Below are 288,358 nucleotides of genomic sequence, written 5' to 3'. Positions count from 1 at the left end.
GTGTTCTTACTATCATCTAAACTTCCAGCCAAATCACTACTTGTATAACCCACCAACTTGAAATCATTATTTGCAGTATACAAAATCCCAAATCCCTTGGTACCATTCACATACCTTAAAATTCTCTTCCCCGCTTGCTAATGGGAATCCTTTGGTGTTTCCATAAATTTGGAAATCAAACTTATTGCATGCATCATGTCTGGTCAAGTTGCAATCAAATACATCAAACTTCCAACCATGCTCTTGTATAGTGTTGGATTCACACTTTTGCTGCAATCTTCCTTGCTCAACTTCAGACCTACTGTTGTTGGTGTTGGGGTTGCTTTACTGTTCTACATTTTGAATCTCTCCAAGATCTGCCTTGCATATTTTTCTTGAGAGATGAAGATGCCATCATGCATTTGTTTTACTTCTACGCCTAGAAAGTACTTCAAGAGGCCTATGTCTGTCATTTCAAATTCATTCTTCATGGCCTCTTGAACTCACCAATTAGGAAATTATCATTTCCAAAGAAGATTAAGTCATCTACGTACAAGACAACAATCAACACATTGTCATTTGTTGCCTTGACGTAAAGTGTGGGCTCACCATTGTTTTTGCTAAAGCCATTGCTCATCAAATATGAGTCAATCCTACTGTACCATGCCCTTTTCTTCACCCAAAACTTCATAACCAGGTGGCTGCTCCACATAAACTTCTTCCTTCAATACTCCATTCAAGAAGGCAAACTTCACATCCATTTGATATACCTTCCATTTGTGTTGGGCTGCAATTGCTATGACAGCACGCACAGTGTCCATTCTTGCAACCGGGGCATATGTCTCATCATAATCTCCGCCATACTGCTGCTTGTACCCCTTGACCACTAACTTATGCCTATCTATTTTTCCTTCAGCATTGCACTTGGTCTTGTAAGCCCATTTTACTCCAAATACTTGTTTCTTGGGAGGCAAAGTAGTTAACTCCCATGTCTCATTTCTTTCAATGGCATCTATTTCCTCATCCATGGCATTACACCATTTCTCTTCATTCACAGCTCCCTCAAAATAGATTGAATCACTATAAGAAAATAATGCAAAATTTACACTCTCATCATAATCTTCCTCATACCTTTCATCTTGATATATCTCCCTTAGACTTTAAGTCTTTCTTGGTAGTAGGGAGGCGAGAGTGGGATCTGAATTCTCAGTATTGTTGCTACCACCGTTTTGTATACTAGCTCAGGGTTGTCTTGATGTGCTTGGAGCTGTTGCTCGGCATGTTAAGGGTTGCTTGTCTTTTTGCCTTTGTCTGTAATCCATGTTTGTTGCTCCCTCTTCTTATTGATCACCAATGTCATCTTCTTCCTCTCTAATAGTAGGCACTCTACTTGAAGTGCTTGAGGATTCATCCACTGAGCTATCCCATGACTGATTTTCAAGAAACTCCACATCTCTTGAAATGATGATCTTCTTGTCAATTGGATCATATAGCCTATAAGCCTTTGATTCTGAGCTATACTCTGTGAAGATGCACTTTACACCTTTGTCATCTAGCTTTTGCCCTTTTTTTTGGGCACACGTGTATATGGTACACATCCGAACACTCTCAAGTGTTCGACTGTCCATCTGTTCTTTGACCAAGCCTCAAGAGAAATCTTGTCACGAACTGATTTTGTAGGACCCCTGTTAATCAAATATATTGTTGTTGCTACAGCCTCTCCCCAATATTTAGTTGGGAGTCCTTTTGCTTTCATCATGCTTCTAGCCATTTCAACAATGGTCCTGTTCTTCCTCTCAGCCACTCCATTTTGCTGTGGAGTATAGCTGGTTGTTAGCTGTTTCTTTATGCCATTCTAACTGCAAAAATTTACAAACATATTAGAGGTATACTCCCCTCCTCTATCTAATCTAAGGACCTTTACATAATGTCCACATTCTTTTTCAGCCAGGGCTTTAAATTCAACAAGTTTGTCAAATGCTTCAGATTTGTTCTTCAAAAAATACAACCATGTCCTATGAATAAAATCATCTATGAATGTCATAAAATAAGAACTCCCCTCAATAGAAATAGTTTGTATAGGGCCTACCAAATCATAATGCACCAATTCTCATGGTGCTCTAGCCCTTCTAGAATTTCCAAAATTAAAGGGAAGCTTGTGTTGCTTACCCAAAATACAAGTGTCACACTTGTCATAGGAATCTACTATGCTTGGAAAACCATCTACCATCCTTTTCTTGGACAACAAATTTTAAACCAACAAAGCCAAGATGTCCACACTTGAGATGCCAAAGCTTGGAGGGGTCTTCAATCACGCTCCTAAGAGCCGATTGTTGATGTACTACTATACATGCATGCTTGGGAGGTGCAACACTGACTTGAGAAGAGAAACATGTCTTTATCCTCAATGGGAACATCCTGTTCTTTGTCATTTGGACTGCTGCAAGTAATCTATTACTCTCATCCTTCTCATGAATGATACACTTGTCATTTTCCATTAACACTTTGTATCCATTTTGAATGAGTTGTCCAACACTCATCAAGTTGTGCTTCATACCGGGGGCAAAATACACATTTTGTATCTCCTTCTCACCTTACTTGGTGCAGACCATAATAGATCCTTTGCCCAGTATGGGAATGGTTCTATTATTTCCCATCTTAATTTCAGACTTAAAAATCTTATCAATGAAAGAAAATAAACTTTCATTACCACTCATGTGGTTGCTACAATTGTTGTCTAGGTACTATACCTCAAGGCTTCCTTCTTCACCAATGTTACACATGATGAAGGCTGTGGGATTGTTTGCATTTCCCATGTTCACATTAGCCACATTAGCATTCTGCTTTGATTGATCACCCTGCTTCTTCCAGCATTCACTTGCACAATGCCCATACTTATGATAGTAGTAGCATTCAACATTGCTCTTGTTGGAGTTGTAATTCTTCTTACCTCCTCTAGAGCTCTTTTAAGAGGTGTTTGCTCCCTCTTGGTTGCTTGCTCGTCCTGAGCTTTCTGCACCAGTAGTCCTTTGACCATTCCTTCCATGACCTCTACTTTTTGAGCCTCTACTGGAGCCATTTCTACCTCTCCCCCTACCTCTTGAATTCTCTTGAACCTTGAAAGACTGCTCTTGGGAAGTTGTTGTTGATCTATTTATCTGGTGCTCATGGGTTTGAAGAGTTCCCATCAACTCATCCGTGGTCAATGTGGTGAGGTATTTTGCTTCCTCTATGGTCATCACAAGGTTGTCATATTTCTGAGGTAAACTCCTCAGTATCTTTTCTACAATCCTCTGCTTTTCATAATCTTCTCTATTTGATTTAAACCGGTTTATCAAAGTTTGTAATAGGTTTATTGTCCTTCATATGAAGGTTCTCAAACTCTCTTCTGATCATCTGTAGCTTCACTACTCTGACCTTATCAATCCCCTTGAAGTTCATCTCAAGGATGTCCTATGCTTCCTTTGCATAATTTGTTGCTGCAATCTTCGGAAAAATAGTCTCTATCATTGCTGCCTCAATCAAATTTAATGCCTTTGCATCCTTTCTCCTTGACTCTTTCAACTGAGTCTTTTGTGGGTTTGTGAGGGCAGCATACAGTGTTGGGACTGTAACATCATTGAATCTATTCATCACAAATTCCCACAAATCATTAGCTACCATTATGGTTTTCATCTTCTTTGCCTATGTATCATAATTCTGTCCATTAAAAGATGGTGGTTGCTAGATATCTTTCCCGCATCTCCTGACATGTCAAATATCCCAGAAAAAACAAATGCCCTAACTCACTATGGATGTGGGGCCTCAAAGCTCCGATACCATGTGAAAAATAAATCACAAACTTTAATAATTTCACTCAGCAACAACCAATGCTGAGTAACAGACTTCCTCGGCACAAGAGGGTGCCGAGTGAAGCTCAGCACGTGAAGGAGCCGAGTGACTCAGCACTTAGAGCAACTTGGCACAGTGTATGCCGAGTGAACTCGGCAGTAAAGATGCTGAGTGAGCTCGGTCACCATTGGAAGGTGATGCTCAGCAAAAGAGTATGCCGAGTGAGCTCAGCAGTAATAGCAGATAGAACCCAATCAAACACTAGACCGAGTGGGCAGTATAACAAACTGCTATTAAAATGTAGAGAGCCGAAGGATGAAGATTTCAACTATGAACTTCTCAAATGCAAAATACCATGCAATGATGAATAGAAGAAAGGAACAACACAATTTAGTATGCTTGCTTGCTTGCTTGCTTTCTATTCAAATAAGATAAAACTATTACAAAATCTGGGAGCATTCGGCTTCAACTAGAAAACCCTAAATTCTTCAAACTGATAAAGGTTAAAACTTCAAACTTACAACTCTAATGGATGCATACAACAATGTTTGGAGCAATCACTGCTTCACAGATTGAATCAATATGCACTTACAGAATGACAAAAGGGTTCAACACGTGCTGAAGCTTCCTTTTGCCTTCTAAACTTTGACTTGATCTACTGATCAACTTCCTTCTCTGCTTTGTGCTCTTGCACTTCTCTACTCTGCTCTGCAACTGAACGATATCCTTCTACATGCTCTCTTCAACTAGTCCAAATCCTTCTACATACACGAATAAATCAGATTCATTCCTTTTGTCTCTTGGCAAAAACATTTTCCCTCTCATTTCGAATTTGAACTCACCTACCCGCATTCAATGTTTCTAGCTGTTGTGCAAGTCGTCAAGATGGTAGGTGGGCGTTTGGCTCCAAGGGCAACCGACCTACTGTAATAAATATTTCAACAGTTTTGATCAACTTAAACAAATCTGAATTGTCAAGAATATCTGCATCAACATCTTTTATAACTAAGCCATCTCTCTAATAAGGTAATTCATGGTGCATCCATTCTTTTGAAAATCAAGCCAGCTGATCACAACACAACTCATAGACTGCTTCTTTCCTCACAGTGACTTACCAATCACCCTCTTCTCATCGAATGCTTCCATAACTTTCATCCGTGTTAACTAAAGAAATAGAAACTACATGTGAGTAAAATTTTGCATTCTTTAAACTTTTACGAGGGACCATACATTCTAACAAAACTTCCATTATGGTGAAAACATGTAGAGGCTAGCATATGTTGTGGAATTTGGCTTTACTTCTGATAATTACATCTGCTTAAGGCCTTCTGAAGCATTTCCAACAAACTTGTTTTGTGCATTGACTGCTTTCCAATGGCTTTGACTAAGACCACAAATCTTTTTGCTTTGAAATGACAGAAGAGTTAGCATATGAGGGTTCTCATGGACTTTTTCAACTATGAATAACTCAATGCAATGATTTTGATGTGAAAAATGGAAAATTGTGAAATTTAAAATTGGGGCTAACGCAACTGCAGATCGAGATCCTCCTTTGGTATTTCTCCGGTGTGCAATCAGATTTTGAATATTTATTTAGTTTGCCCTCCAAGCAATTCCATGAGCTTTTATCACTTTAATATGGATCCAGACTTCCCTATTTTAAAAAAAGAATGACACGATGACAGAGAGAGCAGACACATAAACTACATCAAGTAGCAGCAAGCTCTAATTTAAATGAATCACAGAACCTAGTAGCTAAGATACCTTCACTGTACATTCTCAAAACGTGATAGGGTAATCCTAAGGACCACCATAACCTCAATGAACCACAAGAAGCATGTGTACCCAATAAAAAAACTCAAAAGCCAAAAAAGATGTATAAAACTTAAATGCTAGACTTACAATAGTTGGCCCAGAGGTAAGTCCAATCTCTTCTGACAATGGTTTTTGCATGGTGGATGCAGCAGCAAGAGTGTGCATCTTGGTGTCATCAATCACTTGGCAATACAGGTGTTTATTTGACCGGAAAACTGCTAGCCGAGGCCTCTCTGTTGTGCCTGAAAGCTTCACCACACCATCCGAGGAAAAACAAAATAATTATTAAATCAATCAGATTATAGGTGTTTAATAAACTTCATTTTCTCAAGAAAACCTCCACAATTTCAAGAAAGGTAATTTCAATTGCACATTTGAGTTCCAATTATTTCTTAACAATCAATATTCTAATGGACAATGGTGTAATGGTAATGGGGTACACGTCTAAGAATTTAGCAATAAAGTTGTCCATATATACAGTCGATGTGTGGCCAGGTAGTTTTTTAACGATAATAATTAAAAGTTGCATTCCACTATGACTCGTGTAGCTCTCAAATTTATAGGGCACATTCTACCCTAGCCCATGTTTACAGTAATCTTAAAATTATGGGATACATTCCAGTCCGACCTATGTTTACAGCATTCTTAAGAATGTGAGCTTACTCTACAGAAAACTAGATAGGCCACTAACATCACCCAGGAACAATCAAGCATGGATTAATAATAACGAAAAAAAACCCAAACTGCATTTCGGCTTGAGAGGTACCTTCTTCCTGATCCGGATGTGGCGAGCAACTCTGTTTTCTCTTCTCGTTTTTTCTTTTTGTGAAGCTTCAATCTTCAATTTCTGCATTTGCGTTGATAGTTTTTCTATACAAAGTGAAAAGAAATTTCAGCCGACGGAATGAGATAAAAACAAGAACAGATATGCAAAGATGCGCTATGGTGTATGAAGTAACCCACTTTCTTGTTAACTTACTCGTAGGAATGAGATAGGATGAGAACCCGATATTGACTTTCCTTGGAAGTGTAGTGCCAGTGAAAAAGGAAGTAGCAGCGGCAGCCATAGCCATGGCCATTTCTTGCTTCACAATCCTGTCGTGGTTTTTGCTTTTCTAAACTTGACAATTGCTGTCTAGCCCACCTTATCCGTAACTGAGCAATGTGAAACTTAAGCTCATCTCTGCTGAAGCTCCTAAACTCAATCTTCCTTTAAACCACTTGGGTTGAAAGCCTTAATCATGGGAATAACTCTTTCAAGATATAAATAGCAGAGGAGATGAAGACAATAATCTACAAATGTTTTGAAAAATTTAATAGGGAGTATTTATATTTTAAAATTTTGAATTAGTATATTTATATATTAAAAAATGATATAGAGCACGTTGAAAGATATCAATTTAAAAATGATTGTTGAAGGTTTATTAAAATTGAATTGAATTTATCTTAATTTGTATGAGCCATTATTTTATGTTTTTTTCCTAATAATTTATGTTAGAAAATTCTTGCTAATGATCGCTTACTTTAAAGGAAGATATAATTGAAAATATGTTTTGATTAAATTGTTCTTCAAGTTTATACAAGATATATTTTTTCAATGGAAATTAGTATACCAATGTACACCTTTTGACATTAAAATCAAATTCCTCTAAATCTCAATTGTTATGTATTTAATCTAACATATTGAGAAAATAGCCAATGTGTAATAAATGAATTTGTTGAAAATGTTTTAGAAAATTTCAAGCATTTACAACTAACAGCTATAAAGTGAAATGTGTAGCCTAATGCTTAAGGACTTAGGGGAAGATATCCATAGTAAATCAAGGTCCAATAATCGTTCACATTTCACTATATTGGCCCCCAAAAAATAAATAATCTTGTATAGCAACACAAGCATAATTAACCCAAAAAATAATCATTTGACATCAATACATGTTCAAAATTATACATAAATAGTTGATAATATTTATAATAATAAAAAAACCACAATCAGTGCTCATTTGATTACCATAAATCCAAGGTTGCAAATGGTTCCAAAGTACAAATCAAATCAAATTACAAAAACAAGTGAACACTTATTGATCCTTCAATCGAAAATTTTAAAATCATTAATGAACTTGATGGGATGTCTTATGCACTTTCTCCCAATTTTTTTTGCACTTATAAATGCATTAGCTCCAATTGCTAATAGTGCATGCACTGTCAACGGACAGTGTAAGGCTCCTTAATAGACCAAATATATATAACATGACAAGAAATCTGCACATTTAAAAATTAAATTGGATATGCAAGTATGAAAGGATCAAATGAATGCAAGCAACAAGAATGCAATTTGTCTTGGACATCTCCTAATTAAGTAGGGAAAAAGTTCCAATTACTAGACAGAGAGTTTGAAAAACACATGTATTAATAATCAATTGCACATGTACTAATAGTTGATCTTTTTTAGCTCTTTTGGTTGGTGACTGGCCCATTTGTGCACCACTGTTAGGACATTTCATAAAGAATATTAGGACATTTAGCCACAAGTACTGACATTTTTGAGTGAGCAACTATTCGTGCATGAACATAGTGGATATTAGATGAACATTTTGAAATGGCACTTTTGGACCACTTTGCGCTCCATGATCCCTAAAAAGAGATTCATGAATAGCTAAAAGCCAAAACCTTAGCTTTAAGAGCTTTATTCACCTTCAAAGGTACAGTGAAAATTTGATAAGATCCAACTTACAATTTAGGAGTTCTAGGTGGACAAAGTTAGTCTGGGCAACTAGCGGGTGTTTCCTCCTATGATATGACTAAAATGAGGTGCAAGCAATCTCAATTTAGCTTGTGATGCCCTTTTCCTAATTAAGTCTAAAGTGAGTAATTATTTCCCACCAAGATTCAAATTTCAAATTCAACATGTCAAGGACTTGTCCAATTTATAGATTCCTTGACTTGTCAAATTTAATTTACATTGCTCTACTTTGTCTAAATATTATTTGCACAATTCAGAGGAGGAAGAAGAATTTTATATAGGTTTTTCTTCACTGAGATCTAGTCCAAGTTAGTACAATTAATTAAAATATTTCTTATTATCATAGTTATTGCATTTAACTAAAATGGATTTTCCTTCCATTTTCATGCATTTTGGTATTTTATTCCATCATTTATTCAAATGCATTCTATTTCCTAAAAATGTTTATTATTTTTGTAAATGTACTCAAGGGTTTCGATTTTCTACTAAATGATTGTTGCTACGCACAAAGGGTTACAATAAAATGATGAATTGTGGCCTATTTCATTTTATCACCATATAATCAGAGTTACAACATCAATATACATTTCATAATCCTATCATATACATATTAATAAACATTTTATCTCAAAATTACCTCCTCCATCATTTGCTTTTATTTTATCTCATGCATCTTTTTGTTGTTAAATAATTATTTGGGTATGCATAAAGAGTTACAATAAAATGAAGAATGTTGCTTCTAAGATTACAAACATGTAGTATAAAAATTATGGAATAACATTATGTTGTGTTTGTTTGTAGCTTTTTAGTTAGAATTAATTAAGCTATGTATCTCATTGATTAATTACCACTTAAAAGAATTAAGTGTCACATTAGGGAATGTGAAAAGACCCTTAAGAATAACCCTTCAAAGGGGCTCAAACTATATTGGCACAACCATAAGAGGATGCAAGGGGTGTATGTGTCAAATCCAAGAGCCTTTTCAAGATGTATACTCAAATAATTATTTTCTATAGTATGTTATTTCTCTTAATTGTAATGTTATAGATTGATTTAATTTGGTAACTATTAAATGCAAACTTAGATTGACTAACTGAGATAAAAATAATGAACGAGCATGTATGATAGTTAAAAGTGTGATAGGATCAATCTGAGATAGAGACAAATGAAATGAAATGAAAAATGAAGTACACAACTCACTTTGGAAGCCAATAAGGGAGATCAACTCAGATCTAAAAATTTATTTTAATAAACTATCAGAATCTGATTTTATTCTAGATCTCGGACCTTAAAGATAGTATCTATAAATTTTGTGAATTTTAAGGTCTTTATATAGGAGTGATGTATAGGTCAAGGACAACCTAGTTAAGGATGAGGTCATCCTTGACTCGATCTACATGAAAAAGTGAGATACAAAGCTCCACCTATAGCCAAAAACCCTAGTTCTAATATATGAGTGTGTTGCTCTAAAAAATGTAAAGATGCACCTACAAATAAGGAAAAAGGTATTTTTTGTGGGGGGGAGGGCTTACCTCATTCAATCCCTACTTGAGGAATCAACCTTAAAATAATAATGTGTGTAATATCAAGAGAAATGTAAATATTTACCTTGCTTGTCAAATCTCTATGAATGGATTTGGATATGTTATCCACAAAGTTGTATTAATGCTTGTATGTAGATGATGATTTAGGATATCTCCACAAATGCTAATAGATCCACTAATACCAAATCATAAATCCATGAATCTAGATATGTTCTGGAATACTTAAAGGCTTGAACTCTTGAATACTCCTTGAAAGCTTGCTTGAATGGACGATGCCTTGGATGAATCTTTCTCTTAAATGGATGCTCAATGGTTGTACACAATAAATCACATGAATCATGGATGATAATGGTGTGTAGGGGGGAATGTGAAGCAAGAAAATAAACCTTATAGCCTAGCACCTCAAGAGGATGCAACCAAGGAAAAGGATTCTTTCCAACCTATCCTCGATGATATTAAATCTTAGAAGGTTAATGTGATCCAAATGATAGCAGAGAACTAACATAAACCAAGATCTAATGGTTATGAAGATAGCTAAAAGAATGTCTTAAGTCCTTGAGATCCAAGTAAATTACTTCTAAACCTATGAGCAAGAATGTAAGTTAATTTAAATTATTGAATTGACAAAAGAAAATAAAGTACTTACCTTGTAAAGAGGATCAATGATTAAATCTGAATTTCTATCCATTGTGTTGCTCCAATCGACAAACATATCTAAATCTAGGTCTGAAACTATCATATCTTTAAAACCCAAAAATCTTGTCCTTCTAGCAGAGTTAACTTTTGTTAGTAGGGTCAACTTTTGGGAGCAGGATTGACTTGGCAGGGATGCAGTGCATCCTTGCTAAAGAATGTTCAAACCTAAAACTTATTTCACACCTTAGAAGCTTTTCAAAAAGTGTATATGGATATGTAATTTATTATATCTTTCAAGGTCTAGTGATATCATAAATTGGGGTGTTTTGGGTGGCTATGTAGGGGTTTTCTTAGTCAACCCCTCGTTTTGGTGATTACCACCTCCACGGATAACCATTGAATCAATTGTAAAGTGTGTGATGCTCATTTATGAGCTTTGAATGTGCAATCTTAAGATGCAAACCCTATAATGAAGATTGAACTTGAATGATGATGAAGAAATAATGCATAGTTTTGATCAGGATAACCAAGAAAATATACCAAGCCTCTAATGCTAAAGTAATCTAATCCATATTCATAATCCATATTTGCTACTTCATGATTGAATACTTGAATGAAAGTATGGAATGGAAAGATGAAGAACTCTTTTACCTCAAAGGATGTTCTCAAGCCTCCTTGCTTCCACCTTGCAAATTACTATGATAAAATTAGGATTTCCACATGAAGTATGTTTTTCTTTCTTTCTCTTGCTTGATGAATGCTCTCTTATGCCAAATAAAGAAATTGAGGATGATTATAAAGTATTCAAAATTAACTTTCTCCCACAAACCGATTGGGCAAGAAAACTAAGCCTCAGATCAATCCCCAACTCAGGGCCGGAGAAGAGAACCCAAAATGGGACACACTCCATCCCTACCAACCAAGTGGAGAAATCCTCAGAACAACCTTGGGGTCCCAAAACAAGTTCAAAATCTCATAAATTAGGTGCAAATTCTAGGAAAATCCAATTTCAATGTGGAGAAAGAATCAGAGTGATTGGAGGAAGAGGAAGGGAGGACCTAAGTAAATAGATCTTACCTTGAATTTAGTGTTATATGATTAAAATGACAAGGAGGGCCTATTAGGTCCTACCTAGATTATGTCTAAGAGAAGTAAAGAGGGAGATATGCAAATGCATCTTAAATGCAGATTTAATATAATGCATTAAATAGGTTGCAGATTGTCATAAAATTAAGTTCTTCAAATTTAAGATGGTACATTTAGCCCCCACTTTAGCTAAATATGGCACTATGTCAATATGCAAGCTGAAGTAAAAAAATTACTAAAGAAAAACGATATAGAAAAGTCCACAATGTTGAGAACCTGCAAGAAAGCATTAGCACCTACAACCTACAGAAAAAACATTAGTGAAAAATTCAAAATCACCTAGGACTTACTCAGAATGATTTTGTGAAGTTCATAGTTGTCCATATGTTGCCCCTATTTTATCTTTCTCTTTTAGAAAAGGTGAAATAGGATATAGTTATCTATGTAAACCTGATATGCAGAATGATGAAAAACACATTCAAAACTAATGAGGAAGTTACCAAAACTTCACTAAACTAACTTTAAAGAGAGGATAAATAAATCATGATTCCAACACCTATAATTGTAAGAAAATTGTAGTTACCTAACTCAAGTTATAATGAAAAGAGTGTATGCCTACTCTAAATGCATAGAATGGAAAGACTCTAATTCTAACCCTAATTTGACTTCAAAACTTTATAAATAGGGATGCTTACCATTCATTTGTTATCATTGTAGATTTGAGAAAGAGAAGAGAAGTAGTGAAGATGTCGAAGAGGATGTCAGACATGAAATGAATGGAGGTTATGAGAGAAGTTGTGCTAGTCAATGATCCTCTTCCTAATGTAAGTGATATAATTGATTGTATTTTGCCTCGATTTGCATTTTTTGACCTTTTGTGTGTTTTTGAGATTATCTATGGATTCTTATTTTAGGCAAATTTACCAATTTTGACTTCTAGATGTTTTTAATCCTCCTTGCTTCCACCTTGCATGTACTAGAATGCATCTAATTTCTCATTCTAGGCAAAAGTCAACCCTAATCAGGAAAGTTGACCTTGCTCAAGAAACTTGACCCTGACCAAAAAGGTTGATCTTATCTAGTTTGATCAAACTCTCCTAAAGGTTTCCAATCAATGCACTAATATATGGTTTGAAGGATTTGAGAAATACAAATCCATAGATCCTGTAGAACACCTACATGCAAGAACGTGTCATAGAGAAGCAAAGACAAGAGAAGGCAAGGGTTTGGCTTTGAACAATGTAAGAATATATTTATTAAACTAGAAAAAGTAAAATAGGCATTGGATCAAACCTTGTGAAAGCAAACAATAAAACCCAAAAGGGAAACCCTAAGAGGTAAATGACATTTAAATTTTTTATATTTAATTATTAAATGGAAATGCAAGTGTGTAAAGGGAAATCTTAAGAAGGAAGTAAAGGTAATTTAATCAATGTAATTAAATTAATCATTTACTCTAACACCCCCCTTAAGATGAGCAATAATGCAACTACAAACAAAGCATGAAAGTGCAAGGAAACTATAATGCTAAAAGCATAAATGGGTCCTGACAACATGGCCTGATGAGGTACCCAACACAACCAAATCTCTGAAAAAAGGAGAAATAGGGAAAATCATGTGGTAAAAACCCTATTCCAAAAAGAGATAGAAGAATGCTAAAACACAAAGAAGGAAGGACTCATCACTTAGACCCCCTAAGGACAACTTTCTTCACCCCAAACATAGAACATAATTGAAGATACCATGGGGATGCAAAAGGTTTAGTGAAGATGTCAGCAACCTTATTAGAAGTGGAAATATACTCTAAACTAAGAGATCCCCCCTGAATCAAATGTTAGATGAAGTGCATATGAAGTTCAATGTGTTTGGTCCTCTTATGCTTAACTGGGTTTCTAGAAAAGTGTATAACACTCTGATTGCCACACCAAAGAAAGGTGGAACTATCAAGGGGAAAACCAAACTTTTTCATCAGTTGTCGAAGCCATAAAACCTCTTGACTAGCTAGCGCAACTACCCTGTCCTCTGCCTCTATAAATGATAATGCATGAGCATGTTGCTTCTTGCAAGACCATGTGATAGGACCAGAACCAAGATAGAAAAAAAATCAAGAAGTAGACCTTTGGTCATCAATATCACCAACCTAATCTGAATATGTATAAGCAATAATGTGAGAATACCCTAATGTGTAATCAATGTCATAACTTGTAGTACCCTAATTGTACCTAAAAATATGTTTAACAACTTGTCAGTGGCTTTCATGAGGATCATGTGAGAATTGAGAGACAAGTCCAACCATAAAGGAAATATTAGGATGTGTTTGTGTCAAGTACAAAAAATTATCCACAAGTTGTTTATATATAGTTTAATCCATTGTAGGAGTAGAGAAAGTGGTACATAAAACAACACTCGACTGAAAAGGTGTGGGATTAGGCTTGCAATCAAGCATGTTGAATCTTTGAAGGATATCAATAGAATACTTTTGTTGGTATGTCTATCCCATCTGAAGACTGAATAACCTATAGGCCCAAAAAATAGTGCAGAAGTCTAAGGTCTACTGTCTCAAATTGCTCTCTCAAAGCTTTGAACACTATGAATCATAGAGGGTGAGCTACTTGTAATAATGAGATCATCAACATATAGTACAAGTAAAAATAGATTAGCCTGGTGACATTGAATGTACAATGTAGGATTGGATTAACAACATGTTAACTATGAAGCAAGAAAGAAGGAATCCATCTTCTCATACCAAGCCCTTGGGACTTATTTGAGACCATACAAAGACCTCCAAAGTCTATACACCATAGAAGAGTCTAGCACAAACCCTAAGGCTACTCCATATAGATCTCCACATGTAGGTATCCATGCAAAAAGGTACTCATCACATCCATCTGAAATATTGTCCATCCTTGAGAAGTTGCAAGAGAGAGTACAAGGTGAATAGAATTCATCTTGGTGATAGGAGCAAAGGTCTCATAGTAATCAATACCCTCAACCTATGAAAAGCCCTTCAAAAATAGATGTGCCTTGTACCTATGAATAAACCATCTATAGAAAACTTGGTACAGGACACCCACTTGCACCAAACTAACTTTCTTCCTTTCAAAAGAGGAGAAAGATCCCAAGGGTGGTTCTTCATCAAAGAAGATTACTCCTCTCTATAGCTCTATCCCACTCAGAGTAGCTTGTCGCCTATGAAAAAATTTATAGATCATCTGAAATGGCATGAATTAATAGACCAGTACCATAGGTCTGAGCATGAGTGCGATAAGAATCTAAAAGATCTCCTACCATAGGTCTAGTTGCATCAACAATATCATGAGCCCACTTGGGCACTCACTAAACATTTAGGGAGGTGGGGAAGGTGAACCATCATCAAGATCTCCCTCAAAGGATGCATAATCCTTTAGAGGAGAGGAGGAAGTACTAGGTAGTAAGGGAGAAGATGGTGATGGAGGTTCCATCTGAGGATAATGCTCATCAAACTAGACATCTCCCCTAAATAATACCTCTCTAGAATTAAGATCAAACAACCTATACACCTTTACATCCTTACAGTAGCCAACAAATATGAACAATCAACTCTTTCTCTCCATGTACTTTGTCTAAGCATCTGGAATAAATTCCCAAGTCTCACTACCAAAAACACAAAATGTACGTCAAGCCTCCTCAGGAGTCTTATGTCACAATGCCTTGTGAGGAATCCAATTCTAAATATAGTTGTCACAATTGATAACATCAACCAAAAATGCAAAACTCATCGCTTGAGACTGTATCATATAATTGGCTATCTCTTGTAATGTTATGTTCTTTCTCTTAGTAACCCCATTTTGCTGAGGGGTATGAGGAATTATGAATTGATTATGTAAACCATGCTCAGTGCAAAAATCTCAGAAAGATTGATTCACATATTCCCTACCATTGTCAGTGTGTATACACTTGATAGAAAGACCAAATTGCTTCTCCATAAATGTCTTAAAGATTCAAAATGAATCAAAGACATCATACTTGTACTTTAGAAAGTACACCCATGTGTATCTAGAGAAGTCATTTATGAAGGTAGGAACATATCATGCACCTAAAAAAGATGGAGTAGGGAATGACATAAGATCATTGTGTATCAAATCCAATGGGGCCTTAGTACATGTAGATCTACCTATTAGAAAAGGATCTATGCAATGTTTTCCAAGTGCACAACCTCGACAAACACTGTCAATACAACAGATCTAAGATAGCCCAGTCCCTAGTTCCTATGTACTCTTATGTTATAGATATCTATAGTTGACATGGCCAAAATGCTCATACCAAAGTTTTCTCATTATGTCTGCATGAGAAACAAGAGAAACATCTAGATAATTGGATACCCTAAATCAACACTCTCAGTAGCAACAACCATTTTAGGACCATAGAGGTCTCAAATAACCACATCATGTGATGAAAACTCAATTGTCTTACCAAAGCTAGAATGAAAAATCTAATAGATAGACAAGAGGAGAGAATCTAGAAATTGCTCAAGAAAATATTTTTGACACTTCTTTTGAATTGAAGCTCGAAGCTACTTTGAGAAAATTAGGCCCCTCAAAATGCAAGAAGGATCAACTAGCTTTCACTAAAGAACTATGTACCATACTAGAAAAAAGTCATAAAAACCTACACCATCACTCCATCATGGAATCAACTTTTTGATGATATTGTCTTTGCCAAAAAATGATACTCTATGCTCCAGATATCGCCAAAACACCGATAGACTCTTCGAAGGAAAAAAGGACTAAAAAACCCCTAGGAGCTAAAAAATAGTCCCCCTTGTCGCTTACGTGATCATAGGCAAGCGGATGTGGGGTTGGCGGCCTGGTGGTGTTGTGCAGGCAATAGTCTCTTGGTGAGTGGCTCTGTAAGTGGGGTTTGGGGGAGGCAGAGCTTGTGGTGGTGTGGTCAACTATGGGTGGTCCCCTGCGGTGACGACAACTACACCTGCAAGTGCACATTTTTTATAATGCATCATGTTATTTAAAAACACATTTTTAAATTTTCTTTTTTATGAAAATTGCCTTGGGGTGCATGTAGAGGGTTGTAGGACCCTGATGGCAAACTTTTTTGCCTCTCTTGGAAATGACATCCAAACTAGATGTGTTTTATATCAAAATAAAGGTTTTTAGGCACTATGAGGTTAACGATGAGGTCCATTTTTTCTTAAAGTGCACCAAAAATAGTGACCCCCCTATTGAAATAAAAAACACCTAAAAAATACCACATCTAATCCAACAAACTATTATTCCTAATTTCTTCATTAAACTCGAACAAGCTGCAACAAACTTGACTACGATACCATGAAGGATTTGAGTAATACAAATCCATACATCTCATAGAACACCTACATGCAATAACTTGTCATATATAAGTAAATACAAGAGAAGGAAAGGGTTTGACTATGAAAATATGCAAGAATATATTTATTAGACTAAAATAAAGTTAAATATGCAATGGATCAATCCTTAAACAAGGAGATCGTAAAACCTAAAAGGGAAACCCTAAGAGATAAATGGAATTTAATAATTAATATTTAATTATTGAATTGCAATGCAAGTGCATAAAGGGAAATCTTAAGAAGGGAGTAAAGGTAATTTAATAAATTAAATTAAATTAATCCTTTACTCTAACATGGTTTAATTCAATTTGCACTAGCTACCAACTCTATGGGAGCATGTCATGTTAGAGGCAACATATTTCATCCGCAAAAGCTTTTTGAGAATGAGTGAAGAGGATATCTAGTTACTAAGAGATGTGAGCCTCTATTGGGTAGGCCATATACCACACATGAGATTCTACTAATGCATGATACTATCCTTGATAGAGAGGTAGAATGAGGACACTTGTGTATTATATATTCAGAGTAGAGAGATCACGGTGACCTTAGAGGATGTGTAGATGATTCTTCGTCTTCACATTAGAGGGATCTTGGTGAAGCCACATACTAGTAGAGATGTAGAGGAGATATGTGTAGATGAGGAGTATTATATGTGAACTAATTACATATGACATCTAGAGAAGACCACAATGATCTTTTCCATGTCATAGTGGGTCCTACTCTATTGATTAGATGATGGATATGTTGTGTGTTGACATGCATCATGACTCCAAATAGTAAGGGGAACAATATTTGTTACCCCCGTTACTCATTTGGTATGATCAATAGAGACTAAGAAAGCAATTTTTGCATGGGGAAGGAGTGTGCTAGCAATTTTATATTTAGAGTTGAACAAAATTACCAGATATCAGAGAGAGAACCTCATAGTTTGTACACTCTTATAGGTGTGTCTATTTGAGCATTTCACATACACTAGGCTAGTAGGAGTTCTAGTAGCCTTATAATAGAGCCTTTTGTGAGCATATGCTTATTCCCTAACAGATATGCAATAGGTCAAAGATACACTTATAGGGTAAGAAATGTGAATCAAGGACACAAGACCTAAACTCATCACATAATCTACTCACATATATACATGTATAGAATGTAGAAGGAGAGAAGATAAGGAAAAGAACCCTTTACATCTCAATTCTAAAGAACTGGGTCTAGAGAGATTAGTGCTAACTGAATGAACAAGGAGTACTAATGCAAACTAGGTCTAGGAAGAATGGAAAATAAAAATCCAATTCCTTAAAAACCCTTAGTGCATGTGTCTGTAATGGAGACTAGATATATGTGTTAATCTCAGATTGGTTTTGAAAAATGAGTGTTTATACACTTAAGTCATTTATTTAGTTCATGTCGAATAAGTAGCATATGTCGAGCACAACATGTATAAGTTAAAGCATGTCAAGTTAACAACGAGTGTTGAGTCACTCATGTGCTGACTCACTCAAGTGTTTAGTAGACAATATATGTTGAGTGAGTCAGGAGCCAAGTAAATAGTACATGTTGAGTCATTCAGATGCTAAGTATCAGTATTGAAATCAGTATATGTCGAGCATCAGGGACTTCAATTGCCGAGTAACACAATTTTTTCATAGTTGTTTGTATTGGCACAAACTACTATGTAAACCATTTTTGAGCCAACTTACAAATTGAATTATGATATTTTGGTGATAAGGACGAATCTTAAGATGGAATCTCTAATCATTACATGCATCCAATTAGGTAAAAAGAAGGTTTAAGCGACAAAATGGGTGAATCACAACTGTTGATTCATACCTAACCCTAAGTCACTGAGGTCTTCTTAAGGAGGAAAAACCCTAAACTTCTTATTAGCGTGAAAGGGAATGAATGAATGATCAAGGAGAGTTTTGCATGCACAAAATAGGATGTTCATGGTGACTAAGGTATTATGAGCTGAAATTGCATTGCATAATCAGTTAAAGGAGAATAGAGGAAGGGAATAGTGAACGATAGAAGAACATCTGATTAAGAAGGATCAAGTACAGAATAAGATAGAAGTGATATGTCATCAAGCATAAGAGTGCTAATTGCAAGATCAATCCTGAGACATTCTAATAGGTGAATAAGTTAAACCTCTTAATAGAGTAGTCCTAATAGGTTGTATTGAAATCCTCTAACATGGTGCTTACTTAATTGTGAGTTGAAGTCCTTTAACAAGGCACACTTTTAACAGGGTGTTGAAATCCTATAACAGGGTAAGACCTAATAGTCTTTGTAAGCCTTCAACAGGGCAAACCTTTTACAGGGTAGATCATGGTTCATGATCAAACATTGTAACCTTCATTAGATACACTTCATTAATATAGTAGTGAAGATTTGTGGGTGTTATCCCCACCCTAGTTTTACCTTCTCATTGGAGGGTTTTTGGGTAATCATGTCTTGTGTCATATGTGTGAATGCTTATTTGTTTACACATTTTAGATGTACATTCTTTACATGGTATTTTAGTTTACTTGTTGAATATGTGAGATGGATGTATGGTAAATATTTTATGGGTTAAATTTTGAAACACTGATTCACCCCCCAACCCTCTCTTTCAGAAGTTTACCTTTCCTATTGTAATTCCAACAATATGTAGATATACTAAAAACACAAAGGAGGAAAAACAACACACCATTGAGATCTATTTGTGCTTTATATTCTAACTGCAATTAGTGGAAATTGTCATATATGAACCTAAAACTGCATAAAAAATGAAACCTTGAAATCTTTCAAAAATTTGTTAGGGGCAAACTAGACCATCAAGGGTGCAGTGAGACCCTAATTGACTATGTGTGATGTTGATTTTAATTTCGTAGATTCAAAGAAATCTGAAGAGGGTACTCTGATATGCAAATTGTTCATCAATTTGATATCTGTAACCTACAATAAAAAGGATTTGTGTTGTTGATGGGGGTTTTGACTTCGTCAAACCCCATTTTAGTAATTGACCTTGAATTGAAATAATTGAAATAGCATGAATGTAAAGTAAATATATGAATTCACCTACTAAAAGCTAGATCTCTTGAATCGAATGCAATGTTCTTACTTCACTAATGGAATTGGACTAAGAAGATGAAGATGGATGCATGTAGAAGATGCAACAAAGCATCTTGAATGAATTGAAGAAGATATTTAAGATAACCTCCTTCAATTTCATGAACTCTTGAATCCTTGATCTTTAATAGATGAATGCTTGAAGGCTTGAAGACTCGAAACCTAAATGCTTGAAAGCTAGAGCTTGTAGATGCTTAAGCACTTGAGGATGAGATGTTGTGATATGAAAAATGGAGCAAATAGAAGAGTTTGAACAGATATCAAAATTAACTAACACTCATAGGGTGACAGACCAAGAAATTAACATCCAAACATCTTGGAATATGGGACCCAAAGAAAGGGGCCAAAATAGGGCCTCATCAGTGTGCACAAACCACCAAGATTGTCTTGGGGCTCCAAAATAGGTCTTGAGATTCGAAAATCAGGTCCAAAATTTGAGGAAATATTGTTTCCATGTAAGGAGTAGATTCCAAGTGGATAGATGGATGAAAAGGAGGGACCTAGGGGAGATAGACCCTACCTTGATCTTAACACCATGAAAATAGGAGCTTTAAAGAGGATCTTGTAGGTTTTACCCCAATTACACCTAGGAGAAAGGATGAAAAAGGGAAGAAGAGATGGAAGAGAGAAGGATATTGATGATATCACATTTAATAGGTGTTCAACCTTCATTATATTGGAGAGCTTCCACTTTAAGACGATACATTTAGCCCCCACTTTAGTGAGAGGATGGACTCAATCCAAACTCTTGGTAAAGTAGAGCACAAGGCATAAGATACTCTTATTAAAATCTAGGAGAGAAAGAATCAATCCCCAAGAGAGAGAGAACTTTGCTAACTCCCAAATCATAATGAGAGAGAGATTGTTGACAAGAAAAAGAAACAGTGATTATCTCACCTAGTAGAGTTCCCACCCTACTGTGGATCACCGAAAGGGCCTATACAAAAGATGGCATTGAAATAGTGTAATGGGGTGGTAACTTGCTAGTCAACCCATCAAAAGGCCTACACATAGATCAATGTTCTATGTATCACCATGGTAAGTTCTAGTAATGATGTGTTACTCATGTATAGGACTTATCAAATTGTTATACATTACCCATAGATGATATTCAACATATAAGCATGTAAAGGAAAGAGAGACCCAATGTCAAGGATTCTCACTTCTTGGATTGAATTTGTGCATAGGGAATCCATTCTTTAAGATTGTGCATAATCCATAGAGGGATTTGTAAGATATGTTCATTGAAAGAGAAGGATGAAGAAATAATACATAGATTTGATGCTAACTTAGGAAGCATACTAAGCAACCAAAGCTAAATTACCCCCAGTAAGACTCAAAAACTGTATTCACTACCCCATTATTGGAATAAAATATTTAGTAGAGCATATACCCTCACATTAAATTTGTCGCTAACACTTTAACTAGAGAAATGGCTTTAACAAAGTATACATGCAATCATCAAAAGACCTTTCCACTTTTAGATGTTCCCAGGAGAAGACAAATCAAGGGAAATAAAAACATAACATGCAAGAGCACAAAATAGATCTACTAACTTTGGGGTTAGTATGATCATATGATAATATGCAAGTATTGTATCAAGTATGACATGTCATCATCCCCCAAAGGAAGTAGAACTACAACACAATGGAAGAAAGATACAAAATAGTTACAAACAAGAGTCATAAATCCAAGTAGACAACACCAGGATACAAGTACAAATAATAGCACATGTACAACATAACATAGAATGACAAATAGAAGAAGTAAGCTACAAATAGAAGAATGTTACAATGCAGTGATTTCTTTATCACCTTGTGCTAACATAGCAACAAGGTTTGTTCAAAGAAATCTAGACATACATTTAGAAAAAAAGATATGGGAGATCACATAACAATAAGAAAACACACAAAAAGATACTATGCTAGAGCACTCACTTCAAGCATGTTTCCCTCCTCCCCTATCTTGGTCAGTAATAGTAAGAGAAGGTGGATAAATTGCAAGAGGAAATATGTCTAGCACAATAGGAATAATAGATAACTCCAAAGATGGACTCTCAGGAGAGTCACTATGCTCAGGTATAGATGTAAGTGTAAGCTGCATAGAAAGCATGTTCGGTAAATCAATGTCAATATCAATATTATCATGCTCATCATCATCTAAATTATCATCTTCATCTAAATTAATAGCAATAGAATCCAAAAGAGGAATATGCATACCATTAACTTCTTCAACAAACATGGGCTAGTGAGAAGTATTCATACAAGATTTAGCATGAGCTTGATGATTCTTTTGACATTCATGAGCATGTCAGTTACACTTAGTTGTATTAGAAATCTATTGAGAAGATGAAAGAGGATCAACAACCATAGGTTCCTTAACTTTTGATGAGACAAGAGGAGGAACAATAAAAGGCTAAGATGTAGAAGGAGGAACCATGCTAGGAGGAACCATACTAGGAGAATGAACCATGATAGCATAGGGGACCGCATTAGGAGGAGTAGGAGATGCAAGAGGTGGTTGACCTATATAAGTAGAAGAATCAAATAAATAGGTGTTAAAGTTATAGGAAAAAGACCACGATGCATACTTAACTCAAAAATATTTCGACATTTATATTCTTGATATAAACAAAACATATAATCCATATGAGTTGAAGGAGTAGTAGGAAGAGAAGGCCAAAAGAAATTAAGAGTACCACAATGTTAGGGTATAGAAGGATGATAAAGACTATGATTGATCTTCTTAATCTCACCATCATAAGGAGAAATTAATGCACTGATGAATAGGAGAAACAATAGCTTGAATGGAAGTAAACCAAGCTTCACTTGGAACTGATCAGAAGTAGGATTGACAACAAAGGTACTATTCACTACTTGAAAATAGATAGAACCTTGAGGAGGATACGAGAAGCCATTACAAGTTTGAATCCAAGTATCAATTGAGTCATAGAACTCATGTTGTTTCCCTTTATTATAAATATGTTCCTCGGTGATGATATTAACCGTAAAAGTAGGATCAATAAGATACCCATAAGAAGGATATTTAGAAATCCAAGTAGTAATATAGAGAGGACTATCTAGAGCCTTAAACTTATCCACATTAGTGAATGAGATAGTAAGGGATATAGTATACTTATGATTTAGTTTAAGTTTTGGTTGTCATTAGATGCAGAGAGAATGTCTTCCTTAGGTGGAGGTGGAGGTTGAACTACATGTTCCAAAACATTCACTTAAGAAGGAGCAGAAGCCAAAGGATGCAAAATAATAATATTAGTAGTGTGTTGTGGCAAAGGATTAGTGTAGTTTTGAAGATTTTGATTAGGAAGGGCCACATATTTATTCCCATTATCTTGATCCTCAATAGACAAGGCATTAGCATCAATCAAATCCTAAATCTTATGCTTCGAAGAATAACAAGCCTAAGTATCATGTCGTTGGTGATGAAATTGACAAAAATCTTGAGGATTAAAGTGCAAACTTGATGTAGTAGAAGGAAAAAATAGTGTAACACGAGGAAGCTTAATCATATTAGCACTAACCAACCTATTCATAAGAGAATGTAAAGACTCAGAGGTAGGAGTAAACTTAAAGTTCATCCAAAAAATAGAGGAAGAAGTATGGCACTCTAAGACACAATAGCTACTTGATCATCTATTGTACTCATGGCTTTGTTGATCTTGACATAATTTTAGGTTTATGAAATTTTAGGATTAGGTGTGGTATCACTCTTATCAACGGGTATAGGAGCCATTGGAGTAGTGCTCTCAAATTGATTCACTTGTAAGTGATAATGATTAAGCACTGCAAAAAATTATGAAAAAGAAGTAAACTCAATAAGCATAATCTTATCTCTAATGTCTTTTTTCTAAATTCTCAATAAACATGTTGAATATCAATATCAGACACATGGTAAGAAATTTGAGCATGTAAATGTTTAGATCTACCAATAAAATCAATAACTTTCTCTTTAGGACCTTGTTTTAAATTAATCAAATCAGTCAAAGAAATAGAAGGACCAATGTTATTATGAAATTGTTGTATAAAGGCATTAGTAAGTTTATGGAAAGAATCAATAGAATAAGGTGAAAGAGATAAATACCATTGCATGTCTTTGTCACATAAGGTGCAAGAAAACAACTTAGCTAGAATCCTACGGTCATAAGCATAGTCACTACATATAACTTAGAAAGTCTTGAGATGTGTCACAAGATTACCTTTACCATTTTAAGTGCCAACGAAAGGTATATTAGCTTGTAAAGAAGTAAATGTATGGATAATATCAAAAGATAAAGGACTATCTATATCAAGTGAAGGAAGCAAGTTGTTTTTCCAAAGAAGATGTAATGGACACCCTGGACGTGCCCAAAACCTAAACCAACTACTGATAGAGATTTTAATGTCTTTGCAAAGATTTGAAACCACATAACATGAACAAGAAGGAGTTTATGCAAACTAAATATTGAACTACTATTGAAATAATATTAGTTTTCAAACTAAGAAAATCAAATACATCGCAATCTCTTCAACTCACTAATTACTCTAGCATTATAACATGATATTCCAGTAATGACTTCCCATCTTTCTACAATAGTAATATGAATAGTGTCGTGCTACAGTGCTACTATAGTAAAAACTACCTTCAATCAGTCCAAGACCCTCATAAAATTATCCCTTCACAATGGCATACGTATTGGACAAGGAGTGAGAATGATATGAGAAAACACCCAATCTGTATGTAGCTGAAAATGCACCTAAGCTACCTATTAATGAAGTTGATAGCAATGAATTCCAAAGTCCAAACCCCAAGGAAATGATGTCTAGAATGTCACAAGAGAGGATAGACATCCTCAAATGCCAAGAAAAGATTTGTAACTCACACATCCATTTTCTTCTTAGATCCAACCCGCCTAACACTAGCCACAAGCTCTCCTTTTATTCCCACTTCATAGGGTTGACCACTTTTCACAAGCAATGTGGGATAAATAAAATAAAATAAAAGGCTAACGGTCACACAATTGGACAACTGCTAAAGTGGGGACATTATAGTCTACACCCCTTGAAATTGCTTGTCCTCAAGCAATCTCAGTCCTGTTTGCTGTAACACCTCCTCACTCTCCCAAGTAGCATCTTCCTCGAGTAGGTTTCTCCATTTGATAAAATATTCTTTAATCATCATGTTCTGTAGAGTCCTTTCCCTGGTATCTAGAATAGCCTCAAGAATCAATACGAGCTTCCCCTCCTCATCTAATGGTGGAAAATTTGCATAAGGCACAACTCCCTGATTGATGGCTTTCTTTAGTCTTGACACATGAAACATATTATGCACCCAACTGCCCTCTAGAAGTTCAATCTCATAGGCAACCTCACCCACCTTGTGAATCACTCTATAGGGACCATAAAACCTAGGCTTCAGCTTATCTTCTCCTCTCTTCTTGGGTGATGATTGTCCGTATGGTTTTAGCCTCAAGTAAACCATATGCCCAACCTCAAAGTTGTGCTCTAACTGGTGTTGGTCAACGTACAATTTGTGCTGATTTTGGGCTTGTTGTATATTCTCCTTGAGCACCCTCAAAATATCTTGACTATCCTACAAGAAGTCTTTAGCTTTGGGCACTCTACTATCCCCCAAAACTAGGTCCACGAAAATAGGTGCTTCATAACTGTATAGTGCCATGAATGGAGTCATCTTGATGGACATATGTTTAGTGGTGTTATAACAATACTATCCCATATGTAGCCATTTGACCCAAGCTCTCTGTTGTGTAGTCACATAGTTCCTCAGATATCCTTCCATCCATTTATTTACAATCTTTGTTTGCCCATCTGTTTGTGAATGATAACTAGTGCGAGGTGTAAGATCTATGCCACACAATCCAAATAATTCTTGCCAAAAAACACTCATAAATTTACTATCTTGATCACTGACAATGAAATTAGGTAGCCCATGTAACCTAAATATCTCTCTGAAGAAAAGATCAACCACCTATGTTGTTGTATAGGTGGATGAAATAGCAAAGAAGTGAGAAAACTTTGTCAATCGGTCAACTATCACATAGATGCAATCTCTACATGTACTTGTGGTAACCTGGTGATGAAGTCCATAGAAATACCTTCCTATTTCCTATCTGAAATGGGTAAAGGTTGTAACAACCCTACAAGATATGTGTGCTCTCCCTTATTCTACTAACAAACTGCACGCTTCTTGACATGCTTCTGAACATCATCCTTGAGCCCTTTCCATGTGAACTGCTCACAAATCTACCTGTAGGGCTTAAAGACCTTTGGATGTCTAGTTATAGGTGCATCATGAAATGATTTCAGTATTACCTCCCTAAACTGTGATGAAGGAATCAAATATATCCTACCCTGGAATTTGATCAATCCATCCACCACCACATAATGATCATCTTGTATGGTGCATGTAATCACTTCAGAAGCCCAAGTGTCCCACACATACTTTGCCATAATCTTATTTCTCCAATCTTCGGTAATCTTAGCTAGAGCACAAATATGAGGTCTCCAGGATAAACCATCTGCCACTACATTCTTCTTACCTTTGACAAAATCAATGTCAAAGTCATACACCTACAACTTCTTATTCAACTTTTGTTGTCTATCATTCAAACCATGCTGGCTCATGAAGTATTTGATGTTGTTGTAATTAGTCTTGATGAAAAACTTCCCCCCAACGAGGTTGGATTGAAACTTGGCCAGTGCATGCATAATAGCCAATATCTCCCAATCATATATGGAATAGCTCCTCTACACTCCATGGAGCTTCCTACTCTCAAAAGAAATGGAATGCTTCTCCTACATCAAGACTGCCCCAATCCCATCACTTGAAGCATCATAATGAAGCTCAAATGGCTTTGTGAAGTTTAGTAGCACTAATAATAGACATGATGACATCACCTTCTTGAAATGATTGAAGCTTCTCTAAGTTGCCCTTGTCCATGTGAAGGCCCCTTTCCTGGTTAGGTTTGTCAAGGGTGCAAAAATCTATGAAAATCCCTTAAAAAATCTTCTATAAAACTTGTAGAGACCAAAGAACCCCTTAATCTATGTAAGGTTCATAGGAGTAGGCCAATCAACAATAGCTCTATTCTTTTTGAGATCTACCTAAACTCCATTTGTGCTGATGATATGTCCAAGGTATAGTAGCTCAGTCAACCCAAACTCACACGTAGATTCCTTGGCATATAGTGACTCTTTCTCCAAAATGGACAACAACATCTCAAGATGTTGTAAATGCTCCTCCCAAGTCTTACTAAAGACCAAAGTATCATCAAAGACAATCAAGACAAATCTCCTAAGCACCCCCCTAAATACCTGATTCATGCAACTTTGGAACGTAGCATGGGCATTGGTTAGCCCAAATGGCATAACTAAAAAATTGAAGTGGCTATAGTGACACCAAAAAGATGTCTTCTCAATGTCCTCCTCCCTCATCCTGATTTGATGATACCTTGACCATAAATCAATCTTTGTAAAAAAGCATGTGCAATGCAACTCATCAATCAACTCATCTATCCATGCGATGAGATATTTGTTCTTAATGGTCTTCATATTTAATGCCATATAATTGATGCACATGCGTATCGTCCCATCCTTCTTCTTTACCAACATGACTACTGAAGTAAAGGGTCTCTTACTAGGCATGATATGCCCCATCTCTAATAAATCCTTAATCACCTTTTCTATCTCAGCCTTATGTTTCTTAGGGTGATGATAAGGAGTAATCATAATTGGTTTGGCTCCCTCCTTGAGTTCAATAACATGCTCCATCCCTCTGTTAAGAGAAACCCCATGGGGAATCTCACCAAAAACTTTAGCATGCCTATTAAGTATCTCATGGATATTGTTAACCATATTTGCCTCCCCGCCAAATATTCGAATTCAAATGTCTAGGCCCACCCAATGGTCACTTCCAACTTTTAAATATTTAAATTATAATGGAAATACAAAAATAATTGAAATAAAACTTTAATGTATTTCCTTATTCCTAAGTGACTACGCAGTTTCATGTTTCCATGGGCCTGCAACTTACCCATCGTCAGATCTTTCATGATCTATGGTGGGCGCTTTCCTGCTCCTTCAAATTGCATGATCTTTACATAATACGGGAAAGTGCCTTGCTGCCATGTGTCATTGTGGGTCTATTTTCTTTTATGAGCCAAAAAAAGGGAGCTATTGATCAAGTTAGCAATTTCATTGGCTAGTGCTTTCCCACATTCTGGATCTTTTCAGACCCTTTGACGATGTGGGCAAGTATCATCATGCCATGTGGATTGGTGGGGTCAAATTTTATTCTATGGACTACGATGTGATTATGCTGATGTACTTGACAAGCTGGCCTATAGTAGGAATCTCATTAGCTGACCTTTTGATGTGTCTAGGTCATGGGCCACATGTTCTCAATTTATACCTTCCACCATCTGATGTAAATAGATCAATGATCAATGTTTTCCTGCATTCCAAAGTTGCAAGGAAAGCAAATAGTGTGGGAATGCACCTGATTGCCACGTGTCTGAGGAGATGACACCACAATTAGAATTGGTAGTTGGGTTGACATTTTTGTTAACCATCACGGTTAAGTTTGGGGGTTGGTGTAGTTATGATGGTTATGTGGTCAAACCTGGGAAGACCTTGCAAGGTCGCAAAAAGAAATAGAATGATGGGCCCACATGGCCCATCTTGGTTGCAAGATTCAGTTGACCTACTGACTTTGCTGATTCATGAGCCAAAAATAAAGGAAATCAAGTTTTATTGCATGATCTGATTCTCATGACTAATTCCAACCACATTCAAATGAATTCCATGCTTGGTAAACAAGGGAAACACTCCACCACCTCTAGTTTTATCCATCTACTTGGTCAAAATGGTTTAATGGCATCATTTCTGTCTTCTCAGGGACCTGTTTTGGAAAGATGTTGGATTTTTTTGTATCTAAATTTGTGCCAAGATCAAATTTTCTCCATATCTATATGATTATTCTCTATAAGACTTAATGGAAGTGGTTGTAAAGTAACTCCAGGATAGCAAATATCTCACTTATGCCTAAGCTATAAAGGTAGTTTTTGTACATTTTGTTAAGGTTAAACCTTCTTTGTTTCTCTGGCATTGCTCTGGATTACCACTACCCTTTGGCTCTTAACTGTATGACATTTTGCCTTATTTCCTTCAGCCATTGATGTGTAGTGCAAGACCTATTTGCCTCTCATTGGTGTATTGTGGATATCTGCAATCTTGCATGACTACATCTTTTTTCGGCCTATGAATGATATATAAGTGATTCCTTTATTTGAATTTTTTGATCTGCATGGTGATTGTTAGATTAAAACAAGTCTGGATTTAGGTGTTATGATGGTTCAATAGTGCATATATGGGCAGAGATTGGTTTGAACACTCTATTTTGGTGCATCACCTCCTTAGAATAGATTGGGTAGATTTTGTTTCTTGCATCTCCTTCTCCCTTTTACTCTCCAAGAGTAGTTAGGTGCATCTTGATAGTAAAGGAAGCCAACCTTCTCTAGAGACTCAACCTCACAGTTCAAGTCCTATAGCTTGGAGGTTGTTTCCATGTTTCACAAGGTTTTTCTTAGGTAAAAACTTTAGACAAGGGTGCAATCTTTTGTCACAATAGTTTTTGGCACAACTGATGGGACAATATTCAAAAAATTTCAAGTGTATTGGTGTCAAAAGGAAGGTTTTAAGATTAATGCTAAGAAGATAGTGTTGCTCTCAGTGTTGCAAGCCTTCAAGGGGCTCATCCCACAAAGCACTTGGTGATCCTACACCCTTCACATCTGGCTCAGATCGAGTTGCAGTGATTCATGCGCAAAGCTAAAACAAGGGCATTTTCTAGAGGTAAATTTCAGTATCAAGAGCTTTCATTTCCAAATCCTAGAAGGAAGAAGAATAGATTGTCTTTATCACCAGTTAGGAGTGTAAAGGAAACACATACCCCTGCAAGATCCATTTTGACTCCTCCTATTGTTAGGTCTCAATCTAGAATACCATTGGCTCATATCAATAGATCACTTGCTTATATGGCCATAGCTCATGCTTTTGCCACCTTTAATGGTGGAAGTCCTCTTTTATTGGCCCAAAGACATGACATACCAATAGCTACCCTAAAAACTATACCTGAATTTACTAGCAAAACTTCTCTCTCTCCCTTAGAACACATTCAATAAGTTGCAAATGTCTGCAATATCCATGGTATTACAGAAGATGATGTTGCAGTTAGGCTTCTAGCCTCATCCTTGAAAGGAAAAGCACTACAATGGTATAGAGGTTTGGCTCATGGTTCTATTATAGATTATGATGGATTAGGAGCAAGACTATGTAAACACTTTGAGGAGAAAAGTGACTATTTTCACTTTTAGAACAATTGACTACTATAAAAAGAGCATCCCATGAATGTATGACCAACTTCAACTATAGATTTCAAAAGACATGGGATAGAATACCTACTTCAGTGAAGCCTACCCCTAGTAATGCCTTCTTGCATTACCTTAGAGCTTTTAACGGTGACATTGCCACCACAATCCAAACCATGGGAGGGGAAACTTTACCTAATGCTTAGGATATAGCAATAAAAGCAAAAAATATCCTAATACAAGGAGGTAAGTTAGCTCCAAGGCCTCATATGCCTTTCTTCCTTGATGTCCCAAATCACCAACTAGCAATGGCCCCTATTCCTATAACTTCCACACCACAACCCATTTTGCTAGCTCCTCAAGCTTCCACATATTTGAGTGAGTTTAGAGAATTGAGGGACATGATGTAGGCCCTTATGTTGAGTAACCAAAGATTGCAAGATCAGGGCTCTAACATAGATAAAATATTGTAGGGTCAAGAGAGGAAGCTAGAGGATAGCTTCTCTATGATGCAAAAGGTGAGCAACAAAGTAGTGACTTTGGAAAGGTAACAAGCTTGAGGTAGTAAGGCTCATCAATTGTAATATCAAACTTTGAACAATGGTAGGCCTCCAAATTATAATTATGGAAATAATTCTTTTGATCAGAGTAGGAAGAGTAGTCATTCCTCTACTTCAAATACAAATCAAAGTAGGGCTTTAGTTCCTAAAAAAAAATGGCTCAAGATCAAGATTTTTGTCCCTCCTATGACTACTCCTATTCCTATTGCATGTGTCAAAAGGCTAAATATTATTTGGCTTTGACCACTCAAGAGCCTACAACAAAACAATCATACAAGGAGAACCAATCCAAAGATGCCTTATATATGCAAAGACAGGGTGATTTCTCCTTTATGAATTATAGGATTCCATTGCTCACAACACTAGGAGCAAAAGAAGAATTGTTGAAGATGCTACTCCTCCTCCTCCTAATAAAACTTCAACATCAAATGCAGTGCCTTATATACAAGCAGCTAGTGCCCAACCTAGTATTCGTCAACAAAAAAGACAAAATAATAGCAGAGGGGATGTGAATGACCCACAAGTTATTCCAACTCAACCTCCTACACATGCAGCTCCCAAGGATTCTATCGGAGCACCTAATGTCTCATTTAGTGTGGTAGAGCATATGAAGAAGAAAAATGTGAATATTTCCATGTGGGATGTTGTTGTTGCTATACCCACACAAAAGAGGTTGCTGCAGTAGGAATTGGAGAGCATTGAACCAAAGGACCAACCATCAAGAGAAGAAAGTGCCACAAGTCTAATACAACCATCATAGGAGGTGGAAACAAGTAAAAAGGTTAGACCCCATCCATTTTATTTTTCCCTAATTATAGGGGATAAACTAGTCCACAATTGCATGATGTATTTAGGGGCTAGTAGTTCAGTGATGCCCAAGCGCGGTGTTGATGCTTTGGAGATGAAATATGAACCCATTGTTAGGGATGTATTATAGTTGGATGGTAGTACTATCAAGATTAGGGATCCTTAAGAATGTGGAAATGACCCTACATGCATGTGCTGGTTATACTGTAACTCAAGATATATTAGTTGTTGAAGTCAAGCCACACTTTTCCATTTGTCTTTCAAGAGACTTCACTACACAAATAGCTGGTTACATATCTTCTGATTGGTCATACATTTTTTTTAGAACAAGATATGGGACCAAAGCTTCAATCAGAACAGAACCTCTAACCCTCCATCATACTGAACCCTACACCCCTAATCTCATCTATATGAATTGCACTATCCTAGAAGTGGATGAGAATGACATAATGAATGAGCTTGCCACTTGTCTAGCAAAGATACTTGATTTTCTCTTAGATGAATGGGCTAATGCATACCAGTTTGATCCTATGTTAGAAACCTTTGAGACATGCCTCGGTACATATTGTATATCAGAGAAGGATGCTCTAGTTCCCAATCTAATGAAAATCAAAGATGATATGAGTGAGATATGGAGTATATACTTTGATGGATCAAGAAATAAGAATGGATCAAGGGTTGTTGTGATGTTGATTTCTCCTACACAAGTAAGGTACTACTTTTCATTTAGGCTCCAATTTAGTTGTACCAATAATGTGGCATAATATGAAGCTCTAATCCAAGGTCTTCAAGAGGGACATAGGAGAGGCATCAAACTCTTAAATGTATATGGGGACAGTGAGTTGGTTGTTAATCAAGTTATAAATCAGAATATCATGAAGAACAACCTTCTCAAATCATACAAACATAGAGTTTGGGATCTACTTGAAGGCTTTCAAGCTTTCAATATTCAGAGTGTCCCAAGAAACAAAAACAAACATGCTGATAGGCTTGCAACCTTTGGTGCTCATTATGATACACTAGAACATGTTACTGATGAAAAGAAGCAACAAATAAGATTTTTTGTAAGGCTTGTCTTCCCAGATAATTGCACAAATTGGCAAGTATTTGATTTTGATTTACAAATTGTTAATTTTTTGCAAAATGAAGCAGAGTTCTCTACTAGAAATCAGTCCAAACTATAAAGTCAGTATGAAGACCGGATTATGAACCTAAACTCCAAAAAACTACCTAAAGGTCTAGTCACCTTAGAGGACATTTTCAACTCTGATAATCAAGAAAAAGGAAAAGGTTCAAACCTAACCACATAGAAAAATGACTACACACTTGTCACTATTGCTGATGGAAAGACTCTTAACTTGGGAAAGGTATGCACTAATGTTGAACAAGAAGTTTTTATTAATTTATGTCAAGAATTAAAGGATGTTATTGCTTGGACATATCAAGACTTAAAGGGTTTTGACCCTAATTTATTTCAACATACCATAGATTTAAACCATGATGCTAAGCCTATTAGACAAAAGAAAAGGCCGGTCAATACAAAGACTAAACCTTTAGTGAGAAAGGAACTATCCAAACTTATAGAGGCCAATATCATTTTCCCTATTAAGCACTCTTCATGGGTATCGAATCTTGTTCATGTTAGAAAGAAGAATGGAGAAATCAGAGTGTGTGTAGATTTTAGGGATCTTAATAAGGCTTTTCTTAAAGATCACCATCACCTTCCTTCTATGGAACAAATTCTATCTGAGGTTAGTGGCTCATAGAGGTTTTCTTTCTTAGATGGTTTTTCAAGCTATAATCAGGTGCTAGTCCAAGAGTTAGATAGATGTAAGACTACATTCATCACCAAATGGGGTAACTATGCTTATTGTAAGGTGCCATTTGGACTAACCAATGTAGGTGCCACATTTCAGAAAGTAATGGAAATGGCCTTCAAGGGTGTGTTGGAAAATTTTGTATTAGTCTATCTTGATGATATAACTATTTTCTCAAAACATGTAGCAGATCATTTTGATCATTTGAGACTAATATTTGAAAGATGTAGAGAGTATGGTGTGTCCTTGAATACCAAGAAGTGTGTGTTTGCCACTAACCAAGGAAAGATCCTAGGACATATTGTGTCAAGAGATGGGCTAATGATAAATCCAAAGAGAGTAGAAGCAATTCTCTCTCTCTCACACTTCCCATTCATAAGAAAGGATTATAGAGCTTTCTTGGTAGGATCAACTTCGTAAGAAGGTTCATCCTTGACCTTGCCTCAATGGAGAAGCCTCTCATAGCTATGTTGAAGAAGAATATGGTGTTTAGTTGGACCAAGGAGGGGAAAGCTAGTTTTGAAGAGATCAAGAGATCGATTGCATTAGCTCCCACTCTTGTCAATCCCAACTTTGGTAGAGACATCATCCTTTACTCCCTTGGAGGAGAATCAAGTATATTGGTTGTTCTAATACAGCTAAATGATGAGAATTTGGAGTAGCCCATTTCCTTCTTTAGTGAAGGGCTTAAGAAATATGAGAAAAAAATATAGTTATGTAGAGAAGTAAGGCCTTGCAGTCATCAGAGCCTTGAAGAAATTTAGGCACCTTCTGTCTCATAACAAGATTCATTAGTACCCCATTCTGGTGTGAAGGAGTTCCTGCTAAACAAGGATATCAATGAAAAAAGAGCTAGATGGATCACACAAGTCATGGAATGTGACATTGATATCAGGATCACCAAACTTGTGAGAGGCAAGGGATAGTGTGAGAAAATGGTCTCTTCTTTTGGGACACTAGAGGAAGCTGCCATCTTAATGCAAAATGAGCAACCAGCATGGAATGAAGATCAGAATGATTGGTTGCATAATATAACTACTTTCTTGGTAGAGGGAAGATATCCACATGGCTTGAATAGAGCTAAGAGAAGACAATTTATATTATAGTCTATCCCTTATGTCTTGGTGGATGGAATACTATTCAAGAAGGATTCTAATGGAGTCCTATTGAGATGGTCAAAACAAATCAGATCAACAGGCTATTAAAAGAGTTCCATGATGGGACTACTGGTGGCCACTTCTCAGCAAGGGTTACAACAACGAAGATAATGAGGGCTAGTTATTATTGGCCAACTCTTTTCAATGATTTCCACAAACATGTGAGGAAATATGAGAAATGTTCCTTCTTCTCTCGTAAGCAAAAGCTTGCAGCCCTTCCTCTTCATCCCATTCAGGCGGACTAGACTTTTTCTCAACGGGGATTGGATTTTATAGGCCCTATCAATCCTCCTTCCAACTCTAGTCACAAATGGATCTTGGCAGCCATAGATTATTTCAAAAGATGGATAGAGGCAATAGCTTTGAGAGATGCAACAAAAGCTTCAATGGTTGAGTTCCTTGATGGAATAGTGACCAGATTTGGCATTACATTAACCATTATATCAAATAACACCAAATCTTTTACTAGAAATCATATATGCTCATGGGCTTTAGAATATGGGATATATTTGAGCACTTCCTCAAATTATTATCCCCAAGGGAATGGCTTAGCAGAATCCTTTAATAAGAACATCATCAGAATAATGAAGAGGATAGTTGAAGACAATAAGAGGTGTTGGCATGCTAAGTTGAAAACTTCCCTTTGGGCTGACAGAATCACACCCAAGAGAGCAATTAATAATTCACCCTTCATGCTAGTATATGGAAGGGAAGCAAGGCTTCCTATTTCACTTGAGTTTCCTTTTTTTGAACTAGCTCATCAATTGGAGCTAGCTGAAGGTGATGCTATGGTAGTCAGGATGGTTGAAATAATGGAATTGGAGGAAAAAATACAACAAGCTATACATACACTTTAGGTACATCAGCAATAGATCAAAAAAAGTTTTGACAAGAAGGCTACAGCTAGAATCTTCAAAGAAGGAGACCTTGTCCTCAAATGGGATGTTGATAGAGCTAAGCCAAGTAGGCACTCCAAATTTGATGCAATGTGGAGTGGCCCATATATTATCACCATTTGCAAAGGGGCCAACACTTTTCAGCTATCTAGGTTAGATGGTGAAGTTCTCCCAATATCAATCAATGTAATTCACCTTAAACCTTGCTTTTAGAGGAGATTAAAGGTTCTTTGTACATATTAGAATAGTTTTATTTCTTTCCAATAAGTGCATGAGCACAGGTTGTCCCTCTGGAGGATAGCAGGTCTTAAAGTTTTGAAGGTTGCAGAGAAATAGGGGTAAGGTTATGGTATTTTACTGTGTCCAGATCTTCATGTTTATGACTCTATAGCCCAATGGATACATAAAGTCACTGGTCATACGCATAGCAAGCTTCTGTCACCTCTAAGTCACCAAAAACGTTAACCATATTTGCCTCCCCACCAAATATTCAAATTCAAATGTCTAGGCCCACCCAATGGTCACTTCCCACTTTTAAATATTTAAATTCCAATGGAAATATGAAAATAAGCAAAATAAAACTTTAATGTATTTCCTTATTCCTAAGTGACTACACACTTTAATGTTTCCATGGGCTTGCAACTTCCTGACTGTCAAATCTTTCATGATCTACAGTTGGCGCTTTCTCACTTCTTCAAAGTGCACGATCTTTACATAATACGTGCAAGTGCTTCACTGTCATGTGTCTTTGTGGGTCCATTTTCTTTTGTGAGCCGCAAACAAAGAGCTATCAGTCGAGTTGGAAATTTCATTGGATGGCACATTCCCACATTCTGTGTTCTATCAGACCCTCTGACGATGCAGACAAGCATTGTCATGCCATCTGGATTGGTGAGGTTAGATTTTATTCTGTGGACCACGATGTGATTGTGCTGATGTACCTGATAAGCTGGTGTATAGTAGGAATTTCATTGGCTAAGCTTTTGACGTGTTTAGGTTGTGGACCACATGTTCTTAGTTTATACCTTCCACCGTCTGATGCAAACAAATCAATGATTAGCATTTTCTTGCATTCTAAAGTTGCGAGGAAATTAAACAGTATGAGAATGCACCTGATTGCCATGTGTCCGAGGAGATGACACTACAGTTAGCATTGGTAGTTGGGTTAACATTTTTGTTAATCGTCATGATTAAGTTGGAGGGTTGACACAACTATGATGTTATGTGATCAAACTTAGGAAGACCTTGTGAGGTGGTAGAAAGAAATAGAATGATTGGCCCACTTGGCCCATCTTGGTTGCAAGATTCAGTTGACCTGCCGATTTTGCTGATTCATGAGCCAAAAATGAAGGAAATCAAGTTTTATTGCATGATTTGATTCTCATGACTGATTCCAACCACTCTCGAATGAATGCGATGCCTAGTAGATGAGGAAAACACTCCACCACCTCTAGTTTTATCCATCTCCTTGGTCAGAATGGCTTAATGGTACCATTTTTGTCTTCTTAGGGCCCTATTTTGGCAAGATGTTGGATTTTATTGTATCTGAATCTATGCCAAGATCAGATTTTCACCAGATTTGTATGATTGTTCTCTGTAAGACTTAATGGCAATGGTTGTAGAGTAACTCCAGGACAAAAAAATCTCAGTTATGCCTGAGCTATAGAGGCAATTTTTGTACATTTTGTTAAGGTCAGACACTCTTCATTTCTCTGAAATTGCTCTAGCCTGCCACTGTAAATCCCCTTTGCCTCTGAACTATATGACATTCTGTCTTATCTCCTTCAACCATTGATGTGCAGTGCAAGACCTATTTTCCTCTCATTGGTGTATTGTGGATATCTGCAATCTTGCATGCCTTTATCTTTTTTAAGCCTATGAGTGATATATAAGTGAATTCTCTTCTTCCTTGTGTCATTTATTTGGGTTTTTGGATCTACATGTGATTGTTAGATTAAAACAAGTCTAGATGTGTATATCTTTAGGTGTTATGATGGTTCAATAGTGCATATATGGGTAGAGATTGGTTTGAACACTCTATTTTGGTGCATCACCTCCTTAGAATAGATTGTGCAGATTTTGTTTCTTGCATCTCCTTCTCCCTTTTCCTATCCAAGAGTGGTTAGGTGCATCCTGATAGTAAAGGAAGCCAACCTTCTTCGAAGACTCAACCTCACAGTTCAAGTCCTACAACTTGGAGGTTGTTTCCATGTTTCACAAGGTTGTCCTTAGGTAAAAACTTTGGACAAGGGTGCAAAATTTTGTGAAAACAGATTCTAGTGGATGACTCTTCACCTATGGTTCTTGTGAGGTTGGCATAGCAAAACATTATGTCACCCATTTACATCATTATGCCAAAATAGTCTTGGCATTCTCCTCAAGGAGATTACTCTATAGCTCCCATCTAAAATTCCTCTAAGTACAATAGTTATGCCCTCATGTTGGAACCTCATCTCCAATTTTGCTAGGTTGAGTGTGAACTCGACTAGCGAGGTCATCCATGTCATGTCAAGGATGACATCATAGTCTCTCATGTCTACTACATAGAACTCATCCTCCAAATCATAGCCATCTCCAAGCCTGACGTGAAGATTAGATATCTTCAGAGTGCATAATAATTTGTCACCATTAGCTACCACGACTCTAGATCTGACATGCTCCTTGATCTGTAAACCTCTCTTGGCTACCAATCGTGCATCTATGAAATTATGTGTAGCCCCAGTGTCAATGAGTGAGATCACTTTCTACCCTTGGATAGTACCCCTAACTTTAAATGTGATTGCATTCTGGGCCCCTATTAATCATGCTAATGACTTATCATCCTCAAGAGTATTGCTCTCCTATGTAGTACTATCCTTGTCTGAATCTAAGTGCTGGTCCTCCCTCTCTGACTATGATTCCTCTACTAAGAAATACTCCATTTGAGTTTCCATAGCCTTGAAAGGACACTTATGAGATAAGTCTTAAGGCTCTCTACAATGGAAACATAGCTTCTTCCTCCTCAACTCATTCAGGGTGTCCTTATCCAACTTATTATCCCTTTTTGGCTGAGCATCCTTGTGAAAATATTTTTTGTCCTTCTCCTTGTCCTTCTTCATATATGAATCCCTATACTGAAATCTACTCTTAAAAGAAGAAGGTGCTAAGTCACGAGCCTTTTTAATGGCCTCTTGTGACATAGCTAGATCATGCCCCTTGACCCAACCCCTCAAGGGATCTGAGAGTTCATCCATAAATAACACAACTAACCTCCTATCTAAAATATCTGTGACCAACACAACTAACCTCTAAAAGTCACTATTATACATCTCAACTGATCCCCACTGCTTGAGTTGTGCCAACTCTTTAAATTTTAACTCGGGGTCTTTGGTATAAAATCTCTCTATGAATCTCTTAGTGAACTCCTCGTAAGATGTGATTTGATTATGTCCCAAGGTTACCATGCTCTGTTGCCACCACTTATGTGTTGGACCATCCAAATGAATAGTCGCACACTTGATAGCTCCTCCTTAGGCATAATATTTAGTTGGAAGTATGTATCTATCTTCTGCAACCAAGCTCATGCAATCATCTTCCCTAAAACATCATAATAAGGTAAAGAAAGTTTCTTGACTTTCTTTCTTAGCTTAAATTTTTGATTTCTCCCTCCTGATCTAGGCATGTGTCTCATCCTCAAGTCCATATAATCTCTGAGGGAAATATCCACCTGAAACTCCAATCCACTAGCCTTCCAGTCCCTCCTTAATTGATCCTGGTAATATGTGGTTCATCAACTAGTTAAACCAGATCTCTGGGTGGGAAGGTGGGTATAAGAGGTCTCAAGCTCATTGTTTGAGTTGGGTGTGCAACATGTCTAAAGTTATTAACCTCATTCCCATTGTTTCCATGTTCTTTATTACCATTAATGTTATTTTTAGGATTTTTGTTGTTGCCTCAACCTCCATTATTATCATTGCCTCTATTGTTATCATTTCCCCCATTGGTATTGTTTCCATCATTGGCCTTGCCTAGATTAATATTGACACCCATCTATCTAGCTATAAGTTGCAACATCATATCCATTTGCCTATTATGCTCCTATTGCATATGCTGCCTCTCCTCTAACGTACCCGATAATTGTCTAAACATTACCTCCTCCTAATTTGGACCAATATTCCTACCTCCACCCAATCCTATATTCATGTCATCTCAGTCACCCATACTATTATATTATTCAAAGAATATCTCCTATGTGTCTATATGACTGGATTGTATGTCACTTTGCATGGATGAACTTGATTGTTTTCTCTACAAGTCTAAACTCCTACTTTGTCTTGCTCTGGTATTGTAGAAATTATAAAGCCCTTGTCACATGCTCAAACATAAATGCTTAGCCCTTTTAATTTCTAATTTTAGTGTTTTGACATTTTTTCAAACACTTTTACCTCTATCTGGTTGTTCCAAATTTCCTATAAGACCTCCACAAGATGGCAGGACTTATAGCTCTGATAACACTATAATGGACACCTTGGAAATGCCCAAAAACTGAACCAACTACTGATAGATGTTTTAATGTCTTTGCATAGATTTGAAAACACATAACATGAACAAGAAGAAGTTTATGAAAACTAAAGATTGAACTACTATTGAAATAATATTAGTTTTCAAATTAATAAAATCAAATACATCGTAAATTCTTTAACTCACTAATTACTCCAACATTATAACATGATATTCCAGTAATGACTTCCCATCTTGCTACTTTAGTATAATGAATAATTTTGTGCTACAGTGCTACTACAATAAAAATTGCCTTCAATTAGTCCAAGACCCTCATAAAATCATCTCTCCACAATGGCATAAGTATCAGACAAGGAGTGAGAATGATATGAGCAAACACCCAATCTGCCTGTAGCTGAAAATGCGCCCAAGCTGCTTGTTAACAAAGCTAATAGAAATGAATTCCAAAGGCCAAACCCCAATGTAATAACATCTAGAATATCACAAGAGAGGATAGACATCCTCTAATGCTAAGAACAGATTTGTAACTCACACATCCATTTTCTTCTCATATCCAACTTGCCTAACAATAGCCACAAGCTCTCCTTTTATTCCTACTTCATAGAGTCAACCACTTTTCACAAAAAATGTGCGATAAATAAAATAAAGTAAAATAAAAGGCTAACGGTTACACAACTGGAGAACTACTAAGTGGGGACATTACAAAAGACATCGCTTGAGAAATACTAAAGATAATAGAATCATTAGAAGGAACAAATGAAGCATGCATATTTGACACACTAGGAAAAGCATATGAATTAGATAGAATGGAAGAAAATATGAGTGGAACATTGGGAACCAGAGTAGAAGGATTAGGATAAGTGAAAGGAACACTGCTTTATGAAGGTTTTCAATTCAAAAATGACATAGGTGGAACATTCACAGAAAATGCGGGTGGATTACCTTGGTTAGTAGCTCCTTCATGTTGTTGTTGTTGATGATTCTCTTGCACTTTTCCATCTCCACCATGTGGTTGCTTGTTATCTCCATCGAGGTTGATTGTTGAGATGGCCGAGGAGTCCTTTCTCACCAATTGATCTTTCTCCTTCTCCTTTTTCTTATGTTTCTTTGCCTCTATATCTCCAACTTTAACAATATCAGGTAGAGAACCTCCTCCACAAGTAGGAGGGACTTGAACATTCTTTTTTCGAGGCTCATCTCCTCCTCCTCCACCAACACATTGTGATGTACCTGTAGAAGTTGAAGTAGTTGTTGCCACAATAGAAGTGGTTGCTAATGTTGTTTGAGCTCCATCAAACACACATGTAGATGAGCCTGTAGCACCTATCTGCTTTCTTCTAGATCTTTTCCACTCTACCCAATTATTGGTCCACTTAATGATGTTATCCATCAAAACGTTCATCTTATCCACCTTGGGACCTTTGGTTGCAATTGACACTATGGGAGTGTCCTTGATTTCTTTCTCATAGGTAGAGGACTTTAAGTGATAATCATTGTCCTCCATATCACTAACATTGATGGTCAAATTGTACAATTTAAATTCCCCTATAGTGAGCCTAGACCAAAACTTCTCTCTCGTTTGAACCTTAGTATAGCAACTGGCCCAATAGTCCTCAATATCAAGCACATGCTTGTAGGTGGAGTCGAGTTGTAGATGATACTTGACATAATCCATTGGGTCATACTATGGTCTAATGACTTCATAATCATTCATTTGATTTTTCCTTCAAAGGCTTTAATCAAATTCCTTGCATCTGATCTTAGATGCACAGGAGTATGGAAAGGGATTCTCGCCTTCTTAATAGCTGAGCACAAGGTATTTAATGTTAGAACCTGTCTACATAACTCAATTAACAGTACCTTGTCATTAGGGTACCTGGGAAACCTCTTTCCAAATCCATCAAATGCACCAATTTGGATGTTGGAGAATGTTAGGAGTTGAATGAAGTAGCAACTGAATTGGCACACCATTGAAATTGCCTATGGTGAAAATCTTCATTCAGGACACCCCTATAGCTCTTTGCATAGCCTCATGGTGAAGGCATTATTCACCTTCACATACTCTTCATAGCTTTTCTCCAATTGCAAAGAGGGGTAGAATTCATAAACCTTTGTGTCTTCATTAAAATCTTTGATGCTTGGAAAGCCTGACCACAAATGAATGTTCACCGTAATGTACATCATAAATGATGACATGTAAAATTGTTGGAATGCCTTTGCCGAGTTCATCTAGCTACTCAACTCATCACAAATGATTTGAGCCCAATCAATATATTGTCCATCAGCACATATCACTTGTACCAGGAAGAAATGATGCTCAATAAAATTAAGGGCTTCTTCATATTCTTTGATTCTCAACAACAAGGCCAAGATATCTACTATTTCTCTCTTCATACTAGTTTTGAATAGTCTTTGGGAGCTTATTCTTCTTGCTCTTTGATGGTTGGAATCTAGTTGTCAAAATGTCACCTAACCTCCAAGCCTTTTTCTCATTGAACATGGAGGTTGATGAGCCAAAGTCAATATCATAGTATTCCACTTTGTCTGGAATACCAAATGTGATTTGCATTAGACCTCTGTCAAGCATGATCTAGATTGAGTTGTCAGGCATTTTAATTTGTTTAGATTTTGTATCATATCGAGCTATACATTCCATGACGAGTTCAAGCACCTGGAAGGCCATTGGAAAATTAAGAGCCTCCACAAGCCCACTCTCTTTGAGCTTCAAAGTGATAGGATGAATGGGCTAATTGTTTTTTCTTCTATACAACTCTTTGAAATTATAATATCTAAAAGATGTGTCTATATAGTTATTAAAGCTCACTTACTAATCTATTAGCTATTAGTTCCACCAATCTTTCTGGTCATTCACTATATAATATCACACAAAGCAAGGAAATTCACACTAATCATAAAATTATGCCAATTGCAATATGTAGAAGTGAAATTACCAAAAATTTAATTTAATTTAATTTAAATTTGAATGTTGTGCATTGAATCTCTCACGCCATATGAGTGAATAATGGTCCCTTTACTCAAATTTCTCCTTTAATTGTGCAATGATTGAATTAACATTTAATTCAATTCGCTAATGGCTTCATTTCATATCAAATCCATCAGTAACGAGAGGTCGTATGGTAGGTTTTAACCTTGAAGCTCTTGTGCAGTGCAAAATAGATCTTCCAATTCTCCCTCTTAACACTGGCTTTAGGAAGAGTAGCTCGAGAGGTGAGAATCCACCTTAGATAGAACAAATTCCTTGTTTGTTGATCCTCGAGGAGGAACCTTTTCTACTTCATTCTATAATGCTCTCTTTTACTCCTTCCGGAGTATGCCTTCGTCCACTTGTCTAAAAAAAATCATACAATGAGGAAATTTCCCTTTGTCAGAAATGCACCAATTTGAGTGTACTTTCCCAAGTGGAGAAGTTGATAGTTCACTTTTCTGCAACTTGAATATTCAATTTTCCACTTTACCTCATCTACCTTTAGGAAGCACATCAAGATTATCTCCACTAGAATATTCTATTTTATAACCCAAGACTCTTTAAATGTATCTTTTAATATGGTTTGTCAGAGAAGTGGCCCACAGGGTGCTTTTCCACATTTTGAGTAGTAGATTTACCATTTTCCCTAAATTCCTTTATACTTGAACTTCTTTCTCTTTGGAGTAGAATCTCCTAAGAATATCCATAATTCAATTCTTCAACATTATGCATCTAGAAGTTATCAACCTTTGTGTGTCAGAAACTCACTTGGTGAGCTTCTTTTCAGGCAAGGGAGTAAGAAAACATATGAAAGTTTGTGTTGGGTGGATATTTTTCAACCAACAATTTTGGGTAAAAATCCAATTGTAAAATAGGATAACAAGCCACAACGTGTGAGATAGAGTCTCTCCTACCTTAAAGGGAAGGCTCCCCCTTCTCACCATTCCTTGGATCAACTCAAGGTAAGCAAGAAGTCAAGAAATTTTATAAAATGGGTGTTACCAATATCCACTCTTCTTATCTTTCAAGAAAGAATTGACTTACTCATGGAGCAAGTAATGGGCAGGGTGAATTTCTAACTACACTTCTATCAAGAGTTGGAAATAGTGATATCATTAAACCTTCACTAACTCAAAGGCTAGCTGAAAATGTATCGGTTTGGCTCTAACTCTGGTTGTACTTCTATATGGAAAAGCTTTACAATTAGGGCATAAAGACTCCTAAAAGTAAGAATAACTTAACTATTTTGCAAATTAAGAAAAAAATATAGGCCACTGACAAAACTTCTAGCTATACACTTCCACAATTGCTTCTGGTCAAAGCTCAAGCTCCAATTGCTTCTTAACTCTTTTCTATTCAATTCAAGAGATACAATTACCAAGAACACAAGATAACATGAGTCAAAGATAACTTAGATGAATTATAGACAAATCATATAACTCATGCAAGCAACACTATTATTCAATCAAAGTTAAGTCTCAAATGCTCCTTTGTATTCACTTTCTTTCAAAATAGTGCTTACACAAATAAAGTTCTGCTGACACAATTTCTCCAAAGCTCTCTTGCATAAAGATAATGATTATTTTACAATGAGGGGGTACTCCTTTATATAGGCACATGATTTGAGAAAAAGGTGGAGGAAAAAGTGGGAGCAACTCAACCAACTTTGACCTAGTCTAACTACATGAGAAAATATAGGGTTACATGCAACTGCATATGCAACTCGCATTACATCCTTTTACATACATGTAACTCGCATTACATGTAATTACACTTTTTCATGTAATGCATCCCTTTTCAACTACTACAATGAAATAAAAACAAAAGCAACAATATTAAAAATTATTTCTCAGTGCCTTGAATTTAACAATGATGTTATGCATTGTGGGAAGATTAACAATTTCCATGGTCTTTGATATGGCCTCTACTCTTACTCCATTTGCATATGGTGATTGCACAACTTTGGAATTTGTTGTCATAGTATCTAACAAGTGTTTTGTCAAGCATTTATACAAGGAAAACTTGTTCATTCTGTGTGAACCAAAGTCTTCAGAATCTACATCAGCATTGATCCTCATTGTATATTTTGAATTTACTCTCTCTACTACAATGAGATTACTGGATTCATAAGTAACATAGCATCCCATTTATTCCAAATCACAAGTAACACTTGTTTCAACTGCTTGACAATCTCTAAAGGCCACCTACAACTTTGTGATCATCTTCCTCAATGTTTCATCTTTGTAACCAATGAGCCCTTGAAATGTAAAAAATATTTCACATGACAGAAGAATGTCACATGAGACCAAGGTACCCAGATTGAATTTTACCATTTCATCCCAATCATCAAGGATTTCCTTCAAGTTATCCGCTTCTTGAGTCAAAGAATAAATTAATTTTTGCTCCATTTCATTCATCTCTTTAACGTGCCTAAGAACTACAAATGTCTTAGTGATGGCTCAAATTTCTTTAGAAATAATTTCCTAAATCCAAGACTTGGCAGCTTCAATCAAATTTCTCTCTTGAGATGTTTAAGACATAACAACAACACTCTAAGAAGATTATTTTTGAATGACCTTGTTCAAATGAGAGAACTCCTATTTTAGTTGATTTTTTGTTTTCCATAGCTCATGATTTCTCTTTAATAAATTAACCAATGCATCTTGAGCATCTTGCAAACAACTCAAATGTGATTGCTTTTCGATTTAAACTTTAGTAAACTTGTAATCAAAATGAGTAAGTTCCTCAACAGGTTTGTCCACCAAAGGCTCAAAACTTCAACAAATTTGATTTTATTTGAATCAACCAAAATTATGGAAATAATCTTATCTTTCAAAGATTTGGATTTGGTCTTCTTCATAGGGAGATTGTTTAGAGGAACTACCACTTTTCTTCTTTTCGTTGTTATTTTGCTTATCCATGTAGGCAGGCTAAAACCTTCATCCATAGAAGCAGATATAGTGGAGACCATTGTCATTGATCTTGATTTTATTTCCATTGTAATAGAACAAGATTCAATCTACACAGTTGAAGGCATAGGAACATGCTGAGATGATTCTATCATAAAAAGCTCAGAACTTGTCAAATATGTATCAAGTTGGGAAACATGACAACTGGTAAGAGTTAGAAAATCCTCAAACACATTTTTTAAATGTTCATATTTTTCATTTGCAAGAATGCAAGGAGCAACAAAGGAAATAGGAAGAGCCATTATATTAACTTCTGAGACTAGAATGGAAGGATTGAAAACCATGGAGAATGAATCCACATTGTCATCCACTTCATGCATAAATGGATCTTCATGTATAGATGATGCACAAGCTTGTGTGGATTTGGGGGAGATATGATCATGATTTACCCTTCTTCATCTAAATCTTCTTTATCAGATTTTGTTTCCAACTCTTCTAATTCTTCCTCTTATATTTGAATTGGTTCAGACATTTGAGATAATTTGGCTCCTTTTCCACCCTTCAATTTGAATTTGAGGGAACACTTAGCATTAGAGGATGAGGCACCATCTTTCTATGTGTTTTCCAATTGTGAACAAGCACCGAAAATGCCCAAAGAAGGCATCTTGGACTCTTCTATAATGAAACTTACTATTTGCCAAAGTGATTTGGTCATAGTAATCCCAAATTTGAACTTGAAGATGATCTCCCTTGGTTGAAAGACTAGATAAAGATCCCATGGCAACAACAATGTAAACAAGGTAAGAGCTCATGTAGAAGGGTGCTAAAGTTCCCACGTTACCTATCTATTGACAAAGTGTAATGTTGATGAGCTCTTCCCAAAAGATGTGTTCTTTGTTCACCATGATTTGAAATGTGAACTTATACATCCATGGATCAAAATCAGTAGAATCTTTAAGGCCACAAATTTTGTTGAGAACGATGATGAGATCCTTATATTCTTGCTTGAAGTTAGACCAATGAACGATCTTTGACCATCTAGAGAAGTTGTTCCTTTTATTATCTAACCAGTAAAGGTTGACAAACTTTTGATAATCACCCTTTTCCCCATTCCAACATGCCAAATATGATTCTTTGGTTAAATCTGCACATTCTACTTTATGTGGAACTTTGAATATTTGTTCAATGACTTCAGGATCAAGGCTAATAATAACCTTGCCATCAACATCTTTGATAGTCTTCATCTTTGGAGTAAAACATTGTGCACATCCGAAAACAAAATCAGGTTTTATGGCTACCATAGGAAATGTAGACACTAGATGAATGTTACTTCTCTTGATAAGCTTCATTTCATGGCTAGCTAGACTTTCAACTCTTCGCAAAAAATCAACCACGTCCACATGACCAAACTTCATGTCCATCACGTTATCCAAAATAGATATGACTAATGAGGGAGCTGCATGATCCAACTCTTTATCTTATAGATATTTCATTTTGCCTTTGGATTTTGACACTGAGGACATTTCTTGTGCTTGTACTACAACACAAAAATTCTAAAACATAAATACATCATCAAATAAAATTTTCATACAAGTTGATTTGTGATCAAAAAAGATTTGGAGACAAATTGGAGACTTGGTAGATCCAACGAAATGGTCTAAAAAAGAAAGCATATGCATATGCAATGGATGAAATAAAATGAATGGAATGTGTAATGAAGTATTATGAAGGTGGAAGAATAGAAGATGAAATGAAATGATAATGTGTGAAGGTGGAATGCATGAGAATGCGTGCAAATGAAAATTGTTGATTTTCAAACATGATTTAGGGTTTTCAAAGCATTATTGTATGAAAAATGAATACATGTAAGTGCAACATGTAATGGGAGATGAAAGGTGAGATGAGATGCAAATATAGATGGAGGATGCATTTCAAATGTAAGTAAGAATGTGGGATGAGATGGAAAGCATGGAAAGAAGCAAAAATATGTATTTGCTCATGGAGGTGCAAGCACATATGGAGGAATGGAAATGGAAAAGGGAAAAGGGATAATGATCTTTATAGTCACTTTTGGTGAAAAGAGGAAGTCAAAGTACATGGGAGATGAAAATGACATCCTTTTGACTTTTCAAAAAATAATTTTTAATCAAAATTGGACCTTTGGATGCAATTACACATAAGGCATTTCATGTAATTGTGTTGTGTGAATGGATGTGAAAAGTGATATGAGTGAAAATGGAAGTAAAAAATGAGATTACATGCATGTGGAGATGGTGAATGAGATGATAAATATGTAACCACATTCGTTGAATGAGAGATGAGGTGTTGTGACATAGAATTGGAATGTAAAACATGATGATGCTTTTGCATAAAGTGAAGCAACAACAAGTTATTGGGAAAAAACTTGTGACTTCTCCAAAGTGGTGAAAACTAACAAGTAAACACAAAACACAAAAATACAAAGAAAAATGTACCTATGGAAAGTGACTCAAACATGTCAAGATGCAAAACACTTCAACACTCAAATTCGAAATTGGAACTTGGGAAAGAACCAAAAACATGAAAATGAACAAAATGTTCATTTTTAAAGGAAAAATGCACTATCCATGGAATAGATTTCAACAAGTGGCAATCATCAAGCAATTATGTGCATAAAATCAGCAAGATAAGCACAAATTAAATAGCAAGAAAGAAGAAGTCCACTTACATAAGGATCAAGTGCCAAAAATGAAGGATAAAGATGCTCCAATGTTGAAAAATTCTCCAAAAATGTTTAAATCTTTCAACCTTTTACAAATTTAAATGGGAAAGGGTAGAAAACAAGGAATAGTTGTTAAAAAGATGCCAAAACTTGCCCTAAGATTGCTCCAAAATCCAATGTTTTGAAATACATGTGCTTGGGATATTTTTAGCAAAAAACATTTTTCACTAGGGTGCATGAGCAAATTGATTTGGTGTTTAAATCTCAAATCATGCACCAACATGCAATGCAATCACCAAATAAATCCAAATCAATTTGGATTGGAGCAAAAACGTCAATAAAATTAGAGTTATTTATTGATTTCTTTAAAAGCATGCCCTAGATTTGAGCTTCCAAAAATATTTTTTTGAGTTTGTTAGATCCATTTTGAATGCAAGAAAATTCATTTCCAATCAAAAATGCCTTTTGAATGCAAGAAAATTCATTGCCAATCAAAAATGCCTCCAATGGAAAAAAATCCCATGCAAATCCATCAAGAAAATCTCCATTTATGATCAAAATCGGGATCTTAGAGGGCAAAGACATGTATTTCTTCAAAATCAAACTTTTTGGACGCCAATACACATATTAAAACATGATTTAGTTTAAAATTGGACCTTTTAGATGCAATAACATGTTTTAAATTGTGCAAACAAGGCAAATCAGACCTTCATGGGTTAATAGCATATTTTAAAATGTTCAAAGAAGCAAAATCAAACCTTTTATATGCAATTGCACATTTTAAGTTACATCTCACATTTTGGATGCAAAGACATAAAAACTTAACTTTTGATGCATTGACATCAAAATGGTCTAATTTTAATAACCTTTTGATGTAATGACATCAAAAAGGTCCACTGAGTTGAACTTTATATGCAGTGACATGTAAAATGTCCACTTTTGATGGATTTTACATGTAATTGCATATAAAATGTCCACTTTTGATAACTTAAAAGTCATTTAATCCATTTAAATTTATAAAAATGTTACTAAATGGTTCATAAATAATATTTATTTATCATATTAAAAAATATAACATATAAACATGATGAAAGAGCATCTTGCATGGGAAAATTTTAAAAATTTAAAATAAAATAAAAAGTGGAGGAGAGAGAAAATGAAAAAAAAAGAAGGAAAAATAATAATAAAATAAAATAAGGGAAAAAGGAGAAAAGAAAGAAAAAAAGGAATTTCTATTTTTGAAGTGCATAGGTGGCATAAATAGAAAAATAAAATAAAATTGGTTGTCATTCCATTTATTGAGGTGTGTAGGTGGCATCTTAGAAGCTTGTGGAAATCTCCTTAAATGATGCATTTAATATTTGTTGTGATCCATAAAGGAAATTTAATTTTCTAATTGGGTAGGTTGAATTCTAGAAGGTTGTGGATAAATCATGCATTGGGTGGTAAGTGCCTATTTAAGCGAGGCATATGAGCATTTCTAATCAAGTTTTAGAAGCTCAAGCTTCAAGGTGTGAAAGCTGGAAGGTGTGAAGGCTTCAAGGTGTGAAAGCTTGAATGTGTGATCTCTTCTTAGTAGAAGATTGGAGAGAAGGAGGAAGCTAAAGGGTGAGTTTTCTTGAGTCTATGAACAGAGCCCTGAATGTAAGGCAGTTTATAGTAGGATTGTGGTGGAGTTGTGATTGTGTGGACATAGTGCCGAATGTGAGGTAGTTACACTTGGATCTTAGATAAAGTTTGTGAGAAGAGCTAGTGGCTGCAATTTAGAAACAAGGAGGTTGCTTGGTGGCTTGTGAGCACAAGTTGAGATCTTGTAAATTCATACCAGAGTATGGATCTAGACTAGCTAGTGTATGGGTTGGATCTTGAGGGATCTTATAGAATTGTTATTGTAATCGCTATTGGATTTTCAAGTATAATAAAATTTCTTGGGAAGCATTTTGTCATCTCTTTGTCTCTTTATTGTTGCATTCTTGGTTATGAGTTGGTAAGGGCGATGTGGCCCTTCATCAAGTGGTATCAGAGCGAGAGTTCCTAAGTTTATAAGCAGATCACTGTAGTGTGAGGCAGTTTGTACTAGGACCTTGGTTGGGCGAAGTTTATTAGAGTAGGGGTTCCTGAGCATGTAAATAGATCGTTAAAGCTGAGGTAGTTTGCACCAGGACTTGGGTTGGAGAAGTAGATCTAAGTTGGTCTTGATCTGAGGGCTTGCAGATGAGTTCATGGATGTGAAGATGGAAGACTGATCTTGTTGAGGCATAATTGTAGAGAGCTTGTGGATTACAGATCCATGGTCCTAGACTTGTGATGTGGTTCCTAATTATTCATGTGAAATAGTAGGTTGTGATCTAACTTACAAACAATTCAAGGTTGTCACAAGGAGCGTGGGAATGATTTGTTGCAGAGGGTTTACGAAGATCTTGGAAGATGGCTCCGAGAGGATTGGACCCTAAGATGATTACAAAACTCCATGATATAGTGGAGAGAAATTTTTCTAAGATGTCTACTTGGCTTGAAGCTAGCTTGGCTAATCGAATTAAGGATGTTCGAGAGAGAAGATGGCATCACAAGGTTGAGGTGGAAGAAGTTGGTTTTGTTGATTAGTTCGTGGAGCCTGATACAAAACCTATAGAGCAAATAGAGGTTGTTGCTGAGGATATTCCTAACCTTATTAATGCTAGGATGGAGATTAGTTTTCATGATCAGATGGTTGAGTTTGACATGGAGATTGTGGAGCACTTAGTTGTGGATGATCCAGTTGTTGTTGGTGGTGACATGTATCTTGCAGAGCATCTTGTTGTGAGCAATGAGGTTGCTAGTGTTGAGAGTTTGGCATGTGTTGATGGAGATCTACATGTTGCGGCTAATGCATAGTTTATTATTGCTGGTAAGGATTCACTAGTTGCTGATGTGGATGAGGGGTTGCTATTGAAGCATTATGTTCAGTTTGTTCCTAGGAGTGAGTAGGATGATTGGATGGTTGAGATTCTAGCATTTGACAGAGTGATGCATATGTGGAAGATTTGCATGTTGATTTTTTTGTCCCTGTTGAGGTGGAAGCCTTTGGTGAAGATGAAGATGGTTGTAGATCTTTCTTTTTGGCGTCAAAGTGTGGGACACACTTTTCCATCTACCAAGGGAGTCTGATGCAGGAGTATCTTGCATGGGAAAATTTAAAAAAAAAATTGAAAAAAATAAAAAATAAAAAAAAGTGGAGAGAGAAAGTGACAAAAATAGAAGGAAAAATAATAAAAAAATAAAATAAGTGAAAAAGGAGAAAAGAAAGTAAAAAAGGAATTTCTATTTTTGAAGTGCATAGGTGGCATAAATAGAAAAATAAAATAAAATTGGTTGTCATTCCATTTATCAAGGTGTGTAGGTGGCATCTTAGAAGCTTGTGAAAATTTCCTTAAATGATGCATTTAATATTTGTTGTGATCCATAAAGGAAATGTAATTTTCTAATTGGGTAGGTGGAATTCTAGAAGGTTGTGGAGATTGTGTAGGTGGAATCCTAGAAGGTTGTGGATATTGTGTAGGTGGAATTCTAGAAGGTTGTGGATAAATCATGCATTGGGTGGTAAGTGCCTATTTAAGCAAGGCATATGAGCACTTCTAATCAAGCTTTAGAAGATCAAGCTTCAAAGTGTGAAAGTTGGAAGGTGTGAAAGCTTGAAGGTGTGATCTCTTCTTAGTAGAAGCTTGGAGAGAAGGAGGAAGCTAAAGGGCGAGTTTTCCTGAGTTTGTGAATAGAGTGCCGAATGTGAGGCAATTTTCACTTGGATCTTAGATATAGTTTGTGAGAAGAGCTAGTGGCTACGATTTAGAAACAAGGAGGTTGCTTGGTGGCTTGCGAGCACAAGTTGAGATCTTGTAAGTTTCTACTAGAGTATGGATCTAGATTAGCTAGTGTATGGGTTGGATCTTGAGGGATCTTATAGAACTGTTATTGTAATTGCTATTGGATTTTCAATTATAATAAAATTTCTTGGGAAGCATTTTTTCATCTCTTTGTCTCCTTATTGTTGCATTTTTGGTTGTCAGTTGGTAAGGTTGGTGTGGCCCTTCATGAAAACATCATCTAAAAAGTAACATTTAAATAAACATTTGATTTAAAAATAAAAAATTGAACTGGAACTATATAGTTACATAGTTACTTTAAGTGAAAAATTAAAAAGTAACTCAACTTAAAATTAAAACATAAAGTGCACAATAGTCAGTTTAAGTTAAAAATTTAAAGTTAAAGTAACTTAAAAATATAACAAAAAGTGAATTTAAGTTGTATTTATCAAAAAGTGAAAGTCAAATAAAAAATATAATATCATATTTTTAACTTGTGTTGTTTCACCAAAAAGGTCCACTTTTGAGGCACTAAAATAGACATATCTCTTTACTGACAACTACAATTGAGCTCTAGGTTAGATCAAATCAAAGGGAAAAGAAAAAGGCATGACATGAGAAAAACCAAAGGACTAAAAACCAACAAGCACAAATTGGCAAAACAAAGAAAGGACAATGATGGCTTCAAAAATCAAGCAAAGGCTTGACAAAAACCAAAACGAAAAAGACTTGATGAAGGTCTTCAGTAAATGATTTGATATACGAATTGAAATGGATCGATCAATCAATATTAAGCAAATGAATATAAAATTCAAGGTTAGAGAAACATGAAACTAATTTGAATTTTTTTTGTGTTGTTACCAATATTTTGTGGTGACAAAATACAGGACAACAGTTGGCTCTGTCTAGGGAATGTTACTTGTTTGTTCTTAGAAACAAAGAGTGACATAGAATCTAGTTCTCTAAGTGCCTTTATCTACTCCATTAGGCAATAGAGTTAGGAGACAAAAGAAAACAAAAACTAAACTATGACTCAAAAACCAAAACTATGTATAAGGGACACTTATCTGATAATTACTAAAAGTAATGTTTCAGATGTTGTCCATTGTAGGGTAGTGGCATTGGTGTTCCATCATGATATGCAAGCCATAAATAATTTTCACCCGCAATCTGATGAACTGTAAAAGGACCTCACCAAAGAGAATCAAATTTTCCATGTATTCCTTTTCGTTCTTGCCTCTTGTCCCAGAGTAGGACAAGATCACCAATTGAAATTTTTGGTACTTGGCCTTTTTTTCAAAAAGAAATTTTACTTGTTGTTGATGTGCAGCAAGCATGTCAACCACTTCTTTTCTTCACTCCTCCAGTTATTGAAGAAACATAATCCTCTTATCCAGTGCATCTATATAAGTTTCATCTTTGATAGTACATACCAACTTGAGAGTGGGAAGTTCTAAAGTTATTAGAATCTCAACATTGATCCCTTATAGCAACTAAAAAGGTGACATTCCAATTTCTGCTTCGAAGTGATCCAATCCACCCACAAAGCATCAAACAAAGCCTTATGCCAGGTTTGCTGATTTGAATCAATCAACTTATTCATAATGTTCACAAAATTTTCATTGCTTGATTCTGCTTGGCCATTACCTTTGGGGTAATAATTAAATGCATGTGCCAAGGTAACCCCATGATTAAAACAAAATTCAATGACTTCCTTGGAAGAGAAAGTAGCTACATTATCTGTGACAATTTTATTTGGAACACCAAAAAGTGAAATGATATTCTGCTTTAGAAAGTCATAAATAATCTCAGATGTAGATCTTTTTACCAAAATTGCTTCAACCAATTGGTGAAGTAATTTATTACTACTAAGATATGAGTATGACCTTTGCTCTAAGGTGGATTAATAGCACTGATGAAATCAATTCCCCATTGTTGAAATGACACATCAATTATAACTAGCTTCAATGGAAGGGAAGCAAGTTTTTGTTTACCAACAAATTGCTGACATAACTCACATTTCTTTACCCACTGATAAGCATCCTGAAAAAGCACGGGCCAATAATATTGTGCTCTCAAAATTTTGTGTGCAATGATAGGTGCTAAAAAATATCCTCCACATACTTGATTGTGAAAAGAATATAAAAGTCAGATTTGCTGATTTTTATCAACGCACCTTAAAAATGTTCCATCTAGTGCTCGCTTATAAAGACTATTTTCCCAAAGAATAAAACTTGAATCTTTTAACTTGAGATTCCTTCATTCTTTTTATGTCAAGTATGGAGGAGATTCATCATAACCTAAATAATAAGCCATGTCGCAAAACCAATCATCCATAGAACTTACGAACAATATAGTGAGAAGTGAGGAATAATTCTCATCTTCTACTTGCAACAGTTCATTTTCAGCCATAAGCTGGCATAATCCATTACCACAAACTAACTTGTTATGACATATCTCCATATCAGACTCCTTAATCTTGGCAATCCAATTCCCTCTTTTAGTACCAAAATCCTGCTGAGTTAGGATAGTCTTGCCTTTAGTATTTGGAACTAGAGAAATTATATAAGAATTCAAAATGTAGAACCTAAAATGCTTCACTAAATTGACAACATCATAAGCATGTTTTTCCATTTGATCACATTTCAAATCATGAGCCTTTAAAGAATAATTCATAAATGAAATAGGTGATTCAATAGCTTCATTATTTTTCTACATTAGAATGACAGAAAGAGTATGCTTTGAAGCATAACTATAAATAGTGAATCTTTTAGCATAATCAAAACATACCAACATAGGAGCATGTGCTATAGCATCCTTGATTTCTGCAAATGTTTCCCTTCCTTCTTGGTTCCAATGGAAAGCAGTCTTGCCTTTCATCATCTCAACAATATGACAAGTCTATTTGAAAAATTTTGGTATAAACCTTCTTAGAAAATTCACCTTTCCGAAGACAGAATGAACTGATGTCTTACTTGATGGTAGAGATAAGCTTTAAATTGCCAGTACCCTTTTAGGATCAATCTTAATACCTTCTTTTGACACAATGTGTCCTAGAATTTTCCCCTCCATCAGACCAAAAATAGACTTTTTGGTATTTAAAGACACACCAGTTTGTGTGCACCTTTCTAAAACTTGTTGAAGATCTGAAAACTAGTCATAGGTCGCAAAACTTGATCCATGACCATAAATGGATAATTATCCTTGAGAGATGCTTGATTGAGATTATGAAAATCCACACATATGTGAATCTCTCCATTCTTATTTCTAACAAGAATGATTCTAACTACCCAGGATGAATGATGAATAGGAAAAATGATACTTGCTTCAAGCATCTTTTGAATTTTGGCCAAAATAGTACCTGATATCGTGGGATTATATTGCCTCTACTTTTGGCAGAAAGGAGTCACACCAAACTTCAAAGGAATATCATGTTGCACTTCTTTTGGGTGGAAAGACTTAAGATCTTCATAAGAATAAGCTAGGACATCTTTGTATTCAAGAAGTAGAGTTGGAAACTTTTGCTTCTCTTCCTCCATGCACCAATTACCAATGTTAACTAGCTTTAGGTCTTCATTCATTCCAATATTGTATTTCTCATACTACTCCATAGACTTGGTCCTTATCTTTTGTTGTTCTTTAATATATCTATCATGTTTGTCAAACACCTTTTCCAAAGAAACCAAACCTTTCAAAATTTTATTCCCTTTAAGCTAAATAACTTCATGACCAGTTTTTGGATCTGTTTCAAAGAGAACTTCATTTGGATCATATTCACCTCCTTCAAAGTACATTTCATCAAAACCTTCCTTTGTTTCAAAAAATTTGATGATCTGAATATCATCGTTGAAAACTTGCCAATGTTTATAATTATCTAGAATACTTGGTTGATAGACCAATTCTATTTCATGTATGTTGTCTTCAAAATATTGATGTGGAAGTAGTAGAGTGGCTGAAACAACAAGTGCATCATCTCTGTCATTCAATTCTCTAGGGATCACTGCAATATTGAAGGCATCAAATAACTTGATGTAATCCCAAGCTAAATCATGGTAGTGTCTAAGTTGGTCATTTCTGGATTGATATTGACCCTTAACTTGACACACTACAAATTCAGAATCTCCTTTAACATGCAAGTTTTGAATTCCTCTAGCATGTGCCATGTTCAATCCCAATATCAAGGCTTCATATTCAGTTGTGTTATTGGTGTTAGGAAACTGCAACTTGTAAGAAAAATGGAAGAATTCATCATCAAGAGAAATGAAAATAACCCTAGCAACAGACCCCATAGAAGCACAACTACCATCAAATTCCATAACCCAAAAAATAGTAGAGCTATTCGTACTTGCACTAGAATCATTCAAAATGATTCTTCCTTCAAGAGAATCAGTGGAATCACCTTAAGAATGCATTTCATCTTTAAAATACTCCATAGGATCATCTTTAGGAATAGCTTTTTCCTTGGGAATGACATCTTCCTCTATGGCTTCAAAAACATCAATAAATCTCTTTGATAAATTTAGACACTTCATCAGCATGATGGTAGTAATTTCCCATCCCTGCTAATTCACAAATAATCTAAGCATGTGGATCATTGGACTTGACTACCACATACTTTGTTTCTCTTTCAAGATACAACTTTTGCATAACACCTTTAATAAGTATTCTAGCTTCAGTTGTATCATATTGAGTTCTCCTCCTACATCTTTGTAGAAATTGCAACCAAGTAACATACCATAGGAGGCTAGTACATCAGCAACTAAGACCATCATTTTGATCATTTTTTCTGGGAAAGACGTAAAGGGAAATTGAGCATCTTTGATTTTCCCTTTTAGAGGCACTTGTTTTTCCTCTATAGAATAATAGCTACCAAAAGACTTAGTTAAAGTCAAACTTAGGGCATTTGCAACTTTAGCAAGCATGACATTATCAAAGGCACTAGAATCTATAACGCAATTGCTTAACTTAAAACCATTGATCAAAAGAGAAAAATAGAAAGGCTCAACAATTCTTAGAACTAAAGATGGAATGGTTACTAAGTTATTTGGCATATTTTTTACTTCAGGAGCAACCAAATGAGTTTAGGTAGGTTGGGATTCTTTGACAAATTTAGTCAGTCTGATCTAGATAGGCTTGGAGATATTCTACCTTAGACATCTAAATTTTGGTCTTTTGAACATGATCTATGATATCAAAATCTTGGAAGGAGTTTGCTAAGGAAGAATTGAAATGTTCAACCTGAGCTTTAGGCATACTAGACTTTGAAACATTAGATGTAGGAGTAGTTTGATCAACACTTGATTTTTAGTTGTATCATTAGGTAGATTGGGCAATGGTGTTCAACTCTTCACTATGGTGATAGTCATTTGAGGAATGTCCAACTTCTTTTCACCCTCCTCTTTTTTTTGAGCCAACTTAGTTTGTGAACATGTCATCACAGCATAAGCTTGTGCAAAATCAATTTCATGATCTTCATCATTGTATTGCAAACAACCAATAGTAGAGTTGATAGCTTCTTGAGGATCATTATGATATAGAGCAGCATTATCCTCAGAAGGATATTCATCTTGATTATCATTCATTGGATTAGCTTTGAAGTAACCAGTAGCTGTGTTACTTGGTGGTGCTTTGAGTGCAAGCCTCTCCAGAGGAGGATGAAGCTTTTTTGGATTCTTAGTTGAATAATTATTTGCAGCATTAGGATAAGGTCACCTTGGAATATCCTTATATAGTGTTGCATATGAACATTGAGATATCTGCTTCTTGAGAGAAAGAAATTCATTTTCCAGCTTCTAAACCAGTGAATCAAATGTACCCAATGAAGAGGATTTTGAGAAGGAATTGTTCTTGAATCATCTAGTATCTTTGCAATTCATCCCTGCAAGTATTAGATCATCTTCAATCTTAGTTGCCAAAGATTGCATGAGAGCCAATGGTGTAGGAGCACCCTTCTAAAAAAAAAAGCTAACTTCAGGAAGTTGAGTGTCGATGAAGAAACACTTCAAATTTGTGGCAGTGGGATGAGAAGAAATAAGAATTCTATTAGCTAATTTATTGAACTTAGCAATAAACTCTCATGTTCCATCATTTGTCTTCTTCTTTATTTGTGTGAATTGTGCTAGGTGAGCATGCTTATCCTCTATAGACTTGAATCTTTCAAGGAACTTAGCATGCAGAGATTCCCAATTTGTGATAGAATTAGGTTCCATATTATAGAGCCAATCAACTGCTATACCTTGGGAAGTCTCAATAAAGAGCCTTATAGATATATCTTCATGTTCAACACCAAAGACTCCCACAACAATATAGAAGGATTTAATGTGTTCACCTAGGTGTTGCTTACCATCTCTATAGAATTTGAGAAAATTCTTACGAGAACCTTGAGGTAATGCATGCAACGGTGCTGCAAGATTTAATGGACCAAAAGTTGCTCCCCATAGACTAGTAGCCATATTCATGACTAGAGGGTTGGTAGTAGCAAGATGTAATTATGTAGTAGACACAAGGGGTTTGAAGAAAAACTAGGAATCTTCACTGGACACAGGAGTCTTCTTTTTAGGAGGATAACTTGTAGTACAAGAGAGAGAGGGAATTCTAGTAAGTAAATCAAAATAAGCCTAGTATGCCCAAAATGATCCAATAGAACCTAAAGAACTATCAACCTTCTTTCTTTGGGAATACACGTACTCAAAATTTGCCAGTGTGATAATTGATAATGCCAATCAAAATAAGAAACTAAACTTCAAATGAAACCAAGAGGCTTTCAAATGCATTCGCAATCCCCAGTAGAGTTGTCAAAAATCTGTTGGGTGGATATTTTGCAATTGATAGTTTTGTGTAAAAATCTAGTTGCAAAATAGGATGACTAGCCGTAGCATGTGAGACAATGTCTCCTTCCCTTTCAAGAAAGAATCCACTTACTCGTAGAGTGAGTAATTGGCAGGGGAATCTCTAACTACACTTCTATCAAGAGTTAGAAACATTAATACTAATAAACCTTCACTAACTCAAAGGCTAACTGAAAATGTACTGGTTTGGCTCTAAGTCCAGTTGTACTTATATATGGAAAAAAATTATAATTAAGGTAGAAAGACTCCTAAAAGTAAGAATAACTTAACTATTTTGTGAATTAAGAAGAAAATATAAGCTTTAGACAAAGCTTCTAGCTATACACTTCCACAATCAAATCTCTAGCTCTAATTGCTTCTTAACTCTTTTCTATTCAATTCATGAGATACAATTACCAAAAACACAAGATTACATGAATCAGAGATAACTTAGATGAATTATAGACAAATATTATAATGCATGCAAGAAAAAATCTCACTCAATCAAAGTTAAGTCTCATATGCTCCTTTGTATTCACTTTCTCTCAAAATAGTGCTTACACAAACAAAATTTTGTTGGCACAATTTCTCTAGAGCTCTCTTTCATAAAGATAATGATGATTTATGAGGGGGCACTTCTTTATATAGGAATGAGAGTTGAGAAAAATGTGTAGGAAAAAGTGGGAGAAACTCAACCAACTTTGACCTAGTCTAACTATAGGAGAAAATATAGGGTTACATGCAGCTTGCATTACATCCTTTTACATACATGTAACTCGCATTACATGTAATTACACTTTTTCATGTAATGCATTCTTTTTCAACTGCTAACATGAAATAAAAACAAAAACAACAATCTTAAAGGTTGTTTCTTAGTGCCTTGAATTTGACAATGATGTCATGCATTGTGGGAAGATCAACAATTTCCATGGTCTTTGATATGGCTTCTACTCTTCCTGCATTTGCATATGCTAATTGCAAAAATTTTAAATTTGTTCTCATACTATTTAACAAGTGTTTTATCAAGGATTTATACAAGACAAAATTGTTCATTATGTGTGAACCAAAGTCTTCAAAATCTACATCACCATTGATCCTGATTGTATATTCTAAATTTACTCTCTGTACTGCAGTGAGATTACCAAATTCATTAGTAACATAGCATCCCATCTATTCCAAATCACAAGTAACACTTGTTTCAACTACTTGACAATATCCAAAGGTCACCTGCAACTTCATGATCAACTTCCTCAATGTTTCCTCTTTGTAACCAATAAGCCCTTGAAATCTGAAGAACATTTCACATGATGAAAGAATGTCACATGAGACCAAGGCATCCAGATCAAATTTTACCATTTCATCCCAATAATCAAGGATTTCCTTCAAGCTATTTTCTTCTTAATTCAAAGAAGAAATTAAGTCTCCCTCAATTTCATTCATCTCTTTGATGCACCTAAGAACTGCAAATGTCTATGTGATGGCTTGAACTCCTTCATAAATGATTTCTTGAATCTAGGACTTGGCGGCTTCAATCAACTTTCTCTCCTTATATGTTTGAGAGATAACAACAAAACTCTAAGAAGATTATTTTTGAATACCCCCGTTCAGACAAGAGACCTATTTTAGATGATTTTTCTTTTCCCGTAGCTCATGATTGCTCTTTGACACATTAGCCAATGCATCTCGAGCATCTTGAAAACAACTCAAACGTGATTGTTTTCTAATTTCAAATTTAGTAAACTTGTAATTAGAATGAGTAAGTTCCTCAAGAATTTTATCCACCAAAGGCTCAACAACTTCAACAAATTTGGTTTTATCTAAATCAACCAAAATTCTAGAAAAAATCTTATCTTTCAAAGATTTGGATTCGGTCTTCTTAACAAGGAGATTTTCTGGAGGAACAATCACTTTTCTGCTTTTCGTTGTTATTTTTCTTAACCATGTAGGTAGGCTTAAACCTTCATCCATAGAAGCAGATAGAGTGGAGACTATTGGCACTGATCCTGATTGTATTTTCGTTGTAATAGAACAAGATTCAGTCTACACAAATGAAGGCATACGAACATGCCGAGAAGATTATGTCATAAAAAGTTCAAAACCTATCAAAGATGTATCAAGTTGGGAAACTTGTCCATTGGTAAGAGTCAAAAAATCCTCAAACATATTTGCTAAATATTCATATTGTTCATTTGTAGGAATGTAAGGAGTGAAAGAGGAAATAGGAAGAGCCATTGTATTAACTTTTGAGACTTGAATGGAAGGAGTGAAAACCATGGAGCATGAATCTACATCATCATCTACTTCATGTAGAAATGGCTCTTCATGTATAGACAACACAAAACTTGTACAGGCTTTAGGGGAGATATGATCATGATTTCCCCTTCTTCATTTGAATCTTCTTTATCAAATTCTATTTCCAATTCTTCTGATTCTTCCTCTTATTCTTAAATTGGTTTAGATATTTGAGATAATTTGTCTCTTTTTCCACCCTTCAATCTAAATTTGAGGGAACCCTTAGCATCAAAGGATGAGTCACCATCTTTCCCAGTGATTTTTAGTTTTGACTTCCTACTAGGAGGACCAAAACTTCCACAATCCAAGCCCATCTTAGGATTTACTCTTTTAAGGCCTTTATTTTTCAACCATTTATTGGTGTTTACTAAAATGGATTGAAATCTATCCATGATAGATGTACCTTCCTTTTGTTTCTTTTGAATAGGAAAAGGGCACTTTTATCAAAGTCAGCTTGATAAAATTTTGGATCAAGGATGTCACTATCATTTGCAATTTAGAAATCTAAAGGGATCTACAACATTTTAAGATTGATTACCTGCTTTAAGGTTAATTTTTAGTAGTCCATCTTCATGATGTCAAGCTCTGTCCTCATATCAATCTAGATGTCTTCAATGCGATGAACTTGAGTGTAAGCTCTTTTCATTTGAGAATTCATCTCTCGATAATCAAAGTCAAATCTAGCTTTGAACTTATTCAAGGTGATCAACTGCAACTCTACTTCCATGTTCTTTGATTTAGGTACAAAAATGATTGAATAGTTGCCACTAGACAAAGGTTTAGCTAAGGTAATATCAAAACTAGACCTATGCATAGCATGTTGATCACTCTACACATCCATGAGCTATCTAGCAAGCTCCATCAAGATAATTTGATCTATAGCATGCCTAGGTAAGGTATACAACTCACCTTTGAAATATCCAACTCTCAAGTATGTGAAAGTTAGAAACTGAATAAAGATATAGATGTATTGGTTTACCTTCTCCCATGCCGCATCGGATACTCTTTTGATAGATAATTGTTTATTAAAAAAGCACTAGAAATGCCCAAAGAAGGCATCTTGGAATCTTCTATAATGAAACTATTTGGTCATAATAATCCCAAAGAGGAACCAAGAGAAAATATCCCTTGGTTGAAAGATTGGAGAAAGATCCCATGGCAACAACAATGTAAACAAGGCAAGAGTTCATGTAGAAGGGTGCTAAAGTTCCCACGTTACCTATCTGTTGACAAAGTGTACTACTGATGAGCTGTCCCCAAAAGATATGTTATATGTTCTCCATGATTTGAAACATGAACTTATGCATCCATGGCTTCAAATTAGTAAAATCTTTAAGGCCACAAATTTTTCAGAGAAAGATGATGATGTAAAGTTTCTAAAATTTTTGTTATAAAATCAAACTTTTCAAATACCCTTGAGTTGTTGTAGATAATCTTCTTTAACTTCTAAATGAAGGAGGAGTTATTAGAATATTTAATGTTATTTTGAATTTAGTTGTCTTTGCAATAAAATTGTATGGGGTAGTATTGCTTGAAGTAGTTGACTTATGTTAATTGTGTGTCCTTAAACTACAATAACACCTACCACTAGTGCATTTTACCCTAAATTTTGACCAAAATTTTTGACTAAGTATTTTAAATGGGTTGGTTGGTCGATTTATAAAGCAAATTTTTATTTTTTTTATAACATTCCCGTGTTGGTCACAATTGCAATGCACACCACAGCATAAAACAAAAAAAAAGGGGCAAAAATATGTCACATTTCATTTAGTGTTGAGGGTTCCAGAGTATTCGCGAGAAGTGCAAGTTAATGGTATGTTCAAAGATTTGATATGGTTCCACATGCATCAATCCAAGGGCACTTCAACTCCTTCACTTTCAGCATTTCGATTGCATGATGGCATAGACTTTCAAGGGGGGTTCTAGAAGAGAGGACTCGACATTGTGTAGGGACCATTGTAATAGGTAAAAGTTTAGTGGCATTTATGATAATAGGTTTTCTTTACCACGGCATTGTGTAGGGACCATTGTAACAAGTAAAATTTTAGTGGCATATATGATAATAGGTTTTCTTTACCATGACATTGTGTAGGGACCATTGTAACATGTAAAATTTTCGTGGCATATATGATAATAGGTTTTCTTTACCATGACATTGTGTAGGGGACCATTGTAATAGGTAAAATTTTAGTGGATTATGTGTTTGTGTTTGATTTGAATGGAGATGGCATTATACAATAATATTTTGATTCCAATGGGGAGGCAAGGTATATGGCACAAGACCTTGGGAATTTTATCCAAGTATCCATCCTTAGGTCCTCAGGATGCAGTAGAAGAGGTTGCGATAGGGTTTAGGGTTCAAGGTACTATGATTAAAGCAATAAGTGTCACTGTATAATGACCATGAGAAAAATTGTTGGAAACTTCTTCCATCCAGAGTTCAGTTGCTCAGGATAAAATAGTTACTGATAGCCCCACTATTTGATCCTCGTCAATAATTGGTCCCAGATTCACATACACAGTCTGGGGCATATGCTTCCTTTTAATTCATCGGTTTAAAGACTCCTCATACCACAAGACTATAACCATAGGAGAAAAAGCTCTACATTGAATTCAAGATACTTATTTCTAGTATGTCCTATTTAAAGATTTTCTTTTGGACTGAACATTAGGATATGTCAATAATCTTATTCAAGTTCTGAGTTTGTTCCTTAGAGTGGGCTTTAAATTTGTAAGAGAAGAACATATATGGTGGTGATAGGCTGAAGAATATAGTGTAGCTCTATGATGTGTAAGATAGTGAAGTGTGAATAGAAGACTCATTCAAGAAAAACCAACATATGCACAAGTGTGTGTTATATTCAAATTCTCATGGATGGGATAATATCTAGGGAAATGGACAAGAAGAATATGGCTATTAGAGGAAGGTCTAGATATTATCCTGCCAACTAATAACTTAATTCTTGTGTTGTCACAAAAAATAGTTGATAGAGTCAAGGCCCTTGAACAAGGCTTTTGTCTGGCTAATTATGTATGAAATCTGTGTGTATAAGGTGTAGGGTTAACCCACTAAGGGAATTTCCCTCTCATTTTCTTATAGGCCCTCCAGAACTGGTAGAAATCAGGAAACTAATATGCTGACTGCTTTGAGATTTGGATCTGAGTTGAACTGGATTTCAACAACCCACTCCCTACCATGATGAATGGTCAACTGGATAACATATTGTGGGAACAAAACCTTGATTATGAGGATGCACAATTCAAATGTTTGGATTGTGAATATGGACACTTGGCTAGGGATTCACTCACTAAAATTCTTAAAAATGCCTATCTATCTTGAGTTCGACCAAGATGCAAACCCTTTCCCAACCTGGAATCAGGTAGAAACTACCTTCAAAGTATTGCATTCAAATGGATGTATCGGTTCTTGAATAAGGTTCTATTAGGGAAGAGTAAAATGAAAAGGGGGTTGATAAACTGGCCATAACAAAATTTGATTTGAGTTCTAATTTTCAGTCTCTTATTTGTGTGTATTGAGAATTTTTTCTATGTTTGTAGCTAGGGCACTGAGGAAAGTGGTCCCAGCCTTAGCCTCCATGATTGTGAAGGAAATTCCTTCTAAGCAAATGATAATCCAACAATTCAATTCTGCTTAGGTTAACATCCATTTTCTTTCACATTCTTTGCAATTGTTCATGCATGTGAAAGAAGACAATTAATGAACTTTTGGGGATTCAAGATGACACCCTGGCTATTAATTCTATATATAGAGAATCTAATGGATTATTCAAAATATGTTGCATAGTAGATAGTAAAGAAGATGACTTAAAAAAAAGCTATTTTATGCATAAACATGAAAGAATCATACAAAAGAGTAAATATGATCAAGTAAGAGGAAGGTTGTCAAGAGATTGTGGAAAATTTTCTCATGTTCATAGCCAAAGGAATATAACCAGACCTTTACTTGCTAGTCTATAAATATTACACTCCATGCACCTATTAATACTATCATGCCTAAATCTGTAATGGGATGAAATTTTTGGTAGAACTACATTGCGACTCAAATAAATTTCTACAAATAACTAGGATTACACTTCTCCATATTGTTTGAGAACCATGTTTAGAATGCATCCTTATATGTTGCTTTCCCATTTACTTGTAACACCATCAAATAGGGATGTGGACACAAACTTAAACACTCATCATGCAATGTTGCAAACATTCACAAAAGATCACGGGAATGGATGATCCTTCAAAGATGACAGAGTTGGACATTATTGAGCATCTGGAGATGGAGTGGTCATTTCTTGTTGAATTGAGCTTCCTAGAGAGAAGTACCACTAACTCTTCTTAGAAGTTTGACATGATAATATTTTCAATGTCAGTCTTCAGTCTTCACAGTCATAGTGCAGTGGTGCAGAAATTTGGATCTGGTGGCAGGGATAGGAAATCTTCCAAAACTTATAGAGCTATGCATTATTGAGTGTCTTCATGTTAAGAACTTTCCTATACTCTATGGTCTAAGTAGCCTAGAAACCATTACAATTGATGGATGTGGGAAGCTTAATCATCTAAAGCCAATTGATAGTGGGATTTCAGAAGGGGTGTGAAGTAGCTTTAATACGAACCATTTGGTGCACTTGTGGATATTATATTGTTTGGTGCTTGAGGAGCTTCCCTATTTTGCATGTCAAACTTGTTTGGAGGGGATTCAAATAATCAAATGTATAAAGCTGCTGAAAATAACTATTCTTTCTAGTGTAAGGAATCTTGAAAGGATTGAAATTAATGGATACAAGAAGCTTAATCACCCCAGGTGACTGATAGTGATTGTGCAATTACTAAAGGAGTCTCAAGTAGCTTTGACACAGGTCATTTATGATAGCTGTGGATATCAGATTGTCCAGAGCTATCTTGTTTTGCACATCTAAGTTTCTTGGAGTGGATTCTCATATTTATGTGTGAAGCCAAACAAATAACATTTCAAATGTCATTAAACAATCTTTAATTGGAGTCCTTTAAAGAACTTATAAGCGTATCAAAAATATTCCATCTGAAGTGTCTAGTAGAATTAATTATATCTAAGTGTCGGTAGCTTGAGCCTGACTTGTGTCTTGAGGGTATGGACTCTCTCCAAAGTATTACATTGTGATGGTTGTGTGAAGATGATTGTTATTGATTCTTGTGAGAAGTTGCAACATCATTGCCAATGACACTCATCAAACTCAGATTGTGTAGGTAAAAGAAATTGAAAATAGTCACAGGAATTAGCAATCTTACAAAGTTAATAAACATGTGCATTGGTAAGTATCTTGAGCTTGAAGAGCTGCCAATTCTCACTGGACTGGGCTACTTGAAAATTATTAATATTAAGCTACTTGGATTTGCAAGACCATAATCATCTTAATTGAAATCTTAACTTCTACACATAACTTGTCCTTGATTCTTGTTGCCACAGAGATATCTAAGATCTCTAGACATGAACAACCTCTAAATATCATCTCCTTTGCTTACAAGAAATTGATCACAAGACAGTATGAAATTTCACACATCAAAATCCTTTAATACTCATCCAAGATAGTCTCATTTAACTCTACAACCTTTTATAAGACAAATATGTCCTAAAATTCAGACCAATCTCTTCCTCCCTCCCAAGATCCTTGATTCAAATTATCTCTTTAATGATTGTATGTCAAATAAACTAGGCTTGTTGCTCACTCATCCTTTGAGATCTTCAAAATGATGTTACATTTTTATTTGCCAAATCTACCATCATGACCTGAGCAAGCTGGGTTGATACAAATCTTTATGCTCATTCCACCCAAGCAAGTAGGTAGAGTACTTTCTTTGTATGTTCAAGAGATAGATATTTAGAAATCTCCTTAGATAATAATTGTCCTAATATTATCAATGAACAAACTAAACTTAGAAAATGATTAAGAACTATAATAATCCTTGTTCTATTAAAAAATTAAGCCAACATCAAGTCCACTCTAATTAGATAAAATATTGTACTTCTCAGTATATCACAAAGTCTAGATACAACTCTCACCAATACTTCACCGTTCACAATATAAGAATAATGATTAAAACTTACTTAAGAGTAATAATAAGATTCTATTGAAGAGTACTGATCATTTAATAAAAAAATCTCTTCAAAATGTATATGTACATGGATAGCTATTTGTGTGGCAAATTACTATAGTTTCGAGATGTGTTTCAACTTTCTTCCCCAAGCTAAGAGAGTTGATCAATAGGGGAAGGGAGCTTATGATGGTATGGGGATATTAAAAAAATAAAAAAATTGAGTTCTTCTAGGTCCATCGTTTGCATTTTGTGTTTACTTCTTCTTGTTTATGTGCATTTTGTTTGTGCTAGTAATTCAATTAGTTGCATTCAATTAGAGGCTTCATGGGTACATGTTGAGAGATATTTTTAGAAGATCAAACTGAGGTCAAGTTGGAGACCAATTTTTGTTGTGCAATCCATTTTCTTCTATTTTTTGATAGCTTTTTGAGTTGTAACACCTAGATGCACTTTGTAAATGGATAAAAATATGTGCACAGTAGTTATAAACTAGTATAGGAGTAGTTATGCATATAATTTTATACATCTGCACTGTAATTTTATTTTTATGCATGGTTAGAACATAGCTATAGTTTCTTAGTTTAGGAATTGAAGCATTATATAAACAAGTATGTACAATGTAAATAATATTGACCATTTTTTTGCAATAAAGCTTTATGCAATTGGTGCTTCACTCACGGTGTGAGAATGCTTATATCTATGTGAGTTTATTAATTAATTATTGTTAATTTCTGAATTTCAAAGAGCTTATATCTAAGGAAATAATGACAGACTTTCTTGAGGCAAGACTTTGCATGTTATAAAATTTTCTTTCAATCTTTTAAATTTGAGCCTAAGGATTGATGACTTTGCTCTTCTTAGGTACATCAGGTAGGCTTAATTGAAAAGTGTATTTGAACCCTAATTGAATTTGAACACAAAAAAATTCAACAAAAATTATAAGAAGCCTAGGGCTACAACAGGGTTTGGTATCATCTCTTGAAGTTTTTACTATTGATTGCGAAGGGTTTTATATTGTTGAATATTATTTCTATATTGTATCAATCAAATATAGAACTTTAAATCAATCTAAAATTAATATGCTCATCACCGTTTCTGATGTTCATCAATTTGTGTATGTGATGATCCACTTTTTTATCCAAATGATAGCTTGATATAACGGCCAGTCTGAAGTTTTTTATCTTTGTTTCTGATATTTAATCTCATTTCTTATGTGATGTTCTTGTTAAGATCATCCTCTCTTATTGAGGCTATATACACATGCAATCTTTATTTCTTACCAATGGTGGATTACTTCCACCCTCCTTGGTTGCTATAAGGCTCTTGGAGTCCTCAATATGCTACTAAAATAAGGTTTGATAACTAAGTCCAAATATTAATGTTACTTTGGGTTTCAATTTAAATGTTTCAAAAATTTCCAAGAATTAATGAAAGTTTCTAAAGCCAATTTGTTTATGGTCATTTAAACTCGTTCTATTTTATGTTAATATTAGGATTAAATGGAATTTATAGAAGCAGAAAGTACCATTTGACTTTGTGTTTCTTTTTTTGTTTTGAATTGTAACTTGCATATCTTGGAAGTGTTCCACAACATAGATCTCCCTCAACAAAATTATCTAGGCTGGGCAATTGGTAACTTCTTTTCTTTCTATGGAAGATTGTAATTGACAAAATTTAAGAGGTTTATAAATACTGTAATGAAGCTTTTAATGATATGATTGCTCATTATATAAGTGGATTATTGAAACAAAAAGACCAAAATATTGTGTGTTTTCATTTGGGTGGCTTTGAAGATTAAATGTTATTTTAAAAGTAATAACCTTATTTCTTGACAAGAGTATGTATATAACCATTAAAAATATCTGGAACTATATTTTGGATTAGAACTAAAATTATCATTCACATCTTCTTCTATTTCAAAATTTTGAATCTATAATATATGATTTTGATATCCTTCACAATCAATGAATACCATAAATTTGTCTTCAACTCAATCTAGACTATTACTATACTTTCACTCTACTTCTTTTTACATCAACTTATTGTGGAAATTATAATCAAATATTGATGGTATTATTTTTATATAAATTGGATAAGTGGCACTAGTGGAAGTTAAATAATCAACAACTTTTTTCTTTTCAAAATAGAGTTCAAGCTTCATTGCATCAAAGTCTACTTAAATAATAGGAGCTAAGAAACTGAAGATAGTACCTATGCCTTTCGAAGTCAAGTTGCACTATAAAATTTGACATATAATACCAAATTGAGTCACTATAATTCTTTGTGTCAAAATGTGTCACAGAGCTAGTAAGCATTCTATTTCTTTTAGAAAGTGAAATTCTCTTACTATATGCAACAAGACATCACCTTTGAATTGATTTCTCTAATGAATGGTCTTTAGAAACTTCTTGTTAAATTCAACCAAATATAAGTTAAGTTTTTTGGGTATTCTACTATCTTCATTACTTTTGAAGAACAAATATTAGTTTTGTTCAAGGTTAAGTGAGCTTTATTTGTCTCCAAGTTTGTAAAATTATCATCCATGCGAAGTATATGAAAAATACTTTGTTTGTGCTAGATGCTTCCCTATAATGTTTGGATTTTTAGGTTCTCTAAGCCATATCAAAGTGGTTGTTTGATGTTACAAGTGATTTTGGATCTCATATATTACTTAAAGCTCCGACTATTCCATACACTCCTTTGGTTTTGACTGTTCCAACATAGTGACCTTCAAAATGATTTAAAAAACATGAGCTTACAAAGCAACTACACTCTATTTGTATCCTTATCACTCCAAATCATCAACAGAGTCATGATCAATCTCATCTATGAAGTTTATTAAAAGCTAAGGATTTGGAGTGACTCTGTCATTTCATTTTTTTCCACATCTTGTTCAAACCATATAATACAATCTCATCTATGAAGCATATTAAAAGCTAACAATTTGGAGTGACTCGTATACAATTCATTTTTTGTCATTCATTATATGGTTTGAACAAGTGTGGAAAAAAATCAGATTTTTATTATGAATTTTCTATTCACCAATCTATGTTAAACTAATCAGCAAAGATTTGGTCCTCTGAGTTGCAACGATTTTGAGAAAAAAACCTAACTTTTAATCACCATATCTTATATGAATTTTCACGTTGAGGTGATCCGAGTTTGATCAATTATTCTTGATAGAAGTTGGTGTTGAGTTTCCTTTTTATTTTTTTGCAGATCTGTTGCTATTTATTTAATGTGCAATTGTGGAGAACTTTTTAGATTATTGACTTTTGTGTTTCTGAGGTTTTCTTACAAGTAAGAAACATTACTTGATTAAAAAGTTCACAATGTCTTTTAGACTCCTGTGGGGCAGATGTTAGACATCCACACCCTGGAGAAGATTCTAGTCCATCAATAATGGTAGTAGGTTTTCAATATAGATCATTGTTTGTTGTTGTTCTGGTTCACACAATTCATATGAGAAATGCTTATCTTAATATTTTGGGAATTTGGTGCAAATGTTAGGTGGTTGCATCCAAAGACTAGCTTGAAGTCACAAAGAATTAACTTGGGGAAAAATTTTACAACTTCACACACCATGGATTAGGGATGTCATCTAAATTACTAAATGACGAAGAGGATAAAACCCTCTAGAGCATAATTTTTGCCTTGATTATTAGGAAATTCAAACGATTATTTCACTTTTATTGTTTGCAGGGAGCTACTGATTTCTTTTCGTAGAGCAATAGGAAAAAAGCCTCTATGAATCATATTTTATAGGTCATTTATTTCATTTCAATTAGTTTTTGTGGTGAGATTTAGTTCTACATTTCTTAAGTTTCCTCACTAATAGCTTTGGTATTTATTCAGAGATGGTGTAAGTAAAGGACAGTTTTACCAAGTTCTACTTTATGAAATTGGATGCTATTTGCAAGGTCAGTTTCCTAATACTCACTATTGTACTTGCTATTCAATTGAGATAGAAACAACTCATTAGTTTTTTTGTATTCTCTTCGGATTTTGTTAAAGAAGACAGTTGAATGCTATATGAACTAAAAGTTATGTGGTGTCAACAAGCTTGTGCATCTCTTGAGCCAAATTACCAGCCCCAGTGACATTTGTTGTTGTTCAAAAGCGATACCATACTAGACTATTTGCAAACAACCATGCAGATAGGCATTCTATAGATAGACATGGGAACATCTTGCCAAGTCTTTAGTACATAATAAAGCAACTAAATTTCATAAATTATTTTTTTGATAGTTGATTTGTTTAAATATTTCCCATCAAAAATTACTTAGTACATCTCATCTTTTTTTTGCACAGGAGCTTGCAGTTCTGAAGAATCTGATAGCGAAGAATCTGAAGAATATATTGTAGCAAAGGTATATTTGGTGTTCTTTTTAAAGTGAAAATGTGACTAGAAATTTTGTATATTGTCTTATTTCACATGCAGAAAGGTCAAATTGTAAATAGAGGTGAAGCTGTATGGATTTAAGTTTCTTCTTCATTATTTATAATGCTCTTGATTCCTCCTTTGTAGTTGTAAAAATACTTGTTTATTTTCACCTTTCCAAATACCCTTTACGAGGTTCTTCAAGATTTCAAAATATCTTGGGCTGACCCCACTCCAGCATGTCCTAACTCCTACTTAGTTCACAGACCTAACTCCTTTTTATATGTGTCTTCTCCTTACTACTCCATCTGAAAGTTGCAAAAAAATCATCCTTCTTCCACCAACGAGTCATTCCATTCAAGAAAGACGATGTCTGACGATATCAATGCACAAAAAAATAGGGAGACAATTACTAGACTGTGGTCTAACTTAAAAAGAAAAGGTGATGGAAAATGTTATTTTCCTTGCAAAATGTGTAAGGGCTTAAAGACTCAAAGATATATAATCACAACAGCTAAGCAAAATTGTAGGCAACATGGTCACATTGAAGGGGGAAATGAATATTTCCCATTGGTATGTATTTTAATAGTTTATAAATTACACAAGACATGATTTGATGATGACATCATGGTCATGGTTAATATAAGGTCATCATTTTCATATAGGTCAACGTCCTTGAGTTTCATGTTATGGACCATGACAATTTAGAGAATGCAGATTTCCAAACAAGGGAACATGGAGGTGTGAATATTGAAGTAGAAGGTAATGATACCATGGAAGAAGACTAGGATGATGAAGATCATGATGATCAAGATGATGATGATGATGATGATGATGATGATGTTGACGCAGAGCTTGATGTACCTTTACTTGAGAAGGCACACCAGTCCCTATATGAAGGCTCCAAAATAACTCTTCTTGATGTTGTATTGTTGTTGGTGAACTTGAAGGTTATGAATGGTTTATCCAATGTAGCAACATTCCTTCATGACTATATACAAAAATAGTCAAAGGATCAAATGTTTGTGATAATTCTAATAGCTTCTTGTCACTTCTCAACATACTTAGGATATGATATGCATGGTTTATAAACCTTTTCTCCTTTACATAAGACATCTTTAATGTTTTTCATTTGAACTCCTAAAAAGTGTTCTATCCTTAGTAGTAAAGGCACTAAAATGGTCAAATATTTGATCATCAAATTCATATTTTATCTTAATCATTGCAATTTTTTCTTAAAATCAAAATGTGTACTAACTAGAGAGTCATTTGGATCTCTAATATATGTAGGCATAATATTCTCCAACACATCATATGCAATGATAAAAAATTCATTGTCTTCAATGTGAGCACGTGTAGTTTCCTTGCCTTCTCTTGTGCAACTGGTGCAAGCTTCATTGTCTAAATAGGAGAGTGTATCAAGAATGATATGACCTTTGATAATTTATGAGTCATCCAATTTCATTTTATCTTCTTCTAAGAACTTGTCCTCTTCCTCTGTAATGTATTTTTCTTCAACTTTAGTCTCTATTTTCTTCTCAGTCATCTTTATAGTTTCTACCTTCATTTCAAATATATCCTTCTCACCTTTATCTAGGACTCATTTTTTTATTTTTTTTCGTCCTCATTATATCTCTCCTCTCCTTCATCATTTCCCTTCTCACATTCAACATCTCTCATAGGAGCAACAATTTTTTTATCAAAACACTGAGATGTAAATATCAGGAACACTATTTGTAATAAAAAAAAGGTTGTTATTGATAGGCTCATTGTCATGAACATGAGTGTCTTGGATATTTTGATCATTGTCTTTGTTAACAACTCCAAATTTATTATACCTAAAGATCTTACTTATGACCTTCTCTATCTCTTGCATATCCTCATTAATCTTTCCTACCACCAACTTGTTGACTCTTGTTTTGCATCTAAATTCTTTCTTAGCTTCCTCAAGAATTATGTTCATTTCATCTGCAACTATAACTAGACAAAATATTGATTGATACATGTTATCTAATTCCATTTTCTTCAGATTGAGCATTCAATGTTCACATTTTTCTAAAAATCAAGTAACTCTTTAGAAATATCTAGCATTATTTCCACAAGTTCTCTTTTTTATTTATTTAGATACTCTATAGTTACCTCTTCAAATAACCACATATCATTATCATCAAAGTTGTCAAAGAATTTGTGAAGTGATCCCAAGTTACCACACATCAAATACTCATAAGCCATTACAATTACAATTTCATTCCTTAAAAGTTCCTTCATGTTGAGTCATGTTTAAGAATGTTTTATTAAATTTAATCTTAAGTACAATATCCATAGCCATGATAAAATAGATACATAATCTCATAACTAAATACATAAGTACAGTTGGTATGAGAAAGTACATCCAAATAATAACATCCACAACACATGTTGTAGGTGTTGATCTCTAAGCCTTGTTGCCTATAAGTGTCCAACACTTAGTCATTTTCTAGGTAGAGTTAGTCAATCATCACTGCGATTGAGCCACCTAATGAAGGCTGAGTATTCATGGACTTGTTTATATTTTAGTACAAGTTGAGAAAGTCTAAGGTTGTCAAGAACCCCAATATGGACCGAATCATAGTATATGTCGAGTAAAGACAAGGAAGTCGAGAAAAGAAAAGATAGTATATCCAGTGAGTCAGTTTCTGCCGAGCATATAGAAGCTAAGGGACAACATGAATATTAGTTATGACCAAGTGTTGGGATATTCAAGTGTCGAATAAACTAGTTTTGACATATGTGTTTTTATGGCACAAACACTTATGTAAATCATTTTCTTCTATGTCAAATTTTTGAATCAAGGAGACAACTAAGGAGATAATTACATGTTTTGTTAGATTACATCAATCCCTAGGAAGGAATAATAACTAATCAAAAAATTAGAAGGACTAAGTGTGCCCAAAAGGGAGAATTCTAGATCATTGATCATGATTGAGAACCTTCTCTAGTTGTCTATTTAAGAAGGGATCAAGCCCTAAATCATAAGGATGATTGTGTATGCATGAGAAGGTCAAGGAGAAAGTTAGGAAGGCTAAGTTTGATGATCTGAAGAAGAGATCAAACATGGCAACCTAGCAGTGAAGGGAAGAATAAAGTATATCAGATTAAGAGATTAAATCAATCAAGGAAAGAGAAGATCCATAATCTAGAAACAAAGTGCTAACCAAAGGATTGGGTACTGACATTCTAACAAGTGGATCAGGGTAAATCTCTTAATAGAGTGGTTTTAACAGACCTAGTCAAATCTCCTAACAAAGTTCTTACTTAGTTGTAAGTTTAAATCCTTTAATCAAGATGGATTGAATAAGGCTTGTAAAGCTCCTAACAGGACAAAAACCCTCATAGGGTATGTCATTAGAAGTGATCAAACATTGTAGCCTTAACAGGCACACTTTATTGCTACAGTACTGGAGATTTGTGGGTGTCATCCCCACCCTAGTTTTACCTTCACCTCAAAGGTTTTGTGGGTAACCAAATTTGTGTTATGTGTTTACATTTATTTCCATATTTATCGATGTGATGCATAATTAGATCTATTTCAATTTTACAATTTATGGTTGTGTGGTCTATGATGTAAGATATGATATGGGAAAATGGTGAATGTACTTGTTTTGTTTCAAGGAGTTAAAAGTTGTGTACATCCTAATTCACCCCCCCCACCCCCCCAGTATCTTAGTTGCAAATAAGAATTCCTAAAATTGTTATCAGAGCTCTATTCTCTTAGAAGAAGTCTAACAACTTGAGAGTTAAGATCTTGTAGTTGAGGGCTTACAAATTGGGAAAAATCATTGAAAATTAGATGCTTGACATCCATATCATACTCCAACAGCTTGAAGTAGCTAGAGAGGATTTGAAGAAATCCTTAAAGGAAAGAAAAGAGATGGCTATTCAACAAAATGACACACTCTATCAAGAAGTGGACACTAAAGGATTGTTTGAAGATGGTAATTCTAGTGAAAGTGATGCAATGATAGAAGACCTATTGGAGAAGAAAAACATTCTAAATAAAGAAATCAAAGGATTGAAGAGAGAACATGAAAAATAAAGCTAAAGAAGACAAAGTCATGGCTGAAGAAGACAAGAGACAAATGGCTACCACACTTGATGAAAGGATATATGATGAGAAAAAGCTCACTAATAACCAACTAGACATGATATATCAACTGCTACTTTTAAATTAGGAACTAAACAAAAAGATCAAGGGGATGAAAATGTTGTTCATATAGAAGATGATAGCAGTGAGAATGAATCTGGCCCTCATAATTTTGTGTTTAGAAGAAAAGGGAAATATTCTCATGTTGTGCATGACTCTAATGATGATACAATTTTTTTTTGGGATAATGAACAAGGAGTCACAAATGATAATCTTGAAGACCTTGATGAGGATTATCTTGTAGTTAATGTGAATATTTTGGTCAAGTTATGGAGCTAATGGATAATGAAGGGTTATACACTTTAGTTTAATCAACCCAGAAGATGAAGTAGACAATCCTCCACAATAGCTAGCAATTGATAACCCTGAAAGAGCACAAGTTTTATGGAACAAGAATCTAGTTAGTGAACCTAAGAATAATTAGCCACAAAATATTATTGGTCCTGGGTGGATTGGTGTTGATAATCAAGGACCAATTCCTCCACAAGATCTTTCTAGACCATTGGAAGTGAGACTAAGATTATACCAGCAAAATTTAATGGAAAGGCCAAGTGGTTGGTAGAGAAAAAGAAATTGTGCCATACTATTTATAACTACTAGAGGGAGTTATTGGATAGAGAGGATGAGGTTACAGTTCTTAAGGATAAGGTCACACAAATTACTACAATGGTACCTTAAGGAACAAATGTTTGATTATAAAATGACTAGAGTTGTTTAGAGTCCTAGTCATTCTTTAAATACACCTCATTAATTTTATTATGCATTCCAACAATCTCCTATCATAATTAAGATTTTTTTGTTTGAATTATACATGCATAATTTGGTAGTCCCAGATGATAGGAATAAGAATCCATTAATGTATGTAGGAGACATTTATCTTAGAGAATTCATGTCTTGGCTCCATAATAAAATTACTAGAGAAAATCAAGTCAAGCCATACAAAGAAGAGGAAATGGTAGCACCATTGTATATTAGGCCTAAAGCAAAGGAACCAAGAATTTATTACTATGATTGGTTGAAAGCAGCAAAAAAAAGGTAGGTAGGAAACACATTACACCTCTTTGGCATGCTGCTTATGAAAAATTTGAAGTATTGCAAGCAAGAAAGATGCAGGAAGTAGAGAGATCCACTATTCAAAGGTGGAAAATACTTCCCCATGATTTACAAGTCTGAGAGCCGCATTGTCCTCAGAACTTTGTTATGGAAAAAAGATAGGCTCCATGGAATGTAATGTCGAGTCAAACTAGAGATAGTTTTTGGAATCCACTTAGGTTTCAACCCCCTATACTCATGCATCCACTCTTAGGTGTGAATGAAGATGTAAATGAGCATGATATGGCCAGGGAAGTAGAGATTTGGGAACAACTAAGAGATTCTAAGGGGTACTATTGGAGTTGGCAAAAACATGGATTAGGAGAAATAATTGCATCAAATCTCAAGATGAGAGTTTAGGTTAGAAATCATACTTGTTGGAGGACCAACAAGATCTTAAGTTGGGGAAAATGATGAGGCTATAAAATAGTATAGCTAATAGGATTTTATGGTTATTTGAAAGATCTTTTCCTTTTTAAGTTCAAATGATTTTTATCATATACTCTGTATAAACCTATAATTACTGTGCTCTGCTATGATTTTGAATACATCATATGGTTTCATAAATATAATGCTAAAGTTAGAACCTATATGTGATAATGGAATCATGTGTGTATATATTGATAGATTGAATACTTTCTTCCTTTAATAATTTTATGGGGTAGGTTCCTATAGCCATATGTCATCAGTAGGGATTAGTCTATTTGTGCATTTAATTCTTTCTATGAGTTATTGAGATGGATATATGTTTTGATATATGGCATGTGTACTAATACCTTCTTAGAATATATAGCCCATGAATATAACTGGCGGGGGGGGGGGGGGGTGGGGTAGGGGTGGTGAATCAGTTATACACCTAATATCACAATTTTTAACCTTATTAAAATTTAACCATATGAGAAATATAATCAGAAACCACAACAAGATACTCATACACAATAAATCCAAATATGTTAACAAGGGAAACCCTTCATTAGAGGGTAAACTATGGGAGGAGGGGGGGTGGGGGGCACAAGATGATGTACTAATATAAATGTTCCTTGTTAGAGGATGGACCCTGTTAGGAGTCTATGAATACATTCAATACAAATGAGTCCCTTTTAGGAGACTTTGAATCCCTGTTAGGAGATTCCAACCCTATTAGGAGTTGTGGAAGACAATTGGACCCACTTCCCAAACAACTTCAAGGACAAGACCAATGAGCCCACTATCCAAATGATCTATGCATTATTCCTTGCACAATAATTTAGAAATCAAATTTACTTCCTTCCTCTTCCTTTTTTCTATCAACCAAACCTATACTCCTTTTGATCTTGTAACCAGATCACAAATCTAGCATCCAATAATCCCTTGGATTGCTTACACACATTCCTCAAACACTCTACTCCTTTTCTCACTTTTCACTTCATACAATGACCACAACATTTTACAAACAAGGAAAACATCTTTCCATTATAGCATATTTTCAAAATGATTCCTTGAGTCGGCCTTAAGGCTTTCTCAATTAATTATAATAAGATAATTAATTAATTACAATTACAATAGCATTGTCAACTCACAGTCTATACAACTTCTCACGTGTGACACTAGGACTTGTACACATGCTGATGCCACAAATAGACTATCCTCTATCACTGCCTAAGTGCACATCTTCTTAGTGCATCTAAGATCTAAGATAGTGAATAAACATCAGGAACTACTTTCCTAATACCATGTCTTTGAATTACTCTCTGTAAATTAGGTAAAACTTCCACACATCTTCGACTTAGACTTTGTGTATTGAACCACATCATCAGGACACTATGCCAAACATGTCCATAACTGCACATCACTAGAAAATTAAACCATTGTCCGTGCAACTAATATCTTTGTCTACTACTCAACCAGTCTTTATAGAAACCATACTATGTTAACATCAATGAAAAATATAGACATGAATGCAACATGTCAATACTCTCTAACTCTTAGGATACTCCACCAAAGTAGTATCATCAACATTCATGCTAACAACCGCCCTCTTTGGCATTGATGGCAACATAGATGAAAAGCATTTAAGTTCCAAGAATACCAAAATAGTGTTCCACTACTGCTATTGACCAACATCAATTTTCCATACGCTAAATAATTATCAACACAAAAATTGCATATCTTTTCTTACATGAACTTCTATTTTCTTCTTCTTCTTCTTCTTTAGGATCAACAACAATTGTTCACTTCACACTAAATAACTCACAATACATTAGGTATGTATTCCTACTTCCTTATATGAATCTTTCTCCCCATTCATACTTAGGAGTTCTTCTTCCCCATTGCTTAGGAGATGTTACAACATACCAATTTCTAACACGTTGCTCCAAGTCTTCAACTAGCTAGAGTGTCCAATAACACTATTCAAGATCAATTACCAAGAGTCCCTAATGGCTCTAACTTATCATAGATACTCCACCATATGGGAAACATCATCATTCAATCCAGTCTAACAATAGTGCTCTGTGCCATTGGACTGATGCACTTACTACATCATCTAATCAGAAGTAGGTAGGGGTATAACCCCAAGCATGTCTCTCAAGTACTCAAATGTATCTTTAGGAAAATACCTTGTAAAGATATCTAGAATCTGATCTTTAGTACTCACAAACTCCAATGTGATCCTCTTTTCTATTGCTTTCTCTCTCTCAGTACATGATACTTAATTGATCTATGCTTAGTCTTAGAATGCAATACAAGATTCTTAAACATACTCATTATACTTGTGTTATTACAGTAAATGATAATATGTTCTTCAAACTCAATTATGATATCCTTCAACATTTGCTTCATCCACATAACTTGATTACAATTATTTTGTTGTTGCAACATACTCTGCCTCAACTGTACTCTATGAAATACAATCTTGCTTCTTACTTAGCCAATAAACTAATCTTCCTCCAAGAAATAATTCTCCACCACTGGTGCTCTTTTTTTCATCCATACTGCCACCTAATCCACATTAGTATATGCACATAGAGTGAAATCACTCGATCTATCATAACAAATTCCATAGTTAGATGTTCCTTTCAAATATCTAAATATTCTCTTTACTGCTGCAAAATGATACTACTTAGGATGAGCTTGAAATCTAGCTACAATACCAACTACATTTTCTATATATGGTCTGATGTGAGTCAGATACTGCAAACCTACAATCATGGATCTGTACTTCTTCTGATCTACTACAGGTGTCTCATCTTTGTTGGATAACTTGTGACCAGTTATCATAGGTGTGCCGATAGATTTACAATTTTCTGATCCAAATTTTTTTAACAAATCATTTAGGTACCTACCTTGTGAAATGAAAATACCTTCATTATTCTGCACAATCTACAAGCCTAGGAAAAATTTCATTTCTCTTATCATGCTCATTTCAAACTCATTCTTCATTTCTTTAGCAAACTTATCACTTGCTTCATCATTACCTCCAAATATGATGTCATCAAAAAATATTACTATTATCAAGAAACCATTTTCAATTTCTTTCAAATACAAGTTACTACCTACCATACCTTTATCAAATCCAAGCTTTGCCATATAATTTTCCAACCTTGCATACCTAGTTCTAGGTGCTTGCTTCAAAGCATATAGAGATTTCTTTATTCTGCATACCATGTATTTGTCTTCTGATAAAGGAAAACCTTCAGGCTTCTCAATATATACCTCTTCTTCAAGTTCTCCATTTGGGAAGGGTAATTTAATAGCCATATGATAAATCTTGAACTTCTTATTTGCTGCATAAGCCAACAACATCCTTACTGCTTCCATTCTAGCTACAAGTGCATATGTCTCTTTATATTCTATGCCTTCTTCTTGTGAATATCCCTTGCATACAAGTTTAGCCTTGTTCCTCACAATTCTCCGTGCTCATTCATCTTGTTTTTGAATACCCATTTGGTTCCTATCACATTCTTGTCTTTTGGTCTAGGAATTGATTCCCATGTATCATTCTTCACAATTTGATCTAATTCTTCCTTCATTGCTTGAAAATCTTCACATGCTTCATCTATGCTCTTAGAGATATCAAACATATCTCCTCATTTACTTTGTTTCTTGTCATCACACCTTTGTCTTTGCTTCTAATTATTTTCTCAGTAGGATGATTCTTTGTTAGGTTCTTGTTAGGGATAGGAGTTGACATCTCAACTCTTATCTCATCTCTAGGTTCAAATCTCTTCTCTCCTCTTTTCTCAACAATTAATACATCATTTTACAAATTATTGTTAGTCTCAAAGAAAACTTTTGTATTTTGTCTAAAAATTCCATAATTATCTTCTTCATCATCTAAATTATAATCTACCATTTTTTTTCCTTATATCCAAACTTTTCATCAATCCTTACATTTGTACGTCCAACTATTGTCTTAGTTCTATAGTTAAAACATGTGTATGCCTTTCTTTTCAATGAATATCCAAGAAACATACATTCATCACTTCTTGGATCAAACTTACCAATGTCACCATTTCTCTTCATATAACATTTGCTCCCAAATATCCCGAAATACTTAACTGGTGGTGAATGAACAAACCATAGTTCATAAGGTGTCTTGCTCATGGCTTTTCTAATTTGTACTCTTTTCAAAGTGTCTACTGTTGTATTAACTACTTCTCTCCAAAATGTCTTAGAAACATCATTCTCAAACAACATTTCTCTTGCTACCTCTGCTACTGATTTATTTCTTGTTTCAACAATTTCATTCTTCTCACGTTTTCTAGGTGAGGATAGTTACCTTTTAATTCTATTCTCTTAACAAAATATGTTAAACTCTCTAGAGGTGAATTCTCCTCCTCTATCTGATCCGAAACACTTTATCTTAGCACCAGATTCATTCTCAACTCTATTCTTAAATATCTTAAACTTCTCAAAAGCTTTAGATTTCTCTTTAAGAAATGCTACCCACATCATTCTAGTGAAATCATCAACAAAAATCATAAAGTAGTTTTCACCATAGAATCCTCTTGTTCTTGAAGGACCACTTAGATCTATGTGAACGATCTCCAATTTTTCTATGGTAGTGAAATTATTGCTAGGAAATGATACTTTCTTCTATTTAGCCAAAATACATTCTTTGCAAATAAAATTAGTAGGCTTTGTAATCTTAGGCAAGTCTGTGACTACAAATGTACTACTAACTTTTAAAATATTATCGAAATTTATGTGATAAAATCTTCTATGCTACAACCAACTGTTGTTCGCTTTAGCTACCAAACATGTTATTTCAGTAGGATTCAACTAAAATACATTACCTTTGGATCTTGTGCCCATTCTAATCATCTGACAATCTCTGTCTTTGATAATGTAGGCCTTCTCAGTGAATTACAACTGATAACCTTTGTCCACCAACCACCCAACGCTCAAAAAATTATGTTTCAAACCATGAACAAAATAAACATCATCAATGTTAGTTTTACCATCAAGAGTAATGGATTCAATTCTTGTTATATGACAAGCTGCATTGATACCAACTCGAATAATACCTCCCTCATGATTCTTGAATTTGAAAATTTTATTCATATTACTCGTCATCTGATGTGAACAACCATTGCCAATTATCCAATTAGATTTCTTTTCCAATTGGGAAACTAGAGCTCTTTCTTCTTTAATTTCTCTATCAATATCATCTTCCTTGATAGCCATGAATCCCAATTCATCATCACTTTCACTTTGACATTTCTCACCAGATTCTTCATCTTCATTTGCATATAAATAATTTCTATCTCTTCCAGGCTTAAACTTTCCCTTATAATTTTGATCTCTTTGAGGACATTTAGATGCATAATGACCAAATTCATCACAAGTACAAAATTTAAATATTTTCTTACCATTTTTTCCTCTTCTTACAAGAAGGGCCATACCTTCCTTGATCTTCTTGTCTTCCTTAGACCTGTTGCTACTAGAAAAATCTCCACGTGTGCTTGCACTCCTTGTTAAATTAGGTCAAATATTCAGGGAATTGAAAGATGTTTTGACTCTTGCTAGATCACCAAACTATCTCAGATCTACTTCTATAGATTATAATCTTCCAAGAAATGTTTCTTTTGTGAAATCATTAGTGTAGGTAATTACTAGATGAATCATCTAAGCTACTTGCTTCAATGGTGGTGTCAAACTTTTCAAAATCTTCCATACTAATTCATCTTCTCCTTCCAACTCTTATTGTTGGCCCCATTAAATCTAGGACTATCCTTTCTGAAAAGATTCACCATCAATCTCCCAAAGTTGTTAAGCTTATCCTTCAAGGACCTGAAGCTTTGATACCAATTGTTAGAATATATAGTCCACCAATATAACTGAGAGGGGGAGTGGGGGTTGTGAATCAGTTATACAACTATTATTATAATTTTTAACCTTATTAAACTTTAACCATATGAGCAATATAATTAGAAACCAAAGCAAGATACTCATAGACAATAACTCCATATATGTTAACTAGGGAAACCCTTGATCAGAGGGAAAAACCTGGTGGGGATGGTACCCATAAGATGATGTACTAATATAAATGTTCCTTGTTAGCGGATGGACCCTATTAGGAGTCTATGAATGCATTCAATACATATGAGTCCATATTAGGAGACTTTAAATCCTTGTTAGGAGATTCCAACCCTATTAGGAGTTGTAGAAGACAACTGGACCCACTATCTAAATAGTTTCAAGGACAAGACCAATGGACCCACTATCCAAATGATCTCTATATTATTCCTTGCAGAATAATAGAAATGAAATATACTTCCTTCCTCTTCCTCTGTCCTTTCAAATGAACCTCTACTCCTTCTAATCTTGTAGCCAAATCATAAATCTTGCAGCCAATAATCCCTTGGATCAATTACACACATTTTTCAAACACTCTACTCCTTTTTTCACTTCATACTTCATACAATGATCATAACATTTTACAAACAAGGAAACCATCTTTCCTTTATACCATATCTTCAAAATAATTCATTGAGTTGGCCTTGAGGCTTTCATAATTAATTATAATTAGATAATTAATTAAGTACAATTGTAATAGCACTGTCAGTTCATAGTCTATACAACTTCTCACACGTGCAACACTAGGACTTACACACTTGCTAACATCACAAATAGATTGTCCTCTATCACTGCCTAAATTCCTCACTTCTTAATGCATCTCAAATGTAAAATAGTGAACAAACATTAAGAACTGCTTTCTCAATACTCTATCTCTAAATTGCTCTCTGTAAATTTGGTACAACTTTCATACATCTTTGACTTAGACACTGTGCATTGAACCACATCATTAGGACACTGTGCCAAACATGTCCATAACTGCACATCACTAGAGAATCAAACCATTATATATATGACTAAGATCTATGTCTGCTACTCAGGTAGTCTTTATAGAAACCATACTATGTTCACATCAATGACAAAAACAATCATGAATACAACATTTCAATACTCTCTAATGCTTAGGATACTCCCTCAAAGTAGTATCATCAGCATTTATGCTAACGTACCTTGTAGGAGTAAGTCAAGGAGGACTAGAAGGAGCACGATCAAAGGAAGTAATAATAAGTTAATGCAGTCGAGACCAACAATTTAGCTAGAATGGGTCAATGTAACTATCAAATGCTCATGCACAAATCCACAAGTTATAACACACTACATTTGATGAAGACTTGTTCAATTAAGAAGAATGTACTATGTATTGATTAATGATGTTGTTAAATCCTCATTTGTTGAATAATCCTAGATTTTGGGTAGTCATTTTTCCTTAGATGTTATAAATAAACTATTAGTTTGAGCCTCTAAACTAGTTTAGTAGTGATTTTAATTCATAAAACATTCAATATATAGTTTTTTACTTTCAGTTCGTACTATTAATGGCTTTATATTAATAAATGGCATTGTTATTTATCAACACTTTATCTTGAGTTTGTAATCATTCGATCATCCAAGGAGGGCCCACTTTGTGAGTGAATCTACTTAGTAGGAGTATTCTTTTCATTTCCATTAGAATAGATAGAACTCTGTTGCTTTTGAAGCCATTGGTAACAAAGCTATTGGTTGTTCCTATAGTAAAGGAAAACAATGTATATTCCTAATTGTAATTCAATTCATGTACTTTTGATTAGTTTCTTAAATTATGCACTTAGATTCAATATTTATAGTTATGTTAAGTTTGGTACTTGAATTCTCATAAGTTAGTAATGACAATTAGAAAGGTTTAGAGTATGTACTTTGTAGATACTATTTCAAGTCTATGTCTATGGTTGATAAATTAAAAGATTTCATGAATTATTTGGATGATACTTAGGATGTCTAGTCCTTGAGTATAAAACTCTAGTTTCTAGACCAATAATTTGACCAAACATCGAGTATCAGATAAATTACTTAGCTTATATCGAATTGAAACATTAAGAAAATAGCATGAAGTTAAACTTTTCTATACATAAGTATTCACACATTTAACACAAATATTTAATATGAAAACCCTACAAAAGGAAAAAACCACCTGGGAACTGATAGCCCAAAAAAATTTCTCTTCTAAAGTGAGATCTTCTAGGAGACAACCTTGTCAAAGGTTACATACACATTTTTACAGTGACTTGGTTAGAGGATTTTGACCAAAGATCATCTAGATTATCACTTCTTGTCATTTCTAAAGAGTGGCCTACTCTAAAGGACTTTAAAAAATCACTAATCGATGTCACCATTTATTATTTCAAAGACTTGTTAGGTCCCCTCAATTAAATGATAAATTTTTTTCTACAATGGTAAAAAATTAATAGTCAAATGATCTACTAGGTTGAGCACCGCCTTTCTTGTTTAGATCTCTATGTTGCTTAGTTTCTTCCTTTTGATCTCTTACTAGATGATTTACACACTAACTTTCACTTTTCATTTCCTCTACTTGATCTTTGCACTTTTGTTCTTCTTGGTTCATCTTGTTCTTCTTTCTTCTTCTTCAACAATAATCCTCTCACAATCAACAATTCATCAGCAACATCAACAATAAAAAAATTGTCTCTTTCATCTCCTTAAATAGTAAACTTCTACCTTCTAGACTCTTCTGGATTTTGTCGCTTAATCATAATTGTAGATCTCAAATCCAATGTATTTAGTCAATTAGAAAATATCTGCACCTTTAACTATATGCTCATCTTCATCTTGTTAAATCTCCTTCATTTGATTCTTAATATGTTTCTCCATTCGTAGATCTTGTCACTAAATTTGACTTTATCCTTTGATCTTCTTGAACATTCTTAATTTTCTTCAAAATTCAACCTTAGATTAATATTTTCTTTTGTTCTTCACTCGATGCACATTAAAAATTCACTTGGACAATACATGACTCCTTTAATACTTGAATTACTCAACTAACGCTCAACTTTATATCTTCCTTGTCAGGCACTTGGCGACAACTGTAGTAGCTCAATTAGTACTTTATCTCTTCTTTCATCGAGAAACTAATTATAAACTTAATCACAACAATACATGATTTCAAAACAATCAAACCAATAGTATATTGTCACAGTCCAATTCATACAAGTACCCAATGAATACCAACACTTATCAACTCACTCATCATCATACTTTCAAATCCTCTTCATCAATCAAATCCTCCTCATCAATCAAATGATCTAGTACACTACTAAATTAGAATATTGTCTAAGTAATTAAGGCTTAACAACAATTACAACATAACAACTGATATGACTCTTTGACATAAAATGATAAAATTATTTGTTGGAGGCTAACAATGTATTGTTTGCAAATGACTTATGTGTGAAATTAGGGATCTCCTATCCAAAAAAATGAAATTAGGGATCCCCTCACTCACTTGGATACTCATAATCTATCATTCTCGGTGTGTATTCATCAATTCCCTCCCAAAGGCTTGAATTGTAACAATAAAGAGAAATGGGGATATGATATATCTTTGTCTCAATCCCTTGGATATATCAAAAAACCTTTAGGTGCACCATTGAGAAGTAAATAGATTTTTGGAGTTGAAAAACAACTAAATCTAAAGATAATACATTGTTTGAAGAAACTGAATGCCTCTAGGAATTTGTAGAGGAATCTGCAATCAACTTTTCCATATGCCTTCTAAATATCTTATTTAATCAACATACTTGGTTCTTTTTTGTGCTAGACCAAATGAAGAGTCTCGTGTGCAATGATGATTCCATCAAAGATATATGTAATGCCTTACCCTAGTTTCCTTTTCATGTTAGATTTGTAGATTCTTTTAGGTCAGTTTTATGATCATGTTCTATGATTTAGTGGTACTTGGTTATTGGATTTGATAGATGTTATTTCATATTCAACTGATATATTTGATGAGCTACTTGATACTCAGTTATTTCATGTGTTCATGATTATTTTGCTAATGATATATGTATGTTCATATAGTAATTTTAGTTGTTTCATGATGATAGTTAGATGGATGATTTATATGCAATTTCTATGGATACTTACCCCATACTTGCATGTGTATGGTGCACCTATATGTTTTACTTTATGATTGACATTTCTGATGCGGTTGAGGGAGGGAGTTGTAGTCACTTGCTAGTTTGGATCTACACGATGCACCACTTCTCGCCATTGCCTATTTAGTTTTGAATTAAAACTCATAAATTAAATCAAACTCACTTAAGTGAAAATTTTAAAAAGCAATTCAACATGAAAATATAAAATAAAGTTCACTCTAATCACTTTAGTGATAAATTTAAGTGACAAAGTAACATAAAAACATAACATAAAGTGAATTTATGTTATATTTTCAAAAAGTGAGTGTCAACTTTGAAATATAACATGATATTTTGAATCGTGTAGTTGCATCTTGAGAGACCACCTTTTGGGCACTAAATGGTCATATATTTTGATTGCCAACTTTGATTAAGCCCTAAAATAGATCAAATCTAGAAACTAAGAGCAATGATTTGAGCAAAACCAAAAGACCAAAGCTAGAAAACACAATCAAAAATGAGAAAAAGAAGATTGAAGGCTTCAAAAATCAAACATAAGCTCAACAAATAGAAAAACTAAAAAGACTTGATGAAAGCCTTCAGTAAAAGAATTCATTATATCAATTGAGGTTGATTGATTGAGCAATGTTATCCAATTAAATAATGAATTAACTCAGAAAAATGTGAAACTAAGTTGAAAAAGTTTCTTACTGTTACCTGCATTTTGTGGTGACAAAATGCAAGATAACAAAATGGAAGAATCAGTATTAGTAATACCCTCATAAAAATATCATGTAAACAAGAGATCTTGGAAAGCTTGATTCCCTACCTTGTGCAAGGGTTGGAAGGTATGAGATTTAGTTTTTTGTTTAATTTTTTCTTCTTGTTGTTTTATCTTTTTTTCTTCTCAATTTAATTAAAGAGCTCTTAGAGGAGAAGAGTTGATTGTTCATTTTACATTTGGGTTTAAATTGTATGAGGTCAATTTATAATTAAGATGATTTATTACTAAATTGGATTTAAATAGTTAAACATAATATTTTATATGCTTCAAAGCTTTGACAATGAAAACAGTCACTCGTTGTTCATCAACTTTAAAAAATAATATGTAATATTACTTATATTCTATTGAAGAATCTAAATATACAATGACTATTATACTTAAATAAGAAGTAGTGTGTTAGATTAGGCATATGAAAACTAAGAGAAATTCTATGATTGAGACACAAAAAATAATTATCTTATATAAACTTGCATAACTAGGCCTAGAAGAAATCAATTAGAAAATCTATTCTCATTCACACTATCAATGTTTAATTCTAAATGTGTAGGATAACACACTAATAAATAATGGTCAAATTCTTCCAAATAATTTTTTAAATCATAGACTAGAACATAAGCACATGTATGTCCCTTGAGTACTTGTGATCTTGTACTTCTAATTCAAGCTTTCTTTTTTAAACTCTATATTAATTTTGATTTGAGATTTACATATAGTGATAGAAAATATTTAATCGGTAATAAGAATTTTGTATTTGTCTAGGCTAAATTGAGAGTTTATAAATAGAAGTTTCATCTCCAATATGAATACAATGCATTAATATAAATATGTCATAATTGTAGTTAAGAAAGGATAATATCTACAATATCAAGATTTGTGTATTCTTTATAATTTAATATGTTATATCATGAATGAAATGTTCGCATATCATTAATAAAGAGTCACCAAATTAAATTATTTAAACTTGAATGTAGAGTTGGTGGTAATAGACTTCGACAATGTCTTATATCAGAGGAAGAAAATCAATTACACATATCACTATAATGAAGTAGATAGATGAAGTAGAGCCTTCTTTAAGACACTAGAATTACATTTATTGTGTGAAATAAGATATATTTGTGGTTAGTTTGGTAGTTCTGTATGTTGTAGAAGCTAAAGGTGGTAGGAAGTTTTAGATAAATTTATAGAAGATAAGCTCATTTTATTTTAGATAATGTTCAGAAGATATTTTATTTTTAATTAGAGAGTGTCGATCTCACATTTATTAAGAGAATAGACTATGGTGATTTTTTTGCAAAAGAAAATGGCATAGACCTTTAAAAGACTATATACTACATAATTATATAATTTCATGATGCTATGAACCCTTTTAAATCTTCTTTCATTTATTTTAAGTTTTTAATCATGCAAATCTCGACTTCAAGTTTTTAATATTTTAATTATTATATTAAAATAGAGTATCAAACTGAGATTATAGTCACAAAAAAAATAAAGGGCAAGAGACCAACCCCCCTCCAACTACTTAAGCCACATTAGCATGACTACATGGAAAATCAGCCCTAGAAAGTACATAGCTACGAACAAAAAGTTGTATACAATAAGCATCTCAAAAAAATGCTATTGAAGCTATATGGTTGCCAGTTGCTTATTAACAATGGATATATCATCCTCTCCAACTCCTTTATCATTGGTTGTTGAATGATCACCATGTCTTATAATGGTATGAGCCTCATGTGCATCATGCATCCCACTGCTCCTGATCATATTGTTATCTTGGATGAAGTTGTATAGTCTCTCCTCTTTCATGTTCAACATGTCAGAGAATGAATCAAAGTATCTAATGGAATGAACATCATCTTTGAAAATAACCATTGCCCCTTCACGAACCAAAATCATGAATCTGTCCATGAGAATCTCCAATACAGCTGAAACTTGTAACATTATGTAAAAATTTGTGAGTTAAAATATCAAACCTAGTAAACTCTCTTCTTTTATGCTAAAGAATATCTTCATTTCTCCTTTTCCAATGATACCAAAGGATTTCCATGTAAGGGAAAACTAGAACTTATTCAAACTCAAAGAGAAACTTTCCCCAAAACTAGCTAGATTCTCATGCCAAGAGATATTATTTTACAATTTCATATAAGAGGCTTCCCAGGAAAATTAGACCAAATTTCAAAAGGAAAATTGTGTTTAAAGAACAAATGCTCAAAAGATTTAGGTTTATTGCAAAATGAACAAGAACTGGCATCAATGCTTAGGGACTCTAACTTAACACCCATTGGAAGCTTCTTAAGAAGAAAAATTCATCTAAAACACACCTTTTTTGTTTCACAAGGATAATGCCAAAACCACTAAAGAATAAAGTTCCATCTAGAAAGTAACCAACTAAACTTCTAGCTCTAATTAATCTAATTAAGAACAAAAACATTACCTTTAATCATATTATAAATTTTATTAGAGGAGTCATCCCAAAAAAAGTACCTTCATTCCACTTCAAATGCTGCACGAGTTGAACATAGTCCAAAATCTTGCCAGGGAACAAAGAACCATTAGCCTTGTAAATCAAAGTATACGTTTTCTTTTGAGTAGTCAGGATATTATATTGGTGCTTAAGAGTCTCACAGTCGCATAATTGATTCCCTACCAATAAGTGCCTAGTGAGTCTTAAGCCCTTCTCATACCATAATTTGGTAGAACAACTCTTAGTAAGAGCAAGAGGTTTGTCATTAAGATATATCTCCCACCAAATAGATCTATTGACAACTGCATAGGAAGGTGACATACCTACAATATCCCTAGAATAGAGAAAGGGCCTAACCTAAGACCAAGCCTTCCATAAGGAAGCAAAATTCTTGGAGCCAAAGACTTTCACATTAAACTGCCCAAATAAGATATCCCAAAATGGGATGTCCTTCCAATATTTACCTTTGTTGACCTTGGAATTGAAAATAATGTTCCTTATAAGAAATTTCCAAGATTCATTCCCTTCAGTATACTTAAGGATCCATTTGGTTGCAAGAGAAATGTTTTAAGTCTTTAGGTCCTTGATACCAAGGCCACCCCATAATCTAGGATTGCAACACTAGTCCCATTTCACAGAGTGTCTCTTCCCATTACCCAATCCATTAGACCACAAGAAGTCCCTCCGAGTCTTTTCTAAATTATTAAACTAATAATTGGAAAACAACCAAGAAGATGACAAATAAACAGTATGAGAGGCAAAAACTTCTTGAACAACTTGAACACTCCTTGCAAGAGAAAGAAAATGAGATTTCCATTTGAGATGCCTATTCTCAATCTTGTCATATATCCATTACCACATGTCTTTCCTAGAGGGCTCAATAGAAAAGGGAATCCCTAAGTATTTGACAATATTTATGGGGCCACTTCATATCCAACCATTGCTAACAATCTAACCAGGCAGTTGATCTATCCAACCCAAAATTGTAGACTTGTGAGGAGCAATCTTGGATCCCAAAGCTAAGAAAAAAAATTTGAAGTCTCTACAGAAAATTGTCAAAGTTACTTTCTTCAAGCTCTGAAGACATGACAATATCATCAAAAAATTATGCATTAATGAGACTATCATTGTTAGGGAGAGAAATACCTCTGACAGGAGGTCCTAGTTCATGAGTTCTAAGAATATAAAGCATAACATCGACAACAATGACAAAAAGATAAGGGGCAATAGGACACCCTTGCCTTATAGATCTCTGGAGCTCAATAGGCTCAAAAAATTCACCATTGACATCAATAATGGTAGAAGCATCCATTTTTATCCTTAATATATTTTACTATTATATACATGGTCATATTTACCAAATAAACAAAAATTAATTAAAAACAAAAAGTTATTTTACTACAACCAAATAATAAGGTTAGGAGAATCTTTTGGTGTAGTGGCGTTGTGGTTCCATTGTTAATGGTGCAACCAAGGTTCAAATCCTTGCTTGATTTAAAACAATGGTAATGTTGGTTGGGCCTACCTCGGTTTTCGTGTGTGGTGGTGGATAGGTGCACATATATGGGAAGCTGATGGAGATTCTGATGTTCAGGTCGATCACCAATGGAGCTGGAGATAACAATGGTCAAATCTCAAGATTGTTATTGGTCTTGGAGTGCTTGTGGAACCTATGTTAGACCCATGTCAAGTATGTTGGTTTTACCCCTTGGGCTTGGCATCCTTGCTAGGCTTCTACACTCGTAGGTCTTGGGTGTTGGATTCAGGGATGAGGTCCCCAAGTTTTGTGGCCTCACTCTAGTCAAAAGTGAATTATTATCGATAAAAAAAATAACTAATTAGGTTAGAATAAGTCAAAAGAAGATTCTACATTAATTTTTTATTCTGATGAATTTTAACTAAAGGTATACCAACTAATGAATTTCAACTAAAGGTGTACATACTAATTATATATATGAATATTTAGATGAATTGTAAGAAAAATTTATACCTACTACTTATAAATGAAAAAAAATCACCACAGTGGAAGTCCCAATCAAAAAAGTTATGACGTGTTATTTTTTAATTTGATAATACAAGCATATTGCTCAACATCCTCTATAGTTAAAAATTCAAGTAATAGACCTAATTTTTGAAATTGGACTTATAGTAAAATTAGTCAAAGTGAGGTGAATGTGAAATCTTTTTTTTTTTTTAAATTCTAAATTAAAATCTATTATAAGAAAAGAAAAAAAAAGGACAAAAAAATAGTTAACTTGTGCATTTAAGTGTTTCTATTGGGATTTACCAGTGTTGGGCCAAATATCTTCAGTTTTGTTCATGCTGGAATGAGCAGCTACCTAAGTTTTTTTAACAAAGAGATTAAGGCAAAATTCAAGCCAATATATATTATGCGTAATGTATTGGAATGAACAAAGAGATTTGCTCAACATAATTTTTTATAATGTTGGTGATGTTGACTAAATAAGGGCTTGGGAAGTGGTGTTCTAGTTGTCACTATTTTCTATGTAAATCTAGCAAAACAATTAGGCAACCAACTCTCTAAAACTTCTGAATTCAAAGGGTTGACAAGACACCTCTATAAGCATATTTGTAGCTACTGGCGCTGATTAAATTATTTCAATTGTGCTTTTCACCAAGATTACTTATTATTTAAATATTATTATTTGTTGAGATTAATTATTATTAAGTGTCAAGTTGGAGCTGATTTGAACCCAAGACTTTCAAGATAAGAGGCTCACAATTTACTGTTGTGTTATAGGCTCTTGCTTCTAATATGTGTTTCTATTATTATGTTAAAATTTAGATATAACTTGTATAACATGTAGAAAAAATGTATCTAAAGTACATGGGACAACAAGTATAATAAGTATAATGATGCCCAAAGAATATCTATATGCTTTAAGTAGGATTTAATTGTTATACTTTTGATATTTCTCCATTCAAATAATCGTTGATGGATGTATTCAAAATAGCATCATTAATTACCATATATCATCAGAATATCAAAGGTAAAGATTCATTAATACGTAACTCATGTGTTAATTATGTCATATAATAGAATGGAAGTATAGTTTTAATGGCTAATTAATTATTTTTCTTTAAAATAATATGAGTCTTTTCTAAACATTTCGCACAATATAAATTCTAGATCTATATATCCATGTATCTCAAATACCTTTAATAATCATATTTCTTATTAAATGTTTTGAACTCCTTGTGATTACGTGTAGGGGGGATATCAATCATAATAGATGATAAGATTAAATTTGGCGTAGTAGAACATTTTCACTTCGAGCTAGATATTTACATGTATTTTCATTTTGTGTAAAAACTATATGAAGTATAAATAACGTTAAAAGTAGGTATTTATCGATGAAAGATGACATGCCATGATAGTTTAGATGATTATATGCATAGAAATTTAAAAATGTAATATCAAAAATATCTCCATTAATCTATAAAGAGACAAATACATGTAAAATATGATCAATTTAGCTCTAATGAAAAATATACACATACAAACTATAGTACAATGACATAGTGTTTATCTTGCTAAAACTCTTTTATAAAAAACTCAATTTCCAAATCATGAATAAATGTATTCCTAAAATTAATCCAGTCATAATACATCAATAGACTTAATCATTCATAGGGAACAACCAACACAAGTGTATCAAAATTTTGGTTGCACACCCCCCAATAAAATTATACCATAAATATTCACTTTACACACTAGAAGATACAAATATGGAAACCACAATTGTTAAACCATAAACAATGAGAGACTACCACTCTTAAAAATGGAACTTAGATACCCATTTGAAAATCCAATTTCTGAATCTCATGATGAGTGAATATGTTAACTTCACCTTAGCAAACTCACCATGCTGCTCCATTTTGACTACATTATTCTAATTTAAATATGCATTACGATGTTTAATTATATACATCACATAGTTGGTCAAAAGTTAAGTCTATTATAAGTAGCTATAATCATGTTTAATGTAGCCCCACTTATATTGTATAATGATGTTATAATCTCGTAAAAGTTATTACAAATATTAAAAATTGACATAAATGAAAGTGTTACATAAAAGTAGGATGGACTCTTTGTCATATGAGGACAAAAATAAAGCAAGAAATTTGTAGTTAAAGATGAAAATTTCAAAGACAATGTTGAGAAACTTTTCCCAACATTTGTTGGAAATCTGATTGAAAAGATCATTACTAAAGAAGAGAGATCATTTGCAAAGAGGGAGATTGTTGATAAAGAATGTTTTCAATCATTGTTTTGTCACTGATGTCAAACCTGCTATTTGCTAGAATGACAATTGCTTATAAGATCCAAGTACTATCACTTAGTTGATTGATGAAGATGATTTAATCAACAAGATGTAACAAAAGCACCTAAGGGAAAGGTTGAGTTATGGTTTTATAATGAAGTACAAAGATCAGTTGAGACAATGATAAAATGATGTATTGATAGTATACTTGAAGATACAAATTTTGGTCACACTTAAAAACTCTAGAAGGATAAGTTGTCTACAAAGCTTGACTAAGTTCATTAGTGAGTGTCGAGCAAGCTAGTTCATGCCGAGCAGATTTTTAGTTAGTGCCAAGCAAATGCAAAATCTAGTGTATGTCGAGTGAAATAGAAGGAGTTGAGCAATTTTAGGTGCCGAGCAAATAATAGGTGTCGAGCTTCAAAAAAACTTAGTAGATGTCGAGTGAATCCACAGTAGGTGTTGAGCATCAATAAAACATAGTTGGTGCCCAGTAACACAGTATGTGTCGAGTACCAAAATTTTAACAGTGTTGAGCTATTGTATTATTTGAAAAGTCAAAGATTTGCCTAATTTAAGTCGACAAGTTTGTTACCTTCAATTTTTTGAACCAGATGGAGGATAAGGATGATGAGCTAGTGGCACAGAATTTTAGATAAACCATTTTTGGGTAAATTCAGGAGGATTCTTCATGATGTTTCTAGAAGGAACAAGATATGGGTTAGATTCATTGAATCCTACCTAATCCATTCGATTTGAAATTTAAAAGTGGGAAGATTAAGAGCGGGAAAAGTTTTTCAAACTTCTATTTAAGGAGTAACAAGCCAAGAAGAAAGAGTTACAGGGTCGAAGTTGTTAAAGGGTGTTAAGGAGAAGGCATCGAGGAGGAAGAAATAGAGTACAGAGACTTTGCTTCGATAAGTGGCCATATAGGAGATTGGATTGGTAAATCAAGCATGGAGACTCAATGAGACAAAGCTTGAAAGGAGGACAAGCTATCAAAACTACAAAGACTGAAAGCTAGGCAATGTTATGAGTTGAACAAAGATCTGAAATCTGCAAGTTAAGTTGTGAGTTATATTAGGTCAAAAGCCCTTGTTGTTACTCTCTAACAATTGTATCTGTTAGGGTAAAATCCTATGGAGTTAGGTTAGGTTAGTTTAACAATGATTTGTAAATCTTTTAACAAGGTGGCATTCCAAGTGAATTCTCTAAAGTCCTCTAACCAGGCCCACTTCTAACAAAGTGGTTAAATCCTTTAACCAGGTCACATTTAACAGTGTGTTGTAGCTTTTAACAGGGCAGGCCTTTCATAGGGCATCACTTCATAAGAGTGAGAATTGAGTAGTATGTTACTAGTGGTTTTTTTCAAATTGGGTTTCCACGTAAATCACTGTGTTATGTGTTGATCTTTCATGTGTTGTTCATGCATGTTGATTTTTAGTAACTTACTAAGTAGAAAAGTTTAGCTTGGATGCATGATAGGTTTAATTGGGCTCACTATTCTTAGTGAAAATTTTTATTAGGACATTTAGACCTTGAATAACTGATTCACACCCCCCCCCCGCTCTCAGTTATTCTAAAGCATTTCTAACAATTGGTATCAGAGTCATTTGTTGATTTAAGTTTAAAGGTACTAGAAGTAGGAAGATCAAGATGTCCAAGAGAGAAGTTCCCAAGCTCAACAAAGATAACTTCACTACATGGCAAAGTCTAATGAAGTTGCACCTTGGATCAATAAGTGATCATGCACAAGCCTCAATTGAAATAGAACATGTTGATCCAACTATACCCACTACATAAGATATGAAGAAAAAGGAGCACAATCAAGCAATGTTGGAGATTGCCTTTGCCCTCAACTATGTCAAATTTGATGACATCAAGGGATGTGACTCTGCATTCAAAATATGGAAAGCCTTGACTAATGTCTATGGAGGAGATCAAAATTTTAAAAAGGAAAAAGAGAAAGCCTCAAAGGAAAGTTTGATGACATGAAAATGGAGGAAGGTGAGAATGTTGCTCAATGTGCCTCTAGAATAAAAGAAGTATTAAGTGCAATAAGAAGTTTGGGTGGTCATTTGGAAGATGACATTGTTAATAGAAAATTTTTAAGAACCTTGCTCCCCATCTATGCTATTAGAGTTTCAGCCATACAAGAGTTAACATGTGTACCAGGAAACACACTAACTTTTGAAGGAATAGTAGGAAGACTTACTGCATTTAAGTTGTCCAACTTTGATAACTACAGACCTAAGAATCTTGAATCTACTTTCAAGGTCAAGCTGGCATTAAAAGACATTCAAGAAATGAAACCAAAAAAGAAGAAAAAGACAAAATATGCAACCAATGACAACAATACAGATGAAGAAGACGTGGAACAATTGGAAGCACTACTGGCCATAAGATTTCACAGAGGAAAAGGTAAATTCAAAGGTAATTTTCCTATCATATGTTTTAATTGCAATGAAGTAGGACATATTGTTGTACGATGCACATAGAAAAAGAATTATAGAGAAGGCAACAAGAACAAGAACAAAAGAGAAGATGATAGCAAAGATTACAAAGACAAAGGTAGAAAGTGCTACATTGCTGAAGAAGAGGATTTTGATGAAAATGATGATGAGGTAGTCTATGTAGCTATGAAGGATGAGTCAGATGAAGATGAGGCAACAAAATTGGTAACCTGCGTAAACAAAAATGACAAGTGGATCATAGACAGTGGATGCTCACATCATATGACAGGAGACAAAAGTAAGTTTATTACCTTTACTCAATATGATGGAAATAGTGTTAGATTTGGGAATGATGCTCTATGTCAAATCAAAGACAAGGTTCTATTAAACTTATAGAAAAAAATTCATGTGATAATGCATATTATGTTGAAGGATTGAATTACAATATGCTGAGTGTGTCACAATTAGACAATATAGGTTGGAAAGTAGAGTTTGAAAATAAAACTAACAAATTCTATGACATTGATAGAAAGTTGATAGGAAAAGGAGATGAAACTAGGAGTAATCTATTTTATCTAGATATGGAAGATGCAACCTGTCTTATTGTAAAACTTGATGATCTGTGGCTATGGCATAAAAGGCTATGTCATGTGAACTTTGATAATTTGATTAGTATCAAAAAAATGAAGAAAGTTAGAGGTTTTCCAAAACTAAAGAAGCTTGAAAATACAATGTGCAAACAATGTCAACTAGGAAAGATGACCAAGTCAAGTTTCAAAAGAAAAACCTACACCTCCAAAGAAGTATTAGAGTTAGTCCATAAAGATTTATGTGGCCCAACAGAAGTGCAGAGCTACAAAGGAGACAGATACATAATGTTGTTTTTGGATGACTACTCTAGGATGATGACTGCTATGTTCTTAAAGTAGAAATCTGATGCATTTCAAATGTTTAAGTAGTATTTGGCCAAGGTTGAGAAAGAAACAGGAAAGAATCTGAAGTGCCTAAGATCAGACAAAGAGGAGAGTTCACATCAAAAGAATTTGAGACATTTTGCAATGACAAAGGAATTAAAAGACAAACATCAACATCAAGAACTCCCCTACAAAATGACATTGTAGAGAGAAGGAATAAATCAGTGATATACTGTGCAAAAATATTAATGATGGAAAAGAATGTTGCATTGAAGTACTGGAGAGAAGCTGTTAGTACTGATGTCTACACTTTGAATTGAGTTCAAGTCAAGAAGGGTACAAATGCAACACCTTTTGAATTATGGTATCATCACTCACCCAATGCAAAACATTTCAAAGTGCTTGGTTGTAAATGCTATATTCTTAAAGATTCTAGGAATGGTAAGTTTGATTCAAAGAGTGATGAAAGTATATTCCTTGGTTACTCCACTAGAAGCAAAACATATAAGTGTTTGAATACTAACACTAACAAGATTGTGGAGAGTGCAAATGTAAATTTTGATGAGCATGTAGAAGCTTAGGATGATGAAACTAAGAAACTAGAAGAGTATAGATCCTTTGTATATTTGTATGAAGGAATGCCTACTGAAGAAGAAGTTATCAATCAGGTTGGGGATTAGCAACAAGTTTCAGTATCAACTGAGTCACAGCCAGTGAATTCCAATCTACATTCAGAATCCAAGTTGCAGAATGAAGATAATGCACATTCTAACTCTAAAGTCAGAACACATGTGAGAGATGATGAAATACCAAAAAGAGATGTGCACGGTGACTTTGAAGCTAAAAGATCAAACATGGAAAGGATAGAACCAAGACTATCCAAGTATGTGAAAAGACATCTCCCCGCAGAAAAAATCATTGGTGACAAGGAAGCTAGAGCAATGACAAGGAACAAACTAAGGAATGAATCATGCCTATTGAGTAAGATTGAACCTAAAATAGTAAAAGATGCACTACAAGATGATGACTAGTATAAAGCTATGGAAGAAGAAATTGAACAGATGGAGAAGAACAAAACCTAGACCTTAGTTCCAAGACCAGTTGATAAGAATGTGATTGGTACCAAATGGGTATTTAGGAACAAGCTTGATGAGAAGGTGAGATCACAAGAAACAAGGAAAGACTAGTTTTCAAAGGGTATGCACAAGAAGAAGGACTGGACTATGGGGAAACATTTTCCCCTGTCGCAAGAATGGAAGGAGTAAGAACACTACTTGCATATGTTGCCTATAAAGGTTTCAAAGTCTACCAAATGGATGTAAAGTCTTCTTTTCTAAATGGTATACTTGAAGAGGAAGTCTACATAGAACAACCAAAGGGATTTTTTGATAACAACAACAAGGATATGGTTTGTAAACTACACAAAGCACTCTATAGCTTAAAGCAAGCACCTAGAGCATGGTATGAGAGACTGCACAAATATCTTGTGAAGATAGGATTTGAGAAAATAGATGACAACAACCTGTATAACAAGGCAGAAAAGGGTAAAGAGATTTTGATATTTGAAATATTTGTTGATGACATAATATTTGGAGGAAAAGATGCTCTATGCAAAGATTTTGTTGATAAGATGAAACATGAGTTTGAGATGTCAATGTTTGGAGAAATCAAATTCTTTGTTGGACTACAAGTACATCAACTAAAACATGGTATATTTGTGACCCAATCAAAATATATCAAGGAGATACTCAAGACATTTGGCTTAGAAGATTCAAAACCAGTTAGTACATCAATGGTAATAAGACATAAGCTATCCAAGAATGATGAATCAACTGAAGTAAATCAAACATTGTATAGATCAATGATTGGAAAGTTACAGTATGTTGTGCATAGTAGACCAGACATTGCATTAGTTGTTGGAATAGTGGCAAGATTTTCTACAAATCCAAAAGAAAATCACCTTATGACAGTAAAAAGAATATTGAGGTACCTAAAAGGAACAAATGACTTTGGCTTATATTACAAGAGGAGTGAAAAGTTTGAGTTGAAAGCCTTCACTGATGCAAATTGGGGAGGTAACATTGATGATAGAAAAAGCACCAGTGGAGGAGCACTTTTTTAAAGTAAAAGATTAGTCACTTGCACAAGCAAAAAGAAAAGTTGTACCTCACAATCTACAACAGAAGCTGAGTATGTTGTTGTTGCCATTAATTGCACCAATATTTTATGGATCAAACATCTGTTGCAAGGTATGAAGGAAGAAGTAACTGAACCTGTGATACTTTATTGTGATAACACTAGTGTCATCAACATATCAAAGAATCATGTGAGTCATGCTAAAATAAAGCACATTGTAATTAAGTATCACTATGTGAGAGAATTGGTGGAAGACAAGCGAGGATGGAATATGTTAGTTCAAAGGAACAAATTGCTGACATCTTCACAAAAGCATTACCTAAAGATGCATTTGAGTATCTTAGAGGTAAGTTAGGGGTGATACCCCTATCCAAGGTTGTTTAAGCAACAACAAAGATTGCCATGCATCAAATGAGTTGATTGTTGAAATATTGTAAATTGATATAGAGGATACTTACTTTAGGATTTTTGTCTGAAGTAATCAAAGTGTTGAAGTTCCAAATCAGTCACAAGAAAGATGACAAAGGGAGAAATTAGAAGTTCTAGAAGATGCTATACTTGCATGATGAGATGCTGAAATAGTATGTCTTTGGCATTATTTTCAAAGAGGGAGAAATAATAGAAACTGATCAATGCATATAGAGGGAGAAATGGCACATTTAAAGGAATAAAATGTAAGAGGGAGAAATAGTAAGAAGGGCATAATTGATCAAAGTGGTAAGCTATGGAAAAGAGGGAGTAATACATAAATTAATCAGAAATGTAAAGGAAAAATAGTAGAAGACAAGAAGAGAAAGGAAACACCAGCTCAGAGGGAGAAAACAATGAAGACAACAATCAATCAGAAGGAGAGCAAAACAAAGAGGAGAAGATAGTTTATCAACAAAAGGAGTTATTACAAAGTTGCTGATGGAATGAAGTTTTCTTTTTGGCATTTGATTTACTATTTTAACTTAGTTAGCATTTTCATAACTTGGTTGACTAGTTTGGTTTGCCATCAATGTCAAAGAGGGAGATTGTTGGAAATCTGATTGAAAAGATCATCTCTGAAGAAGAGAGATTGTTTGCAAAGAGGGAGATTGTTGATAAAGAATGTTTTCAATCATTGTTTTGTCATTGATGTCAAACCTACTATTTTCTAGAATGACAATTGCTTATAAGACCCAAGTACTATCACTTAGTTGATTGATGAAGAGGATTTAATCAACAAGATGTAAAAAAAAGCACCTAAGGGGAAGGTTGAGTTATGGTTTTGTAATGAAGTACAAGGATCAGTTAAGACAATGATGAAATGATGTATTGATAGTATACTTGAAGATACAGATGTTGGTCACACTCAGAAACTCTAGAAGGATAAGTTGTTTGCAAAGCTTGACTAAGTTCATTAGTGAGTGCCAAGCAAGCTAGTTGATGCCCAGCAGATTTTCAGTTAGTGCCGAAAAAATGCAAAATCTAGTGTGTGCTGAGTGAAATAGAAGGAGCCGAGCAAGTTCAAGTGCCGAGCAAGTAACAAGTGTCAAGCATTAGAAAAACTTAGTGGATGTCAAGTGAATCCATAGTAGATGTCGAGCATGAGTAAAACATAGTTGGTGCCTAGTAACATAGTATGTGCTGAGCACCAAAATTTTAATACTGCCGAGCTACTGCATTACTTGAAAAGTCAAAGATTCACTAGATTTAAGCCGACAAGTTTATTACCTTGAATTTTGTGAACTAGATGGAGGATAAGGATGATGAGATGGTGGCATAGAATTTTAGATAAACCATTTTTGGGCAAATTTAGGAGGATTCTTCATGATGTTTCTAGAAGGAACAAGATATGGCTTAGATTCATTGAATCCTACCTAATCCATTCGATCTAAAATTAAAAAGCAGGAAGATTAAGAGTGGGAAATTTTTTCCAAACTTCTATTTAAGAGTCATAGGCCAAGAAGCAAGAGTTACAGGGTCAAAGTTGCTGAAGGGTGTCAAAGAGAAGGCATCGAAGAGGAAGGAATAGAGTACAGAGACTCTGCTTTGATAAGTGACCATATAAGAGCTTGCACCAGTACATTGAGCATGGAGACTTAAGGAGACAAAGCTTGAAAGGAGGACAAGTTGTCAGAACTACAGACTGAAAGCCAGACAATGTTATGAGTTGAACAGAGATATGAAATCTACAAGTTAAGTTGTGAGTTGTATCAGGTCAAAAGCCCTTGTTGTTACTCTCTAACAATTGTTTCAGTTAGGGTAAAATCCTATGGACTTAGGTTGGTTTAACAACCATTTGTAAATTCTTTAACAGGGTGGCATTCCAAGTGAATGTTCTAAATTCCTCTAAACAGGCCCACTTCTAACAGGGTGGTTAAATAGTTTAACTAGGTCACATTTAACAGTGTGTTGTAGCCTTTAATAGGGCAGGCCTTTCATAAGGCATCACTTCAGAAGAGTGAGAATTGAGTAGCATGTTACTGGTAGTTTTTTCCAAATTGGGTTTCCACGTAAATCATTGTGTTATGTGTTGATCCTTCATGTGTTGTTCTTGCATGTTGATTTTTAGTAACTTGCTAAGTAGAAAAGTTTAGCTTGGATGCATGATAGGTTTAATTGGGCTCACTATACTTAGTGAAAAGTTTTATTAGGACATTTGGACCTTGAATAATTGATTCACCCCCCCTCTCAGTTATTCTAAAGCATTTCCGACAACATTCTCTAGCTTGTCCAAAACCTTGCAAAAGTGAAAAGAAAAATCTATTGATTTGAAAAATAATTGTTATGGCTTGAAAATCTCATTAAATCTCTACATCAATTGAGCTTTATTATGATTCATAGATCTATCTTATTTGGTTTTCTTATAGAGTTTAATAGTTATAGAAAATTAATAGACAAACATAAATATTAAGGTGTTTAAAATAAGTAATGTTAGAAACTCTTTTTTTAAAGCTAAGTTTGACAAATTCTATAAAGAGAATGGTATTGCATGACATAAGACAAATCCATAAACCCCTAAAAAAGTAGAGTTCTAGATAGGGTGAACATGTCACCAACAAATACATCTAAAAATAAGTTCAATAAGTATTTACTCAATATATAGTTATTAACTTTTCTTTAAGCTTTGGGTTTCGTTGGGATTTAGGAATATTATATCCACCAGAATGGGATGACAATTCTAGACATGAAATATTTTCCAATTTTCATTCTTCACTTTTGGGTCAACTACAAATTTGGTATATCATATGTCTTTACCTTAGAACATTGTCTAATTAAACCATTTTGATCTCTAGTTGTGATGTACATGTCATATTTCCTAATATAAAAAATTATATGCACACATTCCACTGAAAGAAACATTATTCATAAGAATGTTCACCTTTGTAATTTCCCTATTAGAAGTTTTTCCAAGTTTAGCCTATTGGGAGATCCTTGTCAACAACTCAACCCCAAACCATTGGAATTGTTTCTTATTTCTTTATATTGTAGATGTTGTTTAGGGGAGAATTTCATATTATAGAATTGGCATGAAATCTTTGACCTTTTTCTTTAGATGACATTGTTCCAAATATTGTAGTCATGCAAAGTGGAGTGAACTCAAACTCCAATTGATGATGAACTTCAATATATAGAACATTTCCTTAATAATTCCTAACTTCAAAAGCATCATATTACAATCTTATACACACTACAAGGCAATATTTTGATCCTCCTCCACAATAGTGTGTTGGCAAGGGAGTCGCAGATCCAATAATTATCCAAATTATCATATGTCCCAACACTCTCAAATGCAATCACATTGATTAAGGAATTCAAACTCCAACTTAATGATTTATTTCCACATGTTGACTATCTTTGGGCATTTGTTCCTTTATCACAATTTTTGAATCCCATAATGTAAGATGTCTACAACGTTATTGTTCCATGTTACTTATGTTCCATATGAATCTCATATCCACTTGTCACCTTGTTCAATGAATTAGTTGTGTGGAGCATCTATTTTTTTGTCACCACTTCTTACTCATTAGCCATCTATAACTATTAATCTTTATTGGTATTAATTTATATATTTAGATATTATGATTTTTAAAAAATTAATATTATAATTTTATTTATCTTTTTATTTATATTTAATACTATTTTAATTATTAAGTCTCTCAGGAAAGGGGACCTTACAACTGTCTAGGTGTTAGAAAGTTAAAAGTAGCGGAACAACTTCCTACATAAACCTTGAGAGGAGGATTATGCAATCATTTTAAGATCTTTATGATGGTTATAAAATAAAACATGAATGCTAGTTATATCACAATAAAACAACGTACATAGGAAAAACCCTTTCAAGAGAAAAAACTTACTCCAAAAGTTATTGAATAGGCTATTCAAAATTCAACAAGATTATAATTTATCTACTTAGAAATGTTTCACAATAGCAAACCACCAACTAAACATTTAGAGTGAAGTCAACATTTATAAGACTCTTAAGTAGAACTTTGATCTCAAGTGTCTAATTATAAATAGGAGATATGTAAATAAATTGCTTAGAATTTATTTACAAAAACAAGAACTACAACTATTGAAAATGGTGACACCCAACATTTCAATTTGGGAGATTTGTTTTTTGAAGGTTGGTCATGACTCTATATTCTAGAGCTTTAATTAACAAACTATTGTAAATATTGCAAAGCTCATGAAATGTCATATCAACTTGTACACAATTTTCTAGTTGCAATCACTTTGGGGCCAAAAATAGCCACTACATTCCTCCAACTTGACTTTGAAACTTCAAAAACTAGGAGCTTCAATATCTTGGGAGCCAGAGCATGTTCCTTTAACAATTACATTGTTGCAACCAATGTCACAAATCATGTATCTAGCTCTTAAATTAAATCCATAGAAACTATTCCATGATGTCCACTAATTGTTAACAATGGCTCAAACAAACAAACAAATTTTTTTTTTTAAAACCTAGAGTTTTTTCCAAATTGCCATTATATTCCTTTGTTACATATTCCCTCAATATTTTCATCTACTTTCTCCTAATGCTTACATATTCTATCGAGATTGAGAAAGACATGGAAGCTAAGTTTCTATTGACATGGTTTTGCATCTTTCTTCGACATGGTCAACTTTAACATGTCTAGTACCACCTGATGAATTGCTTATGATTGTGTGATGAATATGACTTAACCAACTAGTGCAAAGACCTATCAGTAATGCCTTAATATATGACACTAATCAATATGAAGTTGTTGAAGACAATGTAAGTGGTTCCTTGTGATTATTTTTTCTTTTAGTTCTTATAATTTATGTTATGTGTTATAACTACAAAAAGTTCTTTCCAATAAAAACGTTGTATTGTAACTCAAACAAAGGCTTGGAAGTTTGGAACATGATATAAGGATCTTTCTTAAGAAATTTCAATTATAAAAAATGTTTACCTTTGTAAGAGCAACATTTTGATCAATAAAATTCATTATCTATTTTTCAAAGGCCTATTCCATTATTGATCCTTACTTTTATTCTCGTTTTGCAGTAATCTCATGTTGCATATCATCCACTATCTCTATCAATGTGCATCATGAATGAGATCTTCTTATTATGGTTTATACACATGTTGATAGATGATTGTCGTATTGATGCTTGTGCAAAATGCAATGTCCCCTTTTCTAGGACATTAGAGAATTAATATGCCAGCCCAAATTTATGTAAAAATTGACTTATGGAGGACTTAATGTAGAATTATTAAAGTCAATTTAATATTATAGATGGTAGAAATATTGCAAAACTTTGAAGGCGCAAACAAGGATATAGCACTATAGTTAGTATATTGATTTTTGGGAGGCGTGACAAGTTAATTTAGTGGCAAACAGTGTAGGTTTATGCAAAAAAGGAAGACTAAAAAATTTGAATATTCGCTAATTACTTAATCATTATTCTAAAGTTTTTGTTGCGTTAAATCATTTGTTTATTCTTTTGAAAATATTTTGGGAGTTTGGAGTTTAATATCCCAAGTGGGATATTATACACAAAGGCATAGTGCTAGTGCTCTTTTGAGAAACAACTACTTGATGCTATTGGTTGGGATGAGGATAAACTTTTAAAAGGTTGGTCTCTCTTAAGGCATGGAATTTTTTATTATACATGACTTACATTTAATTGATAAATTTAAAAAATCTATATACATCTAATTATTTGGTAGAGGAACAAAGACTACAACCCATTAAAGTCTTAAGATAGATCAGATTTGTTAACATTGCAATTGAATATTATTGAGAAGTTGATCTTTCCCCTTAATTATTTATTGTACACTAACCAGGAAGTGATATTTCCCCTCAAATAATTGAAGGTTTCACAAACTTCTACAAATAGCATCCAAAATATTATGATGTAAGCTCAACCAACTTATAAAATATCATGAATATACAAAGAACTTCCTGAAGAAATGTTTTGTTGAGATGAATTGTGAGAGTCTAGTTCTATCCCCAAGGCACAACTACAAACTATAAATCAGTCCCATAACATGTCTTGACAATGAATAAAGAATAGCATAAATACTTGATATCAACAATCTATGCAAAAGAAAACACATTCTAGATGGACTTGATAAAAATCATCTCCATCTCCTAAACTCGAGAATACATTAACCAATCCTTAAAAGTGTTAGTACCCATGAAGACCAACCAACATCCACAAGAGTTTCCTAAATCAATATTGGTCTCAACCCATCGGTAAGGGCACAAAATATCACCATGATGTGTAAAGTGAACATTGAAAATCAAATAATTGGAATAAACAAAGCTATTGTGTATGTCAACCAATATAATTTAATATTAATGTCTCTATACAACAACATTTGCACATCATATAATGTCCCTACTCCTAGAATATAACTCAATAATTATTAAACAAAAAAAATATTAATATAATGTAATGATATTAATAAAATAATAATTGGCAATGATATATTATTTATTATAATAATAATAGGTAATATATTGATACAATAATAATTAAATATAATAATAGTTGTCAATGGTCCCTTGGTCTATCAGTGAAGTTGAAAGGTTCTTAAAGAGCCCACCAAGGATCAAGTCTCGTTGAGTGTGTGGCTCCGACATTGAAAAGGGATGAGGTCAAGATCGTACCCAGATGAATTTGGCGGAATGGATACCCCTTAGTCCTTGACTCTTAGCCAAAGAGGTTCAATTGTAAGGCTCGTGCTCCCGTATCAAATAGTTACAAATATTTCACAAAGGACCTCCCCCTATATATATAGTTTATTAATAGACAAATTATAATTATATCAATAATAATGAATATATAAATATAAGTTTAATTAAATAGAAGATTAAACGATTCAATCAATGACACTAATCACATGCTAAGTCTATTTAGGGGTTCCTTGGCAACAACAATTAGCTTTAAGAAATTGTCATAATTAGATAATCACGGATGAGAAACATTTATCATTGGTTATGGATAATTTGACATTATAAACGCACTTCAAATTACATCACCATCTATCCATGTCAGATATTGGGGACTTGACAATTTCCAGAATAACCCATCAATGTATATTACCTATCAGATTAATTCCAGGTGGACATCCACACTAGTAGGTCTTGATGCAAATATTAAATATCGTATTCCCAAGCATTGATAGAAGAATATGTTATTTAAGATTCATTTAAGAGAGAGACGAGGATCAAATATTGATTAAGAAAAGAAAATGCTAACTATCTTTAACCAACAATTACAAACTAATCAATATTTGCTGTAAAAAGGCACAATTAAGGTAGTTATGAGATCATTTCCAATATTGGTTCATAAGCAAGAAAGAGTTCACTAAAGGGGTGATTATGAAAAGACACAAGACGTAACCTATTATATCTAATAGAAAGATATATGAAAGAACGTTGACGATCTTTATTTCATATATATACTTATTGAATCGCACTATTAAGCACTTATCCTTGTGTCACCTATAACATATATATCAAAATTAGGAAGAGCAACATCGTTGGAAGTTCATTGAAAAAAACGGACAAGGCTCTATATAGCTAAGAGAAATATCATATATATTTTCATATTCATCAAGATAAATCATAAGCAGCAAACTAATCGTCCCTGTAAGAAATTGAGAAGATAATTGTATATATTCATGGAGCAAGTTCAGGCATGGCTATAGGATTGCCTTGTGTGATGTTGAGAATACTCATAGGGAAATATAGTCAGATCGGTAATGGCATTCATCTCTATAAGCAATAGGATGATAATACAAAATACTTTTCCTCATCAAATTTGTGATGGTTGTGTCAGCCACATTTTCTACACCCTTTAGTTTTGAATCCTCCATTCTCATCCATCAAACTCGCTCAGTTGCTCCTTTTCATCACCTGTGATGTTGTCCAATCGACATTTGCGATAATCTTACAATCCACGACCTTGCTTTTGTAGGATTTTGCTATAGATCTAGTTAGGAATTGAAACAAACATGCAGGGAAAAAATATTGAAGAAATATAGAGCTACCAAGAATTTAAAAATTATTGATTACATTGTATTCTCCATAAAAAATCATTACACTATTACATGATTTAAATAACAAGTCAATGCATCAACTTAGGAATCTGAAACTAGCACTCAACTGTTTGAAGGAGCAATTAAGATAAAATTAACCTAGTTATCTTTGAGTTTAAACATGCAAAGAAGACTGGAGCCTGCGGTATCACTATTCAAATTGGAGCTCACCGCTTCAAACCTTGAGTTAGAATTAATAACATCAACAGCCCCTCTTAATTCTAACTAAGGAATATAGATGAAAATTGAATGAAATGAGATAAGAGGGAAAATCTAGAAACGAGAAATTCTTCTGTGACATGAAAAATATTATGGATATCTGCCAAATCATAATAGTCAAAGTGTTGAACAAAGAAACTCCTCTGAAACCAAGGTAAAGATCAAGATCAATCTGCATGAGTGCCCCCATCAACACTACTCAAACAATGAACAGATAGCAAACAAAGGAAAAACATATGTCAATCAAATCAAAACTACATTAGAGAATAATTTGCATAGCTCCCCCCAACAATGGATAGATGGCAAACAAAAGAAAAACATCTACCATTCAAGGATGCAACTGACACGAGTCTGTACAAGTGACCTAACTACACCACTTAATCATGCAAGAACAAGTTGCTGATTGAAATACAAGAGTCAATTGTCTATAAATCTAATCAAGTATGGAAGCAAAGGAAGAATTCCCACTAAGAGGCATGATAGATCCACAAAAGCAGTGCGTCATTAGAAAGAAAATATTGGCAAGATTTGTGCAAAGAGAGCATGATCTTGACCTATCTCTGAATCAGGTCCAACCTCTGATGTCGTAACATTTCGATGCAAGCCTCTTCTTGTGGGCCTAAGCAGAATTGGTGGCTTCTGCTTGAAATAATTGAATGGCATGATAGAGACAGACGCTGAAAATTTCATCTTGGAAAACTTGATCTTCAATACCTCAAACAAAAAAAAAATACACTTCTTTTCCTAGCAGCCTTAGCTCTAATACCATGTAGGATTTCACTATAGATCTAGTTAGGAATTGAAACAAAAGGGAAAAAAATACTGAAGAAATATAAAGCTACCAAGAATTTTTTTAAATGTATTGATTACATTGTATTCTCCATAAAAATGCATTATACTATTGCATGATTTATATAAAAAATCAATGCATGAACTTAGGAATCTAAAACTAGCACTCAACTGCTTGAAGGAGCAATTAAGATAAAATTAACCCAGTTGCCTTTGAGTTTAAACATGCAAAGAAGACTAGAGATTGCGGTAGCACCATTCAAACTAGAGCTCACTGCTTTAAACATTGAGTTAGAATTAATAACATCAACAACTTTGAGCCTTCTACGTCCTTGGGGGCCGGCAACTACATCGCCTAGTCGCCCACTATCCTAAGTTGGTAACTCATAATCCATGCTTTGAAACTTCAGCAATAAAGCACCTATCGTCAATTAGCACTTTGAGGAAAGAATATTATGGCATTACTTTGAATTAAATAAGGTGATCCAAAGGAAATCTTTCAAAAGAAGCATGGTTTTCAAAAATAGTGGAATTTAGTCTTTTCATGAGGTGGCATCGTATCAAAGCCTAATTTCCCATGTGATAACCACAATAATGAGTTAATTGACCTATTATAATGTAACCTTTGGCCACCTTATTCTTCAACAATCATCTCGCAAGATCCATTGATTCAAAATCTCTCATGCTAAGATGGAAATCCCACTGCCAGAATCATACAACCATGTTGACCCTCATTATGTGCTTCAACCAAACCTCTCGAAAATTGAGATAGAGGAGCAATATGACATCATCCCATCTTGTACATTATTGACTGGGACTTGAGGACCATTGTCACCCATTATCAAAGTGACATTTACGAATTGGAATGAGAAAGAGATCTTGTAGAATTTGGTTTTATACTAGAAGATGTAGAAGATGACATAACCCTGGACTTCATAATGGACCTCCTCAATTTGCTCCATGTAAATCCAGAGGAAGATGAGGAAACAAGAAACAAAGAAAATGTGGAGACCACTCAAGATGGAATGTGGTCATTGCTTTTCTTGATAGTGGAGTTCTTACAATTTATTTATTTATTAACCTTCGCCTAATGCTATGTGAAGAAGTGTTGTAAACATAAAAGAGGGGGAAGAAAAAGAAGAAAACTTGGTAAAGAAGGCACCTTTTTTGGATTTAATATTTGTAATGAAAAAGATTGTGATCTTTTCATTTTACAATGATACAAATTTTGTATTGCCACTCTCTGGACCCCTATTTCTATGTGTTTTATGGACTACTTTTAGATATTATCAAACTTTGTGCAATGTGTTATCTTTGAATAACAATTATATGTGATGAAAGTTCACTCTCTCATGCTCATAGTATAGTTATGTTGTCTATAAGTGAATTATGTTTCAATTATATTAATTTGTCATTTTGTTGATAGTTTGTCCATTTTACACACAGTCATATACCTTCACTTTCTAGTTAAAAGCATATAGATTTTTCATTCCTTTTTATCTTATATGAGCGAATTGTACCTCTAAAATTTAGAGATGGGTCAGTGGACTCTACACCATTTGTCTGTTGTGGGTGTTCTCTTGCATCTCTTTTGGGTTCATGGAGTCGAGGCACATTTGAAGTTTAGGTAACAAAAATAATTTTTTGGAGACTCTACTAGAGAGACTATCGAGCTTCAAAGTTCTTTAGGTCTTGTACAATGTATGTTTTCCCCATATTTTTGTTCTTTGGCTAGTGATTCTTTTCAAAAAAGTTCCCTTTCAACCTAAATGAGTCTCTACTAGGATCCCTCCCAAATCCTAGAAGGAATAGGTCATGCATACGATAAGGTGCTTCAATCTTGTTGTGATACTCTAAGGGAAAGCACAATTGAAGCAGAGAAACTCAAACTCTAGCCTTTCAAAGATTCTCAGTCAATACCACTTTTAAAATGTCTAAGGCAAAGGCATTGCTACTTAAAAACCATTGAATCACAGGAACCTAAGACCCTAGATGAAGTCTCGTGTGAGTATAAAGAAGGCCTCGTTGCACACCACTCCCCTTCTCTTGTGAGCCTCGCCTAAAAGGAAGAGTCACAAAGATTGTTTTGGGCTAACTACGAACAAAGTTTTTTTTGGAAGTATCCTTATTTGGGGAATGGTAAGGTCGATAAGCGTTTGCTTGAGCGATTTGACCCCATGATTGATGAAAGCAACACACACAGTTATGGTGTGGAGAAGCTTATTGAGGCATGGGGAAGTAGACCTCCTATGGATTGCCTAGAAACCTTCAATAGTCTAACCATATCTATCACAATTCAAGCTCCCATTCTGATCGGGAAGGGTAATGTCACCTTTTTGGTGGCTATTCACTTAAACATGCTTATACACACTATTTCTTTGTCTGGGAAGATGGAGGTTAGCATTCAAGGACACTTTGTAGGAACTAGTTTAAACAAGTCTAAACAGAGGACGCCAAGTTGATTTCTAATGAGACTAATTCACACACACACAGGGCCTTGTGGAGGAAAGGGTTATTATTCTCATAGCTAGTAAACGGGTTCACTTTAAAGTTCCTTCCTCTACTTTGTAAATATTGTATAGTTGTATTCACTTAGTGTTCCCTTCGTATGTTTTTGTGTGTTGTAGCCTTTTTCTTTCAGTCGCCTTCCCTCACTTTGACTCTTTTGCCCAATGGATAAGTCGTCAGTTCATTCTCCTCCTGGGTTCTCTTCGTCCATTCAATCCTCATCCCCATTTAGAGCTAGTGTTAGTTGCATTTTTGCACCCCTCAAGTTTTCAAACATCTATTCTCATCCATCAAAGTCACCCAATCGCCCCTTTTTATACCCTATAGTGTCGCCCAATTAGAACTTGTAATAATCTTACAAGTTGTGACCTTTCTTTAAGCCTTCCACATCCCCACAACCCAGTGACTACATTGGTTGATTGCCCACTATCCTAAGTTGGTAAATTATGATCGTAAGCACTTGTCGTTGACAAGTGCTTCAAGGAAAGGACATTATGACATTACTTTGCATTAAATACAACAATCTAGAGGCATTCTTTCAAAAGAAGCATATTTTTTTGAAATTAAGTCTTTTCATTAGGTGGCATCATACAAAAGTCTAATTTCCCATGCTATAATCTCATTAATGAGTTAATAGGATCTATTATAAATGTAATCTTGGGTCACCTTATTCTTCAACAATCATCTCGTAGGCTCCACTAATTGAGAATTTCTCTCATGCTAAGATGGGAACACCACTCCCAGAAGGATGCAATCATGATGACCTTCAACATGTGCTTCAACCAAAACTCTAGGAAACTGAGATAGAGGAGCAATACAACATCCTCTCCAAGTTGTACAATGTTGCCTAGGACCTGAGGACCACCATCACTTGTTATTAAAGTGACACTTATGAGTTGGAGCGAGAAAGAGATCCTACTGAATTTGGTTTTATTTTGGAAGATGTAGAAGATGACAGAGCCCTGGGCTTCATGATGGACCTCCTCAATTTATTCCATGTAAATCCAAAGGGAGGCGAGAGAAACATGGAAAGAAGCAAATGCGGACACCTTTCAAGATGGAATGTATCTATTACTTTTCTTGAATATGAAATGCCTAGGGTTTCTTTTTTTGGTAACCATCACCTAGTGTTATATAAGTAATTTTTGCAAATGTAAAAAGGGGGAAGAAAAAGCAGAAAATTGTGTAAAGCCACTTTTTTTGGATTTAATATATGTAATGAAAAATATTGTCATCTTTTCATTTTACATATGAATATGATAGAAATTTTGTAATGCCACTCTCTAGGCCACTGTTCTATGTGTTTTATGGATTACTTTCAAATATTATTCAACTATGTGAAATGTGTTTTCTTTGAATAGCAATTATGTGTGTTGCAAGTTTACTCTCCCCCGCCCATACTATACTTATGTTGTCTATAAGTGAATTAAGTTTCATTTATATTATTTTTTCATTTCGTTGATTGATAGTTTGTCCATTTTACACTCATAATCATGTACCTTTGCTTTCTAGTTAAAAGCATATAAAAATTTTATTCCTTGTATATCTTACACGAAGGAGTTGTGCCTCTAAAATTCAGAAATGGGTCAGTATAGTCTACCCTATCTGTCTATTTCAGGTAGTTTGTTGCATCTCTTTTGGGTTCATGGAGTCAAACACACATTTGAAGTTTACTTAACAAAACATCCACTAACAGGTTGACAACCACAATTCTGATTATACAGTTCGTATTTAGCAAAAGTAGAGGATCATCTTTGCACAATCTTATAAATTGTATTAGGGACAACAAAGTTAATATTAGCATCGTTTGCAGATATAAAGATCAAAATCATTTTTTTCATACATCTAGGTGTTGAATTAGAGATTAAGCTTTATCTTTCTCATATACCATATCAATTGTATGACATAAGAACAATCTTTTAGAAGTGATACTCTCAAGGAAATATGTCTCTTGCAATTGATTGTTGAATGCTAATTGTCCCTATTTTATAAGATATAACAAGTAGGACATTACACACCATGGCTCAATCCACAAATTGTAATCCTTATGTGTCTCTTAGTTGCCATCTACAACTACACCAACCAGTATAATTGTGGCAACTAAGATATGATGATATGTGATAAGGTTATAATTGGTTTGATCAATGAATCAATCAATGGAAGAAGTGAAGTCTCTCCTAGTCCAAAAAGATGAAATCATGATAAGTATTGTCAACAACAACAAACATAAGAATACTATTTAATCCATGTTGACATCCTCAAAGAAAGCTTCCCTTCACATGATATAGATGATATTGTTATAAGTAGCTTTTCTATATCATCCATGACAACTATCATCTCTATTTACAATTTTATATGTTCTTTATTTTAGAAGTAAAGGTTGTCGTTGCACCAAAATATCAGCCCATTAATGCCCAATACAACGAATAGACTTACACAAACCATGAGAGGTTGTTAAACCATGTTCCGAGTCTTGCAACAAAGGCTGGGTACTACCAACAACCCCCCTCCCAACCTCACTCACTGTAGCCTGCATATATTCGAACCTTTGATCAAGCTCTGATACCATTTGTAAGAAGTAGCGGTTGTCATTGCACCAAAAGATTGACCTTTTAATGCCCAATACAACCATTAGACTTATAGAATCCACATGAGACTTTTAAAACATGTCATGAATACTACAATGGATGTTGGTGCACAGCCAATACTTTATCCTATACATATGGTGAGAGTAACATAAAGAGTCAATCTCCTACCAAGAGCTCAAAGTTTTACAAAAACTGACTGTAATGTTTTGAACTTTATTCCTTTAAAAAAGGTAAATGAATAGAATCATTACCAATCATCATCGGGGAAGAAAGATTACTGGTAGACAAAGCCTTCTAAAATTATCACCAGGACTTGCCTACAAGATATTTCAACCATGTCAATATGCTACCTGGAAGAAAACATGTAATCGCAATTTAAATATCAAAGTTATCATTGCAGTTGGCATTCCAGTTCACTCTTCAATCCATCGAAATGGACAATATTAACTCTCAAACTATGTTAAGTACCCATAATTTACTCCACATGCATATTTCAGTTTCAAAAACCCATTTGTGTGATAGAATCAAACCAATGATTGCAATACAACCATGCTTCAATAAAAGGAATATTCTCAGTGAAGAATTGTTTTTTTCCATTTTTCTTTATGTATCACAAATGCAAAGAAAATCATAATCTGGTGAAAATCATATAGGACAAATTCAGTACTTCTGAATGGAAATAGCATTCCCCTTCAATTAACTATTTATCAAAAAAAAAGATCAAAAGATATGCAAGAACTACTGTCTCTATGACAACGATTATTTTTATTATTTAGTATGACCTAGAATATGCATAAAAGAAAAAACTAAAAGCAAATTATCTCTGATTGATTGGCTCTTGTAATAAACACCAAATGAGCAGATTAGTCTAGCTGCGGTTGGGCACTTGATTTTGATCCTTCCAAAATCTAATTTATTGTGAGACTCCTTCACCCTTATCCTGCATTGGCTCAGGATGGTCCAGGTGTTCTGAGCAGGGTATATCAAGTCTCTCAATAAATTTGGAACTGCAAATCAGTGACCTGTGCCTTATTAGTGCTGGAAATTTTTTCCTTATGAATCCTCTTTGTGCCCTGGCCGTTTTCAGCACTCCCTTTCAATCGAGGACACCTTTCTCAAGAGTTGTATTTATTCCTTCAAAAGTAGGATGCATTCATGATTCAAGGATTACCAATCTCAAAAGAATAAATGAAAAGACAAGGAAACCATTAATCCTTACAGGATAATTTGCAACCTAAGAAGAAAAAATGTTCAAAAAGGTAATTTTAATCAAAATTTAATCAATGACCCAGCATCCTTGAAACCAACAATTAATAAATATTATAAAAAGAACTTACATTGTGTCCATGAATGTGACTCAATTACAGCAAGCTGTAATAGAAAGTCACAAGCGCTCAACCAAAATTGAAGTATCTAATATTAAAATGGGCAAGCTAAAAAACCTGACATGAGTAGTGTAAATAAAAAATATAAGTCAGCAGACAAGGTCACATTCTACAAAACATTTCCATGAAAGGAGGGTCCCCTTCAATACAAAACCCACCAGTAGAACCAAGAGAAGTGGTCTGAATGGAGAAAAAGGTTTCAGTCTGCATGAGGTTCTGAAGCAGACGAAGAGCTACTGTCCTAGTTAATCACCATGAAAGCGATGATACAAAGTTTGATGGTGTTCATAGAAGAAAAAAATGAGTTGATATAGAGTGATCCTCAGTCAATCCTTTTTCTACTGTACATTTCATACAAGCGTAACCTGCATCTCCTCTTGTACCATAGACAGTATTTGCTCAATCCTGAAAAATAAATAAATAAATTATAAAAGTGAACTTTGAGTTTAACCAGAGAATAAAGTGGATTTCTGGTAAGTAAATTCAACCAGCAAATAACAAATTTCAGATCTCGGATATTTACAATGAAGTAAATACCGTATACATATCAAAATAGCCTCGATAATATAAGTCAAAACTGCAATAAGATGAATAACTAAGTTTCACTTCTGCAGATCTTAAGAAGAAACAAAAAAATTGGAGTATAAAGACTGCTGAAAGCAAACAATCAATCACACAAATTTCGTAAGTTTTTTAAACTAGGGAGGCATTTGTGAAGGATTAGCCCTTCAATGGATTTTTTGATTTTTTTAACAAAAACAATTTAAAATATCAGACTCTGCAAACAGGATCTCCAGCATAGATTGATAAACTGTCTTTAAACCTGTCAAAATAACATGTATATTTACTCGAAGACTTTGATCTTGGCCTAGTCAGTGTAAGATTTTATCTCATAATTTTCAAAAAATACTTTATCTCTAGACCCCCAGAAGATTTAATCCTCATAAGAGCCTTTACATCTGTTTAAGTTCAATGGTGGAGCTTTAGTCTCATCCTAATTTCTATTCCATATTCGCTGAGTGCTTATTGCAACATTATGTTTTTATGGTAAGAGAATTCGTGTTGTAATGCTCATTACAAAATTTCCCATACCAATCATGTCATGCATTTATCCTTCCATAGGGCAAAGTCTGTCCTTCACACAAACACACTCAAGATCTTGCAGGCTATTGTACAAAATTCAATAAAAAACTGTATTGACACATCAATAGCAATAATCTCCACAAGAGACGTATAAAAACTGAGAAAGAAAATATAATTAAGGCTTACCGAATATGTGAAATATGTGCATCATAGTTTAGAAACTTGACAAATAAATTGTAGGCTGGCTTAGTGAATGGTTTTCCAAGTTTACTGCAAAGTTTTGAAACTTGCCTAAAAAATGATTTTCTTTTACCCCCTTATTGTCTCGGGAACAAACTGGGAAAGCATAATTGTTTGTTTACTTGGTGAAGGTTGAGTTTGAAGATATAATCAACATTTTGAGTGCATTTGTAGAGGCATTTCCTTTTACTCTTTTTATTTCAATTTTTTCTAATCCTGACAAACAATAACCTTCTGTTATGCTGCTGAAAAATAATTCTCGTTTCAGCCCTCCTTGCTTTGTTTGTTTTTTCATTGCCTTTTCCTTTACTTGTAATTTGAAATTCAAATAACAAAATACTGTTGTTATTCTGCTGAAATCTTTACTTTTAATCACTGCCCTAAATAAAGACTGGGCAAAGCAAAGAGGTGGGGAAAGCGCCCTTCATAGAAGCATGCCAAACTAGGAGCGATCAAGGGCTTCACAACCTGTAATTATTTATAGCAGGTTTGATACGTGGGGATATATCAATTGATTGAAATACCACCATGCTCAATATTTTGGCCAGGATGTCCAGTTGTGTAACCAAGTTGAGGGAGAAGTGGAGAGAGGAATCCTCCAATCCAGTTATCAGGAGACGAAAAATTGAAGGGAAAGGGCATGAAAGTGGTTGCAATGGTGATGAATTCCATAATATCCCCAACATTATCTGGAGATTCTCATCTTGACCAGCAAATTCAGCATTTCCCCACTATATAGAATTTGAGCTATGTGAGTCCCCACCTAATTTATTCATTCCTTATGATGCCGTACATGCACAACCTTTGCCTGGAACCATGAGAAAGACCACTACACAAGTATGGAAGCTGCAAATTTTTGGTATTACAGTCATATATTTATTGTGGCAAACAGCCTGTTTTGGTATGGACTGGTAAAAGCAATAATATTTGCTAGTGTGTGGTTTAATGCTCCAACTTTGCAGGAATATAATGGCCTACCATTAGAGGAAGCCACAAAAAATAGCTGGTAGAAGAAAATCTGAAAACAGGATGGCAGAAGCTGAAAAATTCTATCTAATAGATGGATATATGGGAAGAACGGGAAATTGATAAACGTTTTAGTAGCTTCAAGTGGCACATTGATTTTCTAGAAGCCTGTAGAATTGTCCAAGAATGTCAAGAATGTTGAGACTTTGTACAGTTTAATTGAGGGGATGATCCAAGAGATTAGGGTGGAGAATGTTCTCCAAATTTTTACAAACACTATAACATGACAGTTACAAGGAGGGTTATTTAGAAGAAGCATCCCTCCATTTGTTAGTGCCATTGTGCTTTTCATTGCCTAGACTTAATACTCGATCAAAATGAAAAGATTGGATGGATCATAATTATTTTTGATAATGGAAGAAACTTAGATAAGATAACTTTATTAATGTCCAACTAGAGACAACAAGGGTCGAAGGGGCTTGAGAGTACAACAAGGCAACAGCCAGTGGGAGCACCAAACAGTGTCTGAAAAGAACAAAAAGAAAAAGAAAGAAAGCAAAGAACCGAGCCAGCAAGACTAAATATTCCCCACAAGCGAAAAGTAGGTCCAAACTGAAGGACACGGTCTGGGATGAGGCCAAGTCTCGGAGCGTCTGGAGGATTTTCTAGAAGAAGAGTGAAGTTGCCGAGTGCACCCCCCATGAGGCCTCACAGATCTAGAGTGACCCAAGGAGATAGGGTCAAGCGATAGCTTCTTCCCCCGCGCAAGAGACCCAAGCATGAAGAAAGATGTGATGAGCAGGTCAGGGGTCTACCTCAGCAGAAATAGGGACTCCAAGGTATGGTCACTAAGCCACTGGCCCTTCTAAAGCTAGAGGGCAAGGCACCACAGATCTGTGTAGCTGAAGAAAGAGGAGAGGGACTCGTATTCTCTGAAAAGACAATGATACCTCCCCCTGATCTCATAGAAGATGAGGCATCAAAAGATAAAAGGGGCCTCAAACTCTGCCTCCCCAATGCGACAGAGGCGGCAAATCTATCATCTCTATCAATTTGGTGGTCAGTTTGAGTACGAAATTGGTGAGAACCCACTCTAAAAGAATCCAAAGAGATATGAAGGGCATCAACCCAATGGCCGATGAGGTACCAGAGGCGTACAATAATCTCATCCTAAATAGTCATGTAGTGCTATGCATAAAAGGACATCCTCGAGATGAGTCCCTCTAGAGGGTTTCTCCATGTCGTGGTAATATACCACCTGTAGATATCAAGTCTAACGTGCTCATTTAACTCCTGAGAAGGAAGGAGGTGAGTGGGGGCATCCAAGGAGAACTAAAAGGGTGGAAGACAGTCCATTGCAATCCCAATCGAACCAAGAAGGGCAGAGGCCTGGGCAAACTAACAATGAGCCCTATTAGCAGGATTGGACCCAACAACCACCTTGGAAGAGCAATAAGCCAAGAGTACATGTGGCGATCCTCAATGGAGTCCAAAGAACCTTGAAGCCAATGGAGAAACCAAACCAAGTCAAAGGTAGTCCCGAGTCTAAAAGGATGAACCCCTGACTTGGTCGAGATAATGTTGTGGAGAGTGGACCAATGACATCTGATGATACATCGAAGGAGGGTCTGGACTCTCTCAATCAAAGCCCAATCAGACTCGAAGAGAGAGGACCCCCACACAATGGAGCCATAGAGGACAATGGGTCTAACCAAGAAGTCCAGGAGGGACATCTTGGTCATGGTGTACTAAGAGTGATGTCTAAAGCACTATCTCTCAAGCATAGATAGGGAACCAAGCCCCTTATTCATCCGGGGCTGCATGACGAGTCTCACACTAATACGGGTCTGGAGAACTTCACCCCCAAGTAAGTATATAAAAAAAAGATTTTGATCACTGTGCCTAGAAAGTAGAATTGGAGATGTGAAGTCTTCAAACAGTCGAAGACCATCAACTAGGTATTTCCTAGCTTCAAAAGCAAAAACCATCAAAGGAAGTCACTAGGGCCCCTTCGGGGAAGAAGCCAAATGAACCACATCATCAGCAAAAAGTAAAATGGATATTAGAACCTAGTGTAAGTAGCAGCCATCACCAAGGAGCGCGAAGTCTCGAAGGAAAGCCTCGAGCTCTTCAATATAGAAACCAACTTGTCCCCTAACCCGATAATGCCTCTAATCAAGCTCTTTGGATGAAATAGTATTCAGCATAGTGTTTGGCAAACATTTATCTAGTCACGATGATCCTGTAGTTGTCAGCGTTTGAGACCAACCCAGACTTATGAATTAGATAGATAATATGTCATGACCAAGAGTCAAGAAAGCCAGTGTAGACCACTCTATTAACAAACACTATGAGAAAGGAGCCCAAAGTTGAAATACCAAGCTTGAAGAGTTCCACTTGGAACCCTTCCTCGTCTGCAACCTTGCTACGATTCATGCATCTGATAGCCTCACTAATGTTGGAGGAAGTGAAGAGGTGGTAATGGAGCAGGAGGTAAGGTGGAGAGGGAGCTAGCCAAGGATCTCAAAGAGAGTGGAGGTATGGGAGGCCAAGAATCAGAGATCCAAGGTGGGTGGGGGGGGGGGGTGAGATGGTACACCAAAAGAGCTTTAGAGAATGTAAAAGAGAGGCGCAAAGGAATCTACACTGAGCTGCCAGAAACAACAGCTTCTTGCAGCAAAAAAAGAGGTGGTAAGTGACTTAGTTGAGCGAAGGAGGGGGAAAGGATGTAGAAAGAAGAATGAATTGAGCAATGGAAGGACTTGTAGTCCTTGTCAAACCATTAATTCATGGGGTGGGAGCTCTTCGCTTGGAATTGCAAAAGGAGGTATAATGGGGAATGGAGAGGAGGGCGGTCTCTCATAGAGCGGCAGCGAGCACGAAAAACATGGAGGGAACGTCTCTAGAGTCGATGAAGGAATCCCAAGGGAGGAATCTCCAAAGGTGGTGGGCAAAAGATGTCACGGTCACCATTAGTGAAGCAAAAGGAGGTGCGTGAGAGGGTAGGGGGTGTGGTCGTAGAAGGGTGGGGAGAGGTGGTGGGGGGTAGTGGAGGGGGGTGCAACTAAGCGTGAGGCTAAGGAAGGTGTTGTCAGCTGGGGGAGACGAGAGACAATGAAGAGGATGATAGAGGGGACGAGGAAGGTGCAAAATAGAACATAGTCAACAATGCTTGTGTCATCATAATAGAGCCAACATGTAAAAAGGTCAAAACCAGGGAAGCAGGGGAGACCATTAAGGATCACCAAGTCAGAGGACTCACATAACTATAGTAGAAGACAGTCATATCTAGTAAGAGGTCCCTAGCTGCAAACCTAAGGTAGTTGAATCCGACTTGGTGGTGCAAACCACATCAAAACCACGGTCATGGAAGGGGGTTTGAAGATCTTTGGTTCGTACATTAAAGTCTCCAAAAATAAGGATATCGCCCATGGCGGAAAACCTGGTGAAATGATCAAGGAGGTCCCCAAAGGGGTCCTCGACCTTTGAGTTGTGAACTGCAATATCCGAGGAAGTCAGTAGAAAGTAACAAACGATGTAGATATCATTGTTACAAGATGTCCTCCGGCCAATGTGGATCCACATGAATCTAGCAGAGTTATCAAAGTCAATGGAAAAAATCATACTGAAAAGGCGGTTGTAGACCAAATAGGCAACCCCACCCGAACCCCTGACCTTGTCCCTAAACATGGATAACCACTAGAAATCGGAAAGGCCAGGAAAAGGACGAGCATGGCTCTCACGAGTCTTAGTGATAAGAAGAATATTCGCAAACCCAAGAGCATCTTGAAAAAGACCCAAAAGGGACCATAAGTTATCATTGTAGTTCTAGCAATCAACAAGCAAGGAACCCCCGCTAGGTTCCTTCTTGTTAACCGTCACCTGTGACTGTCATTTGGCAGCATGTGCTACCTTGGATCCCACCCCAAAAAGAAGGTGTCTCTAATCACTACCCTCAAGTTCCTAATGATTGTTCACTTGCCCTTAGATCTAGCTATAGAAACAAGTTCTCAAGAATGATTTAGTTTTGCTACCTGAGATCTAGCGAGGTCTTCATCTAAGTAAACCTTCATGGGAAGATGGACTGGTTTTCTTCTAGCTCTGAGAACTCTCAAGCGATCCACAGTGGAAAGGAAACAAAGAACAAGAGTGTCATCAAATCCCAACCAAGCTCTATCCAAAGTCAAGTTTGAAATGTCTAGTTGATCCTTAAGGAAGGAAAATGCCATTGAAAGTTTGCCTCATGATCCCTCTGAGAGCGTTGTTCTGAGAGTTTAGCATGGACAAGTTCCTTAATCTTTTCAAGAGGGGCAGCTATAGTGTTTTTTTACAAGCTGAAGCATAGGTCTAATATTTTTTCGCGATCTTGCTTTCCAGCATTTGTTGGAGTGTGACTAATTTTAACTGTTTTATTCTAATTTCTACAATGTCAATGTCATTAGCTAAGATCTGTTCAAAGCGGGCAAGCCTTGCTTTAAGTTCAATATTCTCAGATTGGATAGCAAGGAGAGTCCTTAACCGTTGTGTACTCAGTTTTTGGCCGATCCAACCTGTCCAAAAGTTCCTAAAGTGTTGAAGTGTCTGAAGTAGATTTGCAGTGGTATGTTTTAGGGAGAGGAGCCGAAAGATCAGAGACCTCTAGGCTGGAGACAATACCCAATTGCTTGCCATCGCCATTACCCAAACCCATGATAGTCATAGAAGCAACCCCGTGGGAATACACCAAAATACAGTGGTAAAACCAGAAAGTGAGCAACTAGTAGATACCGCAAACAGACCCAAACAACACGCAAGACACCTGAAAGCCACCACAAAGAGAAAGCAATAGTGCCAAGCAAAATGAAGGCAATCCTGCCTATAGAGCAAAAACATGCCCTACAAGAAGACAGAAATGGGCACGCAAAAGACCACCATAACTTGTGTTAAAGTGGAGCTTCAGTAGAAGTGAAGTACACAGTATATGTACTCTTTGATTCTACATATACATCTATTCTATATCTCTTATATTCTTGATAAGAGTTATATATATATATTTATTTATATATAAATAATATTCCTTAACTAATCGGGCTCTTATCATAAGATGAATCAATCTGAATATGGTGATTATGAATAATGGTTCACCGAATGGTAATCGGATTTAATTGTCAAAGATCGTGTCCATGTACGGACATGACTCTATAGGGACATGATGTATCTTGTATTTAATTATGATATCGCTGATGAAGACTGGTATCAATCAACGGCAATACTCAGTCTCACAGCGATCTTTCCTACCTGCAGTCAAAGACATCTATCGATCAGAAGTTGTCCATTCTTCATACTACTGTTTTGTTACAGAGATTTGCAAGGCATATACAATCGGACTTATTAGTGCAGACATTAGTCTGATAAGAAATTCTGAAACAGTTCTGAGACGACATAATTCTAGTCTGTCATAACAATTCTTATCTCTATCAGAGATCCTGTTCATTTTACAAGGCATATACAATCGGACTTATTAGTGCAGACATTAGTCTGATAAGAAATTCTGAAACAGTTCTGAGACAACATAATTCTAGTCTGTCATAACAATTCTTATCTCTATCAGAGGTACAGCCTGAGTTGGCCTAGTGGTGGAGAACTTGTACTCTTGAAACAGAGGTCACAAGTTCAAATCCCACTGGGGGGTAGGGTATGTACGCCTCGTTTGTAGTGTCAAGCACCTCTCGAAAAAGAGTACGAGGTAGTCCCATATCACTGTCACCATATGTAAACCCAAAAACTATGGCATAGTGTCGTGGACTATAAAACCATCTTTCCTTTTCTTTCTTTCCTTTCCTTTACATGGTATCAGAGCCATCTTGATAGAGAAACTCATCCTCGGAGTTAAATTAAATCTTAGAATTATCAATATCAAATTTTTATATCCTCAAATTCAAAATGTTTAATCATGTAAGGTTAGAGGACAGACTTGGAGCATCAAATTTTTCATCATGGAAAATTCAAGTTATGATTGTACTACGAGAGATGGAGTTAGAAGAATACATAGAATCAAATAAACCAATACCAAAAATGATTCAGATAAAACAACATGGAAGAGGCACAATAACAAAGCCATGGAAAGTATTATAGACTTTGTGAAGGATCATATTCTTCCCTCCATATCCAAACTTAAAACTATTTTTTGCGATGTTTTCCACTATAAAGAATATGTTCGAAATTAATAACACAAGCAGATTGCTAACATTGAAGCAAGATGTACTATACATCAAGATGAGTAATGGAGAAACTATTACGTCCTATTTCCTAAGAATCTCATAATTGAAAGATCAACTTGCAACCATTGGAAATCAAGTAGATGACAAAGAACTCAGCATTATAGCCCTAAAAGGACTACCACTATCTTGGGAGACATTTATTTGTGGACTCAGTTCTCGACCAGAACTTTCTAAGTTTGAACTACTCAAAAAACGAATGCGCTCAAGAAGGATCAAGATTTATTATGAGAGGAATCATTTCAATTCAAGAGGGAGAATTTCAAGCTCTTCAAATCAGTACCAATAATAAGGGAAAAAGAAAGGGAATTCATCAAAACAAAAAGGAATTCAACAAATCATACAAGAAAAGAGATTGGTCCAAAGTACAATGCTTCAAATGTGACAAATTCGGTCACACTCATAACATCTGTCCGGAACAAGAGAAAATTCAAACAACCCTAGCAGAAGTTAAGTATGAAAAAGATGAAAATAGAGAGCTAAAGTGAATAGATTTAGAAGAGAATCCCAAAGTGAGGAATCAGAGAGAGAGTGATACATTTCCAAAGTTTGAATACATAAATGACATATACAATGTTGTATTCAGACCTTAAGATAAATCAATTATCGGTAAATTCAGTTTTTCTCTTCAATATAAGCATATTGAATCAGAGATATGGTATATCGAGATGTTCTCAAGTTGGTTTCAATAAGTACAAATGAGCAAAAAGTTGATATTCTTACCAAAACTCTTCCCAAGGTTAAATTGGAATATTTCAAAGATAAACTTAGTATGATCAAATTGTAATTTTTGAATATTGAACTTAAGTTTCAATTTTATATGTGTGTTTATGCTTCTAAATGGAATAGTTGCATCAGATATGTAATGAAGGATGACGATCTTTCATATACATATATTTAGAACATAATCTTTGTAAGGTGACGATCTCAGAAATGATAGGCCTGTTATTATGAAAGTTTATGTTCCGGATATGTCGGAAGTCATTGATAACAAAAGTATTATGGTTACTCTAGGTGTTGTTTCGGACTACCAGAGATTATAATACATTTTATGATAGTGTTCATAACATTGTGATTATAGTTATTTGACAAGTCACTATTTCAGAGTGTTAAAGTCAGATAATTGTTGTTTATAGGTATCATTAATATTGATAACATGAAGGTAATTTTTTTATCACTTCTCCCATGCTAAGATAAAGTGTTAAAGTGTAGCTTCAGTAGAAGTACACAGTATATTAAGTATATGTACTCATGATTCTACATATACATTTGTTCTATATGTCTTATATTCTTGATAAGAGTTATATATATATATATATATATATAATATTCCTTAACTAATCGGACTCTTATCATAAGATGAATCGATCTAAATATGGTGATTATGAATAATGGTTCACCGAATGATAATCGGGTTTAATTGTCAAAGGTAATGTCCACGTAGGGATAATGGTTCACCGAATGTTAATCGGGTTTAATTGTCAAAGGTAATGTCCACGTAGGGATATGACCCTACACGTAGAGTCATGTCTCTATGGGGACATGATGTATCTTTTATTTAATAAGGAGATCATTGATGATGATCAATATCAATCAACGTCAATACTCAATCTTGCAGCAATCTCTCCTACCTGCAATCAAAGACATCAATCAATCAGATGCTGTCCATTCTTCATACTACTATTTTGTGACAAGATTTGCAAGGCATATACAATCAGACTTATTACTGCAAACATTAGTCTGATAAGTAATTCTAAAACAATTCTCAGACAACATATTTCTAGTCTTTCATGACAATTCTTATCTCTATCAGGGATCCTGTTCATTTACAAGCTCAAAAATCCTACAATCACAATGGCACACCACTACTGTGATGTTCCCAATGACACACCCGAGTTTTACCCGAAGGAAAATCTTGGGGGAAAGAACTTGAGGGAAACTCCTTAGGGAAATTACCCAAGGGGAACTCCTGAGGGAAAGTACCCAATGGAGAACACTTGAGGAAAATGTTGTGAGGTTTTCACACCATCGCCCCAAATTTTGGGAACCCCCTTTTTTTTAATCACCTTGGCAATAGTTTTTTGAAGTTGTCCAAAAGTTTTTTTTGAGTTTTGAAAACTTTGAGCCTTAGACACCTTCAGGCCAATGGGAGAGACTTAGCTTATTTTCACCCGATTTTTTTAACTTGATTTTCTAGAGCCACCAATTCTATCCTTAGGCCGAATAAATTTTAAAGTTAATTCCAACTTGGCAGGATAAAATTGTAAATTTTGTGATTTGTTTGAAAATTTGGATATAGTTGTATAAATTTGGATAATTTTCAAAAAGTGAAATTTTTGTTAAATTTGGTCTTTTGGAAAATCTTAAATTTTTGGTGAATGAAAATTTCTTTTGTGAAGATGAAATCAAACTGCAAAATCGATTTTAGACTTTAGAGAAGTAATTTTGTGTTAAAATGCTAAAATTGCTTAGCAAAATCGATTTGGGTAAAAAATTGCAAAAAAAATTGTCTTTAATAGATTAAATTGCCTTAAAAACTTTCCAGCCTTTAATGAATTTAGTAATTTAATATTGAAAAATGGCTTTTGGCTAGCCAAAATCCAATTTTAATGACGTATTAATTACTAAATCTTCATTAAATAGAAATATTTAACTCCTCTAAGGCATTATTTACTTTCTTTTTGCAATTTTGCTTCAATTGGCAATTTAAAAAGTTAATTTTCATCATGGCAAAATTAATTTTGGTTAAGTATTTAATTGTGGGCCATAATTTTGCATTAATTATTTGTTTTTCTTTCTCCCAAGGTCCAAGTCGGCCAGCTAGGGAGGGTTTGTGGAGTTGGCTATAAGAGGAAACTCCTTCCTCTTCTTTCCTCACTTCTCATCTTCTTCTCCTTGCTTTTGGGCGATTTTTATTTGAGGGCAGATTTCCCCATTTTTGGGTGAATTTCTTCTTGGAGCAGCTCTTCGGTGTTGGGCGATTTTCCTTGCAAGGCAGATTTTTCTCCTTTTTTGGCGATTTTGGTCTTGAGGGCAGATTTCCCTTCCATTGGCAATTTTTCTTAAGCGCAGATTTGGCCCTTGTCTTGGGCGATTTTTGGTGGGAAGGCGGATTTTTCATGGTATTGGCAATTTTTTTTGCAAATTCTGATTTTTTTGCAAGGAGCTGCGATTTTTGCTATAGGTTGGGCAATTTTATTTGGAGGTGAATTACATGGTAAAATTCTAATTTGGAAGGGATTTGAAATTCTTGAGGTCTGATCCTAAATTCCGAAAAGTCACTGTCCGGCTATTGGTTAAGGTGAATTTTAATCATTTAAAGTTGAAAGGGGTCCTTAAGCTAACATCCTTCTTTCATTCTAGTCTAAAGATTGCTTCCCTTGGTTCTGCTAGCCTTCTGGTCCACCACTCTACCATCCGGTAATAGGGCGACGAGTTGGAAGATGTTAGTGCAAGAATCCCAAGCAAACAAACACTAAGAAAGACAAAGAGGATATGATGCTCAAAACACCTTTTTTCTTAAAAATGAAGTGAATAACCAAAACCAATATCAGTATAGTAGACATGGTACAGATGAAGGGCAGACTAAAGGAAGGACAATCCCCCTTGGCAAAGAGGAGATACATAATGAGATTGCTCGATACTTCCATTACTACCATGATGTGTGACATCGGAGCAACACGTGATTTTGAAGATATCAGAGAAAAGGAGATCAATGAAGCAAGGCTTGGATCGAGATTGGATGAGTTAGGAAAGGTTGCTATCACGAAGAAGCATTTGGGCACCCTTTCCTCTCTCAATGCTTTTATTGGATTTGCGAAAGAATATGATAAGGATCATGAAAATATACCACAAGCAGCAAGCAGCGTGGTGAAATCAACGGAACTCAGGACGAAGCACACACCTTGTCCTTCTATGGAGGAAGATAACGAAGGGCTAGCTAAGTTCATTGCATTAGCTAAGAAAATGAAAGAAAAGGGAAGATTTATATTAGAAGATCATTTGATGTAAGCCCAAGTGGTAATTTCTCTTTCTTTTAGAATAGGACAAGTGTCTATTTCTGATTGGCCACTATTTTGGTGCCTTCTCATTGATTGCCACTCTTTGCACTTTTTTTATTGGTCCATTGACGAGGTGGCAACTTCTCATTGGCCGATGGGGTGGCAACCCTAATTAGGGTTTTTAGGATCCAATCTGCATCATTGATCTTGTTTTGATCTCCATCGTCCGTTGTATTTTTGGCCCCTATATAAGACCATTTGCTCTCATTTGTAAAGTGTTGGAGAAATTGTTGCTAAGATAATACCAAAATCGCTCTCTTTTTCATTGTTGACTTGCATGGTGATTAAGAATATTGGGTGTTATTGCATGGTTTCTACTTCCACATATTTAGATTTCTTTTCAAGTTGTTTAAGCAAGAGTAAAGCAGACAGATAGTTGGATGGTAGCATTAGTAGGTGTTTGATAGGGATCACTACTAGACCACTAGCATCTTAGCTACTTGTTGGGAAGCCTTGAGTGGCAAACTAGTTTATTATTCCTTTGAATCATTGCACCTGTGGAAGTGAAGCCGCTGGTCAGCTTTCATTAGGTTCGATCCCAGTCCATTTGCTAGTCTTCTATCCATAGGAGTAAGAGTAGGATAGCAAGTAATTTAGGACTTAGAACTTAGGAGAAGAAAGTTAGAAAAACACCAGTCAAAAGAGCCATTCACCCTCCACCACCATCACTTTCCATCAACATCATTTAGCTTTCACAAACCCATCACCATCCCCATCATTCCACCAAAGTCCAACTCATCTTTGAATGGACAGCGTAAGGCCGCCTACGTGATTACCAGCGAATCACATCGATAAAACTGAGCGAGTATCCACAAGTGTCTGGAACATTGGAGTTATTCTCATATCCCATGAGCAATAACCTTTCAAGAGAGGAATTGTATGTTTGATACTCCGTATCAAATATTCAATTACTAATATGTTATGTAAGTGATACAAAACTTGCATCAACATTATTTGGCACTAGAAGAAGGGCTTGATCGAGGTTCATTGGAAGGTTGAATTGAAGCAGAGATTGACGAGGAATGAGCTTTCAAAATTAGATGTGAATGAGAGATCTCTTTTAAAAGTCAAAAATTTTAAAAAAATTAAAAAATTCAAAAAAGGAAGAAGAAAGATTTCTCAATGGATAGGCGAGTGGATGTTCATCCCATTTGGTTTGATTTGAAAAAAAGGTTACCTCCATTGAATTTGTCTCAACTTGCAGCATCAGGGAAATGTAGGATACATGGTACTATGGATCATGGGGAGATGGATTGTTTGGTGTTTCTCTTAAGATTGGACTTGGCATTAAGAGGAAAATTGTCTTTTTCACAAATACATGAGCCTGTGGTCTTTGTCAATTCGGAGGAAGATTTTCTTGTTTTCAAAGAAGATATCAATAGGGAACCAAAAAACATATGTGGAAAACGTTATTTGTGCCATGCACATAGTCTCATATATTCAGAGTCTACTTGCCCATCTTGCCAAGACACCATTGACTTGGTCAAGTTTCAATTGGGTTGGTATGAGGAAATATCAGTAGGGGGTGGTAAGAATTTCTTTCAGCTTTCAAGTTGGACACCAAAGAATGAAGAGGATAAGATGTATCAAGATGGTATGGTTGATTCTAATGTTCAAGATAACCAAGTGGATGAACCTTCACACATTATATCACGAAGTGGACAAAATTGAGGAAACAATTGAAATTATCCAAGAGAGAGAAAGGATGGTAGGCAAAGATCAACAGGTAAAGACACACGAAGAACTACAAATGGAACATCAAAAGGTGGATGAAAAAGAAATCTTTGGCGAGCTTTCATGCATAATTCAAGGGGTGACTCTTGAGGATGGGTTGCAAGAAGTCTCAAATATCCTTAAAGAGCAAGATAATCAAGTGGGTGAGTTGAACAAGGAATTACAAGATATCACAAGAGAGTTCAAACATGAGGAAGAATTTGATAACCAATACAAGGCGCCATCTCTACTACATTCTTTGGGGGGATGCTTGAAGATCCTATGGAAGAAATACAGAAGGAGTCATTGCCCAAGGCCTTTCAACGTGACCAAGTTGTTGCAAGTGTCATGATTCACCATCAACTTCGACCTCCAAAAATTTTGCCTCTTGAAATGGAAGTTGATGGGCCACTCACAAAGATGTATGATGGTTCTCCTATCAGTCTCAAAGGTGCTATGTTTGGTGAGAGTCTATATAAAGAATGGCAAGATGTTCCTGAAGAGATTCCAAAGGGAAATTACATGTTAGATGATGAAGCTCCTATTTGTAAGGATATGCAAGGATTGTTGCGTGATGATCAAGTTGCTCCCATGGAAAAGGAAAATAAAGAACAGTTTGGGTTGATGCTACAATTGGATATTGTGTTCGAGCAACTTGGAGAGGTGTTTGATGGGGAGAATATCAAAAAATCCTTGATTTTTGAGGATACACTTGAGGAGATTCACAAGGATTCATGGTTTACAGTTCAAAGACAAGCCCCCAAAGACTATATTTCATGAGCTTGATTCCAAGATTGATCCTGTCTGGACTACTAATGAGTTCAATGTAGATGTTAGAGGGATGGTGCACCACCAACTTCGACCTCTTAAGGCCGTGGAGAATTTGCAGGTTCCATTCGAATTTGAGTCATGCCAGGTTGTTTCTTTCCCTGCTCTCAAGGATGAAAGGTTTGAAAGTTTTTATTTTGATTATGGAAATTTTGGAGAAACAACTTGTATTTGGATTAATCATGGACCCTATGAGTTGCCTCAATTGTTGATCTTTCATGATAATTTTCTAGAGTTTGAGTTTGGGGTGAACAATTTTTTTTCAGAGTACAAGGATGAGTTGGCGAGATTGAGATCCATCACCCAAACCTTGTTACTTTTGAACATCTTGAGAAACCATGTTAGATCCAGTGTATATATTAGATCAGTTAGTGTTGTCCCTTTAGAGTCTTGTACATAGTTAGGGTAGGTTTGTCTTGGACCATTTGGTTCAAGAGAGTAGTTTAGTTTCCTTTCAGTTGGGTAGATTAAATTTCTTTTCAGTTGGGTAGACTAAAGTTTCCCTTTCAGTTGGTTGAAGTAGTTTTCTTTTAGTTGTTTAGTTTAGGTTTGTGAGGGAGCTTGAGTTTGATTTGCATCAAGTCTTTTGACTTGGGATCTTTTAGCTTCCCTTAGTCAGTAGCAGTTTTGGTTTTGGGCCTTTGCAGGCGCAAAGGGGGGTCCATGTTATCACTCGAGGGTGAGGCGTATAGATTTTACATTTTGGTGACAAAATGGACTCTGTCTTGTTCATTTCTCGAATATATTTGACAAGGTTCAAAGGTTAAATGGTGTGTTTAGTCGTTGGTCTATGGTAGGACTTGTACTAAATTTGGGTTAGACTCGATGGAGGTTCTTGAGTTATCTCTAGCATGGTTACAACATTCTACTCACATTTAATTGCTCTGAGTTCTTGATGTTTTGAAGTGAAGTTGGACTTGGTAAAAATCATACACCTGCTTCAACGCCATTGTGGTCCTCCAAACCCTCTGCAAACTTCATTGCTTGCAAACCAAACAAAAGAGTGAAAAGAAAAAAAGAAAAAGGAAAAGAGAAAATATCATGAGAAAAAGAAAGGCAGTATCAAAGTGAAAATAAAGATGAGATTTGGTTCAAGGGTGTGTAATCATCTCTACCGGTGCTATAAAAATAATCACTAAAGGTAGAACGGTGATTGTGGTGCCACAATAATAACTCCGTTGAGGCTATAGATGCCTAACTGGCAACAAGGCTCTATCAAGGTTGCTTTTGAAGTAAGGATATTATAATAGCTAAGTTTAATGGATCGGAGAGATTATCAAGTTCTTGTTGAGCAGACAATAAATCATTTGCACACATGTGGGTAACTTATGGTCAGGATGCTTAGGTTCAACTTGAGAGTCCTTTCCCTTGTTGAGTGCTCATCCTTAAGTAGATTTTCAGATAGGCCATCTTGAGATTTTTGTTCTAAGTTACTTATTTCTTGAAATGTTTAGGAACATTTCTTTGCATTGATGCTAGATGTTGTGAGGTTTTCACACCATCGCCCCAAATTTTGGGGACCCCCTTTTTTTTAATTGCCTCAGCAATAGTTTTTTAAGTTGTTCAAAAGTCTTTTTTGAGTTTTGAAAATTTTGAGCCTTAGACACTTGCAGGCCAATGGGCGAGACTTAGCTTATTTTCATGCGGTTTTTTTAACTTGATTTTCCAGAGCCACCAATTCTATCCTTAGGTTGAACAAATTTCAAAGTTAATTCCAACTTGGCAGGATAAAATTGTAAATTTTGTACTTAGACGATTTGTTTGAAAATTTGGTTATAATTGTATAAATTTGGATAATTTTCAAAAAGTGAAATTTTTGTTAAATTTAATCTTTTGGAAAATCTTAAATTTTGGAGAATGAAAATTTCTTTTGTGAAGATGAAATCAAATTGCAAAATCGATTTAAGACTTTAGAGAAATAATTTTATTTGTGTTAAAATGCTAAAATTGCTTAGCAAAATCGATTTGGGTAAAAAATTGCAAAAAAAATTGTCTTTAATAGATTAAATTGCCTTGAAAACTTTTTAGCCTTTAACGAAATTAGTAATTTAATATTGAAAAATGGCTTTTGGCTAGCCAAAATCCAATTTTAATGACTTATTAATTTCTAAATCTTCATTAAATAGAAATATTTAACACTTCTAAGGCATTATTTACTTTCTTTTTGCAATTTTGCTCCAATTGGCAATTTAAAAGGTTAATTTTCATCATGGAAAAATTAATTTTGGTTAAGTATTTAATTGTGGGTCATAATTTTGCATTAATTATTTGTTTTTCTTTCTCCCAAGATCCAAGTCGGCCAGCTAGGGAGGGTTTGTGGAGTTGGTTATAAGAGGAAACTCCTTCCTCTTCTTTCCTCACTTCTCATCTTCTCCTCCTTGCTTTTGGGTGATTTTTATTTCAGGGCAGATTTCTCCATTTTTGGGCAAATTTCTTCTTGGAGCAGCTCTTTGGTGTTGGGCGATTTTCCTTGCAAGGAAGATTTTTCTCCATTTTTGGCAATTTTGGTCTTGAGGGCAGATTTCCCTTCCATTGGCGATTTTTCTTAAGGGCAGATTTGGCCCTTGTCTTGGGCGATTTTTGGTGGAAGGCAGATTTTTCGTGGTATTGGCAATTTTTTTTGCAAATTCTGATTTTTTTTTGCAAGGAGCTACGACTTTTGCCCTAGGTTGGGTAATTTTATTTGGAGGTGAATTACATGGTAAAATTTTGATTTGGAAGGGATTTGAAGTTCTTGAGGTCTGATCCTAAATTCTGAAAAGTCACTGTCTGGCTATTGGTTAAGGTGAATTTTAATCATTTAGAATTGAAAGGGGTCCTTAAGCTGACATCCTTCTTTCGTTCTAGTCTAAGGATTGCTTCCCTTAGTTTTGCTAGCCTTCTGGTCTAGCACTCTACCATCCCGTAATAGGGTCACGAGTTGGAGTATGTTAGTGCAAGAATCCCAAGTGGACAAACACTAAAAAAGACAAAGAGGATATGATGCCCAAAACACCTTTCTTCTCGAAAATGAAGCGAATAACCAACACCAATATCGGTACAGTAGACATGATACAGATGAAGGACAGACTAAAGGAAGGGCAATCCCCCTTGACAAAGAGGAGATACATAATGAGATTGCATGGCGTAGCCCAGGCATCGATACTTCTATTACAACCATGATGAGTGACATCGAAGCAACACTTGATTTTGAAGATATCAGAGAAGAGGACATAAATGAAGCAAAGCTTGGATCGAGATTGGATGAGTTAGGAAAGGTTGCTATCAAGAAGAAGCATTTGGGCACCCTTTCCTCTCTCAATGCCTTTATTGGATTTGCGAAAGAATATGAGAAGGATCATGAAAAGATACTGCAAGCAACAAGCAGCATGGTGAAATTAGCAAAACTCAAGACAAAGCACACACCTTGTCCTTCTATGGAGGAAGATAATGAAAGGCTAGCTAAGTTCATTGCCTTAGCTAAGAAAATGAAAGAAAAGGGAAGATTTATATTAGAAGATCATTTGATGTAAGCCCAAGTGGCAATTTCTCTTTCTTTTAGAATAGGACAAGTGTCTATTTCTGATTGGCCACTATTTTGGTGTCTTTTCATTGGTTGCCACTGTTTGCACTTTTTTCATTGGTCCATCGACGAGGTGGCAGCGTTTCATTGGCCGATGGGGTGGCAACCCTAATTAGGGTTTTTAGGATCCAATCTGGATCGTTGATCTTGTTTTGATCTCCACCGTTCGTTGTATTTTTGGCCCCTATATAAGGCCATTTGCTCTCATTCGTAAAGTGTTGAAGAAATTGTTGCTAAGATAATACCAAAATCGCTCTCTTTTTCATTGTTGTGACTTGCATGGTGATTAAGAACATTGGGTGTTATTGCATGGTTTCTACTTCCACATAGTTAGATTTCTTTTCAAGTTGTTTAAGCAAGAGTAAAGTAGATGGATAGTTGCATGGTAGCATTAGTAGGTGTTTGACAGGGATCACTACTAGACCACTAGCATCCTAGCTGCTTTTTGGGAAGCCTTGTGTGGAAAACTAGTTTATTATTCTTTTGAATCATTGCATCTATGGAAGTGAGGCCGTTGGTCAGCTTTCATTAGGTTTGATCCCAGTCCATTTGCTAGTCTTCTATTCATAGGAGTAAGAGTAGGATAGCAAGTAATTTAGGACTTAGAACTTAGGAGAAGAAAGTTAGAAAAACACCAGCGGAAAGAACCATTCACCCTCCACCACCATCACTTTCCATCAACATCATTTAGCTTTAACAAACCCATCACCATCGCCATCATTCCACCAAAGTCCAACTCATCTTTGAATGGACAGCGTAAGGCTGCCTACGTGATTACCAGCAAATCACATCGATAAAATTGAGCGAGTATCCACAAGTGTAAGGAACATTGGAGTTATTCTCATATCCCATGAGCAATAACTTTTCAAGAGAGGAATTGTATGTTTGATACTCTGTATCAAATATTCAATTACTAATATGTTATGTAAGTGATACAAACTCACATCAATAGAAAGTACTCGAGGGAAACACCCGATGGAGAAAACCTGAGGGGAAATACCCGATGGAGAACATCCGAGGAAAGTACCCGATGGAGAACACCCGAGGGAAAATACCCGATGGAGAACACCTGATGGAAACACCCAAGGGAAAGTATCCAAGGGAAAGTACCCAATCGAGAACACCCAAGGAAAGTACCTGATGGAGAGCATAGGAGGAAAGTACCCGATGGAGAGAACTTGAGGAAAGTACCCGATGGAGAACATCCGAGGAAAGTACCCGATGGATAACACCCAAGGAAAGTACCCAACGGAGAACACCCAAGGAAAGTAACCGAAGGAAAAGTACCTGAGGGAAAGCTCTAATGCCACCATAATGCTTAAAGAATGTCATGGTAATGTTTGAAGAATGTACTAAAGGATGTGAGCTGGAAATGTCAAAGGGAAGATATAATTCACTGAATACACCAAATAATAGCCAAACACAAAAGTGTACGCCAACAGAGAGATATAATAATTTATTGCCAAAACCCAAAATATTGTATTTGCAAAACAGGGATAGCTTCGATTTGCCAAATTTGAGCCAAGAGATATACAGATGAAATAGAGTGAGGGTTAATCCCACCGAAATTGTAATAGCCAAGTAAGGAAGATCTTTCACTTCCATAATGGCGAATAATACAAAATTCCAACAAAAATTTGCAGTACAAAGAATTAATTTAAATCGCATACTAACAATTTCCCACAATTTATTGCCGAAACCCAAAATATTGTATTTGCAAAACAAGGATGGCTTCAATTTGCCAGATCCAAGCCAACAGATACACAGATGGAATAGAGTGAGGGTTGAATCCGACTGAAATTTTAATACCCAAGTAGGGAAGATCTTCCACTTTCGAAAGGGCGAATAATACAAAATTCCAACAAGAATTTGCAGTACAAAGAAATAATCCAAATCACATACTAACAATTTCCTACATAGTGCACGTAAATACCCCTTCAAACAAAACTCCTGAGGATTTACAAAGCATGCCGATACTTCAAACACCTACGGATAATTAATAAAAATTAGCCCCCTTAATTAAATAATCAAAGGTCTAAATAATACTAGTTAATTTTGAGATTGTTTATTATTTAAAGTATTTTATTAAAATTGGGGACATTACAACCACACCATAAATCAAAAAGACAAATAAAAAAGCCATCGGTTGAGAATAACCCATGGGCGAGGGAATCATCATGAGCACTCGGTGAAGACATAAGCCTCAGATTGAATGTGAACAGGACCAGGAATCAAAGACAAAGAAATCAAGAGCAAAGCCTGAAGAGAGAAGTCCAAAAAGAGGAAACACAGCCAAGCTAAAGCCACGAAACACAGATGACCTCACAAAAAGACCATGCGCAAAGACAAGGTGCCATGAACAAGCCCAAGCAGAGGCTCGAGTAATGCGGAAGTAGAAGTAAACCACAAAGCCAAGAAGATTGAATGAGCAAAGCAAAAATGAAGACCAAATCCTGTTGTCGGAGCAAGTAGCAGCAACAGAGAAGCAAAAAACAAGCTAGCAACCATGAGCAACAAGCGCGAAAGCGAAAGAACGAAGACGACAAATGAAACATTTCTTGATGGGACACTTGAAAACGAGAAACATTACCAAATTTATCTACAAACAAAATTGAGTCTTTAGCTTGATGAAAGTGCATGTGAAAGGCATGAAGCTTGCATGATCACAGGTGATGTCAGTTGCCACAAACTTCATCACTTTCCAAAGCAATACAGGAGTAATACCTTCACTCAAGTAAATGGTCATGAGCAATGCCTATTTAAACTCTCCATGTTCCAAAAATATATAAAGGTGGTCATGAGGATAGCTACTGATCAAGTGTTCTCCAAGAGTGCAAGGATGATACTGGAGACTATATACCAAATTCTACACATATAGTACTTGAAATGCTCGTTACAAAAAGATGTTTATGTTGATGTGAATTTTATTCCACTATAACATGATCATACCGAATACTATATACTAAATTCTATAATATAGTACTTGATGTATGCATTGATGTGAGTTTTATTCCACTATAACATGCATAATCAAATACTCAATCTTTCATAGTAAAAACACCATTATTCAATCCTCTCTTGATATAAGGTCATCTCTCATGCTAGTCTTGCAAAGTGAGATCATGAAATGACTTCAAGGTTTCATTTATTGTGGATACTAGCTCAGTAAAATAATGTAATTTGCTAGTAACACTTAGGGGACTTATGCTATTCATTTGATGAATATCAATTGCTTGCACTTTTAAAGACTTAGCTTCAAAATGTGTAATAAAGATATAACTTTGATTTTCCAATTTCCATTTCAACTTAAACTTACTTTAACTACTAACTATGAATGCAAGGAATCATGGATGGACTTGAACTCTACTAGACGTAGCTTAATCAATGACTCCACCCACCTAGTGCAAGCTTCTAAGGGACACTTCAATGCTTTTAATATCAAGAACTCTACTCTAATCTCATCAAATGGATGGAAACTACATATTGAATATCAATTGATGTTAAGTGCTTTTAATCATCGACTAACCACACAAGGCACTCTTACCATCAACAAGAAGCTAGTGGCCCAAATTTGTTTGATTCAAGAAAGTAAACATCCACAATTACTTACATTCAACTAAATTACTTCAACATAAAAATAAATCTAATCCAAGCGAAAGATTGAGGAAACCATGCAACACTTCAAAGCAACATTACGTAGTTCACCATGAAACCAACAATGAATTATTTATTACTTTGATAAGGCATTATAACAACAATTTGATCAAGTCTCTCCCTTGGCTAGCCCACTCTAATCTAACCTTCTACTCCTCTTCTAATCTCCTAATCTCTTAAATCTAACCCCTTAGAAATGAAAAGTCCTTGGTCTTTTATAGATGTTCAATGGCATTGAAGGGCCAAGATCGGCTCAAGATCAAGCGCCAAGCACCAATTTAAAAAGGGCACCAATTCATTAGCCAATAACAAAAGTACAAAGCAAGCCAATGAGAAAAGTGTACACTAGTCATAATTTGATTGACAGTTCTCGAAATTGAAATTTTATGATCAAAGGAGACAACTAGGCGCTACCTCATCATCCTCTCCTATAGATCTATTTAAGAACATGTGCAAGTACGGAAAAAGTCAAGAAGTTGATTGAAAAACCGGATTTGAGGAAGAATTGTTCTTCAAGTCTATAAAACTTGCTATTTTGGCTCTTAGACCTCCAAGTAAGTGGACATTTTCAAACTTGCTCATCAATTCATGCTTATCTTGCTATTTCCATGCATATTATTGCTTGATGATTGCCATTTGTTCATATATATGCCACGAAAAGTGCATTTTGCCTTTAAAAATGATGAAAACTCTCATTTTCACACTTTTGGAATTTCCCCAAACTCCAAATTAGAATTTGCATGTTGAAGTGGCTTCCTTGTTGACATGTTTGAGTCTTTTGCCAAAGGCATGTGTTTGTTTTGTGCTTGTTTTTGTGCTTTGTGCTTGCTTGTCAGTTTTCTCCACTTTAGAGAAGTTACAAGTTCTTTCCCAAGAACTTGTTGTTGCTTCACTTCATGCGAAAGCACCATCACGTTTCACTTCCATTTTTAATCCCACAACACTTCACATCTCATCCGAAAAATGCAATTACATGTTTTCCATCTCATTCACCATCTGCAAATGCATCTAATCCCATTTTCTGCTTCCATTTTCATTCTCGCCTCTCCATATGCATTCGCGCCTCCATGAGCAAATACATGTTTTTCCACTTTCCATGTCATTACATGCTTTGCATCTCTTCCATTTGCACTTACATGTGAAAGCTCGTCCACCATTCGCCTTTGCTTCCCATCTCATCCTTCATTCCTTGTTGCATGTTGCATTTATATGAAATCCATTTTCCATGCAATGACATCTTGAAAGCCCAAGTCACTTTGTAAAAATCAGCGATCTCTATTTGCACGCATTCCCATGCGCCAAGCACTTTACTTCAAAAAAGAAAAAACGAGGTAAAAGTGTTGATGGAAAGTTGTTCCGAGTGTACATTCGGACATCGTTAAGAAGGTTTTCAAAGTGTCAGAGACTCCAGTTTGTGCCAATCTACAAAGGAGAATCCACAACAACTTGAACAAGAAAAGTTGGATCACATCAAGTTTCCATATGACAATGGGCAATTCAGCAAAGAGAGTCAAGCTATCAAAAGAAATAACACTGTGGTTATCAAGGTGAATGCAATAGTACAAAGTACAAGAACTCTCAATCCTGTTATCATCTAGAATTGCATCGTCAAGTACAAGGCCCTTCAGAACAATCCCTAAGATTGTTTCAATTCTCTTTTGTCTTTCTTCTTCTTTCTTCTTCATTCATGTTTGTAGTTGGAGAGGAAGTATTACTTGAAGATGCGTAATTACATGTAATGCAAGTTACATGTACTTGAAAAGATGTAATGCAAGTTGCATGTGTAGTTGCATGTAACCCTATATTTTCTCTTATAATTAAACTAGGTCAAAGTTGGTTGAGTTGCTCCCACTTTTTCCTCCACCTTTTTTCTCAACTTCTATGCCTATATAAAGGAGTGCCCCCTCATTGTAAAAATCATCTTTTGTTGTATGCAAGAAAGTTCTACCACATTTGTGCAAGCATAACTTTGATTGTGTAGTACAAATTTGGGAGAAAAGTGAATAAAAGAAGCAATTGAATTTGAAGCTTTGTCTGGAAGCAATTGTAATAGAGAAAATTAGAAGCTTTGACTGTAATTTGTGTTTATTGTCTTGAATCATGTTATTATTGTGCGTTCAATAAAAGAGCATAGTGATTTAAGAAGCAATCAGAGCCGAAACTTTGATTGGGAGCGGTTGTGGAAATATATAGCTAGAAGCTTTGTCTATAGCTTATATTTCTTTCTTAATTCGCAAAATAATTAGGTTATTTTTACTTTTAGGAGTCTCTATGCCCTAATTGTAAAGCTTTTCTATATAGAAATATGATCGGACTTAGAGCCAAACCAATATATTTTCAGCTAGCCTTTGAGTTTGTGAAGGTTTATTGGTATCACTGTTTCCAGCCCTTGATAGAAGTGTAGTTAAAGATTCACCCTGCCCATTACTCGCTCCACGAGTAAGTGGATTCTTTCTTGAAAGATAAGAAGAAAGGATATTGGTAACGCCCATTTTATAAAATCTCTCAACTTCTTGCTTACCTTGAGTTGATCCAAGGAATGGTGAGAATGGGGAGCCTTCCCTTTAAGGTAGGAGAGACTCTGTCTCACGCGTTGTGGTTGGTCATCCTATTTTGCAACTAGATTTTTACCCAAAACTATCGGTTGCAAAATATCCACCCAACAGTTTTTTGGCGACTCTACTGGGGATACGACTCGCATTTGAGAGCCTCATGCTTTCATTTGAAGCATACTCATGTCCTTTTTCATTGTAATTGTTTCATGCATTTACCAAGGACATGTAAATGGCCCAAGGTCCTTGGGGAAATGCTTTTGGACCATTGAATCTAGCTCCGCCTCTACATGATCTTCCTAATGGTTCGCGAAAGAACTTTCCCAAGTTCTTTGGTGATGATGAACAACATCCTGATGAGCATATTGCTACTTTCTACATTGCATGCGGTGTTCATGCTATTGAATACAAGGACGTGTCTGTTAGGTTGTTCGTGGAAACTCTACAAGGTGTGGCTGTTAATTGGTTTTACCATTTACCACCACGTATTATCACAAACAGGGCTACTCTCATAACCAAGTTTGAAGAAAGGTTCAAGCCTCCTGAAGATGCCCATGCATTATTGGCTCAACTGGCTCAGCTGAAGAAGTCATCTCACGTGCTTATGCATGAATTTGTTGCTCATTTCAACAAATTGACACGAAGAATTGCAGTTGTTGCTCAACCTACAACTGCCAATTTGAAGTGTTTCTTTGTCAATGCTCAAATTCCTAAAGTCAGTTTTTCTATTAAGGAGAGAAGCCCCGACTACTCTTGCAGCTGCACAGGCATTGGCGATTGAAATTGAAGATGATCTTATTCTTGTTGGGAAGATAAGAATTGTAGCAAGTGGGTTTGAAGAAAGCTATTAGTCTTCTAATTCATTTTCCTACAGTACAAGGATGGATCCTGTGGTGCAGAGATTAGCAAATGAGATAATTGCCCTCAAAAAGCAAATAGCTCAAGGCATGTTCTTTGTTCTTCATAAAGATGTACCAAGGAGGCCTCTTCCAACTATTCCTCATAGTTCTATTGTTGGGAATCAACAAAAGTTAGCTTCACCATCTAAGAAGCTTGCAATTCAAGCACCATTAGCAAAGGTAGCAGTGACACACCCTGCATCTGAAGCTAGTGATCTTGCTATTCTCTTCCAAGAAAAAGAAGAAGACATAGCTGACGACTCTCATATGTAGTGTATGTAGTCTCAAAATGCCTATGATGAAAAGATGAGGAAGGAAAAAATTTCTTCCAAGGTTCGAGACGGTCATGTCATAAAAGTTGGAATGCAAGCAAGTTCTAATCAAGCTGAAAATGATGTATTTGTGTCTCAAGGTCATGAAGTTGGGAACACTTTGCATAAATGTTCTACCACGGAGCTTGAAAAAGAATTTCTCATAAACAGTTAAGACTTTCCCAAGTGAAAAGTTTGTGATCAATATGCTGAGGTAGGCAGTACAGTAATGTCCTTACAAAAATCTCACGAGCAAGGTTTTCTTGAGCATCTTGAGGTAGTACTAATTGATGAACCAATCAAGAAAATTGCAGTTGGCAGGAAAAATTCAAAATTTGTTCGATCAAGAGGATGTCCAATCCGACATCTTGCTTGGTTGGAGGCTAATGGAAAGTTAGAGATTCCACATGTATCTAAACATGAAAATACTATCAAAAAAGAAGTCAAAGAAGAGTGTTCAGTTTCAATTCGTGAACCTTTCTTGGAGCAGCGGTACACGTGATTCATCTCAAAAAGGTGAATTCTTCCATCTCTTCCAAGAGGTGTTATATCAAGCCTTGACATTATTGCTCCGATTGTTCGTATTCCATCTCTATAAAGTTGCATGTGAACATGCAAGGTACTGCAAGCTACTAAAAAAAGGTAGCTATTTTGTTGAACCCGTAAATGGTTTCATTTAAAATTTGCATGTTTGGCTAGTTTTAATTAGGTAGGTTTTTCTTTGTTTTCAATAAGTGCGCTTGCACATTTTTGTTTTAGTAAATTTGCTTTGCTTTAGTCACTTTAGATTTCTTTTTGTTTTTGGTCACCGGACTCTATAGCCCAATGGAGTGGATAAAGGCACTTAGAGAACTGGATTCTATGTCACTCTTTGTTTCCAAGAACAAACGAGTAACATTCCCCAAACAGAGCCAATTGTTGTCCTGCATTTTGTCACCACAAAATGTAGGTAATAGTACGAAACTTTTCCAAGCTAGTTTCGCGTTTCTCTAAGCTTGAATTTGATATTTAATTGCTTAATGTTGATCGATCGGTCCATTCCAATTCGAATATCAAATTATTTTACTGAAGGCCTTCGTCAAGTCTTTTTCGTTTTGCTTTCTGTCGAGCCTTTGCTTGATTTTTGAAGTCTTCACAGTCCTTTCTTTGCTTTTGAGTTTGCGTTTGCTTGTTTTTAGTCCTTTGGTTTTGCTCATGTCATGCCTTTCGTTTTTTCCTTCGATTCAGTCTAACCTAGAGGTCAATCGGAGTTGTCAGTCAAGAGTTATGACCATTTTAGTGTCTCAAAAGTGGACATTTTAGGTGCAACAGCATGAATTAAAAATATGACGTTATATTTTCAATTTGACATTCACTTTTTGAAAAATATAATATTATATTCACTTTTTCTTATATTTTTAAGTTACTTTCACTTTAAATTTATAACTTAAAGCGATTATAGTGCACTTTATGTTATAATTTTAAGTTGAGTTACTTTTTAATTTTTCACTTGAAGTAACTATATAACTATATAGTTTCATTTTAATTTTTGGTTTTAAAAATCAAATGCTTAATTAAATGTTACTTTAAAATGATGTTTATGTATTATATTTCATAATATGATAAATAAATATTGTTTTTGACCCATTTTGTAACATTTTTATAATTTTAAGTGAATTAAATAACTTAAAATCTTCATAAGTGGACATTTTATATGCAATAACATGTAAAATGTATCAAAAGTGGACATTTTACATGTCACTGCATATAAAGTTTATTTTTGTGAACCTTTTTTATGTTATTACATCAAAAGTCCATCATAAGTGGACCTTTTTGATGTAATTGCATCAAAAGTGAAGTTTTCATGTCTTTGCATCTAAAAGATGCAACTTAAAATATGCAAGTGACCCGAAAAGGTCCAATTTTGATCACTTGCATATTTTAGAACATGTAATGGCACCCAAAAAGTGAGATGCATGTTTTAAAATATGCAATTGACTCAAAAAGGTCTGATTTTAACCAAAAACATGTTTTAATATATGCAATGACACTAAAAAAGTCCAATTTTGAAGAACTACATGCTCTTGCCCTCCAAAAATCCGATTTTGATCATAACTTGAGATTTTCTCAATGGATTTGCATGAAATCTCTTCCATTAGGGTCGTTTTTGCTAAGCCATGGATTTTCCAACATTGAAAATGGATTTATCTTGCTAAAAAACATTTTTTTAAACTCCTTCCAAGGGTGCATTTTTGAAAAAATCTTCAAATAAATCCATTTTGAGTGATTTAAATCACGTTTTTGCAAGAAAAAGAGGAGTTTTGGCATTTTCAATTATTTGCAATACATCTTAGCTCACATTTTTGCACTTAGAAGTCAAAAACAAATTCATTTCATGTCTTTTTATAAATCACGTTTTTGCTTAAAATGCCTGAAAATTGGGGTTTTTATCCACTTTTTTGCATTTTGGAGTCACTTTTTTGCATTTGGATCCATGTATATCCATTTGGGGAAATCGTTTTTGCATTCACAAGTCAAAAATTACTCAAAAACATGCATTTTTTTGCCACATTTTTGCAAAAACGGCTCAGATTTTTGCATTAAAAAGTCATGTTTTTGTTCAAAAAACTCAAAAAAATGCATTTCCAGACCATACCTTTGATCAAGAGGGATTGTTTTTGAGTTTTAAATGCATGATATTGTCTTTGGAGACCATTTATTTGGCACTTTCATGTCAAATTCGACCCTTCATTGCTCATTAATTTTTGTTAAATGCAAGTACAGAAAAAGTCAAGAAGTTGTTTGAAAAACCGGGTTTGAGGAAGAATTGGTCTTCAAGTCTATAAAACTTGCTATTTTGGCTCTTTGACCTCCAAGTAAATGGACATTTTCAAACTTGCTCATCAATTCATGTTTATCTTGCTATTTCCATGCATATTATTGCTTGATGATTGCCATTTGTTCATATATATGCCATGAAAAGTGCATTTTGCCTTTAAAAATGATGAAAACTCTCATTTTCACACTTTTGGAATTTCCCCAAACTTCAAATTCGAATTTGCATGAAGTGGCTTCCTTGTTTACATGTTTGAGTCTTTTGCCAAAGGCATGTGTTTGTCTTGTACTTTGTGCTTGCTTGCCGATTTTCTCCACTTTATAGAAGTTACAAGTTCTTTCCCAAGAACTTGTCGTTACTTCACTTCATGCGAAAGCACCATCACGTTTCACTTCCATTTTCCATGCCACAACACTTCACATCTCATTCGACAAATACGATTACATGTTTTCCATCTCATTCACCATCTGCATATGCATGTAATCCCATTTTCTGCTTCCATTTTCATTCTCGCCTCTCCATATGCATTCGCACCTCAATGAGCAAATACATGTTTTTCCACTTCCCATGTCATTACATGTTTTGCATCTCTTCCATTTGCACTTAGATCTGAAAGCCCGTCCACCATTCGCCTTTGCTTTCCATCTCATCCTTCATTCCTTGTTGCATGTTGCATCTATATGAAATCCATTTTCCGTACAATGACATCTTGAAAGCCCAAGTCACTTTATAAAAATCAGTGATCTCTATTTGCACGCATTCTCATGTGCCAAGCACTTTACTTCAAAAAAAAAAAAGAGGTAAAGGTGCTGATAGAAAGTTGTTCCGAGTGTACATTCGGACATCGTCAAGAAGGTTTTCAAAGTGTCAGAGGCTCCAGTTTGTGCCAATCTACAAAGGACAATTCACAACAACTTGAGCAAGAAAAGTTGGATCACATCAAGTTTCCACATGACAACGAACAATTTAGCAAAGAGAGTCAAGCTATCAGAAGATGTAACACCGTGGTTATCAAGGTGACTGCAGCAGTACAAAGTACAGGAACTCTCAATCCTGTTATCATCCGAGATTGCATCGTCAAGTACAAGGCCCTTCAAAACAATCCCTAAGATTGTTTTAATTCTCTTCTGTCTTTCTTCTTCTTTCTTCTTCATTCATGTTTGTAGTTGGAGAGGAAGTATTACATGAAGATGTGCGATTACATGTAATGCGAGTTACATATACTTGAAAAGATGTAATGCAAGTTGCACGTGTAGTTGCATGTAACCCTATATTTTCTCTTATAGTTAGACTAGGTCAAAGTTGGTTAAGTTGCTCTCACTTTTTCCTCCACCTTTTTCTCAACTCCTGTGCCTATATAAAGGAGTGCACTCTCATTGTAAAAATTATCTTTTGTTGTATGCAAGAAAGCTCTGCCACATTTGTGCAAGCATAAATTTGATTGTGTAGTACGAACTTGGGAGAAAAGTGAATAAAAGAAGCAATTGAATTCGAAGCTTTGTCTGAAAGCAATTGTGATAGAGCAAATTAGAAGCTTTGACTGTAATTTGTGTTTATTGTCTTGATTCATGTTATTATTGTGTGTTCAATAAAAGAGCATAGTGATTTAAGAAGCAATCGGAGCCAAAGCTTTGATTGGGAGCGGTTGTGAAAATATATAGCTAGAAGCTTTGTCTGTAGCTTATACTTCTTTCTTAATTCGCAAAATAGTTAGGTTATTTTTACTTTTAGGAGTTTTTGTGCCCTAATTGTAAAGCTTTTCCATATAGAAATACGACCGGAATTTGAGCCAAACCGGTATATTTTCAGCTAGCCTTTGAGTTAGTGAAGGTTTATTGGTATCACTGTTTCCAGCTCTTGATAGAAGTGTAGCTAGAGATTCACCCTGCCCATTACTCACTCCACGAGTAAGTGGTTTTTTTCTTGAAAGATAAGAAAAAGGATATTGGTAACAACTATTTTATAAAATCTCTCGACTTCTTGCTTACCTTGAGTTGATCCAAAGAACGGTGAGAAGGGGGAACCTTCCCTTTAAGGTAGGAGAGACTCTATCTCACACACTGTGGCTGGTCATCCTATTTTGCGACTGGATTTTTACCCAAAACTGTTGGTTGCAAAATATCCACCCAACAGGCATGTCAAATGCATTTGCTAAAGCTACAACTATTAATTTCTAAACTGTTAGAAAGTATCTTTTGATGAAGAAAAAATACCTCTTGATAACATTTCTAACTCGGATTAACTCTTCTGAAACCATCTATTCCCAAAAGATGATTGTATTGGCTCATATTCCAAAATTGCTTCACCTTTCGAGTCTTCTCAATCTTCTTAAGTTTTCGTCATGCCTTTCATCTGGACTTGTAACCTAATCCATCTAATCTACATTCTCGAAATTGAACTTGCATTTGAAGTTGTAAACTTGATTGAACTTGATTGCATTTGTGAACTCAATAATGTCTTCATGAGGTTGAACTCCTTTGGGGCAAATTTGGATTCTTGTCTCAACTTGATTTTTCACTTTGATATCTCAACTTGAATTTGTCTTCTCATTTGAAGCCTTAAGGTTGAGTTTGATGTCGAGGACCATCGTTTCTCAAATCTCCCCCATCCTCTTCATTTTGCCTTGCAAAAAACAAGATAAAGACGCATTAGGCTGACCATGCATAAGAAATCTAGGAATAAAAAAGAAATCAGATGTTATCTCTGTCATGACCAAGTAAAAACCTTTCCTCCTCATGATATACGTTCACTTGCTTGAAGAAAAGCTGACATATTGGTCTGTAATTAACCAATCCCTCATCATTGGATTTAAACTTGTAGCGCTTTAACGATAACCATATTGAGTTGCATTTTGATTTTGATGAACCTTGATTGTCATATCTAGAATATGATTCTATTATAACATCCTCAGAATTTATTTCTTGCTACCTTCTGAGTTTCAATTTCTAAAATGATTTTCCAATTTCAGTTTGTAATGAATTTATCCAAGTTTGGCTTTGAGTGAGCCGTGGGCTGGTTGTAGGGGAGTACTTCACTGCTAAAAATGGAGACTGGTTGCCACTAATTAGAGGGAGTGATTGCTTCTGATTAGATGAAATTTGCAGGTCACACATGCAGAGGTAGTGACTTTGAGTTGGTGTAAATATGATTGAGAGTGCCTCTATATATATAGGTGGTGAAATATGAAAAGGCACCCCATTTTATGCTGACTGACTTGGATCATAGGCCATTGAAAAAACAACTTAATTTATTTACTTTAGCCCTGTATGCTGACCAGACATAAGGGAAATTAATAATTCCAAATGTTTGAGCTTCAATAATAAAATTGCCCTTTCAAAATGCAACGGTTGACCTTTTCCAATAGGGCATAATTCGGCATATTAAGAGGATAAAATCCTCAAGGTAGGGCAGATTGAGACATTTTTTGTTGTTTTAAAATCATTGCCTTGGGTTAGATCTACTCAATGTAACCTCTTCCTTGACTTGTTAGACTCCCAAGCCAAATTAGTGTTGCCCAAGAGGAAATCACAAACGAGTAAGGGTCATTATTGCCGAATGAAAATCATTGTAGCTTCGGGATTTCATCCCCAAGAGATGGTGGATTCTGCCCTCTCTAGGAGAATCACTTTACTTTTCAAACTTATTTCTTCTCCCATTGGGTTTGCATTTTATCTTATTTTCACTCTTCTTCAAGCAGTTTGAAAGCCAATGTTTAGAAACAATTCCATCTTATCATGGAAATCATGAGGTTGTTGGTATTTTGCTCTTCCCAAGGATGGAAATTAAGGTTGGTTGGGGAATTCTCTCCAAGAGCCAATGGGTTCCTTGGTTTGTGGGGAATCTTTTCCAAGACAGCTTTTGCTCACCTTCGGGAAAAAAATTCAACACAAACCATTTACGCCCCCAAAACCCTATTAATTTAACCTCTTACACAGATTTTGCCGAGCTAGATGCCCAAAACTTCCAGTTGCTGACCTTGCCTTGGCAAAATTTTGATACTTGATGAGTGCTATTTGATGGGTGGAATTTCTCTAATTAGAGGAATTCTGCCAACCTTGTATTCACCCCTTAAATATTACAACTCCGAAAACTCATTCCTAAAACTTTTAACAATTTTCTCCCCGATCGTTGTCTTGCAACCTCCAATCATTCAGCTATATCCAATTTCGGGCCTCTTGCAGAGAGCGGCAATTTTCTTACATAAGGATTCCATGGTCAAAAAGACCAAGAGCGACTACTTGTATTGGCATAGCAAAAAGAGAGGTCCTCATTGCAATGGGGTGATGGTGTAAAACCTTCAAAACAGTATAATAGTATAAGTACAATAGCAAAATTGCAAATGTCAAATACATTATTTGAAATACTAAATACAGACTATAGTATACTTCAACCTTGAAGTTCTATACATTGACTACTGTATTAATATTTACTATTAGAAATTAGAATACTAAATAAAATTGTCAAACCAGAAAATGGAAGATTTATATTATATCAAAAATATGACAGTAGCACAACATAAATTGCAAACATAGAAACCCTAGTTCTAATTTTTATTTAGGGTAACCCTAGTTCTAATTTTTATTTAGGGTAGTCAGCATAATTAGCAATAATGTATGCAAGAGCAGCTAGAAACCCTCATAAACTGCCCATGTCATGTTTGCAAATGATTTGAAAAAATCCTTCAATCAGCCAAAAAAATATTTTTATATCTGGTCATCCCTGCATTTTGGCAGTGTCTCCAAGTCTCTGGGACATCCCCATACTGAAAACTCGAGGGCCTAGGGGTGGGGGCAAGGAGGAGGCATCATCGTGTTTCACTTGGATTCAATCTCTCTTTGTGACGATTCAGATTTACCTACTAGTTTGGGACTAGATAGTATAGTACTAAGGAAGTAGATGAAGCTATAGATTTTTAGTTATCTATTCTACATTTGTGCAACATTTTAAACTTCAGATTTAAGATTTGAATTTCAAATGCATTTAATATGCAATCTTTGAATGATGACAAATTGATAAATAAAATATAGTTATGTATTCTCTAAAATCATTCTTTGCACATCTTGTGTGTTAGATTAAATTTTCTGAAATAAGGTAGTTTGTCCAGAGTTCAAGTCAAATTAATGATCACATGATACAAGTCACAAATCAGAAAATGGTCAACTTGACATCACAAACAAAAGTTGTGCTTACTAACAACAAAAGAAAAACATATCCCTTAAAATTCAACTATCATCAGTCCTAAAGGTTGCAATCATTCAAAGGGCAGCCATAGTGCCCAACTAAATTAATCATTTTGACCCCCACAAAGAAGTTGTAAGCGATATGATAGGCTACAATCAAACAAACCTGCACATATAACCATAACACGAATTGTGTAAATACACATGATGATAGGAACATATCACAACATGGTCAACTTGACATCACAAACAAAAGTTACCATACATAAAAATAAATAAATAAAACCTTATCATTTGGAATTTAACTAATGTAGAGATATCAAAGGTTGCAATCATTCAAACAGCAGCCACAAATAAAGTAACTGCTTTGACCCAGAATAGAAGTTATAAGCAACTTGATTGATAACAAAACTATGTATACAGTTGCACATCAAAAAGAGAGCATCGCTAACAGTCAGCCTATGGTTACATTCAGCTCATAGGAGTGCTATTTTTAAGTTTTGAAAGATAGTTCTAGTATGAGCAAGAGGGCAATATCAATTTGATATTGTTGTAACATGCCCACGAGTCACCTTTCTGTAATGCCCCCAACTTTGACCTTGCATCACTAATACTTCTTGAAATTTGTTAAGCCTCTAAAAAAGACAAAATTGCAGAAAAATAGATGGTGAGGAGGTTAACAAGAGCAGACACTCTAAAGAGATTGATGAATACAGTAGAACAGTAAGCAAGGAGGATGGTACCCAGCTATGTCATTAAGAACATACAAATAATAATATCAACGAGGCATCAAAGATTGGCTGAATAAATAGCAATGGTAGTTTCATCGACTATCCATTACGAATAGCAAAAAGAGAGTAATATCTTGGCAAAGTTAATGTCTGACTACACATGTATCTTGAATATTCTCTGACACAGCCTACACATCAGCATGTGTATGACAAATAAGACAAAATGTCAATCAATATATGGTTATAAAACAATATCATTATATGGCAATTAAGTGCTAGCAATGATTACATTTCTCAGGAGGAGATGTGTTCAAGTGACCACTTCAATGGCAGTATGACTAAACCAGGCAATGTGATAAAATCCTTTGGATTATACGTCGAACAAAGGAGCTGCCATTAAACAATTTGATAACTTGACAAGTATCAACAAATATCCTCCAGCAGACATGGAGTGGTCATGATGACTAGTCAATGATAAAGACGAGAGATTGGGAGTAGTTGATAAGACATCGCTTACATGGTGAAAGTAAGCCAGACAAGTGATTGCATACAAGGGAATTATGATAAGAGGATATACAAATAGAGGCAATGGTCTATTTGAAAGGGCGTCAATTTACTAAACCTTCAATCGTGGTGACTTGAATAATTGTCATGGAGCGATTTGACTAATCTATGATTAATCATAGCCATGTGGGCCAATAATAATATAAAAATGTATCAATCTTTAAGAGGTACAAAGTATCAATTAATCAAAAAACATAATTGAAGACTTAACGTGTTGTTTTGAAGATAAGATAAGATAAGATAAATATATTAATGTCCAACAAAAGACCACCAAAAGGTCAATGGGACTAAAAGATCACAGCAAGATATCTAACAACAATAGGACCACCAAACGGTGTCTGAGAAAAGCGAGCAACAAAAACAAGAAGAAGAAGAAAGATACAGAGAGCGGCAGCAACAAGGACTAGGAGTCCTTTCTAGGCAAAAAGAAGTCAGCCACCAAAGGAGAAGACTACGGATGTACAAAACCTCTAGTTTGCTTCCGCGATCTCATGGACGACTGTGACCGGGGTCTGACAGATCTGGAGTGACCACAAGATCTGGTAGAACTAGACGACCTCTTCACACCATGTAAAGGAGATAAGGGTGTGAAAAAGGCAATAATGAGCTGAGTAGATGAATGCCAGTCAGGAAGTAGTGACTATAAAGTACTATCCTGAAGCAAGGTAGCCTCTTGGAGATAAAGTACAAGACATCTCTAATCACGATAGCTAAAGAAATCTGAAAGAGAAGAACAATCTTGAAACAAGCAGTAAAATCTCCCTCTAATCTCATAATAAATAAGGTAATAGAAAATAAAGTGAATCTCAGTCTCGACCTCCTGTGAAGTACACAACTTACAAATCTGCTCTCCACTATCAATATGATGGTTAGTCTGAGCCCGAAGACTATGAGAACCAACCCTAAAGGATCCTAGGTAGATACGTAGGGCATGATACCACTGCCGAGATAAGTAACTACGAAGAACAATAATCCCATCACGGATCTCCAAAAAGTGCTCTACATAAAAGGTCATCCTCGGACGCAACCCACTAGGCAAGTTAGTCCAAGTACTTATCATATATTGTCTGTAGATATCTAGTCTAACATGTTCATTCAGCTCCTGCCAAGAGGGGAGGAGGTGATCAGGGGCATTCAACGAGAACTAGTAAGGGGGGAGGCGGTCAATATCAATCTCAATCAATCTCAACAGAGAAGAAGCCTAGGTATACCAACAACGAGCTCGAGAACACATATCAAAACTCACAATAACAACAAAAGAACACTATGCCAAGTAGGAATATCGTTCCCACTCACCAACTGAATCTGCAAAACCCCGCAGATGATGAAGAAACCAAACCAAATCAAATATAGTTGTAAGACTAAAGGGATGCGCGCCAAACTCAACAAGAATGATACTATGAGTGAACCTGTGGCATTTGATGATGCGTCATAAGAGCAAAGTCTGAACCCATTCAATCGATGCCCAATCAGAACCAAGAAGAGACGGGCCCCAAACCACAGAACCATAAAGAACCGTCGACCGAACAAGGGAGTCCAAGAGGGATAGTTTGGATGAGGTGTCTTGAAAGTGGTGTCTAAAACACTGTTTCTCAAGCATGCCAACATTCCTATACCCTTATTAACTCTGGACAGAATCGCCGGTCTCATATTGAAGCGAGGCCTAGAAAACTTAACACCCAGATACATGTAAGAGGAAGTGATCTCAATCTCCTGGCCCTGAAAAAAGAAATGAAGATGAGAAGTCTTTAAGCAATTATAGATCATAATCTGAGTCTTACCCCAAGTTAACCACAAGCTGACGTTGATCATAAAAGGAAGCCAAACCATCCAGCAGCCTCTATAAACTCTCTAGGGAAGAATCGAGAAGAACCACATCATCTGCAAAAAAAAAAATGGAGATTAGGACCTAGTGTAAGTAACAACCATCACCCGAGAGCGATGACTTTGAAAGGAAGTCCTCAAGGCCATCAATATATAAACCGAATAAAGTAGGTGAGAGAGGAAAGCCCTGCTTGACCCCAATGGTACTATGAATTGGATCAGAGAAACCCTTCAAAGTCCTGAATCTACCCACCACAGTCTCACAAAGTCTCATACTAGCAGTAAGTAGCATCTCTAAAATCCTAATCTCCCGAAGCCTCTCAAAAAGAGGCATCCTAGGAATAGAATCAAAAGCCTTGTGGAAGTCCACAAAGCAACGGTAAACCTTCTTCAATCTATGTCTAACATCCTCAATAATAGCCCGTAAAGTGAAAATATGGTCCATAGTCTGATAGTCGGTCTGGAAACTAGCCTTCCCTCTAGCTCTACAACCCGTCCTGTCAAGCTCACTAGATAACATAGCATTAAGAACTGACGCATATAGTTTCCCAAACTTGTGCCTGATCATAATGGTTTTGCAGTTCCCACGATCAAAGACAGAACCGGTCTTGTGGATAGGGTAAATCAGATTCCTGGACCAAGAAGTTGGGAACCCGGTACACATCACTCTATTAAATAGTATAGAGAGATAAGGGACTAGAACTGAGGCACCAAACTTGAAGAGTTTAGCCTAGAACCCCTCCTCATCTGTAGCTCTGCTACATCTCATGAATCTAATGGCCTCGTAAATGTACGAGGGGGTGAATAATTGGCCAAAAGGAGGCGGAATGTGGTGAATGGAAGGCTTCCCCAGGATATCATAAAGAGTCGTGGTATGAGTGGTAAGGGAGCAAAAGTCAAGGGTGGAGGGTGGAAGGGAACAACGGGGAAAAAGGGTGTGCCCAAAAAGCTGGAGGCTACGGATCACTGTGGAGCAAAGAGATTTGCATTGGAAAGCGGTAAAGGATTGTTTCTTATGGCAAAGAAAAAGAAGATAGGATGAACAAAGGTGAGTAAAGTCGAGGGAGTGGCCCTCAAAAGTAGAACACACTGAGCGATGAAAGGTTTTGCAGTCAACATCGAACCATTGGTTCACGGGGCAAGTATTACGGCGTTTACTGTGGAGGGGAAGCGGAGGGCGATGAGGTATGGAAAGGATGACGAACTTCCAAATAGCTATCGCAATCAAGTCAAACATGGAGGAGGCCTCAAAAGAGCAAGAAAAGCATGTAGGATTAAGGAGTCTCGAAAGATGAGAGGAAATGAACTCACCATCATCGTCGAGGAAACGAAAGTGAATGGGTGAACGAACAGCAACTGAAGAGAGATGAGGTGACTGAAGAGGAGGCAAAGAAGAAGAGATGCGAGTATGAATACCAAGGAGAGCATGGTCTGCAAGAGGAAGGCACAAGATGGTGAAGCTATGGATGAGAGGGATGAAGGAGGGAGAGGTGAGGGCTTAGTCAACCATGCTAACACCACCACAATGAGGCCAGCAAGTGAAGATCTCTGATCCAAGAAAGCAGGGAAGACCGTTAAGGATCAGAATTCCAGATGACTCACAAAGCTGCAAAAGATGGCGACCATAACCAAAAATCGTTCCAAAAGCATCATCTAAAGTATGTTGAAGTCCCAAAGTAGTCAAATTAATCTCGGTGGACCAGGTGGAATCTGAGCTACGGTCATAGAGCGGAGTTTGGAGTTGTCTGGTCCTTGCATTGAAATCCCCGAGAATCATGATGTCTCCAAAAGCGGCAAGCTGAGAAACACTCTCGCTAAGGTCAATAAAAGGGTCCCCGTCCTCATTACCATGTATAGCATAGTAGAATGAAGCAGGTGGAAAATAACAAACAGCAATAAAGAAGTCTTTTTGACGCTAACTCTTATGATCAATGCGGACCCACAAAAACCTAGCAAATGTATCAAAGTGTACAATAGAAGTACGGCTGAGAATATCATCTCTAACCAAGCAAGCCACACCACCAGATCCACAGACTCCACTAGAAGCACAAACTTCCTCTCTATAGACAGGTAACCATTGATAACCTATAAACGCTAGAAGAGGATGCACAGGACTCTCGTGAGTCTCAGTAATGACAAGTATATCCACAAACCCCACAGCATCACACAAAAGACCAGGTAATGACCATAAAAAGCCATTATCATTCCAACAATTAACAAGAAGGGAGCAAGTGGGGGTCTCCCTCTTGTCCGACTGTTGGTGGAACCGTCATTTGGTCTTAGAGACCTATCTCTCTTCCGATCCACTAGGGGAGAATCCCGAATAACTGCTTTGAGATTTCTAATAATTGCCCATTTAATTGCTTGTCTAGCCTCTGCCACAACTCCACAAGCCTGTTTCAGTTCTGCAACCTAAGCCTTCGTGAGATCTTCATCTAGGAAGATTTTAGAAGGAAGAGAAAACAACTTCCTCTTAGCTCTGAGAGCCCAGAGTCTGTCTGCAAATGTGAAATACGAAATAAAAAGGACTTCGCCATGACCAACCCAGCACTTATCCAAGGTGATATCGGAGAGATCAAGCTATTCGCAAAGGAAAGAGCATCTAGTAGAGAGAGGATCAGATGTAGGAGGGAGCCCACGAACCCGAAGATTGAGCTCATGAACCAGCCTCACATGCTCATCTTCAATCTTCCCTTGAACCATCTTGTCAAAAGAAGCTAGAGGCATACTGACTGTGTTATTGCAAAGAGAGGCCTAGGACTTAACTTTCTGTTCGATTTTGGAGATAAGAGGAGAGTGCTTTGCTGCTATAACTGATTGTTCCTCTTTGATGGTATCCAACCCCTCAAGTTGCGTGATAATGGACTGAATATTGTATTGCAGACTTGTTGTCTCGGAGGTGAAAGTATCAGAAAAGCCTTGAAGCAGAGACGAGTTGGACCTTGTGGTATTCTTGAGCTCTGAAATAGTATCAGTCAATGTGATAACTATTTTTAAATGCAAGTTATCCACCTCCACCTTGGAAATCCTATCGCAAAGCCGCTAATAGGTCAGATGTGGACCTTGTGATGAGTAGTCCCCCATATCAAACATGTTTGGAACACAACAAGACAAGAGATCACACGCCAAGTGCAAGTGTATAAAGAAGAACCCGTCAACCCAATCCAATATCCAAGAATAAATGGGGAGGAAGCAATCATGGAAAAGATCCCAGCATGAAGAATCAAACCCGGCAGGAAGCGCGGAGACCACCAGTGAAAAGAAGAGGCGCTAGAAGGAAGAGGGTCAATCACAGACATAGCCCAACACAGCACAACAATCACCCGTAATCTGATGCAGGAGCATCCAATGGTGTAAGGGCAATCCCATATCACCCAAAAAATATGCTTAGTGTTAGTTCCCATTTAATGTGTCTTTATTCCTGGATACCCATTTGGGTCGAATGGAGATTCCAACTCTCATAGTTCTACTATTAGTTTTCTGGGTTAGAGTTTTTCAGCACCTTGGAATACATGCCAATGCAGAAAATATGTTATTTTGTAATTGAGCCATAATTATGATGAGTTAGAGGGTGTAAGTTGGAGGGATGATTATACTTGAAATTTAAAGACTCCCAAAAAAGAATCAAGTCAAAAGGCTTTACAGTTTGAAAGTTATTGCAGTTTTAGGTTGCCTAGAGACTTCCTAAGAATGCTTCAAAATCAGATTTGAGGCACTAAACGGCCTCGTATGGGCCCAAAAAAATGGGGGACGAGCAAAGCTAGTTCATATGGCTATAGAGCGCTTGGAGAGCTTTCCGGAAATGTAAATGGTTCGTCAATCAAAGTCCCGAATCAAAATTTATGCCTCCCAGAAATTGGACTACCATTTCTGGATTCTTCTAATTTCACACCAACTTCTAACGCGTTTTCTAGAACCTTTTGTTTTGGCGATGGGTGTCAAATGACATATTCTAAAATGTATTCCTAACCCTAAATATAATTTGGGTTACTTAAGGTCATTTCTAGCATTGTAAACACAGTGTTGGTGGAGTTTGGAAGAAGGTACTGTGAGGAGGGGTTTTTTCTCTAGAATCAAACAACATTATAAGCCCCTAGGGCACGTCATTGAGTCTGTATTCATTGTACTGAATGTAATAGCATATCACTTTTGATAATAATATTCTCAGTTTCCTATTGTGTTCATTTTGTCTTGGGTTGTGCCCTCATCAAGTGGTATTAGAGCATACCTTCATCAGTGGTATCAAAGCGGGTTTTCCTGAGTGTGTAAACAGAGAGCCGACTGTGAAGCAGTTTGCACCAAGACTGTGTGGTTGTGGGTTTTGATATAGCAAAAAGATGCCTCCAAGAAGGGAGCGTGGGGGAAGAGCCAAAGTTGTTCCTCCTAAGGTTAGAGCCCTCAAAGGACAAGTTCAGGCATTGCAAGAGGAGATCCGTAGAGGGATGAATATTGTCGTAGGCAATGGAAGTGAGGAGGAAAATGAAGAAGGAAATATTGTGCAGGGAGGGGAAGGAGATGTAGAAGTCCTAAACCAGGCAGAGGAAAAGCTTTTTAGGGCCATTGCCAAGCAGAGAAAAAGACCTAAAATTGACGTTGGCATGTTTTCGGGAAGTCTAAACCCGGATGAGTTGATTGACTGGATCAATGAGCTAGGGGAATATTTTGAGTATGAGGATATCGGGGACCCTGATAGGGTTAAGTTTGCGAAGGCCATGCCAAAATCTAGTGGCAAGAGATTCGGTTGGAAAGAAATAGGAGAGAAAAGGAGAAAATCGCAAGATGGGATCACATGATGGACAAACTAAAGAAGCAGTTCATTCCCGGTGATTATGAGCTTGATTTGTTCAAGAAGATGCAAGGGTTAAAGCAAGCAGAAAAATCTGTCCAAGAATACATAGAGGAGTTTTATTGAGTCCTTATTAGGGCCGGTCATGCGGAAGCAAACAAGGAGAAGATTGCCTGTTACCTTAATGGGTTAAGACCTAGCATTTAGGAGTTAAGTCTGGTTAGAATGACTAGCATTGAAGAGGCATACCAGTTTGCCTTGCGAGTTGAAGAGAAGTTAAACGAAAAGTTTGATGGAAGGCAAAGAGGGCGCAATCAAGGAGGAAGGGGCGGTGGCAGGTCATTTGGAGGCCAAAATGAGAACCAGAAGAAAAATGAAGATGTGGGTACCAACCAAAACTAGGGGAATGATGGTTTCAACAATTCGTGATCAAAACTTTGGAGATCAGAGAGGAAGAGGTAGAGGACGTGGACAAGGTTCAGGAAGAGGAGGCTTCTATCGTACCTATTTTCACTACAATGAAGAAGGTCATCGTGCCTACAAATGCCCTCAACGCCAAAGAAGGATAGATAGGAGAGTTGATGATCAAGCAAGGGTTCCTCATGTAGATGATGATGCATAGTCATCGCATTCAAAGGATGTAGAAAGAGGAGAAGTTTTGGTTAATGAAAGGGTCTTGCTGAGCAGTGAGACTGAACCTAGACAAAGGAGTTTTTTTTGTACTAGCTGCAAATGTGAGGGTAAATGTTGTGATGTGATTGTTGATGGTGGGAGCACTAACAACTTGGTGTCAGAGGAGATGGTCTCAAAGCTAAATCTCAAGAGGGAGAAACACCCTCATCTCTATCGAATTGCTTGGGTGTAGGATGATCATAAGGTCCTAGTTAGTGAGCAATGTTTGGTAAAGTTCAAGATTGGGAGTTACCATGACGAGACACTCTATGACATCATCCCAATGGATGTTTTCCATTTATTGTTAGGAAGGCCGTGGTAGTCTGATAGGCATGCTATACATGATGGTCATGCAAATGCATGCTCTCTGACAAAGGATGGAGTTCGCCACAAATTGAAGCCCTTGATAAAGGAGGGTGAAAAAGTATACAATAGTGCTAGGGTATGTCTTGTTCATGGAAGAAAATTTCTGGATGGCATGAAACATCAGCATATGTGTTATGCTTTAATTCCTAGAAAGGATAAGGCAGGTAGTAGTGAAGTTCCACTTGAAGTTTCAGGACTATTAAGTGAGTATGGAGATGTCATCTCTGATAATGTTCCAGAAGGGTTGCTGCCAATAAGGCAAATCAGTCATCAAATAGATTTAGTCCCTGGAGCTAGTTTGCCTAACAAGACTGCTCATAGGCTAACTCCTACTGACACTAAGGAGATAAACAGACAAGTTCAGGAGCTGTTGAGGAAAGGTTTGATTCGAGAGAGCCTGAGTCCATGTGCAGTACCTGCAATGTTAGCACCAAAGAAGGATGGAGAGTGGACAATGTGTACAGACTCTCAAGCTATAAATAAAATAACCATCAAGTACCAATTTCCTTTGCCAAGAATGGATGATCTTATGGACTGCTTGAGTGGAGCTCAGTACTTCACAAAGATAGATCTCAAGAGTGGCTATCACCAAATATGGATATGAGAGGGAGATGAGTGGAAGATTGCATTCAAGATCAAGGAGGGTCTATATCAGTCGTTAGTCGTGCTCTTTGGACTAACCAACGCGCCAAGCACCTTCATGCGGCTTATGAATGAGATACTAAAGAAATTTTTGGGAAAATTTGTTATTGTTTATCTGGATGATATTTTGATTTTCAGTAAGTCTTTGGAGGAACATTTAATGCACATTTGTAATGTCCTTGAAAGATTGAGGGAAGAGAAATTGTTGATTAATTTAAAGAAAAGTAGCTCTGTCAAAAGGGAGTTAGTCTATTTGGGTTTGTTGTATCAGTTGAAGGTCTCAAAATGGTCCCAAAGAAGGTGAAAGTCATCTTGGAATGGCCTACTTCAAGGCTTGCCACTGAGGTGAGGTCATTCCATGGTCTAGCTAGTTTTTACAGGAAGTTCATTAGGAATTTCAATAGTATATGTGCACCCCTAACTGAAACAATGAGGGGGGGCAGAAAAGAGTTCAAGTGGTCTACAAGAGCTGCAAGGAGTTTTGAATTGCTCAAGAAGAAGAAGACAGAGCAACCTGTGTTGGCACTTCCTGATTTCAACAAAATGTTCCAAGTGGATTACGATGCTAGTACCAGTGCTATTGGGGCTGTGTTGAGCCAAGAAGGTAAGCCTATTGCCTATTTTAGTGAAAAATTGAATGATGCAAAGAAGAAGTATGCGATTTATGATTAGGAGTTCTATGCAATAATTCAAGCCTTAAAGAAATGGAGGCATTATTTGTTTCCAAAAGAATTTGTCTTGTATACTGATCATCAAGCATTGCAGTACCTAAATAGCTAAGGTAAATTGAATCAGAGACATTTGAAATGGGTAGAGTTCATGCAAAGCTATAAATTTGTATTGAAACATAGAAGCAGAAGGTCTAATAGGGTTGCAGATGCATTAAGTAGGAGACAATTGTTGCTGACAAAAATGCGTGTTGAAGTGATTGGGTTTGATGAACTCAAGAATCTGTACCCTGAGGATCTTGACTTTGTAGAGGCTTGGAAGGTTTGTAAAGAACTTGTTACTCTAGACAGAACCAGGTGGTTAGATTACATGATCCAGGATGGTATGTTGTTTAAAAGAAGTCAATTGTGTATTCCAAGGAGTTCCATGAGGGAGAACTTGATCAAGGAGAAACACAGTGGAGGGATGGCAGGACACTTTGGTCGAGATAAGGCCATTTCCATTATTAGTGAACATTACTTTTGGCCTCAACTATCGCAGGATGTGAAGAAGTTTGTGAAAAGTTGCCAAGTACGTCAAACAGCCAAAGGATTTAGTCAAAATACTAAACTTTATCAACCATTGCCTGTTCCATCGAAACCTTGGGAGGACATAAGTATGGATTTTGTTCTTGGGTTGTCGAGGACACAAAGGGGTAATGACTCAGTATTTTTGGTGGTTGATGGGTTCTCCAAGATGGCACATTTCATTCCATGCCACAAAACGCATGATGCAATGCATATTGCAGATTTTTTTTCAGAGAGGTGATGAGGCTACATGGTCTCCCAAAAAATATTGTTTATGACAGAGATACTAAATTTGTTGGGTATTTCTAGAGGACTTTGTGGAAGAAGTTGAAGACAGAATTAAAGTTCAGTTTTGCACATCATCTGCAACTAATGGACAAACAAAAGTAGTGAATAGAAGTTTGGGCAATTTGCTGAGGTGTTTAGTAGGAGATAAGCCCAAGGGATGGGATTTCTACCACAAGCAGAATTTTCTTACAATAGTTCTGTGAATAGGAGTACTAGTAGATCACCATTCCAAATTGTGTATGAGAGTAGTCCAAGGACCACACCAGAGCTGAGGAAGATGGAGCAAGGAGAGAGGACAAGTGCTGATGCAAAAGACTTTGCTGAACATGTCAAGAACCTACATGAGGAGGTATGTGCACATATTACCAAGATGAACCTGCAATATAAGAGTAGAGTAGATCATAAGAGGAGACCTAAGGAGTTCCAAGTTGGGGATCTGGTTATGATATACTTGAGTAAGGAACGATTTCTAGTGGGTACCTACAACAAGCTAAAGATGAAGAAATTTGGCACCTGCAAAATTTTGAAGAAACATGATTCAGGAAATGCATGAGGTGGAGTTACCAAATGGGATTCACATTTCTCCTATTTTCAATATTGCAAACTTAGCAGAAAATCATGATGATGGTGCAGAGGAGTTGATGTTGGAGCCATGTCCAATTCCTACTTCTGAGAAGGAAGAGATTGAAGTAATTCTAGAGAGTCGTGTGGGCCAGAGTACCAGAAATAGGCAATATGAAGAATACCTAGTGAAGTGGAAAGGACGACCTGTGGAAGATTCAACTTGGGTATCAACAACAGAGGTTGCCCATTTGGGTTTTCCTGTACCAGCTATAAAGTAACAAGGTCACTTTTCAACCTACCCTGGGTGTCTGATGCAGAAGTATCCAGTGGTGTAAGGGCAATCCTATATCACCCAAAAAATATGCTTAGTGTTAGTTTCTGTTTAATGTGTCTTTATTTCTGGATACCCATTTGGGTCAAATAGAGATTCCAACTCTCATAGTTCCGCTATTGGTTTTCTGGGCTAGAGTTTTTCAATACCTTGGGATACATGCCAATGCAGAAAATATGTTATTTTGTAATTGAGCCACAATTATGATGAGTTAGAGGATGTAAGTTGGAGGAATGATTATACTTGTAATTTAAAGCACTCCAAAAAAATGTTAGATTGCGGTGACTGATCAGGAAAGTATTGTAATTATTTTATCGGGATTTTGGGCCGACATGTAATTATTAATTATAACCCTAAAGCGGTTAAAATACTTGTATAAAAGGGCTTAGGGTTAGGGATTGTTTTCATAGGGGGTGTGATGCAAAATTGGTTCTTGCAGCGGTATTGAGTTGTAAGGGATTACGAATTGTAATCAGGTTGTAATCACTGGATCATAAAAAATATTGGACTTGTTGTTTGGTGGACGTAGCCCAGGGTTTGGGTGAACCACGTTAAATCTTGGTGCGTTGTGTTTTTTTCTGTGTGATCTATTATTTTTCTTGTTATTGGTTATATTTGCATGTAATTGTTACTTTTGTCCGTGGTATTATCCTAACAAGTGGTATCAGAGCCTAGTTGTTTTTCAGTTATCCTCTGTAGGAAAATTTCACGGTTGAGTGGGAGTCTCACGGTTGAGTGGGAGCAATGGCAGATGAGGGTAAGCTGAGGGTTGATAGGTTTAATGGGCAGAACTTCCAGTTATGGAAGATGCAAATGGAAGACTATCTGTATCAAAAGAATTTATGGAAGCCATTGGAAGGCAAAGCCAAGAATCAAGGATCTATGTCAAATGATGAATGGGATCTTTTGGACAGAAAGGCACTTGGAAACATTCGATTATGCCCAGCACCATCAGTAGGATTTAATATTACAAAAGCAAAGACAACAGAAAAATTGATGAAAACCCTAGTGAGACTGTATGAAAAGCCCTCCACTTCAAACAAGGTATTTCTCATGAAGCGTTTATTTAATATGAAAATGGCAGAAGGTGGATCTATTACAGATCATTTAAATGAGTTTAATACTATTACTAGTCAGTTATCTTCTATGGGTATCAATTTTGAAGAAGAAATTAGGGCTCTCTTGATTTTGTGTTCTTTGCCTGAAAGCTGGAATGGTTTGGTTATGGCTGTGAGTAATTTTGTTCCTGGATCTAGTACCCTAAAATATGATGATGTGATCGGTGTTATTTTGAGTGAGGAAACTCGTTGGAAAACTTCAAGTGGATCTACATCAGGAAGTGCTTTAAATGCACAAAGCAGGGGCAAAACGACTAAGAGAGGAAGTAATTCTAGAAATCATGGGAAATCAAGAGGAAAGTCAAAAGGGAGGAGGTCTCAATCAAGAGGACCAAACGATTGCTGGTACTATGGGAAACCAGGGCACAAACAAAAAGATTGTTGGAATCGAAAGAAAAATGAAGGAGATAAATCAAATGGAGACAAGGAGACAAATGTGGTAAGTAACAAATCCTTGGTATGAAGATTTGCAGAGATAGGAAAAATAGAACATTGACGCTATCTCAGGTTGATTATTTGGAGAAGGTTTTGCAAAGTTTCTCTATGGAGAATGCTAAAACTGTCAGCACACCTTTACCTGGTCAATTGAAGTTGACTAAGAAGATGTGTCTCAAGACACAAGAAGAGGAGGATAAGATGTCCAAGGTACCCTATGCTTAAGCTGTAGGAAGCTTGATGTATGCTATGGTATGTACTAGGCCAGATATTGCACATGCAGTGGAAGTTGTTAGCAGGTATATGAATCATCCACGAATTGAGCATTGGAATGCAGTCAAATGGATTCTCAGATATTTGAGAGGAACACCCAATAAGTGTCTACACTTTGGGGGCTCTACTACTGATTTACAAGGCTATGTTGACTCGGATTTGGCAGGGGATATTGATACTAGGCGGAGTACTATAAGTTACGTCTTTACTGTTGGTGGGGCAGCCATGAGCTGAGTCTCTAGGTTACAAAAGGTTAATGCTTTATCCACTACAGAGGCAGAGTATGTAGCTGCTACAGAGGCAACCAAGGAGATGATATGGCTTTAGTTCTTCTTGCAAGAATTGGGACATCCTCAGAAGGATAATTATTTGTTCACAGATAGCCAGAGTGTCATTCATCTTGCAAAGAATTCAGCTCTGCATTCAAAGACCAAACACATACAGTTGCAATACCATTTCATTCGATCAGTTTTGGAGGATGGACAGTTAAAGTTGGAGAAGATACATACAAATGACAATCCAACAGATATGTTAACAAAGGTAGTAACAAGACAAAAGCTGCACTCCTCTTCAGCTTCGGTTGGTCTTCTAGACTAAACATGCATACAAGAACAGCAGAGTCTAGGGTGGTTTGATCTAGTGGGAGCCTCATGGAGTAGATAAGTCTCCAAGTGGGAGATTGTTGTTTAGTGTGGAGCCTGATCAGTCCCCAAGTGGGAGATTGTTAGATTGTGGTGACTGATCAGGCCCTATTTTATCAGGATTTTGGGCCAACATGTAATGATTAATTATAACCCTAAAGTGGTTAAAATACTTGTATAAAAGGGATTAGGGTTAGGGATTGTTTTCATAGGGGGTGTGATACGAAATTGGTTCTTGTGGTGATATTGAACTGTAAGGGATTACAGATTGTAATTAGGTTGTAATCACTCAATCATAAAAAATATTGGACTTGCTATTCGACGGACATAGCCCAGGGTTTGGGTGAACCACGTTAAATCTTGGTGCCTTGTTTTTTTTTCTGTGTGATCTATTATTTTTCTTGTTAGTGGTTATATTTGCATGTAATTGTTACTTTTGTCCGTGGTATTATCTTAACAAAAAAGAATCGGGTCAAAAGGCTTTATGGTTTAAAAGTTATTGCAGTTTTAAGTTGCCTAGAGACCTCCTAAGAATGCTTCAAAGTCAGATTTGAGGCACTAAACGGCCTCATATGGGCCAAAAAAAGGGGGACAAGCAAAGCTTTCATGTAATGATGTTACACCATGTGATGGCTGTTTGGAAGAGGCTACAAGGGAGACTTTAATAAGCCTTGAAGCAAATCCACACAAGAGGCAGCAAAAAAGGACATCAAAGGCCATGTGTAATATCCTCCCCTGATTTGAACTTTGACTTGTAGAAATTTAACTTAAGGAATATTGTCAAACACTTTGTATGCAAACTCATAAAGCTGATTTCCTCAATAAATTGCTTTCCAATGAGTAGATTTACGAACAACTATGAAGTGACATTAAAATGCATAATACACATCATAACATTTTCACAAACACTTGGCACACATTCAACAGTATATGAAAAATCTGGAAACTCTTTCATTCTGCTGATAAAGGGTGATTTTTAAATGTAGATGTGCACTTACAGCTGCCTTAAAGGCTGCAACAACTATTCAGACTTGTATTCAACAATTATTATGCAAAGTATCAAAATTTGACAGAAGAAACCTGGATTTAGTTGCCGTAGTATTTTGCAGATGTAGTTGGCAGCCGTCCAAACTTCTAATCAGCCGGAAAAACAAGTAAACTTGATACCAACACTGTTCACGCCGTACTGTAGCAAACTATTGTTCATGCCGACTGTAGCAAAATACTGTTCATGCGGCACTATAGCAATAACTAACTTCAGATCTGCATCTCAAACCCTTGTAAATTTCTTTATGCGAACGCCCCAAATGAAACCCAGTGTGTTTCCTGAAGTGAAAACACCCTTGATCCTCCTGACTGTGTCTTCCAACAGCGAAGAGAATGCTAGCAAAGAGGGATTTCGTCCTCCAAGCCCGATAATCAGATATCCAGCAACATAACATTAATCTTCATCCAAGCATACAAAAAAAAAGCTCTTCCATTTCTTTTATAGTGTTCTCACAAGAGCTCAATCCTTCGTTTTCTCAATGTGGGATGAAACATAACTCCCTTTATGTACCTTATGTCTCCAATGAGTTATAAAAATAAAGGGAACTCTTTTAATTTAAATATTTCCCACAAACTATAGTCTATGCATTAATAAAGTTAAATATTTAAATTTAACTTTATAAAATGGCTTTATCAATGCATAACAAATCTTATCAATGATAAATAGGTTTTCCTGTCGATTTTAAACAATTACCATCGACATACCACTGTGACTGAATGTTCGGCCATGTCCAAGATGACTTACTATAAATAGTAAGTATGCCCAAAGTTGCCCCAGAACCCCTCAGAAAGACCTGCAACTGAAACTGTCTAGGCCAAATGGCCTCTAAGCCCCTTTAATGTCCTAGTTAGCCTACGAGACTGTGGGGAAATAGGCTAACGACAACATCATGCTATGAATGCTAGAAAGGGGACATTACACCATGGCAGCCCCAAAGCGAGATTTTAGTTCTACAAGGTCACAAACATATGGAGGGGGTTCTTCTTCGATTAGGCCATAGATACATCATACAATGATCAGGAATTGTGGGTGAACATATATCAACCCTTTGGGTTCAACATGGTGCTCAACCTGAATTACAAGGCACTGCATAGAACAAAGAGATGTATACAATGACAAGGGTGGCAGTTGCAAGTTTTTGGTACTATGACAGTATTCTCTTCAATGCTTTATGTAGTCCATATTGGGATCAATTAGTCATTGTAATGACTGTGTCTGGTAAGGGGTTCAAGCCCCCAACTCATTATGAGGTGAGTGGACTGTTGTATGAGGTCCAAAGCATTCATTAACTTGTGGAAGAGAAAACAAGAATTTGGGAATAGAGAGGCTGCACTATTATATCTGATGAGTGGACATATGGCAGGAATAGGATGCTCGTCAACTTTCTAGTTGCTTCAAAGGGACAATTAGCATTACTAAAATTAGTTGATGCCTCTAAGCAAGTGAAAAATGCAAAGAGTTTGTGCAACATGTTGGATGAGGTGGTGGTGGCAGTGAGAGTGATTAATGTCATCAAATTGTGACTAATAATGCAGTTGCATATGTGGCAACCAGTAGACTTCTGATGAATAGGCATCCCACATTATTTTGGAGCTCTTTTGACTTGCTCCTTGAGGACCTACAGAAACTTAGTTGGGTGGAGAAGGTGGTTGGAGATGGAAGGAATATCACAAAGTACATCTACAACCACAAATGAGTCCTAACTCGTAAGAGAGAGTACATCGATGGTAAGGATCTCATGTGATCAAGGGTCAAATGCTTTACTACTACTTTTGTCACCTTGCAAAGCATATTAGCCACATTGCCCAACTTGAGGCTATTGTTTGCGAGTGAGAAATGGTTGGAGAGTCCTGATGCCAAGAAGCTTAAAGCAAAGAAGATTGTGCAAGTTTTGTTTGATATTAGATTTGGCAAACTAATGGAGATCATCAACCTAAGTTTTCAAACCTTGATTGATGATTTATTATTTAATTTTCAAATATTGTAATTTGTTGATTTTGTATAATGTTTTATGTCCAACTGTCAGAACCGTTGGTGAGGGTTCTACAATGGTAGATTGGAATAAATACACCATATATGAGGCCATGGATAGGGCCAAAGAGGCCATTTAACACTTGTATAGGTCAAATGAGACTAGATATAGACCCATATGGAAGATAATCGATTGTAGGTGGAACCAACAACACCACCAACATATTCATATTGTTGCCTACTACTTGAACCCCAAGTTTTACTTCTCCAACACTTTTAGAGCAGATGCAGAGGTTCAAGTTAGCATGGACATGTATTCGAAGATTGGTTGTTGATTTGGACCTTCGAAATCTCGTACTTGATAAATTACATAGCTACAAGAGGGAAGATAGACCATATTTTCTTCACCTAATTGTAGATGTAGGAGATACACCTTACAGCTAGATAAACAGGATCATGTTTTTTGTTTTATTATACCATTTATTTCACTAATTAAGTATATTGGCATCTTCACCATATTATCAACGGACATTTTTATACTTGTAGTGTTGTGATGGGAAGATTATGGTGCCACAAAACCTAATGTTCAAAAGCTTGCCATCCAAATATTATTCCAGCCTTGTAGTGTTGTGAGCAAAACTGGAGTTTTTACAAGAACATGCAGAAAAAGAAACACAATAGGTTGTCTCACAAGCACTTGAATGACTTGGTTTATGTGTGGTACAACCTTCAATTGCACGAAAAGAAGGTGCAAAGGAAGGCTTCATACGAAGCACTTGGATTGGATGAGATTGATACATGAGTATTCATTGATACTGAAACTTGAACTTAATATGTATTCAGAAGTTGTAGTTCCATGGAGTTTTGACTTCTTTATGTGATAAACATAGTTTTATTCAGATGTCACACTTGTTTTTTGGTATATGATTCTATGTTAATCTATTAAGTTCTAACTTCTAATTGATATCTATTTAACTCCAAACATCAATTAATATATGGTAGATATCCCAAATCAGTATATGTTCTAGAAATTTGGTGTATATGTGTGTGCTTTTAAAAATATTTTATGATATTATATATTTTCAAATGTTTGATAAAAGTGTGATTCGAGTTTTTGAAAAAAATTGGGCCGGCAGAGATATCGCCAAGTCCGAGTTTTCCAACCTTGATCCCAATATAAGCATACATGAGTCAGCTCAAAGAACTCAGAAAACTGGCAGCAGCACAAGCCTTAACAAATATTTTTTCCTCCCCAAATTTATCTGTATCAAGTAACCTTGACAGGATTTAAAAATAATATTAATAGTTGGAAATAAGATCACTACAATAGGTTGATATTGGGTGACTTGTCAAGACTCACAATACAAATTGAGAAACTGCTCGTAAAAAGTCCTAAAAATAACATATGAATCCATCCTCAAGTCATGAGATATTTCTAATGGATGCATCCCAAATAATCAATATGCATTACACATTATCGATATTATTATAATCAATTTATAAGAAGTATAATAGATTATTAAAAGATATTTGAACTCGTAAATGATAATGGCATACAAAGAAAAGAGGACAATTTAATACATCCAATTTTTATTTACACTGCAAGATACCCTAGACCTAAGTCACAAGGTTTGAATTTGAATTCAGTTTGTCTATCAGAAAATTCAGATTAAATTCAGCAAGAATAAAAATTTGAAAATAAAAGATGACATTAAATTTACATTATTTAAATTTATTTATTTTTTAATAAAAGTATTATATCCACAAAATTATCAAAATAATTTTACATTGCTCAATAATTTAACTAAATAAATCAATATTATTTTTTTCAAATGAAATAAAATTTTATTGAATATCATAAAATTTGGATGAAGTTCGGAAAGGGTAAAAATTTGCTGAAATTCAACGTATATTGTCACTTGGCCCTAGACAACTGCAAATACAAATAAACTATTTTAAATAATATATAAAAAACCTAAACCACGGTTAGTTCATTTCATTGATTTTGATTCATGCATTCATTATTTTCTTTATTACAGAAAATTCACATTGCTAACCAGCTTTCCACATAGAAACGTTACCTATAATTCTTAATGTTGACTTCAGCAAGCCAAGTTGTTAAGTATACCTGCCAATAAGAGACTTGTGTTATGAACATAAACAATCAACTATCAGTAAAAGCAGTAACAATGAATAAGAAAATAAAACAGGTTCTTATAATCCATATAAACGTCGGGTAGTAAATTGTGCTTTGCTTTATGTGCAAATAGCAAATAATTCTAAGCATTTGTGTGGAGTGGAATATAACAAAATTGTTCTGGTAGTTGATGTGTTGAACTCAGCACAAAAAATAAGTACAGAATTGACCAAATTACAAAGGTAAAATTCACCAAACCAATTGATAGTAAGAAATGACAACAACCTAATGCCTATTAACCACAAACACTATTCTAAAACCATCATACAAAAATCAAATAGAATGAACAAGGTTATTCTATTAATCAAGTTCCATTAAGTGGAAGACAATGAGTACATTTATAAGAAATTCAAGGGGAGAGCAGTGGAAAATCAGCCAATTGGAAATGTAACTACAAAATCCCTAAAAGAGGAAAGAGAAACTCCTATGGAAGAAAAAAAACACTTCTCACCTTATGACAATCTAAGACAATCATAAGTAAACTATACTAGGTGTAGGAAGATAATAATAAACAAAAGAAAATGAAAAAACAGATGCCACTACCCCAAGCTACATAGTAACCATAGAACATATGACAAATCTAACATTTTCCATTGTTCCAAAAAAAGGAAAAGGCTGTGTTGGAAAAAAATTTAGTTTCCATCGGGTTGGGTCAAACCCCAGCGTCAGTTGACTTTACTGCAGATGGTATTCGCAATTTCCAGGGTAGACAAATGGCTGGACAATGGGAAGTAACTGTGTATGTGTCTCCTTCCTTGACTTAAGAGTGGCATGTTGCTTTGTCTCCATCACCATTATACTCTCTTTAGCTTCACAGACCAAAAGTTTATTGCAAAAGTTTCAGATGTGTGATTGTAAAGCAATATCTGCACCCATAGATCAACTTATGTCCGATATCTTGCCTACATGTGAACTTCACGCAAGAAGTTATGGACAGCGAGAAACTATTTAAAGATATCACAGGTGATAAGTTTCAAGTTGTCACCACCAATTTGCTAAAATATCACAAGATATATCGTCGTCGTCTCGGCAATAAATTGACAACTTATAGGCCTGATATGGTCTAACAACCAATTTATAGAATTTCCAGGATTTTCTTGCTAGTATGATGGATATGGATATGATACAACTTCTTCTCACAAATAGTATGATGGATATGCATATGATACCTACAATACTTGTATGTCATCAACACACAGTCAATATAACCATCATGGACTATCTTGATATAATTTATTTCTCTGCTATTTTGCATATATATTTTCTTAATAGATTTTGTGGGATTATTATTACTCCAAAGCGATGTGCACGATGAATTGACCATATATATACATTCCTAATATGGTACTTGGATTCTCAAAGATACCTATGAGACAATGTTTTCTCACAAATAGGATGATGGATATGCATTTGATACCTAAGAGACAACTTATTCTCACAAATAGTATAATGGATATCCATGTGATACCTACAAATACTTGTAGTATGTCATCAACACACAGTCAATATAACCATCATGGACTATCTTAATATAATTTATTTTTCTCTGCTATTTTGTATATAATTTTCTTGATAGTTTTTTGAGGATTTTCATGAGTATTCCAAGGCTATAGATATGGCTCAGACTATGAGTAAACTATGATTTTTTTAGTTTGCTTTAGAGTTCAGACCATCAGACTGTGACTACCAATCATCAGCATTCCACATGAGGATGCAATTTTGTATCCTATTTGGATTTATATATACCTAGATCAGCTTGTTTGGTTTGTTTATTCATTTACTAACTCATTAGATGCATCTCCTTATTGAGTTTTGCAAAACAATGCATTTCCAATTAAATTTAAGCAATTTTATAAGTTCCCGATATGTTCCCGAGAAGTTCCCAACTTATCTCCGGTATTTGCCAATGTCTTTATTTCTCCCTCGATGATAAGTTGTCGATAACAATAAGTTGAACCATGTGACTACACCTATAGAGAAAGGGCTAAAACTTTCAGCCAAATCAGAGACGTCGATGGTGAATGAATCAGCATTCAGGCAGCCTCACCTATCTCATTGCCACTAGACCAGAGAACAATTATGCTGTGAGCTACATCTCTCACTTCATGATTGTCCCAAAAGCTAAACATTAGGTAGCATGTGCTAAGATATGTGAAGGGCACTCCTGATTTTGACATTCTATATAGCAGAAGCACAGATCCTCAGCTTGTTGGTTTCGCAAACTCAGACTGGGTAGGTTCTGTTGATGACAGACAACCTACTTCTTGGCATGTTTTCAGTTTCGGCAAAAGTGCAGTCCCATGGAAATGCAGTAGCTCTCCTCTAGCGAAGCTGAATATTGAGGTACATTTAAGGTAGCTTGACTTCGAAGGCTAGTTTCAGACATGCACATGCCTCAAGTAGGACTTACTCCCTTGTTCTGTGATAATCAGGGAGTTCTGAAGTTATCCAAAAATCCAAACTTTCATGAGCAAGCAAAGCATGTTGAGCTTCATTGTCATCTCATCTGCAAGCTTGTCGAACATGGATTAGTCGTGTTGCAGTATGTCCCCATTGAGGACCAAACTGTAAATGTACTCACCATGGCTCTCAGTCCAGAAAGGTTTCCCAAGTTTTGGGGACAACTTCGTGTAGTCAATAGAATGACCATTAAGGGACAGTATTAGAATATTTTAGTACCTTAGACTTTTGCTGTTTTTTTCTCTTAGAACCTTTTGCTAATTTTAGCCAGCATTTTATATTCTTTAGTTGATGATCATTTAGATGTTGCTTTTCCTATTTTAGTTAAGTGAAGACTTTAGCTTCAGTTTGAACTTGAAGCTCTTGTAAATTGCTACATATACCATACTCTTGTTGCTTACACCATGTCATACTTCCAAATGAGAACCTCTTGTACCCAACAGACATTTTTGCTCAGCCAATTTTTGCTTTTAGAATTAGACTAGCTTTCTAGTTTTCTGTAATATGCCTAATAACTGATGAAATTTTCTTAGAAAGTAAAAAATTAAACCAAACATATTAAGAGTAAAAACAATATATTAAAGTTTCCTGAACATCTCAAGTTCATATTCACTGATAATGTTTTATTACAGATTAAATACCACTATTTTGTATTCTATAATACAAAAAGGGTCGGATAAAATATACCTGCAAGACTTCCCTTTTTGGATGACCTTTTGAATGTCCAACTCCACACACTTTCTGATCCAATTCCAACCAATTTAATTGATAAGGCGATGTGCTACCATCTATTTGACCGAAATTGGTGAGTTTCTTCAAACTGTCTAACTCCCCAGAATAAATTTCATCACTCCAGTTCATTGCACTCATAGGATGCATTTCTTGAGCTTCATTAAAAACAATGGAATGAAACTCTACTACCAGCAGACGCTGCAAAAATTATCCAAACTAAGTCTTTAACACAGATCTCACTGCTTAATTAGAATGTGAGTGGTAAAACAATATTCCCAAAGAGAGAATCAAAAGATGATAACAGAAATCTCAGAGAATTTTATAAATGACTCGTGTCTTTTCCTTTATCATTCTGTTCTGGATAAAATTACATATGGTGAACACAAATCCATCCAACCACATTAACACAACAACCCCATGCAAAGAAAATTAAACTGAAATCTACTTCTACAAAAACAAGTGCAGAATATAAAGACAATCTAACATAATGAAACTATTAATGCATACATTGACACCATTTATAAGTACCTTAATCTTCAATTCTAACACGAACATTTCGACCAACTCCTCTCCCAAATTCTCTAAGAATCACCAAATTTTTAAAAAAATCAGCAAAGTATTATTTAAAACAACAATACCTAATTTAATTTCAGAAAAATAAAAATGGAAATAAACTGAGTAAAAGGAGGAACAAACCAAGAGTTGTGCAAATAATTGCATGAACATAAATTTTCAATTTTTAGTTTATCTCTAAGAGGGTATGTTACCCAAAAGATGGAAGATCAGATTATATAGGAGGAACTTTGAGATGATTCTAAAATATATAACTTTATAATTTGTGTACTTAAGATATATTCACTTGCGCTGATGAACGTCTCAGTTCACAAATCCACTTAGACGTACCTCAACTAATCAAACTCAATGTCTCAAACCATATCAGAACCATGGACTAAAAGAACTCCAACCAATGGCTTGAGCTTTGTTAAGCTGATATGTCTGAAAAACCATGTAACTCACAACATGGGTTCAAAATCAAGTGACCAAGAAGTGCATCATAATCTAATCGAGGCAAAAAATCAAGATTTTGCAGAGTGCTCAAGGCTTAAAAGAAATGTGCATAGACATGTCTTAAAATGTTCAAGAAACTCCAGTACAAGAACTTACAAACTTTTCTATTAGAGAAATGTGAGATACGCAAACAAAATGGCAAGTCCACCCTAAATTCTATAGCAGCATGTTGCTTCTGCAGGGACACTTTCAATTTCAACAAAATCAATTAGAGAGAATCTGAGGGACACCTCAGGCACATCTGAGTAAGTATTATCAGAAAATTACAAGACGGTGTGGCCCAACTGATAATAGTGGAATGGTCTCCTATACTTCAAGCTTTTCTACACCAATGAGGGTATCGCCTAAGATATTAAGGGACAATTAAAAATAATTAAGCAAAGGCAAGATCAAAGAGTTTAAGCATACCCTTTGCATAAACATAAACCTACATTTGTTACTTAATACCTTAATATGATGGTTTACTGGTGTTTTAAACCCAGGATAACTCAAAATAGCAGATTAAATATCATCGTAAAACCACAAATATGTGTTTAACGAACTTCTCCTAAGGTCATAAGTCATCTATGACCTTACAATGACTCATAAACCAGCAAAGGACCATTAACTACAAACATTAATTACTAGATTGAAAAATGGAAGCCTTCAAATTTTAATGGATGATGAGTTGCCTTTATGACAGATGCATTTCCATTGGTTAAAAAGCATCAAAAGATAAATACAATATTCAAGGAAATGGAACATCAAACAAAGACAAAAAACCTAGTAATCTGCAAATTAAACAAGACTTTATATTGGTGCACCACATACCTGATTTTTGGTGAAGTGAAGGAAACCCTTCTGCGTTGCTCCTCTTCTTTGCCTTAGTCCCCATATAGGGTCCTTGCAGCTATCCAATCTGAAATCCATCTTTCGGACCCTATTTTGGACTTCATGCCTTTTTCCTATCCATTTCAAGTGCCCTATTCCATAGCCTTTGGTGTCCAATTTTCATCCCTTTCGAGATATGATCAAGGTGAAAATCTGAGTTAACAAGTCATATTTATAGTGTTCCCTATTCTGTTTCCCTTCCCCCTTTTATCATCTTTGTTAGCCAATTAGGATAGGATAAGATGATTCCCCATTAATTGAGCTTTGACATAACCATCTCTTTTGTCACCAAGCCCCTTGTCATAACATCCCATCTGCCAGTAAGTGACTATTGCTAAGACCTAGCAGTTTGAAGCCTTGGGGAGATTGTGAAATCTCCTTTGAAGCGAGGATCATTCCTTAAAAATAAAAGTGTCAAATTTCATGGCGTATTGTGACCCATCGCTTTCCTCATATATATGTAAAATACATGTTCACATGTGGTAGTTAAATTCATTGAAGAATTACACCGAAAACCAAAGGCTAATCAAAATACAAGAGAAGTCAGCAAATGTGACCAATGTATACTGGTGTAGGTGGTCAAGTAGCTTCTAACTGATTAGCTTATAGTGTCTTCGCATAGACCAAAACAAGCTAATCAATCTTGTCCCTGTCACCTCCAATGTTCCTTGGCAACCGCTTAAGTTTAAAAACGTCTCTAAAGAACAAGTCAGCCCCTTGTGCAACCTTGTACTCTGAAGATGTAGCATGAAAATGAGCCTGTTTAGAAAGCCTATCAACAACCACGTGGATACAATCCTTACCTTGCACTTTTGTGCAATGGCCCTGTCCTAGTCAAACTAATTGATTGAGTTATCCAAAAATTATTTTGATTTCTTAAAAATGACCTTAACTAATCAATGTAATTATAAAATAAAGTGAAAATAATAAAATAAGTCGCTTTATTAAATAAAGTTCTCCAATTACTAAGACAGCCTAATCGTCTAGATGTTTCTTGGACTCCTTTATAAGAGTTTTGCAATGTATTCAGCATGTCAAATGTTTTGAAATTAATATATGATTCATTTCATTTGAGTGAACTTTCGAACATGAAAACCTTTGGAGTTGAAAGTGTGAACGAAAACACATCCCTTCCTGTCAAGTGCCTGCAAAGGAGCAAGCACTATTGAAAAAATTTGTGAAGCCTACATTGGAGTCAGATTTTTAAAGGTTGTTTGACAAATGAAGTTATGAATCTATTTCTTACTTGGAAAAATAAGATTTTGTATTGTTGCATCTGCTTTCGATTAGCACAATAATATGGGACAGAGCTTGTTTATTTTCTGTTGATATGTTACAAGTTTGTTGCCTAAGCTTTTCTAAAAGGTTAACAATGATATTAAAGGTGGAGTCTTATTTGTAAGCAGGACAGTAGCACCATGAACAACTCATTTATGCCAATTATCAGTTGGTGGGAAAAATATATATATTCAGTGAAGTCTTTACTGAAGCTGAAGTTGGGAGCTATCGTGGTGGACAAAATTTGGTTATTATTTATGAGGTTCCATTTCTTAATTAAAATCAAAAGGCAGTGAAAGAAAGAAATGCAGAATTGGTGTGATGTTTCCTTGCATAAAAAATACATCAAATTCTAGAAGTAAACGGTCTTACTAGCCTATCCTGGTTCCTATCTAATGCCATTGTTGGCACTTATATTTAATGAGAGATATAAATTCTAAGCGTTGTGAAAATTATCTAACCGGCAAAAGTGATTGTCTCTAGAGATCATGTGGGTAACAATAACCCATATTTCTATGACTTTCTCAACCATAGTGTTGTTGAACAGAGAATATAAATATAATCGATAAAAGAAGACAGAAATTTATTGATAGACCTGGCTGGTTGAATACTCTGGAAGCATCCTCCTTAAATGCAGAGCTATATGTTGCTGAAAGAAAAATTTTGGAGTAGACTCTAGATGAACAATGGAGAATCAATTACATCTTATTTTTTAAGAATCTCAGAGTTAAAAGATCAACTTGCAACTATTGGAAACCAAGTAGATGACAAAGAACTTGGCATTATAGCTCTAAAAGGCCTAGCTCTATCTTGAGAAACATTCATTCGTGGACTAAGTTCTCGACCTGAACTTCCTAAATTTGAACAACTCAAAAATGAATGTATTCAAGAAGAGTCAAGGTTAATCTCTAGAGGAATAAGTTTAAATCAAGAGGGAGACATTCAAGCTCTTCAAGTAACTACTAACAATAAAAGAAAGAAAGGTAAATTCAAACGAAAGAGATTGGCCATACTCATAACTTCTCCCCAAAACGAAAGAAAATTCAAGCAGCCCTAGTAGAAGTCAAAAATGTAAAAGATGAAAACTTTGTGTTCTACCTTGCACTCTCAAGTGAATTAAACTTCGACAAAAACACATGGATTATAGATAGTGGAGCATCATATCATATAATAGGCTTTAGAGATAAAGTCCAAAGCTTTGAAGGATACTCCTCTAAAGAAGTAACTATTAAAGATAACTCTACACACCCTATAAAAGGTATTGGATCATGCTCAATAAAACTGAATTCAGGTATCATTCTTCAACTTAAGAATGTTTTATATGTACCTGGTATAAAAAGAAACTTGGTCTCCATCCCTGGCCTTGCAAACCAAGGGTATTGAATCACCCTCCAAAAAGATAAAGTACCATCTTGGCCAAAGAATTTCAATATCAAGAACGCTATATATATTGGATTCAAAAATGGAAGTTTATATAAACATTGTAATCATAAAAAATTAGCTCTAAATCATGAAGTATCAAACACAAATGAAATAAGGCATAGAAGACTACGTCATCTTCATTTTCGTGCCTTATCATCTATAGGAAAAATAGTAACAGGGTTACCTTGTCTTAAATCTGATCATTCTGACATTTGCAAAGGATGTGCCCTAGGTAAAAACACAAAAGGGTCCTTTCCCAAAACTAAACACAAATCAAATTATGTGCTTGAACTCATGCATACTGATCTATGTGGTCCTATGTTTGTATCTTCCCTAAGCGGATGTCTCTACTATGTCATTTTTATAGATGACTATTCTAAAAAGAACTTGGATTTACTTCCTTAAATGAAAGGAATCAACCAAAGTGCTATCCAAATTCTAAGAATTCAAAGCTCTAGTTGAAACCCAATCTGGACAGAAAATCAAAACCCTAAGATCAGACAATAGAGGTGAATACATCTCAAAAGTCTTTAAAGATTTTTGCATTTCTATTGGGATTAAGGAGTTTTTTGTACCATATAATCTTCAACAGAATGGAGTCGCAGAAAGGAAAGACAGAAGCATCATTCAATCAGCCAGAGCCATGATGGATGACCAAAATCTTCACACCTCATTCTAGGCTGAAGCCTCTAATACTGCAGTTTATATTCAAAACAAATGTCCTCATTCAATATTGGAAAATACAACTCCTGAAGAAGTATTTATAGGAAACAAACCAGATTTAAGCCACATAAGAATAGTCATATTCCTAAAGAAAAGAGAACCAAATTAGAACCATTTGGAAAGAAGGGCATATTCGTCGGATAAAGTGAATCAACCAAAGGTTATAGGATCTATATTCCTGGACAAAGAACCATTGAAATCAGTAGAGACGTAAAATTTGAAGAAGACATTGCCTTTAATCTCTCCAAGAACATTGATGAATCATACTTAGAACCTACTGCTGAGCTAGATAAAAATCCCTCAGTAGAGAATGAGATGAAGAATGACACTAAACATATTACACCTTATATCCCAAATTCAGAGAATACTGAAAATCCTAACAATAAAAAGAGACCACTTTGGGCTAGAAAAATGATAAAAGAAAATCATATAGAACCTAATGAAGTAGTCAGAGAAAACAAGAGAACAAGGAATCATTCATGCTATGTAGCACTACTCTCTGAACTCATCAAAATAGAGCCTACAAATGTCAAAGAAGCATTATCACACAAATCTTGGAAAGATGCAATGATTGAAGAATACTAATCCATATTAAAAAATGGTGTGTGGGATGTTGTACCTAGACCCAAAGATAAATCAATTGTCTCTTCTAAATGGCTATACAAAATCAAGCATGCACTAGACGATAGCATTGAATGATTCTCTCAAAAGGAAGGTATAGGTTATGAAGAAACATTTGCTCCAGTCGCCCGGCACACATCTATTAGGACCATCATAGCAATTGCAACATCCAAAGGGTGGAAGATACATCAAATGGATGTCAAAACAACATTTCTAAACGGTGAAATTGAAAAAGTATATATTGAGCAACAAAAAGGATTTATCACTCATAACAAAAATTCTCCTGTATGTAAACTAAAGAAAGCACTATATGGTCTTAAACAAGCACCCAGGGCATGGTACGAAAGAATAGATAGCTATATCTCAAAATTAGGGTATTCCAAAAATGAAGCAGATCCTAACATAGACTTCAGAATAAATGGAGATGATAGGATTATTCTTGTATTATATGTTGATGATTTACTAATAACAGGTGAAGAACACCTTATAGCTAAATGCAAACAGGAACTAACAATCAAATTCAACATGAAAGACCTAGGACTGCTTCATTACTTCCTAGGTCTAGAAGTGTGGCAAAGAGATGAGATGAGATAAGATAAGATAAGATAATATTAATATCCACAAAAAACCAACAAGTTTTATGGGACTGAGCATACAAACAGAAGAGCCGGCCAAAGAAGAACCACCAAATGGTGGCAAAGAAGAAACGAATGCAATACACAAAACAAGAAAGAAGACAAGGTAAGGACTAATGGTCCTTCCTTATCACAAATAAATCAATAATAGAGGGGTAAACTCGTGAACTATCCATAGTCTTATAATGTCGTGTAGAGCCACTATAGGACTATCGCTACCTGGAGAGACTGGTGCAGTGTCTAACCGATCTAGAATGAGAAGTACTGGAAGCCCTTTTCAAACCCCGTGGAGGAGACAAAGGAGAGAAAAAGGCAGTAATGAACTAGGCCGAAGTATGCCCCTAAGGAATAAAAGACTACAGGGTAATCTCTCAAAGATGGGTGGCCTCGTGAAGATAAAGTGCAAGACACCGCTGATCAATATAGCTAAAGAACATCGAAAGAAAAGAACTCTCTGAAAAGGCAATAAAATCTCCCTCTAATCTCATAGTAAAGAGGACATCAAAATATGAAGTGGATCTCCGTCTCAACCTCTGCCAAAGTACACAACCGACAAACCTTATCAGCCCGATCCATATGGTGATCAGTCCGAGCCCTAAGGCGGTGAGAACCAACTCTGAATGAGTCTAAAGAAAACCGTAAGGCATGGTTCCAGCACCGATAGAGATAAGTGGAGCATACAATAATACCATCCTGAATCACAAGAAAATGCTCAGCATAAAAGGCCATCCTAGGCCACAGACCTCCCGAGGAATTACTCCAAGTAGTGGTAATGTACTGTCTGTAAATATACTATCTGACATGCTCGTTCAACTCCTGACATGAGGGGAGAAGATGAGCAGAAGCATCAAGTGAAAACTGGTATGGAGGAAGACGATCTATATCAATACCAATCGAACTCAACAAAGAGTTGGCATGGGCGTACCAACAATGAGACCTAGTAGAGGTATCAAATCTCAAAATCTCAACAGAAGAACAGTATGCCAAATGAGAGTATCTGTGTCGGTCAACACCTGACTCCATAAAACCATGAAGCCGATTAAGGAACCAAATCAAGTCAAAAATTACGGCAAGTTTGAGAGGATGAACTCCAAACTCAACGAAAACAATGTTGTGAGGGGTGAGTCTGTGACATCTTATGATATGCCATAAAATCAATGTCTGAACCCTCTCTATAGAAACCCAATTAGAAGCAATAAGAGAAGGCCCCCAAACCACTGAGTCATAGAGAACCGTCGGATGAACCAAGGAATCAAAAAGGGACAACTTGGACGAAATATATTGGAAATGATGCCTGAAGCATTGTCTTTCCAGCAAAGCCAGAGAACCCATGCCCTTATTAACTCTGGACTGAATAGCTGGTCGTAAGCTAAAGCACGGCCCTGAAAACTTCACACCGAGATACATATAGGAGGAATTTATTTCAACCTCATGACCCTGAAAGAAGAAATGAAGATGAGAGGTCTTTAAACAGTTAAAGACCATAACCCGAGTCTTAGATAAATTGAACACAAGCTGTCACTGATCACAAAAAGAAGCCAGACCATCTAGAAGTCTCTGTAAGCTGTTAGGAGAAGAGGCTAAGAGAACCACATCATCAACGAAAAGGAGAATGGAGATCAAAACCTGATGCAAATAGCACCCATCCCTGGTTGAGAGGAGTTCACAAGGAAATCCTCCAACTCATCAATATACAAACCAAACATAGTAGGAGAAAGAGGACAACCTTGCTTCACCCCAATGGTGCTCTAAATTGGAACAAGAAAGCCCTTTGGAGTTCTGAGCCTACCGGTTACCCTCTCATAAAGTTGCATAATAGCAATCTACAACATATCTGAGATCCCAATCTCCCGAAGTCTCTGAAATAAGGCCAACCTAGGGACAGAATCAAAAGCCTTACGAAAGTCCACAAAACAACAATATACTTTCTGAGAGCGGTGCCTAGCCTCCTCAATGATAGCCCGCAGTGTGAAAACATGATCCATAGTTTGATAGTTTGCCCAAAACCCAGCCTGCCCTTTAGCTCTACAGCCTCTTCTATCAAGCTCACTAGATAACATGGTGTTCAAAATAGTAGTATAAAGTTTGGCAAAAGTATGTCCAATCATAATAGTTCTATAGTTACCCGGATCAGAAGCAGGCCCAAACTTGTGAATAGAGTAAACCACATGTCTAGACCAGGACTCAGGAAACCCAATACAAACAACTCCATTAAAGAGTGTAGGAAGGTAAGATCCAAGAACCGAAGCACCAAGTTTGAAAAGTTCTGCCTGGAAACCCTCTTCATCTGCAGCTCTCCTGCATCTCAAAGATTTGATGGCCTCCATAATACTGTAGTACGAGAATAAATGGCAATAAGGAGGTGGAGTGCAGTGAAGAGGTGGCTGCCTCGGAATGTCATACAACGTAGTGATATGGGAGGTCAGAGAGTGGTAGTCAAGAGTGGAGGACGGCGGAGAGCATCGAGGGAAAGGGGTATGCCAAAAGATCTAGGGATTCTGAATAAGCGTGGAGCAAAGGGTTCTGCACTGAAACGAGGCAAAAGAACGCTTCTTGTGACAAAGAAAACAGAGGTATGAAAGGTGCAGATGGGTGAAGGCAGGAGACTGAGTCTCAAAGGCGACGCGAACAGAGCGATGGAAACCTTTGCAATCAATATCAAACCATTTATTCATAGGACAAGTATTCTAACACTTAGCTCTGAGAGAGGTAGGGGAACGGTGAGAAATAGAAAGGAGGGTAGAATCCCAGATGGCAGAGGCAAGTGAATCAAACATGTTAGAGGCAGCAAGCGACTCAGTGAACCTATCAGGTGTCAGAAGTTTCTTAAGGTGGTAGATAAAAAGCTCACCATTGCTCTCGAGGTAATGGAAGCGAGTAGGAAAGGAGACGGTATCAGCAGGGCAATGAGAAGGTTAAACGGAGTGCGACGAATGAGGTGAAACACAAATAGAAATGCTAAGAAGAGCATGATCAGCCAAGGGGAGACGTGAAATGGTGAAACTGCAAATGGAAGGAATGAAGGAAAGAGAGGAAATGACATAGTCAACAACACTCACACCACCACATTGCGGCCAGCAAGTAAAGAGGTTCAATCCAGGAAGGAAGGATAAGCCATTCAGAATCAACAACCCAGAAGACTCACAAAGCTGGAGGAGGTAACGGCCATAACTTGAGAGCAGTCCAAGAACATCCTCTGAGGTGCGTTGAAGTCCCATGCTAGTCAAATCTAACTCATAAGTGCAATGTGAATTAGAACCACGATCATACAACGAAGTCTGAAGATCCCTGGTTCAAGCGTTGAAGTCTCCAAGAATAATAATATCACCCAAAGCCTCAAACTGTGAAATGCTCTTCTGAAGGTCTTAGAAAGGATCTCCAGTCTCTAGGTCATGAATGGTATAAGAAGAGGAGGTCGGAGGAAAATAACAAACAGTAATAAAAATATCTCTGTCCATATTTCCGCCAACCAATCCGAACCCACATAAATCTAGAAAAGGCATCAGAGTGGACAACTAAAGTGAAATTGAAGATATCATCCTGAACCAAGCAAGCCACACCGCCAGACCCCACCAGAAGTCTGGACCTCATCTCTGGAAACTGACAGCCACTGATAACTAGGATAACCTGGAAAAGGGCGCATGGGGCTCTCATGAGTCTCAGTAACGGCCAAAATATCTGAGGACCCCACCGCATCCTGAAAAAAACACGATAATGACCATAAAGAGCCATTACCATTCTAGCAGTTGACAAGAAGAGAAGAGGGCTTTCTCTTGTCAGACTATTGTCGGGACCGTCATGCCGATTTGGAGGTTGTCCTCTCTACCCAACCAGTAGGAGAGTCACGAACCATTGCTCTAAGATGCCTAATAACAGCCCATTTCCCAACACGCCCAGCATCTACCACAATTCTCCGAGCATGTTTGAGTTCTGTAACCTGTGCCTTCGTAAGATCTTCATCCAGATAAATTTTAGAGGGGAGAGAGAACAACTTTCTCTTTGCTATAAGGGCACAAAGCCTTTTTGAAAAAGAGAAGAATCTGATGAAAAGGGTGTCACTCATACCAAACCAGCATCTATCCAAGGTAATGTCTAAGATACCAAGTTTATCAAAGAGAAAGGAATGTCTAGCAGCAGCAGGATCGGAAGTGGGTGTAAGCCCACGAACACGCAAGTTGAGCTCACGTACACGTCATAAATGTTCATCATCAATCTTAACTTGGACGATCTTGTCTATACTCAGCCTGGGTGTAGCAGTATCTATGTTAGTTCAAATTGAAGCCCATGATTTCACTTTCTGTTCAGTTTCTGCAATCAAAGAAGAGTGTATAGTAGTCATTTCGGTTTGTTGTTCCTTGATTTTATCCAGCCTATCAAGTTGTTCAATAACCGCCTCGAGATTGAATTTCAGCCCTATTGTTTCAAAGATGAAGGTGTCTAAGAAATGTTTAATGTTCGATTCAGTTGACTATTTGAGGTTTGAAAGTTTCGCTGTCAAAATCCCAATCTGTTCTTTCAACATCGTGTTGTCAGCCTCCAGCTTGACCACTCTATCGCATAATCTCTAAAAGGTCAGAGTTTGAACCTGGGAAGGACAGTTGTCTCCTATAGTCATTGCAGCAGCTACAAAAGACGAATAGGGAAGTGTCCTTCACTCTACCAGCAGCGGACACAAATAGGTATTTACAGAAATCACAGGAAGCTGCAGGTGAAAACGCAAGCTTGTATAGAGAGAAAAATTGCAGAAAACACAGGAAGTCATTGGTAAAATCGTAGGTATAAAGACCCACACAACCAACATCGTCCAAGAAAACAACAACAAACGCACAACTGAGCACTTATAACTGAAGCTTAGAGTCTTTCGGTTCAAAGTAATTACAGCCACTATTAATTGTAACAACTCTTTCTTTTAAAGCACAAAGTCTTCAAAAACCTGAATAGAATGTTGTGACCTTGTTTTCATCCAATGCGAGAAAATCCATACTTCAAATTGCAATGTTTGATGTGGTTGTGTATATTTCGGCTTGGATAGGAATGTATGTCTTCACCTTGTAAAAACCTCAAGCTCAATTTTGACTGTAACAGAAAACAAACTTATCAGCATCATTCGAAGCTTAACAAAAGGAAAACTACATTTTCTTAAATAAAGGAAAATACATTGTTGATATTCTAAGTAAGTTTGGAATGACAAATTGTAAACCAGTAACTACTCCTATAGAAGCTAATCTACATAAACTAAAGAATGATGGATTTGAATCTGAACCTACTGATCCTACTTACTATAGGCAGATTATCGGATCACTAGTGTACTTGGTTTACACTCGTCCTAATATCTGTTTTGCAACTAATACATTAAGTCAATTCATGTGTGTGTTGAGTAACATGGATCGGTTTATACAAATATAATTACACTGCCATTGTTATAGGTGTGTTCCAAATGCAAATCCCAATCTGTTATAAATATAAGAGGAGACATGTCTCATATGTCTCTATGATTAATCATTATTAGTTAATATATATTAACAATATAAATCACAATATAACATATGTAATATATATAATATATGTATAATATAATATATTTAGAATATTATATATATGTAGTATAATGATAATATTATTGTATCAATATTGTATCTTACGATTAAATCAATCCGACTGTAGCTATAATCTTAACACTCCCTCTTAGCTAGGGAGGATTTGTTATGGAACACATTATGCTCAAGCATATGGAGATATATCATCTCAATGTGATATTCCTAGAATGGCATGTTTAAGGATATCAACATAAATCTATCAACACACACATGTATATATTAACATATATTACATATGGAATTGGCTTCAATTCACTGAGGCTAAATTTCTCAATACTCCCTCTTTAGCAAAGAGGGAATTGAAGCAATTTCTATAACGTTATTATAAGTTTCAACACCACCTTAAGTGTGGTCTATGATAATAACTATGTCATGGTGTCAGGCAAGTTCCAACCCAAAGAACCATAACAAATTGATTTTTATGGTGTCCAACAATATCCGGTCGGAAGAACCATGACAAGTTGATTTTCATGGTGTCTAGCAAATCCGGTCTGAAGAACCATGATGAGTTGGCTATCAAGGTGTCCGACAAAATCCGGCCCAAAGAACCATGATAACACTTGCTCCAACACATTTGGTGTTAGGAGATAGATCAACTATTGATAAGGTCGTCACCTTACAATAGTGACACCTCACATATGAAAGATTGTCACCTTTCATAACATATCATATGCGAAATAGTAAAGACCATAAACCAAGTCAGAGGTTGGTGCAAATGCTTTCACCTCAATTCTCTCTCATAGAAAAGAATGCATTACAAGGAATTTCACTTAGAACTTCTCCTCATAGAGAAGATATTATTCACAATGGATTCGACCTCAAAATTCTCCCTGTGAACAATGATCCTCGGAAGTCAGGTCTAGTAGTTACTCCCTTATAGGCTCTCTTCCCCCAAGAATTCTTGTCAGACTCACTTTGAATGTGATATCAATCTTCCCATAAGTCAATACTTCCTCATGATGCACTCAAGCGTAGGCCCATTAAAATCATGCAGTCACACACATGTATTTCTAGACTCCCTTTGAGTATCAATCTTCTAAGCTCTCGCATTGCCTTCGAAGAAGAGTCATACTCCCTCTTAATGTAGAAGGATACTCATAATCTCAATCATCTAGGATATTTGCTTCAAGAGTTTGACAATTTTGGTAGCATGTGTACCATCCTTTGTTTCCTACAAGAATATCTTCAAACATAAAGGAAAAAATCAAGGCAAATAACTCTTCTAGTATGTATAGAACTACAAACATGAGAGATACTACAAACAGTAGATAAATGTAATACTCAAGGGTAAGAATACATCTACCCATGAGGGTCACAGAACATCTCCTTTCTAAAGATGGTTCAAGTGGGAATGAAACATTGGTTATTATAAAGGAACATTGGTTATTATTCCCCCGGAATGTAAAATTCTCACTCTTATATCGCTAAACACTTTTGCATCACATCAAACTTCAACTTGCTCTTTTCATCTATTGAAGGTCCAGACATTCATTAAACTTAATAGTAGAAGCAAACATGTCCTTCCATTTTCTTAAACTCATCCACAATACGCCAATATCTTCATTGAGTATGATTGTGCCACATGAATGAATCTACAATTCATCCATTGAGTTTCATTCATCAAAGATAAAATCGTAGATGGGTCAAATGAATTCTTAAAAACTTCATTAACGCCTCACAATAACTCAATTTACTTTGTTTATGCAAAGTATTTGTTTGATCTTTTGATAAAACCTATATTACACACATCTTGTAATCTGTATTCCAAATTTATATCATTGGTGAATCCATCACAACATGGTTTGAATAGAATCACTGCAAATGTAATTGAATTGCCTTCTTGGTATATACATGGCTAATAGTCCTCTTTAACATACTCCCACATTGATGGTAAATCTCAAATATATTTAAATTCCAATTTTAACTTCTGCATTTGTAATTGTCCCAAACTGGGGCTCAACTGATATTCTCAAAGCTCAATATATTTGGTTACTTGTGACAATACCTCATTAGGTGTTTATACTCCTCAAGATATAACATTGTCATCTTCATGTTGTTCAGAAATGACAACTTGCAGTGTTTATTATTGCCACCAAGTGTAACACTAGAAATATATAAGGCACCTGAAATGGATTATCAGACTCCTCCTAAATATTAACTCTCCCGCTTTGAAGTAACATTTCTAGCTACCAACTCAGTCTCATAATAGCAATTATCAAGTTCTTCTATTCTTATGCTTCTTGGTCCATCTTGAAAGCAATAGAGAGATTGTCCAATGCAAATGAAGCATAATGATTTGCTATAGCGTAACTATAAAAGTTCATGTGCATTAATCAAGCATGGAATACTCATCTTTTATTTGAAGAGAACATGCAATCAAATAAGAGTCCCAAATGACCAAATATGCACCAAACAAGAACCATAGATCCATGGACTTGGAATATGTTAGAATAAAAATCACCGTTATTGTTTCACCGTCAAATGACTTTTAAGCATCTCCAAACTTTGCGGAATCAGTTCCGAGTATTTTGTAGTGATGTAAGAAATTGTGATGTCTTGTTAATAATGCCTGCAAGAAACTTTAATGCTTTCAACTGACTATCACCTACGAACTGTAATCACTACTAATGTAGATACTTTCAAGAATAAAGATTGTGTGAAGTTTCCAATCATGTCTTCCTTTGCAAACATTTCATATTCCAACGCAAGAGGCATAAAATGAACTCATCGATGAATACGATCAGTGCAAGTCTTGGGGAGAATTCCTTATTGGTGCAGGAGCACCCACATAAAGATTGTACATGTTGCCACATTTCAGACTCTACCGAGTTGCAGAAGTTACCGAGCACCAAAAATTGTTGCAATTTATGCCGAGTTCCTTCATATGCCGAGTTACCCTATTGATGCCAAGCGTCAGTATTTTGGACGTGATTTCTGCACAAGCTAACTTGAGGAATTTATCCCGATTTCCTCATTAGGATAAGATCTTTTCTTGGAATTTGTTCAGACCATTGTGGGGTCATTCTTCCCTATTCTATATTGATCTAGAATATTTTGTAAGCCGTTTTGGCGTGAAATCTCTTTGGGTCGATTTTTCTATTTTGTAATAATCTAGAATGTTCCATACACCGTCCTAGCAAGTATAAATAGAGTTTTTGGGTTTACGTTTAGTGAAGTTTTTGGATACGAAGTTACGGGGAGAAGAAATCTTTAGGAGAGCAAATGTATATATTGATCATTGCGATGAATCAATTAGAAAAATATTGTTATCTATCTCTTTTTGCTGTTGGTTCCTTTTGTGTTTGCTTCTGTTGAGTTTATCTCTGCATCATTATTGGTATCAGAGCTTGGGGAAAGCTCTTGAGGCAATTGGATTTTATGTCTCGATCAGAGTCGAAAGTTGAAACATTAAGAATGGTCACCAATGCTGAACTGGCAAAGAAGATGCAAGAACATGAGAAAACCAATAAGTGGTTATTGGATGAATTTGAGAAGCTGAAGGGAAAGATGGAAAAGAGAGCAATGGTTTCCTCAGAGCAAGAGGAAGAAGGGGAAGAAGAGGATACCCCTGAGCAAGAGGTAGTTAACTTACCTGCAGACCAAGGATACTTCATAGAAGCCCTTGAAAGAGTTGGCAAGAAGGATGCCAAAGTTGACCTACCTATCTTCTTGGGAAAGATGGATGTGGATGCTATTGTGGATTGGATAGAAGCCTTGAACAACCATTTTGAATGTGAAAATACAGCAGAAAAGGACAAGGTATAAATTGTCAAGTCAAAGTTGAAGAGACCAACCCTCACTTGGTGGAATTTCACCCAAGGAGAAAGGGTCAAAGAAGGAAAGAACATGATAACTTCATGGGAAAGGATGTGTGCCAAGGTGAGAGAAACATATTTACCTGAGGATTATGAAATCCAACTTCATCGAAGGAGACAAAGTTTAAGACAAAAGGAGCTAGATGTCACAGCCTATACTGAAGAATTCCAAAAATTAAGCCTAAGGGCAAAACAGAGCGAATGTGAGAGTGTAAAAGTTGCTAGATATCTCAATGGATTGAGGTTGAACATTCAAGAAGAACTTAATTTATTGTGTCCTGATACAGTACAAAAATGTTATCAACTAGCATTGAAGGTGGAAGCCAAATTGAAAAGAAGACAAGAACAAAATAGCAGAGGAAAAGGAAGAAATCAAAGGGGAAGAGGAAATTTCCAAGGAAGAGGACAAAACCATGAAGATCATAAGGAGATAAAGCAAGAAACCAGTCAAAGCGAAGGAAATTTTAAAGGTAATTTCAAAGGTAGAAGAGGCAATTCAAGAGGTGAATTTGGTGGTAGAAGGGCAAGTCCGATCATTTGTGTCAATTGCAATAAGGAGGGACATTATGCATCTAGGTGTCCGGATAGAGCTAGTTCAAGTTCACAAAGTGGAAGAAAAACATATTTGGTACAAGATGATGGCTACCAAGAGAAGGAGATGGCTGACTCAAATAGTGTACCTGAAAGAGGAGAAAGTTTAATGATGAAAAGAACACTTTTGAAAGTGCCTACTACCATGGAACCACCACAAAGGAAAACTATCTTTATGACTACTTGCAAATCTGGAGGTAAGGTATGTAAAGTCATTATTGATTCAGAATCTACTAAGAATTTAGTTTCTCTTGAGATGGTTCAGAAGTTAAAACTTAGGAAAATACCTCATCCTTTTCCTTATAAGGTTTCATGGCTAACAAAGGGTCACAAATCTCTTGTGCGTAAGCATGGGTTGATTTTCAGATTGGAAAGTATAAGGACAGAATTTTGTGTGATATAGCTGACATGGATGCATGCCACCTATTATTTGGTAGGCCCTGGCAATATGATTTGCAGGCACAACATGATGGAAAACTCACAATATACACCATCAAGAAGGATGGAAAGGTGATTAGATTGATTCCATTTGCTGAGCATGAAGAAGTGGGAGAAAATAAAGAGAGGGAAGCCAAAATTATGATGATTGATAAAAAAGAATTCTTACGAGACATGAAGGATGAACCTAAGCCTTGTTTTCTTTTGATGCCTAACCCACAACCACAAGAACCCATTGGAAATGACAGAAAGGAGGCTGAAACAAAGAAGGCAATTCCTAATGAAGTGAAAGAACTTTTGGATAAGTATGAAGGTTTGATTTCAAAAGGTATGCCAAAGTCTTTACCACCTATACGAGACATTAGTCATTGTATTTTGATTTCATTCCTAGAGCTGCTTTACCCAATAAGGCTGCATATAAGATGGCACCTCAACAAAATGAGGAGATTGCTAGAGAAGAAAAGGAGTTACTCAATTCTGGCTTGATTGGGAAAAGCTTAAGCTCATGTGTTGTACTAGTTGTTTTGGCACCCAAGAAGGAAGGAACCTGGAGGTTATGCATTGATTCAAGAGCCATTAATAAGATTACAATCAAATATAGGTTTCCAATGCCAAAAATTGAAGATTTGCTTGACTGTTTGAGAGGTGCAGAGTATTTCTCCAAGATTTACTTAAAAAGTGGGTACCATCAAATAAGGATAAGAGCTGGAGATGAGTGGAAGACAGCATTCAAAACCAATGATGAATTATATGAATGGAAGGTAATGCCATTTGGACTCTCTAATGCTCCTAGTACCTTCATGAGACTTATGTATGAAATACTCAAAGATTTCAATGGCAAGTTCATCATAGTATATTTAGATGACATTAATTTTCAGCAAGACAAAGGAAGAACACCTAGAGCACATTGCCATGGTTTTGAGAAGACTTCATGAGGAGTAATTGGTAATAAATTTGGAAAAGTGTTTGTTCATGCAAGAGGAGCTGACATATCTTGGTTTTGTGATCTCCCAAGGTAGCTTGAAGATGGATAAAGATAAGGTAAGTGCTATACTCTCCTAGCCACCCCAAAAAACAGTTGGAGAGGTTAGAAGCTTTCATGGTCTTGATACATTTTATAGGAAATTCATAAGAAATTTCAGTCATATATGTGCTTCTAGGTTAGAAACTATTAAAGGAGGAAGTGTAAGTTTGCATGGAGTCAATCAGCAAATGAAACTTTTGAATTGCTTAAGAAAAAAGTTAGTGAGCAGCCAATTCTTTCTTTACCTGATTTTAACAAAGTTTTCCAAGTATTTTCAAAAAACTTATTATAATATAGCTCTGCTTGCGAAAATGCCGAAAGCGAAGATTTCAGTCAATTATCTAGGCCCGAATCAAGGGCAGAGGAATAGCAAGAGACACCTCAGGAATTCGTGCGCTATCGAAATAGTGAGGCATGGATGTTCTCCAGTGAACCGAAGCAAAACTCATAACTTAAAATATGGAAAGACAGACGCAAGGTTTGATGTCCCCACGGCCAACAAATTTGAGGTACTGGATAAATCAGCAGACGAATCGATCAGCTTCCGTCAGAAAGGAGGGATTCAAAGAGTGAAAAATAATTCGGAAGCTCCTTCTGGCTACAAAGAACAATTAGGAATTCGTCCCCAATTACCTATCTTCACGGTAGAACAGCTCGATAACCAGATCCGAGTTTTCAATATGACCAAGTATGTATATCCAAATTCATTCAAAACTGAGCCCCTACCGGGGTGCACCTCATTTCCTCCTAGTCTTCCAAATGGCGAATCTGATTTTAAACCAGCTTCCCCCCCAACCTACATACCTCCTCACAGACGGCATATCTATACCTCCCACTCTTCTATCCCTAATAATTCTCCCAATTCGCCGTGGTGAAATCCCCATGATAAACCGATTCACGTCACCATTGATGATGTTGAAAATTCTTGGTACGACTGTCTGAAGAAAGGGATCTTTGCAATTTGGACTGGTCCTTCCAAAGATATCCATCCCCTAATGGAATGGCTGTCGGGCAACTGCAAGGAGCAGGTAAGTATTTTTCACCATTATGGAAATACATTGTTTTTAAAGTGTGAAGAAGAGTCGGTTAAAGATGAATTTATTGCTGTTTCGGAATTTTTTTTAAAGGTTACTGTGTCAAATTTGTAGAATGGTTTCCCAATTTCCATATTGATAGGGTGGATTGTATGATCCCGTTATGGTTTTCCATGTTGTCTCTTCCTCCGAAGCTTTGTGATGTTGATATTATTTATGAAATAGGCTCTGCAATAGGGAAAGTTATTGCTATTGATGCTTCCTTTTTTAGTTGTAACAGTGTTAAAATTCTCATTAATCTTAATATCAATCATCCTTCAGAGTTCCAAAAGAAAATTATTGCCAAGAAAGCTTCTTATGTTATAAGCTTTCAAGCTTATAAAGGGAAGATCATTGATATCTTAAAATCTGAAATTTCACATAATAACAGACCTGAGGTCCTTCCCCTTACCTCGGACTTCAGGAACAAATTTCCAAGGTTGAGTTCTAAGTTAGTTAGAAGAAACAATAATCCAAGAAAATAGAGCCACCATCTAGAAATTCAGATTGGTCAAGATTTTCAGACAAGACAGAGGGCTTCATTGAAAAGCATCATTTCAGATAGGACAGAAGGCACACTATTAGCCTCAAAAGCGAACTTAATAGAGGATACAAGAGTAATGAAGACTGATGTCTCCCCCAAAAATGATAAGGAATTCAAGGGAACAGGAAGTAGTGATAATAAGCAGAAGACTAATAAAAGTGGATCTGATGGTATAAAGACTCAGCTCCCAAATGTCAGAAGAAATAGTGCCAGAGAAATGAAAGAGCCAACTCTTAAACAGCACAAGGAAATCAAGGGAACAACATTTCAAGTAAGCAAAGATCAAATGAGAGAGATCCCTGACCCTCTACAAATAAAACATCCAGAAGATATCCAAGAAGATCAAATAGAAGAGCTTGAAAACCTCATACTATTCTCTTCATGCAGGGTCAGCAGTGTCCATAAATCTCAAAAGGACGAAAGCTCCCCAAAACAAAATCAGCCTAGGCCAGAGGTAAGATCGCTAGAGAAACCTATGGAAAAAAACAAGTTTTCACAAACTCCAACAGCTACCTGTAGCTCACCATTTACTTCTATCAACAGACTTCAGTATCAAGGCAAAGATAGTGACAAAGCAACTATGGTAACAGTTAATGAGTTACAGGAATTTTTGGAGAAGGAAAACTTCTCAGACACCAATAAAACTGGTTTAGATATGTCAGAGGCAGAAGAGGAAAAGTTTAATCAGCTCGCTGATGAATTAGTCCAAGCTTTCTGCCCTGAAGATTGTGACAATACTTCGGCAGTTCAGAAGGAAGAACTCATTCAGAGAATCCTTGAGTTAGGGCGGGAGAACTACACTCATGAAGATCTTAGAAGAGATATAATAAACATTCAAATGGATGATTTGGCAGCCAATGCTACCAATCAAACGGGTTTAGCTAAATAGATTCTATCGAAAGTTGAGCTTAAGGACCAGGAAAAGTCTTTAACAAAAAAAAATGATATAGTGCAGGTAGCGGAAGTTAACCTGGATCAGATAGGTATCTACATGTCCTAAGAAGGACCTAAATCTCCAAATTGCGGCAAAGTAAAGGGCAAAAGAGGCAGGAAATCTCTAAAGATACTTAGAGAAGCAAAGGGCATCAATAAGGAACAGCAGAAGACAGACCAAATTTTCCACAATGGGAAGGGGAAGTACCTTCCCGAACAGGTATGAAGATCACTACCTGGATTGCTAGGGGTCTCAACGCCCCTAGCAAAAAAAGGTTATTAAAAAATAACCTAAAAAACTTTAAATCTAATATTGTTCTAATTCAAGAATCTAAATTAAATTCTATAGAAATAGATAAGTTAAGTAGGATGATTAGAGTATGGCGGTCCACGTTTCAAGAATCTTCAGGGGCATCAGGAGGTCTAGGAATCCTCTGGGACCCAAGGAAGGTTAGTTTTAGTACTCTTAATAGTTCTAATGATTGGATTAGCGGCAGGATTCAAAGCTGAAAAGCAAACCTCAATTTCAATATCATTAATGTATATGGTCCGGTTAGTAATACTGATAAAAAACTAGTCTGGGAAGAAATCTGTCAAATCTTGAATACTCAAAATAACAAATTTTTTCTATTAGGAGGAGACTTTAATACCATTTTAGACCTCAACGAAAAGGTTGGTGGCATTCAGGTGCTTTCGCAAGCATCTAAAGTCTTCAAAGAATGGTGTGCCATTCATAATTTAATTGACACTCCCACCAATAATGGCATTTATACATGGAACAATAGAAGAAAGGACTTTGCTTACATTGCAGAGAAACTCGATAGATTTATGATAAAAGGGGAACTAGATACCAACAATCTTAATATTCAGTCTTCTATTTTACCTATAGCTGGATCCGATCATTTCCCGATTAGATTTGAATTCGTAGAATCCCTTAAACCGACCAGAAACTCATTCAAATGTGAGAAAATGTGGTTCCTAGATCCAAATTTTCTCAATAATGTCAAATCATGGTGGGATCAAGAGAGCTTTGTAGGATCCAAAATGTTTGTCTTCGTTAATAAATTAAAAATTCTTAAGGAACATATCCTTAGGTGGAATAGAGAACAATTTAACATCTTCAGAGAAAAATTGGATATAGAAAACCAACTTAAAGAACTCAACTCGGAAGTGATCAGCAAGGGTATGGATAATAAGGGCTATCTCCTCAAAAAAGAACTGTTAGCCAAACAAGAAAATATTCTATCCAAAGAAGAGATATTCTGGAAGCAGAAATCGAGAGAAAGATGGCTGGCAGAAGGTGACCGTAATACAAAATTCTTTCATAACTCCACTATATACAACAGAGCAAAGAACAGAATTTCGAGTGTCAAAAGTCAACAAGGTATCTCAATTGAAAAACCAGGAGAAATAGCGGACGCCTTTGTTAATCATTTCAAAAACCTATTACATAACCATAAAGGTTCAAATTACACAGCGCAAACTAGTCTTCTGAAAGTCATCCCTAAAGTTGTTGACCATCAGGATACCATCAATTTGAACAAACCCATTACCTTAGAAGAAGTTAAGAATGTGGTTTTCAACATGAATCCGGATAAATCTCCGGGCACTGATGGATTCCAGGCATTCTTCTTCCAAAAGTGTTGGGATATCATAGGTGTTGACCTCTGGAGAGCAATCGAAGCCTCCAGAAACGGAGGCTCTCTCCTTGCTGAAATCAATTACTCTTTTATTGCATTGATTCCAAAGAAGTTTGACCCTGATTCTCCAGGAGACTATAGACCAATTGCTTTATGTAACACAATCTATAAAATCTTCTCCAAGATTATAGCAAACAGACTCAAAAAGATCCTCCCTAAGATTATATCGGAGGAACAAACTGGTTTCATGCCAGGTAGATCCATTCTGGATGGTATCATCACCATTCAAGAAACTATTCATTCTGCAAGACTCAACAAGGAAGCTTGCATGCTCATGAAATTAGATATTCAGAAAGCATATGATATGGTAGATTGGAGGTTCCTATGTAAAACGCTAGAAGCTTTTGGGTTCTCACATCAATGGATTAATTTAATTTTCAAATTTATTTCCACCCCTAAAATTTCGGTTCTCATCAACGGTACTCCAGAAGGTTTTTTTGATATATCTAGAGGCATTAGACAAGGGGACCCTCTATCCTCCTCACTGTTCATTATTATGGCAGAAGCCTTTGGAAGAGCTGTTCAGGACGCATACAATAAACAGCGGATCTCAGGCATCACAGTTTCCAAAAATTTACCTAATATAACACACCAATAGTTTGCTGATGACACTATTCTGCCCGGGAAAAGTACGATAACAGAAGCTCGTTCTCTCAAAAGCATTATTAACTTGTATATGGAAGCCTCGGGTCAGAAGGTCAACGACCACAAATCCGAAATTTTCTTTATAAACACCAAGATAGAAATTGAGGAACAAATTTGCAGGATCATGGGTTTTAAGAAAGGAACTTTCCACTACAAATATCTGGGTATAGCTCTAGAGAAAGGATCTAAGTTGGGTAAGGTTTGGGATGACACTTTAGGGAAATTAGATTCCAAGTTAGGTTCGTGGAAGGACAGATGGCTAACTAAGGCAGGCAAATGCACCAAGATTAGTGCATTTCTATCAGCCATTCCTACCTACCCGCTCTCTTGCCTCCCTCTTTCTAAGCAGAACCTTAAGAAATTTGAATCCAAGATGAGAAATTTTCTATGGAACGATCGGGATGGAGATAATAAGTGGGCTCTCATCAAGTGGGAGCACATTTGCAAACCTAAAGATCTAGGGGGTTTAGGGGTCAAAAACCTTCAATGGCAAAATGAAGCTTTAGGGGCAAAACTTATTTGGCGCCTTTACACTGAATATAATCGTAAATGGGCTAAGATACTCTATAATAAATATCTCATCGCAGAGGATCCGCTTTCAATTTTCAGAGTTGTTTCTCCTCCCAAAGGATCAGAGTGTTGGAATTTCATGATAAGATGTCGTAGTCTGATTTGTAAATTCCTAACTTGGGATGCAGGTTCGGGTGATGAAGCCCTATTTTGGGAAGATTCCTGAGATGGAAAACCACCTCTCACTCTCCACCATAAGTATCCGACCCTCAAAGATAGATTAACAACTCTTTGGGGTAATAAAGTTCAAGATTATAAGACTCTGACAGATTCAGAAGGTCCACCAAAATGGTCATGGAAATCGCTTAAAGGACTAGGGTTTGAAGAAGAAATAACTGAAATTTTTGAAAAGCTTTTGGAAGGCAGAAAAATTAAACAAACAAACAGAGAGGATACTCTAATTTGGGCTGCTTCCAATGATGGGAAATACACTGTCAGTAATGGGTATAGGGCCATTGTCAAAGCTCAGCAAACAGAGTTTGTGGATATCCCATCACAACTCTGCTGGGATTCCTCTTGTCTCCCAAAAGTTGGCTTCTTTCTTTGGCTAGCTATTCAAAAGAGGATCCTAACTATGGATAGATTATACATTCTTGGATTTCAGGGCCCTTCCAAGTGTAGCCTATGCCATCGTAACATTGAAAATGCTGATCATCTCTTGTTTAACTGCCCCTACTCTCAAAGTTGTTGGGAATGGCTCTGGTGGATGTTGGGTTGGTCTACACCTTTTCCAAAATCCTTTGCTGATTTGCTCTTTGGATGGCCCACGACAATAGTTAAGGGAGTCTATAATAAGCTTTGGAATATCTCCCCATCTATCATAATTTGGGAAATCTGGAAGGAAAGGAATCGTCGTATTTTCCGGAACTTGGAACTTAAACCTGCAGAGCTCATTGTCAAAATTGAAGCTAGTATCGTAGAATTGGTCAACTCCTACTTAAGTAAATCAAGGATAGAGGAAGGTTCTTTTTCAAATTGGGATGGCATTATGAAGAAATGCTGGTCCAATCTGATTAACCCCCCTCTAACCTACTTGAAGAAAAATAAAGAGGCTAGAAAAATATGTAAATGGGAGCCGCCGCCGATTGGATGGGTCAAATTGAATTTCGATGGAGCTGCGCGCAGTAACCCGGGTATAGCTAGCATTGGATGTATTATAAACAATGAGGCAGGATCTTGGATAGCGAAAAAAAGGATCTCTATCCAACCTACTTTAATAATACAGCAGAACTTGAGGCTCTTCATCAAGGGATCCAGTTATGCCTTGAGCTTAATTTATCCAAAGTCATCATTGAAGGTGACTCTCAAATCATCTTAAATGCTATTAGAAAAAGATCCACCCCCAACTGGGTCCTAAATTCTCATTTAGAAGAAATTCTCTCTCTATTGGATAAGTTGGAAGAGTATAGGATCTGTCACATATATAGGGAAGGCAATCTTCTGGCGGATCAGCTAGCAAATCTAGGAGCAGATGGAGTCAATTCTCTTTTCATTAATAAGGAATACTCTGTTACGCACTAATATTTGGCTAATTTTTAGCGTGTCCTTTAAGCCTTTATCATTAAAATCTTTCATCTAGTAGTATAGTGCTCTTTTCTTCTTTAGTGATCTCACTAAAGAAGAAATTCGATCATCTTCGTTTTATAATTTTAATCTCTCAATAGGCCTATCTGCGGTATTTCGAGTATGTTAAGTATATAATTTCTAAATGACTTATGTACCTTTCTCATCATTGTTGCCTAAACCATTGTTTGAAGGCAGATTGAAACCTCGTTTAATGATTTCCCCCCTTATGTTATACCCTGCGTCATAGTACTTAGCATGGTTAAGCTCTGGTTACTTCACAGGGGCGTATATGAGACTGTATCTCTTATGATTGCATCCAAAAGTTTCCTCTCATTATTTCTAGGCGAGCTCATCCGAGAAATCCATCCCCAGCTTCTCTGTTTAAGCATGGAATCCAACATTTACCTTTTTCACGCCACTGAAAGTCGAACTATGGCTTTTTGTGGGTCGGTGAAACCAAAAAGGTGGAACCGTATTTTATACTTGGTAGATGATATGACGCGTTTTGCTATTTGCAGAGCTCTGGGAGAGGGAGTGTTTGATTACCAATACACCTGGAGGACCAATAGTGATATTATTGGGTCCTTTATCGGATGCTTGGTAAGAGCTAAAATAGAGGCGAATGACATCGTTAAGCTCTGTTGTGAACTATTTGTCCCGTCTTGGAGAAAGGGTCTGGAGAAAGCTGTGTTTAGCATCGATGATAAATTCAAGATTCCCCTCCCTGAAAGGTATATGAGTCTTCCTTTATGGCATCCGGACTTAACCACTGCTCCTCGACGCCAGTCCCTGATCATCCGGGAAAACCTAGCCTTCTATCGAGAATGGCCCAAAATGGAGGCCAATCTGCATTTTCTCCTTCGCTGGCGAGGGATTATCACAGAAGACAACAAAGAATGGCTCCTCAACTATCTTCACCGCTTCAACACCTACATTAAGCCGGGGGTGTCTTTCGACAATCTTGAAGATTTGGAATTTTGTACTCCAAATGCAGAGAAAACTAGCAAGGTGAAACATGACTACAAATTTCCTCCCAATTTCCAAGTGGAGCATCCCAATGATATGGCAGATGTGATCAAGGTTTTTTGGAAGGAAGGAAAGGGCCCGGCTAGTTAGGTGCTAGCTTTTTCTGGTCAGATATAGTCCTTTAGGGATATATAGTGTGTATACTGATAGCGATTCTGCTATTACGCTTAATATAACTAAGATGTTTGTCCTTCGGGCTTAAACATATATGTATGGTCTGTAAATTAGTGTGATAAACACTCTGCTATAAATTGATGTGATAAAACATAATGAAATACATTAGTAAGGATATTTGCACTATGTTTTGTGTAATTCATGTTCTAAATAGTTTGCATTTTATTCCTTAACTTCTGATTAGGTTTGTGATATGTGTTAATCACTTGGCCGTGCAAGACTCAATTGCTCTGTTTTTTTTTCTATTCTTTGTTATTAGTTTTCTAAACATCTGTATATGCTATATCTCTAAGGTTAGACTTACTATTTTGAAACTCGCAGATCTTAAACACCTAGAGTTGCGATATATGTTAATCACTTGGTCTTGCAAGACTCAGTTTGCTCTATTTTTCTCCTTGCTTACTAGTTTTTACAGCAGCTGTATATGCTACATCACTGAGTTTAAACTCATAACTTTGAAATCCGTAGAGTTTAAACACTTTGAGTTAGTTCAAATTCTTGAACGCTCTGCAAATAAGGCTTAACTTGCGATAATTTCAATATGGGCATCAGTATTCAGGAGGTTTTCCATTTAAGAAATTCTCTAGTTTTGGTTCTCGGTATTTATATAGCCTCTTCGAATTTGCTTTTCGATTTCCATTTTTAGATAGCTTCTCTGGCATATGCAGTTGGGTGTTGTTTCATCAATTTGAACTCTCCTTAATTTAGGATAAAGAACTCGATCTTCAAGAAGGCTATGACCACACCACCCTAACTAAGACTAATCAATTAAGATCGTCTGGGATTGCACAATTGGTCCGTATAAGGCCCTAAATTTCTCTTTTGCACTATGATGAAATGGTATTAATCTCCATTTATGATCGATATTGAGGTTCTCCTACTCCAAATTGGTAGGCGCATGGCTGAATGATGAGGGTTCTTTAAATATGCAGATTTTTAGTAAGACTCCTTCATCAGTTATTTCCTGGAGATCTATTCGAAGTTGTTTGTCTATGCATTTTATGACTTTAACTTATGTAGTTGGTATTGGAATCATGGCTTGGGCCTCTTTTCTCTGCCTTATGGAAATTCACTAGGCGGTTTATTGGTATCACTAATCATATTAATAGATGGTGAATTTGTCATGATAGGAGTCTCTTTATGATATTGCCCCGATAACAGCTTTGTGGTCATCTAGTAGTCTAGCCGTGCATTATTCCTTTTAATTTGGGTATTTTCCTCCTCAATTAGCATATGGCTCCTTTTATTTCCTATTTATTTAATTCTTTATTAATGTTTTGAGTCTTATCTCTGCACTTTATCGTGATCGGCATCTATGAATTTTGCTCTTTTTTATATATACTAATGCCTTTTTGAGTGTTTAGCGTACTAGATGGATAAATGCAGCAAGGAAGAAGTGATAGCTCATAATCAATCTTCTGAACGTTATTCTAGCATCACTTGGCAAAGACTATGGATTATTCTCAAACGCTGTAATTATCAAGGGAATGCCCCGGTGTATATGTAAATTTAGGTAAATGATTTCACTGGGGTATGCCCCTTTTAAAAATGTAATAATATAGGACATGTTGTCCCGGGCAAGACTAGAGGTTTTCTTCTCCATTCTTTCCTACCAGTGCTCGTTTGAATGGAGATACCAAACTGTAACTTCTTTTAAATTAATAATATACATGAAGGCCTTGGCCGTTTACCGATCAAAAAAAAAAAAAAAAAACAAAGTTTTCCAAGTAAAATGTGATGCTAGCAAGGTTGCTATAGGAGCAGTTCTTAGTCAAGAAAGAAAACCAATGGCTTTCTCAAGTGAAGAGCTCAATGAAGCCAAGCAGAAATACTCTTCATATGACTTAGAAATGTATGCATTGGTTCAAGCCCTCAAAAGGTAGAGATATTAATTGTTGCCAAAGGAGTTTGTTGTGTATACCGATAACCAAGCACTTAGTTTTCTAAATAGCCAAGACAAATTAAGTCATAGGCACATGAAATGGGTGGAGTATTTACAAGCCTATACCTTCACCATCAAGCATAAGAAGGGCATATCAATCAAACAAGGTTGTTGATGCTCTTAGTAGAAGGAATCTAGCTATCTCCCTTATACAACTAGAAAGTGTGGGAATTGAAGCACTCAAGGACATGTATGTAGCAGATCTAGATTTTGGCAACATCTACAAGGTATGTATGGAGTTTGGTGAAAGATACCATGCTGATTTTCCTGATTTTTTGATACAAGAAAGACTTCTTTTCAAAGGAGGACAACTATGTGTACCCAGGTGCTCTATGGGAACAAACATTATCAAAGAATAGCATAGTGGAACAATGGGCGAACATTTTGGTTTGGATAAAACCTTAGAATTGGTTAAAAGGTACTACTATTGGCGTAAACTTCAAACTAATGTTAGAAACTTTGTGGAAACATGTATGATTTGTCAAAGGGCCAAAGGAAGGACTACAAATGCAGGGCTTTATCAACCTTTGCCAATACCATCTAGACCCTGGGAAAGCATAACGATGGATTTTGTAATGGGGCTGCCACAAACACAAAAGGGGCATGATAGGGTATTTGTTGTAGTAGATAGGTTCAGCAAAATGGCTCACTTCTTACCATATAAGTCGACCAATGATGCTTCTCATATAGCAGATCTCTTTTTCAAGGAAGTCATAAGGATTCATGGGCTACCTCTCAACATAGTTTCAGATAAGGATGTGAAGTTTGTAGGACACTTTTGGAGAACTTTATGGAGGAAACTTGGAACCAATTCATCATTCTCATCAGCCTACCACCCTCAAACTGATGGCCAGACAGAGGTAGTTAATAGAACATTGGGCAATTTGTTAAGAACACTCACAAGACAACATGCAACAAAATGGGATGTAATCCTACCCCAAGCTGAATTTGCAAATAATGACTTCATCAATAGAAGTACAGGAAAGTCACCATTTCAAGTGGTGTATGGAATTCATCCTAGAGGGATCTTCAAGTTAAGAGATATGAATTCACAGCAACAAGTTAGTGCCCAAGGAGAAGAATTTGCTACAGCCATAAAAGAAATCCATGATGAAGTCAAAGCACAACTCCAACAAACCTCTGACAAGTATAACAAGCATGCAGATAAAAAATGGAGACTCTTAGAATTTGAAGTGGGAGATTTAGTATGGGCAAATCTCAAGAAAGAGAGGCTACCAAAAGGTAAATCTACCAAGCTTATGTTGAGAAAACTAGGTCCTTGTCAAATATTGAAGAAGTTTGGAACCAATGCTAATGAGATTCAATTGCCACTTGAGATTGGCATCTCTCCCATCTTCAACATAGCAGACCTCACATCATTCAAAGCAACTAATGAAAAAATTGATACAGAATGGATTGCCGATACAGAAGACATTAAACATCTACTATTTAAGAAGACACCATAGCTAGAAAGGATACTTGACACCAAAGTCATAAAGCAAAAAAGAGGAAAGGATTACAAGCAGTATTTGGTAAAACTCAAAGGTTATTTGGATGTAGATGTTGTGTGGATGATCGAACAAGATATCAAGAAGCACAGTACCACTCTACAAGAGCTCATCTCAAGTGGGCTTGAGATAAAATTTGCTGGGGAGTATGGTGTAAGAGCACCCACATAAAGATTGTACATGTTGCCACATTTCAGACTCTACCAAGTTGTAGAAGTTATCGAGCACCAGAAATTGTTGCAGTTTATGCCGAGTTCCTTCATATGCTAAGCTATCCTATTGATGCCGAGAATCAGTATTTTGGACGTGATTTATGCACGAGCCGACTTGAGGAATTTATCATGATTTCCTCATTAGGATAAGATCTTTTCTTGGGATTTGTTCAGACCATTGTGGGGTCATTCTTCCCTATTCTATATTGATCTAGAATATTCTGTAACCCGTTTTAGCAGGAAGTCTCTTTGGGTCGGTTTTCCTATTTTGTAATAATCTAAAATGTTCCATAAACTGCCCTAATAAGTATAAATAGAGTTTTTGGGTTTAGGTTTAGTGAAGTTTTTGGATACGAAGTTACGAGGAGAAGAAATCTTTAGGAGAGCAAGTGTATATACTGATCATTTGTATGAATCAATTAGAAAAATATTGTTATCTATCTCTTTCTAGTGCTGGTTCCTTTTGTGTTTGCTTCCGTTGAGTTTATCTCTACATCACTTATGGTCTAATCTATGATTCTAATTGTATTGGACTCCTTAGATAAATCATATTAGTTCAAGACAGACTTATCACTTGTCATGACTAATGAATAAGTTGTAGTCATTTCATATATACTCTTGCCCTTTATGATTAATTGTTACATTTATAATTTTTTGATTATCCCATTGACTATCACTTTTTCATAACTAATATTCTTTGCTCGTAAAAAACATATTTTGCATCGTGTCTTCTCAATTTGTGTTCAATAATCTTTTACTATCTAGATGATGTTTTATCCAAACATTCCTTCCTCGGTCCGTGTAAGTGTAGCCGATCTATTTTCAACATTATTACCTAAACTGAGAAGTCATAGAACCTTTGCCTCCTGCAAAAACATTTTGGATCATATCATTCTAGCCCAATCCAATAGACACATGCAGAGTATTCAACTGGCATTGTTCCCAGGATGATGAATGTTGACCCGATACATCAAACGTCAACCACGATAAACTCTTGTTCTCAACAAAGTTATCCCAGGTGTTTTGAGTTTGAACACCAATTACATTTGGAATCAGAAGCATATATACTTTACAACTCAAAATAATAGAAGCTCGCAATGAATAAGATTAAGTTATCTCTAGCAAAAATAAATGAATAATATCTAGAATAAACATGACACTCCTTGACTACTTGAGATCATTCTTGATACTATATTTGTGCAGCAAGAAAGATTGACATATTTTAGAATATCTATCCCTTGGATTGCTGCCAATAATCATTACCATGGTTGTACAGGAATTGGCTATGTCCCATGTTTGCAAAATTCATATATACACAAATTTACTTACCCAATAGTCTTACTCGCATTCATGAAATACTTCCTATATTGGGAATGCATCAAGTCAGCGATACTAATATAATGATTTTGGCCCAATCAATGAAATGTTGCCACATACACCTATCTCCAGAATTCTGTAGAGAAACAGATGTTTTATATTCAACAGTAGCTACAACTGAAGAAAAGACGGTGAAATTCTTTTGTGTGCTCAATATGAATGCCACTTGTCAAGACCAAAACGGCAATATTTGAATCTCAGACTCAATTATTTGCTCAAGGTGCCAATGATCGAACCTAATACCAAATTAAACTCCAAATTATTCTTTCCATAATGCAATGAATATATTGTAGACGACAAAGAACCCTTCATTAGTGTAAGGTTCGGCATCAACCAACAGAATCTCCCATTCATGTACTGAAATCTGAAGTGGTGTTATTATTAATTGTATGCAAGTATCAGGTGTCTGCCTTCCATCAATAAGTGTCTCCATTTCCTACAATACTCCCACAAGTTGTTTAATTTATTCCTTTCACCTCTCTGAATCGGTGATGACTATAAAGTCTTATTTGACTTTTGTGATTAAGGTGTTCGCGCAGAGTATTTCCCAATACTTCAATTATAGGGCTCATACTCGATAAAATAAATGTTGTTGCAAGAATGGTAATGTTAGTGTCAGAAGTATTTGTCCTCCATGTATTCTCATAAGATCTTCCTTCAAGCAATTAGGATTTACAGAAGGAACTTGGCTCTGATACCACATTGAGTAACATGGATCAGTTTCTGCAAATGTAATTACACTGCCATTGTTATAGGTGTGTTCCAAATGTAGATTCCAATCTCTTATAAATATAAGAGTAGGAGACATGTCTCTATGATTAATCATTATTAGTTAATATATATACTAACAATATAAATCACAATATAACATATGTATTATATATATATATATATATATATATATATATATATATATATATATATATATATATATATATATATATATATATATATATATATATATATGTCATATAATGATAATTTTATTATATCAACATTGTATCTTTCAATTAAATCAATCCTACTGTAGCTATAATCTTAACAGTGTGAACCAAAGAAAGTACACCTTATGACATCTAAGTACATCTTATGATACTTACGAGGTTCAGTTGGTATGGGACTCAAATAAGATCAAGTTGAAATCAATCTTCATGAATATTCAAATTCTGATTGAGCAGACAGCTCTACTAATCATAAGAGCACCACAGGATGTTTCATTCTTGGATCAACAATGATTTCTTTGTTCAGCAGAAAACAAACTTCAGTTGCCTTCAGCTCCACTGAAGCAGAATATATAGCCTCTTCCATAGGAGCCAGAGAAGCAATATGGTTGAGAAAAATGCTAGTTGGACTGTTAAAGAAACCTTTGAAGCCCACAATCATTCATTGCGATACTCATAGTTGTATCAAGCTTTCAGCAAATCCACTTTTCCACAATCAATCTAAGCATATTGAAATACCTTATCATTACATTAGGGATTTGGTAGGTCGAGATGTTATCAAACTAGGTTACATAAGTACAAATGAGCAAACAGCAGATGTTCTTACCAAATCTCTTGCCCAACTCAAATTGGAATATTTCAAGGAAAACTTGGTATGATAAAATTGTAATGATAAATATTGAACTTAAGTTTCAATTTTTGTTATATATGTGTGTTTATGCTTCTAATTCATAGTTGCATCAAATATGTAATGAAAGGTGACGATCTTTCATTGACATATATATTAAGAGGGTAATCGTTGTAAGGTAACCATCTTACAAATGATAGACCTGTTATCATGACATTATATTGTTGTTCCGGATATCCGCAAGTCATTGATAACTAACATATTATGATTAAACTACATTAAGTTGTTTTCCCAGAGTGCCAGAGATCATAATACTTGTCATGATAGAGTTCATCACATTGTGCTTATAGTTATTTGACAAGTCACTATTTCAGAGTGTTAAAGTCAGATAATCTGTTCTCCTTATAAGTATCATTAAAGTTGATACAAGTTGTATATCAAGTCACTATTTCAAAGTGTTAAAGTCAGATAATCTCTTCTCCTGATAGGTGACGATCTTTCATTGACATATATATTCAGAAGGTAATCATTGTAAGGTGACCATCTTACAAATGACAAACCTATTATCATGACATTATATTGTTGTTTCGGATATTCGGAAGTCATTGATAACAAACGTATTATGATCAAACTACATTAAGTTGTTGTCCCCGAGTGCCAGAGATCATAATACTTTTCATGATAGAGTTCATCACATTGTGATTATAGTTATTTGACACGTCACTATTTCAGAGTGTTAAAGTTAGATAATTTGTTCTCCTAATAGGTATCATTAAAGTTGATACAAGTTGTAAATCAAGAGTACCTAAGAAATTTTGATATCTCACTTCTCCCTCGCTAAGAGAGAGTGTTAGAGTATAGCTTCAGTAGAAGTGTTACTTGTACTATGTTTTGTATGTGATTCTATCCATATATATACATACATACATACATACATACATACATATTATTTATATATTAGAGAAGTCAATCATATATATATATATATAATCACAAATTCCTTATCTCACCTGATACTCATATTAACGTGTTCGGCAAGTCATTCTTTGTATCGGGCATATTAAGGTTTATTCAGGCCTTCCTTTATATAGTCGACAATGAGTACATGTCCCCGTAGGGACATGACCCTACGTGGCCATTGGCCACATTGAGTCATGCCCCTACGGGAGCATGTACTCTTCACCACATATAAATACTGTTACTGCCATGAGTTAAAGACATCAATCAAATCCGAAATGTTCTATTTCTCAACGGCAGATCAATATTAAGTTAAAGTAAAACAGTATTATACTGTTATCCATTTCTAATATCATCAGAATATGTTCAGACTGAAAATATATTATCAGTTGTATTGATACTCAGTCTGAAACATACTCAGACTTATTCAATTAGTTTGAAGCAACAAAATTGTGCAAAGATCTATCACAAGTAATCTCTATCAGAGATCCTTTAACATTTACACTAATTAGCAACTTTAGATATTTGTGTCAGTTTAGAAACTTTCTATTTTGATTGTTGTTCTCAATCATTTCCCTTATGCAAAGATTTTCTATTAATCACTTATTTAAGGAGTTTTCATCTCCATTTTACAGACAGCGAATCTATTAATTATCATTTCATGGTATCAAAGTGAGCGATAATTTTTTGTTATTTTTTTAAAATTCATGACTATTGCCTAAGATTTATTTCCAGAAGATTTTTTAACAGGTACTTTTATAAAAGATCATTGAATTTGTTCTGCAAATCAAAAGGTTTTACTAATTAATTGTTTTTTAAATGTAAGTGTTTTTGAAGGGCTTGTGGCCTGATGTTCTTTTTCAAAAACAAAGGTTATCGGAATCACAATCTCTAAAGGTATGGCTAACTTTATTGCGGAGTTTTCTTCTAAGAAAACTCGGTGTTTTTTTTGCTTCTAAAAGCCTCTGCGGGTTTCTAAAATCGCCTGCTTCTCTTTGCAGGTTTCGTCAAGTCCACACATCATTTATCTCTTCTCCAAGAAGAAAACTTAGCAGAATTTATTTCTCAAACAATTGCGTCATTTTTTTTCTGGTCCTTTCCTATGGCACGTGAATACAATTCTCAACCCATGCACCTGTTGTCTTCAACAACCACAATTTTGCATGCTAAGGCTTTAATTTCATGTGCCTAACAGATTCTTTTATCAGTGCTTTCTAGTTTTTTGTGCCAAATTTGGTAAATGTATGTAGGATCTCTGATAGAGATTCTAATTTCTTTAGATATTGCTGCTTAACAGAAGATATCAGAAATGTCTGATATATATAAATCTCAGACTGAATGTCTGATGTATGATTCAATGTATGAGATCAGACAGTTTTGATTTGATTTATTACTGCTGTATATAATCATCAGACAAAGTGTATTGATCAGATTGTATTGTCTTTGAGGCTGTGTGATCTCCCAATGTAGACTGAGTATTGCCGACTGTAATTGATACAGTCCCATCGGCAGATTTGGTATTAAGTACATATGTGAATGAGTACATGCCCCCGTAGGGTCATGTGCCTACGTGGCCAATGACCACAGAGGGTCATGTCCCTATGTGGGCATGTAGATAATACAAGCTTGCTTAACTTTGACCGGAACATCTTAATCGACCATTTGAATTGATCTCTAATTTGATTATAACTTTGTACATTTAAATATATCTATCTATCTATATATATATATATATGAATACACAAACATATATCTGAACTTTGATATAACGAACATTATTGACTACACTAATATTAATAATCATTAATATATATGTATATATACAAGAATAGAGAGAGTCATATATATAGAAATACTTCTCTTGAAGCTATATAGTTAACACTCCCTCATAGCAAGGGAGAAGTGAAAATATCAATCAGATCTCATTAACTCTTTAACAAGATATCAAAGATAATGATATTCATAAAAACAACAGATTATCTGACTTTAACACTCTGAACTAGTAATCTATCAAATAACTATAATCACAATGTTATGAACACCATCACAACATGTATTATGATGTTACATCCCAAAATTTGATCATATCCATGAAGACTGATTTCAACTTGATCATATTTGAGTCCCATACCAACTGTACCTGTTAGATATCGCAAGATATGCTTAGCTCCCATCAAATGTATTTTCTTTGGTTCACACATGAACTGACCTGAGGTATTAGTTGCATAACATATATCAAGGCGAGTGTTCACTAAGTACATCAGAGACCCAATGATCTGTCTATAGTAAGTGGGATCAATTGGTTCAAATTTGATCCTGTCATCCTTCAATTTATGTAAGTTGACTTCCATGATAGGAGTAGTAACTATTTTACAATCCATCATTCCAAACTTAGTCAAGATATCAATAGTGTATTTTCCTTGATTTAAGAAAATGTGGTTCCCCTTTTGCCAAACTTATAGACCTAGAAAATAGTGAAGAAGGCCTAGGTCTTTCACATCAAATTCTGTTGTTAGTTCCTATTTGCATTTGGTTATAAGATGTACTTCACTTGTTATTAACAGATTATCAACACATAATACAAGAATAATCATATAATCACCTTTTATTTTGAAGTGTATGTTAGGATCAGCTTCATTCTTAGAATACCCTAATATTGTTAGGTAGTTGTCTATTCTTTCATACCATGCCTTGGGTGCTCGTTTAAGACCATATAGTGCTTTCTTTAATTTACACACATGAGTGTTTTTGTCATGAGTGATGAGCCCTTCTGGTTGCTTAATATATACTTCTTCAATTTCACCATTTAAGAATGTTGTTTTGACATCCATTTGATGAATCTTCCATCCTTTGAATGCTGCAATTCCTATGATGGTCCTAATCGATATGTATCTAGCGGCTGGAGCAAAAGTTTCTTCATAATCGATTCCTTCCTTCTGTGAGAACCCATGTGCAACAAATCTAGCTTTGTATTTTTCAATGTTGTTGTCAGGCGCGTGCTTGATTTTGTATAGCCATTTAGAAGAGACAACTGATTTATTTTTTGGTCTAGGTACAACATCCCACACATCATTTTTTAGTATTGATTGATATTCTTCAATCATTGCATCTTTTCAAGGTTTGCTTGATAAGGCTTATTCAACATTTGAAGGTTTTGTTTTCATAAGTTCAAAAAGTAGTGCCACATAGCATGAATGATTTCTTGTTCTCTTGCTTTCTCTGACTACTTCATCAGGTTCAATATGATTTTCTTCTATCATTTTCCTCGCCCAAAGTGGTCTCTTTTTGTTGTTGGAGTTTTTAGTATTCTCTGAATTTGGAATAGTAGGTGTAAAATGTTCAGTATCATTCTCCCTCTCATTCTCTACTGAATGATCTTCATATGGTTCAATAGTAGGTTCTGCATATGATTCATCAATGTTCTTCGAAAGATTAAAGGCAATGTCTTCTTCAAATTTTACATCTCTATTGATCTCGATTGTTCTTTGACCCAGAACATAAATCCTGTAACCTTTGGTTGTTTCACTGTACCCGATGAGTATGCCCATATAAACAGAACACCCAAATATTCTTAGGTGACTTAGGTCTGGTTTGACACCCGAAAATACTTCTTCAAGAGTGGTGTTTTCCAATATTGAGTGAGGACATCTATTTCGAATATAAAGTACAGTATTAGAAGCTTCAACCCAAAAAGAGGTATAAAGATTTTGGCCATGCATCATTGCTCTAGCTGATTCAATAATTGATCGATTTTTTCATTTTGCAAATCCATTCTATTGAGGATTATATGGTACAAAAAACTCCCTCTTAATCCCAACAGTAATGCAAAAATCTTTAAAAATTTCGGATGTGTATTCACCTCCATTATCTGATCCTAGTGTTTTGATTTTCTGTCCAAACTGGTTTTCAAGTAGGGCTTTGAATTCTTTGAATTTAGATAATACTTCAATTGATTCTTTTTGTTTGAGGAATTAAATTCAAGTTCTTCTAGAATAGTCATCTAGAGGCATCCATTTAGGGAAGGTACGGTCATAGGACCACATACATCAGTGTGAATAAGTTCAAGCACAAAATTTGATTTGTGTACACTTTCAAGAAAGGATTTTTAGTGTTTTTGTCTAAGGCACATCCTTTGCAAATGCATAAACGATCAGGTTTGAGACTAAGTAACCCTTTTACAATTTTTCCTATTGATGATAATGCACGGAAATGAAGGTGGCCTAGTCTCCTATGCCAAATTTCAGTCAAGTTTGATGTTTCATGATTTAGGGCTAAATTTTGTTGGTTACAAAGTTTATATAAACTTCCATCTCTAAATCCAAATGATATAGCTTTCTTTATGTTGGAATTCTTTGGCCAAAATAGAACTCTATCGTCTTGGAAGGTGATTTTGTACCTTTAATCAGAAAGACTGGAGATAGAGACCAAATTTCTTTTTATACCAGGTACAAATAAAACATTTTTAAGTTGGAGAGTAATACTTGAACTTAGTTGAATTGAATATGATCCAATACCTTTAACCGGATATGTAGACTTGTCTCCAATGGTTACTTCTTCAAAGGAGTATTCTTCGAAGCTTTCAAATTTGTCTCTAAAACCTGTAACATGACGTGATGGTCCACTGCCTATAATCCAGTTGTTTTTGTTGGAGTTTAATTCACTTGAGAATGCTAGATAAAATGCGAAGTTTTCTTCTTTTTCCTCTTTCTCTTCTTTGATTTCTGCTAGAGCTACTTGAATTTTCTTTTGTTTAAGACAGAAGTTGTAAGTGTGACCAAATTTGTCACATTTGAAACATTGTGCTTTTGACCAATCTCGTTTCTTGTATGATTTGTTGAATTTCTTCCTATTTTGCTTGAATTTTCCTTTCTTTTCTTTACTAGTTTGTATTAGCATGAAGATCTTGAATGTCTCCCTCTTGATTTATGTTGATTCCTCTGGAAACTAATCTTGATTCTTCTCGAGTGCATTCATTTTTAAGTAGTTCAAATTTAGGAAGATTAGGTCAAGAGCTTAGACCACAAATAAAAGTTTCCCAAGATAGTGGAAGTCCTTTTAGAGCTATGATGCTAAGTTCTTTGTCATCAACTTGACTTCTAATTGTTGCAAGTTGATCTTTTAACTCAGAGATTCTTAGGAAATATGACGTAATGTACTCTCCATTGTTCATTTTTATATATAGAAGATCTTTCTTTAATGTTAGCAGTATACTAGTGTTGTTGAATTCGAAAGTAATCTTAATGGTAGAAAACATCTTAAAAGCAGCTTTAAGACTGGATATAGAAGGACTAATATGATCCTTCACAAAGTCTATAATAATTTTCATGGCTTTGTTGTTGTGCCTCTTCCATGTTGTTTTATCAGGATCATTTTCTAGTATTGGTTTATTTGATTCTATGTATTCTTCTAACTCCACCTCTCGTAGTACAATCATAACTCGAATTTTCCATGATGAAAAATTTGATGCTCCTTCAAGTCTATCCTCTAATTTTACATGATTCACCATTTTGAATTTGAGGATATAAAAATCTGAGATTTAAAAACCCTTGAGAATGAGTTTCTCTATCAGGATGGCTCTGATACCATGTAAATGTATGTAGGATCTCTGATAGAGATTCTAATTTGTCTAGATATTGCTGCTTAACAGAAGATATCAGAAATGTCTAATATATATAAATCTCAGAGTGAATGTCTAATGTCTAATTCAATGTATGAGATCAGACAGTCTTGATTTGATTTATTACTGCTGTATATAATCGTCAGACAAAGTGTATTGATCAGATTGTATTGTCTTTGAGGCTGTGTGATCTCCCGATGTAGACCGAGTATTGCCGACTGTAATTGATACTCAGTCCCATTGGCAGAGTTGGTATTAAGTACGTATGTGAATGAGTACAAGCCCCCGTAGGGTCATGTTCCTAGGTGGGCATGTAGATAATACAAGCTTGCTTAACTTTGACCAAAACATCTTAATCGACCGTTTGAATTGATCTCTAATTTGATTATAACTTTGCACATTTAAATATATATATATATGAGAGAGTACACAAACATATATCTGGACTTTGATATCACAAACATTATTGACTTCTCTAATATTCATAACCATTAATATATATATATATATATATATATATATATATATATATATATATATATATATATATATATATATATATATATATATATATATATATATATATATATATATATATGTAAGAATAGAGACAGTCATATATATAGAAATACTTCTCCTGAAGCTATATATTTAACAATTTTCAAAATGTTCTCCGATGCAAGCTAGGGTTTTTCCAAATTTTCAGAAAATGCAAAATTGGCTTTTGTGAGCTAGGGTTTCCACTTGAAAAATCAAAGAAATTCAAGTTGTTTGAATTTTACACAGTTTTTTGGGTATCCTGCAATCTTCATCACCTAGGCTTTTGAACCATGTACCTTATTATTTTTTGCTGAGTTTTTCCAATTTTTTGGTAAAAACATGGTGTTCCGCTCTTGACTATTTTGCAATACAATCATGGTTTTCCGAAAATTCCCTTGGATTTGTGCAAAAATGGTTTGACTGATTTTGACCTCAAAAATCAGATTTTTCGTAATTCATTCTAATAACTAGTTTTTGACAAAAAATCATAATCAAGGAATTTTGAGAAGTTGACCGTGTTTTCCATGTAATTGGAAAATGAGAGGGATGGCATCGTTGATCAACATCATGTTAGGAAGTGATCAGCACTTCAACGACAAGAAATGCGATGCCTAGAAGCAAAGGATACTCTATATTTTTAATAAGATCAATCTAGGCAACCTTACTTGCCCCCTCTATCAACCAAAATAGACTAAGGCAAGTTTGATGGGCATAATCGAAAGGTGGATATGCTACTTAAGTTATTTGTCACTAATGATATGCTTCAAAATATGCCATCTAGCAAGACTATGGATATTTGGATGCATCTAAAGAGTCTCAATGAAATGTCAGACAAGGGCAAAGCTGTCTTGCTGAAGAATATGTTGTTCTTCATCATGACGAACAATAAGATGTACCTGCATGTGCATCGTATGAAGATCAAGGATATTTGCAATCAATTGGAGGCCACTGGTCATAAGATGGAAAAAGAGGATATGTTCTCACCACACTAAAAAGCTTACCACGATCCTATGAGCACTCTATCAAAATTCTAAATATTACATCCACTAGTACAGACCTATAATTGAATAAGCTGTACAATAAGCTTCTACAGCAAGCGAGGTGCAGACAACAATCTGTTAGCAGAAATGCACGACCAATGTGGAACATTCACTTGCGAAAAGGCTAGTCCACTCAGCAAAAAGAACTAGGCAAATCTGATGGCAATTTCAAGAAGAATAACATGTCACTTATGTTGTAAAGTTGGCCATATATAGAGGTTCTACAAAACACATTTGGCTGATCAAAAGGCTACCCAAGGAGGGTTTCAGAAGTGGGTTCATATTGTAGAGCAATCTGAAGAGGAATCAACCTTTTATGCATTTATGGCCAAATGATGCAAATTTTGTCAAGTCTTCTATAGGGTAGTTAGTTACTAAATGACCATTTAGGGAGGGTACTATAATAATGTATTATTTAGCTTGTAATAGTCATATTAGTCTTTTAAGTTTCTTGGTTAGTTTAGTTAGCAACTTTCTATTTGCGTGTCAATAAGTTTAGTGACTTTCAATTCTAACTGTTGTTTTTTATCGTACAGTCATCAACATTATGGTCACATGCACCAAGGGCCCATATCTTTTGAGGGCAATTGATTGTACAGGGCATCATAAAGGTGTTGATTTTCACTTTCGCATGCTTAGGGATGCCATTGAAGAGATTGGGCAAGAAAATGTAGTCCAAGTTGTGACACATGCAGCACATGTATGCAAAGTTGCAGGGAGGCTTGTTGAGGCAGCTATAGGCATATTTGGTGGACTCCATGTTGTGTGCATGCCATGAACAATGCATTCAAAGACATAGGGAAAATTGGTTGGTTTAAATGGGTGGTTAATGATGAGAGAGAGGTGCAGATGTTTATTTGCAATCACCATACATCACACAAACTTTTCAAGGGTTTTGCAAAGAAGCAATTCCTGAAACCAGTTGAGACCAGATACGCCTCATATTATATTCTCTTGGAGAGAATGATTGACTTGCAAGGGCCATTGCAACTCATGGTTATAACACAAGAATGCAATCGATGGTTTGGGTCCAAAACAAAGTCGAGGAATAGGGTGAAGGAGATAGTGAAGAGTGATCAATTTTTGAGTAATGCAAAATACATAGCCTCTATCATTACTCCAATGTGTCAGGTAATTTGATATGGAGATGCGGATACACCTAGCCTTGGATAGGTTTATGAGTGCATTGATTTCGTGCTTGAGCAGATGAGAGTTGTTGTGCGTGAGAGACACCCCAATCTAGCATTCTATATGAAGGACATTCAACCTATCATTCACCACAGGTAGGAGAAGCTAAACACTCCTTTGCACATGGTTTCCTATGCATTGAACCCAAAGGGGTACATGCCTGGGCCTAGTAGAGTCACACCACTTCAAGATGATGAGGTGAAGAATGGGTTCTTTTGGTGCATTGCCATGATGTATGATAGTGAGACTATTGGTGAGATTTGCACCGAGTGGTCGGAATTCGCCAATCTTACAGGTAATCTTTAATTCTTGATTCTTAATTATTATAAGCACTTTTAATTATAAGTTATAACTTATTTTAATATGATGTTGCAAACTTGTAGGATACTCGGATATTGCAAAGGTGGATATAAAATAACTATGACACAAAAGAATTGCATTTTGTAGTGGAAATGTCATCGATCAAAAAAGTCAAAGATCACCACACTAGCCATTCGATTCATTTCTCAGGTTTGTAGTTCCAACCCTTTATAATCTTAACTTTAAAAGCTTTACTTTAATGATTTGTCATTTGTCACAAGTCGTATGAATATTTGTTTGTAAGTTGTAACTTTCAATTTTGTTATCTCAGGTTTCTAGTTCCTTAGCTGCCAAGAGGAACTAGTTTACCTATAGCTTCATCCACTCTGTTAAGAGGAACAAACTTACCTCCAAGAAAGCGAAGAATTTTGATGTTGTACATGGTTTCTTTGTTACAAAAGTGAGGCTTGTGCATGTTCTCGCAACAGCAGATTATTCTTACAAATTCATTGAAGATCATGTAGAAGACCAAAGTGGATGAAATGCAAAAAGGAATTGCATGTGGTGTTACTAGTTCTCAATTGCACACCATCAAAGAAGCATTCAAAGGAATGAAATCATACTACTTGCAGTTGTTAATGGTTAGGGTTCTTTCCATCAAATTTGGGAAAAACAAGGAAAATGAGGTTGATGATCTTTGTTACCAACTTAGCATGGCTCATTTCACTCCATACAAAACAGAAAACTTGTTTGTTTCATCCTCAAAGAGCAACTAGAAGGCACTAAGAAGTTGAAGATCAAACAAATAGTAGAGGGTGTTGATGAACTTGTTAAGGAAGAAATAGGAGACAATATTATCAGCAAACTACATATTAGAGACATCCTATATGTTGGTCAATGGACTGAAAATCTCAACATAGAAACACCGTGCAGCCTTGTGACATCTTATGAAGGAGATTTAGATGATGCATCACTCCCTTTGATCACTCTCTTTGGTGAATGGACTTTGCAATCCAGAAAATGTTGGGTTTATTCTTTCTTTGATTTAGAAAAATAAAATATGGACAAGAATTGAAATGCAAAACAACAATACAACTTTTGGTTAAAAACACAAAAAAAAAATTAAAAATGTTACGTCTTCAATCAAACTTGAAATCAAATGCAAAGTCCTTCGGATTGATCTGTGACAACTCTTGATGCCCCAAATGTGCAAATGCACCTGTACAAATGTCATTCAATGATGGATTTTTTGCTCTCTCCCTATCAGTTGTCCTACAATGCACTCTTATTTCTTCTCACAGCTCTCTTTTATCTTCCTATTTTGCCAATAAGATGGAATGAAATGACTCTTAGGGTTGATGAAATGAAATGACTTTTTCCTTTTTGCCTCTATCTTAGTCTAGGCATTAGTTCTCGCCTGAAAACGATGAGTCCAAACCAGACTTGGCCAAGTTTGAGCCTAGACCTCGGGTAGGGTCATTCAGCTCAGAACTTGATGAGAATCGGTGGTTCTTGGCAAGTTTTTGAACTATGATCATAGTAAAATGTGAAATTCAAGCCTACAAGTCATTTAAAGTTATATCAAGTATTATTTTGTAGATATAGAAATATGTGTGGTCCAATATTCATACCCAGGATAAAAAGCTCAGTACCAGCATACCCATGTTTGTCCCCTTACCAGGATCACCAACTTTTATTTCTATTTTCAACTAATTATATAGCACAGCTTCTTTATATCCATTATATAATTCTTAGTAATGGAGGTTTTTAACTTGCTTTACACTAATAATAAATTCTAAATATGTTGTTTTATGATGTTGATAGTTCTACCTTCCCTAAGGAAGTGATTTAGCAGACTAGGTACCTTTGAGTCACATCCATTTTTCAATATCTTAACATAACCAGAAATTGTGTTAGCCAATTAGAACAATCTATTCTACAAAGCCACAGAAAAAATGGTTGTTGCTTTTGAAAGTGCCTTTTGCACTGAAATAGACAGATTATCTTGCCGCCTTTTTTACATACAAGTGAACAGCCAACCAATCAACTAGTAAGTGCCAAAGTGCATACCAAAATATTGGACAGATAAAGATGAAAAAATAGCAAGGCCTCCACCATCTCCATTATCACCATCAAGGCCAAATTCATTGCAAAATTCAACAAGTGGACTGCCAGCAGATCCTTTCACATAAGTCCTCATAGACTTTGAGGCATTAGACATGTGCAAAACCGCATCTACCTGTGTAGACATTTGCTTGAAAATGTTAATGTAACAGGATCGAAGCCTCTCATAAATCATAGTTCGGAATTCAAGTTACTCCATTCATTGAACAACAGAAAATAAGTTTGTTGTATCACAAGAACTTACCAAATCATTGTAGCACGATTGAAGTTTGCACAAATATTCCTCCTAAAACATGATAATTCACAAATTGTTAAAAGTATTTTTTGGATGAATCCAAACTACAGGTTTCACATGACAAATCTCTCCTTATAGATAATTTTACAGAGAAACTGACCATTTTCCATGTTTTATTCAAAGTCCTAATATTAGCAAATCTTGTTGCAAAGAGAAATACATAACTTACAGTTGAAATGGAAGGTTAACAACAGACATTGAGAACAAAATGAACATAAAGAAAAGTTTATGGATTTAGAAACAAGCTTAGCTTAAGTTGAGTATCTACAGCTAAATTTGTATTCAAAAAAGATGATATTTTAAATTTCAATTTCAGTTTTCTTCATTAAAATCAGATCTTCATCTAGACATTTTGACCACATTAAATGGATAACTTAGACCAACAGATCAAACGGTTTGAATTTTCAAGAGGGATCACACTTTGCCATTAATAAATCCTTCAACAGTAGAGCCTAACGAGTTTTTATTTATATTTTTTATGCTAATGTACCTTATAAATATATAAGTTGTGATATAATAGAAATTCAAGGTACATAAGTCACAAATTAAAATTTGTGGTGTTTAAAAGCATGCAAATGCATTTTTTAGCATGTTTACCAAGCTACTCCCCATAAAATTTTGTTACCAAATCTTATGATATTGCATGTTTAATTCTTCCAAAAGACATTTATGTAAGACTTGAATTTATTAGAAAGTTTAAAAGTGTAAAAGCAATTTTAGCTTATTAAAAAACACAACACAAACATTTAACTTTGACTAGAAGCATGTGGCAATTGCATTCAAAGTTCTTTCTGCAAGTAGAACCAAAAGCATCCTAGTGGGTTGAAATATATACCTCATCTGAAAAGAAACCATTTGATTGTACATTGAATGTTTCTCTGATTGCATTTAAAATGGAGATTTCTTGTGATAATTTAAAGTGGGTCAGGCAATGTCATAATCTCTTCAAACAGGGGAAAAAATAATTTTATAGCCAAAATACCACTGCAGGGGATGTCCTGCATGCCTTTGACATCTTATAATAAATAATCAAAAAAGGAATCTGCCCAGAGGTTCCTCAGAAAAGGAATGTGCCCTTTCTCAGCAGAACGAAATCTACCAGCTAAAAATCTGGGGCAGTGGTTTTCTGGAAAAACTTGCAATCCAGAAAAGGACCCTCGCAGCCAAGGCAACATGCAGCCTTTATTCAAACGCCTCACAACAATGGAGTAAAAATATCAAAACTGAAGACCTACCTTCCGAGTATCCTAAAAGACTGACTGGAATCCCATGTTTAAAATTTCATAAAATACCAGACAGATTGTTTATCTCTAAATATAAATAAGATGTCAAATAATGAATGAAAAGAAAACAAAATCCTGGGATGATTAAGCTGATTATGGAGTAGCCCACTGACAGAAGACAGCTGACTAGGCATAGGCAGGACCATAACCACTAAATGTGGGGGAGCAAGGATTGTAACTATTGGATTTCAGGTTAAAGAAATGTGAATAGATTATCAAAAAAAAGCTGGAATACCCTATCCCAGGTGAGCAACTACATATTTTTATCGAATCAATTGATTGGAGAATTGAGTTTTCTTAAGTAAGAAAGGAATCTCTAGCCCTACTCATATGATTGTTAGCCATTGTTTTATAGAAGATAACAAGCTGATAGAATTGTTGTAATAACCTTGAATTGATTTAACCCAATTCTGCTACAAATTTTGTTAAACGTGTTGGGTAAATATTTTGCAACCGACAGCCAGTCATGAAATGGGATGACCAGCCACAGAATGTGAGATAGAGTCTCTCCTACCATAAAGGGAGGGCTCCCCCTTCTCACCATTCCTTGGATCAACTCAAGGTAAACAAGAAATTGAGAGATTTGAAAGGGTATTAACAATATTCTTTCCTCTTAGCTTTCAAAAAAGAATCCAGTTACCTGCAGACTGAGTAATGGGCTAGATGAAACTTCGAACTACACTTCTATCTGAAGTTGTAAACAATGATACCAATAAACCAACACTAACTCAAAAGCTAGCTGAAAGCGTACCAGTTTGGCTCCAAGTCTGGTCTTAATCTATAATATAAGAATAACTATTACTATTGGATTCAAAGACTTCCTGAAGTAAAAGTATACTACTATTTTTGTGAATAAAGAAAGAGATACAAGCTACAGTCAAAGCTCCTAGTCTATATATCTCCACAACAGCTCTCAATCAAAGTTCCGCCTCCAATTGCTTCGTAACTCTTTATACTCTATTATCAAGAACGCAAAAACACATGAATCAAAGATAACAAATGCAAATCATAGTCAAAGCTTCCAACTTGCACGAGTCACAATTGCACTCAAATAAAGTTCAGCTTTAATTGTTTCTTTGTATTCACTTTTCTTTTGAAATAGTACTACACAATCAAAGTTATACTTGCACAATTTCTCCAGAGTTATCTTGCATACAATAAAAGATGATTTTTACAATGAGGGGGCACTCCTTTATATGGGCAAAGGATTTGAGAAAAAGGAGGAAAAGATAGGAGCAACTCAACCAACTTTGACCCAATCTAACTAACAAGAGAAATTATTGGATTGCATGTCATAAGGACATGCAAATCGTATTACATGTAATTACACAATTTCATGCAATACATCCTCTTCAATCTACAAGAGAAGAAAGAAGACGAAAGAGAAGTGAAACAATCCTAAGGATTATTCTTAATTGCCTTGAACTTGATGATGACATGACACACTATAGGAAGATCTAGGATTTCCATTATCATTGATATAGCTTCTATTCTGACTGTGTCAGCATATGTTGATCTTACAATTTTACAATTTGCCGCGTGAGAATCTTGTAGGTGCTTTGCTAAAGATTTGTACAAAGCAAACATATTCATTGTGCAAGAACCAAAATCTTCATAATCTAGATAAGCATTAACTCTAATTGTATATTCTAAAGTCACCTCGTCTATTGCAATCAATTTGTCATGCTCAGTAAGAACTTGACATCCCATTTGTTCCAAGCCACACATTACCTCAGTTTCAATTGACTGACAATCTTCTATAGTTGTTTGCAACTTTGTTACAAGCTTCCTTAGCGTCTCTTCCTTATAACCCATGAGTCCATGACACCTTAGAACATATCACAAGATGGGACAACATCACATGTAATCAACCTGTCCAAATCAGAATTGGCGATTTCATCCCAATCACACAGAATTTCCTTGAAGGTGTTCGCTTCCTCATTCAGAGATGCAATCAGTTAATGTAGCATCTCTTCAATACTTCTGATACGTTAAAGGATTTTGACAGCATCTGTGATGGCCTGAACTCCTTCAAAGACAACTTCTCCAAACCAAGTTTTTGCCGCTTTCACAATCTGCTTCTCTCAAGGCGTCTGAGATGTAGTGACTGCAAGTTGCAAAGATTGTTGTTAAATAACCTCATTTAGGCAAGCAACCTCCTGCTTGAGTTGATTCTTCTTCTCCCACAACTCGTGATTGCTCTTTGATACATTGGCAAGTGCAGCATGAGCATCTTGTAGACAACCTAACAATGATTGCTTACCAAGTTCAATTTTGGTGAACTTGTAATATGAAAGATTAAGTTCTTCAGCTGGTTTGTCCACCAGTGGTTCAGCAACCTCTACAAACTTAGTCTTATCGGAATCAACTACGATCCTTAAAACAATCTTATCTTTCAAAGATTTAGACTTGGTTTTCTTAATAGGAAGATTATCTAGGGGCAGCACAACCTTCCTTCTCTTCATAGTAATCTTGCTCAACCATGCAGGCAAACTAAAAAATTCATCTGCTAAATCAAGGACACTAGAAATCATTGACGTTGATCCTGATTGTATTTCGGTGGTCATTAAGCATACTTCAATTTGTACTTGTTAAGTTTCCCAAGTTTTCCAAATATATTGAAACTTATAATAGCACTAGTAGAATATTTTTTTTATGTGTCTTCCAAGTTTCCTTCTCAAAGCATATGTATATGGCTTAACAGGAAATCCTTCGTAGAGACATGTCTCTTTAACTCACATTAGTTATCAAAACATTAGCTTATTGGTATAATTAAGAAAATTATATATATATATATATATATATTTCAAATATCCAATATATGTATACATTAAAAGACTTAATTATATATCTCACATATAAATACATATATCTTTAGTGTGTTTTATCCGACTAAAACTACACTAACATTAACACTCCCTCTTAGTTAGGAAGGATAAACATTTGGGCAAATATTACAACATTGGAAATATTTAGGAATAAAACATTAAGAAAATCTTTGATCAGAAGATTTCCATTATATTATATCATATGTGTGTTGGCCTATCCGAATATCAACACATGACATTCACCAAATACACTCCAAATAATTATATTAGGTAAGATGAGTATTGGCCTATCAGAACATCAATCAAATGATATTCACCAAGTACTCAGAGTAATGGCCTATCAGAATATCAACTAAATGATATTCACCAAGTACTCAATGCGGTAATGGCCTATCAGAATATCAACTAAATAATATTCACCAAGTGCCTATCATATATATATACAAATAACTTATAGACAATCAATTAAATGACATCGAACACTTAATTGTTGATTTACAAGATAAAGTCTTTGATGATCTATTTCAACATTTACACAAAATGTATATCATGATTTGAGTTATTGTAAGATCGCTACCTGCCAATAACTTCTGCAAATACAAGTGATGATCATTCGAAAGTCGTCACTTTCTCATGATGTACACAGGGGGCAGCCCATACACATATGAAATCAAAAGTTCACATGAAGTCACCAGCATGAAACATATCAGAGAATGAGGTTTTCACCTCAAACTTATCTCTCATAGGCAAGAATTTATTACAAGGGAGTGTAAGAAACTCACTTTGAGTTAAAATATCCTTGTAACCTCCTGGCAGCAAGTTGTATCATGCTTCCCTAGTTCAACAAGTATCCTAATAGCATAAGACCTTTCGGCCTACATATATGAAACATTATCCCATGAATCTTGGTCCTTTAATTGCTATAGTTTTAGATCACTGGAGAATCCATTTCGAAATGGTCTACTCCCTCTGAATCAATACAAACAAGGTCATCAAAAGTTTGACTAAAGCAATTCATCTCCTTCAAGTAGGGATGGAACATCTCCTTCAAGTGGGAATGGAACATTATTTATTATTTCCCCAATAATGTAAAATTTCCACTCTTATATCATCGAACAATTTTGCATCACGTCAAATATGGCAAACTTATTTTTGTTCTTCTTTTGCTTCTTTGCAAAGAATCATCCCTTATCCTAGATCACTTTATTTGCACCGTCCTATAGACTATTGGAATCGCCAATAATCTCTTATTTCTTGATGTTACTCACGTTTGATATTGGATGACATCACCCATCAACTCTTATCAAGATTGTTTAACACATGAATTCAATTGTCACGACTCTTCATGAACCATAGCTTCATGACATCTTTATATATCTCTCATTGTTCAATATATTTAAGTCACTATATGTTTCTTCACATATTCAACATATTGCTTACTCACATAAGCATCTTCTTTAATTTTTCAATACCCCTCTCAACCTCATATGCATCCTTACACCAAATACATAAAGTCGTTGCCTCTCAAAAGAAAGCATGATTGTTCATAGATTCCTTCCATCTCTTTGAACTGATTTCCTCCTAGTAGAATTAACTCCCAGTATGAATCAAGACCCACCAAATAATTTGTAGTCTTCTGTCAACTGTATGTAAAGTCTCAAGCAACACAAGACAAACTCTTTGTTCTATACAAAAGAAACATAGAACAGTGAAATTGAGAGTTGAACTCCCTTTCTATCTTTAAATGCATGCCACAGATTACTTGCACTATCATAAAGGATCTGAAGAGTGGAATTGATAGTTATCAACAAATGAGTTCGTTTTGAATGCATCATTGAAAAGATCTTTTGGAATTTTGGCAAGTTAATTTGTATCTTCATCTTCCATTGTGATCAAAGATGACAATAGCAGAACAATTTGGGTGGGTTGATTCGTATCTTCATCTTCCATCCTGATCAAAGATGACAATAGCAGAACAATTGGTGTCAACAAGGTGTTTGAAAATTCCAAAAGATCTTTTCAATGTCACATTCAAAACGAGCTCATTTGTCAATAACTATCAATTTCACTCTCAAAACCTTTCTGGCACAGTAAATCATGACTATCACATTAGAGAGAAGTGTGATGCAGTCATTCTAACATCCAATTAGTTATTTCCAAACACTAACTTCGTATGCAGTATGCCAAATGGGTTGTGTCAGGGAGAAGTTTGATGGGACAAGTGTCTAAATCTATATTTCCATGTGTATGTAAGCATTTATGTGAGAGCATACAATCCACAGTATAGTGCAAATCTTTGTATGTTTAACTAGTGCCATGTAGACCTGTCTCCCTCTTGTTCATTTAAAAAAGAAATTGTACACTGCCTTTGAAACATTTACTGGAAAGAGTTGGTGACAAATAAGAGGATTCCTCTTCATCGCATCTTTATACATCTTAGAGTAAACATTGAAAGGCTTTAGATGAGATTTCATACGGGCAATAATAGAGAAAGAATTGTGCTCCTCATGATCAATAGAGATAGTTGTCGACTTCATAATGTTGCATATCTTAAATTTAAACATCAAAAATTGCTGCCTCTTTTCTTTTTTGGTTTGATGTTATATTATTCTTGAACTAGGCTCTGACACCATGTTAAGTTTCCCAGGTTTTCCAAATATGCTGAAACTTGTAATAGCACTTGTAGAATTTTTTTGTGTCTTCCAAGTTTCCTTCTCAAAGCATATGTGAATGGCTTAAGAGGATATCCTACATAGAGACATGTCTCTTTAACTCGCAATAGTTATCAAAACGTTAGCTCATTGGCATGATTAAGAGTTGTGTCACAAGGTTCACTGAATTTTCAGTTCCAAGTTTGAGATTTGGCGAACCTAAAAAATAAATAAAAATTCGCATAAATTTGTCATAGGTCGTAGGTCATCGTTTTTGCAATTGTAACTATAGTTCGCAGGTTGTCGTGTTTGTAATCGTGAGTGCAAGTTGCAGGTCGTGGGTTACAAATCTTTGCTTTCCTGCCACTTTCAGGGCATTAACCTCTGCTTTCAGCATCTCTTCAATGCCTTGCAACGAACGAAATTTGTGAAAACTTGGCTTTCATTCCTCTCCATCGAAAATGGCGTCTGAAGAAAAAAAATGGCATCCATTCCTCTTCGTCGGCAATTTGGGCATGATTATATTGTTTTTTAATGTTCAGCGATTATTTAATTTTAGGTTTTAGTTAATAGTTTTAAATTTTTATTATAGTATGTTTAATATTTTGAGAATATTTAAGTTTAGATTTAGTTAATAGTTATAATTTTTATAATTGAATGTTTTATTATTGTTATTAATTTTATATTATTTATTCAATATTAAAATATGTTAATATTATTTGATATTATATAATCATAAATATCATATATTTATTAATTAAACATGTCAATAATTATATTATTTTATCACTTATTAAAATATATAATAATAAAAATAGCATATACTTCTCAAATCTCATAGTTGTCAAACTCGAGCTCGAATTCGAACCTTGTGACTTAGATTATATATATATATATATATATATATATATATATATATATATATATATATATATATATATATATATATATATATATATATATATTTCAAATATCCAATAAATGTATACATTAAAAGACTTTATTATATATCTCACACACATATACAAATATCTTTAGTGCGTTTTATCCAACTAAAACTACACTAAAAATAATATTACTGATGTACCGAGAGGTGTCTGATGAGAAGATTCTATCATGAATGCTTCAAAACCAATTATTGAAGTATCAAGTTGGGAAACTTGACATTATGTAAATGCTTTGAGGAATGAAAGTTAGGCACATGAGAATACGTGTAAATGATGACTTTTGACCTTTAAAGAGCGACCTTTAGTCAAAATAAGGTTCTCTGGAGGTCATTACATGTAAAGCGATTTACATGTAATCATGATATGCAATTGGATTCGGAAGATGGAAATGAAGAATGAGATTGCATGTAAGTGCGGAGGGAGGATGAGATTACATGTAATCACATATCGAGAATGAGATGCAAAGTGCTATGACATGTAACGATGGATGTGGAACAAAATGATGCACTTGCATGAAAAGGTTAAAAGTGGAGTGAAGTGAAATGCACTTAAGTTCTTGGGAAAGAACTTGCAAATTCTTCCAAAAGAAGAAAAACGAGAAAGCAAGCACACAAACAACGACAACAAGCACAAAACAAACACATACCTTCTGTCTTAGACTCATATATGTCAACAAGCAAGTTTCTTTCAAGTGCAAATTCAAATTCGGAGTTTGGGGAAAATCCAAATATATTAAAATGAGAGTTCTCATCATATTTAAAGGCAAAATGCACTTTATACGGCATACCTTTGAACAAGTGTGCAACATCAAGCCAAATATGCAACAAAATAGCGAGATAAGGATGAATTAATGAGCAAGATTTAAAATGTCCACTTGCTTGGAGATCAAAGAGCCAAAATAGCAAGATTTATAGACTTGAAGACCAATTTTCCTCCAAATCCAAATTCTCAAAGTTCAAACAACTATTTGACTTCCTCCACACTTGCAAGTAATAGGTGATAAATGAACATTCAATGGTCAGTTTTGGCATGAGAATGCCAAAAATGTGCTTTCTTTTCCTCAATACATGAGACATTTTTGCAAAAAAAAAAAAGTTTAGACGTTTTTTACAAAAAATATGATCTTACAATGCTATGGAATGAGGCGTTTTTAATCTTAGAATGCAAAAACATGTTCATCAATGGCAAGGATATAGATTGAAACTTCAAAACAGTCATTCATTGCTTCATATCAGGATATTCCAAGATGGCCATATCCTAATGTTGCAAATAACTATGCAACCAATAACTAGAATGAGCTCCCTCCTCCCCCAGAGAGGCTTGCACTTGAAGCGCCACCAATTAATACAGCCACCACTTACTATGAAGCTGATCTTACTAATGACAATTAAGAAGACTCATCCTGAGGTAATTTTGCTCTCTATCATAAAGATAATCAAGCAGTTGGCGACTCTACTATTGGATACGTCCATGATGATGAAGAACATGAGATTGATTTCACACAAGCCTACGCGGTCATGACGCACTCGCAAACAAAGTTGGCTCAACAACAAGAAGAGGTTGTAAAGAAAATGGATATTCCTCAGATGCTTGTTACTATTGCAAAGAGAGGAACAACTCTGCCCAGTCTAACTATTGACCCAGCCAAAAATCAAGTAAGTGTTGATCATCCTACTCTTTCATCTAGTATTTCGAAGCCCAGTGTGCCTAATGCTAATGCTCAACCCCAGGCTGAGAGTTTAAATGCTTTCTTAGCTATTTCTTTCCCTCGGTTTTGAATTATGCTCGGATTAGAATTTTCTCTGCAGAGTCTTTGTGGGTTTTTCGAAAAAGTTTTCTAGGTTTCTATCAGAACTTTCTAGGTTCCCTGAAATTTGTACATTAGGGTTCATGCCCGAATTTTTATGTCCTACTTCAACACTACTTTCTTTTTGCCTCAGTCTATTTCATTACGTAATTTTTGTGTCAAATTTCTTTCATTTCAATATGTATTGCCATTTGGTCAACCATCTTTGACCTCAATTTTCATAATGGCATCTCCGATAAATATTCTTCTTGAGGGGAGTCACAAATTCAACGACAAAAACTACAATACCTAGAAGTAGTATATGCTAACGATCTTTGAATACAGATGTCTTGACAAAATTGTTTGGGCAAGACTAGTTACTCTAAAGATGTAGGCAAGGAGCAAGACCAATTTGATGAGCAAAATCGAAAGCTATTATGCTCATCAAACTTTCAATCACTAGTGATCTATTGTTGAAAGTTCATTTTGGCAAAACAACTACATAAATTTGGATGCACCTAAAAAGTTTCCATGAAACCTCTTATAAGAGTCATGCATTCTTCTTAAATAAAATGTTCTTCACAATCATGATGGATGAGTGGGTGTCTCTACAGGATCATCTCACTAAAATCAAGGATATTTGAGATTGGTTAGAAGCAACTAGATGGAAAATGAAAGACATGGTGGTGATCACCCTGAAAATTCTACCATCTTCAAGAGAGCACTTTGTTGAGACTCTCAACATTGCTTCAACACTAACATTGCTTCAACTAGTGTTGGCTTGACATTTTCTGATCTCTACACAATGCTTTTAGAGCAAGATCATTGGCAACAACAATTCAGTGGTGGGACCGGTTCATCTTCCAAAGAACATGTGTTCACTACTATGTAACCCTGGGACTCACACCTACCTCCCAAACCTAGAAGTACCCGTACCTGAGATGTCCCCGCAGTGGGTGCTTGCGCACCCAAGTACCCCCACCTCCGCTATTCTGCAACCATGCTTTCGCTGAATTGGTACTTGGATTTCTATTTGAATTTTGTTTTTTGAATGTTACCATGTTGAATGTTCAATTGTTCTAGTTCATATTGTAATTTAGATATGTTCAAGTATTTTAATTTGGTATGTTCTACTGAAACTACATGTCATAACAAGCATTTCAAGTTCTATATGTATACTATACAACACCCTTTCCTACACCGTCCTCCCCTTGCCACCGTCCCCTGGCCATCCCCCTACTGTCCCGAAAATGAGGCCCATTTTCTCCCCATCCCGGAGACTCGTCCCGGCGTCCCCCTGTCCCGACGTACCCAAGTACTGGGGTTACATTGGTTCACTACCAAATCCTTTGATAAGCTTAAAGCCAAATCGCAATCTTCTCCATCTTCTCAACAAAAATACTTTTCTCTGTCATCAAAAGGCTCAAAAAAGATCAATCAATGCAACCATTGCCAAAAAATGGTCACATGAAACTCTAGTGTTGTAAATGCTTGACTACAAATGCTAAGCAAAATGTTTCACAGCGTAGAGCAAATATAGCACAGCACACTGAGCAGAAAGAGTCTTTCTTTTACGCCTTCATGGCTAAAAGACTTGCAAACCATGTGAAATCTTTTGCATGGTATATTGATTCAAGTGCCTCACGCCACTTCAGTTATTGTCGGGATTGATTCACCAAGTTTCACTTGTTTTTAGATTCTATTAATTTTGAAGGGGAAGAGTACATTGTTGTCAAAAAGGGCAAGTACAAATTCAGTCTGAAGAGAGTAAATTGATTTCCTCGACATGTATTATGTTCCTGAAATAGAACTCAACCTTCTCTCAATCAAACAAATTATGAGACACTCTTGACAAGATGTGACCTCCAGTTTACATCAGTGCAATATCATTGAGTAGGAGATACAATCTACTACTATTGTGGGTCTTAAAAATCATGGATTATGCAATCTTATTGGCTCGAGTGATTCTTAGAAGCCAAGCGCTCCTTTGTTAGTACACTCTGGCATCAGTGATATAGGCACTTAAAAAATATGCACTCTCTCTTTCATCTTGTTTGAGAAGATCTTGTCATTGGACTGCCAAATAGCCAAACCCAAAATCTTAGAGTTTGCAAAGCTTGTCAAGCTAGGAAGTAGCATCAAACTCCATTTTTGGATGGCAACCGCTTGAGAGCTTCTAAGGTACTGCAACTAATCCATGCTAATATATATGGACCTATGGCTACTCCTATTACACGATTCAGGTATTTCTTACGTTTTCTTAATGACTTCAGTTGTAAACTGTGGGTGTATTTCCTTCATCAAAAATCATGTGTTTGTTTTGTTTCAAAAGTTCAAAGCATCTATAGAAAAAGAGTCTAGTCAACATATTGCTACTCTTTGAACTGACAATGGGAAAAATTTTATTCTTCTGCCATCTCCCATTTCTGAGACCATGGCATTAAGTGTCAATTAACAAAACCTTGTACCCCTCAGTAAAACGGTGTTAATGAGTAGAGAAACCACATGATTGTCGAAATTGCTTGGTCTATGATTGAACACAAGAGTGCTTCAAAGAAATCTTGGGTTGAGGCAGTCAACATTGTAGATCTTCTCAACCACTCTCCTATAGTGGTTGTAGACTCCAGAAGAGGCTTGTACTCGATCTTCTCAACCACTCTCCTATAGTGGTTGTAGACTCTAGAAGAGGCTTGGTCAGGGTGTAAGCCCAAAATCAGCCATCTCAAATTTTTTGGCTCCGTTGATTTTGTTTGGACCCCTAATGCTAAGTGCACCAACTTAGATGCCAAGAGCCAAAAGCTTTTACAAACTGGCTACAATGGTAATCATAAGGCATGTCATCCTATTGACACTAAGACAGATACTATCATCTTCAATCAAGATGTGATCTTTGATTAAAAACAAAGGCCATTTCAGCTCTCTTCTCTAATTCAAAATTCAAAGGATCAGCCTCTCAAGGCTTTTGACTTGGTTGTTTGTTTTCCAAGGTCCACCCGATGGGAGGGCTCCAATTGTTGATGTTCTTGCACCTACATCAATTCCTTCTCTTGCAAGATCACCCACACACGTAGCTTTACCTCTATAAGCATCACCTAGATCCAATGAACGCTAAGTGTTCCATGTATTCTCATAAGAGATGGATTCGTGTGAACCACTACTCATGAAATGGATCAATGAATTTGACTCAAAAACTACACACTAAAATCCTGATAGCAATATTATGATTTGACTTATTGTGGAAGATATCTCCTACTTATCAACTAATGAGCTTAAGGGGATTTCTAATGAATGATTCATAAGGCACAACACTTAGTGAAAGTTTTGCAAATGAAATTGCAAACAAAGTGGGTTTAACCATGGAGGGAACTTCGTAGTTAAGCGCGCTTGAGTTGGAGTAGTAGTGGGATGAGTCACCTCTGGGGAAGTCCCAATGCTTCACCTCTCTGAGGATCACCTAGATCCAATGAGTGCTAAGTGTTCCACTTATTCTCATGAGAAATGGGTTTGTGTGAACCACTACTCATGAAACATGGGTCAATGAGTTTGATTCAAAAACTACACGTTAAATCCTAATAGAAATATCACAATTTGACTTACTGTGGAAAATATCTCCCACTTATCAACAAGCTATTGGTTGGGTGCCAAATTGTGGGGAGGAGGTTACAAAGAGAGTGGAGGCTAATTTCTCATTGAATTCTCCTAACCCGCACTTGCCATTCAAAGGAATGTGACTTTAAGGATGAAAAGGATTTTCAAAATCGACAATCTTTGCTTCTGACATTGTATGGAGACCATTCTAGGGGAACATTACCTGAATAAAAACCTTCAACCTAGAACAAAATTTGGATAATTCCTTGGTCTTTTTTGAATGGGATTGACAATTGGGAAGCAAGGAATATACACTTTAGGTTATGAAAAAGTGTGTGCTACTGAATTGGGCCAGTGGAATGGTTTATATTTTGGGGAAATCAGAACCCAATGGTGGGATAGTAACCGAGAAAGGACCATGGAGGGCGGTGGAAGGTTCAAATCAAAGTTTTTAATAATTTTTGGTGTGGATCACCACCAAGATGAAGAAGAGGATTGAAAAGGAGCGGGTGGTTAGGAAGAGCTGCTGGTTTTTCTGCATTTGAGGGAGGCAGAGCAAGTAAACTAGGTTGAGGGGGTGAAGAGAGGCAAGAAGAAGACAGCTAGGGAGGTCAGTGGTGCAGAAGCACCTGAGGCAAGAATGGCCATCATAAGGCCATAAGAGGATCCATGAGTAATATTGGGTCTTCAAGGTCAAATGACCATTTGATGATGTATAAATGGCTCTTACAGCCATGCATAGTCATATTAAGTCATTTGTAATCAAATTGTCAAATGTCGCCATGATGGTCAAACAGGGCCTATTAGGTCGTGGAATGGCTCAAAGATAGATAGGAAGTTTGATAGATAATAAAATGTTTCATAAGGTCTCATTGGACCATATTGATGTAATAGGGATGATTAATTAGATTCATAATAAGAAAGAGTCAAAAAGTTGTCAAGTTGACAACATGATTTAAGTGATCAAACACAAGGCAGTTGCATGGGAAATTAGTAGGATCTTGTTGGTTGAAACAGATGAAGTCAAGTTTAAATATCATTATAAATGACCAAAAAGTCAGAGTGGTGGTCGATGTTAAATCCTGCATGTTCTCTAATTTTGTTCAGTTCTAACAGTCTGATTTCAGCCTCCATTCATGGTGAAAGACTTGACTTCTTGATCTATTATTCATTGGGATTGATGAATGTTTATGATTTAAAATTTTGCTTTTGTTTCAATGAAATCCACTAAGAATCGATAATGATATTATTGTTTGTGTGTAAATTGTGAGCCCCTTGGGTAAGGTTAACAGAGAAGATAGAACTAATAAAATGTAGAATCTTCATATTTTACGTGGATCCAAACCCCGTATTTGGTAGAATGGTGGGGATCATTATGTATTTTGTTCCTTAAGTCATGCAGGATATCATGCAGAAACTTGCACGTGAAATCTGATTAAAGAAGGGCCGGCACAACTGTCATAAACTGTGAAATGACAGTGTGCTATGTACTGCAGTGTGAGTTCATTCATTTAATGGAATGTCTGAAGGGTGTTGTTGGTTTAGAAAGGAGTATGGGTGAGTTCTAAGTATGTCCAAATGATTTGAAGGCAAGTGGCACTTTGATTGTGTTTAGTTTGTGACTGTCTCTGCAGATAGCAGTTGACTGTCACAGTTTGACTGCAAGTTGTTGTTGTGCTCTGTAATAGGGTTAATGCTGGGTTAGCTGAGTCAGTATCAAGGTTGCACGTGGATAGAAGATGGGTTCCATAGTGTGTAGATAGATTAAAGGGAAAGGCCTGTGCAAGGGTTCATTGAAGGGTTGTTCGAATGTGGAAAGGGGACAGTCACAGTCCTTTGGAAGATCATTTTGTGGAAGGAGCTTGGAGTTGTGGTCAAAGGTCTTGTGAGGGTACGAGTAATAGCAAGAGTATATTCAGAGAGAAAAGCCAAGAGTCATTGTAAGGTGTTGAGTTGAGTTTTCTGTCATAGGGAAAGGTGTTATCAGTCAAAAGGGTATGTGTTCAGTCATGGGAGAGTGTATACAATCAGGATTGGAGTCTATGATGTGTTGATCAGAGTTTGGTTGAGCTGATGGGAGTAGAATGTTTATGAAGAGTATGGAAATCGTTCAAGGAAGAGTAGAAGGTGCTAGTGTGTAGGAGGCCTAATGCTTATAGGCCTGACCATTTAGGTCATTTGAAGAAGCAAAGGGTTTGTCGACTGAGATTGTGATCAGAGAAGAATTTAATAATCAGATCCTACTGTTGAGAAGACATTGGAAAGCCTGAGACCTAAAGGTGATCAGCGATCAGAATTTAAATCTGTGAAAGGAGTTTGTCTTGTAAGACATTGATCTGTTGAATGTCAATGAAGGAAGAATGAAGAATTTTATGGAAAATGTGAATGGGCCAATGATGCTCTGCGTCAGCCAGACAGGATTGACAACAACAAGGAAGACGGGGAAAAGACAGATCAACATGAGGGGAATAATGTTTATCTCAGTCGGGAGCAAGAAGGCCATGAAGAAGGCTTGGATGGGATAGTCTAGCTCTAGGTTCTTGCAAGTAGATAGCTTTGTTTTTAAGTATTCTTCTGTTCAGATAGATGAAGCCCAATTTTGGCAGTATGCTAGGGATTAGCTGTGTATTGTGTAATGGATGTCCAAGGTTGTAAATACATTTTGGATGATGATATTGGTAGTGTATGTAAAGCTAACTATAAGCACAGATAAGGGACAGAGGTTTGTGAGGATTAGACTGCTATGACAGTTACGCAAACTTGAATAATGTCAATTTTAATGTACTGGTTTATCTTTTATTCTATATTAATACAAATACAAAAATTACCGATCAAAAGACAAAAAAAACATGAAGATACTTAAGACATAGCCATAGTTGCATATAAAACATCTAAAGAACCTGAAATCACTCTATTTTAGTGCCCTGTAATGAGCAATATGGTCCCCTAAATAAAGAATTATATAAAAATGAGAAGAACTAAAATGAAGAGGCAACCCGATGGAGCATGGAAACTATCAGGTGTTTTCCTCATAGAGTTAATTTCACCTTTTAATTTTCTATCAAATTTGTCGGGAGAATGCAAATGACTGTGTATATATCAGTAGCATTTTATGTCAATGTTTGTGTTTTATCTCAAGGTATGGACTGCAGAATCAAGCAGATATAAAAGGTAAAGGTATCTTTTAGGTCACTGCCAAGTAAAACACGAAATTGACATATGAGATCCCCCCAGTAGAACCCACAAGAAGTTTGTTTTCTAATTGACTATAATATTGTTCAAATTTGTATCTCATTAGGTTCATTAGGTTCATCAGGTTCTGACCTCTGACAAAGCTTATGATAAATCAAGCCTTGCCAAATATCTATTCAAATAGTATTTTGAAGAACGACGTAAGATGATTTTGTACAATAGAAATAATTATATGTATCTAAGTAGCATCTTGTATCTATCCATTTGGTTTTTAGCAAGTCTATAGGATACACTGTCAAGCAAATATTTAGTGAATATAATTACGAATGATAACCAATGGCCATGTTCAACATGTCATGCTGTATATTTTTCGAAAACATGCTTAAGTAAATTTATTTTACCAAGCTATAAAGAGGAAACAGAAACAGAAAACATTACAACGCATACAAAGACACCACGATTCGATTAAGCGAAAAAACAATCATAAAACCAATAAATAACACACAAACTACAACAAGAATATTCAAACAAATAGTGAAAGGTTACTAAATCACCGTTCACCTGTTGACGCAACAACTTTGATTGGGCTCTATCGCAGATACCATCAATTTCCTTGAGAATTCCCAAATCCATGGTAGACATGTACCTGCATGAATAATTACGCTATTTTTAAATTCCTCAGTAAAAGAAAGGAGCATGAAAAATGATTTACCTCGAAGAAAGATGAGCGTTGACAAGGGACGATGCAACTTTAAGGGCTTTCGATGATGCAGAACTCCATACAGCCTTTTGACCAACAATCTTGGACCACGCATTCCTCAAATTTCTTTGCGCTGCGGGCCTCCATAGTCTAGCGCTAGCAGGTGACTGCGCATTAGGACTTGGGCTTCCTTGCATCGTTAGCCTACAGACAAGAATCATATAGAGGGAAATGAATGAATGTCATAATTAGGAAGATAAATCAGTTACATTGATGTCTACAAATAATCAAATCGATAAATGGGCCTCAAAAGATACGGGAAACTGCAATAACCAATTAGGACTCCAACAACCAAAGATAAAACGTATATAGCCTCAGTCACTACGTTCGTTAAATTTCGGCCATGAAATTTGAAATTGGGCGAGCTTCGAAACTTGAAATGAAAATCTTTTAAATTTGCCAAAAATTCGTACTAGTCGAGGGCATATTTGTTTACAGCATAACTAGTCTTGCATCCTCTGACAGTCACTAAACATGTTTCAGACACACAACAAACCGAAACACGAACTTGTTTTACTCATCCGGAAACAGAAGAGAAGGCCGTTGCTCTTAACTTAGTATTTACTATTTCGATTTTAATTTCTAGGCTTTGCTTTGTTTCAAATACTATTTTTATACTTCGATTTAAAATTTAGGTTTTGCTTTTATGATTTTTTTTTAATAAAATTATAACTTTATATTTTATATTTATAAATATGGTGATCTCTTAATTACTTTTGTTTTTGTTTTTTTAGGTTGATAAGATTTATTTGTCTTTAATTTTATTAAGAAAATCGCTATTGTAGCATAGGACTTTTGTCCTTTATACAATTATTATAAGAAGGCATTTCATCTTATCATATATCTTTTAGAGAAGACATTGCTTCTTTTTAAACATAATTTATATTACATTCCTTACCTTTAAAAAGAGATTTTAAACCATCTAAATACATCATACATTCTTGATTACAAAATTTGAACCCTCTTTTCTTTTGGGTAGAAATGTAATACAAATTTACAATGCCTTTCATATTATTCTCACTACCCTATTTTTCAGGTATATACAAACCTTCATGCCCTCCATCCACAAATGATAAAGGAAAACAAAACACCTCCTTCACTTCTTGACTTATTAATACATAGTAGTCATCGTAATCCAAACTACCACCTAGTAGTTATATTGAAAATAAATGGTTTTAGCAATGACATCATCTACATAATACAACTCCTCGTATTTAATAAAGTTATTAACTAGAGTTTACTCATCAAAATGTCTTACACAAGATACACATAAATTGGACCAGCATTAATCAGCAAATATAGAATATACTTATGATTATGTCAATATTTATAGTTTTCTCATGCAACCAAGTATTATAATATGTATGTCAACCGATAAGAATCATTGATATATGGAAGCTCGATCCTTAAATCATAATACTTATGAAAGAAGAGATCTCATTTAATTAATGATGTAATAATGGTTAAAATAAAACAAATTAGAGCCAATTATATACAAAACAAGAAACTACCAAGTGCATAAAGGATAATCCCAAAGAGAAGTAAGAAAATGGAGAGAAGATAAGGGAAGAGAGCCAAGGGCAAGAGGCTGAAAACATAACCAAACTACAAAGACAGAGACGTGACCCTCTGTGTGTTTGTGTGAAAAAAAAAAATTAAAAAAGAGAGGAGGAAGGGAATAGGGGAAGAAGAAACTAAATGAACATACCAGTAAAGAGGGACAAAAACAATGGAAAATAAACAAAAGAGAAAAGGGGGAGATTGTAAACGAGAGAGAAGAGAAAAACAAAGAAAGGCTTGAAGAAAGAAAATGAATGAAGCCACAGAGAAGAGACCAGGAATGGAGGGAAAGGGAGGCCAAACAAAACTGGAAAGGTCTAGAGGCAAACAACAAAGCTATAGAAAGGAAAGACGGGGACAAAGGGGCTCAATAGTAGACAAAGAAGAAAGAAAGGAGGGAACAAAAAACCCATGACCCTATGAAGGAAGCTAAACTCAATAAGCAATAAAGCGTAGGGGAAAACCAATGAAAACTAGAACCTGTAAAATGAAAGAAATATGAGTGTCTAGTAAAGAACACAATAGAGAGTTGTCGTTAATTGAAACTAAAGTTGAGACATAGAAAAGAAATACATAATCCAAATTCCATATTATCTAATAATCAACTTATATTCGTAGTTTTTTCCATTCGCCATAATATATTATTTATAAGGATGAAATTAAAGTCTTAGTGTTCCTCAGCTACTACTATTATATGTGAGAGTTAAACTCTCTATCTACATACTAGATTATTAGCAAAATGAAGATCTTCTAAATGAAAGTCTTAAAGCTATATTCATGTGATAACAAAGTCTAAAATATTAAGCACCTGCATCCAGGTTACTTAGAGGTTTTCCCTTCTTTGCCCACTTTGGACTCATCATTGTTGTGATCCATCTTATCCACTTTCATGAATCGGTCTAAACCTTTCCATTTTGCCTTAACTTGAACATTCCTAATGCTCAATAAAAACAACAAGTTCGTCTTTATTGTTGGAAATTGCTTAACAAATTGGATATTCCTCAATTATGAGTATATGATACACCCTCACAAGATGATTGATAATCTCATATTCACAACACTTTCGAATACAAAGATTGTGGTCAATGTTATCCAAAATTATATGCAATCCTGCAAGAAGAAAGCATTGGAACAAGATCTTACACAAGTCAAACATTGCTTCCTTTTCATTATCAATGTGGAGGATGGTTGACATGAAAATGGAAATGACCTCCATGTTCATCTTCAGCCTATCTTCCAACTAGGAAAATTTCTTCCCAACAATCCTTAGCATGACCCTAATTATTAGACCATGCAAAGCCAACATCATTTTCTTCAACTTATTTTCACTAACATTGCAACAAAATGCCATCTTACATTTTCCCACCCTCGTTCTGATAAAAGTATCCATCTTGTTATATGCAACGGAGAAAGGAAACCCAAATAGCCTTTTATCAAAGCATTGAATTGTCTAGAGAACTATCACCACTCAAAATCATAATAACTCCTTACAACCTTTATGCAAATGCCCAAGCATGTCGTGGCACATACTAGCTTAAAAGGTACTTAATAGTTGATTAAGATGAAGCATCAAGATGTGAAGACTTCATATCATTACATGTAGGGTATTTATGGGACTATGCCAAATCTTGATGTCTTCAATTATTAAAGAGTGAGTCACAGATAAAAACACAATTTGTCCCATTATTTGCTAAAAAATCTATTGATTTGTTACCTTCTCTAAATATGTGGAGATACTTAGTATTTTTATATTTTTTAATTAAAATTTGAGCTAATTATAATTTGGAATTTAATTTCCAATTTAGAAGGTGTCCCAACCTTAATGTATTGATAATTATCTAAGAATCTCATTCTATTTCCAAAATTTTTATGCCTAATTCCAATCCAAGATTTAAACCTTCAATTAAAGCACTTGATTTTGCCTCGTTATTGGTTGCATCACCTAATGGTTGAGCCAATTTTGCAAGTTTAATCCCATGTGTTGAATGAATGATGCAACATAGACCTGCTTTGCCACGATTGCCTTTTGAGGCTCCATCGAAGTTCAACTCATACCATCCCTCAAGAGGGGGACACCACTTGTAGTTCTATCTAATTTTGTTTTTTTTGTTTTTTTTATTGGCAACATACATTGGTGGGATAATGAGGTTGAACCAATTTTTCCTTAATCCAACATCCCAATTTGTAAAGGATCCTTTGATGTGGTTTGTCTGTTATAAGTGTTATTAGTTACTTTGACAATATCGGCCTCAATCTAATTAATTAGACAAGAGACTTCAATACTCTTCCCTTGGAAGATTCTTTTGTTTCTCTCCTTTCAAACCCCCCAAGCCAATATTGATGGATCAATCTACCACATGAGACTATGTAAATTGTTATTGGACTTTTTGGGCCATGACTTCAAGTGTTTTTGAAGAGTATTATTAAAAGCAATTTTCCAATTTAAATTGTTACTAAGTCATTTCCAATATTTAGTAGAATAAGGACAACTTAAGAGAAGGTGATATATAGATTATTTTAATTTTTTCACATAAGGATCATCTAGATGGACCTTTGAAACTAATCCTTCTAAACCATTTTGTTGTTAGAACTAGCTTCTAAAGAGCTTCCCAAAGGAATATACCTTTCTTGGGCATACATGTCAATTCCAACGCATGTAGATGTGCAATTATGTTTGCTACCAACCCCTAGATTTGATCAAAGATTCACACCCTTTCTTTATAGTATAAATTCCTTGATTTGATCTAGACTCCAACTTAATTTATCATTTATATCATTAAAAAAAAAATTCCTTCAAATTAGGATCTCTCTCAATTCCTATTTTTTAGACAGGATTAAGAGTGTACCCTCTAATAACCTCAATTTCCAATCTTCCACTATAGAATTATCTAGAATGATATAGTAATATTTAATATGTCTCCCCTAAGTTATTTTTAACACTTCCTTGATACGAGGTGATGGATTAAGATTATCTAAGAAGGGGAGATCATCCTAGAAGTCTTCCCAAAATAAAGTCTCCTCCCCATTGCCAATGTCCCAAGTTAAATTATCTATAATAATTGGCCTACATTCCAATATAAAGTTCCAAATCCTAGAAAGGATTTTTTATCCTAAATATTTACATAGGGTTAGAGGGATTTAAGTATTTTGATATAGATTTTAGCCCACTTGCTATTTTCTTCCCAAAACATCCTCCATACAAGTTTAGCTCCTAAGGCCTTGTTTTGCTAATCCAAATTTTTAATACCCATACCTCCTTCAATTTTTGTTTTGCATATGATATCCCACTTTACTAATGCTAACTTTTTATTTTTAGATACACCTTGGCAAAGTAAAAACTAAGATTACTCTCTAGTATATGGAAAACACCTTGTGGTAAGGGTAAACAAGACATTTGATATGTGGGAAAAGTTGATAATATTGCTTTGATCATAGCTTCCCACCAAGATTGGTGACCACCTGCCTTTCAAATTTTCCATAATTTATCCATTTTAAATGAAATATGGGTCCACAACTTATTAGCCCTAACCCCTTCAATGTCTAAGAAGATTCCAAGATAATTACATGGGAAATTCCCTTTTTTATACCCCATAATATTGCAAATCTTAGCTTTCATTTCAAGTTTGGTATTAAGAATGAATATTTATGTCTTAGTTTGGTTTTTGGCCTAATGCATATAGGTACTTTTGGATTATTGACTTAAAATTTCTAACTTCGGTCTCTAATCTCAATCTAGGTAAAATAATATCATGAACAAACTGTTGATCCATAATATTTGACATATCCTTTATTACTTGGACCCCTTTCATTAGGCCCTTTGAACATGCTTTATTAATAGCTCTTCAAAAGGCTCCTGCCATAATAATAAAGAGAAAGGGTGAGATGGAATCCCCTTATCAAATTGCAAAGAAACCCTCTAGGGTTTGATTAAGGATGATAGAAAACTTTGGTGTACAAATGCAATTAAATATAAGGTTAATCCATTAGGATAAGAAAAAAAAAAGCATACATAACCTTACATACTAATATCCATCTACTCTCTCATACACCTTTTGTATATCTAATTTCATTAACACTCGAGATTATTTATTCATTTGTGTTGAATGTATTAATTATTATATAATGATAATTTCATAAATAAAAAATGATCTATTAGGAGCCAATTCATTTTTTTCTTCTCAGATGATTTTTTGTAATAACTTATTTAGTCTATTTTCCGAAGACTTGGATAAGATATTGTATAATTTATTACACAAAGCAATCGATCTAAAATCCTCCATCTCCTCATAATTATATTTTTTTGGGTATTAGTGAAATAAAGGTATTATTTATTTATGTCAGTTTGTTACCCGAGTTGCAAGTTGCTCCAATGGTTTCCCATAACTCCTATCCATGGAAATGCCAACACTTTTGAAAGAGAAAGACCCAAAACTCATTTGGTCCAAGAGATTTATCTAGGTGGAGTTGAAAACGTGTTTTTTTTACTGCTTCCAATGTTATTTTTCTATTTAAGAATTTGTTATCCATTTTGGAGATTAATGCAAGGAAACTTGCAACCAAAAATATTATTATTTCCACATAACCATAATAGATTTGAAATAAGAAACCACTTAAAATCCACATGCAAGAAAATAGACAACATACCCACAAAAAATTGCCATAAGATATATCCTAAGAAACCCTTATTGAGGGAAATACCTAGCTTCCAAAAGCATCCATCATCGTGTATTATTCAACAAAAACATCATTACAATACAACCATTGAAGCTTTCAAATTCATAGCCATAACCAAGCAATCCATGTGAGCAAACATGAATCCATACATCCCATGCCAAGCTTCCAACCTTCACAAATACTCCCTTTTCTAACCTATCTCACCTATCTTACTCTTTCTCTCATCAACAATTATCCTTGTGGTTGTTTTTCTAGTAGAAAACTCATACAAAACCACCAAGTGGTATTACATAAACCATGTGCTAAAACCATGTACTACTAAACCCCTATTGACCCACATTTAATATTGAGCATTTAATCTATTTTTCCCCAATATTAAATAATTACATCAAATATTATCACAATGTGTCAATACAACACATAGCGGATATTCCATGGCAATCTCTACATGTTGCATATCAATCTAGGTGCTCCTAGGTACAACATTGCATAATAATATAATATAATATAAAAAATATTATGCAATGTGTGCAATACACACAATCATAGAAGTCTTCAACTTCATATATACATTCCATAGGGTCAATCTATATACACGTAAATGAACAAGGAAACAAGTACAAACACTTGACCCAAAGATAATCACATTTATCTGTAGATGTCAAAAAAATCCATAGTTGAAATAGCCCCCACAACAAGTGCCAACCCATCCAACTATCCATACCTTTTAAAGTATACCAAGTGAATTTCACAACATCAACATATCCAATCTGTAACCTACAATCACAAGCCTCAAGCGCAATAACTACCATATATACACCAAGAAGCTTCCACTACAAAAGATAATGTCAAATTTATAACCAATCCACTCACAATATCTCAATATATCAATTAAAAACAAGCATGAATGTGATGCACCTAAGAAAAATAATGGGATATGCTTTCAAGTAGTAAATTGTCGAGTAGACCAAGAGTGGGGAATGGGAATGCTCATCAAGATATCTCAGTCTCCAACCAAGACTAATCTAAGAAAAAACTTTGTTTAAGTCCATATCAGGTCAATGCCCTTCAAAATTTGTATTGAAATTGTCAATCGTCCCACAAAAGGCATCTCTAATCACAAGAGACTCTAAGTATCCATGAGAACCTATGACCAATTAATCCATATCAACTCCAAATGCAACATAGAAATATCATACAGTATCCAACAAAAAATCAATGTACTCAATACCAAGACACTAAATCTAGATCAATATAAAAGTTCTAACCATGACCTCAAGAAATTAAACATCACAACATGATCTCAACCAAAGAAACAACAGGGTCCATATGAGAGCATACCATAACATGTCAAAACTATAAATCAAGAGTATACCATGACATAAGAATGAATCTATACTAATACCAATGATAACATGTCAAATGAAAGCATAAATCATGCCCCTACCAAGAAATCTCTAATCACAAGAGACTCTAAGTATCCATGAGAACCTATGACCAATTAATCCATATCAACTCCAAATGCAACATAGAAATATCATACAGTATCCAACAAAAAATCAATGTACTCAATACCAAGACACTAAATCTAGATCAATATAAAAGTTCTAACCATGGCCTCAGGAAATTAAACATCACAACATGATCTCAACCAAAGAAACAATAGGGTCCATATGAGAGCATACCATAACATGTCAAAACTATAAATCAAGAGTATACCATGACATAAGAATGAATCCATCCTAATACCAATGATAACATGTCAAATGAAAGCATAAATCATGCCCCTACCAAGAACCTAATGAGTCATCAAGATGAAACTATCTCCACACACCATGAAGATAACCACTACCAACAACTACACCATGAAAATTCCAAAGACACTTTTGTAGCAACAAGATCTATGACATCGTCCAACATCTATAAATACTCAATAGACATATCAATGCCAATAGTTCCCACTCAACTGTGGTACCGAGTCACCCATGGTGTCATAAAATCCATCTCCTACATGAATATCCTCCATGTCTACACACACAACCAAAGTGTCAGAACCAAGTGAAACTAAGATCTCCAAACCAAGAAAATGCAAACCAAACTAGGAACCAATCCTTTATTACCACATCATCACTGTCATAAGGTCCCACTAAACTATTTATCTAAGTTACTGATGGCATCATGATGAAAACCATCCTCTAACCATGAAAATCAACCAAGGCATCAAACCATCAAAGAACTCAAAATGTACATCATAAGCTCCTCAAAATAAAATAAGATAACTATGATCCTCAACCAAGAAGATATATTGCCATAAAAAAATTAATAATTTACACCAATGAACATCAATGAAATGCCTATATACACAATCATTTCATGTGAAAGTACATGGCACCATGATCGCATCCATGAACTCGGCATCTAACTCTCAAGGTGTCCAACCTATTAGCATAGAATAATCAATTGTAATCCTCCACCATGACTGTACTAACAACATGTCATCCATCTCTACATTAAGACAAATTAGCAAATCATGTGACTAAGGGCATAGACAAATCCAAGCCACCAATCTGAATATTCATCAATAATAAAAGACCAATGAGCAAAGACAACATATATCTAAACTATAAATGTAACCCATAAGTATAGACCACTTACAATACTGTGTGCAACTTGTAGACCTAATAAGTCATCATATATATCAAAATAAATCATTGATAACCATAACATCATGAAACCAAGTTTATTATACAATGACATCACAATCTAAATCTCTGAAACATATAATGCCATAAACTCATAATTTTAACATAGTAAATATGAATCATAAATTGTTCAGATCAATATATCATCAAATAAACCATGCCAAACCTACACCAAATTTGAACTAATGTGTAGAGCTCTCCAAGATCTTTCTGTTGACTATTCAAAGTCCAAAATATGACTTTACATGCCCAAATTTGCACTAAAAATAAACACTTGATCTAAATTTTGGGCTCACAAAACTTGATGAAATTTCAAAATCACAAAATGAAACCTATACCAAATTATGGTACTTTGAAATAGCTTTCTAATGACAGTAAGAACTCTGAAATCTGACATCCTTAGTGAAAGTTATGGTTGTTTTAGCAAGATAGCCTTTTTACCACTCTCAAAGCTTTTTTTGTGATGAAAATTATGATGAGATTAAATTTGACGACCGTTACAACCTATAACTTAAAAAACTCTTGCATTTTCTCTCATCATGGCCAAACTAGGGCATATTATAGATCAAAATTTATGAAAATGCCAACCTGGATTCAATGGTGAGGTCTATTTTTTCCCAGGAGATAATTTGTGCTAGCTCCTCCCTAAAACCCTCATTTAAATGAAACATCCAAAAAATCCTTTTGACCAACAATTTCACATGTCCAAAATCTGTCAACAACCCATCATAACACCAAACCCAAAACCCTTATATTTACAACACACAACCTACACAACCAAATTATCTTGCCCTTTCTTTCAGTCTTTCATGCATTCTTATGGATTCAATCAAGGTTTACAATAACAAAATCATAGCTCTGATACTACTTGTAAGGAAACTTGCAAGAATTTTTTTTTTTCCACATAACCCATAATAGATTTGAAATAAATAAACACTTAAAATCCACATGCAAGAGAATAGACAACATATGCACAAAAATGTGACACAAGATATACACTCGGAAACCCTCATTGTGGGGAAAACCCAACTTCCAAAAACATCCATCACTATGTATTACTCAACAAAAACACCATTTCAATATAACCATGGAATCCTTCAAAGCCATGGCCACAACTAATCAATCCATGTGAACAAGCATGAATTTATACATCCCATATCATGCTTTCAACCTTCACAAATGCTCGCTTGAATAACATGTATCCCCTATCTTACTATTTCTCTCATCAACAACTACTCGTGTGGTTGCGTTTATAGTAACAAGCTCCCACAAAAACACAAAGTCATATTACATAAACCATGTGCCACCAAACCACTGTTGACCATTTATTAATATTCACCATTTAATTTATTTCTTTCTAATATTAAATAATTGCATCAAATATTATCATAATTTATCAATACAACTAATAAAGGATATTCCATGAGCATCTTTACATGTCGAACATCCATCTAGGTGCTCCTAGGTGCAACATTATATAATAAAATAATATAATTGTATACACTTCAAAAATATCAAGTAAATTAGTTAAATATTTTAATATTTAATTAAGGTCTTTCTTCTATTGATCTTAATAAATTATTTAATTTATTAAGTTTGTTCATTTTTTGTTAATTAATTGAGTATTTTGTAATTAATTAATAATTATTCTTCTATTAGCATTAATAAATTATTCAATTTATTAAGTTAATTCACCTAGGTTAGTTGCACTATCCTAAGTCACCTAAATAATCCCATTAAGTGATTTATTAAAATTACTCAATTATACACTCACCTAAGTGACTAAGTCTACTAGTCCACCTATTGAGTCCATGTCATGTACCACATCATATTTGAACAAATAATTAATTTTAATTAATTATTAACTAATCCTATTTATCCTCGCCCATGTGTCCTATTTTATGGGGCTACAAAGGGACATGTGTCCTCATGTAACTTGGTCTATGGGACACATGTTTCTAGGTGGCAATGTCCTCCCCATCTTCCCTATCCAATAGGAGATAGTCAATCCATCTCATAAGGTCAAAGGTGATTCATGCGAAACTTGTCAAGTTTTCATCCTTGAGGCTAGGGTGTTCTTGAGGGTCTTGGTGAGATGCATGCCACATGTCTTCCCTTTCCTAGTATTTCTCTCACATTCTAACTAGGTCCCTTTTTATCTCAACTCCCTCAACTGAGTCAATTGCATTTGTCCATGTGTCCTATGTTTTCTCTCTATCTTTAGATATCGCCACCTAGGCTAGGGTCCTCCTAAATTCTATAAAAGGAACCCACATTCCCTCATACAACTTAATCAAGCAATCAAGTTAAAAAAGTGAATTAGCAATCAAGTTAGAAAAGAAAATTAGCAATCAAGCAATACACGTACTAAACATCTTTTGGTAATCAAGCACATTATCAAGAAATATCCATTGCATTTTCATCAACTTCATTACAATCATTAGTTTTTCATCCATCTACATTCATCATTTCACTCAATTCATATAGCATTCTAGGTTCATTTAGTATAGAATTGCATTGAAATTTCATAATCACCAACATCTTGAAGCATCTTGAAGAGAGGAGCTGATTTAAATATGAGAGCTCGCAAAAATCAAGAAACTCATGCTGAAGTTGATGAAAGATCAACCCCACATCTCCCAAGAAACACCTTCATGCAAACACCTATTACAGAAGAGAAAAGCAAAAAGCTGTGGAGGCAAGAATTGCCAGATCCATAGACGAGACATTCATGATGAGCAAAAAGAAAGATTGCTAATATCAATAATGAATTCTCAAGTTAATGATTACAATGAGAGATCGTCCTTATAAAGGAGATCGAAACCCTAAAAAAGGTCTAACCTAGATTGCATCAAAATAATTAATAAAAGAATTAATTATTAGATGCCTAAAGTTTAGCTTAAGCAACTAGAGTTAATTAGGAAATATCTAATTACTCTAACACCCCCCCTTAAGATAAACTTAGGGAGTAGCTAAAAACCTAGAAACTACTACTAAACTAGAAATGGGTCCTGGCAAACAAAGCCTGATGAGGTACCCAAGTACAACCAAATCTCTGTAAAGAGGAGAAATAGAGAAAATCACATGAAAAAAACTCTACTCCAAAAAGAGATGGAAAACATGTTGAAAAGAAACTAGTGAATTGAAGAAGCCTCCAAACTAGGGAATGTCCTAGAAGATAGGAACAAAAGATGATCATGAAGAACATCACTGAAGCATGTAGAAGCTACAAAGCTCTATCAAAAGTAACAACTGCTGATCTGAAAAACCTCCACTGAAATAGAACCTGACCAGGTAGAGAAGACTATAATCTGCATCAAATCAGGAGGCAGACAAAGGCAAACAACTGAACTCAAAGATACAGATGGTATGAAACACCAAAGCCTGAAGAGTTGATCAATCAAACCAAGGAAGTATGAGAAACAATAGTAGAATCCCCCCCTAATGCAAACAGGGAGAGGTGGCAGGAAACTGAGAAAGTGGGCCAAAAGAACTGCATGTCAAGGAACCACGAGCAAGATGCACAAAATAGTACATGTGTGTGTACTGAGGTGATCAATCTCAGACACATCATGAGGCTAATGTCACGGAAGGGACACTCACTAGACAAAGGAAGATGGAAAACAAAGGCAAAACATCAACCCCCCATGGCACTTTATCAAAGTAGTGCATGTACACAAGACATAATGAATCCCAAGAATACAATAATCAATACGAGTGTCCTCAAATGGCACTGCTTGAATCAGAAGGCAAACAAAGACAAACAACTGAAACAAAAATATAGATGCAGATAGGCACTTTATCTCAGTGCATTTGCAAGAATGCATACAAATGATGTCTAAATAGACCAAAAGAGACATAAGACTAATACAATAGATAGTACAAGTCATGACGAATCATCTGAAGCAAAGAAATCGATCCGTGGACCTGAAAAAACCAAGATATCTACCAGAATGAAAAAATGCAGAAGACTGAATAGAATGTGCTTGGAGAAAAATTTAGAAAAACAACATGCATCACTAGAAAGAGCTCAGAAAGAGTTTTTCAACGATATAAAGAATTCCAAAATTGGAGATTGAATGCACAAGATATGCCTCCCAGAGTGCAAAACTATACCCCTAACTTTGACAGTAGAAAAAGCTATCAAAAATGCATCAAAACTAAAAACTAACTATTCCACTATGATGGGCTTGGAACTAGCTTTCCAGCGATATCTTGTTTGCAAAAAATAGAGTTTGTATGCCCGAGATATGAGCGAAAAAGTAAAGATAGGTCCAAACAAAGGTCGAGGTGAGAGGAAGTAGTGATCCAATGCTGACATGGTGCTGACATCAGCAAATGATGAGCCCAAATTTGACAGTCGAAAGGCTATCAAGGCAAAAAAAAATGCCATAAAAATGACTGGAAAATAAATCCAGCTGTCGGAAACAAGACAATGTGAAGAACAATGTCGCCCATAAAAGAGTCGGTGCCGGAGTGAAAATCTGGTGGCCAAGAAGCACATGTGAAAATTGGAATATACCTCCCACAAGTACATAGTATGGTACACAGTCATGGCTGCCTAAGCTTTAAAAAAATGAGTCCAATCGTGTGTTGTCAGTAGAGGCTTCAAACATGCCTCATGAATGGAAAAATTGGTTCAAACACTTCATCTTGGTGAAAAAAATCATAGCACAATAAAAGACTATGCCTTCAACCTTTATGTCCAAGAAGGCGTCACACCCATGCAAATAACCTTCCCAAGCCCAAAGTAATCAAGGACTGCAACCTGCAGCTCCTGATTCATGCCCTGGTGCATCTTAATTGCTAATAGGGTAGGTCAAGGAAAAAGTTGCTCCTGCTCATGGACAAGGTTTGGCCGCCGTAGAGGAACTGAGGCTCATGTGTAGGAGGCAGGGCTGCCAGAGGAGAACATTGTGGAGAGGCTGCTCAGGGGTGGCAGAGCAGGGCCAAGAAAAGGTAAGCTGCTCCACAACATTCAACATCCAAAATGTACAAAACAACCAGCTCCAAACTCCCCACCAAAAGCACATAGGTCCAAAGCACACAGTCAATTTGTCTTCAAAAAGCTCATGCATCCTGAGAACTCAAACAGGCCTGCCAAAAAATGTAGCTCCAAACTCAAAGGTGGGCAGAGCTAGCTAGGATGGTCAGTGATGATCTTGGGGCATGGTGATGGAGCCCAAAAAACAAGCCAACTAGAAACCACGCTAAAACACATATGGTGACGCCCAAGGTGAAGGCATGGAGGTGCAACTATCCAAACAAGAAATAAAACCGTCACCAATCACTTGCTTCTTCATTTGCATGGATGCCCAAAATCGCCAATGAATGCCTGCAAATATGGGAGCAGATCCAAAGTCATAGAGAATGCCAAAAAAGTGGCTTGAATGACCAAGATCTTGCTTCAAACACAAGAAGATTGTTGATGGAGCTCAAGAAAATCACGCCTCCTTTCATGCCTCTGACTCCCAATCAACATGACAGCCAACTCAAACTCCTCCAAATAGCACCAAAATTGAGACGTCTATCAGTGGCTTAAACCACACACAGACCAAGATTAGTGGCATCAACAAATCCCATTCACATGCAAATCTGCTCCACCATGAAATCAGACGCATCAAATAAAAATCTCCATCAAATGCGCTCAATCTTGGATAGCTTGGACTCTGCCAAGAAAGCTACCAAGAAACGAGCCAAAACATATATGCCAGAGGAGCAGAGGAGGAGTTGGGTGGCGCTTTTGGAGCCAAGGGTGGATGCTCCTCTGCCACATGCGTCTGCAGCCATCAAAATTTCCCAAAAATTAAAATTAAAATGGCATTATAACCATAGGAACCACCAAAGATCACAGCTCCAAACTCCCACAAATTCTCCAAATACAGATGGGGCCAAAAAGAAAGACACCAATGCTATTGAGATCACACTCCAGAGGTTCGGCCAATGACCAAAGAACAAATAGAAACCTTGCTGCATGTGCTCCAAAATGTGGGGCTTGAGAAGGAGGTCCAACGTGACCTATCGATGCCAACAATCATGGGGCCAGTCAAAAGAAATGGCATAGAGATTGCCTGCAAACCATTCATGCCTCTTGTAAAAAATCACAAAGACTTTTTTTTTTTTTTTTTATAAATAAAATAAAAAAATTGCCTTTGTCTCAAGAAGCATGTCTAGGTCAAAACGACCTTGAAGCAAAAAAAAATTAAAAAAAAATTTGCCTCAAATTTCAACAGTGTCCAAACTGGACGTATTTTATATGGAAATGGGGGTTTTCGAACACTCTGAGCTCAACAGTGATATCCGTTTTTGCTCAAAGTGCCACGAAAATTAGTAACCGCCCAAATCCAATAAAAAAATGTTGAAAGCTCAAATATGAAAACTAACGTCAGATCTAATGCCAAAAAACTCTCATGAATAGAACAGGGGCATGAAGATCTGGGGCTCTGATACCATGTTGAAGTTGATGAAAGATCAACCCCACATCTCCCAAGAAACACCTTCATGCAAACACCTATTACAGAAGGGAAAAGCAAAAAGCTACGGAGGCAAGAATTGCCAGATCCATAAACGAGACATTCATGATGAGCAAAAAGAAAGATTGCTAATATCAATAATGAATTCTCAAGTTAATGTTTACAATGAGAGATCATCCTTATAAAGGAGATCGAAACCCTAAAAAAGGTCTAACCTAGATTGCATCAAAATAATTAATAAAATAATTAATTATTAGATGCTTAAAGTTTAGCTTAAGCAACTAGAGTTAATTAGGAAATATCTAATTACTCTAACAACTCAAGTTTAGGAGGACAATGGAGGCACGTTGCACCTAGGTAAGTGAAGGTAAAAGTCTCATTTTTAGCTTATTTTGTCTTGCAATCCTTCATACGATGTGCATTAATATATTAGATTAGTCTTTTCTACATTGTAACTAATTTTTGCATACATTTTTTTTCCCACTGTGGGGCCTAGCCCCTAAAATGTCATCTTTGTTTTTAGTTTTTATGTGTGCAGATGACTAACAGGTACTTTTGGTACTTTTATTTTGCAAAGTTATGCTTATGTCACATTCTTTTATGCATTCGTATAATTCTTCATATTCATTACGACTTGTGGGGCCTCCATTCATTTTTGACACACATTTGTTATTTTCACACATTTATCCATTTGAAACACACTTTGGTACAACAAAAACTTACATCCATCATTTTTGTGCTTCCATTTGTTATTTATGCATTTCCATTTCATCTTGTTGTGCCTGTCACTTACCTTCACTTCTATTTTCTATAATTGCACTTTTGTATAACAGATTTGCACATTCATTTAAGTAGTTGCATTTTACTAGTTTTCTTAGTTGCTTTTTAGATTTCTAATATCCTAATGAGTTGATGTTTGTTGTGGTAGTTTTTATAGGTAGTTTTCTAGGAAGTTGTGTAGAAGGCCCCTTAAAAAAAAATTGATTAATCCTTCTTTGCATATTGCTAAAAATGGGTTGTTAAATGAAAACCATAACCTTGATTTGGGCTTAAAATACAACATGCTTTTGAATTTCATGTGTCTTCTTTAGAGTAAATCATTATGTTAGTTATGTCTTATGGAATAGCCTCTTTTTCTATTTGCCAATTTTTGGTAAAAAAATTAGCCTCTCCCCTTGTCATTCATGGATCCTAGGTGTAAGAGAACTTGTATTAATCTTTAGAAGGCATGCCTCCTGAGATTTTCTTTAGTAGATCTGGTGAGAGGGAACAACCTAAGTGGTAAGGGGCTAATGCGAAGCTCTTTTCATCCACTATAAATAAAAACCCATTGAAACAAAAGTTTCATGGAGTGGTTGTAATATTCCTATGTCGGGATGATGATAAGCACTTGGAAGCATAACCTTCCAAATAGATGCACTTTCTAAATTCCTTGTTTTAGATTGTCAAAAACCTTCTATCTTTTGGTTCTGAGGATCCCTAAAGACATCCCACACCTCTCGTGGCTTTGTTGTGGGGTAGTGGTTCCTTGGGATTTCATCACCCTTGGAATTTGTAGCTTGGTGTGCCCTAGAAGTGAGTGCACTATAAGGGGGAGCTTGTACCTCCAAGCTACTATTTTATCCACACTGAGTTAACATGGCTGAACCTAGTCCAAGTGGGAATTCAAAAGATACTATCCTGGCCAACCTTAGGATTGTGGTGTGTCTATGCATTGCATTTTAGAAATAATTTTAGGGAATCATTCATACTATTTTACATGTGTGTATACTTTTCTTGCCAAAAATTAAAGAAAAAATAATTTAAAAATAGAAAACCTCCATATCAAAACAAAAATTGCTAAATTCTATTAGAATTACACATTTGATATATCCTCTTGTGCTTATACCAAAATCCAACTCTTTTATCATAAGTAGTTGCGCTTACATTCTGAATACTTGCACTTTTTTCTATGATTATGTGCTTTTATTTATTATTTTTGCATATTTGCACTTTATAATTGTGCATCTATAATACTTTGTTTCATGTATTTATCATTAATATGTGCACATTTTTTCATTCTATTCGTGTGTTTACTACTGCGCATCTGTGACAAATGAACATTTAGAGAACTCTTCAGGAAAAATAGAAAATAGTTTTGGATGCCCATTTAGTTTGTCCTTCTAGTCTTACAAACAACAAAAACTTTCAAATAATGAGAATCGATTTGTCCATCATTTCCATTTTACATTGTTATAGTTTACAACACCAAAATTCCAAAAATATCCACCATCAATCTCTAAGGTCGAATAATTCCATCTTAGTGAGTTTCCTTATCAGGATCTACCATCCTTTATCTAGAAACTTACTTAGATTGACATTTTGAACTCTCTTTATCAACATCATAGTGAGTGCACCTATCTCCTATAGACTTAGAGTTTCATTATCCCATCCAAATTTTTAACATTTCAACAAATCCTTCAACCATCATTTACAATTTGACATTTTATGGTAGTTCAAACTAGAGCTCAAAAATTGAAAGCACAACAACAACAAGACAACATGGAAGAAACAAATGAATATGAGAATCCATGGCCCACTAAAACTATTAGGTCCTCTTGACACTCAATGGATGATGAAACAAGTAAAGATGAGATCAAGGAAGCCATGAAAGACCCTAGGTTCCAAAAGACAATGGAAAAAATCTTAGACCTAGATAAAGATGGATACTTCCTTATACTTGCACAACAAGAACTAAAGCTTCCTTCTGATTTCGATCTTAATTAACCTTGGAACACTTCTAGTGATCAAGGACCTCCTTAACAAGGGTTAACCCCGCAAGATCTTTTTCAATAAGGTTCAACCTCACAAGGTCCTTTATCATCAAGTGATCCTTTACAACAAAATATTGTGCCTTTACAAGGACCCATTCAAAAAAGTTCATCTTCCCAAGGTCCTTTACTAGGTTCAACATCTTAAGGTTTTCCACAAAGTTCATCACAAGGACCTCCTCACCTAGGGTTAACTAAAAAAGATACCATGTAGGAAGGTTTTCCCTTAAAAAGTCCTTTTTCGCAACAAAGTTGGTCATCTCAAGTTCCAATATCAAAAAATGAAAATTCTCAAGGACTTTTGACACAAAATCCATCTCAACAAGGTCCTAACCAATGTGTGACATCATAAGGACTTTCTCAACAAGGTTATACCCAATAAGGTTCTTCTCAATAAGGTGTAACCCAAAAAGGTCCTATTCCAACAAATTTAACTTCATAAGGACCTCCTCAACAAGGTTATACCCAACAAGGTTCCTTTCAAAAAGGTGTAATCCAACAAGGTCATAGTCCACAAAATGTAACCTTACAAGTTCCTCCTCAACAACAAAGCTCAACGTATCAAAGATCTTATAAACAAGGGACAACCCAACAAGGATTTACACAACAAGGTTATCCCCAGCATGTTCCTCCTCAAGGTTATATCCAACAAATTCCAACACAAGATTTTCAACAAGGTCATTTCCAACAAAAAAGTTCAACATCCCAAAGACCTCATCAACAAGGATACAATCTTCATGGTACAAACACTTATGGTCCTAACCCTTGAGGAATCAATACCCAAGGAATAAACACCCAAGGGTTTAATTTGATAGGACCTCAAAGTTTACATATCCAAGAAAACACTTGCTCTGGACATACATTATCATTAGATCCTCCTACACAACAGATCTAAATGCTTCAACAAAAAATCCAAGGTATTCAAATTGAATCTCCAACCAAGAGGTACACTTTAGAAGCCATGTGTCCATATCCTTTTGAAAATAACTTGGTCATGATTCCATTTCGTCCTCATTTTGAGGTTTAAAAAGGAAATATAGATCCACAAGACCATGTTAGAGAGCTTTGTGTTGCCTGCATTAATGTAGCTCATGATGAGACTTACCTTATGAGACTATTTTCACAAAGTTTGGGAGCCCAAGCTATGGAATGGTTTTATAAGTTACCACCAGGTATTAAGTCCTTTAAAGAGCTAGTTGATATGTTTGTAACACATTATTCCTACAATATTAGACACAAAGTGATCATGATAGACCTTTGCAATTACAAAAGAATGGGGAACCATTTCTTGCCTTCTTACAAAGATGGCATCACCTTTTGCCAAAATATTCAAGAATCATTCCTGAACACACAAAAAATGGAGATCCTTATAAAAAATCTCACACCAGACATGAGTTATAGAGTATAATTACAATGTCCACAAAACTTCAAAAAGCTCATAGAAAATGGTGTGAAGATCAAGGAAGCTATGGTACGAAAAGGAGAACTAAAACTTTAAACAAAAGATAATGCTAGCTCCTCTAATTTCAACAACAACAATTCCAATTCCAACAATGAAAAATCTAAGTATTGGAATTAAAACAAAAACATTTTGAGTGATGAAGTAGTAGATAATCGAAATATCAAGGCATCAGAACTAATACTAAATCTGGAAAACAAATCTGCTGTCGCATTGATTTCTTCAACATTATTTTCAATAAGCTGGATATCTTTTTCATCCACACACAATTGATTAGCAACATCCAGCATTGTATCATCTTCAAAACAAAATGTTTCTAGAGTCTGATCTTTATTAGTCATAGTAAAAAAGGAATCATCACTATTATGTTCTTCCGTAGCATCAAAAATTCCATTTTCAAAAAGTCCATCAGCCTTAGAATAGTTTTCAGGAAAACACTTTGAAAAATCATCCACATTCTTTTCAACTGATTCACATCTTTCATCAACACAAGGAAATGAAGACATAGATATATTTTCAATTTTGTTTACCTTTTCTTCATGATCTTAAAAAATCTCCATAGGCTGGAAATGTTCTTTTTGTCGTTGCCTCTTCCAAGGTAATTCATTATCACTTTCATCCATCTCATAAGAAGTTACATTCTCAGACTTAGTATGATGACCACTAAAAAATGCAACCAGCACATTTGTTTCAAGATAATTTTCAGGAAGACAACAATTTGAAGCATCATCCCCATTAATTTCTCTTTCAATTTTGCTTATCAATTCTTTGACCATATTTTCAAATTTGACAAAACATGTTTCCACTTTTTCTTCAAGACACATAGATTCTAATATAGTATTATCACAAAACTTTGCAACTTGAAAATCAATTTCACAAAGATTTTCAATGGAATTCAACTCTTCATGTTTTTCATTAACTATCTAATTTTTCTCATCAGAAACTTCATGCAAAGGTTTACATTTATTTTCTTCAAATCTGAAACTTTTAAAATTAGAGGTAAATGAAGGTATGAAAGGAAATTCTTTGTCAACTGTTCTTACCAATTCTTCATCATTGAGAAGGCTATCTGAAAGTCGCGCTTTTGGGAAACCAGGCTTCTCTTGCTGTTCAGAACTCAAACCATTGGTTGATATGATCTCTTCATTCTGCTTATTGATTCTATCCACTTTAGGAATGCTTTCTGCAACTTTAATGATTTCAGCATGCTGGACCGAAACTAATTCTTTTGTTTGTAGTTCTGAGAGTGGTTCTAGATTCATACTTACTGCATTAGGTTCAGCATTAGGAGAACAAATCTCATTTCCAACCTTAAATGATGGATCTAAAGGTGTAACTAATGATTCCACAGGAAATACTGTTGAGAAGCAAGGAATAGTAACAATCTTTTCTTCTTCTTGTGATGGTTCTAGCTGGAAATGCTTTTTATGTTGATTACTTTCTTCATGCTGATGGCTCATCCATGGTAACACTAAGGATGAAGAAAATTTAGGCTCTCTTAAAGCAGCGAAGATGGGAGGAGATAAAGCATCCTTTTTAGAATTCACATCAGTGCTTTTCTGTCTGAACTCCTGGAGAACATAGAATCTCTTTTCAATCAGCTTCCAAAATTCTCTAGACCGATGGTCTTGAGCTATATTCAAGTTGTTTCTTGTGGCATAACTGATACTCTCTTTAAATTTACTCTAGAGTTGTTGAAGCATAGGATCATCATCAATCACAATCTCTTTCATAGATGGCGAAAGTCTCTTTTTATATTTTAAATCATTTCTCAGAGGAATTTGACCTTGATACATTTATTGTGATTATTTGCACAATAGAGTAACAGAAATCTGAATCAAATTTATGGAAAGATAATGATGTTACCTCGATCATGAGCAACCAATTTTTCAGCAAGCTCTTCAAAAATCTGTTCTAATAGGCATGATCTTTTTACAACGGAGTCGCCAATCTCTAAAGTTTCTGAGAATAAAAGCACTGGACTCTTCAACCAGAAAATATGAGAATAAAAATGGAGTCGCCAACTTCTTGCAGAGATAACAATAATACTAAGGAAGTAAAATCTAAACACTGATCTTCTTTTCCAGTCCCCAGCGGAGTCGCCAAAAATCTATAGGTAAACAGATTGTTCTTCTAAATAAACTCTCCAAATGTCCAAATCTGAAAGAACAATTAGATGCCAACAGTTGGATAATCTATCATGAGATTGATAGATTTCCTCTGAATTGGAAGGTACAGCTCCCTTATGAAATGATATGCAATGAATTTGTTTTATTGCCTAAACTAACTGGGTGCGTTCTTAACCCGAGAATGAAAGAGGAAAACTAAGTCAATCCTAGGCAAGATTAACTCAGGCAAAATTTAGATCCTAAACCTAGCCAACTTTGAGAACTCACACATCTTATGACTCCTCGGCATCGATGATGCAATAATGATGTTAGTTATACAAATGCAGCGACATAAAGTTAAAAAGAAAACATCTGAAACTTTGCAACATGAACAAATGAAAGTACTCTGATCTATCACCCATTCACCATTTAGCTGAGAATGCAAGAAACTACTTAAGACTGATTATAACAATACTCCAATTGGAAGTAATAAAAAAAAAGTGATGCCTAAATGCTCTGACTCATAACAACACCTTTCTTGTTTTGAACACAACAAACATAATATTCAGATTACATTTTTTTACAGTCTACAGCCAAATCTATTACAAAGAACCAAAATATCCATCTCTAATGCATGAATGAAAATGTAGAAAATTGAATGCTCTTCCCTCTACTCCAGCTCTCTGACTGTATGCAGAAAAAACAGAACCTATATGCAATGCAATAAAATATCTAAACTAAAATGCCCTCTCTTCTGTTCCAGCTCTCTGACTGTCTGCAGTTGAGAAGAAGACCCCTTTCTACAGAAAAGAATCTTCACTAAATAATACTCTTCCATAACCCTTCGGTTGCTCTTCCATTTCAGAACTGACTGTTCGGTTACTTCTTTCTTTGGTTATTCAGAACTGAATCTTGGAAAACTCTTCATTTTCTTTTTCTGTTCTCTCTTCTTCATCTTGAACCCATCTCGATATCCCTTCTCTAAGGTAGATGGAGTTAGCAAAGTAAATTGGTGATTCAATGAGAAACCCGGACACTCTCAAAGCTTCATTGTATTGTTCCATGTTTCTCTACAAAGCAGTTTCGGAAATATTGCCAAGCAACACAGTGTGAGGCTTTGTTACATGCGGCAATATCTTAAGCACAGAAACACCCACCGCTATGAGAAGGCCACAGGTGTGTGTAGAAGAGTGGAGTGACAACCAAAAGAGTCACCATGATTGTTATAGCCATTACAATATTCGACACTACACTTTTGCATCCAGCATTGAAATTCACAGCCGAACGAGAGAAAGATCCAGATGTAACGTAGCATGAGGTACAAGACCCAGCTGGCATTCCTCCAAAGCCTTCCAAATCTCATCATCTGAGTAGTCTCCCAAGGGATCTAGATTATTCCTTATAGTGCCTTCAAACATTGTCGGGTCTTGTGGAATAATGCTTATTCTAGATCTTAGATCGTGCAAGCCTATTATTAAGATATCAATCCCGTCAATGACTATTCTGCCTCTCAGTGGATCTATAATTCGAAAGAGGGTTTGAATCAGAGTAGATTTCCCATAGCATGTCCGTCCTACAATTCCCACCTTCTTCCCTCCAGGAAAAGTGCATGAAATTCCTTTTAAAACAAGTGGAAGATGGGGCCCATAGCGAACCTGAAGATCAATTATATTGATTTTTGCTTTTGATGGCCAGCAAGAGCTTGGTCTTGAATTCTCTATAACCATTGGTGGTTCGCTGGGTATCCGTGAGTACTGTACTATTCTCTCTACAGATATCACATTGTTTTCCACATAGCAGAGGGTCCATATCAGCAAGGCTTGTGTAAGGTTCAGATTCAGCCCATATGTTATTCCCAAGCCTGCAATTTTTGGATTAATTATACTTTCTGGCAAGCCAAGCACAAGAACCAGAGAAATCACAAATACAGTATTTGATAAAATATCCAGCCGAAAGCAAAGCCACCGCATGGCCACGGCATTGTGGAAACTGGGTCTGGAAAATTTGTCAATCAAATGTAGATTTGTATCCATGAATCGAGATTCCTGGTCAAAACTTCTAATTGTGGCTGCCCCGGAGATTGATTCTGCAAAATGCTGTATGACAGGACCCTTACAAACTCCAATCAACCTAACAAGTTCTCTAGAAGTCACAATGTAACTTTGCTGATACCATATACAAATTGCAAATATGGGTATAAGCACAATGAAGACCTGCCAAGCAACTTGAGACATGACTGCTACTATTCCCAAAAGCTGTATGACTGAGAAAGCTAAACTTCCTAGCTGAAAAGGAATAATTTGATCCACTTTATTCTGATCTGTTGATGCCCGATTTAGTATACGTCCAGTTGGAGTTGCATATTTTCCAGCCTGGGTGATCTCACCATCTCGCATTACCAAAATGAGGTCAGCTCTATATAAAAATTTGACTTGGTGAGTTACATAGATGACAGTTTTTGAACCCAGAATATGAAGTAGGCATTCCTGGAAAATGTGTGTCCCAGTGTGAGCATCAACAACACTAAAAGGATCATCAAAAAGATAAATATCAGCATCTTGATATAAAGCACGTGCAATCTGTATCCTTTGCTTTTGCCCATCACTAAGATTTATTCCTCTTTCTCCAATTTCTGTTTGGTCACCAATTTGACCGACACATCACTGAGATTCATTTTTAAAACTTTATAGTTCTTGATCATGCTCCATCATAGCATCATACTTCTATTTTAAAGATGTTTGTATGCTGAATATCGGCATCATTACATTCTTCAATATAGTCTAGAGATCAATCAACTATATGGAAAAGACCTCTTTGAATATCTACATCCAAACAAAGAGCCTCTCTATTGTCAATGCATTCATTAGTATAACGAAGATCTCAACGGCTGAATGTACACATAATCATATAGAGTACGAACTGAATCATCCAAATGCTAATTTTGTCGATGTGTCATTATGAAGACTTTTCCTCTAATTCCTTGTGGCATCTGAAAATCATGTCTTGAAACCATTCTTCTGCCTAAAAAAGAAACATCCATTGAAGTACAAGTCTCTGCCGGGTTAGGATCTACAACCTACCCAAAGAAATGAAACTCTGATAATAACCCAACCAGCTTGAAACAAGATGGCAAATGAAAATGAACTTGACAAAGACTTCCTATCCTAGGGGAGATCTAGACCTAGACACCAGACTGACTTGATGACTATATGACTCAATATTGCCAAAAAAAAAAGGGTGACTGAAAGTCAGGCAACATACTTCGATGGATCATACACCCAAAATGGTTCTGAAGTAGGAGTATTATTTGTTGCACCACAAGAATGCACAATACCCAAATCTTACAAGTTGTTATTCCCCTATACATGTAACATGGCAGAATATGAAGCATTGCTAATATGACTTAAAATGGAAATACAGTGGAAAATAACAGAGTTGAACATTTATGGATACTCTCAAATGATCATTAATCAAGTTAATGAGGAGTATCAAACTAAAGATGACAAGTTATTACCATATAAGTGTATGGCGGATGACTTCAAACAATATTTCAAAATGATCACATTTGAGGAGATTCCACAACAAGATAACAAAGTTGCAGATGCCATGGTGACAATTGCTTCTTTCCTCAATATGGAAAATACACAAGCCCATTTTGAGTTCTTAGTGGAACCTTTGTCTTATCTTTCTTATGATGATCTTGATTCTATAATTATATGTCATCTGGGGGGTCAAGAATCCCTGCTTTATAAAAAAAATTATGCCTGTTTAAAAGATAATATCTTATCGTCTAACCTATCCCAAAACCAAAAGAGAAACTTCCTTTGCCAAACATATTGTTACACATTAATTACTGACACCCTATATCGATGAGGTTTTGAGGATACTCTCTTACGATGTCTCAAACATGATGTGTCTCAAATTGATTTACAAGAAGTACATGAGGGTATATGTGTTTCATACTTGAGTGGTCCTTCTTTGGCTAAGAAGATTATGCATATGGGTTATTATTGGCCTACAATGGAGTCTAATTCTTTTCAATATTCTAGAAAATGTAAAAAGTACCAAATATATGGGAATCTAATTCATGCACTAGCATGGCAACTTTATTCGTTTATGACAATATGTCCATTCAGTTAGTGGGGATTCGATCTCATTGGGGAAATTCATCCATCTTCTTCTAATGACCACAGATTCATCATAACTGTAATGAAATATTTTACCAAATGAGTTGGGGCCATTCCAGTCATAACCACGACTAGAAAAGAAGCTCCCATGTTTATCCTTAACTATATCATCTATCAATGTGCTATTGCAATGTCTATAGTCACAGATGATGGTAAACAATTTCAAAATAAGGATATCAATGATATATGTGAGAAGTTTCATATCAACCATCATGCCTCCTCCATTTATTTCCCATAAGGAAATGATCAAGCTAAAGGATCTAATAAGATCATTGTCAAGATCCTTAAAAAGACTATCAATAACGTTGGTCATGTCTGGCATGTTCAACTCAGTCCAACACTGTGGGCTTATCGTACATCCATTCGTCCACCTACTTTAGCCACTCCATATTATCTTGTTTTCATTTTAGAAGCTATCCTTCCCCTCGATGTCAAGTAACCCTCTCTAAGAGTGACATTAAGAGATCTTGTTCCAAATGAAGACTATGAAGTATCACAATTATAAGAGTTGGAATTGTTGGATGAGAGGAGATAGAAAGCCTTTGACCATTTGAAAGCTTATCATCAATAGATGTCCCATTAGTTCAACAACAAAGTGAAACCCAAAGAATATAAAGTGGGTGACCTAGTACTAAGACATAATCCAAAGAATCAAGTAGATAGAGAAAAGAGCAACAAACTGGCTAGGTCCTTTTGTAACTACTATTGTATTTGGATTTGGGGCATAGTAATTATCAACTTCTGAGGGTGAGCTATTGGATGAACCTATTAACAACATACACCTTAAAATTTTCTATGTTTGAAAATCCTAGTACAAGGGATGAAAAAATACAAAAAAAAATGCAAAAAATAAATTAAAAAATAAATCCAATAAATAGCAAGTGGTGAAAACCTGGCAACAAGCATCATTTGTGACAAGTTATATCTTCATCTCTAAGGATTCTTCTGAATTCTTCGTCTCATTGTCTATATCCATAATAAAGTTTCTCACCCTCCATCGCCTCATTTGTACATATCCATAATAAATTGGCTACCTATGTGGTCTACCATATATATATATATATATAGTTCTATCATAGCTTGGTTTGGATTAGAATCTACATGCATGTCTTTCTCCATCCTTGATAAGTTAGTTCAATACCTAACTAGGGGCATGTCCTTGACCTAGTTCTGGAAGTGGATCTTTGACAAGTCATGACTCAAAAGAGGAAGAAAAGGGATTCCTCTTTAACAATCTCCAAGCAAAAAACATTAATAAAACTATACGTCAACAGAGAAATTAAATGTTGACTCATAACTTGGTATAATCACTAAAATTGTTACCTACACCAAAAATTCAACTTATCCAAAATACAAACAATCACACAAAACCATAACGAGATCTTTGGCAAGAGATTTGCACATTTAGTAACAATTTTTGATTATTTATTGGAGTACATACATTCATCACTTTGATTTCATTATTATCATGTTCTTATGTTATTCATGGATGTGTCATTGGTATGAGTTAATTACTCTCATATGACATGACTAGAATAACCAGGATGAAACATGATATGTTTCTTTGATTGTTGTTTTGAGGGGTATTTTCTATCATAATTGAGTGGATTTTTTTTTTTTGGGGGTATCTATGCATAAGTGCCTTCATATATCTAATAAGCATTCTATGATGACAACTTTGTTTTTCACACTATTGCTTGGATTATGACATGCCACACATACCTTGACTTCAAATATATGTTCATAAGATGAATTAGAAAATAATCCTTGTATGTTGATCATGCAAGCAAAACTCAAGTCATCTCGGTTTAATTATACCTAGATGCTTGTCAAGCTTGCAATATTAAAATCCATGTAAGAATGCTCTAGTCATCCTAGTTTAATGATACCATGATGTTTGTGTTCTCTTACAACAATAAATAGCTAAATGGTGATAAACCATTCATGTCACCTTCGGATCAAGATGCTACAAAAGAATAGGATATTATGAATTTTAGTGTTGCATCTATAGTTACATTTACCTACATATTCATCTCATTAGTGGGTGAGGTTCCTTTTATAGATTATAAATTCATTCTTCTAAGTCTTTTAGTTCTTCCATTAGTTTTTTTTAGGAGGAGACATTGTTATTATTCTAATTGAAGCTAATGGATATAAATAAAAAATATTTGCATTCCATATAGTTTTCCATGATTAGAAGGTGATTTTACTTCTTATCATTGTTTATATGCATTTATCATTTTACATTAGGTCAATTGCATTATTCATTTTACTTACTTTTTATTTGTCATTTTAGGCATCACATTATAAATCATACAAATCACATTATATTATATTCATATTAATTTATTAATATAGTGTCATGAATGCCCATATTTATTCTTAAACAAATATCATGTTTGTTCCATCCACATAATATTAGGTGCATCCACACATGGTAAAACAAAGTACATTATTGTATCATCTAGTAACCAATGGCCATAATATATCATTTAAAAATATTGCATGAAATAGGTCATCCATAAAATATTTTCATCTACCATAATAAACACATATAGAAGACAAGCCAATAACAATATTATAGCATATCAAATAGTAACATCACATCATAGGACATCATAAAACATGTATAGAGTTGCAAGAGAAATCATGTCATATCCTACATAATCATATGTCAGTATCCATCATGCATAAACATTATAGAAACTCCATGTAATCAACAAAATAATAGGTGTCCAATGTCCATTGTCCCATTGCCATGCATAATAAAAAATATAATATACAATATCCAATAGTTGATGATATCACATGATAATAAAAAATGTTTCAAAGTACATACTCCATCAAAATACAAGATCTATGTCCAAAGTGTGTACAAAAATGTCTAACTAGCACTACCACCTGACTCTATGTGTCAATCTCATTGTCAAGGAATAGATGGTCCTCTACCCTCTACTTTACCAATCTTTTTGTCTATCTCCCAATATCTCGCCTAGGAGGTAGCTTGGCTACATCTCCACTCTCTCTATGTTATCTAGCTCATGTTCTACCATAATAGGAGCTCTCTTTGAAGCTCCACATCATTTGGTCCTCCGGGATAACTCTCTCATAAGCCTCTCTCCAATAGGTAATCTCCCTGCCTGCTCTTAAAATCAAACTCATGATCTCTACATTTAGGCCTAAGTCTTGATTCCTCTCCTTCTACTCCAATAGAGTCTCGACTCTCTCCAGTCTCTCTAGTGCTCTATCTCACTCCCTCTCTATTCCCTGCTCCAACTAAGGAATCCTTGTTTCCTGTCTCTCAACCTCAACATACTCCTTTGCTGCCCAATCCACCTCATCCTCTTGCTCATGCATCTAAAAGTATGGATCCTCCTATCCCATCTCTATATCCTATGGAAAATCCTATGATGGATCCTTCTGTCTAGGCCTCTCCACCTCCTCTCCTTGTCCTGTTGCTCTAGGTATTTGTAAGGAACCTATCTCTACACTGAAGGTTAAGGAACTAGTCTTGGTCCTCTATCTCTAACTATACCTCCCTCATCTCTTCCTCTACTTAGAGGTGGTCCTTGATCACCACCTCTATCATTGCATCTACTCCTCTATCCTCTCCTATTTTCTCTAGTCATTGGAGGTGGCTCATCTAGTGAAGATATCTTGAGAAAGGGATGCCTCTCTAGATATCTCTCATACTCTCCTATTGTACCCAAATCTACTACATCTCCCCTTAAAGTCCATGTCTAGAATGGCATTTTTTGAAACTCCTATAGGGAAACCTTATATGAGGGCATCAATCCCCAATCTCTCCTCTCCTAATGAGTGTGGAAAAACTCAGCTTCACCCTAGGGCATCCCTTATACTTGCCCAAACTTTCTTTGTACATGACCTACTAACTATCTCTCTAAGATATGTGGAGTCCAACTAATCAACCATCTAGTCTCAAAATAGTAACCCAACTCCCTCTCATCATCCCAGTCCTCACAGTCTAAATAAGGTCTCCATGCCACTGAATCAAGTGTGTTAAGCACATATCTCTAGTATCCAAGCCTACCTAGCTTAGGTTAGTAATGAATAACCAAAAATAGATTTACATATGGTTGTCTTACACCCCTGAATGTCATATGAATTGGTCATGTAACAACTATGTGCTCTCATGTCCAGACATGTAACAATGTCACACTTGTTGATAAAGATGCATTGTTATGATACACCACCTAATGAAGATAATGATATAAGTGTGCTAGCAAACACACTCCTTAAGAAAATTAGGTTCCCTCCTTCATCATCCTCTACAAAGTTTTCCCCCATCCTATTGGGAATCCCCTCGATCTCCCATCTAGACAAGTATATCCAGATATCATGGCTACTAATACTGTGGGGAGTGGGTCATAAATCTATAACATGAACTCCCAACTAATCTCATAATCCTCCATATCCTCATCTCTAAAAATATCTTGACACTCCTCTAACTCATTATGCTGCTAATATCTCCCTCGACACCAAGATATCTGATATATCCTACTACACAAATCAACATGGGATGACATTAGACATTTCGTACATCTATGATCTAGAATTTGATCTAATCATTTTATCCAACAACTAATTTTATCAAATATTTTTTGACAAATCTATCATTTGTCTAAGCCTAATTGGGTTTCTATCTCATGTTGCTACAATGATGCTTGCATTAGTAATATCAGTTATTCCTAGTTGAACAACAAGACCATTATTTTATATTTTCTATTGACATCTTATGAATCAACATTGATGCACAGTTTTGTATCACAGATGTGCAATGCCGTCCCACAACTATGCATAATCAATATTTGTGCAACTATTTGAGGCAAATGTGGCTAACCCCTAAATGGATGCACATTTATGAAAAATGTGAACAAACCCTAAATATTTGTGCATCAATACTAGCCCAATGTGCATTGTAAATAAAAGTATAGCCACAACAAACAAATGTGTAAGTGTATTATACAAATGAGATGATTCATCAAATATGCAATTTTTGACTTTCTATGTAATTCCTTATTGGATGAATGCATAGTTGTGCATTAATGTCTTGCTTTTGTAGATGAACTCAATATAGCTACACATTTGTGCACTAGAATTATGCATCTATTTTTCCTAACTGAAAATTGTAATTTTCTTCTAGCTATCCTAACATACTATAAAAATGTATAAAAAATTACAGCAAAAAATCTATCAACTCTATCAACAAATTATGCTAAATCTATCATTGACTAAGAGGTATCGATAACATAGCGACTCACTAAAGTTGACTAGCTACTAGTATCTTTGCACTCACTCAAAATGATGTTCTACAATTGGGAACGACATATTCACTTGGCTAGCTCTCATCCAATCTCCAAATGCCAAGTGTACAAATGATGAGTCATCCATTACTTCTTTGTCTTTTATATACTTGTGGGGTCTCCTATGCTTCAGAGTGTTTTTATGATGCATCAACTTACTTCATTCTTTGTTCTTTTCACCATTTATCTACATATCCTTATTGAAATATTTCTCAACTTAATCTTCAATTTCAAAAAGAAAAGAAAAAATTCAACAAAAAATTGATCAATCTTTCAAGGGGTAATCCCGTCGAGTCTGTCATTCAAATTCTTGGGGCAGGGGCAACTGTCTTTGAAATAATGTGTTGTTCACAGATTATTTCAAAGAGGGGAAAAATGTATACACTTAAAAAATATCAAGTAAATTAATTAAATATTTTAATATCTAGTTAAGGTCTTTCTCGAATTAATCTTAATAAATTGTTTAATTTATTAAGTTAATTCATTTTTTGTTAATTAATTAAGTTTTTTAATATTTAATTAATAATTATTCTTTTATTAGCATTAATAAATTATTTAATTTATTAAGCTAATTCACGTATGTTAGTTGCACTATCTTAAGTCACCTAAATAATCCTATTAAGTGATTTATTGAAGTTATACACTCACCTAAGTGACTAAGTCTACTAGTCCACCTATTGAGTCCATGTCATGTGCCACATCATATTTGTGCAAATAATTAATTTTAATTAATTATTAAATTATCTTATTTATCATCACCCATGTGTCCTATTTTATGGGGCCAAAAAGGGGTATGTGTCCTCATCTGACTTGGTCAATGGGACACATGTCTTTGGGTGACAAAGTCCTCATCTTCCCTATCCAATAGGAGATAGTCAATCCACCTCATAGGGTCAAAGATGACACATGAGACACATGTCCAGGAGTCACCCTTAAGGCTAGGGTCTTCTTGAGGGTCTTTGTACAATCCATGTGTCTTCCCTTTCCTAGTATTTCTCTCACATTCTAACTAAGGGGTATGTGTCCTCATCTAACTTGGTCAATGGGATACATGTCTCTGGGTGAAAAAGTCCTCCTCATCTTCCCTATCCAATAGGAGATAGTCAATCCACCTGATAGGGTCAAAGATGACACATCAGACACGTGTCCAGGAGTCACCCTTAAGGCTAGGGTCTTCTTAAGGGTCTTCATAAGATACATTCCATGTGTCTTCCCTTTCCTAGTATTTCTCTCACATTCTAACTAAGTCCCTTTTTCTCTCAACTCCCTCAACTAATTCAATCTCATCTATCCATGTGTCCTATGTTTTATCTCTACCATCAAATGTTGCAACCTAAGCGAGGGTCATCCCAATGTCCATAAAAGGAACCTTCATTCCCTCATACAAGCTAATCAATCAATCAAATTAGCAATCAAGTTAGTGAAGCGAATTAGCAATCAAGCAACATGCATACTAAACATATTTTGTCAATCAAGCACATTATCAAGAAAAATCTATAGCATTTTCATCAATTTCATTAGAGTTATTAGTTTCTCATCCATCTACATTCATCATTTTCTTTAGTTCATATAGAATTCTAGGTTCATTTAGCATAGAAGTGCATTGAAATTTTATAATCTCCAACATCTTCAAGCATCTTGAAGAGAGGAGCTAATTTGGGTCTGAGAGCTTGCAAAAATCAAGAAACTCAAGCTTAGGAGGACAATAGAGACATGTTGCAGCTAGGTAAGTGAAGATAAAAGTCTCATTTGTTGGAAATTTGATTAAAAACATCATTGTTGTTGAAGATCAAAGAGGGAGATTATTGTAAAAGAATGTTTTCAATCATTGTTTTGTCATTGATGTCAAACCTGCTATTTGTAGGAATGGGATTTGCTTATAAGATCCAAATACTATCACTTAGTTGATTGATGAAGAGGATTTGATCAACAAGAGGTAACAAGAGAACCTAAAGGAAAAGTTGAGTTATGATGTTGTAATGAAGTGCAAGGATCAGTTAAGGCAATGGTTAAGTAATGTATTGATGACATACTCAAAGATACAGAGGTTGCTCACACTTAGATACATTGGAAGAATAAGTTGTAACAAGGTTGACTGCAAAGCTTTAACTAAGATCATCAGTAGGTGCTAAGCAAGTTAGTTGAAGCCGAGCAAATTTTTAGTAGAAGCTGAGTAACAAACATTTCTAGTGTGTGTCCAGTGATCTTCAAGTGTTGAGTAAAGATCGAGTGCCGAGCATCAAAAAATTTTCAGTTGATGCCGAGTGATGTTTAGGTGCCGAGCATCAGGAAAAACATAGTTGATGCTGAGTAACATAGTATGTGCTGAGCACCAATATTTCAATAGTACTGAGCTATTGCATTATTTCAAATGATGAAGATTCGCCAAATCTAAGCTAACATGGTGATTGCATTGAATTTTATGAAGGAGTTGGAAGATAAGGATGATGAGCTATTGGCACAGAATCTTATGTAAACCATTTTTGGACGAATTCTAAAGGATTATTCAAGAAGTTTCTGGAGGAAATAGAATATGGGTTAGATACAATGAATCCTACCTAATCCATATGAATTAAAATTGAAAAAATAGAAGGATTGAGCGAGAAAAGGAACTCCAAGACTTCTATTTAAGAAGTCATAAACCAAGAAGCAAAGAGCTGCTGATACTATTGTTGCTGAAGTGCCAAATCTACGAAGTGGTTGAAAGGGTGTCAAGAAGGAGACATCTAGGAGAAGGAAGAGCACAAAGGCTCTGCTTCAATGAGTGATCATGAAGAGATGATTGCACTGGTATATTGAGTATGGAGACTCAAGGACCAAGCTTGAAAGAAAAGGCAATTTGTTAAGAGTTGCAGAGATTGAAGGCTAGGCAAGGGTATGAGCTGAGAAGTGATCTAAGATCTATAAGATAAGTTGTATGTTGTAGTCAGGTCAAGATTTTCTAATACTCTCTAGCAATTGTATTAGATCTGAAAATCCTATGGACTTAGGTTGGCCTAACAACCATTTTTAAATCCTTTAACAAGGTGGCATTCCAAGTGAATGTTCTAAAGTCCTCTAATCAGGCCCACTTCTAACAAGGTGGTTAAATCCCCTAATAAGGTCACATCTAATAGTGTGTTGTAAGCCTTTAATAGGGCATCACTTCAAAAGGGTGAAAATTAAGTAGCATGTTACTGGTGGTTTTTCCCAAATTGGGTTTCCACGTAAATCACTATGTCATGTGTGTTTTACTTGCATGCTGATTTACAATAACTTGCTGATTAAATAAGTTAAAGCTTGGATGGATGAATGGTTGAATGATTTCACTATACTTAGTGAAAAGTTTGAATAGGACATTTGGACATTGAATAACCGATTGACACCCCCCCCCCCCCTCCCACACAAAACCTCTTTGTTATTCTAAAGCAATTCTAACATCATTTTTAGCTTCATTGGGTGTGCACTAATAGATTAGATTAGTCTTTTCTGCATTGTCACTAATTTTTGCATACAATAATATAAACAATATTATGTAGTGTGTGCAATGCACATAATCTCAACAATTAATTTAGGAATGAGTTTCAACATCTTTTTTTAAGGTATTAAGTTAGAGGATCCCCAATTATTTAGTGTATTAGTATGGAAGGAGATTAATTCTTTAGCCAACATCTCAAGGTCTTCTATTAGCTCCCCTTCTAAACTCTTGATTCTATAACTTCTATTTACATTATGCCTATTCAAGATGTTGTTATGGATTTTTTTTTGTGTTTTGAGTTCCTTACAAAAACCAAGTCTCCGTTGACTTTTGTCTCCAAGAGATTTCTTCTTTTGTCAAAATATCTTCTCATTTTGATAGAAGATCCATTTCTTGGAGAAATTCATCATTATCCATACCAAATTTGATGACTTCTTCATTCAAGTTACCAATTTTGATCTATTTCTAAATTTTCTCCAAATATATTTTTGAAGTGTTTCTTATTTCATTTTAATATTTTCTTTTTAAGATATTTTTACTTTACCACAAGAAATACATTCTAGATCCAGTAAAAGATTCCTCTTACCACCATATCTCTAAAATATATGGAAAGCCAAGGTCATTAAACCACAAATTTCTAGCTTGAAGGGATTTCTAGTGGGTTTACTACCCATAAGTATTTTTAGTTTGGCTGGGAAGTGATATGAAACTGCATAAGGTAGGATAGAAGATTCAACCAAAATATTAAATGTTACAAAGTCACCTTTAAAAACAAATCTATCTAACCTTTTATCTATGTAGCTAAAACCTTTTTTAATATTGTTCCATGTATATCTATACCTATTATTTATAGAAAAGGGTCTCAAAAATCTTTAAAAAGTTAAAAATAATGCATAGGATTCTTCAAAATATCATAGATGTCAAGTTTTGTAAATCATGAAGAATTAACATTTCCCCAAATAAATGTAAATCTACACAAAAATGAGAGCTAAAAGATTCAGAGTACTCTGCCAATAAAAGGATGACCAATTTTTACTATAGAGGTTTCTAAAGAACTAGAAAATTCTAACATTTTCCATTCAAATCCCATGTTCTATCAAGTCAACATCTATGGGAAAGGTTCCAAAAAAATGCCAAAATGAAATGAAGTGAAATGCTTTGATTTTAGGGTTTGTTCTCGTATATGGTCACCATTTTTTGACAAATTGTATTAATTGATGCATGTAAACAATAATAGGTTATGCTATGGTTTTTTATTTGTGGAAGATAGATGGAATATAACTCCAATGTATATTATACTAGCGATTGCACCTAAAGGAGGTGCAATAGTTAGGCCAATAGAGCGATATAGAACTAACATTTCATTGCTTCTATTTTTAAGTCCTTTGTTGTGTCTTTTGTTGCATTTTCTCTTTTTTGCTATATTTTTCTTCTTATTCTCCTCCTTTTTTTTACTTCTTCTTTTCCTTCGTTTTCTCCTACTTCTTCTACTTATTCATCTTTTGAACTTTTCTCCATAGCCTAGCTTTCTTTTTCTCCTCCTTTGCCACCTTCTTTTTTCCCTTTTCTCTTTCTTCTTATTTTTCTCCTCCTTGCTTTTCTTCTTATTTTGTGTCTTATTCTTCATCTTCTCCTTTTCTCTCTCCTACTACTCCTCCTTCCACTTCATTTTCCCCTTATCCTCCTCCATCTTGGTCTTCTTCTTTGTCTCCTTTTTTTCCTTCGGCACATTCTCCATCCCTTTCTTATCATATTCCTCATTTTCGTCTCCTTATCCTCCTCCTTATTCTCCTCCTTATTCGTCTCCTCCTCCTCCTCCTTCTTCTCCTTCTTTTTTTCCTTTTTTTCCTTTTTCTTCTTCTCGTCTTCCTAGTTTTTGTTCTTCTTTTTGTTCTCCTTTTCGAATAATTGTCATACTTTAATTCCCATGGAAAATGCACTACTTTTCCCACAACTCTCATGTATTGTATTATTTTTCCACAACTTCTTTTACTATTTCAATTTTACAAATTTGCATAGATTGAATAAAGTGGTTTGTATGGCTTACACCATGTATTATTTGTCAACTATTTATGGTGATGATGTTGGAGAGGCTTTCAATATTATTTTGATACAATATCAACCAATTCACTAAAGTGGAATCAAAAATCACATCTTCCTCTTCTTCTTCCACTTCCTCTTCCTATTCATCTTCATCTTTCTCTTCTTCTTCATCTTCTTCCTCTTCCTCTTCTTCCTCTTTGTCTTCCTCCTCCTCCTCCTCTCCTTTGGCTTCTTCTACTTCTTCCACTATCTCTTATATGTAAGATTAATTTTTATTCATGATTTTAGTTTAGTTAGATAATTATATATTGATATAATATAATTATAGGGAAATAATATTATTATATTATATAAGTGTGACATTTACTCTTACAAAGTTAATATTTAAAAAAACTTGTAACAAAATTAAAATAATAATAAAATGTTCAAGTTAAAAAAAACATACTTTAATTTTTTACTATTTATTGTATGTTACAATTTAACATTTATTTTTTACATCTTCTAATCCATACTAAAAGGATGTTTTTCAAATAATTATTTTGGTAATTCTTGTTAATTACTTATTTTTCAATAAATTTAAAATAAAATTGAAACAAAATTTTGATAATATTTTTTTAGCCAAAAAATCTACATTGACTATGTATCTAATTTTTTAAGGGTTTGTAACTTTTGAATTACATGTAATACTAAAAAGATTATTTCAAATAATAATTTTTTATATTTCTTGTTAAATACATATTTTTCAATAATTTTAAAATAATTATGAAACAAGTTTTATAATATTTATTGATAAATATTTTCAATTTAGCTTACATATAAACAAACATTTTTTTTTAAAACATGAAAATTTATAGTTATATATTCCATGATAAAGGTTTGTAGTACATAGAGAAAATTGGCATTATAGCCATCAACTTCCTAAATATGGACTTTGAGAAATGTGGGAGGAAGAAGTGTGTACAACAAGAGGAGGAAATTATAGAGAATATAAATTAGAAGAAGAAGACTACTAGTGTATACATTTTTCATGAGGGAACAATATACTTTTACAAAAAGTTCTCATTCGACTAACATATTCAACTAAATCTTTAACCATAAATAATAAGATATATACCCAAAAAAAAAATACAAACATTGTATTTTCATATAATTTATTAATTAAGTATATGATTTTCATACAACAATGCAAATGACAAGTTGGGACAAATTTTATTGTCATTAATAAAAGTATATATCTTTTTAATACTAATTATTACATAATAGTTTTTAAATATTTTAAAATTTCATTCTTAATAATTAATCACAATAATATTTTTTTTAACATATGTTAATCACTATTTTGACTTTATGTTTTTGTCCTATTTTAAAATATTTTAAAATTTCATTCTTAATAATTAACCATAGTACTATTTTTTTTAACATATGTTAATCACTATTTTGATTTTATGTTTTTAAGGATAAATTTCACACCATCTATATTAAGAAGATAATATGTACAATATTATGTTAATATGAATAATTCAATCTCTGTTACTAAATTACATCTATGTAATTTTTCTTTTTTCTAATAATAAATTGAAACTTTATAGATATGAAATCATAGATAATAATAATTATATTATAACTTTATTTTTATATAAAATATTGTATGCAAGAAAACCTGCCTATTGGAAGCAAGAGAAAACAAGCAAACATTAGCTACAATAAATATATGAAGCATTCAAAATCAAGTGAAAGATAACCAACACTTGCTTGAGTTTTGCAACTCAAAACAACTAAAAGACCAAGTCCTCAAGCAACCCCAAATAGTTCAACAAAGGCACCCATGAGAGGCCTTATTGGTGTGTTTAGATTGAAGGGATGTTGATGTACTCTCCCAAAACACAATTATGGTGAATCTCTTGATAGAAAAATGCAAGTATGATAATGATCCTATGCTAAATGAATGAAGAACACCTCAAATAATGGCTATGGAAGCAGCCATGATTGAGAGAATTCAAGGATATGGAGGTGGAAATGCAAGAAAGAAACTAATCTAATATGCAAGTGAAATGAGAATGGAAATGTAAGAAAAAAGCTAATCTAGCAATGCAAATGCAATGAAAATTATCAACTACCAAAGGTTAGTATGCAACATGAAAAATCACTAACAAGCTCAAATGACAAACTAGTATGATAACAATGCATGTGAGGGAGATGAAAATTCTTGAGACAAGGGCTCTATTTATAGGCTTGAGAGATGCCCTGGTGAAGTGGAATCTATGTGGCATCCACATAGGTGTCACAAGGAGACATGTAAGCAAGCCATACAAATGTTCAACATTCAAAAGTTTGCTCACACATGTGTGAGCAAACTTGAAGAAAGGAGTGGGGGACAAAGATGTAAGAGGTGTGAAAGGCATGAGGGGTGTGGAAAGTGTGAAGGTTCGTCACACATGTGTGAGCACACACTTAGGATTAAAATGGGGTTTAACAAGGTGTTTAGGGTGATTAAGCGGGATTAAGTAGTGGGTAGGCTTAAAAGGATGAAAGTGATGGTTGTAGAGTAGGTTTTAGGCTAGGTTTAAGATTAAATTAAATATAATTTAATTTAATCATAAGTTTAGAAATTAATGGAGATGGAGAGAACTAAATAAATAGAATTTATTTAAAAGGAGGATTTATGGAGGATCATGTATTAAATAAATTTAATACATTAGGGATGGAAGTATTTAAATTAAATTTAAATACATTAGAAAAGTGAACTTATTTAATTAAATAAATAAGTACAAAAATATAATCAATATAATTAATTAATAATTAATTAATTATAGTGTCAAGGGAAATATTAAATAAATTAATATAGTGTTTGGGATGATTTTAAGCATATGCCCCTCTTTGATATGATGTCGGGACGACATTATATCAAAGAAAAGAAAATATAGGTTGCCTCAGAAGGGATAGGAGTCCTAGGAGTGATGTTGAAGTGATGACAAAGGAGGAGGGTGCCCCCTCACAAAATTGCACAAAAAATAAATTTTGGGCAATTTTCGTGAAAAGGTCTTTGGAAGAAAGGAAATGAGAAGAAAATGGGATAAATGAAAAAGTTGCATAATTTGTGAGTAAAAATAGGGGACTGACATGACTTGGAAGGGAAATGGGCTCAAAAAGGGGTCTTTGGAGGGCTTATATAAGCCTCCAAGGGGCTCAAGGAAGGGTCATTTGCACACTTAGAGAGCAGAGAAGTAGAGTGAGCATGGACCCTATCGAGTGATTATAGCTGGGTGAGCACATCTAGGAGCACCAGAGACCAGTAGAGATGGGCCCACTGGTGAGTCAACTAACCCAGCTTGTCAATTTTTCATTTTGGTAGCTTAAGGTGCATTTATTATGCCATAAATAGGGTACAAAAGTGGTCAGGGTAGAGAAGATAGTCTTCGCCCTGTCATCTATGTAGACAACAAAACAATGAATATAACGTCTACGAAGACAACATGATCTATCTTGTCATCTATGTAGATGACAAAAGGGAGAAAGGGGGTCTACGGAGATGACAGAAGACATCCTATCGTCTGCATAGATGATAAGGAGGTAAGAAAGGGGAGTGGAGATGATGGTCGACAAGTCGTTGTCTCCACAGATGACAAACTAGTAGCCACTAGTTAGAAAATTGACATCTGCACAATCGCCAGAGATGCTAAAATGACATCTCTGCAAACTGTTGTATGCACTGATCAAAATCTATGTCAAACAGCATCTACACAAATTGGTATCTATGCTAATGAGCATCTACGTCGATTGGGACAAATCAGCAGAGGGTAGGAGAGGATGCCTTAGACAGGGGGTAGTCATGAGATAAAGGAAACTTACAATTAGCATGTCTATGTTGTAGGAGAAGATGATGGTGTTTAGGTCGAGGGAGAACTATCCTCTGACCATGGTGCTAGAGGAGTGATTGATGAAGGTGTAGTGGAGACATGTTCGACTCTATGGGCTAGAGCATGTACATGAGTGGCCCGACCTGAGAGCATATTCAGCGCTGATAGAGCAATGACACATCTCGACATCCAACTTCCATTTGTCGACTAGAGAGGTTATGATTATGCTGCTTGATGTGTGGAGGATATTATGACTGCCCATTCGGGGGATGTATCCCAAGTATGTACTGGAGGGTGTAGATCCCTTTCTACGGGAGTGCTTTAGGTGGTGACGACAAAGACTTCCTATTCATAGATCATGGCTGACATAGCGGGAGGTGCTAGAGCAAAGATTGCCCTAATTGGCTATATACATGGTATCTCTTATCTAGAGGATGGTGCCAGACAGTGTCAAGCATGGGTTTCCTATTGGATGGACATGAGTGCTCAGCGCCCTACTATAGGAGGATGGTGCAATTTATTACTAGGGGTAGACTATTCTGGCAAAGCTGTACCATGATCTACACATGTGTGCATACATGACACATAGGACTATGGGGCTGGGACTGACATTGCTGATGGTATGGTCCTAGGAGCATATTTGCATCACACGACCGATCACTAGAAGGGAGACATGATAACTTGGGGAGCCATTCACATGCAGGTATAGGCCACCCATTCAGTACACATCCACAAAGTCAGTGGGATTTTGATGCCAATGCCTAGATGAGATCATTATGTTCAAGTGGATACCATATGATAGTGTAGAGTGATGGGGCAACATATTGGTAGCTAGGGGAGAGGATGACTCAGAGGACAAGGGGTATCTCCCATATATGCAAAAAAATTGTTGGGTCAATGGACACTTGATGCATGTGATTATGAGATATATGCCCTCTAGGGTGCGGAGGCAGTTTGAGAGAGTACAGGATGTATTACCAGATAGATTCTTATATCATGTGGTGTCATGAGAGTACAATAGGTTATGGGATCATGGGACCAACCTATGATTGGCACAAATTTCTTGTCGATCCATGTAGCCAGTTCCTTGGGTTCATGAGTAGGATCAAGGGGACGCAAGTATGAAACTAGCATATGCATAGTGGTGGGCAACACATTAGCACGTTAGATTGACAGTGCCTAGGGCACCACTGCTGGTAGAGCAGGTGCAGGGAGAGGGTGACGGTGCAGGGGATGGGGGGCAAGCAATGATGATGCCTTTGCCAACACAAGGGGTGTAGGAGGGACCATGGGGGCACAAAGCCTGGGCAAGGAGGGCACCAAGACAAGGTCCATAGGTACAGATATCGCCAGGGCCACAGGTACAGATGTCACCAGGGCTAGAGGATGCATACATGGTGAGGGAAGAGGGGGATAGTCTCCATACAGAGATTTTCTGACTCCAGGGTCAAGTATAGGTTGAGCAGGTACGAGCAGACATTGCCTAGCAGGCCTTGGCGGTACTACAAGCACAAAGGGCTAGGGTGGATAGTGCGCAAGAGGCTTTAGTAGCCCTACAAGCATGGGTGGATGTTGATGAGTTTGCCAATTTTTATATGGGGGAGGATGTGGAGGACCACACAAAGATAGAGGCCCTCTAGTGTGAGGTAGCAACACTACGGGAAGAGCGGGACACCCATCAAGCATAGCTAGATGAGTACCGTTGGCAACAAGACATAGCCAAGCAAGTAATACAGCTTGGGGCAGCGATGGTATTTATGTGGGAGGCGATGGTGACTCACCAGATAGAGACACGAGTAGTCCAAGAGGTAGCCTATTATAGGTCATTATATCATAATGTCGTGTCAGCCAACCAACAACAACCTAATTTCTAGGCAGCCTCAAGCTCATGGACTATCAGAGGCAGAGACAAGTTAGAGTAGTATGTGGGATAGTGCCGACCTCCACGAGGTGGGGGTACAGGGGGGGCTGGGCCCTCATAGCTTAACTTCTAGATTTTGTACAGTGAGTAGTTTTGATAGAGATGTAGATGCAATGAGTTTTTGATGATGTATTTGTTCACAATGATTCTATATGATTCTTTTGTATACAGACTGTATAGACATGCATTTTTTTTCATATATATATGACATGATTCGATGGGCCTATGTGTACATGTATGATTATGATTATGCATATGATATCTATGATGTGGATACTAACATTTGTGATGCAAGATGTGTGTGATGTGATATTGCATATGATTTATATATATGATGCCTAACATGTGTATGATGCAAGTTTGTTGGCTACTATGAGATGGATGCATTGTGTTATGTTGACATGTATAGATGCACTATATGTATTATGAGATGATTTTATGATGTGTATGCCACTAGATATGATGTTTATAATGGATGCATGTATTGAATTAATGTGATGAACTAATGATGCAATCTAATAATGAATAAAAATCCTAATGAATAATGAATGTATCTTAAAATGTCAGTAACTACTAATGCAAAGTGAAATGAACCTAATGTAACATGAATGAACCTAATGAATGGACATGTGTCAAAACTTCTCACTTGTAAGAACCAGGTAGCATAGCAGGAGGGGGGAAATAAACAAGACCCTTGTCTCAAGCATGGCTCAATGAAACCCTATACTACATGAACCCTAACTACATGATACCAAGAGATTCAGTTGTGCTTATATGAAAGAGCACACCTTAGTTTGATTTTGCAAAGGAGTTTATGCATTATATGCTATATAAGCATAAATGACAAGGCTCCTTTGCGTAGACTAGAGACTTTAGAACAATATGTGTAGTTTGCATAGTCATGATGGAAAAAATGTCATATATGCCTTGGAGAGGTCTAGGTACACCCAAAGTCTTTTTAAGGATCTTTGATGGAAAGTGTACTAACCCATTGCCCCCATTGTGCAACGCATAAGCACAACCCAAAACTGACACATATGCATTAAAGCCTCAAAAATAGATCATACCACAATCAACATGTGTAGTCAATGGGAGCGACTCAGGTATGACCAAAATATGGAAGATCAAGGTGCACCATAAAAGGCTTCCACTAACACACAAAATGAAATCAACCAAAAAGAGACCTCATTACCAAGTAGTCATTCAGTCCATAGTTCTTGCCAAGAACCTTAAGGTCTAGAGGTGAATGTCATACTACCATGTATATGAAGGATTCATCCTATGAAAGTGTGTTTTGTTTGACGTTGGTTATCGCAAGTTGTTTGGTGGCAAGTCCTATGAAAAGAACAAGTTTCTCGAATCATTAAGTCTCAAAGGTGATTTTTTTAAGTCTTGTTGTGGAAAAAGCTCAGTGTAATGGGATTTGAACAAACACTCGATGAGAAAATGCCTTGTAGACTAGAAGTATTTTTATTAGATGCATGAAAAGCATAAGCTAGATAAGACTTTGCACAAAAGGACATGAAATGGTGGAATGGGGTGAAGTGAGATGAGCTTAATAGATAATGGACCAAAATGCATTTTTTAGGAACTTTTTCTTCTTTTTATTCTTTTTTTAGGAACATTTTATGATTTTTTTGGATTTTTCTATTTTTTATTTTTTATTTTTGTGGGACTATAACAACACTGTATAGGAACTGCAAGATTCAAGCATAGAATCGCTTGAGATGTTAGATATTTACAGGCTCAAGGAGCAGATCTCCCTCTGGAATGACAATTTGATATGCCCTAGAACCATATTTGGTTGTAATGATAAATAGACTAAGCCAATTAGCTTCAAATTTTCCTTTCTTTTCACAGTTCTAGAGATTCTTAATGTTATGCTGCAAAACTAAGTCACCCAACTCAAATTTCTGTGGCTTGACTTTTTTGTGATACTCAAGATGAAGACGATTTTGATACACATAGAGGTGGTTTAGGGCATTGAGGCATCTCTCATTGAGGAGTTGCAGCTCTTGCAAGTGAGCAGCTTAGTATTCTTCTTCAGACATCAAATTCTCGAGAGAGATTTTGAGGGAAGGGAGCTCAATTTTGATGGGTAAGACAACTTTATAACCATAAACAAGGGAAAATGGAGTGGCTCTTATGGGGATACAGATGGAGGTACGGTAGGCCCAAAGGGTAGGAGAAATTTGGAGGTGCCAATCATGGCCAGTTGTGTTAACAATTTTCTTTAGGATTTTCAAAATGGTTTTATTTGTAGCTTCAGCTTGGCCATTGCCTTGGGTGTAGTATTTGGTGGAAAAATGTTGGGTGATTTTGAATTTCCTACACAATGTGGCAACTTCCTAATTTTTGAAAGGTGCTCCATTATCAGTCATGATATCTTGAGGTATACCGAAATGATAGATAATATAGTTCAAGATGAACTTTGAAATCTATTTTTTGGTGGTGTAGGTTAATGGGATAGCCTCAACCCACTTTGTGAAGTACTTAGTGGTGGCAATAATATACTTGTGGCCATTTTTAGAATTTGGGTATACTTGACCAACAAGATCAAATCCCCAACGAGAAAAGGGGCATGGAGTGATGGTGGGTTGAAGGTCTTTGGCAAGGGTGTGTATCAAATCATCATGTTGTTGACAAGGAACACATCTCTTCTCAAAATGATAGGCATATGCTTCCATAGTAGGCCAATAGTAACGCATTCTATGAAGATTTTTCTTTAACATAAGGCCACTGAAATGGGCACCACAAATTCCTTGGTGGACCTCTTCTAACACTGTTCTGGCTTCATCTGAACTGAGACATCGGAGGAAAGTTCCATCAAAGTGTTTTCGAAAAAGTGTATCACCTAAGATAGTATATCAGGAAGTGTGATGGATGAAGGTTTTGCTTTGATTCAGGGTGAGGGCTATGAGAATGGTTTTGTGACATAGATAGGCAAAAATTTTAATGTACCATGGAGACTCAAGACCGACAATTTCACACACAAACTCTGAATTAGTTTGCTCATAAGTAGGAGTAAAAAGATTCTCAACAAGAAACTCACACTTAGGACTATATTCAGGCATAGCAATCATGGAGTCAATGGTAGCCATAGCATCTGCTACTTTGTTATTAGCCCTTGGTATCTGCTGAAAGACTATATCTGAGAAGTGTTGTTTAAGATCCCCAACTATTCTGCGATATGGCAACAACTTTTCATCCTTTGTGTGGTATTTATCTATAACTTGTTTAATGACCAATTATGAGTCTCCAAAGACAAGAAGGCTTTTGATATTCCATTTGATAGCTTGACACAACCCTGCGACTAATCCTTCATACTCAGCTATATTGTTTGTGCAAGGGAATGCTATTTTATAAGGCTTAGGAATGAGGTCTCCTTGCAGTGTAACAAACAAAATTGTTGCCCTCGATCCCTTTTGTATGAAGGAACCATCAAAAAATAGCTTCCATGGTGTACTAGGGGTAATAGTCGTAGTTGTGTCATCTGGAAAATTTGCTACAATGGGATGGTCTCCTTGAAGACGAGCTTTAGCAAGTTGGTCTACAATTACTTGTCCCTTAATGGCCTTGCAATCCTTATAAACAATGTCAAATTCACTTAAAATCAAGACCCATTTTGCAGCTCGACTAGTGAGGGAGGCTTTTGATAGTAAATATTTGAGTTGATCTATCTTGGAAATGAGATGTGTAGTATGATTAAGCATATAATGACATAGTTTCTGCATGCAAAAGACTATGGCCAAACAGGCTCTCTCTATAGCAGTGTAATTCAACTCATAGCCAACTAATGTTCAACTGAGATAGTATATAGCTTACTCATTACCATTGTCATCTAGTTGTGCCAAAAGGGAACCTAAGGCAACTGAAGTGGTTGAAATGCATAGGATCAATGGTCGTCCAAAAATTGGAGGGACTAGAACTGGAGGATTAGCCAAGTATGCCCTAATTTGTTCAAATGCTTTTTGACATAGGAAATCCCACTGAAACTTAGTGTCTTTATGAAGAAAATTTTGAAGTGGATGAAACTTTATCTGCTAACTGGGACATAATTTTCTGATGGACTGTAATTTTCCTTGAAAACTGTGAAGTTGTTTCAATGTGGTAGGTGGAGGCATTTCCATGATGGCTTTCACTTTGGCAGGATCTACATCAATACCTCTTCTTGACACAATGTATCCTAATAACTTGCTTGATTTGACCCCAAAAACACATTTCTTAGGGTTTAGGTGCACTTCATATTTCTCCAACCTTTCAAAAATGGTGGAGTACATCAATGTGAGAATCACGCGTCTTTGATTTTCCTAAGATGTCATCAACATCGTCATCCATTATGACATGTAGAAAATCATGGAATATTGTAGTCATTACGCATTGATAAGTGGTGCCAGCATTTTTCAAGCCAAAAGGCATGACTTGATAAAAAAAGGTTCCCCATCGGGTGGTAAATGTCATTTTATGTTCATCTTGTTCTGTAATTTTGATCTGATTGTAACTAGAGAAACCATCCATCAAAGACAACATCTCATGTCCAGTAGTAAAATCTACTATGATGTCTATGTAAGGAAGTGGAAAATCATCCTTAGGACATACGAGATGTAAATCTCAAAAATCTAAACAAACACGAATGCCCCCATATGCTTTTCCTACAGGAACAATGTTGGAGATCCACTCAGGATAATCAATAAGATGGATAAACTTTGCTTCTAACATTTTTTTGCAATTCTGCTTTGACTAAAAGTGCTACCTTAGGATGCATTTTGCGCGACTTTTGCTTCATTGGTTTAATCTTGGGATCTATTGTCAAGTGATGCACAACCAAATTTGTGTCTAAACCAGAGATATCTCTATATGTCCATGCAAAATTGATTTTACCCTTTTTTAACAATTTAGTCATTGCCTTTTGTTCTTTAGGACTTAAGGTAGCTGCAATGTAGGTGATTTGTGGATTATCCTCTGTACCCAAATTGACCGGAATAGTGTCCTCATTCAAAATAGATGACTTTTCAAGTGGTAAATATCTAAATGGCAAGTCAACCTCTCCCTCTTCAGGTGCCTCTAGGAGGTTTTCACCAGAAGATGCGTCCTTTATTTTATCTTTATCTTCATCCAAAAGTGCCCTAAAAGTGTTTTCACTAGAGGATGTTTCTTTTATTTTTCCATTTTTATTTTCTTTTTCACTTTTACGACTAAGAGAGTTGACTTGGCTACCAAAGTAGGCTTCCTCATTGTATTGGATCTAATGTTCATAATCTTGGAGATTCTCAAGGCCAAAGAGTTCCACCGCTGCTTCATTAGACTTACAAATACCAAGAGTTGGTGGTGTGCCTTGAAGGTCCCAGTCTATCATGTTAGGGTTGGTGAGAGGTAGGTCAGTGGATGAAAGGTCAACTATGGCAATGGCATAGATATGGTTATCTAGGTCATCCTCAATGTATTGGAAGGGTACTTCAAAGAATTCCTCCTCTTCAGTCTCAGAATCAGGCTCAACCATACAATAGTTGTCAGCAAAGGATACCTTGGGTTTAATGGAGCCCAAACCACATCCTTTAGGATAGCGATTAGCCTCAAGGGGTTGTCTAATTTCATCTTCTTTAGGTCCAAGGCCTGTACTATGATATCCCATGTTTTTGATAATGGGAGGGGCCTTAACATACTTATCCTTGGGGAATTCCACAGGTTCATCTTTTCCAACAAAATATAGCCAATCTAGGATATTATATTCCATATGTTCATCATTAAGTGATCCCCAATGTTCAAATGTCATCTTGTTAACATGCATAGTATCCTTGTTGGCAGGAGGTGGTAATTGTGAAAGTTTTCCAAAGGAACGGGGGGAGAGTGGTAGTTGTCCAACACATAAGGCATTTTCAAACTTATACTCTCCCATTCCTAAATCAGTAAAAGTAACCTTCTTCCCTATAGTATTGACTTTAGTATCTTCCACCTTTTATTTTCCTTTGCAGGAATTGGAATTATTTTTGGATAACTCTGGCACTGTTGTGGAAGGTGATTCTATTATTATGAGAGGCTTAGGTATAACCTTGACAAACTCACTGTTTGGACAAAAATTTGTTGGTGCACTTTCAAATCTTTTACAAAAGGAAAAAGGTGTGGGATCTCATGGAATTGTGACCTCTCTTCCTTGGTGAGGAAATTTCAAGCATTGATGATATGTAGAGGGTATTGCTTTTAGTGTGTGTATCCAAGGTCGACCAAGCAAAATGTTATATGGAAAATCTAAGTCTAGGACATGGCATTAAGTATTTATGACAATTGGTCCAACCTGTAGTGGTAACATGATAACTCCTTTTGATTCTCTTTCTCTTTCATCATATGCTTTTTTTGTTATCCTTTTATTGACGTCTAGGAGGTCTTCTGGAACTCCCAAGAAATGAATCATCTTCAATATACATAGGTTCAAATCGGATCCATTATCTATAAGAACTTTTTAAATATTATGTCACTATATAAGGACATTAATGTGGAGTGAAAAATTATGGTGAGGATCAGGACCTTGGAAATATTTGTTTGTGAAGACAAGGTGTTGTTGTGCGGCAAGTTTTCCAATCATGGTGGTGAATTGGGAGGCGTTAATGTTTTTAGGAACACGAGACTCTAAAAGAGCCTTCTCCAAAATTTCTTTGTGGATGGGTGATGTGGTTAGGAGCTCTAGAATGGATATTTGTGCAGGAGTCTTATCTAACTGCGACAACACATCTTAGTGAGAAGTGGGCCTTTGTGAGGTAGATGGCATAGCAGGCGCATGTGGAACTGATGGATTAGTGGGGTTGGGAGTGGTGGCATGCAAAGTGGTTCTTCCCCGTTGAGTGGTTGCATCACAGTCAGCTACTTGTAGGACAAGGGTATTCACATGAGTGTTTACCTCTTCAATGTGTCCACACATGGAGTCAAAACCACATATATTGTTGGTTTCTATTTTACCACACAAGGAGTCAAACCTTGTTATGTGATTAGTAGAATATTCATAGGGTAATGTATTTGATGTGGAAGCTTGATTTGCATTGTTCGTATTATTGTTCCCATTGTTGTTATTGTCATTGTTGTGATCAAGAAATGGCTTTTGGAATAGCTTTAGCTTAGCATTTTTAGAGGATGGTCCTCCTTCTACCTCAATTTCTCCATCATCGACAAGATTTTGAATGAAGACTTTGAGTTTTACACACTTATTTGTGTCATGTCCCTTGATGCGATGGTATTTTAAATATTCATTTTCCCTATACCATTTTTATTTGGGTTGATTTTCATCAAAGGGTCGTGTGTTAGGAAACATCATCATATTGTGATCCACTAGTATTTGGAATATGGTATCGAAGGGTTCACGAAAGTTAGTGAACTTCCTATTTTGATCATAGTCATGGTTGTAATTGCTATTGGTATTGTTGTTGTTGCAAGGAAAAAATTATGTTTGATTATGAGATTGTTGATTGTCATGGTTTGAATTATTGTTGTTTCGATTATGATTGTTGTTGTTTCCTCCTTGAAGGTTTTGTACACTTTTAACATCAATGACACCATCGTGTGTGACACCTTTTTTTTTGGACCAAAATTTGGGTTTGATATTGTTGTTTGTGTCATTGTTTGAGGATGATGAGCTATAATGTTTAATGCTACCTTTGTTTAAAAGTCCATTTTCAATGTTCTTGCCTCTCTTGACTAATGTAGCAAAGTCTTCGAGACTAGCCATCTTCATTTGGAAAAACATTTTTGGTATCAAATTATTGATAAATATATGCACAAGGTGGTAATCCTCAATTTTATAGGGCATCTGATTAGCAAGATGCCTCCACCATTGTAGAAAGTTGGCAAATGCTTCACGATTTCATTGTTTTGTGTTGCACAAATCACTTAATAAGCCATGATATTCAATATGGTAAGAGTATTGTGCTACAAACTTCCCCATTAAATCATTGAAAGAGGTAATGGAACCCTTGGGTAAGTTCATTAGCCACTCTAGTGCGGGGCCTCCAAGACTTCGTGTGAAGAGCCTCCTAAGATAATCTTCATTGTAGGCTACTTCTTGGCACAAAACTGAGAATTCCTTGAGATGTGTGATAGGACATGTTTCTCTCGTATATTTGTCGAATTTAGGAATCTCAAAGTTTGGTGGGAATGGTATCATGCTAATGGATCTATCAAATGGAAAGGGACAAACTTCCTCAAAAGAGAAATCTTTCACCCCTTTGTTGGTCATGGAATGTGCCAAATTTTGAAGTTCATGCAACTGTTGGGCTAAATCTTGGTTTGGTTGCACTTGTAACTATTGAGAATTTATAAATCCACCTCCCAAGCTATAAGGAGTTCCAAACATATTATGAGGTGGTGGGAGTACTCCACTTTGGCCAATGTATTGATATGCAGTTGTTGGAATTGGCATAGATGTTTTCACAATACTTATTGAGAGTTGCAAATAAGAGGAATACATTGGTTGTGTTGGAATTGCCATATGTTGAGTAGACATTTTCCCAATGTTTAAGCATCTTATAGTTGGACCTGTTAAGGTGGACTACGAAATGCTAGCATGTGTAGTAGTGTTGGGTATGGCACTAATGATTTGTTGGATATGTTCCGCACTTAATTGGAATGTCGGTTGTGTGGTGCCACTTGATGTAGATGTAGCACTAGTTGTTACTGCGGGTCCTTGGCTAGATGCTTGGGTTGTGTTTGGTAATACAGGAACACCACCCTTTGTAATTTGTCTAAACAAGGTGGTCTCATCAAAGCTTGTAGGGACATTAACACCATCTTTAACCAAGTTTAGGAAGATCTCAGTCTTGTTTTCCCTAATAGATTTTTCCATGATTTCAATATTGTATGGATTTGCAAGGAACATTCAAACATCATTAGGGATATTTTTGTTGTCAATAGGGTCTTCCTCTTGGTATACTTCTTCGTCATTAGTTCCCAAAGTTGTGTTGCAGAAAGAATCTTTTGGTTCTTATGTGGATGTTAAGCTAGGCATGCCAAAGTTCGAACTAGAGGGAAATGCTCCCCCTAATGATGCTGTGTGTGGAGAAAAAGGATTCTCCATCTCTTTTTTCCTTAATTATTCCAATAAGTGAGACATGGGATTAAATGTGAATCTACCAGATCATGTATGTACCATACAATAGTGACCAAACCAATGGGTGGAAGACTATGGAAGAAAGAGAAGAATGCAGGAGAGAACTACTGAACCTTATGTAATGAAAGGGATCAGTAACCTAGATGTAAACAAAGGACCTTGATTTAGCAAATAAAGTGTGATTATAAGCTAAAAGTATCTTTCTCCTACCAAAGATGGTAAAGTGATTTTTAGGCAAGATAGGATACCAAATTGACTATCCACTATTTGGAGATGAACTTGTGATCCCAAATAAGTGATAGATGTTTGCTTGTGGATAAAAGGTCTAGTGTTGTGATCTCAGAAGGTGTTCTTATGCCAAAGTCTTTAGGTTCAAATGATTAAGCTCTCTAGAGGAAGTTTTGCCAATGGAAGACTAGAAATTTTGAAAAATGGGGTTGATGTGGAAAATGGAGGTGTGGTGGTCACTTATATAATTAACTCCATCCTCACTTACTGGGAACAAAAACCTTGGCTTTACTCTAGGGAAGGTAGACCAATTTCAAAGCTTAACATTGTACTCAATTATATCATAACGGTCTTCTTTAGCTTCTTCTTTTTGGATGTCTTTGATAGCGTATCAG

General features: G+C 35.6%; 3 protein-coding genes across 5 annotated transcripts in view; all 3 read right to left on the bottom strand.

Moving 5' to 3' along the window:
• The window catches only part of LOC149534169 (uncharacterized), a 19,617-nt gene extending 12,695 nt beyond the window's left edge, over window positions 1–6,922 (bottom strand). The window contains exons 1-3 of the mRNA XM_089805364.1: window positions 6,605–6,922; window positions 6,392–6,495; window positions 5,713–5,874 (exon numbers count right to left, since the gene is read on the bottom strand). Of these exons, the coding sequence (XP_089661490.1) occupies window positions 5,713–5,874; window positions 6,392–6,495; window positions 6,605–6,704 (366 nt within the window). The 5' untranslated portion in view covers window positions 6,705–6,922. The remainder of the gene's footprint in view (window positions 1–5,712; window positions 5,875–6,391; window positions 6,496–6,604) is intronic.
• A 110,043-nt stretch (window positions 6,923–116,965) lies between these two features.
• Window positions 116,966–236,655, bottom strand: LOC149534168 (uncharacterized). 3 transcript variants are annotated; one of them, XM_089805375.1, is made up of 9 exons: window positions 236,483–236,655; window positions 236,022–236,213; window positions 235,871–235,955; window positions 218,984–219,025; window positions 218,686–218,854; window positions 174,581–174,633; window positions 174,008–174,250; window positions 170,745–170,791; window positions 116,966–117,458 (listed from the first exon to the last, which is right to left on the bottom strand). In XM_089805375.1, exons 2-9 carry the CDS (start codon window positions 236,204–236,206, stop codon window positions 117,404–117,406), a joined length of 879 nt encoding a protein of 292 aa, XP_089661501.1. In that variant the 5' UTR covers window positions 236,207–236,213; window positions 236,483–236,655; the 3' UTR covers window positions 116,966–117,403. The 3 variants fall into 3 exon arrangements, with proteins under 3 accessions (XP_089661501.1, XP_089661503.1, XP_089661502.1); XM_089805377.1 differs by having other exon boundaries at window positions 236,395–236,592; XM_089805376.1 differs by having other exon boundaries at window positions 236,343–236,558.
• Window positions 236,656–255,863: 19,208 nt separating this feature from the next.
• Window positions 255,864–288,358, bottom strand: part of LOC149534167 (uncharacterized) — a 104,575-nt gene continuing 72,080 nt past the window's right edge. Inside the window, exons 2-5 of the mRNA XM_089805982.1 lie at window positions 259,142–260,487; window positions 256,791–257,318; window positions 256,336–256,670; window positions 255,864–256,224 (exon numbers count right to left, since the gene is read on the bottom strand). Coding sequence (XP_089662108.1) covers window positions 255,864–256,224; window positions 256,336–256,670; window positions 256,791–257,318; window positions 259,142–260,487 — 2,570 coding nt within the window. The remainder of the gene's footprint in view (window positions 256,225–256,335; window positions 256,671–256,790; window positions 257,319–259,141; window positions 260,488–288,358) is intronic.

This window comes from Cupressus sempervirens, chromosome 10 (assembly GCF_028749045.1).
Source record: "Cupressus sempervirens isolate cs-2001-9-10 chromosome 10, ASM2874904v1, whole genome shotgun sequence".
NCBI lineage: Eukaryota > Viridiplantae > Streptophyta > Pinopsida > Cupressales > Cupressaceae > Cupressus > Cupressus sempervirens.
This window is presented reverse-complemented; position numbering and strand designations above follow the sequence as displayed.

Bases quoted from the DNA above. Each gene is read 5' to 3' on its own strand.
- LOC149534168 (XM_089805375.1), bottom strand. From the start codon at position 236,206: ATGCAAGGAAGCCCAAGTCCTAATGCGCAGTCACCTGCTAGCGCTAGA. The intron at 235,956-236,021 runs GTAAATCATTTT...TTATTCATGCAG, and splicing joins AACGCTCATCTTTCTTCGAG to GTACATGTCTACCATGGATT. The intron at 117,459-170,744 runs GTAACGTTTCTA...TTTATTTTTCAG, and splicing joins GTCAACATTAAGAATTATAG to GATTGAGCAAATACTGTCTA.